This window comes from Hibiscus syriacus, unplaced genomic scaffold, assembly GCF_006381635.1.
Source record: "Hibiscus syriacus cultivar Baekdansim isolate YM2019G1 unplaced genomic scaffold, ASM638163v2 tig00111772_pilon, whole genome shotgun sequence".
Classification (NCBI taxonomy): Eukaryota; Viridiplantae; Streptophyta; class Magnoliopsida; order Malvales; family Malvaceae; genus Hibiscus; species Hibiscus syriacus.
Genome location: NW_024063173.1, coordinates 1 through 288,358, shown reverse-complemented (window position 1 = coordinate 288,358; position 288,358 = coordinate 1). Strand labels below are relative to the sequence as shown.

Here is a 288,358-nt window from a genome sequence, read left to right as displayed (position 1 = left end):
TTTTTTCAAGTCACTTACCCTGGAGGAGTGGAACAGATCCCTTATCAAGTTTCAAAGCGAAGAGAAATTGAACAAAAACACGTTGTCTTTTTTCTTTGCCTATTCTTGTTAACACAAGAATGAGCAAAGAGGGGCAGCTGTAAACACCTGTTTTTGTCTGGGGTTCTCGTTCGAGCTTTACTCCAGTTTATATATTATTAATTAGTTATTATTACCATGTGTTGCATGTGTTTATCTATTTAGGTTATTTTTAATTTATTATCATGTGTGTTTAATTATGTAGGGTGTTAATATATCTATTATGTTTAATGCACTAAATAAATGTTATTACAGGCCCAAGTTGAAAACAAGTTACAACAGGCTGGATTAAACAGCCAAACAACAGAACCCTAAACCCGTTAGGGTTTTCCTATCCCAGCTTCCAGCGCCGCAACATGAAGGCCGTTGGATCTGTCATCAGGATTCACGGCTCGACGTCCCAAGCATCCCCAGCCATCGTGCGCAGATGCTCCCAGAACTCCAAGACAGTGCGCGAACCAGCCAGCTGCAGTCTCACGTGAAGCCAACCCCTGGCCATGCCCAGCGCCGCCTTCCACGTCCAGATCGAGCCCTGTCGCCGTTCGTCTCCACCAGTCAGCACCACCATGCAGCACGAACCAACCGGTGCTACCCACGTGAAGTCCTCGGGACTGTTCCCCATCGCCCGTGCCCAGGCTGTTGAAGCCCCGTGACTTGCTCGCTCCAGGGTCCTGCACACAAAAACAACAGAACACGAGGAAGCAAAAAACGAGGAGATCGACTAGAAAAACAGAAAAAAAAAAACAAAAACGGGGGAGAGGGGAGATCAACTAGAAATAACAAGAGGAGGGAAAGGACAGAAAAAACGAACAGGGGGAGGAGTGATCCTAAAATCGAAGATCAGCCATCAACAGAAGAAAAAAGAGAAAAATACCCAGAAGATCGAGTTATCAGCGAACACAACCAGAGATAACAACGAATCCAAAAAACGTTGGTAAACCGAAAACTTACTTACCTGATCTAAAGGCTCTCGTCGTCCCAGCTAGGAATCCCTACCCCGCTTGTGAGAAGGTAAATCCTTCATCTTTCGTGGTTTTCCAGTCGTGTACGTCCGTTTTAGACTCAGATTTCAGGGATTTAGGGGGTTTCGGTCTAAGACTAGTGAATGTTTGGTTAGATAGAGAGGTGGTGGCCCTTCATCGGAGTCAGAACCGCGGTGGTTCCATGGTGTTTGGGTAAGTGAAATAAAATGGGTTTAAGGATAGTAAGGGTTTAGATTTGAGTTTTGGAGATGATTCTTTTGGGTGGGTTTTGACCAGAGTCGATTTCTGGCCTTTTAGGCTCCTCATCGGAGCCATTTGGCGGCGGAGGCCACGGCGATTGGGGGATTCAGTGAGGGTTGAAGAAGAAGAGGGAAGAGGTTGAGAGAAAACGGCTGAGGTGAGAATGAGGGGCTCAGAGGAAATGATTTAGGGTTAGAAATGTTACCCTAAAATCCCATATATCAGAACGCCCGAACGGCGTCGTTTAGTCAACTCCAAAACGACAGCGTATTGATGTCTGAGGGAGATGCGCCGTGTTTTGGAAGTTGGGTTAATCGCCTGATAGGCCATCGTGGTTTTGTTTTGTATTATTTTGGTCCCTGAACCGAGCTTTATTGATATTTTGATTTCGCCTCGTAATTCCAGCGTTTTACATTTCAGTCCAGAATCATGCAAGGGTTGTTTTCGTGATTGTTATACATTGGATATGTAATTTGAGAAGCTTTCAATTTGATCCTATGCAATATTTGGTATTAGTTTGCAGTACCCAGAAATGAAAATGTGATGAAAAAGGTTGTTGTTATTTATTTTTTATGTTTTAGTCCTTTTAATATTTTATGCATGATTGTTAGGTTAATTTAGATTTAGTTTAAAATATATGCATGTATATATTATTTCAAGCATGTTGTTCATACGCACGTAGGTGTAATTTATTTTTATGAGCATGTCTGAATTCGTTCACTTTAATCGCATATTTAATTATTTTTTGCATTAACATCACTTTGTATAATTTTTGCATGATATCCTCATATGCATAACTTGACATTATTGCATAATCGGAATTAAGGGTAATGCCCTTTTAATCTAAAATTATCAGAATGGCTTTCCTTAACTTACAGGAAAGTTGTTTGACGATTTTAAATTAAAATGGTGTCCCGTCAGTAACGCCTAATTAAATTTGGATATGTCATTGTAAAATTTGGGAGCGAAAGAAAAGGAAATATTCGACTATTTAAACTTTTCGAGGAAAGGTCGTTAGAACTGAACTAAAGATCTGGTCTCGATATTTTTAAATAATCGAATATTCTTTATCTTTCTAATGACTTGGTAATTTTAAATTAAATCTATTTTGTTGCTTTGAATGTTGCAAATTTGCATGTTTGTCGTTTAAAGGAATCAAAAATTAAATTAAAGTTGAACTTGTAAAGTTCGTTGCAAAGACATTAATTAATCGACTAGGTACCGATTTAGGGCGTTGTGGGGGTGCTAATCCTTCCCCACACGTAACCGACTCCCGAACTTGGATTTTGGTAACGTAGACCGTAAATTTGTCGTTTTAATTAAAATTAATTTTTATTTAAAATGACAACGTTTTTGGGTGCCCAATCACACCCTAATCAAAGATTGGTGGCAACTCCTCGAACCTACATTTGCGTTTATTTAAAAGGAATCCCAAATTTTTTCGAAACGAGAGGTTTTCTAAAATTGCATTGTTTTTAATTGAAATTAAATCGTAAAGAGAACAATTAAAAATGACGCGGTTTCCAAATCCCCCCACCGTTTAAAAATCGTTTCGACAACAACGATTATTGGTTCAAGTGGTCAGTACGAAACCTTCGTCTACATACACTAGAAACTAAAAAAAGTATGCATGTTGGTATAGTTGGTAAATATATAAAGAGAGATAAGTATGCATAGTTAAGGATCAATCTCTTGTTACATAATTGATATACCATCACTCTCCAGCTTAGTAAGACTATCATTTCAGTAGGAGCAGTTGTGCTCCGTTAATCATATATATCCTTAAGCATCCAAATAAATAATACTATTGGGAACAAGTGTTGGTAATGCTCAATCCCACATAATTTTGGAAACACTATTGGGAATGGTATTTAAGGCTTGGATTTTGCACTTCCTTGTTGAGTGAAAGAGAACAAGGGGGACTCTCGCGCGCCGCCGCCGCCGCCGCCATCTCGTCTCTGGTCATGGTCGTAGTCGTGGTAATACGTGTCTTCGAAACGTCCGCGCGGATACTATATTTTTAGAGAAAATTCTTAAGAAACAAATGCAATACTATTTTTGGACTATCGCAACGAATTTGGAAAATCGCAACGCGAAATGGAAATTCGCAACGCGAACTTGGACTATCGCAATACGAATATGTAAATCGCAATGCGATAGTCGAAGTTCGCGTTGCGAATCTGGAAACTGATTTGCGATACCTGAGATCGCGTTGCGAATTAGCGATCGCATTGCGATTTTGTTGGTCATTTTGGCAAATCCAAAAAAAGTTGGTTAAAATCGTATATTATATGGGATTTTTGGTCACTGAGATTATTTTCTCCATGTAAAATGTTTGGTAGTTCTGAAACATGCATGACAATAGCACTAGTTAATGGGATCTCATATATAGGCTTAATTTTTCTGTATGTTTGGTTTAAATGGAAAAGAGTTAAAATAAAGGGTAAAGTACACAAATGGTCCTCGACTGTTGGGTATTGTTTTATTGAGTCTCTCACCTATTAAAAGTTACGAAATGGTCCATTGACATTGCTTTGTTGACCTCGACTATTAAAAGTAACAAAATTATCACTTGACTATTCATATGTTCCAAACTCATCCTTTTTTTTGTTAAAAATTGAAGACAATCTAAGCTGGAAGTAAACCTGTTGATTGTGATATGATAAAATCTAATCTCAAATCTCAAACGACTATCATATCTCAGTCAACAGATTAACGTCCAGCTTATATGTCATCAAATTCTTAACGAAAAAGGACGAATTTGGAACATATGAATAGTTGTGTGATCATTTTGTAACTTTTAATAGTTGAGGGACTCAACAAAGTAATTTCCTTAATAAAAGTATTATTTTATAACTTTTAATAGTCGATTGATTCAACAAAGTAGCACCTTATAGTCGGGAGAGCATTTGTGTACTTTACTCTAAAGAAATAGTTTAAACCTATTTAACATATTTTAATAAATATAATTTATGATAAAATACACCCAAGTTACAAAACTATCTTCAAATGATAGTTTTGACCACTAATTTTCAAAAAAAAAATTGATTATTAAATTGTTTGAATAGTTACAAATGATCATTAAAAATTTTAAAAGAAAACAAAATGATCATTAAATTTAATCAAACTTTTATCATTGTTATAACATCACAATCATCATTTTAAAACAATATGATAAATTTAATAACTGTTTTACATCTTTTGAAATTTCAATGACCAAAACCAATCGTTTCAATACAATTTAATGACGTTCTATATACTTTACTTATAATATATGTAAATATTCTGTTAGACCATTGATTGAAATTACTGTATTAGAATTTCCCATATTATATTTTGTCACAAAAATAAATAAATGAATAAATCTTGCACAACTTTTATTGTAAAAATACACAATCATTAATGTAAACTAGAATCTAATATCAATAAATATTTTAAATAGGAAAATAAGTTTTTGGGTCAAATCCAATATTCAATTCATATGTACTTTTATTGGTGTCACAATATATTTCTTCATTGAAATTTAGAAGTATAATTTCAATAAGAAAACAATAAATTTAGACGTATAATCAAATATTACAATGCATAGTCGGACTAAAATCCAGCAAATAAGTTTATATATATGTGCATGTATGCATGTATGTTAGATACATTGATGAACAGGCAGATGTTCTCAAAGAGTAATTAAGCCATGTAGGAAGCGTCTATTCCACCGTTTTCCTGCCATACAGATCCAGCTCGAAATTTACAAATGGGACACGTACCTTGTTGTCGCAACCACGGGTCGATACAGTTAGCATGAAACTGTAGTTATCCATTATAAACGTGTGTAAGGGGGGGAGGCAATACAAGATGAAAACTAAAAATCACCGAAAGGGGGGAAAAGAACCTGATGCAAACAGGGTAAACTGCGGATAAGATCGCCCACGTTTACTTGCTCCAAGCAAACACTGCAGGTCAATTCATCTTCGGAACCCTTCTTGATGCTAATTAGATTGACAGAATCCTGCCTCTTCTACCAAAAACAAAAAATTACCGAACCATGCCGTTTAAAATCTCCATTCAAAATAAAGCATAGCCGGGGTGAATCCTCGATTAAAATCAAGTTGAGATAGAGAAGAGGAGCAAAAATACCTGAGGTGAGTTGGAAGACGACGCTTGTTGAATCGAAGAGTCGTTTCTGTCAGCAAAACCAACTTCTCGTCAGACTATTAGTTCATACACCAAAACAATGTTGCTTAAGGAAAATGGATACTTACCTTTGAGGGGCAGAGGCCTTGTACTTGAAAACAGGCAGGGCGTTTATCTCTTCTTCACTCATTGAAGCAGCGCTGGGGAAATTGTCAGAATCAAGGGCTCTAAGGGTTTCATAATCTAGTTGACAAAAATAACTTCTTCTGAGCTTCACGAAGCACAAAACCAGAATGGAGGAACAAACAAAAACTGTGCTAGATAAGGTTTGCAAATTTACAATCCCTGCCACTTATAAATAAAAAACGGAACTCAAGAAATTCATTATGAAACCAAAATTTGAACGCCATACCAAGATCATCGAATTCTCGCTCAAGAAGAGCAAGCTGCAATCTAAAACCTTGTAGACGCCCTCCGGTTGTAATTGCAATTGACGGCGGCATATGCAACCGTAGTTCAGTATGGCCCAAAAGTGCTCTCGCTGCTGTGGCATGGGCTTGTGCCCGAGCTTGAAGTTGTTGACAGGTAGCATACATTCTTAATGTCGTTACCATAAAAAACACACCAACAACCAGCCAAAGCTGCATGAATAGGTTAACATAAAAGCCCCTTAAATTAGTTCCAAAGAAGTAAATACCATAAGAAATTTAACTACTTGGTGAAGCAAATTACCAGAAAATTAGGTGACATCTGTTGCGAATTCAAAATCATGAATAGCAGAAGGACTGTAGCAACAAGGAAAATATTCAAAAAGAAGAAGACAGGGAGAAATAATTAAGATAAACACAATGATAAACAAGTACCTGTAACAAGAAACGCAAGAGAGTTGGAATTGACCGGACTTCCTGCATTGATACGCTAAGAACCGATTGACTTAAATCAAAACATTTATTGGAGAAAATGAATTAAAAACAATAGAGAATGAACAAAACATAACTGAAAATAAAATAACCTGGCCTTTTAACCTCGAGCCTGAATAATCAGTAATACTAACTTGATCAAATGTTTTTCCCCCCCATCAATTCGAACAATCAAAGCTAAAATGGAATGTTATATTATCATGACCAGAACAATGGAAATGTAAGTGTGTGAGGGAATGACAACATACCACAGTCCGCCTCTCTGGAATAATCGCCGGAAATCCACTCTCTATATCTGATCTAGTTCCTCGGAAGACGAAACTCATCGTTTTAGTAAACCAAATTCACCAGCTCAACTAAATAAATTAAGAATTAAAAAAAGATCTCAAATGTTTTAGTCTCAGAAAAATAGGAGTCAATTTTACTACACTGAGTCCACAAAAGAAATCTGCACAAAAATTATAATAACCTTTAATCAGAAAAAACCAATGAAATCATATTCAATTCTCATTTCCTATACTCGCCAATCTATATTCAATATATACTTCAAAATTCCAACTAAACCGAAATGATTCTATTTGCAATCAAATTGAATAGATTTTACACTTGTTAATCGAACAACAAATTGGAAAAAATCATTCGACTCCGAAATTTCCAGCCAAAATTACCAAAACAATCCTAATTTCTCATTACCTACATAATTAAGCGGCTCCAATTAACAGATCCGTAATCAAAATATTAAAAACTTTGAACAATCGTAAAAAAATGGATAAGAATGACGAAATAACGAAATGAAAGAGAACAAAAGGTGACTTACGGAGATCAGTGGATCGGCATTCGTCTTCGAGAAATGTAATGCCGGAGATATTAGATACAAGATTAAAGGACTGAGTCTGCGAAGGAGCGAGTTGACTCGGACACGTTAGGATCTTTTTTTATCTTTTTTTTTTGCCTGTCGTCTTTCCGGAGTTCCTCGTCAGCTTTGCTAACAATTTTTCTTCTTCTCTGGTCTGGACCTTAACAAAGACTCCAAAACAGAGTTAACTAAATTCCTCTAACGACACCGTTTTTACTTATTTTTTGTTTTTGCTTACTTTTTTGAATAATTGCATACTTCGGGACTGTTTGTTTATTTCAGAATGATTAAGCGTTGAATAATTTAAATGCTGAATGATTCAGAGGCTCTGTATGAATTAGTTCTGAATGTGACATGCTGTTTGATAATGGTTCTGAATCATTCAGAATGTACTTCTGTGTTGATCAGTCAACACTGAATCATTCAGAGGTGCGAAATAAACGCATTGAATGATGAACGGTTCAACATTCAGTGTTGAATGGTTCAATTAAGAGACAAACAAACAGCCCCTAGTTTCCCTTTAATTTATGAACCTTTTGTTTATTATTTCTATTTGAGTTTTAGTTTCACTTCAACTCTAATTTTTAAAAATGTTTTCCCTTTTCTTAAATAAAAGTTCATATAAAAAATTGAATAAAATTTAACTAAAAATCAAATATTTTCGAGTTACTAAAAATTACCTTTTCAATAATAATTAAACTTCTCTATTAATTTTATGATAAGGGTTTAATTAAATTATTGACATTCCTTTTAAATATAATATTATATTTTTTTAAAGAAGAGATGAGGCTATTGTCATGGGAGAGAGTTCATTTGGGATTTTTTATTTATTAATAGTTCAAATCTAACATTTTCCATATATTCACATGAATTTATTTAACGATTTTTTTAATTTAATCATTGATATTCGATTTATTAATAAATTAATTAGAATCAAATAATATAAAAATATGTTATAGATATAATTCTCCCAATACAATTTATTCCATTCATGATGTATAAGTCGATAAATAGTATTTACAATTTGATATAAAATAATAAAATATCAAATCAATTAACCTATTTTTTTATTTGATGAAGAAATTAAACCGTATTGTTTATTAACTGAAATATCATTGATCTATGGATAGGTTTAAGTAGGTCCATTAGAAGAAATGGAGTTATTATGACCCAACTAGTCAACATATTGGGCTGCCCAATATTTATTTGCAAAATTCAATTAAATTATCCTTAAATATGAGTTTATAATTAATATGAAAATTACGATATCAAAAAGTTTAGAGTTGTTATTTTATTAAATAATTCAGCCCCTACCGTTTAGTCTCTGCTTAAAAACTTGTAATTTTTTTGGGAATAATTTTGCAGTATTTATAATGCTTCAATAGTTACAATTGACTTTTATTGGATGGATTGAAGCATGTTACACTAAGCTAGATTCTCAATTTCCCTTAATGGCAGCTTGATTGGATTCTTTAAGGGAGCTAGAGGTACAAGGCAAGGTGATCCTCTTTCTCCTATTCTCTTTGTTCTCTCTATGAATGTTCTTTCTAAATTATTGAATTTGACTGATGCTAGAGGGTTACATGGCTATCATCCTAAGTGCAAGAAAATTGAATTAACTCATTTGTCTTTTGCTGATGACCTATTGATTTTCTGTAAAGGAAAAGTTGAGTATGTTGTTGGTGTTATTGTTGTTTTGGTCTCTTTCTATGAAATTTTTGGTCTTAAACTAAACGCTGCTAAGTGTGATTTTTTTGCTGCTGGAATATCAGGAAGAAACATTGACACTATTAAGCAAGTTATTGGTTTCAACCAAGGATCCTTACTTGTGAGATACTTAGGAGTCCCTTTAGTATCCAAAAAATTCTTTGAAAAAGATTGAGATATGCTTATTGGGAATATTAAATCAAGACTTCATTTCTGGTCTGGTAAACACCTCAGCTATGCTGGCCGTCTTGAGCTCATCCGAGTTGTTCTGTTCTGTTCAGCATTGCGAATTATTGGTGCAGAATTATTACCAAGATAGAAAATCTCTGTTCCAGATTCTTCTGGAAAGGATCCGACAAGGCTGCTGTTGGTGCGCGTATTAGTTGGATGAAAATCTGCCAATCCAAATCGAAAGGAGGACTAGGCCTGAAAAACATCAAAACTTGGAATAGAGCTTGCATGATTAATCTAATCAGGAAAATTCTGGCTGGTGAGGGATCCATATGGGTTGCTTAGAACAAAGCTTATGTTATTAAGGATTATGATCAATGGCTTATGACAGGAGGTTCTAAACCTCAGTTGGTGCTTAAACGGATTACTCAAACTAAGAAATGAAGCTTTTCCAATTCTTTCAAAGGGAGTTACCAAACCGAGAGATATATGGGAGGAAATTAGAGTGAAAGGCAACAAAGTTCAATGGCACAATCTGGTATGGGTTCCTTTACACATACCTAAGCATAATATGATTACTTGGATGGCTTTATTGGATAGACTCCCCACTTGTGCTCGTCTTCAAAGAATGGGAATTCATATTTATGGGAACTTTGTGAACACTTGTTCTTTGATTGTTGTTTGGCTACTTATTTATGGGAGAACATTATGATTCTAACAGGAGTACAGAAAACCTATCTGTCATGGGAGTATATGGTTGCTCAAGCTTGCGAAAAATGGAAAGGGAAATCTCTTCTCACTACCATTTTTAAGATTACTTGGTGCGCATGTATTTATACATTGTGGGAAGAACGTAATCAAAGAATATTCCAAGGTTGCTCCAGAACTGCTGAAGATATCCTCAAAGTTATCAAATAGATTATTGGAATTCAACTTAGAGGAAGAAACATTAACCGATTAGATAGTGGCAATATTAATCTTTGTAACGCATAGGGTATAGTTTAACCGATCAATCTTTTTGTTGAAGATTTAGATTACACAAGTTCAAAATCCAATGAATATCACGATCTTCACGATATCTCCAAATTAAGGAGGAAAAATTAGAATTCAAGAAGTTGAAAAGACCATAAGAGGTTTTCGCATAAGGAGTGGGCACGCCTTATTCATCCTGAGCTATCGCAGAAGAAGTCTTCAATTAAGGCGTGGGCACACCAACTTTCAGTTTTTATTGGTTTTAGTTTTTTTCGGTTATCGGTTTTTGGATCGTTTTTCGATTATTTTTTGGATCGTATTGGATCTGAACACCATTATTTGGTATTATAGCAGACTCTGCTTCTTTGGGTAATAAAATAATTTATCCAAAAAAAAATAGTTACAACTGAAAATTATGTGTCTTAAATATTAAAAGTTATATATTTTAGTTATTGTTAGGAGAGTTGTAAGTATTGTTAAAAGATATAATTATCCATTTGAATCTCTATATGAATAGTTATATTTATACGTAGAGACATGAGTGCTACTATAATAATACTCAATTTTCATTTTCATAACTCTCGGAAATAACAAAATTACAAGTTAATAGTCGTAAAGAGATAAGGATATATTAGTCAAGAGAAAAGATGGAAGATTTCGGTTGCGGTATCGGTTCGATAACCATAATGTTGTTGGTGGTCGCTCTATTGTTTTTGGCTCCGCTCGGAATGCCGCCATTGCAGCCTCCTCCTGCTTACATTAGTCTCATCTTCGCTTTGGTGTTAGTCGCCATTTTTATCTATCTTTCTCATGCTTCTAAATAGTCGATGTTGATTCGATATGTCTCCGGATGTGTGATGACAATAAACCCTGATTGAAATAATAACCAGAAACAAATAAAATTGTTTTATTTCGAATTGTTTGTTTAATAATACTATGAATTATGTTGAGGAATGTTTGGATGTTTATCTACGGTGGAGTAGGTAAACCATGCATGTGTTACTCAGTGTTGCTTTATTTGAATTTGTGCTTCTTCTATTATACTATTTGGATCGCAATCAATGTTTAAAGAAATAAGTGTTGTTAAGCAAAATAATCAAGAAACCAATAACTTTAACTAATTTGATCGGTTGAATAATCTGAATTAAACTAAAAATTGATAGTTTGATCGATTCAACTAATATTGAATTTTGATCGAGTTAAAAATCGATACTTATTATTAGCCTTTGATTGGATTGACATGTATTGTTTCATATATTATGTTTATATATATATATATTAAAGGGTGTTTAGTAGATACTTTTTATATTTTTTAAACGTTTAAAGGTGTATAAAGCCCTTAAATTTTTGAAAATATGAATTAAAGTTATTAATATTTTGTATTAAATTAAATACTCAATCGAGAAATTAAATCAATTAAGTAATTGAATAGATATCACATAGAAAAATTTTACAACACTCGTAGAGCATGGATGAACACCGTTAACGATGAGTACCATTAAATTAATTTATAAAACATTAAATTATAAAGTATTAAACATATAATTATAAATTAGTTAAAACTCTAAATGTAATTTAATTAAAATACAATATTTATAAACACGATTAACCACCAAACTATTTAACCATTTTACTTTAACCATCGATTTTTCAATTTTGTCAATCAAGTTACCTAACTATTTAAATCTTGTTAATCAAACCACCTGCCGTTAAATATTAACGGAGGAGATGATGTGACAATTAATAAAATTTGTAGAATTACACATTTAGTCCTCATTACTTACACATTTTATTATTTGGTCCTAACGTTTAATTAATTCAATAAATTTAATCCTCAATCAGATGGGACATGTGTCACTATGTAACGAACCCAAGACGTAAGGAGAGGAAGCAAACACCCCAACCACTGGGTTACACTATTCAAATGACAAATCTATCACGACTTAATATATATAGTTAATTGCAATAAAAAAAGGAAAATGACCTAATAAGAACTCTAACATGGAATAATTGAATAATACGATAATATGATATAACGAAGAGCTTCGTTGACTTAGAATTTTCCTGATAGTGGAGGGCTTATCGTAGTAAGCACTTTAACTTATGCATTGACTTGTTTATATTCCGATTAGAGTAAGAATTTTATATTTTATTATTTATTCATTATATATTTGGGAAAAAAATTATGGGAACTTTATTTTATTGAATTAGTTTATTTTACTATAAAGTTGTTAAATATGATTAGAATCCAATTGATGTTATAGTATTTTAAAATATGTAAAATGATATATTTCAATTATAAAATGATATATTTCAGTTCAATAAATTAGAATAATGAAGACAATTTATTATTTAAAATATGTAAAATGATATATTTCAATTATAAAATATTAAATTCAATTTTATTTTAATTTTTGCGTGATTTAAAATATAAATAAAATATATTCATTTATTGATCAATTATAATATTTGTTTATATATATATATATATATATATATATATATATATTATTTTCATTCTATTCAATTATTTCATATTTGAGTCTTTATAAGATCATTTATTATCATTAACTATATTATAAATTATATAGATTATGTTATGCATACTATACAAATTTAGTTGTCTAGCTTAGTGGTTAGAGTGCTTAGTTTTTCGGCTTGTGTCCTAGGTTCAAACCCCACCAGTATCGGTTATTAATTTAATTTATTTTCTATTCAATTGGTGATACGTGGTACCATTTGATTGGATGAAAATTTTATTAAATAAAAAATATTAAAAAAACCCAATCACACAGTAACACATATCACCATCGAATTGATGATTAAATTTATTAAATAAAAGTTAGGATAAAATTAATAGGATGTGTAAGTTGTGAGGACTAAATGTGTAATTATACAAATTTTATTAATTGCCTCGTCATCTTCTCCGTTAATATTTAACGGCTGATGACTTGATTGACAAGATTTAAATAGTAAGGTGACTCAATTGACAAAAATTGAAAAATTGGTGATTAAAGTAAATGGGATAAATAGTTAGATGATCAATAGTATAGTTTAATCTAAAAACTAATGTTTTATAAATTTTGTATTTTAATTAAATTATATTTAAATTTTTAACTAATTTATAATTATATATTTAATATTTTATAATTTAACATTTTATAAATTAATTTAATAATATTTATCCTTAACAGTATTTATCAATGCTCATCGAGCGTGACAACATCATCCTACCACATAACACATTGAAGCTCTGCCACGTTAAATTTATAAAATAAAATAAAAACGATTTAGAAAATATAAAATTTATTTAAAATTAAAAAAAAATACCATTTGAAAATAACACGATGTAGCATGTGCACTAACTAATCCAAAAGAGAAAAATAATATATAAAAAAATATTTTTTTTTATTTTTCTTTTGATTTTTAACAATAAAATAATTCATAATTTGATGGGACAGAGTTTGAGCAAAATTGGTGCACATTTGCGAAAAATCATGTTTTTTTTAAGAAGAGTTTAATCATCTACATAACTATATCAATTATTACTTTTGTTTTTGTAGGAACTGCAAAATTTAGTCAAATTACATTTAATTAACAAAATCCAAAAATTATAATAATAGATCAAACATGTCATACTCAAATAATTATATACAATTAAACTGAAATTCAGATGATTTTTAAATACAAGATCAAAATATCTTTGTCCCCTTTGAATTTATTCTGAATTTATATCATATCAACATTATTATTTTATATATTATAAAAAAATATAAAAAATATCAATAATATATTCCAATATTACAAAATTCAACAACAGACGGTTGTTTTTTTTTCTTTTTAAAATCCTTGGTCGTTGACAGCTGCAGATCCATTTTCTGATTTTCGGTCCAAGTCTGCTTTTGCTGCTTAAGGATCAATTCTTGAATCAAATCCTATTCCCATAATTATGGATATTTTGCCTCATATTATTGCATGTTTCTTGTCAAAGGTATATTAATAGGATAATTTTTGTTGATCATAATAAATGACTCACCTTTTCAAGTTTAAATAAAGAGTTATAATCGAAAAAAGAAATATCGTTGAGTGATGTTTCTTTATAAAAGAGAATTGATCATAAGCGATGATAATGGTGTCCAAATTATGAAAAGTTCCTGTCTTTTTTAAGCCTTTGTTGAGAGAATTTAAAGTAAATTTTAGTATGTGTCATTAATAGGATTATTATGGTGATTTATAAGTCACGAAGATCTGTTAGAAGTTGTTTTTGTACTGTAGTTGGTTTGAGGGTTGTTCTTGAAGGATGTGAGTTCCTTAGTAATTCTGATAATCGACGAGATTAGCCTGGAGACTTTGACGGATGAAGATCTGAGAATTTTCGTAAGTCAAATCTGTCAGAGACTTGAAATCTTTTAAAAATTATATCCGAAATTGTAAAATTTTAATCAAAAAATTATTTTGTCTTATCTTTAAATTTGATTTTGAAGAAAAAAGAAGATTTATCCTATTAAAATTGGATCGAAACACAAATAGACTAATTATGTTCAAACAAACAAAAACCTACGTACATGTACATATGATCATGTGCAATAATTGGATACCTTCACGCTTTGTAATGAATTGTATATTTTGACCATAATGTTCCAACTTGCCATAACTCTTGGGAAAAAAAAAAGCAATAATAGATGGAAGAATCAAAGTTATGCATTCCCATTTACAGTTGAGCCTGAGTAGGAGAGAGATTAGATTATTGTAACCCTCATTTATAATTGAACCCCAAATCTAAATTAGATAAATCAAATTAAGAGTGTTTGAATGATTTATGATCATTTTATTTTTTTATTTGAATAATAAATTTAAATAAAAACGATAATGAAATACGATGAAAAGATCTTTTATTCACGTCAACACAACTTATATTGATATATCATTGAACATAATCGTTTTAATTTTTATTTACATTTTCACAACTAAGTGGGTGTTTTCACAAATATATATCGAGATATTTAATTAAGAGAAGATTTTAATTTTTATCGTTTAGACCACTTAATTTTTTAAATGATGTACACAAACTAACTTATCTCAATGGTTAAAAGAATTATTGTTGTTCTTAGAGGTCATAGGTTCAAATTCCAACGATTGCAAATGTGATTGATCGTTCATTATTAAATATCAATTGGTTGAGAGTATTAGCTTACTCAAATAATAATAAATAAATTATATCAATTAACAATATCAGTATAATTATATATTTATTTCTCATTACTTTAAATTTCATCAACGATATTCTTTTGATTGGAGGATTATTATTTTTAAAAGAAATTAAAATTAAAACTAAATTAATAAAATATGAAATTAATGATGACTAAACGTATTATTATATTAATTTTATTATTTATCACATCAATTTTTACATCAAATATTAGTGATATAGATTTGATTGACATTATTTGAATAATTAAATCATCCATCACCCTAAATCAAAGAATTAGAATATTAAGTCGGTCCAAAAAAAATATAAATAAATGGTGGAAAATTGTAAAGACAAATCTCTTTATTAAATTCAAAACCGCCCACCTAGACCATGGAATAGGAATCAAAGAAGCATTAATCAAAAAGTAAAATCCAAGAATTGTTTGGTTGTTGGACAACACAAAAGCATTCATATCTTCTTCTACCTATCAAACACAACTTTCCAAACAACTCATTCAACCACATTCCATTAATGCTCATTTCAAATCATTTTGGTTCATTGCATGGTCTTACTCCCACCAGCAAAATGCAATGAACTTGTAACAAACTTCTTATAATTACATTATATACTATCTATTATATGCACTACGGATGTATATAATGAATTTATAATAAAGTTTCTCAATGATTCTTCATAAAAAAAATTAAATTCAACCAGATGTATCTGTAAAGTATGTGTGTGATAATTACTCAAATTGAAATTTTAATAGATAATCATTTTTATCCACAAATTTTGAACTTGAAACAAGGCACTAAATAGGTAACAAAAAGTTATCCATTCATATGAGAAACAGAATTTATGCTAGAGTTTTTGTAGAAAATAATCAAAAATAGAAAACCACATAAAAGAAAATGAAGGAAAAAAAAACTAAAGAAAACTTTACCCTTTTCAAAGCTTCCATGTAGTATGAACAATCTCTCAATTCATGAATTCTTCAAGTTCTTGACAAAAATATTGTGAATTGAGAATACCCCATTTCAAATTTTCCCTCAATATATTTACAGATGTTCTGGGTTTCTTCTTCTTCATAAATTAGGGTTTAGAATTACCTTGAAGTCATCCTAGAATTAGAAGAATTTGACCCACTAAAACACCCCAATAAGTTGCTAAAAGTTCTTCTGAAAAACCCTCTTCTTTCCCTTCCTCTACTGCCTCGATTCCCCCATGAAACCCTCCGTGGAAGCCCGCCGTCGCTGAAACCACCGTCAACCTCCGTGTAAACCACCGGGAAATCTCTATTCTCTCCACTGCCTCCTCTTATTCCCCCTGAAAACCTCCCCACAGCGAATCCTCCGCCGGGTAATCTCCAAATAGTCAACCCTACCGGAACCTCATCCGAAGAATTCGAATAGCCACCACCGGTTTCCGATCCTTCTTGGCCATCAGCAACGGGTAATTCGTCGCGGCAAACGGGGCAGGAGTTCCGCAATTGAAGCCATGGGAGTATACAGTTTGAATGGTACAAATGATCACATGGCATTTACGAACTTTGGTACCGATTTCGAATTGTTCTTTGCAAACGGGGCAGCACAGTTCGTCGTTTATATGGGTCTCGTTTATTTCAACCGTCGGCATTGCTTCCACCGCCGCTTTCGACGCCGGCGGCTGCTCGTTACGCCCAGTATTGTGGATTTCCATTTGCGATAACTGATCGATCAAACGGTCAAACCCGGAACCCAAAAGGAACTCCGACATACTCGGCGGTAGCGGCCGAAGACCCGACCCGGCTCCGTCATCGTAGTAAAGCTCGAACCCTCTCCCATTCTGTTCAACACTCGAATCTCCCCCGGAGCCAGACGAAGGCGAGGCCGAGACAGACGTAACCGCTCCGCCACGTAACACGATGACGGGATTGAAAGGAGAACGATTACCGCCATTACGTCGTCCACGGCGGAGGACGGCAGTTCCGGGAGTGGGATTAATGAAATTCACCGCTGGAGTGAGCCTGTTACTTCCGACGTGGACCGCACGCGTCGCCTCGGAATTGTCACCGATCTCTTCGACGAAACCGCCGTGGCAGTCGGGGCAATTGACGGCGTCTTGGTTTAAAAACCGGATGACCCGATGGCAGCGGTAACACCAATACGACGTCGTCATCGCCATTATTTTTCCGTTTACAGATCTAAGAAACACAATTACAAAAAAGAGTGAAGAAAGGAAAACTAATTATCGAAAAGTGAAAACATTTTTTGTTTTTGCTTTTCGGTTCAGAAAGAAATGAGAATTGAGAAACTGCAAGGAAAGACAATTATTTTAAAGGGTAGATTTAACAACAAAAGCCGCGTTAGCGTAGTGGCTACGCTGTAATTTGTTGCTTACGTGGAACGTTTTAATTAGATTTTTAAACAAATACAGGGATTAAGCACGGAATAAAGGGATTAGTCAAACTAACAGGTTTTGTAATTTCTTTGGATATTAAGATTTTATTTCGTTGTTGATAATTTTTTTTCTTTCAAGGATAAGATTTTACTATTTATGTTATATTCTTTTTTAGGGGAATACGTTGGTAAATATTTTATAATTTGAAGGATTTAAATTATTTACTCTTCTTTAAATTCATATATTTAAAATATTACATATTTAAACACTTTCAAATCATATATTCATGTATGTTATAACATGATCTATGCAAATTAAATTAATACTTAATCAATCAAACAGTAATTTTTTAGCATTATTTGTGAAGTTAAAAAATTACGGTGTAAAAGATAATACTATTTATAAATTTATGACGATATTACAAAAATTAATTATTGAGAAAAAAATTAAATTTTATACTACAAATAGAAAAAGAATATTCCAAAAGAAAAAGGCATCAATGAGGAAAAAAAACTCGAGTGATTGACACGCGCGAGACTACAATACACGTGACACGTGTTTCGAAAATTGAGCTCATAAATGAATACCGTGGGCCTTGTCACTATCTAACACGTCACCATCTGTCTAATTTTATATTTTTATTTTCCTGTGCTTTTTGTTTTATGTCTTTTTTATTTTTCGTCCTTTAAATTATATTTATATCATTATTACCCTTTTCTTTTAGCTAAATTTATTTTGCTATTACTTATATGAAAATTGCGATTGAATAAAATTATTATAATGATATTTTTATTTTTAATATTTATATAATTTTTAGATGAACCAACTTAAAAATCAAATTTTGAGTAGAATAAATTAAAGTATGTATAAAAGATTTATTAAAATAGAATAAAATTTGAGTTATAAAAAATAAAATATTTTAATTTAATTATGTGTATGTAATTATTAGAGTAGTAGAAAATTGATAGCGGAACTAATGCTAACTGGAGCTTCAGAAAACTTCTTAAACTAAGGAGAGAGGCCAATGCTGTTCTTTCAACGAAAACAACAACAATTCGCGTAATATGGGAAGACCTTCGACCAAAGCAAGACAAAGTTCCTTGGCATAACTTGATATGGTTTCCTTTACACATTCCCAAACATAGCATGATTGCTTGGATGTCCATTTTGGACAGACTCCAACACATGGGAATTGTTAGCGACGGATTATGTGTGTTGTGTAACATGACCCGGGAAACAAGAGACCACTTGTTCATTGAATGTAAGTTGTCAAGTTCATTGTGGAAAGACATCCTGCAACTCACCGGCTTGCAGAGATCTCCATTGTCTTGGGATAATTTGTTGTCCTGGGCATGTGCTGCTTGGAAAGGTAAATCCCTCCTAGTTACTATTTTGAAGCTTGCTTGGACTGCTTTTATTTATTCTCTTTTGGAAGAAAGAAACAAAATGTTATTCCAAGGTAGATGAAAAGTTGATGATATTCTAAAAACGATCGAGGAGATTATTAGTATTCAACTAAGAGATAGGAAAATTTAATAGATACATTGATTATTTCTTTCCTATTAATTACTCAAATATTTTTTATTTCTTTCCTTCCAATTAAAATATATAAAAGCATTACATACAATTTTAAGAATACGTATCTTATAATTTTTTTATTAATGTATACATTTATATTGTTTCAATGCATTAAACATATATTCTAATAAAACTATGAAGAGATATATTAATTGTTTTTTGTTAAAAAACTTCTTAACAACTCAAAATTATTGCATGATGCATGACACATTTCATTGCTAATTGAGACATGCTTGATTCGAAGAGTTCGTAATACGGTTTATTTGATGAAAATATATATATTTTTTAAAATAAGGTTCAATAATGATTACAATCTCATAAAACTCTCGTGATACGACACAATTTAATTAAACTAATATTTTTATATTTGTATAACTATATATATGTAATCAAAACAATGTATTTTTTATAAAATTCTCCTGCATTTGTTGTTGATATTATGAAAATTCTCCCTTTTCGTTTAGAATTTTACATAAATTTATGTGTTCGTGTTTATATCTTATTTCGTTATTCGCATTTTGAATGTGTTGTATGTTATTTTAGTCTTAATTATCTTCCATTTTTATCATCGAAGAACTTAAGAATTGTAAGTAGATGATTATAACAAATAAATTTCTTAATAACATTGATTTAAATGAAACAATTTACTAACATGAAAATTTAGTTAACATGAATTACCCTTACACATTATTCAACAATTCCATAAATGAAAAAAATAAATAAATAAATCCAACCATTTACAACAACAGTTTTAAAAACTCACAGTTAATCAAATTTATTCCAACAAATTAACATAAAAAAGAATTTATTATTTTTCTTCAATGAAGAAAAGGTTTAAAAGGGCCGACCACCTTCTTCACTTGATCAACCAGCGATGTGTATGATACTGTTCCATCACTCCCAGCCAATATTCTGTATTTATCTTTCCTTGTAAAATTTGTGCACTCAAACCCCAACGTGGCGGCCAAGATTCTTTGCACATAGTTGGCCACGTCGTGCGGGCTTTTCCCCGACGAGCATGTAGCTTCTGGCGGTAGTTGGTTTAAGAACGTCACCTCATAAATCGGTCTAGGGTTCATGAAGAAGAATATGGGATCTAGGGCTTTCCACCCACGGGCCGTGGTTGCATGGAAAAACCCCACCCTATAATTCATTGCGACCGGGACGATTCGATCAGTTAATTCGGCAAATAGGGCACTGAACCTTAACAGAAAGGGCTCCCTACAAGTTGTTCCTTCCGGACATACTACTAAGTCACCTTTGGATAATTCGTTCTTAATTTTTTCGGCGTCGACTTCTCTGATTCTTGTTAATCTTACCGTTGGTATAGGTGATAGGATCTCAGTTAATCTCGATATCGAATATGTAACTGCCGGGATTTTTCTCCTAAGCACTGTGGATAAGACCACGGGGTCCATTAAAGTTCTATGAGTGCAAACAAATAGGACCCCAGAGCCGCTACCCGAGACTACGGGCGGCGGAGGTTTGCCTTTGACGATGACTTTGCCACCAAATAAACGGGACACGTAGGGGATCACTTGCATTGGAAGCATTACGCCGATCATAATCCGAATGATTGCTAGTATGATGCCCAATGGCATCCATAGGAGAATCAATAGAGCAGTCGAGGGCATCGGTCGCTTCACGAGGCGACCGTCGTGGAAGATTACTGGTAACGGATAGAGGTGTTGGTGGTCGTGGAGGTTTTCCTTCGTAATATATGGTGGATGCATTTGTTCCTGCATGTTATAACCTAATTGTTAGTTTCAATTATCTTATAAGATACAAAATGCAATGGATTTAAACACGTTGGCATGTGATTACTTACATTACATAGAGAGAAGAACAGGAAAGTTGATGTAGATCTTCCGAGTCCTAAACTAGGCTCTTCATCCACAAATAGCTTGGCGACTCTTCTCGAAATGGAATCGTTATCACCATTTACAAAACCCGTAGCAAACCCAAACCGGTTCACGACGAGTTCACTTCCGATAACCTCGTCAGCTCGTAAATGCTCCTTCACGAACCTTTCCACCATAACCCTAGGCGTTTTCGTGACCACAACTCTTTTGTCATACGAACTAAACACTCTCCAAGCCTCCATATCAATATCTTCCATGTAAAACTTAGGCAAGACAGCTCTAGACACCGATTCAATCTCCGACACTCGAAGCCCCACCGTAGCGACGAACACCATCAACTTCAACCCTGCATCGTCCATTCCCAACACGTCGAGAAACCAGATCACCGGCCAACACAAGAGCAACAAAGCGAACCGGATTAAACCGAGGCTTCGAATGCCACCACATGAAATACGAGAAATGGTCAGGGTCTTTCAAAAGAGTCCCTTCAAGCTCAGAAACAACAGACTCCATAACTATCTTTTGCATGCTAAATTTCATATAAAATCTGGGTTTTTTTTTGTTAATTTTGAATGAGAGAAAATGAAAAGAATTGTGAGAATTTAAGGTCAGGGATCTGAGGTTTGGATTGACTATTCTCTAATGAATGAACGAGGCAGTTCATCAGTTTCACAACTACTTGTCTTATATACATTCTTTTAGCCTCCAAAAAGAGTTTGATATATCTGCAAAGAATAAAGGATTATACGCTACGTTACCATACGAAAGATTGATTACTTAACTTCACCAACTTGGTCAAAATTTATGGACGACAAAAGCTTTTTTGAAAAGATTTTGATAAAGGTGTAATTATATAATTAGTCCCTGTACTATACATAAAATTTAGATTTAGTCCTTATACTCTAACATAGATGGATGTAGAATTTTATATCAATGATGTGAACCTTTAAGAAGTTATATTAGTCATTTAAGGATTCAAAATTATAAAATTTCAGAAGTATGAAATTAGATCATCAATATAAAATGCAAAGAAAAAAAACTCTAAACTACACGGGAGTTTGAAATTCCCAAGGGGTGTGACTGTTTCCCTACATCCCTCTCAATCTATCCCTATACTCTAATTTGATCAAATTTAATCTTTATACTTTCTGAATTTTAACATTTCAGTCTCTAACCAAATGATATCGGAAAATATAACTAAATTAAAGGCACTCAAAATGATCAAATTAGAGAATAAAAAATCAAATCTAAAACTGTTACATATTACAAAGACTAATAATAGAGTTTGACTTATTAGATGTAACAACTATGTTCGCTCAAGCTCAAAATTTTAAAGTTTAGCACGTGTAAATAAGGATGAACCGAGGGGGCAGATAGAGGCAGTCGTCTCACTGGAAATTTAAAATTAGCATATATTTTATATATCTTCTATGTATTTTCGCCCCCTATAATTTTATAATCTCATGCCCTCTAAATTTTTAGAAATTCACGCCTAACATAAAATTATGCGTCCATATGAGTATAAGGATTAAAGATGACTGAATCAAAGTGCAAGAGCTGCTGCACAACATTAGTATAGTATAGGGACTAATAACAGAATTTGACCTTTCATAATTACGTCATTGGTGTGCACCTAAAATTAATGGAGAGACTGCGACCATCGGTTTACCCTTGATTAGGTTACTAACTTGGGTTATTTGATCTTTTTTATATAGTGCATGGTAAAAGTATTTATATAATAATGCGCCCAAAGAAAGTATCGGTATTATATATATATTACGTTAGAGGATGTGAATCTTTATAAAATATATTAAAAATTAAGAGATTTAAAATTATAAATTTTAAAAAAATATATAAAATTAAATTATTAAAATAAAATATAAAAATAATTAAATTATATAAAAATCTGAATTTTTTTAAAAATTACGATCGTTTCAACATCTCTTAATCTGGCCATGTATGTATATGAATATATCTATGGCTACTTCCGTGTTGTTGCACGAGAAGGAACCAAACAATTTCATTCTCCATTGAATGGTTTTGGGATGTACATATATGGTATATTGTCACCTTCCACCAGCTGTCTTTCTTTTTGGTCAATAAAAGTCTCTCTATAAATAATTTTTAATGAATGTAAATACATGTCATTATGTATTCGGTTTAATATTTGGATGAAAAATAAATGAATGGTATCGATGGTGAGATTTAAATCTAAGTCTTAAAAAATCATCATATACCTAAATGTTATATTAATTTATTTTAATAGTTTAAAGTTATTACAAGATAATATTTGTTAAGAATTTTTTAACTTAGTGACACACACACAAACTTTGTAGATGCAGTTGCGTTACCTAAAATCTCTAGAAAGAACAACTATTATTTTTACTATTAAAGTCACTTGATGAGTTCAAGTATTACACTATAATATGACAAATGTTTAGTTGTTATTTAACTTAAAACACTACCAAATCATGAAATGAAAAAAAAAATTAACTAAATAAAATAAATACATATTTTCCGGAAGTTAGAAAAATAAATTATTTAAATATATCATTTTATTTTATAATTTTATGATTTTTATTGTCTAGAGGCTAGAGCTCGAGAATGCACTCCTTACATGCATATTCTAGTATGAATCCTTACGTCGAGAAATTTTTTAATTGTTATTTTAATTTATTAATTCAATTATATATGTTTTTAAAACTTATTTCAAACAAATATGAGATTTTGAAATTGTGTAAACTTTTGAATTATTTGCAAATTTAATTTAACTTTAGATAGGCAAATGGGATTATCCAAAATGATTGAATCAAATATATAGAGGAAATTCGAGCTTGAACGTGTCTTCCTTCTAACACATCCACATGTCTTTGTGTGTGTGATTAGAAGTCAAAAGGTTTGGTAGGATCTTCTTAAACTTCTTTCAATAAACCCAATTAATATTAATTTGTTAGTTATAACAATGATGTCTTCTTTTGTATATATAAATATATGTTAGGGTTTGTTTTTAGAATTGGCCCGACCAATGTCGTGGGTTGATGCATTTCGTCTTTGTCAAGGTAACTTCTTTCATGGAGTTCGTTGTTATTACATGTTTGATTAAACCAAAGGGAAGCTTGCAAGAAGAATTGAAAGTAGGTTAGAAAAAAATTGCTGTCTCCCAGGGAAATTTTTTTCTTGCCTAAGTTTAGGTAAGGTTGGTTAGAAAATTGGGATTAAAGTGTGCACCATTTGTTAAAGTTTTTTGCATGTGTATATGCTAACATTTTTAATGGAGTATGTCATTTTCATATCAGATTGAATTTTGATGAGTACACATCCTTTTCATTGGTTTTATTCTTTAAGTAAGATTTAACTAATCTTGGTTATAGCATGTATGAGCGACATACCCAATGTCTCGTATTTGAGTGTGCGTAATATAAATATAAAGAGAGATTTCAATAGTAAAAGGAAAAATTATTCTCTCTAGGTGAGTTGAGTTCGAACAACGTTATATGCACGTGTGATTTGAGTTCAAACAATATTGTTTGTACATGTGTCATAGCCTAACTAAATCTAAGGGGTTGTTTGTTTGGCTTTGAATGCTGAACCATTCATACTGTTTGTTTCTCACCTCTGAATGATTCAGTGCTGACTGATTCAGCAAAACAGTGCTGAATGATTCAGCATAGAAGTACATTCTGAATGATTCAACATAGAAGTACATTCTGAATGATTCAGAACCATTATCAAACAACATGTCACATTCAGAGCTAATTCATACAGAGCCTCTGAATTATTTAGCATTTAAATCATTTAGCGCTTAATCATTCTGAAGTAAACAAACAACCCCTAAGTTTTTCAAAAAGAAAATAGTGTGCAAAAACTTTTTTTTTTTTTTTTTGTAATTGACATCTAATTTGTTGACCAATTAATCTAAATTTATAGAAATGTACCACATAACACACTCAAATTTATTTTTTAATATGTAATTAAAAAATAGACTTCAATATTTTATATTTAAATCAATTCAACTTAATTTTTGATTTCATAATATTTATTTCTTACATATAGAGAGAGATCGGGCCTTGGAAAAGCATTTTTAGGCCCTGGCCAAGCCCAACCTAGATTTAATTTATTATTATTTTATATATTTGAGATATAATTCTCACAACAAATTTGAGCCCATTCAATTCACCATTCAACCTGGCGTCTGGTCCAAAAAGACCTGTTAAATTCGTTCGTCCAAGCAGTTGTAAAATGACACGTCGATGAATTTTTCTTTTTCTTTTTAATTAATCATCAGTATCCGATCTATTAATCGACTAATTCATATCAGAAATTACAGAAATTGATAAATTATGATTTTAAAGGATTGAGGGTTTTTAAAGAGGTAAGTCAAACAATCTATCGACGTGGTTATCTCATGTAACCAAATTGTGTTAAGTTAGTTTAACATACCACATTAGTATTCCGTTAACCATAGTAACGTTTGTCAAAGATGATGGATCATTTTATTATAAATCAATGACATCAATGATCAAATCGTTAATTTCAAAACATTAATAGAAAAAAGAAAAACTTATTCAAACATCGATAACTATTTATGAAGTTAACCTTAATTGTTGTTACATCTAGTTTATTGGTATATTTAATACTCTATTTTATTTTGGTAGATAACAATGAGAATTTCTCATAACTAATATGAATAGAGAGAAAATACCTGGATTTGGAGAAATAGTGAAAATGTACTTTTTAGGATTATGATTTATTTTAGTCTAAACTACAACCGACCGAATTTTAGGCATTGTATTGTTTATACCATTGAATTTAATTTTGTTAATTATAACATTGAACTTTGATTTTCGTTTCAATTATACCATTGAACCGTTAAATCGTTAACGACATGATGATGTGGTTGAATACTGTCGATGTGGTTGACTGCCGTCGACGTAGACACCTCACCAAAACGATGTCGTTTAGATTTGATTGTTAACGATTTAACAACCTAGTGATATAATTGAAACGAAAATCAAAGTTCAGTGCCATAATTGATAAAATTGAAAGTTCAGTAATATAAACGATATAACACTTAAAGTTTGATAGTATCTGGTATGATCTATGTTTGGTTCCCTCTAGTGAAATTCAATGTGGATGGTGACTCCAAGGAAGGTTCGTCTAGTTAAGAGGGTGTCGCTGGTGGTGTCTATCGATGCGTTGGAAATGGGACGAATAAAAATAATGGTAAGTTAGACGACTCGTGATGACAATTATAAAACATGACCTATAGTCCTGGACTTAACCCTCTAGTTACCCCATGATTGATAGAAAACATATTGGACATCGTTAATCAAAAGAGATCATGACCACTACGCTATTGTTGAGAATCTTTAACCTTCCTATATTTTTTATTTATGCACTTTAGTCTTTATCATCGATCTATTAATGCTCTTTTCTTTATGCTGAGTATTGCATTGCATTAATAGTTTAGTTAGTTAGTGGGTTAAGTTATTAATTAGTTCATACATATATAATATATTTTTCTTGTGAATTCGATCTTTAAATTACTTTTATTATAATTATTACTCGACAACGATACTGTAGACTTGCAGTTATACTTGTTAGAAAGTAAAAAGATTCAAAACAATCATAAAATCAATTCAAGAACATGGCATTAAAGTAAAAAAAAAAACTCGAACCACAAAAGAAAAAGCCAAATGGATCTACAGATGAAATCCATCAATTAGGAGGGCAAAAGGTTATGACATAACGAGGTGCCCTACAAGTTTTAAGACTGGAAGAATCATCGAAGGCATAGCTATAAGCCCTGGGACAGATAGCCTTAAAAAGATGGGCAAAAATGGTGGGCTTACAACTTTTAGGGTTCCCAAACTCACCGGTGCAGCAATACCTATCGGATTTCGCTGCTAGACATGCACTCTTACACCCAACCACTTTCCCTTCTTTCTTCACCGCCAATGCCTCCGGACAACAAACGTTCAAATTGGCCTCGCATGCGGCGGCACCGCACCCGACTCCACCACCTATTGGGACCATCGAGACCGGGACGTTGAATCCATCAACTAAACTCACGTCGTAGTAATGTAAAGCCGACGTTGGACCACCGAGCGTCATTTCGACTAGTGTCGCTGGTGGTTTCCCTCCAATGCCTTGGCATTGTAAAAGGCCGGAGCAGTCACCTGCAGGAAGGATACATGATTTTAATGTTAGGGGACTGACTTCTAAAATATTCAAAATATACGATAATTTGAAATTTTCATGGCCGGTGTCACCTGTTTGACATGAACCCTTTCCTGTTTGGTCGAAACAGCAACCTTGTCTAGGCCAGATGCGACCAGACCATCTTTCCGGCAGTTCGAGGGTCGTCTGTTCGCCGCAGGCGAGAGGGAAGCCTCCGTCTCGGGGCGTTTCGTGGCCGGCACTTGCGAGAATTCCAGGCCATATGGTTTCTTTACAGTTGTTTACTAGTATCAGTTGGATACCATCTGGCAAAAAAAGATCAATTTTAGTGAAGAAATAAGCAATATTTATAATTAAAAAAATCCTGGGAAATTTTTCAGTACCTGTGGAAACGAAAATGCAGGAGGAGAAGAAGAAGACGATGATGAAGAGATTTGGAGAGATTTGCATCTTGTTTTCAAAATTAATGAAGAAAGTGAAACTGCTTGCTTGTTTTTGCCAAGGCCTAGAAGAGTATATGTTAAAGAGTGGGCTGCCTCTTTTTCGCCAGTAAAAGTAAGGATTAATTTAAAACTTTGAATAACTGCTGAAGGTATGGTTACTTTTTCGTTTAAAATATTCATGTTGGACATACGAGGATATGAATTCAAAAAAATTTATACCATTGAGTGGGACTTGAATTTGAACTGATTTGAGTTTAAATTGATATAAACATAAAGTTTTTAAAATAGTTTGTAGTCTAATAGATTATAAGATGGTATTTGTTCATAAATTTTCTTAATCAATTAACAATGAATGCACATACACTCTGTAGACGTAACTGTTTGGGCCTGAAAAGAGAACAACATTCTATTTTACCATTGAAATACCTCAATAGGTTCTTAGTCTAATTTTTTAGTACATGGAAATGTACTAAACATTTTTAAGCAGGTAAACAATCAATTTTAGTTAGAGTAACATAATAAAATATTATATTTTATCGTACTCATGTCGTGTGAAATTAAACTTTTTATGTAAAAATATATTTATCAAGTTTATTCAATAAATTATTATTAGAATTTATAACTCAAATTTCATCTAATTCACATCAAAAAAATTCGTAGTAGACTCAATTAATAAATAAATAAATTGAAAGAAAATTGAGGATTTGTGATGAATACGAAAAGCCTTCATGATTCTTATATCAATGATATATTGAAAATTTTAGAATTTGGTGTACTTTGTAAGATCATCGAGTTTATCAATGATATAATGAAAATTTTCTCTTCTATATGTAATTTTTACGAGTTCATGAACACTAGAAACGATAATCATAAGTTAATTATGATATAGTATCCAACAATAGATAGTGGGGGGCTAAATGTATACAATAATTTTTTCGCAGAAAAAGATAAAGGGAGGGTTTGATTTCAAATCACGTGATTTCCACATAATTACCGTTGCTTTTTAGCATAAGGTTCTTTCATTTGTGTCCCACAGATAGTGTTACAAAGGACACTTTAATGGGATCTCATAGCTTGTTTGAAGAGAGAAAAGTTTCAAATTGACAGCCTTTTTTTTTGTTGAAAAAATTACAAGTTTAATGGGCAATTATCAAGTCAGTTAATTTAGTTTTGGATTTCGAAATCCAAACCGAATCAATTTAGTTTTTTCACTGATTAGGATCCATATTTGATTTGATCTAATTGTTTAAATTCGATTGATTTGATACTCGCACACAATTACTTAGTTACAAGTTTCATTATAATATATGTAACATAGCATTATATAATATAAAAATAGTAAACAGTTTGATATCGCTCGAACAAGTTTTGAGTTTGAAATCTTGTGCATGCATTAAATCTCCGCTAGGAGGTTCACTCACCAAAATCAAGTGTGCGACGTGGATATATTCAAATTAGTCAAGGCAAAACTCTAAGAAATTGGAAGGACAACAATATATATATATAATTTTCTATAATTCATATGCTATAAAAAGATGAGATCTATGAAACATATTAACATACTTATAGTATATTTATAACTTTTGTTACACTTTTTATAATTAGGGTAAAATATACAAATGATCTCCTGATTATAATATATTATTTTGTTGAATCCTCTAACTATTAAAAGTTACAAAATGATCTCCATACTATAGGGAGTTGTTTTGTTGAGTCCCTTGACTATTTGAAGTTACAAAATGATCACCCGACTATTCATTATGTTTCAAACTCGTCTTTTTTTGTTAAAACATTAACAATAGTCTGAGTTGGATGTTAACCTGCTGATTGAAATATGTTAAAATCTGATCTCATAATGTTATATGACTATCATATATTAGTTAGCATGTTAACATCTAGCTCAGACGATTGTTAATTTTTTAATAAAAAAAAGACAAGTTTTTTTTTAAAAAAGGGAAAATTTTGTATTGTATTAGAGGAGATGCAGTCCAATACATGACAAAGATGGGACCTTGTTAAAAAAACTTCCCTAAACCTAAATGAAGGAAAAAGAGTGCACCACATCTTTGTCAAATAGATAACATGAAGCCAAACTCCCCGAGAAACATAGCCTCTAACCTGATATCACCCATACTAGCAAAGAATACCCACCCCAAACAACAAGGGCTAACAACAAAGTCACATGTAATCTTTTAATGATGAGTTTGGAACATATTAAATAGTTAAGCGATTTTTTAAACTTTTAATAGTTAAGAGACTCAACAAAGCAACTCCCTATAATCGGGGGACCATTTTGTAACTCTTAATAGTTGAGAGACTCAACAAAGAAATATCCTATAATTAGGGGATCATTTATGCACTTTACCCTTATAATTATTATGTTTTAGTAAAAACTTTTCTTTTATTTGATATGAAATTAAATTGTGCTCTTGAATGTAATTAGTCACTTAAATTTAAAATTTTAAGTTATCAACCATAACATAGATTATGATAGAATTTAATAACATAAACAAGGATGGATATGCTAATTTCTTCATATTGAATGTAATTTAGATTGCTTAATTACTACTCCTATATATATATTGCAATTAATTTCATTAAGTCCATGCTTGAAAAGTTATATGATAATTAGATCTAATTTCGTTAGATCAAATTTAAGTTTGAATAAACATGAAAACTTGATCCACTCCACTACAACATCAAGGAGGTTGAACCTGAAAATTGAAAATCAATCTACTCCACTGCAACTTCAAATCGAAATCTAATCAATATATGATTCTGTTCTTTTTCAAATTTCACCTTAGGGTCCTTTTCAGACCCTTAGTAGATTTACATTTACTTCTCTTCAATTCATTTAGTTACATTAATAGTTACTCTTTAGATTAGTATAGTAATTAGATTAACGACGTAAATTAAAAAGAAAAAAATGAAAACCAGGATTCAAACCAAGAGTTGAACCACTATTTTTAGGGGTCACAATGAATGGTTAAGCACATTTATCTATGGGTCGTTCAAAGGCATCCCCAAGCTATAAAAGAACACATCTCCTCTAGCTTTTTCCAAGTCGAAAAGGTGTAAAATCAATAACCAGTAGGAGAAAACAATGGCCCCCAGCACAAATAATGTTGCATTGGCTTTGTTTTTCTTCGTTTGCGTTTCTTTCTTCCCGTCGTTAAACGCCGTGCCGGACATCACCAAAACATGTGAGCAGACTAAGCACAAAGAACTTTGCATCTCCAGCTTCAAGGAATCATACATGGGCAGATATCTTCCCAACAATGCCAAGCCGGATTTAATTGCGTCGATACTTATCAAAATCATTGTTAATAATGCCTCTGATGTTTCTCGAAACCTCAAGACTACCGTACTCGAGGGTCCTGTGCCACTCACACCCGATGTCAGGACAAAATACGGTATATGCGATCATGAAGTCGTATCCGCTATGAAGGAACTCGATAAAGCTCGTACAGCCATGGAATCCATGAATCACAAATCAGAGAAATTCAACATGAAAGCTGCTGTGACTAATGTCGAGAACTGTGAGAATGAACTGAAGCAAGTGGAATCGCAATTGCCAGACCAAAAGCAGTTTGATGAAGTTATTATGCTCAAAAAACTATTGGAAAATATTGAAGACATCATAAAAACGATAAAATAAAATTAAGGGATGTTGTCGAGAATCAAAATTCGATGCTATTATTGTAAGTTGATGAGTCTAAGGGTCTTGAATCGTGATGTTGCTTGTTTCAAATGCTGGTTTTGATTGTACTTTGATGGGTTATTTGTGAACACCTTTATTAATATGAATAACTTTTTATTTTGATTAAAAATAAAAACAAAATATATATTTTTTTTATCTATTTTATGCATTTGCTAGTTTATTAGAATCCAAAATGAGGGCAAGTAATATAGTAAAATAATTTCTATATAGGTTAGGATCCACTTATAATTAGTGTACAGTTTTACTATTACACATTTTTAGGATCGTTGGATGAGTAAAAATAGACGGTTAAGATTAACAATAGAAAATGAGAATATATTAACTGAAAAAAACAATGAGATAATCTCAACTGTCTATTTTTACTAATAAAATGATCTTAAAAATATGTAAAAGTAAAAGTTTTACACTAGGTGTAAGTGGATCTTAACCTTTTTTTTTTGCGGAAATCTACTTACACCTTATGCAAAACTTTTATTTTTATATCTTTTTAGGATTGTTGAATGAGTGAAAATAAACGGTTAAGATTAATTACAACATAATAAGTATACATTAAAAAATAAAATGGGATGATGCAAATGAAGTGGACACCTCTGGTTATAGTTGAATCATCATTTTAAATGAATGTACATAAATGACTAGGATGAAAATTCACTTGCTATAAAGGATCAACTATGAAATGTTCCTTGAGATCTCACTTACCACAAAGGATGTTCCTACTATGTGCGTATGAGTTTCGGGTGTTCATGAGTTGTGACATTTTTCCTCGTTAAATTTAGTGATGTTCTTGTTACGTTTTTAAAATAGAATTAATTTATTTTCTCTTTAAATTGTCACAATAACTCTGTTGGACTACAAACACATCGTATCAATCAATAATATAAATTTTTTATCTCATCATAAAATTAAATTGAGATTGTAGTATCTTTTATAATGCGGTTGTAATGTCACATTTATAAATGTTGTAAATATTATGACGTGATTTATTTATAAAAATTTACAATGTTTTTAAATTATGATAATCTTCAAAACATCTATGATACGACTAGGGCTGCAAATGAGACGAGACAGATCGCGAGCTACTCGAGATCGACTCGATAAATACTCGAATCGAATGGACTCGACTCGAGCTCGAGCTCGACTCGAGTTCTTAACGAGCCTAAACGAGCTACTTGATATTCGACTCGCAAAGCTCGTGAGCAGCTCGAAAAAATGTTATATTATAATTTTAGATTTTTTAAAATTACATTATTAAAAATTCAACTACCTCAAATTTTAATTAATATCTTTGCAATAAACCCTAAACTATAAACCCTAAACCTTAAACTATATATCATAAACCCTAAACTATATACCCTAAACCTAAATCTGATTATGTGATAGAAGTTAAGTTATGCACATGAAGGTAACATACAAATTATGCAAAATGATGTTATGTGACTCCTAAATAAATCAATCACATACTTATACATAAACATATCAAACTGCAAAATAAATATACACAACTAATTAAAGAAAACAATCCTAAACAGGGACTAAATCAAGAGAAATCTAAGTGTGAGGACTAATTTAAGCTAAATATACTAACTTTAGAATGATGATTAAATTCACGTAAATGTAAAATTAAACTTACAAAATTAGAATTAAACCAATGACTTAAATACAAAATGCGCATAAATTATAGGGTCTTATATGCAATTGATCCTATTCGGTTTAAGCTAAAATAATATGGAAAATAACATAAATGACACATGAACATTTAAAACAAATAAGAAAATTTAAACAAATGTGATTGAAATACATACTGAATTCTCTTTTCTTCATTTTCATGAAGGGATGTCAGCTTCATATCTTTTAGAAAGCCCTGGAACCAATAACTATACCATTAACTTGCCAACTTCTGACATGAACGAGTGAGAATTTTCCTCTCTTGTTTGAAACTATGGTTTCGTTGCTAGGATTTCAAATCTTAAGCTACTTGATGTAAATGAGTTTTACGTGCAGGGGTTATGAGGTGAGGGAGGCATTAAGGGCACAGATGAAAGTACAGAGTAAATTACATTTGCAAGTTGAGGTAATCTTTTTCTTCCTTTTGTAGTTATTTCCTTGTTATGAATGTAGCTATGAAGTAACTAAAAGTTTTGCAGTGCATATTGAATGTTTCTGGGGTCTTGTGCAATTCTATAGTTTCTCTGATCTGGAGAAACTTGTTATGAGGCTTATATAATTGATTGATTGTAGGAAAACCCTACTCAATATGTTTGATAGAACCCTCCAGATCAGAGTGTGAAGACCAACATCAAGCTGGCTAATGTTATTATGTGTCCTATATAGGCTGAAAAACACTTGCAGATTTGGCAGGATGCTGAACGAAAATATATGGCCATGCTAGAGAAAGCTTGTAAGATGCTTGCTGATCATTTTATTCGGAAGTGTTGAAGTTATCAAAACAGATAACTTGGACGTTGGTAATAAGATGCTGAGAAATTATTCAGTGGATCAACTTGGATTTTACTCTGCCCAATCTGCTGAGGTCGTGAATGCATGTGGCCAAGAAGAAGAAATGTCAACCGGTCTGCTTTCTCAGAGGGTTGATGGTTCTACCGAAAGCTGCCTTACTTCCCAGGAGAGTCCAAGAGGATTGACAATGAAAGGATCTCCTGTTGGAGGGAAGAAAAAGATGCTTAACTTGGAGGGAACAACAGGATCTGTGATTTGGAGTGATGCGGTTGGAAAAAGAACACATGGGGAATTGTATGGAGAAGACATTCATATCAAAGCAGCAGGTGGAAGAAAGAATAAATAGAAGAGATTCGTGAAGCTGCTGAGAAGGAAAATTGAGGAAAAGGCAGCATGAAGGTGAAAATGGTGCTTACAAAAGAATTGTTGAGCTGTTTGAAAGTAGTTCATATCCCACATCGGTGGTTCTTGGGGAATAAGGGGTAAAGAGAGTCGGGATGGGTTTCAACAATTGAAAATTAGCCCGTTTCGAGCTTCAAATGAGCTCAAAACCGAGCTTGAATCGAGCTCAAAATCGAGTTTTGGTTGAGCTCTTGAATATTTTTTTTTGAATTTTAGCCTTTTTGAGTTCGAGTTGAGTTTTAATATTATCTTTCGAGTTTGAATTGAGCTTAAAAATTTTAGGCTCGCGAGTTTTTGAGTCGAGTCAAGCTTACATATAAAGTTTTTGAATTCAAATCGAGCTTGGCAATACTCGAACTCGACTCGGCTCGTTTACATCCCTAGATACGACCACTATGTTATATTACGGTCATAATTTAGTTTAAAATATAAACCAAAATAGGCAATGTCTTCCATTGTATTGTGGTTAAAATCCAGTCCAGATGGAAATTGACTCAAAATGTCACTTTGTCTGGTTTAATATGTCACTTTGTCTAGTTTAATATGTCATTTTGAAGCATCAATCGGTAAATTTGATTTTTGGTTAATATTATTTTCTTAAATAAAATTTATTTTTATTGTGCGAAAAATTTATTAATCATAAAATTTTAAAAGTTCATCCCCTAATATAAAATTTTGTGTTTGCCCCTACAAGCAATAACAGATTGTTTCGTCGTTCTTCAGGTTCAAAATCATACCTTAGCATATCCCAGCATTCTAGTGCAAGGCTCTCGAACACTTGTAGCTTCAGATCTGCACCAATTAACACCTTTGACATTAAATCAGCAGGAAAGGGTATTGGTATTACTTGGGATAGATTTCATAATGGTGAATTTTTTTGACTAGTCTGATGATGTGATTATAAGGTAGTATATGTTCAGAATTTTCTTAATCAATTGATAACACACCCTACAGATGTAGTTAGCATAATCCATAATCTCTAAAGAAAACAATATTCTCTTTTACCACTAAGACCACTTGGGTTCATAATGGCAAATTTTCGAGTTCAAATCAAAATTTATTAGTCTAATTATTATTTATGAATAAAGCTTTAGAATTTAAAGACATATAATACGGGCCAAGAGTTCAACCTAACAACAACCACTATTCTTAGCAGTCACAATAACTGGTTGAGCGCATTTGTCTTTGGACGTTCAAGGACACACTTTCAAAATTTCTTAATTTAACATGCATATATACAGGTATAAATAGATCATAACTCCTCTAACTTGATCCAAATCATCTTCCAAGTTGTGTAAAATTAATAATCTCGAGACAAAAATAATGAACCCCATCGCAAATAATGTTGCATTGGCTTTATCTTTTTTCATTTGCCTTTCATTCTTCCCGTCGTTAAACGCAGTTCCGGACATCACCAAAACATGTGAACAGACTAAGCACAAGGAACTTTGCATCGCGAGCTTTAAGGAATCATACATCGGCAGATACCTTCCCGACAATGCCCAGCCAGATTTAATCGCATCAATAATCATCAAAATCGTTGTTAATAATGCCTCAGACGTTTCACGAAACCTCAAGACTACCGTACTCGAAGGTCCTGTGCCACTCACACCCGAGGTCAGGGCAAAATACGGTATATGTGATCACGAAGTCGTATCCGCTATGAAGGAACTTGATAAGGCTCGTACAGCCATGGAATCCAGGAATCACAAAGCAGAGAAGTTCAATATGAAAGCTGCAGTGACTAATACCGAGAACTGTGAGAATGAATTGAAGCAAGTGGAAGCACAATTGCCAGATAAAAAGCAGTTTGATGAAGTTATCATGCTCAAAAATCTATTGGAAAATGTCGAAGACATTGTCAAAACGATAAAATAAAATTAAAGGATATTATAGGAAATCATATGTTATTATCGTAAATAGAAGCATCTAAGGATCGGGAAGATGATAAATTGTGTGTGATATGGGTTTGTATAATAATGTTGATTGTTTCAAATGTGTCGATTTTACTTTGATGGGGTTCTTTGTCGACACCTTTATCAATATTAATAAATTTTTATGTTGATTAAAAATAAAATACTTTTATCTATTTTATAACTTTATTTTTTATTTGTATGTGATTATTATAATATAATAAATGTTCAAAAGTTTCTTAATTAATTGACCATAAACATATTTACATCATGTAAACGTATTTCCTTAACTCGAGACCTTTAAAGAAAACAATATTTTTTTTATAATTAAAGCCGTTTAGTGAATTCAATCTTTATTTATTTTTTAAGTTTAATCCACCAAACGATTAAATTCAAAATTCAAGAAAGAACAAAGTGGAATTCATTAAGCAATTTCAATGGTTAAAAGGAGTGTTGTTTTTCCTAATAGTCTCAGGTTCGAGCCACTATGTTCGCAGGGTATATATACTTTATAATAATTAATAAAAAATCTGAATAAATATTATATTATAATCATTCTGACTAAAAGAAAATACATGAAAGAACAAAGTGGAGATCTATAACATAAAATAGAGGATACAAATCCACTTAAAAACAAAGAAAAACAACATTCATGGAAATTATCCCACATCGGTTTGAACCCAATATATTCCCCCAGAAAAAAGGCCCCAAGCTTTTGCTTAATTTCCCATTCAGAAAGCTCCTCTGTTGATGGCATCTGCATTAGCATCTCCAAGAGCAGCTTCACTCAAGTATTTATCAGCCAATTGAACTCTGTTCACATTCTCTTGCTCCGTCACAAGCATGTTTCCATATTCCAACAACTTCTCGATCGTCATCTTCGGTTGTTCGAATGTTGGTGGCCCCTCCCTCGAGTTCACTAGCTTCTTGCCGATGCCGGAGACTCCGGTGTCTCCGATCCATTTCCTTACTTCGTCGTCATAAACTCTAGCCCTCACGGCACCGAAAAAGTGTACAAATTAAACCCCGAAAATAAAAATAACACCGTTAGTTTCATTATAAAAGTAAAGGATCAAATTGTACTAAAATAGAGATTAAATCCCGATCAGCATAATAGAGGGACAAAAATCATAATTAGACCATCCACTAGGTTAAAATTGGAGATTTAATACATGTGTTTTAATTTCTTGTTTAGAGTTCTATTCTTTTCAAGTTCGGATCATTTCATGTTTAAATCATTCGGGTTCGAGGTTAAAAGTTTTTCTGGTCTAAATATCAAGTTTCAAAGTAATAAAAAGACTAAAACTATAATTAGACCGATTTACGGAGACATGGGGAATTATTAAGAAGTTTACCAATGGATTGACCAGGGAAGGTGTAGAAAGCTTGACAATGTCTTCCTGGGGAACACCATCGGTCCTGAAAATTCCAGTGCAAACACCGATCCTATCTTCCCTAGTAGGTGCCCGGTAGAACTTCTCCATACGACCGTCACGGATAAGAGGCACATACAGTGTCGAGAAATCGTTACTGGTGACGATGATCGGGACACGAGGATTGTCTTCCTTGTTGTACATTCCAGGGAGCTGGACGTTTGTCGGGTTATCGGCGATGTTCATGAGCGTAGTGTTCACCATCTGGTTGTTCACCATGTACTGTGTGGTTCCTCCCATACGACCGGCATCGGCGTCGAGATCATTGATGAAGAGACAGCACATTTTTCCCTTTTTGATGATATCGGCGGCCTCACGGTACCTCTGTCGGATTAACTTGGCTGGCTCTCCGGCATTCCCACTTTCCAATTCTCCGGCACTCATCATAATGGGGCTGCAATATTAATTCATCATAGTAAGGCATCAGTCACTAGTGTTAGATACAAATACGTGACAGATACAAATATAAATAAATTTCATTTACGGACACGAATAAAGAAATCAACTCACTTGATTCCCATCTTGGCAAAGACGAGTTCACATTGGAAAGATTTTCCTTGACCTTTGCCTCCCCAAATACCCAAGATGAGAGGAACCTTCGTAAAGGAAAATCGAAAAAAAATTGGTAAATTCGATGTCTACAGACAGAACTTTAAGTATATTTAACGCGCAATATCTTTTAATATACGAAAATAGAATATTTCTTCAAGAAAATCAAGACACCTTAATGTTAGGGAGGGACATGAAGTTCTTGGTGATGTGGACAACAAGCTAGTCCATGAAAGCTGGGGCAATGTAGAATCCATCCATGTTGTCCAAGTTATACCTAAATTACATAATCATCACAAATTTATTACTAAAAACTAATATCGAAAATCAGTTACACTTATGAAATGGTTTGAAATCACTACATAGATACTTACGTTTTAAGCCCTTGGCTGAGGTACTCATAGGAACTCATGAAAGCATAGTGAGTTCCATCATTCATGGGAGCTTGGAAGAGGGAATCGACCATGCCTTTCCCTCGGGTGATGTCTTGTTGATCATCAGAGACATCGTAAGCAAGACCTTCCACCGATCCTTATCGGTCTGTTTGCTTTCGTCGATTTCCTTGGCAGCGACGACCTTGAAGCTTCCCGATGGACCCTTGTTGAACCTCAAGCTCACTTTCTTCAAGCTGTTCCCCATGAAAGCCGAGCACGGGACTGTGGATCCGACACCGGAGCCATTCAAATTCAACTGCATAACAAAACATAACATCAATCGTTGCATGTTTGAAACACACTTAATAATAAAATTGATGGTGGAATCGACGATAGTATTGTAATTACCGGTGCTCGGTTGACAGCACCGAAGGTGGAGACGGAAGCCGCCATCAGAGATTCGAGAGTGAACTGTAAAATGTTTAGTAATATGAACGTGTTGGGAGAAAATGGCCTTTGACGAGCTGGCTTATAAAGGATATATACTGTGTGTGTACAAAGATTAAGGATATTGTTCTTTCTTCATTTGTCGAAGGCCACAGAAATCACAATCAAAGATTGCATTATGTGTCTACGTGGCAGATGGAGATTGCTGCATTCTGCATAATCTGTCATTCTTGGTCAAATTTTATAGAAGGTTCTTGTACTATACATTTTTACAATTTAGTCCTTCTACTATAATATGATTATTTCTAAGTTCTCCATTTTTTTCAAATGTGTATTTTCAATCCCAATGTCAAAAACTTGGCATGATTTTTTATGCAGTTGGAAAAAATATATTTTTTAGATCGGATCCACTTACAACGTAAAATTCATTAGTTTTATATGAAAATATAGTCATTGAATTAATCTAAATGAATAGCTGAGATTAAAACTTTATATTACCATTATCCTTCTTATTTCAAATAAATTATTTAATTTATTTTAAATTATAACAAACTATGACATGAAATCCATATCATATTTTCAAACATTTGACATTATAAATATAGGTACCAAATGTGTAACATTTATAATATATGTACCAAATTGGTTAAAAGAACATAGGTACCACATTTGTAAGTGGAATCCATATAATATTTTTAAGCATTTGACTTTATAAATACATGTACCAAATGTGTAACATTTTATAAATATATGCACCAAATTGGTTAAAAGAACATAGGTACCACATTCGTAAGTGACAAAATTGGGTATCGAATCTATAACGTTTGACAAATTCAGATTAGTTAAATCACCTCAAATTATTTGACATTTCGAGAACTAGAGAACTATAAATGATCAAATTATAATAGGATTAAATTAAAAAATAATAGAATAAGGACTTTTTGTTGAATTTCACCCTTTTTTCCATTTGTTGAAGGCCACACAGATCACAATCACAGATTGCATAAAGAATACACGTGGTAGCAAGCAATTGCTGCATTTTGCTGAGTCATTCGACCTTCACTTCATCTGCTTGAGGTTACCAGTTAAGGTTGTTTCTTTGCCACTAAAATATGTTCCATTTATTACCATACAGAACTCTCCTTGTTTGGGATATTGTTAGAAAACTATTTATTTATTTGTATTTTATCATGCAGATGAGATAATGGTTGCGATTCCAATTCATTTCATCATTTTCACCAAATTTGGAAATACGGTTAGAGGTTGCCATCTTCTTGGAATGTTTCATTGGGGTCCCGTTTTAGGAAGATATTTAGATTGTGAAAGCTATGAACTAGAATAAGAATTAGTGGATAAAATTAAGTAATATAATTAGGGATAGACATGGGTTAAATCAGGTTAAGTTTTTTTATTTATCCATATTTGATTTTATTATAATACTTTTTTTTACTTATCACTCGACTCGGATTTAGGAAAACTTCACCTAATTCGAAATTCAATCTAATGTTTAAGGTAAAAACTCTTACCAAAACACACACACATATTAGGTAAAATAGATGTTTAATTAAAAAAATACATATAGATGAGTATTATATCTATTATCTATAAATATATAAATATTAATTATACTATTATTTTTGGGTCAGCTCGAATCATATTTTTTTACTTTAAATTCAAATTTGATATGATCTTATATATTAAAAAAATATTGGCTCAATTCAATCTGAACATGAATTCTTTCTTTAAAAGGTGATCTTATGAAATCAGATAAAATATTTGAATTAATGCAAGCCACAAATTAAAAATAAGAAGAAAAATCCAACAACATATTTAATATATGAAATTTATTTTTGAAATTATCCAAAAAAAGAAAAAAGGGAAAAAACAAATCATGGGGTGGGGGATTTGTGGAAATAAGACCTTTAAGCCCAAAGTTTGAGATTCCATAAAATTTGGAGTTTTTGGACATGACATTGTTGGTCCATTAACGTGGCCTTATTTAGGACCACACAAAAATTAACCCTTTCATGGGTGAAATGTGTTGATGAAAAGAGGAGGAAGAATACAAGAAATACGGAAATTAATATTTTCTAAATTATATATAGATAATAATTATGGGACGACGTTGTTAATTCAATTTACTTCATTCACAATACTAAAATACAAATTCTCAATCTTGTAAAACCTAATACATCACCCCATTAGATTAATTAGTAATCTGTTATAATTAATATATGTTAATACTCTGAATTAACTAATACTCTATTATTGGTTTGAGAATAAAAGAGTGATAGCAAATGTTAAGACCCTAAATTATACTTTTCATCAAAAATTATTGATTAAGTATTAATTCGATTATTATTATTATTATTATTATTGTTGTTGTTGTAACATCATGAAAGTCATTATTGAACTAATTTGAAGTGGGGTTTTGTTAAATAAACCATTGAAATTCCATTAAATTTTGCAAACACACTCTTCCATGTTTGGGGTTGAAGTGCAACTTTTCATTGGACTAATTTATAATTTCATTAGTTCTAAGGCACTATGAATATTTTTTTTCCAATTTAGGAGATAAAAGACATCTGTCGAATAAGATATAATTATGTTGTATTTGTCACACATGTCTAGTTAATTAGAATTCCTAGTTATTACAAGAGAGTATAATTATTATGATAATATTTATATTTTCATATAATTATAATGAGGTGTTTAAATTAGAAATGACATGAGATTCGGATCCGACGAGTTCTAATTTAAATAGTTTTTGTAAGATTATATTTTTAATATAGGTTTGAGTCGGATTCAAGATTAAAAATTTGAAACGATTCGAAATCATAATATAATTATCTCTCAGTCCATCCTAAAGTTGGATACTTATGAAAGTATCTATTAGGTTTTGCTTTTGCCAGTGTTGAAGCTACAGTTGAGAAGAAAGTGCTATTTTGAATAAGAGGACAGATGGAAAGAAAAGAAGAAATGTGAATAATTGATAAAGAAAGACAGTATCATCGTTAAACTTGAAAGCCGGAAAGCTCACCCTCTCCACCATATCTTTCTTCACTTTTCTCATGCATAAGCTTCGTTTCATTTGCAAATTAATAAAAAGAATTTTGACCCTTCATTTTTGTGAGCTTGAATGATACTAAAGATGGAGATTAATTAATGAGAAAAAGTTGCATTGAATCACTTACCAATAAGAACCGACTGATAGGCATATGTATATCAGCTAGCTGAGCTTGGGACTTCTATTATTAAGTGGCCAACAACACAACCTGATTAAATGTAAAACAATAAAATAAGCCTACAACAGGTTCCCTCTTTAATACTATGTCACTTGTAAAACAAAATGAAAAGTCCGGGCAACATAGTCGATACGCGTACACAAAATCATGCTAAATACTTCACCTATTTGCAGGTTGCAAGCCTACAAGAGGAGATTGAAGTTCACATTAACCAAATGGCAAATCATGCTGTTGAGGTTCCAGGCAATTGGAATCTCCAAGCAGAAAAGTACCCAGATGATGGGATACGACTTGTTTCCATGGATGAAACTATGAACACACTCTATTTTCAAGATGAACAAGCTACACTGGCTTATACTCAAGGATTCATAACTGGAAATCAAGTGCTCCATGGTGAACTGTATGAAGACTCAATTCCACCTTCATTCAAATGGGTGGAAGACCCGAAATTTGTTTCCAGTTTCTACCAATTCCCTTGGGAAATAAATATCAAAGGACCCGAGTTCGAACCACTTGTAGACGATCCATGCATGGTAAACACGGGCGCCTTCAAACTGGGAACAATTTGGTTCTTTAATGAAAGAACCTTGTTTCCACATGGGAAAAGTTTTGTACCATGCATGATTCTTGTGATGAATGTTTTATGTATGTTCTTATTTGAATTCTCAAAGTAAACTTCGTCTTGTAATGTATGAAGTTTATACTTTATACTAAGAAGATCATAGAGATAAACTCTTCTCCTTTTCCAACATAAACTTAACCAGATAGAAATCAGAGCAAAATATGCCCTTTGAAGCATAACTTCTGGGTACCCTTGATTGATCTAGCTACGCATTCCTACCCTATGTTTCTCAGACTCGAATATGATTTTCAGATACGAGTATATATCCGTAACGAGTATGTTTAATTATGTTAATTCCTACAGGCTACAGATATCCAAATATATGTCCAACGCATTTCTAGAACTGATTCCCAGAAGAGGAAAAAACAGAACAAATTGTTAAGGATTAAAGTTGTACGAATTAGACCAAACTTACATGAAATCCAAGGTAAAAATGAACTTGCACTGTTTCTGGGTTAGCTTTGGATATTCCTGCATGGACTACATCAGCTGCCATAAAGAGAGTTTGGGCTTATGGTATGGCAGCTTGGGACTGAGTCAAGTAAGATGAGGGTTCGTTCATGGGCTTGTATATTGGCCGAAGAAACTTTAAATTTGGCAAAATTAGAGAAAAATGGATCCTAAAATAATAAGGGATTTGAGAATGGTAGCTAAGTAATTAAGGAAAATATGACGTTTTTACAGTGTAGATGAAGCTATCGGCAGCTGAAATCGAATTTGGCAAAGTTATCAACAGCTAGCAGCGACTTTGCTCTTTTTTATTTTTAGGATCTGATTGAAAGAAAATTAAAAATACATGAACTAAAACGAAATTTTATTAAAAAATTGACTACATGATAAAATGAAACAATGATTTTAAGGAAGGCATCCAAATAAAAGTTAATTTCTAAAAAGTTCTTATTTTAGTCATTCCATTTTTATTTCTTTACAATTTAGCTTTAAAAATTGAAATAAAATTGTCTGTAACTCCGTTTTTCTTTACATTTTTAGGACTAATATACGTATATGTTCAAGTTGACGTTTTTTTTTTTTTTGAAAGATCAAGTTGAAAATTATGCTACGTTTCGTAGGAATATTATTTACTACTCGTGTTTGAATACATTTTAGTACATGAGTTAGCAAGAAACTTCATTTTGTAATTTTTAGTTTAGATTTATATTGTTTATTTTAAATACGTATTAATTTTACTTTTTTCTAATATCAAGTTCAGATTTATATTAATTCTCCTTATGTGTCATAGTTTATGGATGAAATTGGAATGTTCAAAAGTTATGAACTATTTTAGAATGAAATTCATAGTTCGAGGATAAAATTGAAATATTCAAAAGTTTAAGGACCAATAAAAAATAAGAATCATAGTTTGGGTACATATGATGCAATTAACTCTTTTGACAAATTTTCAAGTGTAACAACTTACGTAATAATTAGTTTTTTTTTATCATATTATTACTTGTATAGCAAACATAGCCTTAATGTAGTTTTCAACATTTATATGAATTATTAAAAACAACAATATCTATATGAATAATAATGCACCAACAAATGAAACTTATTAAATGACTCTAGTGGTCATGGTTTCAAACAGTTGCGTTTACATGTGTGTTTTATCAGTTGATTAAGAAAATAATGAACATATATTATCTTATAATCACCTTATATTATTCAAAAACAAAAAATAATGCACCAACAGATTTGAAACATTTCCTAATAATTCCCTCTTTTAACTTAATGTTGTTAGTAGCATGATGAACTTTCAATTCTGATACTGAATTTTTTTATTCGATTTATTGATTGATTAATTTAGATTCTGAGATGATAAAGTTTCATTGTGGAAGTGATCTTCCATGTCTAACTCATTTCATTCACAACATTGGAGTTCAAACCCTAAAAAAATAGTTGTCCCTTGTTCCCATATGTAATGGGGTAAGAGGGAGGTAAGATAGTAGGTTGCCCCCAATATTAGGTTTAGAGCAACTTCCGTAGGAGACCTCCAAATTATGAAATGCCTTCCATGGGACTCGATCCCACGACCTCAAGGTAAAGAACCTTGTGCTCTACCAACTGAGCTAGATGGTCATTTCAAAACCTAAATGTTGCTTAATGTACGGTGTAAATCAATAAGATATTGATAATGCTCACTAAAGTGCAGCTCCCATTTTCTTCCTAGTGCCTATGAATGTTTGAAACTAGCGTTGATGGGAGGCAATGTTGCTTAATGCAAACTTGTACACCATCATGGAAACCAAGTTTCATTGGCTCAACATTCCAAGAACATACTTGCCATACTGTTTTCATTGATAACTTGACAAACCAAAGAGGGAGAACAGTGTCTTTTTCATGGTCTTCAATTGTCAATTACACAGTTTTGAGTGGATCTCATGAGTTTGGATTGGATCAATTTAAGTCTAATGCAAACAAAAAGTCATACGTTGTAATTATTACTAGGGTAAAGTATCAAAATAGTCACTTTTGTTTCATCTTATTCAGTTTTTGTCACTAAATTTGAAAAACTAACATTTTAGTCACTTATGTTATAAATTTATATCGATTTATAATGCTTTGATCACCGATACATTAAATGTTGTTAGTTTGATGATGTGGCATATTAATAAAAGAGATTAATTTTTAATTTAACTCCTGAATTTTAAATAAAATATTGATTTGACCCCTAAACTTTAGATAAAATATCCTTGAACTTTAGATAAACTATCAATTTAACTAATTAATGGTGGCCTACAGTGAGCGACGAGCAACGAAAAGAGACTTTAATCAAATTCACGGTTTAAGTTAATATTTTATTAAAATTCAAAGGTCAAATTGATATTTTATTTAAAGGTTAAGTGTCGAATTAAAATTTATTACTGATAATAATGCTTTGTTGCCGGTAAGACTCACTTGAAAATAAACATCATAATAAGATTAAAAAAATATATAATCTCTTGTAAAAGAAAATTCACAAACTAAACGTCCCTTTGGTTAATGGAGGTAGCATAGAATTCCATTCATGATCAAAAACTATGTTCTTCAACAAGGTCTAAGATATAGGCACAGATTCAGCCAAAAGACAACATATCTAAACAAATTACACTTGTCTAGTGATCTTACAAACGTGTTTGCTTTAGTTTGGTGGATTAGGATTGACTTTTATGAAGACGTGATGTCTTGTTCTGTTGAGATTAAAACTTCTTACAAGTTTTTAAGGTGTAAAACTGGTTATCTACTTTTCGTTGATTCCATGTTCCTCATATTTTTCAATAACTACTACCACAACAGGTTAACTTTCTCCATATATCTTATCACCAACCATTGACTAAAGACAAGCCAAACCTAGTTCAAACCAATAACCGGCCGGTCCGGTTCCCCTCCATGGCTACCGCACGACATATACGACCCCCCCACCGTAATAGGTGAAATCAAAGATGAACCAAGAAATGCATAGTCAATCTTCTGAAAGATTTCAAATTTTCATATATTTTATATTCTCTATTTGTATTTTCTATGGATAATCTATTTTCGTCTCTTAAAATTTTATAAGTTTACCCAATTTTAAAAATAAAATCACTCTATGCACACGTCCCTAAATAAAATCAGGAACAGGAGAATTGGAGAAGATAGCAAGTCGTTTATCATCTGCATAGAAGAAAACTTTCCAAATGAATTAATTTGTAAAACTAATTCGTGTTATTTAGATTTCAACATATTTATATATTCGTATCGTATTTGCCTGTGTTATATAATGTACAGCCTCTTTCAATTGCTAGAAAACAAAATGACACAAATTCACAGTAGATAAGTTCACATTTATGTAACATATTGGTCAATGAACTCGACGATAGAGACAATGGGAACCCCATAACTTCATAAATGCAAGAAAACAGTCAAATTTATTGGCAGCTGATGAGTAGCAATGATGCATACGAGATAAATTCTTGACTTTATTTGTGTCTATACATACGAATCCAATTTACTAGTCCAAAATGCTACAAACAATAAACCTACTCGTATCGAATACATATTCATATCTTATCTTTATAATAAAGTACAATATAATAAATATATCACCTTAAAGACTCAGTTACTTTTACACCCTAAAAAGGAATTTTTATCCTTAAAATTTTCAATATTTCGAATTTAAAAATAACATCTATAGTGATATTTAATAAATAACATCTATAGGAATATTTAAACATCATTATTTAATGACCGGGAATCTTTTTAAATATATATTCTCTTGTAATCATCCCAAACTAATGAAAAATCTACTATCTTCTAAATTCTTAAACAATAGACACTTAAAACACATTCTTTCAAAACTCGAAAATTAGAGACACTTGCACTTAAATACATTCGAATTCACAATTTTTATCAAATGTCAATCAATCCTCCAAAACTCGTAAATTAGAGACGCTTGCACTTGAACACATTTGAATTCACAATTTTCATCAAATGTTAATCAATCTAAACTCTACCAAATATCAATAAACGAATTCGGGTTTAAAATTTGCAACCACTGAAAAGTACTAATTTTGGGGAGGTTCAAGATGAATAAGGCACCAAGGTGTTCACCTTCTGCCCCCTACCACATGCATTCTCCTCTCAAAGCTGATTATCTTGTAAACTTTTTTTGGCCAAAAGCTCTGCAAATTTTGACTCTCTTATAACACATTCACACACACTCCCATTTCAAGCTTCTCATGCATCATCAAAACTTTGTTCAATTTCGAAGGAAAAATTACCAAAAAAGCATTAAATATTGAAGAAATAAGACTGAATTTCAACACCTATAAACCGATGGTCTACAAAATTTGACATCTACAAATGGAATAAACTGAATTAAAAAAGGTCTTCCTCGTTTATGCAATACCCGATCTAAATTAATTGATTAATAAATCGGATATATGTGATTATAAAGAAAAGACTGAGGTTCAACAAGCATACCATGAAAGAGGATTGAATCCTAGCAATCCCTTCAACTCAAATTTGTTCAATAGAACTCCATTTCTTTACCTAATTCATCAAGAAAGATACATTGCTACACCCAAAACAAAATCGATTAAGAGATAGTTCTACAAAGTTATACAATTAACTCGTGAACTTGTTTAAATTCACAAATATCATAAACTATGAACATGGTAAAAACAAAATGCCCTACCTTTGTTACTAATCTTTCATGGAAAAAAAACAACTTATTTTGCACCAAAAACCCACCATTCCATTGCTGTTTCCGGTTAAGAAAACGGCGGAGGACGCGGCAGAGTACCCCAAAACAGGTCATGAGGCATTTGTCCATTAGGCAGCAAAGTAGGAGGCAAGTTATACATAGGCATTGAACCACCTTGGTGATGATCTTGGCTCATACCTTGAGACTGAGATTCTGAATTTCCATCGCCGCCATCGTTACTACCATTGTTATTGTTATTGCCACCGCCTCCGCCGCCACCGCTGTTTTCATCCTCCACAGGCAACCTTTCGAAACCCGCATTAGTAAATGTCGCCGCAATAACCATAACCGGTCCGGATGCTTCTAGAGCCCCGACTACACTGCCCCCGACAACCTGACCTCGCCCTCCGGCTAAATACACCGTCAGCCCCGTCGCCACTGGGGAGACGGCCTGGGTAAGAACACACCGGATAAAGATAAAATCTCAAATCTTCCATGTAAAGTGATCAGCCCACTAGGGTCAGCTGGTTGGCGGAGAGAAACGTTGGTGACAACACCACTTCCACTCAAAATGGAGACACCGCAGCGGCGGCGTTGAGCGAAATTGCCGATACACTCGACAATATCGCCGCCGCTAGTTATTTCAAGCACATGGCTGTGGAGAGAGTTAGGGCTTTCTTTAGTGATAACAACGGGATGCTTCGGTTTGTTCTTCGAACCAGGCGGTCGACCCCTCGGACGGCGAGAGGTCGAACCAGAACCTGGTTCGCCGGTTTCGAGAACTTGAGTTTGGTCTTCCGATTCGATATTTTCTCGATTATCTTCATTATCCTCTCGATGATCTTCATTCGAAGGGCTAATATTAGGTCTAAAAGCTCTCATTGGGTGATCTTCAGATGGGTTTCTAAAAGCTGCCACATTCCCAGCCCACCATCGATTAGCCATGGCTTCCCTTTGAGAGATAGATCTCCAAACAAGAACCCCCACAAAAAGGACCAACAACCTTATCTATTGTCTTAAAACCAGACCAAGATACTCATGAACCATACATTCAAATATGGGTTCCTCTTGTTTTTGCATGAAAAAAAACCTAATCACTAACCTCAAAGATCAGATCCAAGTTTCAAACTTCAAAAACCTATCGAATAGCAGAAACTAAAAGGACCCATAGAAGGATTGTTTGAATGACACGCTATTTACAGATGAAAAAAGAAGCGAGAAATCAAATCAAGCGACTGAAAGCGATCTTTCAAGTACGGGGTGAAAAAAAAAACACTCGCTTGATTTCAGGAGAGGAGACGGAGGGGTCCTCTTTGCTCTTTTGTTGATGCGTCCTTTGTGGCAGAGCTGACCCTGTTAAGGGAAGTGTACTCTTTTAAAGGTCAAAAAACAAATGGTTTTGTACGCTTTGTATGTCGAAACCCCACTATTTCTTTGCTACTATACAATGATGTTGTTGTAGAGCAATTTTGCAGGGGCTGGTTTCCTGTATGTCGACCTGGTTTTCCCTTTTACTTTTGTTGTTTTTGGTTTTTGCAAATGTTTTCTTTTTCAAGCTTAAAATGGTAATAGTTTTAAGGGGGATGCGTTTATAATGTACATATAGAGGAAACCCGTTATTAATAATGGGAACTGTTCATCCTGGGTCGTATTATGGAGTTGATTTTGATGGGTTGGTATTCAACATTGATGTGAAACTATATTCGTGTGAATTATATTTTGTCATCATATTTTTAAATATTATATTGTTTATATATATATATGAGTTTTTTTTTATTTTTTTAATAATTTAAGATAATTATGAGATATTATTTGTTTAAAAAATATTTTAACTACTAATAAATCATATCACTCTGCAAACGTAATTGTTTAAACTCAAAATTTTATGAGAGAATAACTCTTTATTACCGCTAAGATTATTTGATATATTTATATATATATAATTTTGAAAATATTTAAATATATTTTTTTAAACGTACAACTGCAATATCTGAATGTGAATGTGTAGTGTATAATATTTCTTTTTGAATAAATTTTGTATAACTTTCTGACCCAATATTTTCTATTACTTTTCTATTATAGTTTTAGGTTACATCAATGTTGGGGAAAAAATGTTGGGGAAATTGTACAGATGACCAGTCACATAGTTAAAGACACTACTTTTAAAACGAGTTTCTCGTAAGGCGTTTCTATGTAAATACGTCTTTATAAAATATGTCATTTAAATAAATAATATTATTTTAATAAAAATTTGAAACATTTATTATTTTAATAAATTACACTATTTAATCTTAAATTTTAAAATTTAAAGTTAGGTACACTATCAATGTATCGCTACTATTTTAACTAGCTTTTAATTAGGAATGGCAACGGGTCAGGTCGGGTTCGGGGCGGGTTTTGCTCGTTCCGTTCCCGAACCCGAAATAAATCCCCAACCCCAACTTGATCCTCGACGGATTTTTTATCGGGGCACCCCGTCGAGGATTTTTTTTGTCCCGTTCTCGAACCCGACCCGAAATATTATGCCCAAACCCGAATCCAAAAATATATTATATATAAAATATATAAAATAGTATATATATAATTAATATAAAAATATAAAATAGTATATATATATATATATATATAATCGGGACGGAGATACCTTGCCCCGAACCGGACCTGAAAAAAATCCCCGATAAAATCTTCGATACCCGACCCGACTTGATATCATTTAACCCGATCCAACCCAAACTTGATCAAATTTCAAGTTTTCCTGTCGGGTTCGGATTATACTGTCATCCCTACTTTTAATTAGGATGGATTCAATATTTCAAATCAAGATGATGATCATATATATGATTTTGGTTATGACATGATGATGATGATCAAGGGCTTAAGATCAAGTTTATTTGAAAGCTGGGCACATTTGAATGTAGCAAATCAAATTGAGTAATACACTTCCATTATTCAAAAGCTTCCCTTACCCTTTATTTGTGGTTGGTGGACTAATACCAAATTATGGAGAAGATTTATGTAGCAAATCAAATTGAGTAATATGCATAATGTTGGCATGATATTATTTAATTATTTTTTTAATTTCAATATGATTTTATCTTATAATACAATATGTTAGTTTTATCGTTACTTTTAATGATAAGTGTTCAAAACTGAATTAAACTATAACATTATACACGATTTTAAAAAATATTAGTTAAGTGACAAACAGAAATTAAATAATAGAATGGTGACTGAATAGTTAGTTTACCCTATATATATATATATATACCTCTCCAAACATAAGTTACCCTAGCGACTTAGCGAAAGTAGGGATCAAAGGGCCTGCATCGCCACACGTACACTTTATTATGTTTGGCAGTCAAACACTGTTTTCGGTCGACAGACAGACTGACTTGCCCATTATCGGTGCATATCTATCCATTGTTTTGTCGACTCTCTTCTTTTGTTTTTATTGGATAAATGTTATTTTTGTTAAGTGCTTTAATTATTAAAATTACAAAATAATCTCTTAATTATAAAATATAATTTCATAAATTTATGAATATTAAAAATTATTAAATAATTATTTAATTATTATATATTTTAAATTACTTATTTTTTATTAAAAATTGATGATAATTTAAATTAAAAATTAATCTGTTGATTATGAAATAATAAAATTTAATTATAAAATCTCAAACAACATTATAGAACAATCAATAAATTAACATACAACTCAAACTATCACTATTTATTAAAAAATAAATTTAAAATATATAAATAATTAAAATATTATTTTATAACTTTTAATAATTAAAAAATTCATTAAAATAATATTCTTTAATTAAATGACTAATTGTATATTTTATTTATTGATTTTTTTAACCAAAGCATTCTTTAAATGAATAAATAAACCCAAAGTTGCCCAATCCATATATTCTACGTGTTTCTATACATGGAAATGGTGGCAAAACCTATTCAAATCGAATCTACCATCATCCTCCATGGTTCCTACCATGGGTTCTCGAGCGTTCTCCCTTATCATGTGAAAGGATAAATTGTAAATTTCACTATTAATTTTTCCTCACTTTTATTTTAATCATTTAAACTACTTAAAAAATATTCTATTCATTAAACTTTTGATCTGCTTCTATTTTGATAGCTCAAATACTAAATTATAAACTGATGGACGACATAATAGTAATGTATGATAATGTGATTTGTTTTTTATTTTGACCATTTTTTTATTGTTCTCTTGTTTTTATTTTTTTTCTAAATATGAAAATTTTACAATTTTAATCATGTATCATGTCGGTACTGAAATTATTATTTTCTGATGTTTACTTTGACCATTTAAGATATCGACGAACTCACATCATTATCTCTTATTAATCTATTAGTTTATATTTTATCTAAATCACTTTGACACTCATAAAATTCAACCTTAAACACAAATATATGAAATCCTAAATTAATATGATATATAGTATATATTATTTGATCAACGTAAAATCATGATATACAACTTGATTTTTCATTCTCACCTTTTTCATTGAAATTTATAAGAAGATGCACCACTAACAAAAAATCAAATAAAGTTACGTTCTTTTTAAAAATATATATAAAAAGTTTGACAGTATTCAATTTTTTTTTTAAAATGTCTAGTCGTGACCGGGTAATTTATTAACAAGAAAAATTATATAAATTTATATTTTATATATAAAAAATTAATTTTTAAAAACATTTAATTTTTCTTTAAATTGAATCAATTCAATAAATTATACAAAAGTACATTATGAATCAATATATGTTGATATTATAAATTACTTTTTTTATCTGTTTTAATAATTTTATTTATTTATATTTCATTAAAATTATTTTTATAACTTTATACATGTAAATTTTAACATAGAAAATATGGGTCGAATCAAAATCAGCCCTTGAATGTTAGAGTACGAGTCCAACTCATATTTAATACGAGATTAATTTTTTTTTGTTCAAACTTAAGTCTTAATATTTTTTTTTTCTAAATCCTTCCAAGGGCTTAAACAAAAAAAATATTATATGAATATCATGTATCAATTAAAGAATTCTTTTCAAATTCAAATATCGATTTTTGAAAAAAGAAATTCAGACGCCAATTTAAAAATATTTTTTTGAAATAATCTAATGCGATTATAAGGTAGTATTTGGTCAATATCTTTCTTAACTGTTGATAATGCATACATCCTATGCATGCAATGTTTGAATCTGAAACTTCTAAAAAGAATAATATTTTTTAACTATTGACAATGCATGCATCTTGTACATACAATCGAATCTGAAACTTCTAAAAAGAATAATATTTTCTAATACTACTTATATCTTTTAATGACTTCGAAATTTGAAAGTAATTACCAAGTTCAGATACCAATTTATATAATAAACCTAATACCCCAAATGTACACTACATAAAACGTCATATATATGGGCCAATGTATCAGGCCGGCTCAGCCATAAACATTATTGGTTTGGACCGCTGGTTCTGGCAGGTTTAGCCCACAATTAATCCAACAGAAACTTGAAATGGCCGCGCGTAAAATCTTAACAGAAAATCATTATCCATATCTGCTTCAGCATTATCCATATCAAAGCATTGTCTGAAATCCGACAGCAACGGAAAATCCCCAGACATGGCTCTTCTCTACCATTTCAACACTGTTTCTTTGTATTCCAAAAAATTATCTGTAAAAAACCCACCAAAGTCCCCTCTTTGCTTCATTAAACCCCACTCTTCTTTGAACTATCATACGCCCAAGGTTCCATTTTTCAACCCTTTTTTACCCCGTCAATTCTTTGTTTGTTTTGGTTGATTTAAGGTTGTTTGATTTTGGACAGGTTCTTGAGGAGAAACTCGAAAAGCGTTCTTTTTCTTTGGGAGAAACATTGTCCAAGGCTAGCTTGCTTGCCCTTGTTTCTGCTTCTGTTTTCTTGGTAGACCCTGCACTTGCTTTCAAGGTAAATTTGAGTTTTCATATGATACACACGAATTCGATCATCTGAGCTATGTTATTTAGACTCAAGTGTGAGCGTCAGATACAAGTTTTTGATGAATCAAATTGATTCGGAATGTCTTTTGTTTTGACAATGTGCATTGTTTCTGCTTCTGTTTTCTTGGTAGATCCTACACTTGCTTTCAAGATAAATTTGAGTTTTCATATGATACACACGAATTTGATCATTTAAGCTATGTTATTTAGACTCGGGTGTGAGTGCCAGATACGAGTTTCTGACGATTTAAATCGGTTATGAATGTCTTTTGTTCTGACAATGTGCATTATTAAAAAGGGAGGAGGGCCTTATGGATCTGAAGTAACAAGAGGACAAGACTTAACCGGCAAAGATTTTAGTGGCAAGACATTGATCAAGCAAGATTTCAAGACAGTATTGTTCTGTTCTATCAGCTAATCGATATGTCTTTGGTATTTGCCTCTGTTAATCCCAATGATTAAAGCTCATTTTATTTTCCGTTTTCCTCCATTTCAGTCCATACTTCGACAAGCCAATTTCAAAGGCGCGAAATTGCTCGGTGCTAGCTTCTTCGATGCCGATTTGACAGGTTTTCTCCCAACAATTCTATGTAAACTGACTAAATTCGAACATTTTTCATTAAGAACTTCAAATATCCCCCCATTTTTCTGTTGTCTCGAAGAAAGAATTTGACGAGGCTAATTTCAAGTTTCAAGCTTGTTTTTAAGGTCTGGTAATGGTTTGGGGTTTTCAAACATATGACTGCCAAATAGACTGAGGCCATTATAGGGCTAGTACAGTGAATGTAGTGTGGTTATGTTGGCCTCACTGGTCAGAAGACCTCGATTCGTATCGGGTTTCATGAAATATCTGTAATGTTTATGAGTTGAGGTTGTAAGAGGCATCGGGTTGAATTGATTTTTCATGGATCTTCCACTGCTTTTATGCTTATGTATTCTTACAGAGTAGACATCGACCATTTTCATGTTGCTGCTAGTAAATAGTTCATGTAAGTGCATGTCTGCAACTTTAGACGAACACTCGAATCTTTTGTTCTTTGTCCCTGCTCATGTTTTCTCATTAAGCGAAACGATGCAGGAGCCGACCTTTCCGAAGCTGATCTTAGGGGAGCAGATTTTTCTCTGGCAAATGTAACAAAGGTAAAGATCAATCACATGTTAGGTGTATATGTTTTCGTATTGGAAAGATCTTTTAAATTCGGGTTTGATCCAAATCTGTTTTCAGACGGATAATTTACTGTTCTATTGAATGATATCTTCTTTTGAATCTCCAATCGTTCTTACCTGCAGGCAAATTTAAGCGACGCAAACTTGGAAGGCGCACTTGCAACAGGAAACACGTCTTTCAAAGGATCAAATATAACAGGTGCCGGTATGTATGAACTATGAACTCCAGTTTACTCAACTCTCTGTCAGCTGGATACCGATGAACGTGCATAATTTACCTGCAAATCTCATTATCGCAAAGTCGGTCGGTTTATCTGATTATCTTTTTATGATCAGATTTCACAGACGTACCATTGCGAGATGATCAACGTGAATATCTTTGCAAAGTTGCAGACGGGTAAGATAGCTATAATAACTCCTTTAAAACATGTTTGACATTTCTCTCACTATTGAAACGGTGTTACGGCGTTAGGGTGAATCCGACCACCGGAAACGCAACACGGGACACATTGCTTTGCAACTAGATGAAATATCGAGAAATTGACACTGCAGCGGGTGTTATTCGAGGTTTATAAATATTTTGCTGTGAGGAACTATGTCATATGTGATCAATTGTATCATTGTTTGTATTGCTTCCCACGTTGAAGATACATGTACTTTGAATTTCATTACAAAGTTCATGTTCATAAACTCTTTTCATAGCCTGTATATCATAAGAATAAAAACCTTTCGATGAAATCTAATGTTGAACTCATGAATAGCTCCTTGGGCAATATTTTCTATTTTCGGTAGATTCGAGCAAGGTTCAATGCGTGAGTTGTACCTCTTAAAATCTCAAATTCTCATATAATTTAGTTTTTTTTTTTTTGCATTATTTGTCGATGATCTAATTTTGCTTTCTAAAATTACATTATAACTCCTTAAATGTTCGAACTTCAACATAAAATCTTGCATGTATTCATGAATATACATATTGATATATTTATCAGGATTTATGACATGTCAAATATTTGATGGAATTAAAAGGAGAAAAATGTTAATCTTACGCCTAAAAATACAAATTTAGAAAAGTAGAGAGATTAGAGATGATCAATTTCAAAGACATATCAAAATGACAAAAACACATGATATAGGGATATTCTCTAGGGTTCTTATTCATCTATTAAAAGTATAAATAGAAACAAAAACGAGGAAATTTTAAGGCTTATTTAGAGAAATAATAAGAAAAATAAAACAAAAAAAAGTGAGAGAAGTGAAAATCTCGAGAAATTAATTACAAGTATAGATCGTTTAAATAGTAATTGTCAAAAGAAACAGACATGTTTTCCTGTCACAGAAACGTGTTAACTGAACACGACTTTAAGATGTTAATTATTTTATCTAACAGAAGACGATTTTATTAAAATCGTTAACGACTAAAGTTCTCTTTTCCTCAAATTTATTTATATCGATCTAAGTACGTTGAATAGTGAACATGTTGAGAAAATACTTATCGAAAAAAATACGATAAGTATGATCAATCTTATTAATCCAATATTAATCCCAGTTAATTATTAAGGATCACTAAAATATAATATTTAGAAGTTGAAGGACTACCTTAAGTACGTTTTTCACGAAATATAAGATTACCAGTGAGAATAAAATATTACCAGGGCATATGATTACTGGAAATGTTGTATTTTGTGTTTGGTTGGTTTAGCATGAATGTAAGATTACCGTATTTGGTTAAAGGAATAAAAGATTATTTGAATGTATATTTGAACAAATTGTCCTTATTATATATTTTGTTTTTTTAACAAGTTGGAAAATATTTATATATTTTCTTTAAAAAAATTAAATTCATAAAATTTATATAATTTTTTTACAAAATTGAAAATATAAAAAGGTTTAATGAAAGGATAAAATTTTATTTTAACCCCTGAACTTCATATAAAATTTTAATTAGACTTTTTTGTAAATCTAAAATAGTTTAAGGATAAATTTGTAATTTAACCTTCGTAAAATTTTTATTATTCAATGACAGAAGAATGATATTTTTGAAAAAAAAAATTAAGGGCATTTTAGTCCAAAATGCCGGTAATCCAACAATACCTAAAGAAAGCGAGGTAATGACATTCCCGGTAATAAACCCCAAAAAATCTACTATTGGTAATAAAACATTCCGGAAATGAGATTCCCGGCCAACCAAACATAGGAATGTGGATTTCATTCCCATGGGAATCTCACATTCCCCGAACCAAACAACCCCTACGAATTATTCTATAGTTCAAATTTTACTACTAAGTATCATTTTATTGCTTAAAACATTATTAAAATCGTTTGATCGATAAATTTTTAGAAAGATATTCATTGTATTATTTGAAATTATAGCTAATTGGGTAGAATGTGTAAGTTTTAGTAACTAAAACTATTATTATACCATGTCACAAGTCAACAATGAAATCAATACAGAAATCAAACATAATGTTAGGTATGATTTGAAAAAGAAAATTGTTGAGTAATCAAAACATAAATATAAAAAATGTGGGTGACTAAATAGGTGATATACCATTGAATTTGAAAACACAAAAACTATTGTTGAATTTCATTAGGTTAATATTTACTATTAAAATATAAATTAAGGTTTATATTAATTAAAAATTATTTTTTTATATATTAAAATATTATTTTAATTATGAGTTCATTTTTGTTAAGAAATATTTTGATGAATATATTAATATCAAAAATTAAAACCAAATAAATAATTATTCTAGAATATTAAATAATTATTCTTAATTTTTATTTTTTTGAAATATTATTCTTAATACCTAAAAACATAAAAAGTAAATAATTATATTGTAATAACTTACTATTGACTAGGGATGATTATAATAATTAAATATTTATACAAAAAAATTAATAAAATTCATTTCATAATTTATAAGACTAATAGTTTAATATTCTAGAATATTAAATTATTTAATTTTATTTCATATATATTTTAGTAATAAAATTTAACGGATTAAATAAAAATAAAAATTAAAGATTACATGATAAAATGTAGAATAACTCCTTTTAGCTTGTAAGATTAATTATAAAATAAGTACCCAAAGTATACTGCTTTTCATAAATAGGTGCCTACAATATTTTTTGAATGATTGTGGAGTCTAACGTTACAAGTGTTACCACTTTCGGAGCCCGGGCCATAACTGTCGTTAGTTTTCTCTATTAAGTGACATGTGTCACATTCTGGTAATTTTAAATTTTTAGATTAAAAATATTAGTATATTTATTAAAAAAAACCTAATTTCTCTTAAATTACAAAAACACACACACACACACTTTCATAAAATCCTACCCCTAACTTATCTCCGTTGCCCTTTCTGGTCACAACCACTGTCACCGACTTAGTCTTTGTCATCCTCCTAGTCATATGTCGTCGTAGTTGTCACCGATTGGTCATCAGAATCGCGATTTTCATCATAGGGTTCGTGGGGTATAAAACGTCGATTGGTCAGCGATCGATCACGATTTCATAGGGGTATTGATAGTCGAGGGTAGGTGAGGTCGGGTGGGGCTTCATCAATAGTAAAGGGCGACAACTAACATGTGTTTAGATATAGAAATGAATGTTTTCAAAGTTTTGAGTCTATTTCGAAAATTTTGTTTTTTTAGAAATATGTAATTTTACTTTTTTTAATTTTGAATAAAATTTTTAAAATTACCAGAATGTGACACTTATCACTTAACGGAGAAAATTAAAGGTTTTTAAGACTCGGGCATCTAATGTGGTAACATTTATAACGTTAGGCACCATGATCATTCAAAAAAATACTGTAAACACCTATTCGTGAAAACGCTATAGTTTGTGCACTTATTTTATAATTAAGTCTAACTTTTATCCCACATTGTTACCAAACATAACACTCTACTTATGTATATATAAACTAACATCATTAGACATTTTAACTCATGGAGTTAATACGTATTAAATTATATTTTTGGTTCACATAGTTTTATTTTTTTTCCAATTTTTTAAAAGTACATTTTATTAAATTTTTCTTTAGACATGTGTTGTCAAATTAGCATAAGATAACGTCTTTGTCACGTATGTGTAAGTCACGTTTTAAAAAGGCGCTTTATCCAAATAGCTGACATTTTGGTAAATAATGACAAATATTAAATTTTTAGGTTATTTTTTAGTTAAATTGACGTTCTTTCGGTATATCGCTTTAAAGCAAGAAACAAATGAATGTTTAGTTAAAAAAGATAATGCAGCCCCAAAACCAATTCATAGCTGTAAATGCCTTGCCTCATTATGTAATGAAACACAAACTTTGCTGTTCCCTTTTTTTTCTCTCGGAATTGTTAGTCAGAGAAATAGTAGGGACAACAAACATCCATCATGTTTGTATTTTGGATACCCATGACTATTGTCTTGGTAGACCATGCACTTGCTTTCAAGGTAAATTTGAGTTTTCATATGATACACACGATTTTGATAATCGAAACTATGTTATTTAGACTCGGGTGTGAGTCTCAGATACGAGTTTTCGACGAATCAAATTGGTTATAATTTTTGTTTTGTTTTGACAATGTGCATTGTTTATGTTTGCCCTTGTTTCTGCTACTGTTCTCTTGGTAGATCCTGCACTTGTTTTCAAGGTAAATTTTAGTTTTCATATGATACACACGAATTTGATCATCAAAGCTATGCTATTTAAATTTGGATGTGAGTGTCAAATACGAGTTTCCGGGGATTCGAATTGGCTATGAATGTCTTTTTGTTTTGATAATGTGCATTGTTAAAAGGAGGACCTTATGGATCTGAAGTAACAAGGAGACGAGATTTAACCGGAAAAGATTTTAGTGGCAAGACATTGATCAAGCAAGAGTTCAATTTTCAAGGTAGTGCTGTTCTGTTTTTCAACTAATTGATGTCTTTGGTGTTTGCCTTTGTTAATTCTAATGCCTAAAAGCTCATTGATCTTCCGTTTCCTCCATTTCAGTCCATACTTCGACAAGCCAATTTCAAAGGCGCGAAGTTTCTCGGTGCTAGCTTTTTCGATGCTGATTTGACAGGTTTTCTCCCAACTATTCTATGTAAACTAACTAAATTCAAACCTTTTTCATTAAGAACTTCTAAAGTCACCCCATTTTTCTGTTGTCTCCAAGATACGATTCGACGAGGCTAATTTCAAGTTCTGGGCTTGTTTTTATCGTCTGGTAATGGTTTGGGGTTTTCAAACATGACTGCCATATAGGCTGAGGCCATTATAGGGCTAGTACAGTGAATGTAGTGTGTTATGTTGGCCTCACTGGTCAGAAGACCTCAATTTGTATCGGTTTTCATGAAATGTTTGTAATGTTTATGAGTAGAGGCTGTAAAAGGCCTCGGGTTGAATCGATTTTTCAAGGATTTTCCGCTGCTTTCAAGGGCTAGTAATGCAAAAATATTTTTGCTGTGAACAAAATTGTTTTGTATTGATTCTCACTTGAAGATACATCCACTGGATTTTATGACGGTTAATAAACTCTTTTTCATAGCATGTATATCATGAGAATAAAAACCTTTCGGTGAAATCTTCTAATGTTGAACTGATCAATAGCTCCTTAGGCAATATTTTCTGTTTTCGGTAGATTCGAGGAAGGTTCGCAGTGGAGGGAACGACAATTAGGCTTCGATCCCCAGTCTTTTCGGAAACAACTAACCGTTAGGCCTAAATCCCACTTTTTTGCCTAGGAATAAGGCATCCTAGGACTTGAACACCAGATATGTTAGACAGTCACCTTCGAGTTGCTGGTATTCTTTATCTTCTCAAGGCAAAAGGAACCAAGATGGAGCTGATTTCCCGGTAATTGACCTTTTGGGGTTTCAAGCCCGGACTCTTGCAATCTTTGTCCATGATCAAGTTTACATGGAGACTGCAGCAATCATTCATATCAACATTTTCTCATTTCCTTTCATCGACGTTTCAACTCAACGCGATTATGTTATCTCGAGTCATTTATCATCAATGTAGTCTTATTTCTGTACAACAAATACGCATATGCATATGCATGCACACAGACTAACTCGAAAATAACATGAGAAAAGAGTGTGGGTGTAGAGTTCTCAACACCAAAGACGGGGCTATAAATCATACTCTATATTGCTCCGACTCTTCATTTTTCTTGAAATGCCCATGCCCGACCCATACGTCCAACTTCATATCAGGACGTGAGTATGGGGATAATAACCCTCCAAATATGTGCGGGAAACTTAGAAAAATTGAACATAACCGCATATCCGGGTCCGAGTAACATAGACTATATTCTCGTATATACGAAGTACCAACATAAATTGTCCTGCCTATGTGCCTCTAAATGCTAGTCGTTTCCCATTGTCTGCATTTCCTTATCCTAATTAGCATACCACTGTTTTTGCCCCCTCTATCTTTGATCTCACAGCATTGTCTATGGGGTGCCTGCATATACAAAGAAAACGACGTTTCGGTCTTTTCGTCATACGATATTCAACGCAATCAACTGCGATAGCATCTATTACGATTAGAACTCACCTTTTGCCAATAATCAGGAGCCATCTTCATCGAAGTAACTATGATGTTTTTATAGCCATCACCGGGGCATAAACTGCTGTATTATTACAGGTTTTCCCGATGTGTCTAACTTGAACCTGATCCGGGTTCCAGTCGAGCCAACCTCCTCAACCCGGTCCAGGAAGTAGATAACCGGCTGTTCGCATGGGTCGGCTGTCATGATTCGAGTATTAAATGTGAAAGGTCCGTCGCTCCAACTCCTCCATGTCTTGAAAGTTTGCAACGGGATATGCAGGTCGAATGCAGTCACCGGCTTCGGATATATTTGAATGGTGTATCCCCATGCAATGGCGATTGACCATTTCCTCTTGCTGTCGTAGCAGATACTTTGCTGGAGGATCGGTAAGGATCGAGCCGGTACGGTTCAATAAGGGCTTCCAAGGAGTCGGTTCGGGTCTTGTTAGGGAACATGGGTGCCAAGGCCTCAACGTGGTGGAGCGAGAGCAGTGGCGCCATGGGATGCGCTGCAAGCAGTCCATACGCATCCCCTCTAATATCAAACTAAAATTATCAAAAAGAAACTAATATTATCGTTGACACCATTAATATTTTGTCGAGTTCATAATAAAAACACGCGTATAATCGAATGCAAAACTCGATCGAATCGAATAAGTTTTACCAAAGAGAGAGGAAAGAGACAATCCAAGAACAACGACAAATACTAAATGTTTCAGATCCTTTAGTACCCTCTTAAATATACATGGGGACCGGACCAAATCAAAACTAGACCAGACAGGTGGACAATAAAGTAATTTTATGTTACCCCACTTTGTAATTTTTTAATTACTTTTATTATTATAATGATTTTTTCAATAAAAAGTATGCTTAGTCAACTAATGAAAATAACAAAAGTAAATAAAATATGGGGTTTATGACCATACAAATGTTGGACATCCATTAACGATGCTCACATGCAAGCCAAAGACAAAGCACATCATTTTGTTATTTTTTTTTAAATGTTATCATATTATATTTTAAATTTGATGATAAAGCAATCGAATTAATGAAGTCGTGTCGCTTGGTGCTAATAAAATATTCAAATTTTGTTAGGTTTCGTTAGGAGGAGAAGAAATTAATAGAATATATTCAAATAACTTAACAATTAAGTTCAAAAAATAAATAAATATGAATATACACATCATCAAATTTAAATACTTAATAGGTATTTAAAAGAAACATGTGTATTTACATATCATAAACACATACGAACGCCACTTTAGGATATTAATCTTTCTACGCAATAGAAGAGGACGACTGAAATCGATTTCGACAATCGTTATTAAAAATGACATATTTTCTTAATTTACTATTTTTTATTTTTTAAATAAACCCCATCCCAAAATTCTAGCTAAAATTTTATTTATTTTAACAAAAAAAAAACTAAAACTAAAACTAAAATTTAAATTTTATTATTTATTTATTTTTGAATTTTCCCAGAACAGTAAAGAAATCTTATCTGACAGATATTGTTTCATTGTAAGGTGGACATGTCACCAAACAACCTTCCTTCAGATCCCATCTATACAACTATTGATGAACAATAAAAAAACACAGTCGAGACAGATTTTGTAAATTAAAGAGTAGAGGTCGGACTCAAAGATAAAAAAATCTCCTACCAGATCTAACTCAAGATTATTATTATATATAATATATTTATGAATAACTATTATAATATTCTTATGATTCACTTACACTCGATGTAGTTTCACACTTTTTTAGAACCATTGGATTCTAACACAGACTTGATTTTAATACAATTTTTATCGCTACATTACAAATTCTATATTCGAACTCGAATCCTCTTAAATATATCATCTAAACTAATGGTAAGTCACATTCTAACTTTAACAAAAGTGGGATTTATAAAGCCCTAACATCAAAATCTAGTGTAAGAAAAGGTGGAGACCCCAATCATTAATCAGTGGACCAAATTCACCAACCAAATGTCAAAATCAAAGTGGAGGTGAAAAGGCAAAGAATTCTCCACGTGGCAAACAACCAACCGATCATCTAAAGGAAACCGCATGCTAAAATCATCTCTCCATAAACACTCGCCACGTGTAAAACAAGATGGTACGTACCTGATGGAAGCCTGGCTCTTTGGTGAGTGGGACCCCGATCTCGGTAATGCAAGCCCAAATGCGTTGATCGGAGCCGTAGAAATAGTAGTACCGGTTAATACAACCGTCCAATACTTTGACTAATTTCTCTGCCAAAGGGTAACTCACAGCGAAACCTCCGCCGCCGAACGCCATGTCGTATGCATGCATTACGTTCTGCTCGACGCTCTCCGAAATACCGCCGATGTACCACATTTCACGGTGATCATATCTTTATCAAATAAAACTAAAACATTATATATGTTTTTTTTAAAAATATTTAAATGATTAAAATAGAATCATAAGAATAATAGCGATTAAATTCGTAGTTTAAATTATATTTTAATTTTTTTTAAAAAGCGAATATAAAAAATAAAAGGTGAAAATGATAGTGTACCTTGCTAAGACAGAAACCAAGTTACGAGTGAAGAACACCGTATCGTCGTCGCCCATCACGAACCACCGCACATTCGGTAGCTTCAAATTGAAACTATCCAATATTATCCGGGCGATCCGAACCGCGGGTCTAGAACTCGAATACATAAACCGTTTCCATTCCGGGCTCGATACCCGATACGGCAACGAATCACCGCCGTTACCCGTTTTCTTCTCGTCGGGCGGGTTCTCGTCTAGCCAGAAGTATCCACGAGTGGATTCCACGTCCCACCAGAGCGAACTCAAAGCGCGTCGCTCTTCCCAAGTCTTGGCCGACCCGCCGATGCCGAACAAGAGATGGGAGATATTAGTCGGGGAATTATCGGGCGGTGGACCGGAATTGGAACTTGTTTCAACGTTCGGGTAAGTGAACCGGACGAACGAGTGAGGTCGGTTCGAGAAGGAGATGTAAACGACGAGGGTAATGGAGGTGAACAGACAGAGTAGGAGAGCGGCTCGGGAGACGAGTGCGGACATGTCGCGGGGCTTCTCCGGCGAGATGAAAAACGCCGTCGTTTTGAGAAGGTCTGTCCTTGGACTCATCTTCTTTAAACAGAAACTGTTAAAAGGAAACTTGGGAATTGCCGTCTGAGAATCGGAATAATTTTGGACGAATTTTCGATGAATTTAAGGAAAATGGAATAAATGGTAAGCTATGGGGTTTTGATTTTCAGTGAATTTGTGAATCTGTGGAACCTCGTACGTGTGCTGTTAAGCAAGACAGCTCGGTTGAGACATGTTGGGCCGATTCTGTTATGTTATTTCCCTGATTTTGCCCATTTATAGGTTTAGCCTAACGGCACAGCCCAATTATGGGTAGCACCAGTACAAGACAGATGTTCTAACCGAACGTCGTAAATGTTGAAACTTAAATTTTAAAATTGCTTATAATTAAGAATATTGTCAACTAAACTATAATACTAAACTATAATTCTATAGTATTTGAGATTATGAATTTTTAGTTACCAGTGACAATATAGAATTAGATCGGTTTGCTTTTAAAAAAAGAATTAGATCGATTTGCTTTTTTTTTAAAAAAAAATTAGATCGGTTTGTAAGTCGGATCTAATTTAATTCGATTTGATCAGATTATTCATTCTACTCGATATTTATATACATTTTTTTAAATCCAATCTAAATTCAAATGGTTAAAAGGGTTCTTGATGGCTAAATGATGGTTGTTATTATTAAAGTTCTCGAGTTCGAGCATGATGTCAAGAGTGTTTAAGCTATTACTATCAAATGATTGAGAGCCTTTCGAATATATATTACACCCTGTGTTCACCCCATACAAAGAGTCCCTAAATTATAATTCTCATTTTAAATCAATCTTTAAACTTTAAAATATTATACATTCATACTTAAATTATAACATTCATTTTAAATTGTTCACCAAATTTTAAAACATTCAATATTAATCATTATCAAATGGTTGATAGCCTTTCGAAGATATATTACACCCTGTATTCACCCCATACAAAGAGTCCCTGAATTATAATTCTCATTCTAAATCAGTTTTAAAACTTTAAAATATTATATATTCATTCTTAAATTATGACCTTAATTTTAAATTGTTCTCCAAATTTTAAAACATTCAATATTAATCTTTAAATTATTAGTATCATTCCATTGTAATCTGGCTATTGACATATCTTTAATTTTATTGATTTTGAAGGTTCTCAAAACTATACTCGTAACCTTCAAAAAAAAAATACGTTTTTGAAGGTCTTAAAAGTTGAATCCTTAACCTTCTAAAAGTTTAATCTATTTTTCAAAGGGTTTGATAATTATTTAGAATGTCGTACGTTCAGTTCTCATGACCTTTAAAAATATATTAAATATATTTAACGAGTAGAGTTAACGATACATTAACGAACCTACAATCAGTTGGTCTAGTGGGATGAGACATTAGATCCCTTAAGCAAGATCTAGGGTTCGAATCTTGACGTTTGGGAATGGAGCGAATTGGGTTGGGAGGGTCACTCTCGCCTCTACAGTACTCGATCCGAATTAATTGATCAGTAGATCAGACACCGGTGGTTATACAAAAAAAACGATACGTTAACGAAAGGATCCAAATGGAATAAAATTGATAGTTTAGGATTAATATAGAATACTTTAAAATTTAGAGACCAGTTTAGAAAGGGTCATAGTTTAATAATTGATATAAAATATTTAAAGTTTAAGAATCAATTTAAAATAACGGTCATAATTTGGGGACATCCTATGTAAATATCTATATTAAACTGATAGTAGGTCACTAGTTTAGAATTTTTAATAGTTTGTATTGATTATTTGCATTAAAACGCGGAGCTTATTGATCAAAATATTAGCTTGTTTCAAAGCATTAAATTTTAAATAATTATTTGGATTAATATTTTAAATAAATTAAATTACGAGAGATGGAATTTTAATTATTTAAATTAAAACTTTAACTATATAGAGTTTTCAAATATTTTCATTAAAAATAGTTTAATATTATTAAGTTTTGGAATTGAACAATCTTGACTAAGCTACCGAAAATTAATTAAGAAATCATGAAGATGAAGATGTGTATGTTGGAATTATTTGGGCATTGGCTATGCATTAAAAGGAATCATTTCTTGGCAAGTTGTATCAATTTATATATAATATGCATGCTCATTATATTTTAGAACAAAAGCTTTGCCTATGGCCTGTATAGGAAATGACATAAGAGCTTGAAGAAGGTCCATATCTCATGCACACACACACATATATGTATATATATATATATATATATATATATATATATATATATATATATTATTACACAAGTATAATTAGAATAGAAAACAAAGGTCTATCTATGGTTTTATATATATAATATGCATGAGATATGGACCTTCTTCAAGCTCTTATGTCATTTCCTATACAGGCCATAGGCAAAGCTTTTGTTATAAAATATAATGCAAGAAACCCAAATTTCAATTTACTATAATTATATAACATGCAGATAATTGAGTACAAATTGAAGCCATAACTTCACATATATTATCGAACGTTTAAAATTTAAATTCTAACATTTACATTTACTTTCTTACCACTTGAAAAGAATTGTTCTCTCACATTGTAAATGCGGTTCTCTAATAAATTCCATTGTTTCCTTTGTTGTTGCTATATTTTCTTAATTTAGATTCGATTATAAATTTTGGAAAAATCCCAAGAGATATTTGATGTGTAAAATAAAATTTTGTTTCGAGGAATATATTATAAACATGTTTTGTTTCTTAGCATGTTGTTTGAAGAACATAACCAAATCTTTATGTATGTATGTTTCTCGCACAATCATTTGACCGATAAAACTGTTAAATTGGTTTTTGTATTATTCTTTGTCATTAGTTTCAAGGATTTATTTAAAAATTAACAAATCTCATATATATATACTTTATTTCATTTTTACTTTTTAGTAGATAAAATGAAACAAAAAGAAAATTACAAAAGGGGTCAATGAAATAAAATATTGAGTGAATTAAATAAATTAGATTTTTTTTCTGTAATTTTAACCTTGTTTTATCAATATATATGTATAAAATTATAAATTAATAGTGAATCACAAGCTGACAGTTCACTAAAACTAAAACCTTGGTTCTTGATTTTTTTTTTTTTTGAGTCAATTTGCTTTTTATATCGCTCTTAATTTTGAGATGAGACGAATTGAGCCATGATCAGATTATGACCAATATGATTGTGATAGCGTTTGATGATTCACCATTTTCGATTTGGATGAAGAACCGTAAATGGTGATTTTATAAATGTAAAAGGGGAGATAAAGAGGCTGAATAAGATGATGAACAATAGTCTTATAATTAGAGAGATCTCCTTCAGCTTTACATGGAAATTTTATTCGGGCCCTTAATATTGGTGTAAGGCTTAAAGTGATAATGGTTATTTTACAAGTCAGCATGATGAGTGGACATGGACGCTATATAATAGATTTAGCAGAGATGAAATTGACAAACTGTAGATGCTCGGAGGATTAGTGGCGGAAGTGTGGTTTAGAGAGAATGGGGTTACTTCAAACAAAGACTCAGTCGGATAATTTTGTTAAAAACCCTAATAGTTCATCTATTGAAAATATAGAAGAAAGGGGTTGCTTCCACACAGGTGGATCAATCTCCAAGAATTACTAAACAATGGGCCCTTTTTGAAGAAATTGCCAAACTAATACATAACAACAACGACTGTGCATCAAATCTGCTAAAAAACAATTGAATAGCTTCACTGGATGTGCCAAAGCAAAGCAGGAAGAGAAATAAATTAGGGAAAATAAGACTTTTTCATCTTAGCATTTTTCGAGAAACTTTCTTCTTAGATTCTCATGTAGTTTTCAATGTATTCAATGTCAATAGGGTTGAATTAACCCTCTACTTCTATATAAACCCTATCTTCTTCAACCCCCCATGCACCATTGTTTGTTCTTGAAACAAATGTTTTTGAAACCCCATTGTGAAGTGCCAATGAAGTGTTTAAGTGATTCATCATGGGAAGAGAAAGCATTTGCAGAAGATGCAGCGAGGTGTTCGAGGGGATACGTATGGCCTCCTCGGTCATACTCCTGCACTTTTTGCGGTCGAGAATTCAGGTCGGCTCAAGCGCTCGGCGGGCATATGAATGTTCATAGAAGAGATAGAGCTAAGCTCAAACAATCCATTTATGATCATCATTCCATTGATGATCATTCTACTGCGAAAAGGTCTTTCGGTGATATGATTTCAGGTTCTGTTGAAACCAGTTTGTCTGTCGGATTGAGCAGTGCTTCTGTCTTGTTCCAAAACCAACAGACTGCGGGTTGTTGTAATAAGGAAGCAGTCGACAACAAACGACCAAAGGTCGCTGTTTCAGCATGGCGATATTCTCCTCTCCAATGGCGGGTTCTTGAACTTAAGCCTGCAGGCTCCATTGAAGGGTTGGACCTTGAGCTCAGGCTCGGTGTTCTATAATGGACGATTTTGTCTAACTTCGATTTTTCTTTTCCATTTATGTCAGTTCTTTAATATTATCCGTGGAAATGATCATAACAGTTCAATTATATTTAAGATGAAATTCCGATTTCATATGCATCAAACCATGAATTATTACACTATTTTAACAGTTTTCCATCCCCATGAATTCTGAAAAGAAACTATAAGAGTCCAAAATCTTCACCTAACACACAATGGAACCAAGTTGAATAATTTATACACCCAAACTATATATTACTAGTGATATTCTTTTGGGTTTGAACTCAGGGCTAGTATGTTTAAAATATAAGAAAATGGGTTTAATTGAAAAAAATATCCTCAAATTATTATCTAAATTTAGGTTGATTCTTGAATTTTAGAATATTTTAATTGAGTTTTTAATGTATCATACTAACAAGACACTTCCAATAACCTAACTATCATTTCAGGCATTAAATGCTAGTTTGGATTTGACATAGAGCATTTTCATAACATGCGAGTCAAATTGTACATACATATACGCTTATTGTATGTACAACTTAAATCTGAAATATTAAAAAAAATATTTGTAATTAAATCTGACATATATGCTCTTTCTTGACAAGTTACATCCAAGCAATTCAAGTGGTAATACACATGTATTTGTAATTTAACCTATATGTTATACGGTATTTGAGTTGACATTTAACATCTGAATTAAAGTTGAATAGAAACCATTACAAGTTAACATAATGATAAAATTACAATACCCTGGAAATATGATTCTCTCAATTCCGACCTCTTAATATAATTTTCTAGTTTTGTACCTAACGACGAGGTTGACAAAAGGACTAAATTGATGACATTTATACTTTAAGAAATCAATTAAAAAGGCTTTGAAGTTTAAGGATAAATTTAGATTTTGCTCCATAGTTTATGGACGTCCGATTTAATTAACCATATTGTTTTGTATAAAATCTTTTAATCGAAAGATACAAACGGCACGAAACAACTAAAAAAACAGTTTAGTATTACTATTTCCTCAACAAACCAAACCAATAATCCTAAAGACACAAAAAATATTCTAAAAAACAACGAAAGAACATTATAATCTGCCCTAAGCTACAAAGATAGGTTTTTATAGCCATTAATGAGCTAAGTCCTCCTTGTGACACCGACGGATCCTCCATGATACACGGCGGAGGTCACTGAGTCATCCGTGGTTGTTTTTTCCAACGTTTAACTTGATAAGGAAAACAGATGAAACATCACTGTTCCACTTAATTTAAATAATAAATAAAGACAGTGGCATTGATAATGCATGTTGCAGGGGGATTTATGCCATCACCCAACAAAAAATCTTCCTGTTCTGATTGGTTTTCTTACATGTTTTTGGGGTTTCTTGGTTTTGTGACAGAGGATTTTTAAAGACAGACATAAGGGGGTTGATTTAGCGTTTCCATGGCAATGGCAAAGATGCACATGGGGGGGGTGACATAGGAGAATGATCTGTCTGGTTTTTAAGTTGCTTTCGGAATATTCATTAATGGCAGAATTCCTCTTTTGGAAACTGAACTGTATGGCTTGAGAAATTGGATCTTTGGTGTTGGATTATTGCAACGTCTTACTTGTCAATATTGTGAGGACCATTTGACAAGAAGTCAACTAATTACTTTCATATCCATATATAGAGGTAGAATTTGGTTTGATTTTAAAATTTGATATATTTGTACCATGTAACACCCTAAAATTTAATTAAAACAGAATTGAGGACCAAATTATAAATTTTTAAAAGTTTGTAGCTCGGTTTTGGAACTTGTGGGAAGTTCAGGAACTTAACCTGAATTTATCTTTTTTATGTTAAGTGAAAAATAAACCCTGGGTCTAGCAAGCAAAACCCAAAAATTATCCCCAAATTATTTACCCTAATTTTCGCCCACCCCGTTGGCCTCGTAGTCCGACCACCGTTCGACCCTCTACTACTACCGTTCGACTCGTCGTCGACCGACGACCAAGACCCAAGCCCCGTTGCATCGTGAATCAACGTCAATTGGTGCGAATTGATGCTTGAAGCTCCGTCGAATCCCTACCCCCGTCACTATGATTTTTGCGAAATACGGCCGCCTTGCTTCTCCCCTCACCTCACCGCCTGCACCACCGGACTCCCCTTATCCGTGAGCCCAAAATCAAGCCCGTGGGTCACCGTATTGTCGTCGTTTCTACCACCGACCATCGTTAGGTAAATTCGGTTCTATTTCCGGTTATTTGGTATGGTTGATGGCTATTTTTGGGTGAAACTTTTGGTTGCATATGATGTGTTGATGCACCAGAATAATCGACCGATCGACCCACCCCTTACTGTCGTCTCACGTGTCACCATTCACCTTCGTGTGCGGGTGGCGCTACTTCCCCTGCCTTGGAAACCTTCTAAAACAGGTCCAGTCAATCTAGACCGACCCGACTCGGTCTGAATCGAGTCAGTTTTACTTGAACCGATTCAACCCGACTCGAACTAAGTCAATCCGACCTGAACTTAGTCAATCGGACCTGACCCGTTGACTTTGGCCATATTTGACAGTTGACTTTGACCATATTTGACAGTTGACTTTGACCAAAAAGTCATATATTTTTTTTTGTTTTTGACATCCTAAGTCCGAATCCAAAGTCTGTTTTGGTAAATTCACACTCGGTAAGTCAGTTTTCAGTGTTTTATCTTTGGATTCAAATTGGTTTTTCGATTAAGTTCAGTTTCTGAAGTAAGTTTGTTTGCTATGTATCCGAGAAATTATTGGACGTTGGATTCAAGTTCGAGAGTGATTGAATGGAGTTTAAATGTTCGATCGGTGGAGCACAGAAATCGAGGTAATACTTTACTACCTCTTTGCATGTTTTATAGAACATGTTGATAATGGATAAATGCATTGATGTATATGATTGGTTTATTATGCATGTTTGGTTATGGATGAACTCGAACCGAATACGGTTTAAGTGATAAATTGGTTAAAACTCGATTGAATTACATAAAGAAATTTGAAGACTAATAAGAAATGAGTTCAAGAATAGTGATTAGTCTAAAGAGCTAATAACCTCATAATATCTAAATTCTATTTATCATCGATAAAAGCTTTAATACTGAAATTACCTTAGTATAAAATTACAAAATTTCCCCTATGAGGTAAAAATGGCCCGGACTAACTTGAGAGCGAAAGTACCTTGAGAATTTGTACTTTTAATTTAATAAATCACTGTTTCATCTGTTAAATTCTCGATCTGCTCGGATAATCACTGATAATCAGAACCTAACATTCGAGAAGGTACAAGACATATAATTGTTGATTTATCAGCAAGCACCTAAAGATTAAAATATTGGAAGTATTATTCATGTTTGAATTATTCAAAAAAATTGAATTAAATGGAAAGACTGGACGGAAGGAAATAGCGGGAAAACCCTTGAATTATAATTTGCCTAAAATTCCCTTGCATTGCAAAAAGACCAAGACTACCCTTAAAAGCGAAAAAAAACGTTGAACATATATATTTGACCAAATTACAAAGAAATACACATATGTTTGGATGATCATAATTACCAAAATGTCCAAGCTACGAAATAACTAAAATAACCTTCAATGTTCAAATGACCAAAATACCATAAACTCTAAAGAAACCAGAATACCTTGAAGTCTAAGATGATCGAATTAACATCGATTGTTAAAGCGGCTTATTTTTCTAACGACTTAAAATAAGTGGGTATTGTTGCAATTTATGAATAAATTAAACACCACCAAAATATTTGTTCATCATGTGAAGATCTGGTCGATGTTGACTATAAAGGAGGTTTGTTCAACTAGTGCAATCAGTACTGGGAGGGAATACATGTTCATCTTCTTAAGATTTATTCAACGATGATTCAAAAGATTATCAATTCGGCTAATGATGTCAGTATTAAAGTGTGAATATCCTTGAAGTGCATTGGTTTGACTAGTTGGCAGGTATCACAGTGCTGAGATTTGTTCAGTTCGAGTTGACTCGATATCCTGGTAAATCGAAATAAATCTTAAATACAATGAATCATTGTTTCATTCTTATTAGATTAAATTACTAAGAATTCTCCAAGAACCAAATGTCCAAAATGCCTTTGATTTCATGAATAATGGAATCACTTATGTCATACCTAAAATCTCAAGTAACTCTGATGCAAAATATTCTGAACACCTTCGTAATTAATTAGTGTTATAACACCCCTAATCCGTACTCGACCCGAATACGAGTCTGAGGTGTCACATTGCCTTTTCAAACTTTGACTCTGAATAAAATTCAAAGAAAATTTAAAACTTTCATTAAAATAAAAGCGGTTTATTTACATAAATTGACCAAAATAACCAAAATCGATCAGAACATATTCAACTCAATCAATTAGTACATGCCAACTATATTCAAATTAACCAAACATATTTAATCATCTATTTTCTGATCTGAAATCTTTGTAAGAGAGATGTTGACTTGTTTTGCTCTTCTTCACTTTTCTTCTCACTTCTGTAACCTACGTGCGAAACAATCACACGCTAAGTCTATGACTTAGTGAGGCAATTAAATATATAATGTAAACTATAACTTGTAATCATGCATGAACTATTACTGCTATCACTCATACCCTTACTCATGTAACAAATCCCTATAACACATATGCAATATATCATTATTATTTATCTCACTTCGTACATATTCTCTTATACCTAGCATTTTAACCAACATTTTACTCATTTAATCATACAATCCACATTTAATCATATAAATCATATAATACAATTCATAGCATAAAAGCATACAAGTCATATGTAATATGTTTGTTGTTATTTCTTTATTAGCCCATGTACACATGTAAGAACTATAGATATGTGAGTCTATAGAGGTTGTGCACAAATGCTGTCACCACAGCTCGTATAAATATACCTAAGTGCCACGTAGAATTGCACTGAAGTGCCGCGTAGAATTGCATCGAAGTGCCATATAAAATGTCCCTAAGGACCACGTAGAAAATTCCTTAAGAATCATATATATATACAAAGGATCAAGTATGTGTCTCAAAAGACATCACACATGTTCCAAGGAATACATATATATCCCGAATGACTGCGTAGACCCTCGACTCTTGGCATGCCAACTATACCCATAGCTCTCATGACACATAACATGGGCATTATTATCTATGTCATTTCATATTCACACATTCATAACACTTATCTCTTATAGTATGTCTGATGTCTTATAATCATATAATCACATAGCTCATGTCATTTCTTGTGGAATCATACATATCATGTAAGACATATCAGACATGTACATACAAATCACTTCCCTATAATTCACATGATTTATTATCTCGTAGATCATATCACGTTTTCATAAAATTTCACAAATCATTGTCATATATGGATATCACATTTGTACTTAATCACATAGATAATGTTAAATAGCATTAAAATCCCACAGTTCCTATTTCGTAACTTATATATTATTCTTATATCTTTTTATAAACATATAAACACCTAGATCATAATTTCCTAATTTATTGTACATAATCATATCATCATTTATATTCATAACCCTTAGCTCATATTTTGTTCTCTTATGCTTACATAGATCCTATAACATATATTGTAGCATACTAACATATATCACTTATATAAATTCATTTATATATAAATTTCTTATATTCTCTTAATTCAAGTTTACATTACTCTTATAACCTTTTCCTATGACTTCATAGATCTTTACCATGTAATTTTTATATCATAGCTCATCTAAGCACATCAATCTTTCTCATACAACTTATCTCTCATATGATTATCATTATTTATGTACAAATCTCCTAATTGATATTCTATTTTCATATTGTCCTATAAATCAATGCTAGTTAGTTTATCTCACTTTTCATTTAATACTATAAGTAAATTATAATAGTTTCCATAAACTTGACTCATGTAATTTATGTTTTGCTATTATATATTCATCTAAACATATATTTACATGTTCATGATCACTTAACTTATTTTCTTTCTATGGTTATCACATACAACATTTACTATTATACATGATTTGTGCCCTTATAACTTATTTCACATATTCATACAGCTCATAAGGTTCACATATAGTTACATATTTTGTTCCCATATAACCCATATCATATAAATTCACATCTCATAACATATAATATGAACAAAGCATATACACATAATACAAACTTAATCATGCTTCTATTCATGCAAACATAAAATATTGGAAACAGACTTATCACAAGTCTAATTTCCATATAATAATATGCAAAATCTAATAATATGCACTCACCTTGGCCTCACTAAGTTCCAATCCACTTTTATGATTTCATCAATTTCGATCGAATCTTAACTAGTTAATCGTTCTAGAACTTGTTCATGTTCGATATCTACATAATCATACATTGATACATATCAGTATTTAATTGATATACTCTAATCTATCATTTCTTAGACCAAAAGAAATGTCTATTTCAATTTCCCCTTGAAGTGCATCGATGCATTCTACAGTGTATCGATGCATCCCTTAACATGTGCATCGATGCACTCCTTATGCATCGATGCATTAATTGCATTCGATGTTTCCATTTTTAAGGGGTGCATCGATACACACTGAATAAGTTCTGGAAATTTACCCTTGATGCATCGGTGCACATTGAATGTGCATCGATGCACATAGCCCAGAATTCATTTTTAAGCCCGAAAATCCACTCAAATCAACTCAAATGCTTCATCTTTCATCCCCTTTCATGTTCTCAATACACATGCTTAAACCAATTTATATCCATATAAACCATCTTTAACTTCAAAATTATATTCCTCATATGTAACTCAAGAATTAAACCAACTTTACAATATGTTTTAATTCCAATTATATGGCTTCTAACTTCTTAATTAGACCCTTGACAAGTCAAATTTAACTTCCAACTCTAGTTATGAATTCTATTTCAAGATTTCACCCAAGAACCTCAAATCTTTAATCACTTCTAACTCCATCATACTTTGATTTTAAGATAACTTAAGCTTTCCTTAAGCTTAGTTATCATCTAATAATTAAAACTCAACCTTAAAATCAACAATTAATCCATAAACAAAGAAACTCACCTTTGAGCTTGTAGATACGGGAGGAGGAAGAAGAAGAAATAAAACTCTGGATAATTCTCTCATTTCCCACGTGGTTCCTTATCTTATAAAAGGAATATAAAAATCTTACTTATCAATTGACCATTTTACCCTTTAATTAATCTAATAATTACTAAATAACCTTCATCATATTTCCAATAAATCATTAAACTATTCAATTATCATACTTTAATCACCAATTTCTGAAACTTTACAATTTGGTCACTAACCCGGTATTGAGGATGTTACAAGTGCCTCCAAAAAATATTTGGATATTATATGATCTTGATAAATCATTTCCTGAATGACTAAACGAATCTGTTAGCTATCAAACCCACTTTATATGGATATTGATTCTGAAATCCTATTAAATTACAGAAGTTCATGGTCCCCACTTGATAATTGCTAAGTATCTCCGAAAATAACTGGATCCTCTAGTGTGTTCCCATTGTACTACATGAGAGTTTTATCTATTTGAAATACATTTCACCGAAATTTATGATTTACTGGCTTATGAACCATGGCTACATGGTATGTGTTCTCTGATTACTTGTTTTCACTGGAAAATATAATCGTTCCTGATTTATGGATCATGGGATCTACTGGTTATTACTTGAACTGGTTTATTGAGGCATTATCTGGGTAGACTAGAGTATAGAGGTTCAGCTCTGATCAAGCTAGTAATTCCTTATGGACCTAAAGTGACCTTGGGTAGGCTCTGAGGCCCCAAGAAACTTTCTTGAGTAGGTTCTCGGACCCAAGGCACTCACTTGGGAAAATCAGGACTATATATGGTGTACGGGTATAGGGCAGTTATGGTTTATTCATTGTCACTCTTACGATATTTTACTGGATCACGATCCTGATATTACCATATACTGTTAAATTTGATTTTAGCTGGGTACTGTATGGGTAGGATTCTAGAGTATGAAGGTTCAACTCTGATCAAGCTGATAATGCCTTATTGACCTAAGGAGACCTTTGGGTAGGCCTATAGGCCTCAAGGTATTCCCTTAGGGTGGCTCATTTGTTGTGTGCTTAGGGTAAGTCATTTTGAATGCGGTTATGGGGAAACTTCATAAATGTGTTCGATTGGAGGGTTTTACTAAGGTTTTTAAAATATATTTTATACTACAAATGTTTTTAAAGGATTTATATATGTTACTCTGTTCTGTGTTCCATTCCGATCTCTTGAACTTGGTCCTTTGAATGTTTCCTTTAAACTGAAATATTCATATATTTTATTCGGAGAAATATCAGTGGAACCTTAGCTCATTCCGAAAATCTATAGACGTCTGAATCAACAAGGAAATTTATATTTTTCATTTATTTGCATGTCCTTCAGCATCATTAGGTGTTCTGTATTACTAAGCTTCGTAAGTTCATTCTTTTACTCACCATTTCATGTTAAAAATCGAACCAGTGCAACTATCGACGTCAGTAAAAGAGTTCCACCGGTGTTGCTTGCGGAGTACGATGCATGTAATCAGAGGGCGTGTAGGTTGTATTTTGTTTTTATATCTGAGTGTGAAACCTGGTTATTTCTATATTGTTAAATTCTACTTTTAAATATAAATTGTTTTACGATTTTACGCACTTTAACAGAAATCTTAATTTTCTCAGGATTTTTACGGTGGGTCGCTCCGGTGACCCTAACGTGACACATTGGATCAGATCAGGTCACTCGTATTGATATGGGTTTACTGAAGGGGAAAATGACCCCCAAGTCTAAAAACCTAGTTTAACTGAATCTCCAAGTTAACTGACCCAAATATAAATGGATCATAAGGTAATTTTCAATTTTACCTTTATTTATGTAATTAAAAAGTATATTACTATTATCTACTGTCATTAGGTGATCTACTAAGATGAGACGAGATCTTTTAAATGTTTTTAGGAATTCAATTTTAGTAGTCAATAGATCGAGTTAAAAGAAATTCAATTTTAAATTTACTTTGGAATTAGAATTAATAAATAAATAAACATTTTAATAAACAAAATTTTCTTTAAATTGTCTTGTTAAAGGGCATAAAACAAGTTGGTAAGATCATAACTATCAGCTACTATTATGATCCATCTTTTAAGGTTTGCTTCAAATGCTTCAACTTTTGTATATATATATATATATATATATATTGTTCATACATATAAATAAAATATTTAATTAAAAAATTACCATAAAATTTAAAAATATTTGAAGGTGGAATAAAATAAAACAATGAAATTTTGTTGACAATTTTTTTTCTATTATGCGATCGGTCCGAATCCTCAAAAATTTTAAAACATTGATTTTAGTGTATATGAACCCTTTTAGTCTAAGATTTTTACCTCTCAACTCTTAAGATGATCTTTGCTGTGCCTCGAATGAGGAGAGCACATTTCGAATAACATATTGTAATTATTGTGGCTAACATGTGTGTCAAGTTGTTGTGTGTGGTTCACCTTGATTGATTTGAGTATGGAGACATATAATTCACCTCAATTCATGTTTGAAAATCGCAATCCCATAAAATTCTGATGATCAATCAACAGTAACTATAACGGCGTATAACTAGAAGGATGACAGTGACTACGACGTATGACTAGAAAAATGACAGGGATTAAATCACCGGTGGTGATCATGGTCGGAAAGACGACGGGATTATGGTTAGGATTTAGAATTTTTATGAATTTGATTAGTTTTTTGTAATTTAGGAGAAATTAGAGTTTTTTTATAATATAATAATATATAATTTAAAAAAATAAAATTACAAGAATGTGACACGGGCTAATTTTGCAACTCAAATACAAAAAGTGATAACATTTATGACATTAAACACTAATAATATTAAAAAAACTGTAAATATCTATTAAAAATCGATATAATTTAATCACTTATATTAAAATTAAGCCAAAAATAATTAACAAGAATGATCGGATCAGACTCAATAGTTTTCAAAAAGGTTAGATCCGCCACCTAAAAGAAAATATAATACTTTAACAATTCATGCCTGCCAGCCCTAACCATATACGTGGCACTATCTCATTGGCTTCTATCCTGCCTGTTGATCTCTAACTTTTATTATTATTTTTCGTACGACACAAATGAGTCTATTTCCACGTCGCTCGTATCATGAATAAAATATTGATTTTCAGTCATATATTTAATCTTAGCCCTACACGTGTACGTTAAGGTTTTTACTTCACGTGGTTAGGTACTTTTAAGTTATAATTTTTTAGGGTAAAGTATAGTAATGGTCACTGAACATTTCAGAAGCTTGTATTTAGGTCCCTCAACATTTAAAACTTGCAATACAATCCCCAACATTTATTCCGTTTGCAATATGGTCCCCCAACTTAAACCACAGTTAGAAAATTAGGATAAATTATATAAATGGTCATTGAACTTTTCAGTCACTTGAATTTAGATCCCCCAACTTTTAAAACTTGCAAAACAATCATCAATTTCATTCTAAACCCCAATTTCCAAAGTAATTCAATTTTATTCTAAACCCTAAATTCCAAAATACTTAAATTAAATTCAATTATGTCAAAGTTATTATTATTTAATTTCATCTTATTTCATGTGATACGTATTTTTTATATAAATATAATAGTATAATTCTTATCTGTTGAAGAAATTTTTAATTAAAAAAAGTAGTTAGGATATAAAAGAGTTGAAAATAATTCGAATTTTAAATTTATAAAATGTTATTTTGACGTATAAATAAAAGTGTAAACTACTCAGTTGACAACTTAACTATCTAGCCCTTTTTACTTTTGTCATCGATCTTTTAAATTTATCAATCATACCACATAATTATTTAACTTTTTCAACTAAGCCACTAGTCATTACCAATTGATAAAATGATGATGTGGCAGTTAAAAGGAATTGACATTATTATACATTCAGTCTTTATTTTATATAATCAATTTGGTCCTAAATTAATAAAATTTAATAAATTAATCATTTAATTAGGATCTGACATGTGTTAGCACATGATCATGACACGTGTCATTGGTGACACGTGTTACCACCTAATTATTTATATATGCTATCAATTTGGTCCTAAATTAAAATTTAATAAATTAATCATTAATCAGGATCTGACATGTGTTAACACATGATCATGATATGTGTTATTAGTGACACATGTCACCTCCTAATTAGAAGAAAATTAAGTTACAAAGAAGTAAAATTTGGGTCTTGGGCAAACTCAAACCTGAGTCACGCAAATGAAAGATATAGGGTGGAGCCACTAAGCTAACACCATCGTTTGTGTTAAGAGATATACAATAATACATATACTAATAGTATGACCAATGCCAGAAAAAAAAAAGAATATAATGTAGAATGGAAATAATGAGATTTGAACTTCGGCAAAAAATTTGAAAGTAATAAATGATGGGAAAATATTATATTTTTTACAGTAAAAAAATATTATATTTGATAAATTGTTTGATAGATTTAATATTTTTTTAAATATTAGTTGATACAATATTTTAAAGAATAAATTTAAGATTTATATATTTTTAAACTAAATTTAATAATTATATTTTTCATATTTATAATTCATGATTATATATATAATCTTAAGTTGAGTATTTCTAATATAATTAATAATTTTAATTTCTTATTAAAAATAAAATATTCAAAAAATATAAATGATTCATACATTAATATATGAATATATTTTTTATTTACATCTAAATATAAATACATTTATATAAATATATTTTTATTCGTTGTGTCGTGCCTTGAACTATTTCTTCAAGCCTATATTACCTTAAATTGAAGTATTTTAGAATTTAATTGAAGTATTTTAGAATTTAGGGTTTAGAATAAAATTGAATTACTTTGGAAATTGGGGTTTAGAATGAAATTGATGACTGTTTTGCAAGTTTTAAAAGTTAGGGGACCGAAATTCAAGTGACTGAAAAGTTCAATGACCGTTTATATAATTTATCCTAATTTTCTAACTGTGGTTTAAGTTGGGGGACCATATTGCAAACGGAATAAATATTGGGGGACTGTATTGCAAGTTTTAAATATTGGGGGACCTAAATGCAAGTTTCAGAAATGTTCAGTGACCATTACTATACTTTACCCAATTTTTTATTTGATTTTATAATTCGTTGTCGAGAATCCATTGGTTACATTCTTGTAATTAATTCGTTTTTTTGGGGCCAAAAACACTAATTAAAGTTGAAAATACAATGATTAACTATTAGTGTAAACTACAGTATTAGTCAATGCATTTAAGGTTGTATATTGATTTTATCATTAAACTTTAAACATTTTATTTTTAGTACTAAATTTTAGTTTGCGTTTCTATTAGGGCATCGAGTCATTAAATAATTAATTGAGTGATGACGTGGCCGAGTCTTTCTCAATTTCTACAAAAAAAAAAACTACTGATGTCATCCGTCAATCAATGCCCATCATTAACCGTCTCTCAATGTGAGATGAGTAGTACTAAAACTTCCACAATTCACTCTTTTTTTATTCTTTTTAAATTATTTTTTCATAAAACTCACTTAAAATCAATAAAAATTATTTAAATGTTCGAAATTTTAATACTTTGATATTTTCCGACAATCATATGATAATATTAGTTTCTAGGTATGTTATATGTATTCTCGAAATAATGTTTCCCACAATTTGATTTTTTTGAACAAATATATCAAATCCTCAAATTTAATGAATTCTCCAAACATTACATTTTATTAAAGAAAACATGTTTAATTTCGTAAATTTAATGAATTCTCCACATCATTCGCACTATTAATGATTTAACAATTTATTACTCTAATCAAAATAAAAATTAAAGTTCAGTATTAAAATCCAAGCGTTTTAAAAATTCAGTGTTTAAATTGATCTACAACCTAAAATGTAGTGACTAATGGTATAATTTATCCTCATTATTAATATATTAGTTACAAAATTTCCTTTACCTACAATTTTAATTAATCAGTACATGTTTTGTAATTATTTATTAAAATAATAATTAAGAAACGTGACGATGGATTATAATCAATTGTAAAAAAGAAATATACAATCAGTGTATCAAGTAATAATTCATATTCTATATTGACAATTATATCTTCAAACTCGTTAGAATTTTATTCCCCAATCCATGTATTTGTAAATATTATAGAATAATGAAAATATATGATATTTATTGATTGAAATAATCGTAGAGTATAAGGTAGCAATTGTGAAATTCCGAAAGTGTTGGGGATGTAGTGGGGAAATTATGCTACGTGTTCAAATTACGATTTACAGTAAGGTGGCCTACGACTCTATCAGTCTATTTCCACGTATTTCCCAGGCATATATTAAAAAATCACTTAAATCATGCATGCGACCTCAGCCCTACACGTGTAAGTTGATTTCTTTTCTTCACGTGATTAGGGACCTTTTTGCAATAATTTTTACTTGATTTTATAATTCGATGCCGAGACGAAATTAATTGATGGAATGGTGAATTTAAAAATATTTGTAAATGTATTTATATATTAATATAAAAAATTTAAATGAGATAGGCATAAATAAAATTTTAAAATTAATACTCTCAATAAAATAAATAATTTACTCAATAAAATTTAAATTTCAAAGTAAACATATGTCTACTTCAAAAAATTGTAGATCTGTCACTGAATTGATCTAATAAAATAAAATGTTAAGTCTTTCAAATACTATTAGTGATTCAAATTTGAATGTTGTGAACTGAGAAAATTAAATGAGAAAGATGTTCCTATCAATAGTATTAAACTTAAATTAATTGATAAATTAAATAGTGATAAATATATTAAAAGACAAGTATTCATTTAGCACAATTATAGAAAAAGTGAGTTTCTATCTGATTGACTCGTGAATCTAATTTTATTAGTTGCTTTATATATAATATGGATTATAAAAAGGTTTACACTTTTGAATTTGAAAATCGTGAATTGAATGTTATTGCACAGTGTTTTTTTAAATGTGTAATTTAAATATATTTTAAAAAATGTATCAACCGTATCTATTTTTATGATTCATAAAGATAAATTTGTATGGATTCTTTACTTATTCTTTTAATATTATGACCTTTAAGGTTTGAATGTTACTTATTTTTCTTGAAATATTAGCTCAATTGATATTATTATGATGACTTTTAGGTAGATATAGGAGTTTAGGTGATTAGGTGTTGTATTAAAAGAATGGGGGCTGATTATATAATTATGAAAGTATGGGGAGGTAAATGGGAAATTAAGCTACGTGTTCAAATTGCAAAGAAGGACGGCAAATTATAAAATTTTCACAAGGCAATGCCAGGAACGTGTTAAAGCGAGAAGGAAGGGTGCGTTGTATACATGTCAGCGAACGACGCGTGTCGAATATCTGGGGTGAATATCAAGGGTTCAGATATTATGCTGGGCGTCAATCGAGTGGGGAACCCTTGACGTGTGGTCCCACAATTCTTTTTCTGTTACGTAGCTAAAATTTTATTAAATGTCTTTCTGTTTTAGATTGTTACCCCTACTTGCAGCCCCTGGGTATGTATGCTCACGCTCCTTCCAGTGCCAAAACATGAGAGTTAAAATTAGGATTAAAAGTAATAAACAATTAATTGATTTAGTGAAATAAGGTATTAAATTATTTAAACAAAGTTAGAGGTTTAAATTATGAAGTTTTTGAATTAAATAAATAGGTTAAGAGGGTCATTCTCACTTCTATAATATAAATCTTGATTAACGATTGAATATCGTGATCATATAAAACTAAGGTTAGTTGACGGGTATGCCTTTTATTAAGATGCTCAGGCTTCAGTAATAGAATCTTTTTGATGATATATGAGTGTTGATATATCTTGTCCTAGCAATGAAAAATTGAAAATTTTATCGTTGCTTCTATCAATGCGAAGATGTATCCACCGTTCTTCGGATCTCTTCAAGCGCACCAAATTATCGCATCTTGTTAACAATCCAAATATGCCTCCGATCTATCCTGACTAAAGAGACTACCATAATATTTGTGATAATCAATCTAAGAGAGCTAAGATGTCTTACTACAACTATAGAAATTTATCCATTATTTTATAAACTGTTGAGATCCTGATACTTTCTTTGTTACCTCTTCAACAATGATGATATCTGATGCAACATACTTAACTAAGATAGGTCTCCATTCAATTCCCTCAATACCTCATAGAGTGTTGAGAATCTTATATTATATATGCAAATATACAAACTCCAGTCTCTTGAAATAAGTCATCAAATTAGTTCCCAGAAAGCAATTCTTTTAATAATAATAAATACATATTCTATAAATTTCATATCAATTCACTTTACGACCTTTAATCGACTAAAGGGGTGAATTGTTATACCTCGTATGCAGGTCACTTCCTTACCAATGACTCTTTCCTAGGTCACTAAGTTACACTTGTGTTGTATATTCTCCAGAGTTTTATATCTGTAAATTAAGTTCCTTGAACCTCTAAAATTTATATCTTCTAGATAATTACATCCTTTAATATGATCACTAATAGACCCATGTAATTTAACATTTAGATTTATTTATTATGTCCATATATGAGTAGTCGTCATGATCCTAAACATGATATCAAAACTATTTGTCACTATAAAACTCTCAAACCAATATTTAAATACTTCTTATGAGCTCCTTTGGTACACTTCATATATGATTAATAAAACAATAAAATCATTTATAATTTTTCATCTTCTATCGACCATCAATCTTAAATCTTTCTATTGTAATTTTTCATTCAAATCAATGAAAGTGAACCGCTCTCGACTCGCACAAACCAAATTATTCCATCAACAAGGTACAACATAATTTTACTATAGTCAATATCTTAATGTAATTATGATTAGAATTACAATATACAAATAAACAGATAAATAATCAAAATATATTTAAATATGTTCTACACATGATAAAATTTATATACGAAAATCTTGATTAGGAATCTACACGTGCAGGTACTAAACCTGGGATTTCAAATAATGGGTAAAGGCGCGTGGAGAGGTAAATCGAGCAAAAGAATCTCGTATTCCACGATCTCGCCACGTGTATATATTAAAAAAGCTTTATTTTTTATAAATTTCATTGCGATAAACAGAAAAATAAAAAGAGAGGCAAAGAAGGATCGTCCCCACCCTTCCTCTCAAGGACCACATGCGTGTCAGTAAAATAAGGTCCTTCAACTACTCGTGTCTTCTAATCATTGGTCCACGTTACCCCACTCCCACATTTTCAAAGCCATCACCACGTGTTACTTTCAACGGATCTTATCAAACGGACGGTTGAAGATCAGCTTCTCTAAATTCACTAAATCGACGTCACACCAACTGTACGTGTCGGTCCATCTTGCCAAACGGTGACGGGCAGTCTGCCCGTATTCAGATTGTGGCCCCCAGGTGGATATTAGACCTCTCCGAAACTCACACTACAAAAGATCCCTTCTTTGCCTTTTTCATGGGTCCTTTCATTTCCAATTCAAATCTCTAGAAGGAGAAGAAAAATTCTCTTGATTTGAAACTGTTACAAAAAGAAATCTCTGAAATGGCCGGAGTTTGCTGTGGAGTTGTTGCCGAGAGTGAATCAGCAGCTGCCGTTGAACAAACCTCGAAATCTTCCCGTCGCCGGAGAATGGACATTCTTCCGTTAAAATTAGTCTCCGACGCCTCCGGTTCAACGTCGTTGGAAAACGGTAAAAAACGTAAGAAGCTGGATCTCGATCTCGTACTCCCGGCTTCTCCTCGCGACTGTCATAACGCGATTGAAAACTCGGATGCTAACAAGCTTAACGGAAATCATGAAATTAATGAAGGTTTAAATTGTAACGGAACAGTAGGTTTAGAGAATGGAACGGGGCAGACGAAGTTCGGTTTGACTTCTGTTTGTGGAAGGCGGCGGGATATGGAAGATGCTGTTTCGATTCATCCGTCGTTGTGTAAACTGAGCTGTAAAGCTGAAATCTCGTCGGATATTCACTTTTTTGGCGTGTTTGACGGCCATGGCTGCTCTCATGTACTGAACAAAAACGAATCTCCTTTTGACTTGAAAATTGAAACTAATACGTTAGATTTGAATATAGTTTTACTTAAATGGATTTCTGTTATCTTTTTAGGTTGCGATGAAGTGCAGGGATCGGTTTCATGAGATAATTAAAGAAGAAATCGAAGCTTGCGGCGGAGGAAAGACGGTGGACTGGAAGCTAACGATGGAGCGAAGCTTTGATAAGATGGATAAAGAAGTTCAAGAATCGACGGTTGTCGCAGAAAAGAATTCAAACTGCCGATGCGAACTCCAAGCTCCACAGTGCGACGCCGTCGGATCCACTGCCGTGGTAGCTATTGTCACCGGATAAGATTATCGTTGCCAACTGCGGTGATTCACGCGCCGTCTTGTGCCGAAATGGCACCGCTCAACCCCTCTCCGACGATCACAAGGTGTTAATTTTTTTTTATTAATTTAAGCACAAAATGTTAAATTAAAAAAATCATAAATCTATCATAAATTTAATTTTTGATACTTTTAATGATCACAGCCGGATCGACCCGACGAACTGCTCCGAATCGAAGAAGCCGGTGGCCGAGTTATTTACTGGGATGGTCCTCGAGTTCTTGGTGTATTAGCCATGTCGAGAGCAGTTGGTAGGTTTCAAAAAATTAATGAAGTAATTTCCTTTTATTCTTAATTTCAATCTAATTTTTATTTGTGTTTTTAATTATTAGGTGATAATACTTGAAGCCGTTCGTCATACGGAGCCGGAGGTCACAATAACGGAGAGAACTAGCAAAGATGAATGTATAATATGGGAAGCGACGGATTATGGGACGTGGTAACAAACGAGACAGCTTGTGGAGTGGCGCGAATGTGTCTACGCGTGCAAAAGCCCGCGTCGCCACCAATATCTGCGGATATTGATGCGGCGGTGCGCGGCGGCGGCGGAGCCGATAGTTCCGACAAGGCGTGTTGGGATGCCTCCATTTTGTTAACCAAATTGGCCTTGGCTAGACATAGCACCGATAATGTCAGCGTTGTCGTTGTTGATTTGAAGAAAAATCAATAACTATAATTAAAATTTAATAAATAAATAAATAGGATTTTAGAGACTAATATTTTAACTGACAAAAAATATTAAATGAAACCAAATACTGTATTTTTTTTTCCTTCTCTTCCCAAATTGTTGGAAATTGTAAGATATTTTTAGCAAAATTAATTGCAAAATAGTTTATTAATTGCAAATTAATTCTCTTTTGGTTGATTTTTTTTTATATTATTTTAAAGATAAGATCGTAATGGATACAGTTAATTTATATTAGATTAGCGTTAAATGTCATTCGACGACTATGGGAGTCCATGCTTGACGAAATTAAGCTTTAATTAACTTTTATTAAATCATTGAATATACTTTTTTAATACTATGTTTAGTTCTTTGAATTGGACCCCTTTTAATTCTATACGCATCAAATCCCAAAAATATATGCATATATATATATATATATATATATTCAATTTATTATTAGATCAAGTATTACAATTATAGAATAATCTTTGTTTTTAATAGTAGGATTTGGGTTTTAAATTTATTAAAATGTTTATAATAGGAGGATCTGGGTTTTACATTTATTCAAATGTTTATAATAGTAGGATATGAGTTTTTAATTTATTTAAATGATGTAGACGAAAATTTAGTCTAAATAAGTTCTGACTCGTTTTAATTTTAAAAGATAAATTTTCTAAAAATTTAAAATAAAAATTAATGAATCGAATTGATTATTTAAAGAGATAACATCATACCGTTTCAAGTTTGAGTCGGATTAAATATTTTTAAAAAAAGTTTGAGTCGGATTAAATAATATTCTTTTAAAAGATAATATCAAATTGAACCATATTCAAATTTTAGATAAGAATTACTTTAAAATATTAATATTAGTAACCTTTATTATATATTTAAAAATAATAATTATAATATATCTCTATCAATATTTTTTACATAAAATCCCGTCACTTAATATTAGTGTGATTAAAATAAATAATTATAAAAAGCTAATATTGAAATTATATCCAAAATATAAATATCTATAATATGATAATATAATTAGATGGCCCACTCACATGGCTTGTACGATTGCCAAGACGTATCCTTGGTCGGCCACTTACTTTTTTCTTAATTTTTAATTTAGTTTTTTAAATAATTGAAATTCATTTAAAAATCAGTTATAAATTTTATCTCAATAATATGTACAATAAGTTTATTATTTGATACATAAAATTAAAATTTCTTATTTATTTAGAAAATAATTAAACAAAGACGATAATTAATTAAAACCATTTACTAAAATAAAAATATTATTAATATAGTAAATATTTATCTCTAAACAAAACTGGAATTAATATTCAAATCATCCACAAAAATAAATCAAAATATTATTTAAAATCTGACCCAAATTTTATTGGTGGACAACTTTACTTATCTTCGAAAATTTAACTTTTAACAAGATTCATGTATAATGAAACTTAGACTAAAATAAATCTGAAAAATGTTTGAAATAATTTACAAGGGGATAATACTTAAACTTAAGATAATATATATATAGATATATATTAACTTTTAATTACTGAAATTGATTGATTCATACCAAATCAAATATATATTTGAAGGAATGATAATATTATTGACATAACATTTTTGTTGACAATTCTATTATGCTGTATTTGAGTGAGGAATTTTGGACAACATAAATAGACTAAACGATGATGCATATAAATTATTGTGGGGAATATATTGTAGAATTTAATCCAAATCTCTACAGTATCAAATTCCTTCGACAATATATTTACTGTCATTTTTTTACCCAACTAATCAATTGTATGCCACTTTTGTTGTAGATTTTTTTTTTTAAATAGTGACTACTTAAGGGAGAAGAACGTAAATTTATTCCTAATGAATATTGAATCGACATCTTAGAAGAGACGTAAGTGTTAATTGAGAGTTTTAATCACATATTTCGGAGATTGTTGACTTTTGCTATAGATTCTTTAAAATTATATATTCGAGAATATTTAAATTCATAATATTTTTTTAGACTAAGAAATCGAGATGAATAACTAGATTCGTAAATTAAGTGAATGTTTTCAAAAAAATATAATCGACAATTTTTAAAATATTGACGATCTATTAATGATTTTTATAAATCCTAAATTTAATCTTAATCATATCTTTTTTGTGTTTAACCAACGACAGTCAGAGAATGGGAAAAAATATATAATCGACAATTTTTAAAATATTGTATATGATTAGAGAAATTTATTTAAATTAAAATCAATCAATATCATAATATTACAGATAATTATATTTGAATTTTATAAAAAAACTTAAATAAATATATTTGATTATACTTGACTTTGATAAAAAAATCTTTAAATAAAATAAAAATCTGTTTCTCAAACTGATTCTATTCACCTTTAATCTGATGTGATTCTTGTTTTCTTTCTTTCACTTAACTAGTGCAAATTTGGTGAACCTCGCCTGCCACATCAACAAAGACGTGTCCTAGAAAACATGTATGTGAAAAACACGGCTCCGTGACCAAAAGCGTACTACTTCCCCAAACATTTTTTTGGTATATTATTTACATAAATAATGAAAAATGATATTATTAATATAAAATTACTCAAAACCATTCTATCAAAATAAAGTACAAAAGATAAAATAAAAAATTATTACAAAACTAAGGATAAAGTACACAAATGATCCTTTAATTATAGGACACTACTTTGTTGAGTCTTATGATTATTAAAAGTTACAAAATGATCTCTAACTATAGGACGCTACTTTGTTGAGTCATTCGATTATTAAAAGTTACAAAATGATCCATTGAGAGAGTTGTCGAAGTCCTGCAAGATAAAAACTGATTTTTACTAAATTAACTTGTAGTAATAGTGAGATCATGTCAAATTCCAAGAGAGCTGAAATTAGAATCTTAATGTTAAAGCAATAAAAGTTAAATTTGGGGGTTGGTTTATTGAACTAAAATCAAGAAATAAAAATAAAAATAATAAAAATAAATTATTATCGAACTTCCAATTAAAATGTGTGTCCTTCATCTGACTGTAATTTTGATCATAGGCTTAAAAGATTTTAAAATCAAAGAATTAGTCACTTGCTCGGAACCATATCAAGTATGGTTCCCCTTTTATAATTGATAAGCCCACTCATTTGCAACAAGTGTTCAAATCAAATCTTACCATTACTGATAGCATTAGAATCGTGGGAACGACTAAAACAAAATCAATTGATTTCGTACCTTTATTTCCCTAACAAACACAAATTATGAGACTTACCCCTTGTTATTTGTGTCAATCGTTCATGGCCATTACGAATCACAAACTTATGAATAGCTATAGAAAACTCAATATTAAATTAAGGCGTCAATTTAATCAATATCAAGAATTCATAAAAATAACAACAAGAAATAAAGATTACTTGAATTAAAGGAGACGAAAACTAGTTTAGCACAAGTCTCACAAAATTACAACAGAATCGTCTCACCCTTGAATCGAAAATAAAAGCTTAGCCACTCATGGTGGAAAGAAAACAAAAGAGAAAAGAAGTTGTGCTACTAAAAAATATCATAAAAGGTGGCTAAGAGGCTCTTTATATAGAGAGCCAAAACCCTAAAAGAAAAGTAAATCTCCTTTAAATGAGTTCAAATCAAATAAGGAAAGCTAGAATAAAGGAAAATCAAAATAAATAAAGTCCTAATTGAAATGAGATCGATTCTTGGCAAGATACTTTCAAAATAATAGAAACATCCATAAAAGTGAACTTTATCACAGATTTGACCCTAAAAGTTTAGATTTTTCTTATCAGATATCGGTCGCGTGGTCACGTCTTGTCGAAGATGATCCTTTTCCCAATTCCACATTCTTCCAAAAGACTTGGTTCTCCATAGAATGCTAAAAACATGCTTTTGAGCTAATTTTCACCATTACATTCATATTTCACCTCCTAAATCAAAACAAATATAGTTTCCACAATTAGGTTCAACTTCTAATAAGATTATAGAGGAATTAATCATAAAAAGATGTATATAATTATAACTTATCAATTTCCCCCACACCCAAATCATGTTTGTCCTCAAAGCATACCTCAATTCAATATATCAACTCCTCCATCTACCTTCTTTTCATCTCATTTAGTATCCGATAATACCAATAAAGTTAAGCATACATCAAAGTCTTGAACCATAATGACAATTAAGAGAATGAGCACAAATAGGATAAATTTGAATCAAAATAAGACAATCTCATTAATTCACCAACATCAAGTGCAACAAGACTTAACACCCTCACATGGTTTCACTCAATACTCTCAAAGTGTTTAGGGTCATTGAAATCTCAAGGTCAAAACATAGCACAATATTATCATAAACTTGCAAATGAATCAAATCTCCACCACCGCATATGAATGTGATGCAAAAATCAAAGGGTATTTTCAAGGGTTGTAATGAGGCTTAGGTAAGGGTGTGGTAAAAGGCAGAAAATGAAAGTTTAACAATCAAGACAAAAGGTATTAAATTGCATGATATCAATTCCACGTAACAATATCAAAAATACTACCAACTTCTTGAAATTTATTCTCACATCAAACACTAGAGAGTTTGGAGAATTCAACATTTAATTGCTTTTGCAAACATATCTCCAACTATCTTCATTCATTCAAGAAACAAATTTCAATTCCTTTTTGTTTTGTTTTTTGTTTTGTTGAGTCATTCGACTATTAAAAGTTACAAAATGTTTACATAACTATTCATATGTTCCAAACTCATCCTTTTACATTAAAAAATTGACAATTGTTTGAGGTGTACGTTAACTTATTGACTGAGATATGATAAAATCATATTTTAATGATGTCTAATGACACCGTCGTTGCTTTCAAGCATTGGATTAATGATATAATATTATAAGCATTGGCTCAACGACATAATATAAATAGAGACTAGATCCATAAAATATAGTTCAAACAGTTGACATCAAAATTTTATCGAGCAAGTTAATGTTTATCTCAGATGGCTGCAAAATTTTAATAGAAAAAGGACGAGTTTGAATAAAAGAATAATCAAATGAATCTTTTGTAAATTTTAATAGTCATTGGACTCGACAAAGTAGTGCCTTATGGTTGTGTATCATTTTATAATTTTTAATAGTCGAGTGACTCAATAAAGCAACATCCAATAGTCTACTAAGTCAAGGGACCATTTATTTACTTTACTTTAAAATTAAATATAAAATAAATTTAGATTAGAATTAGAATTAGAATTAGAATTAAAATTAAAATTGACAACTAAAAAATTGAATAGATTCAATCAACTTCACTTTCTTCTTCTTCTTCTTCCAAAAGGCCACATTTTCTCAAGAAAAAAGAAAATAAAAACAAAGAAAACCCAAAGTATTTTTCGGATAACCTAAACGTTTAGTACATAAACTATTATTTTTATACACAAATCAAACAACCTCGACGGTAAAAAATTATTTTTATTTTTTTAAGTTTCGAGTTCGAACATCAAGAATGACAGGGGCATGAACTTCCAATGTTAAATGGTTGAGAGTTATATTTGAACAACTATTACATTGTATTTATCTCATATTAATAAAAAAAATTAGTACCTTTGTCTCCTCGTACCTAATAACTCACCGTTTAAAACTTAACAATAACGTTGTACCTGATACTTTTTTATAAATAAATTACATCATTCGTCACTCAATTATCTTATCACTTTTATTTTGATCACTAAAATTTAATTTTTTTAATTTAATTACTTAACTTTCAGATTACTTATAATTTAATCATTCTTATTTAATAGAATAAAAATACGAAAAGTGTAATGTATCATTTTTTTTCTCTCCTCATCATCTGTTATCATCTTCTTCTTTTTCTCAAGGGTTACCCACTACTATCTGTCTCTCTTTTCCCTCCTTTTTCTCGCCTCTTTCCTCCTAAATTCCGAATCATTCTTTAATTCCACAAAGGTAAAGAAAGAGAAAGATTACCCCTTCCGTCGGGAAATCAAGTAAAATAAAAGAAAGCCCCACTTTCTTCTCTCTTCTTTCCGTAGAAAACAGTAATGTACATACTAAAATAAAGATTGGTTTCGTTATTTTTACGAAAGAGAATGGGAAATTTTTCTGGGTTTCTTCTTTTACATATGCTTATTGTTTGACAAACTAGATTAAACCATTTATGGAAGGCCAAAATATAAAATTTTAAGCTTGTATTTAAGAAAATCTTTCCAGTTTGCAATTGTCTGCAACATTCTGAACCAGTTCTTCATTCGTTGCTTAATGCATAATTTAGCATTTCCGTATCCATCTCTATTGGCAGTTTACATGGATCAATCAAAATGAAGAACTGGGAACAATCATCTGAAAAGATAACATAAATTACCTCTAAATTTTCTATGATAGAAATGGTTCAGTAATGACATACTACAATAAAGAATGGTTTCGTTATTTTTATGAAAGAGAAACAATTGTTTGACATTTCCCCCCATGATAGAACGATTACTTCAGAGTTTTTAGCTGATTATGGCATTGAGCATGTGAAGCTTTTGGTAATTAACATTCGTGTAAAATGTAAATGACTTGATCGGTGGATACAGGTGCAACCGTGGAGCCATTTGGATCCTTTGTGTCTAATCTCTTTACGCGGTGGGGAGACTTGGATATATCTGTTGAGGTATCTCATGGTTCATGTATTTCATCTGCCGGAAAGAAGCAGAAACAGACTATACTCAAGGAATTGCTGAGAGCTTTAAGAAAGACAGGTAATTTGAGTGAATTGCCATGCTTTTATGTTCTTGTTATAACATTTAATAGGAGAGTAAAGAAAGCTTTTTCTTGGGGTTGGAGGCGGCCGCAGATTGATATTGTTTATCTTTGATTGTTCGTCATAAATAATGCCTACTAATTATGATGATAACATTTGTTTGCAACGATGATAACATTTATTTGCAGGTAGATGGTTAAGGATACAATTTATTCCCAGTGCAAGAGTTCCCATTTTGAAAATCATCAGCAAATAAAGTCCAAATTCTTGTGCTTTTTCGATCGATAATCTGCAGGGCCAAGTAAAGTCCAAATTCTTGTTTTGGCTCTGTGAGATGGGTGGTCGATTTACTCTCGTTAAAAGCCAACGCTTCCCATTGTTGAGTGGAACGTATATCTCATTTCTTATTCATGCTGTTACCGATTCATGCAGGTGAAGCAATGGGCCAAGGCTAACGGTATTAATAATCCGAGACTTTCAACTCATATTCCCTCAGTTTGCTAGTCATTTTCCAATTTCAGGTGGCTTTTATGATTCATTCTATTTTAGGAAAAGTTGTAGAAGGGCTTGTTTTATTTAATACATCCATGGGTTGTTTATGGAGTTGATTGTATTTGTTATTCTACTCTTCATTTCTCTTGAAGTACACTTGTTTGAATCGGTTCGGGATTTGAATACATACCCGTATTAGCTGCTCACATATTTGTTTATCATTTCATTTATTTATTTTTCTTGCAGACGTTTTTACCTCCTTTAAAAGATATATACCCAGCAAATATTGTCGATGATCTTACAGGTAAGTCTTAGATAAGCCAAAAACTATGGATAATGGGTAACTGAGATCTTTTTCAAAAGTTCTATTTAATTTTCTTGTTTATTCCCTGTTTCGGAACAGGGTTTCAAATTATAGCTTTGATTCTTCAATTGTTGGATCTTGGTTGTGTTTGATGGAAATTTTGAGTCGGACATTTCATATTTTTTCATTAATATTAAAAATGCTGAACATGTTTAGAGGATAAGTTCCAGATACAAAAGCTTCTCTGTGATCGCAGGTACCAAAGTTGATGCAGAGATACGTACTGCACAAGTATGTTTGTCTAACATTGCCAGGTTTAAGATCATGTAGGACCATAAACCGGAGTTCTCTGTCTGAGCTATTTATTTCCTTCATTGCCAAGGTATTTATTCCTAGTACGACTGTCTATTGTTAACGTCGAAGGTCAAAATATTATTTAACATGTATGACAACATGCTTCGAAAATCAGTTCTCTTTGGGAGCACCATATGTTAGAAGCGTAGATGGGCACTCAATTATTTATATCACTCGAACTATTATTAATATGAGGCAAAATACGTTACAACAACGTTATTCAATATTACAACACTAGCTGCGGCTTGTTTGCAAACACAATCTCACTATTATAAGCTTTGCTAAGTTTTACTCAATTCTCTCATAGCTTTGCTAAGCTATTTCTTCCTTGCTTTGCTAAGCTTTTTCATTCTCTTTGCTAAGCTATTTCTCATTATGGCTTTTTTAAGTCTTTTCTCATATTCCTTCTTTTTCACTTTGCATACATTTATATTAATGCTAAAGACATATATTTATAAGGGTAATTAACCTCCTTAATGAAAGATCTAGACATTTCCAAATTCTTCTTGTATTGCCACATGGAGTTCCTTGTCTTAATGAAATTCCCTTCCATCATCAATTGTCACATGTTTATTTTCCATGCTTAGTTCTTAAGTAATTCAAGATCATGCTTCACTAATCAAGAATCTTCTAGCTTTTGCCAAGTGTGTTGCCAACTTTGACAATTTCAATGCAACTATATCATCTTGTTGCCTCTTTAATTTCTTTTCTTTTGCCAACATTGATTTCCATAATGTTCAAGAATTATCCATGCGTTGCCAACATAAGTAGTAAAATTAGATTTGAATTCTAACACCATATAGGCTTTGTTTATGCTTAATCTTTAAATATTTCTTCAGTTTTCAGACATAGAGTTGAGGGCCTCGGAGTTGGGAATCTGTCCCTTTACGGGACAATGGGAGTACATAGCAAACAATACGAGATGGTTGACCCGCACGTACGCAATATTTGTAATATCTCCCTCTCTTTATGTTATATTTTTTAAATGTTTCATTGATTAGACACATAAAGTTATAGCAGCTCATTTTATGTTTGTTTAAGATTGAAGATCCTTTGGAACAGCCAGAAAATTCTGCTAGGGCGGTCAGCCAAAAACAGTTGATAAAAATAGCCGAAGCATTTCGAACGACCCGCCGTAAACTAATCTCAGCTAATGCGGCCCGAAACACACTCCTCCCTGTATTTGTTGGACCACAGATATCCCGATTTTTGTAAACCATTCAGTCAGTTACTCAAACAGCAACGGTGGCCACTACCTGAATACACATCCACAGGCACATCGAGCCATGCAATCACCTTTGCAAATGCAGCAACATCGGCAGCCGCTATACACGAAATCAAGGCCCTCAACCTTTCAAATGCAGCATCAAGCTCCAAATGTGGTGTCCTCTACATCGAACACGCAATCTCAATTTTGGAAATCAAGGGTGCCTAATGGATCGAGGCCAAAGCATCAATTTCAAAAGGGGACCCCTTTGGTCTTACAAGTTCAAGTGCAAGTGCAACCTAAGTTTCAAAAGTCAAGGAAGGAAGTTTACTAACTCAAGCAACAACGACACCTACTACTCGAATCTACCTCCACAAGTACATTGAGCTGTGCAAATATCTTTGCAAATGCAGCAGCACCAGCAGCGGCAGTCGCTGTACAAGAACTCAAGGCCCTCAACCTCACAAAAACAGCATCATCTAAATGTGGTGCCCTCCACATTGAAAGTACGATCTCATTTTTCGAAAACAAGGGTGCCGAATAAAGTCCAAATTCTTGTTTTGGCTCTGTGAGATAGATGGTCGATTTCGTGACATGGTTTTACTGGTAACTCTCGTTAAAAGCCAACGCTTCCCATTGTTGAGAGGAACGTATCTCTCATTTCTTATTCATGCTATTACTGATTCATGCAGGTGAAGGAATGGGCCAAGGCTAACGGTATCGATTTCAAAAGAGAACCCCTTTGGTCTCGCAAATTCAAGTGCAAGCGCAATCTCAGTTTCAAAAATCAAAGACTGAAGGTTACAGTGTAAATTTGGCCAGTTGCATGTACATTATAATAATGAAGGGAAGATGTGAATGCCAAAATCTGATCAATGGAGATAGAGTGGGTCTTTAAAGCGTCTTGAATTTATTGTGATTCATGTGTAATTGGAATATATAGTGCTCTCTGTGTAAAGCATGTTTTGATAAACCGTAACAAATATTGATTGAAAAGTGAAATGTTCAGATATAATGTGGGGTGGAACAAGATTACATCTTGTTCGTAATGTTACATTATATAATGTCTGTAATGCTATATTATATCTTGTGTACATACAAATTCTTTAAAGAATAATAAAATAAATGTAGAGATCCGACTTTCTAAACAATGTACATTAAAGTTGAGTAATAAAAATCGAAAATTTTTAAGTTGACCTCAGAATTATAGTGTTTAAACATATTATAATTTACAAGTTTAAAAATCATTATTATTTGGATTGAAATAAATTTGATTTTTATTTAATTTATAATTAATTTTAATTATTTTATATAATGATAAATATTGTATACTTAAAATAGTAAAAAACTTACAAAAGTTACGTATAAATTATTAATTATTTTTGTTCACTTAAAAAATTAACTTTCTAAAATATATTTATGAAAAAGATTTTAAAACTTTATCATGTTTAAAAATCATAAAATAAAATTATTTTGTTAAAATAAAATACAAATTTCGAAAATCAAAATTAATATATAATAAAAAACTGAGATAAATCGAACCGAAATCTGATGATACACTAATTAAAAAATTTATCGAACGGGGTCAGTTTATATTTCAAATTGTTCAAAATAAAAACATTTTTTATTAACTCACAATCTTAGTGAATAAAACATGAAAATGATAATAGAAAAATTGCATTCACAAAGGCAATTACAAACTGCAAGTAACCCTAATACAAAATACTAATAACTTTATCATAACCGATTATATTCGAATTTTAGATCAAAATAAATCTGCACAAAATCTACGTGTAATAAGACTTGAACCGGAGTAAAATCTTAACTAAAAAGCTCATGAATGGTATCGAAAACCTACATATGACACTTAAGCCATTAAAACTCAAACTCGAGATCTCAAAGTCCGAACCTCAAACTCGACCCATAGATAGGTCTAATCTCAAACCATCTAGAAAGCATATCTAGGCTTATTACCAGGCTCCATTTCAGCTGAAGATATCAAATATCTGGCTGGACTGAACACCATCTCTAAGAACCTCAAAAGTGTCTGATGTCCTGCTCGGGTCTGATGACTGCAAATACCGTAATCTTCTCACCTTGTACGATGTTAAAACTTCAAAATCGATGACCCCTCTTTTATTCTGGAAACAACCCTTTGCAAGACTCGCATTAGCCTATCTAATTACATCTTCGATTTGCATTAGTTAACACCAAAAGGTGGTGCGACTTCAAGTCCTCGGTTCTACTGGTTCAACCGCGAAGCAAGCGCTTGTCACATGCCAAGATCCTGTAACTTGCATGAGGACCCTCAGATGTATCGCGTAAAGCTGGATGCCAACCCATGGCTTTTGCAATATCTTGAAGCTCATCCATAACGTCAAGAGAATCGCGGATGTATACTCGCCCACCAGGTCTCAATATCCGGTCCATTTCAAGCATGATGGTAGACATATTACATCTGATATGCAAGTAGAGAATTATCAAATTAACAAGAAACCCAACCAGTTAAACATGATTTATCAACACTTTACCCTGTCAATGAAACTTCCAAATTGTTCACATAGTGACAATGAACCTAGCCGAGACACGCTCACCCGTATTTTCTTACTATAAAATAAACAATAATTGGACCTTGGATGATAATTATAAATATAAAAGGGAACTTCACTGTTGAAAGTGCCAAAGTGGTGAATAAAATCTTCTGTTTTCAGCAAAAATCAATTTCTCAACACTATCATTAGTTATAAAGTTCATAAGGTGTCCTATTCAAAATAAACAAATTCATAAGATGTACCTTTTCCTCTCAATCGAGAAGAGGCCAGCTGCATGCAAAAAGTCATAGGTCCTCGGGTATGTATCGAATGGCTCACACCTGGAAAATTACACACGATTTATCTTATAACTTGGATCAAGCAGTGGTAAGTGATAACAAACATAGCATACTTTGAAGTTGTAGACTAAATCAGCATCATCAGCCTAACAATATAATGCATACATGTGTTCGTGTCTTAAATGCATACATGTGTTCGTGTCTTAAACACACAACATTTTGAAACATCGTTTATTTGAAGGTGTAGATAACTTTTCCGAGATCCGAAGTAATGATATTTTGGCCACAAGATCCTTTCTAATGTATAATCTAATAGAAGGAAGTAAAGGCATTACTAATCCAATCCAATTCAATCTGATCAACTATGAGAGTTTCCTGATTGAGTTATGGTTAAGAAAAAGTACAAGTCGTGCATGAACCCTATTAATCCGCAATCATATATAACAGGGACCACAATGAGAACCAAAGCATCAAGTTGGCCACAAGATAATAATAATATAATAGATGGAAGTAAAGGCATTACTAATCCAATCCAATTCAATCTGATCACCTATGGATAGTTTCCTGATTGAGTTATAGTTAAGAAAAAGTACCAGTCGTGCATGACCCCTATTAATCCACGATCATATATAACAGGCAAGGTATTAGGCCCACTAACAGGGACCACATTGAGAACCCAAGCATCAAGTTGGTTGTTGATCAATGCTGCAGCAAATCTGCACAAAAACACATAAAATAAAGATTTTTTTTAAATACCGAAACATCTTAGTTGTAAAGTACGAGACAAGGAAAATACCCTCCAAAGCCAGCTCTCATGTCCATTACATTCCTTAGATTAAACTTCTTCCAATGTAGAGAACGGACATAGCTTGCCACTATTTCATTCCAGTATTTTGATTCAGCCTTGAAGTGTTCTTTTCTAGCTATGTAGGAATCAATATGTATGCTCTTCAGCCTGTCAGGTGGAGTTTGCAAACGAGCAGGCCAAGGTGCAAAATTTGCACCATATCCATTCTCAGGAAGTCGACTAATGCAAGCCTTTAGAACAACATACCTATTGGATCATGCAAATATCCTGTGACTAACTCTAAACTACTCGCATTAAACAACAAAACATTTTAAATTGACACCCTTGAGCATGAAAGACCTAAATGATAACCAAGAAGCACTAACTATAAGGACAGGAATGAGTAGTTCCAGATTTTGAAATAGGTTTAGAAATCAATCCTCAGACTGATGAAGTTAAAATAATATGCAAGTGAAGAAAACATTGTTCAATTGATGGAAACCATAAAAAAAATCAGCATATAGAAGTGAAATCATGCCAATGGTCAGTTTCATGCAGCTGATAGTCAGTAGAACTTTCAATGGTCAAAAAGACCATCGGCAAAACTCCAACACGGTTACCGAAAAGCAATTATATGCACAGATTCCTTCAAGCAGAAGATGGTTTCTCATTCGTTTTATATGGGGCACACACTAAAAGCAACATACACCAGCTAGTGCACAGAAAGATGCATAGAACAAGTGTCTAAAACGCCAAGCACTCAATTATATGATCGCTGATAAAGCATCCGCATAGGCAGGGAAGGACATGTATAAATAAAAATCAGCCATTCCAGTTTGATGATATTGTCACATTTATGAATTGTTTTTTCAAATAAAAAGAAGAGTTTGAACATACCAAACATTATCTGGGTCATCATATGGATCACACAGAGGAGGAATAGTCCCAGCTTCACGGCTTAAATAACAGCTGTTATTAAAAGGCTTCTGCCATATTGCAATATACCCTTCCTTCTTTACAAGGTTCCAGCAGAGGCGAGTAGTAAGGTTAAGCATCTCTGGAAACAAAGGAGATCAAAAAAGGATCATGAATTGAAAATCTAACACATAATTTCTTAAAACTGCCACACAACAAATTTCATCAAATGAGCGCAAGCTAAACAGTATAAATTGTAAACCGGGATAAAAAGAAAATGTCAGTATAATTTAAAGTTGAAATTGCAAATCCATAATGAGTATAGTAGTTATCACATTTCTTCACATTCTTAACATGAATCTAGGTCCATCATTTCTACCTTCCCACTGTTCCTCAAGGGCTTGTTCATGCTTGTAAACAGGCTGCGCTGCCCAAGCAAAATATCCACCAGCTCTGAGCATTCTATTCACCTCAAGGAGCAAAATTCCATCTTCATTACAAAGCATAGAAGGATAAATCAGAAGATACCCCAAAAGTTGGTTAAAAGAAACATGAAAGTGATATTCTATAAATATCTAATGAAGGATAATGTTTTAAAATATAAACAAGTTTTACTAAAAAAGAAAAAGCGGAAAGAGAAAGAAAGATTATAGGAAAAGAGAAAGGAAACTGGAATTGCAGAAATTCCTTAATGGAGAAGAGTATCAGAAATAGAATGAGCATATAGGGTAGCCAGATCCCAAAGTTAGTGCAGAAATGTTATTTGAAATAGTACAAGAAAAAAGTATCAGATCTAAAATATTTTCCTTACTTCGCTTTGCAACCAAAAAATGACTAGATAAGACAGAAGTAAAAAGTATACCATTGCGACTAGATAAAACAGAACAAAAAGTTTACCATCGCGAGTCCAGTTTATACGACATCTAGAACAATGTATCAAATCAAAGGCTTGACTGGGATACAATAAACGAAGAGTTGCAAATGCAGCTACCATTGCAGGTACTCCACGTTCGAGAGCAAATTGGATCTGGTTTTCATGGACATCTTTAGGAGCTATTGACATGGCAATAGCATTCCGTGATAGCAAATAAGCACCAAAACTTGCCACACCACATCCAACATCCAAAACAACACGAATATGATGACCAAATGTAATCTCAGGGACCATCTGGATATACAGGTTAGAACCTGTTTGTCAGAAACAAAATCCAGACATTTTCATGCATACATATAAGATTTTAAAATTTTCATAACCTTAGACATTTGATCCAGGTACTGGTCTGCCCCATGTATGAATTGTGTGCCACCTCCAGGAAACTTGAATTTATCCTTCCCTTTTCTGGAAATCCAATTCTGACCACCTTTGTCATCTACCAGACGCGAATGCGGGACATTACTGAACCACACCTATCCATTGAAGCAGTATATCCTATTAGAAAACTACATATGCTACATGTGAATAAATGAACGAATAAACAAATCAAACTGAAACAAAAGCAATTTCAAAACAAACCTTCAAGTAACAAAAGGTTCTTGTGAAAGCACAATGATGAGGGTAATAAAAACAACATTAATCAAAAGAAGTAAGGCTGAACAAATGAGTAGGAAAGAAGATGGAACTCGAGAAAAACTTGGGGTTAACAAAACCTCTAGTTTTCTTTTAATTCAAAGAAAACAATAATGATAACTCGTGGCTGTAATGTTTTTACAACTTATTATACTAGGCTTACAAAGATAATTTAATACTAACCCTGGATTTATAACATAAAGGAAACTTAAAATCCCAGCCATCCAAAATATTTCTAATATTTAATAAAACTGAAATAAATAGATATTATAATATTATAAGCTCATGCATCACACAAGATGGAAAAAGAAGGGTAAAAACGAAAAAGAGAACATTCAAAAGTATTGTTTCCTTTAATCCCTCAGCAACAAAGGGGAAAAAGATATCAAAGCCAGCACAATTAACATCCAAAATTTCATCTCTCTACCAAGTTCTTTTGCTTCTCAATAAATGAACTTAAATCAACCCAAAAAAAAGCTTTAACCTCACTTCTCAAACACTACATATTTCAATTCTACCTAGGATATATTTCCATTAAAGATCTAAAGATACCAAATCCGTTTCTTAGTACTTCAACACATGTAACAATTTAACAAAAAAAATGAATAGCAAAATAAATAATTTAACAAATAAATCATTCAATAGTGCTTGGTAAACACCCGAAGTTTGAGAAAGCTAACAAATAAAGTCACAGCCTGTTGTTTCTAATCAAGTAATTCTGAACTCGTGAAACTCAGCTACACAGACTGCATGCAGAACTTAAGCATTGACCGAGTTGAGACAAAGTAGTTAAATATATTAAAAATAAAAATACATAAAGCATATGATATATCATTTCATTCTACATAATATCGTTAAAAATTAATCAAAATATCTTACCTCATCGCGGCTCCTAGGCCAATTGATTGGCGGCCGGTACCCTTTGGGAGGCGGAACCAAGCAATTCAATCCTTTTCCTTTCTCCGGACAATGCCGTTCAAATTTCTCTCCATTCTTAGTCGACTTAAGCCTCTTGATCGCTTCCACATTATCCAAACAAGGTATATACTCTCTCATACTCTCGTCACAAAGCCCAAACTTCTTAGCCCTGAATGTAGACTTAGCATCTTCCTTATTGGTTTCCGTCTCAATCTCCGTTCCGTTTCCCCAATTCTCCACCAAATCTGGATCGAACTCCCCGATCTCAAACTCATCCGACATCGTACCATTCTCATCCACGATACCGTAACTCTTTATCTCCGGTGGCGGCGGGGGAGGAGGCGGAGCTGCCTTCAACGCCGACACCGATTGCCGCTCATTACTTATATCCGGATCAGCTGATCCCGAGCTGGTTTCGAGTTCTGTGGCATTAATGAGAGCGGAAATATTGAATTCTTTATTGAAATTGGGAGAAATAGCGACGGAAGGCACAGACGACGTCGTGGTGGAAGGCGATTGGCGGGAGAAGAAGACGAGCTGGCGGGAACCGTCGGACCAGTGTTTGCCTAAGTAAAAGAATGAGACGGAGATGAAAACGAAGGCTGCGAATTTGATCGCCGTTTGGCTCTTGAGGAAATCGGCATTGCCGGGAAGCTTCATTGTTTGAAAAACAAAGCCGACAGCGGCGAACAGTGGCGGTGGCGGATTTGCGGAGATCTGGAATTCTGGATCGTTGATTTTGAATCTACAGTGGCATTTTCGTGATTTTCTTTGGAGTTGAAAGAAGAGCTCAGAGTCTGTGAAGTAACGAATTTTCGGAACTATTATTGATGAACGTGCCTTTTGCTAACCTCACCTGGCCGTGAATGGAGATTTTGTCCTCCTCCTCCTTTTCTTTTTCATGGTTTAATTATGGAAATAGTCCCTCTATTATGCTAACATTTAATATTTAATCTCTTCACTTTAATTCAATGTAATTTAATTTTTCTATTTTAATAACATAATTAATATATCTAAATTGATAAGTTTTTAGTTATTATCATTAAAACATTGTATTTTTACAGTTGTTTGATCTTATAAAATTGTATGAAAATTTAATTAATAATAATTTTACATTTATAGTTTTGAAATTGTTTTGAGTAAACTTTTATTGTCAACGAGTATTGAGAGGTTTAATAAATTTTATCCTCATTTTTTGGAAGGGTGAGAACAAACTGATTAAAAGATCTAGAATGGGCTAATCTTCCATTTGTCGCCCTCAAGCAGAGGAAGTGCTCCGCCTAAAGGACCTCATGACTTGAAATCAAGCTTATGTTATATTTTCATTAGAAGGATCCCCTCAAAGAGGACTCTAGTTGGATTGTCTGGATTCACACTTGCATTCTCAAAGATCGATCCTTTTAGCAAATTGTGGTGCGGTGCCTCAATATTGTATTCGAACGTGTCGAGGTTTACTCTTTCTCCGGGATAAGGTTTTTGTTAATCTTGTTTGATGCAAGATCCGCTTGAAATATGATGGAGATTTTTTAGTATATGTTCATAAAATCGTATCATAATTCTAATGGCAACACTTAATGATATGATAATTTAGACTTAATAACAACATTAACGGATTTAAGCATTAAGTATCCAAAACCTGACATCTGTTAATATAGACTCGATTCTTATTGACCTAATATTGTTCAAGTAGTTACATGTGTTTCGCTAGTCAAATTAGTTAAAAAAATTTAAACAAATATTATCTTATAATCACTCAAACTATTAAAAAATAAAAAATAAAATTTGAATCGATGCGATCAAAAATTAATTTGGTCGACCCGTTCATCAATCTATTTGTAACTTTCTATCCTAAATAAGAAATATGTTACGTGTGCTTTGCTAGTCCAATAGTTGAAGGCCCATTATGTTCCCAATGCTATCACATGTGATCCAATCCACATCAACTAATTGATCCTTGCCGATCTAAAACAATGATTGGGCCTCACTTCTCCATCACATGATCGATTGTAACTAATGATAAACCCATCAATTTCAGCCACTCGATCGGTGGAGGGGCCCAATTGAAATCATCAAGCGAAAGCCATCAATAGATCGACATCATTAGTGATTTTGGGTCACCATGTTTTCATGCTTAAATGTGACCCTAGAGGCTAAAACATGAGGTTTAAGCTAATAGGAGGTTTAAGCTAATAGAAGGTTTAAACAATATAATCGATTTGAATCTACCAATTTATCTCAATGATTAAAAGAATTATTAGTCACTTTAGAAATTTTAAATTCGAGCAGTCATGTTTGTAAAGTGTGTTATTAATGACTAAAAGATATTATAAACATATACTTCCTTATAATTATTCAAATTGTTAAAAGAATATTATTAATTTTATTCTACTTTTTTCATTTTGCATTTTAAATAGCAAATCAAAAAAATAAAACTTTATAAAAAAATGATTATATAATAAAATAAAACGAAATAAAGAACCTAAAAATTAAATTACTTAAAATTAACTTTTAAAATATTCTATTTTAATCTATTAATTTATATTTTATAATTTAATTTCATAATATAAAGATATCAAATAAAAGAATCCATGACTATATACAATTTTATCAATCATTTATAAAATTTACCTTATTTTTCTAAATAATTTTTTATAATCTTTGTTTCTCTAATTTTAGTTTTCAATATTAATCAATTCAGGAGACTTTCAACAGACCACACCTCGACACGTTGAAAATTGCAATGATTAGGGATTGAGCTTCTTCAGACACGCGTCGGATTCAAAATAAAACACGCCATAGACCACGAGCGCTATGTAAATTTCACAAACAGTGGAGTGAGAAAAGAAAAAGAAAAAAGAGGTAAGCATTCCAGAAACTTCCTCTTCAATTAATGGCTAGAAAACTCTGAAAAATATAGCGGCTCGTGTGACGCCACGTGGGTTTTGATCCCAGCAGGAGCATCCTACGTGGCACCTACCGTTCACTTGCAAACGATACGCACCCGCTTTTTATTCGCCCCAAGTTTTGGGCACTCTTCTCCCCCAACGAAACTTAAACTCTTCAAACAAAAAAAAATAAAATAAATAAATTTTAAAAATAAATTTGCTTTTTTTTTTGTTTGTTTCTCTTCCTTTCTCTATTGGGAGATGAATGGAGAAGGAAAAGAAAGCATGGATGTGAAAATGGAGGAAGGAGTTAACAAGGAGCGCGTGGTTTTCATGTGGGGATACTTGCCCGGAGCGTTGCCTCAACGGGCGCCGCTGTTATCGCCGATTTCCGTCCGGATTCCGCCTACCGGAGGCTGCTCTTGGAACGACGTATGCGGTGGAGGTTGCGGATTCGCTATGGCCATCTCCGGTTGCTTTTCCTTTTCAAATCTCTAAACCTCTCTTCTGTTTTTTTTTAAATCTCTTGTTTATAAAATCAGTATGTGTTCCTATATAGAAATTTTATTCTTAGTAAGTTTTTTGTTACGTGTAATTGTGGTTGAGTTGGTGGAGATTTGAATTAGTGCATTTTGATCTGTTTGGTCAGCGAGAAAAAATGTACGTGAAGTAGAGGAAGAGATATTTCTAATTTTTTCTTTCTTCTTTGCTTTGTGTTTTCCTCAAAGTCAACTCAATAGAGTTAAAGTTAGCGATAATGAGTTCTTTGTTTTACTGAGTTTTTGAATTAGTACAGTTTGATCTGTTTGGTTGAAGAGGAAATGCAGGAGAAGTAGAGGGAGAGAAATTTCAAATTTCCACTGTTTTTGTGTTGTTTTGGTTAACCTCGAAGTCAACTAAATTGAGTTAGCGCTCTTGAGTTCACTTGAGGTCTTTGTTTTACTGAGTTTTAACTGCAGATATGTCTCTGTTCTTTACGTTAAAAAAAGACAGCTTTCAAGTTGTTGATAGACAAATTTGAGCAGTGAATGGAACTTTTTTTCCCCCGTTAATAGTGGTTTTAATTTGTATTTTGGTATGCAAAATAATATATTTTATGCATTTCTTTGGTTTCTAATTGTTCTTTTGTTAAAACTTTAGATTCAGGGAAGCTTATCACATGGGGTTCAACAGATGACTTAGGTCAAAGTTACGTCACATCCGGGAAGCATGGGGTATTTTAATGCACTATATGTTCCCTTTATTTCTTTTTCTTTTTTGTTGGACATTTGTTTAGCTATTAAAAGTTTAAAACTTTTATTCCTTTTTATTTAATTTGCTTGTTTTAGGAAATTCCAGAGCCATTTCCACTTCCAACTGATGCTTCCATAGTAAAAGCAGTAGCTGGTTGGGCACACTGTGCTGCAGTTACAGGTAATACTGAGATTTCCCTTCTCTGTTACTCTCACTCTCTTGCTTTATTGTATATGATTGTGTGCCAAATACGAGTGTTGTCCGAAACCAAGTATGTTTAATTTTTTGAAGTTTCCATACTGAAGGTCCATATCGTATACCGATGCCCGAATATGTGTCAGACATGGGATAATTTTGTATGTTAGATTAGATGTTTCACCTGTTTAGTCAAATATGACTTGCCTTTTAGGACTTTATTTCGTAGAACCAACAACTAGTTGGAGCAAGGTAAACGACCTAGCTGATATGTCAATTCACCTTATTAACAGAGAATGCAGAAGTTTATACATGGGGGTGGAAAGAGTGTATTCCCTCAGGGAAGGTATTCGGTGATTCACCCACGGGTACAAGCTTAGAGAAGGATGCATTTGTAAGACAGAGCTCGTTTTTGGCGGAGCAAGGTAAACATCTTTTGGGTTAAGATAACAGATTGATATATGTTCTTGTTGGTATACTCATTTTATGAAGGGTGAAATCCTTGAAGTGAGCCCTCGTTCTCATGGCTCGAGATCAAGTGGTGGGACATTTCCTGCTGCGGATAGTAAAGGAGGCGGAGAAGAAAGTACAAAAAGAAGAAGAATATCATCAGCAAAACATTCTGCTGAAAGCTCATCATCCGGTGATGAAACTCTCTCGGCATTGCCATGTCTAGTAACTTTGAATCCAGGAGTGAGGATTGCGACTTTAGCTACTGGTGGGCGCCACACTCTAGCATTATCAGGTACTTGTCTGGTCCTTGGACTAATCAGTGAAATCTGACAAGATTGGTTATATGATACTTCATGCTGTAAATGGTTTCTTTTTATGAAGTAAGGTACTTGATGTATCCTAATTTTCCCTTGGTTCCAGATGTTGGGCAGGTCTGGGGTTGGGGCTATGGAGGTGAAGGACAGCTTGGCTTGGGTTCCAGGATACGTATGGTATCCTCGCCTCATCCTGTACCTTGTATTGAGCCCTCATCTTTTGTGACAGATGGAGCTTCTGCATTTTCTCGAGGTAGTTTGAGTTCAGAAAGGCAGAGTTTTAGAGTTCCTGGAAGTTATGTAAAGGGGATTGCCTGTGGGGGGCGACACAGTGCAGTGATCACAGGTATGCCTTTTATCATTCCCTTGTTTAACTGGTTAAACTTCCATGAAAATTTAAACTAATTTGACAATGCTATTGTATATGGTTACACTTAATGGAGAAGAAGTTGTTCTGAATTCTGATACCATCTAGAAGTTAAAGTGAGATAAGCTAGTAAATTGAACAAAATTTTATTTAAGTAGTTGAGGATGATTTATTGAACTGGTACGGTTCATCTTATATAACATGGTTGGAGGCGAATTGATGACTTTGGAATTAAACCATCTCTAGTATACTGATTAGATCCTTTAATCTGCAAGAGATCCATGGAAACAGATGAAGTTGTAGTATTAATAGGCCTTATGATGATTAGTGATTCATCAGAACGTTGCATGACATGAGAAGTTCTACTTGTTGGATGTCTTATCTCTTTCTATATTTTAGTTAACTTCTTTGATAATAAAAAGTTAACAATTTGGTGCTTGAACAGATGCTGGAGCGCTTCTTACTTTTGGTTGGGGACTCTATGGACAGGTAAGATGCCGTAGTCATAATTCAATAGTAACATTTTCATATTTTTACTTCAGTTGGTCATTCATCGGTGATCACATCACCAAAAACCAAACCCAAACAGATGAGAGACGGAGAATTAAAAAAGTCTAACAGATGAGCTTGCAGTCCATGAAAACAGGTTATAGTGCTAATTTTTATCGGCACTGCCCCTCTCTCTGAGATCCTAATCATGTCATAGTTTAGGTGTCAATTGTACCAACCAATAGCATATTGAAACCATTCCCTTTGTCTGTTCTCCCTCAGATTTACTTTTTCTAAAGATTTATTAGCCTCATGAAATTACTGAAGTTTTTATTTGGTTAGTGCCTACAAGTGGCACTATCTTCTATTATGGATGGATCTGCTCCACTTGAAGCAGACATTGCTCCAGTTCTTATCTTAGTTAAATGCATGATCCTTAATTAGTTGTGCTTGCGGATGGCTACCTGATTATGGCTTACGATCATTCCAACATATCCACTTCTTCCGCTGGCATGTTCAATGTTTCAATCTTTACATCCATCCCTGACAATGATTGGAATTTCTCAAGTTAACTATTCTTCAGGATCGATATGTAGGTAAAGTAGAAATTGGTGGACAAAAAAGCTCAGTAAACCTGACGATGAAGTTTCAATCTAATAAAGGATAATCTTCTCAATTCCTTTTCCTATATTCATCTCTCCTCTGCTAGATAAAATGGTTATTCTTTCCTCAAGTTTTGTGATATAGGAGTTAAATCTTTCCGATTTTATTGTTTTTTCTAGTGTGGTCAAGGAAGTACAGATGATGAATTAAGCCCAACATGTGTATCTTCCTTACTGGGCATCAGGATAGACTCGGTTGCTGCAGGACTGTGGCACACAGTTTGCATCTCAGCTGATGGTGATGTGTATGTGTTTGGTGGGAATCAATTCGGGCAGTTGGGAACTGGAGGTGATCAAGCCGAGGTATACATTAAGTTTCAATTATTTGAATTCCATGCTTTCCTCGAAACGGTGTGTGTTAACCTTATTGTCTGAATTTCAAAAACAGACTCTCCCGAGGCTCGTGGATGCTCCGAGTTTGGAAAATACACATGTAAAAGTCGTTTCGTGTGGAGCTCGTCACAGTGCCGTACTCACAGGTATGCCAGCCATGCATTTGTTAAAATTCTTCAACTGTTTCATTTTTTACCCGTTTGATGACTCTGCTTTGGTTGCTTGAAGAGGATAGCAAAGTATTCTGCTGGGGATGGAACAAGTATGGCCAGGTATCATGCTCACACTGTTCATTGATGAAACTAGCGGGCAGCTCCGACTTTATAACATCGGAATATCCGTGATCCCTCTCTTCGATATCATATTGATTTTCTTTTATATCCATATTCCGATGGATAATCCTAGTAGTTTACATACTCGTTTATGTATTTTCTTCAAAATACAAAACTAAAACTAACATCATAAGTTCTTGGTGTATGAAACAGCTCGGCCTCGGTGATGTGATCGATCGCAACATTCCTTCACAAGTTACCATCGAGGGTTGCATCCCAAAAAACATCGCATGCGGATGGTGGCATACCTTGCTTCTAGCCGAATCACCCACCTGAGTGCCTTGACTACAGGCCTCGGAACAGTTTTGTTAGGTTAGCAGTTCTTTCGAGTCGATGCATCATCTAAGTTATTTGTTTATGTACATACTGTAGTTCATATATATCATACGTGTATGCATGTTCCGATTCTTTCATGGCTGAGGTTCACCATGATTACCATGACTTTACAATCGAGATGTAATATATGAGTAGGTCCATTCTGTATACTTGGAGCTTAGATATATATTCAATCCATTGCTATATCATCATTAATTCTTTTATGTATTGTTATTCCCTCGTATATCAAAAGTTTCTCCAGGACGATTTCTCACTTTACTACCAAAAGCCACCCACCAATGTTGAACGAAATTCAGTAAACAATTTGTCGGATGCCAGTTCAGACTGCGATGGTTGATTCGGCACCGAGTCTCACTTTCTCGGAAACCAATCAGGGTTTCCAGTCAGACAAGTAGGAATAAATTAAAGCACAGAAGATAAATGACTCGTTTATTTATAGCTGTAGTTTTATTTACTCTTCTGGGATCATTCTGATGTTTCGGAAAGGTGAGTCTAGACTAGAATTAGGAAATTTGATATATTAGTAAGGGTAGTTTGGTAAAAAGCACTTCAAGGTTTGCCTTTAAAATTATGGAACTGATATTTTTGGGAAATGATGGGAGATAGTGTTCGTCTTTAAGAATTTAATGGTTTTATATATTAGAAACTATGATATAGAGAATTAAACTATTAGATTAACTAATTTTCGATTCATTTGAATTGATCGACTGAATCGATCAATCCGATCGAGTCAATTGAACCATTTATTGGAGGTATAATGACGGCCAGCACCCCATTAAAGATGGCAATTGGGGTTTTGACTTTGTTTGTCACGAACGGGAATCAGGATTACACGGTCAACGGCCCGTGGCACAAAGACTTCATTTCGTGGAACCTGGATCTATTTCAACGCTGCCCCTTGTTTCAAAAAGCAGGGCGGCTAATAAAATAAAATTATTCTCATGTATTAATATTAAAAAAATAATTTTATAAATAATACAGATGATATTTACAATAAATTGTTTTATGATTTACTTTTTATTTTTAATATATTTAAAATTATTTTCAGAATTATTTTATATTATATAATTATTTATTAATTAAAAATTATTTAAATGTATACTCCCTCCCTCATGTGTATAGATAAGGTTCATGGAATGTCAAATCATATGGTTATTTATTAATTTCAGTTCAAATCAAAATTTGAAAATATTATTTTTTAAAGTTGAATTCAATTGAATTCGAATAACAGATTTTTAACTTAATAATATATTTGGATTTTTAATAATTTAAAATTGTAATTATATTGACAATTTGACACTAGGCGAAGACTTCTAAAAACTCCACCGAGCTTGAAAGCTACAATTCATTTATAAATTCTAGATGGATAGGTTTCACTGAATTTTCTAATTTCACAATTCCATAAAGTAAACGAAAAATTATAAGATATAGTATTTGTTAAATATTAAATATAAATTATACGAGAAAATTACATGAATCAATTGACTTTTGTGGTAAAGAAATTATTGTTATTCTTTAAAGACCTAGGTTCGAACACCATAATACGTGTGAGTGCTCAATTTTGAGAGATTTAAAGTTATCTTTAAACAGATACAGTATTATTTTTACTCAAGATTATAAGGGGGGAAAACTATTCAAGGAAATTTAGGTATAACACGGAGTTGGTGTTCATAACTGAAAATAATTTCTTCTTAGTTCAATTGACATACCTTTAATGCTTTTTAACCTAAAAGTACTCTCTCAAACTTTTTCTTTTACCAATTTAATATTTTTTTTCTGATTAACTTTTGGAAGGATATATTTTTATCACGTAAGATGAAAGTATATTATGTCACTCACATTAAAATATATCAAATTTCTTCTTCTTCTATATGATACATAATATGTATAACTAACCTTTACGTGTTTAAATAAGAAATATAATTAAACTTATTAATTGATCTCAATAATAAAAAAGAATATTATTTTTCTAAAGATTTTGAATTCGAACAATTACATCTTCAAATGTACATGCATTATCAATTGGTTTAAAAAAAGAGAAAATAACCTCAGTGACCAAAAATCTCAGATAATATATGATTTTGATCAACTTTTTTTGGATTTACGAAAATGACCAACAAAATCGCAATGCGATCTCTAATTCGCATTGCGATCTCCACTATCGCAAATTCGCGTTGCATTTCGCATTGCGATAGTTGAAAATCGCGTTGCGATTTTCCATTTCGCGTTGCGATAGTTGAGAATCGCAACGCGATTTTCCATTTCGCGTTGCGATAGTTGAAAATCGCGTTGCGATAGTCTACAGTAAATTAAAAAAAGATTTTGTTTCTTAAGAATTTTCTCTAAAAAGATAGTATCCGCGCGGACGTGTCGAAGACACGTATTACCACGACCACGACCACGACCACGACCCGACCCGACCCGAGAGGAGACGGCGGCAGCGGCGGCGCGCGAGAGTCCCCCTTGTTCTCTTTCACTCAACAAGGAAATGGGAAATACAAGCCTTAAATACACTTCCATATAGTGTTTCCAATACTATGTGGGATTGAGCATTACTCAACACTTCAAAGAAAATATAACAATTTTTGTAGCATGTTTCCTACTTAATACATATCTAAAAAAATTAAAACATTTTATCATATTAAAACAAGAGAAAATAACTTCAGTGACCAAAAATCTCAGATAATATATGATTTTGACCAACTTTTTTTGGATTTGCGAAAATGACCAACAAAATCGCAATGCGATCTCTAATTCGCATTGCGATCTCCACTATCGCAAATTCGCGTTGCATTTCGCATTGCGATAGTTGAAAATCGCGTTGCGATTTTCCATTTCGCGTTGCGATAGTTGAAAATCGCGTTGCGATAGTCTACAGTAAATTAAAAAAAGATTTTGTTTCTTAAGAATTTTCTCTAAAAAGATAGTATCCGCGCGGACGTGTCGAAGACACGTATTATCACGACCACGACCACGACCCGACCCGAGACGGCAGCGGCGGCGGCGCGCGAGAGTCCCCCTTGTTCTCTTTCACTCAACAAGGAAATGGGAAATACAAGCCTTAAATACACTTCCATATAGTATTTCCAATACTATGTGGGATTGAACATTACTCAACACTTCAAAGAAAATATAGCAATTTTTGTAGCATGTTTCCTACTTAATACATATCTAAAAATATTAAAACATTTTATCATATTAAAACTATATGTATAAGTTTGAATTGAAATGTAGATATCTACAACTCTTTTAATTCTCTTGATAAAATGATAAAATGTTTTAGATATGGATTAAGTGGGAAACATACTACAAAAATTGCTATATTTTCTTTGAAGTGTTGAGTAATGCTCAATCCCACATAGTATTGGAAACACTATATGGAAGTGTATTTAAGGCTTGGATTTCCCATTTCCTTGTTGAGTGAAAAAGAACAAGGGGGACTCTCGCGCGCCGCCGCCATCGCCGTCTCGTCTCGGGTCGTGGTCGTGGTCGTGGTCGTGGTAATACGTGTCTTCGACACGTCCGCGCGGATACTATCTTTTTAGAGAAAATTCTTAAGAAACAAAATCTTTTTTTAATTTACTGTAGACTATCGCAACGACTCTGTAGACTATCGCAACGCGAAATGGAAATCGCAACGACACTGTAGACTACCGCAACGCGAGATGAAAAATCGCAACGACACTGTACACTATCGCGACACGAAATGGAAAATCGCAACGCGATTTTCAACTATCGCAACGCGAAATGGAAAATCGCAACGACACTCTAGACTATCGCAACGCGAAATGGAAAATAGCAACGACACTGTAGACTATCGCAATGCGATTTTCAACTATCGCAACGCAAAATGCAACGCGAATTTGCAATACTGAAAATCGCGTTGCGAATTAGAGATCGCATTGCGATTTTATTGGTCATTTTGGCAAATCCAAAAAAAGTTGGTTAAAATCGTATATTATAAGGCATTTTTGGTCACTGAGGCGATTTTCTCTTAAAACTATATGTATAAGTTTGAATTGAAATGTAGATATCTACAACTCTTTTAATTCTCTTGATAAAATGATAAAATGTTTTAGATATGGATTAAGTGGGAAACATGCTACAAAAATTGCTATATTTTCTTTGAAGTGTTGAGTAATGCTCAATCCCACATAGTATTGGAAACACTATATGAAAGTGTATTTAAGGCTTGGATTTCTCATTTCCTTGTTGAGTGAAAGATAACAAGGGGGACTCTCGCGCGCCGCCGCCGTCTCGTGGTCGTGGTCGTGGTCGTGGTAATACGTGTCTTCGACACGTCCGCGCGGATACTATCTTTTTAGAGAAAATTCTTAAGAAACAAAATCTTTTTTTAATTTACTGTAGACTATCGCAATGACACTGTAGACTACCGCAACGCGAAATGAAAAATCGCAACGACACTGTAGACTATCGCAACGCGAGATGAAAAATCGCAACGACACTGTACACTATTGCAACGCGAAATGGAAAATCGCAACGACACTGTAGACTATCGCAACGCGAAATGGAAAATAGCAACGATACTGTAGACTATCGCAACGCGATTTTCAACTATCGCAACGCGAAATGCAACGCGAATTTGCAATACTGAAAAATCGCGTTGCGAATTAGAGATCGCATTGCGATTTTATTAGTCATTTTGGCAAATCCAAAAAAAGTTGGTTAAAATCGTATATTATTAGGCATTTTTGGTCACTGAGGCGATTTTCTCTTAAAAAAATTTGAACATTTATTGTGTTATAGTTACAACTGATTATTTTAAAAAAAGATATGACTTTGGGGTATACAGCTTTAATGAACTAAAAATATTAAAATTAAAAAAAAACATAATGAGTTTTTGCCTTATATTTTAATAAATTTTTAATGCAATCTTAATTCTACGTATGAGGAGGGAAAAGAGGTTACAGAAGAAGAAAAGAGTATTATTAGTAATTATAGAACTTATGATTTTTTTTTTGTTGAATAGTCTAAAACTCATAATCTAAACGAATATGATCAATAAAATTATAATATGTGAAAAAATATTAGTGTTACATATTAAAATTATTGCAAAAATTTGATAGAAGCCGCATCGAAAAACAAACCACAAAAGGGGATGAAGCTATTTAACACCATCAACAAATCGTAAATCAAAATCGAGCGACATGAAAATATTATCTACGAATGTCAATCACGTATCTAAATTTAATTCGATGATCCACAGCAAAGAAGATCAACATGATAACAAATAAGCGTCATATTGATTAGTTGTGTGATAATGTCAAATCCAACCTTAAAAAATAAATAAAATAATGACCAAACAACCGAAAATGTACAATAAAGACAAAGAAAACATGTTATAAAAATATAAGAAGACGTGTCATATAAACATAATTACGAAAAAAAAAAAAAAATAACACACTATATTAAAGTAAATAAAAATAATGGATATAAGCTATCGATTATCAATATTAAAATTAATGTCTCTATCGATAAAAAAAAAAGTTAACCAGCTAACAAAAAATGAAAAGAAATGAGACAAATATTGAATTTATTTTTATGCGAAGAAAAAATTCTAAATGAAATGATTTATGTATATAAAAATAATAAAATAAAGCACGTGAGTCAAAGATTTTAGTCAACTAACTCTAAACATTTAAGAATATTCGCTATATTTCCAATATTAACCTTCACAATACTAAAATTTACGAATATACCTCCGAGATTCAACAGATTTAAAAACACCGATGCCTCTTCAATTTTAGTGAACGCTTCAAAAAATGGCGGTAACGCTTAACCTCCTTTCAACGGCGTTGCTTCTGCTAACGTGCGCCGTCACCCGCTGCCCGGACTGCGGTGCCGTACCCTCTCTCGACCGGCCCAGCCTGCGGCGACCAGAACTACAAAATCCGCTGCGACGCGGGCTCACTGGTCTTCGATACCCTCAACAACACCTGCCCGATCACGTCCATCAGTCGTTTGAATCAACGGCTCGTGATCCAGCCGGCGAGTCTTGTGCCGAACACGTGCGTCACGACCGACCTGCCCTCCGAAGGCGTACATCTCAACAGCAGTTTACCTTTTAACATCACCAGCAGCAACACCGTCATGTTCTTGAACTGTACGGAATCGATCCTCCGTTCCCCGTTGGACTGCTCCGCGACGGGATTGTGCCACGTGTACGTCAACGAGAGTTCGAGAGCGACGGCTTGTAAGGCGGCGCGGATCTGTTGTACTTTCGGAGCCAGCGGAGGAGCGACGGCGCATGCAATCAGGGCTAGGGAGACAGGGTGTAGGGCTTATACGAGCTTCGTTAACTTGCAATCGGATTTGCCAGTGGACCGGTGGCCTGAACCGGGAATGGAGTTGCAGTGGGTTTCGCCGCCTGAACCAATTTGTGGTACCCAAGCGGATTGTGATGGGAACTCCACTTGTGGGCCCGACCCGAATTCGAATGGAGGCCGGAGGTGTTAATGTAATTCCGGGCTGTTTTGGGATCCGATTGATGGGGTTTGTTCTGCGAGTGAGTTTTGTTTTAGAACTTCAATTATTTTTGTTATTTTCTGGCGGCAGTATTTACAGATGGCATGATTTCATTTTCTTTTGCAGATATTACGTGTGAGAATCCTGATGGCTGCAGCGACTCAGACCAGACTGCTTTGATCGCAGGTACTTTCCCTGATTTAAAAACAATTTTTTCTTCTTTTTTCCTTTTAAGTTTGGAAACTTTTAGTAAAAAATGCGATTGAAAATTGAGCCTGTTTTGCTGAAATAGCTGTTAACTTGCAATCGAACTTGAAGTTTACAATTGGAAACTCAGCTCGAGTTAGATTGAGTAAGATCGAACTTGATTATAGATAAAAAAATTAGAGTAAATTACGTATCTAATATCTAAATTATTATTTTTATTTTATTTTAGTATTTAATTTTTTTAAAATTATTTCTAATATTTAGTTTAAGTTTTAGTTTAATACTCATTCATTAAAAAAATTAACAAAATTACTGATGTAACATTTTTATAATTCTTTTCAATAATACTATGATATTATTTTATAATGACACGTTAATATTACAATTAAGTTTTTAACGACAATTGTCAAAATGAAACTTAAACTAAACTTTAAATATTTTTTTTTTAAAAAACATAAATTTTAAATAGTAAAAGAGAACAAAAATAATAATTTAAGTATTAAATGTATAGTTTTATACTTATTTATTTAATAAAAAATATTGATGTATAATAAAATAAATGTGGGTGATAGAAGACGATGACAAATCATTTTTAATAGTCTAAGTGATTATAAAATACAAAATAGTTTATGTTCAGAGTTCTTTTAAACCACTTGACAATATATATACATATAAGGGAAAACTATTATTTTTAAAATTACTGGATGAGTTCAATATTTTTTTATTTAAATAAAAAAATATTGATTATAATAATCGAAGAAAATGATAGAGAAAACTCTTAAAATGTCAAGAGGAAAAAGATGGAAATCCCTCTAAACAAAAATATTAATGAAAAGGCTAAAACAACAATTAATTTTAATTATTTTAGTCAAATATAAGATTGTTTTAATTACTTTGAACGCTATTGATACTAAAAAAGTTGTACAAATATATGATTTAGGAACGAAAGATTAAGATGGATAATCATACTTTAAGTGTCCTTGAAGTGGATAATGATCATATCCCGTGTGATCCGATCACATCCCGTGTGATCCGATCACATCCAGGCTTGGTTTAGAAAACGACACTTTTGTCTGATATCATGAATTTGGAGATTGAAACTTTGAATATTCAAAGTCACATGTGAACTTTTTATATCACTTGATAGATTTTTTTTATATTTAAATTCAAGTTTCTAGATATGTTGGACTATTTGCATTATCTTTGACCTGTTTTGCTGATTTTATTATTTGAATTCGAGTATAATTGTCAAATATATAATTTTTTTTATTGAGTTTTAAGATTATTATTATATTTATACTCACATTCGGATATACATCACATTTCTGTTTATTTACTTATTTCTTATTATTCTGACTTGGGCATTTGGGAATATATGTATTGATATATAATTATATTTGATGAACTTTTGAATTTCCAAATTTATCCTTAAACTCTAACCCTCATTTTAAATTGGTCCCCAAACTTTTGAATGTTTCATTTTCATCTCAAACTTTTGAATGATTTTGGATAAATTGAAATATTCAAAAGTTTGGCGATCAATATAGAATGAGGTTCATAGTTTGAGGATGAAATTGAAATTTTCAAAATGTTGAGTATCAATTTTGATTGAGAGTCGGATAAAATTAAAGTATTGAAAAAGTTTAAAGACTAACATAGAATGAAGATCATAGTTTGAGGATGTGTGGTGCAATTAACTCTTTTATATTCATATTTGATATTCATCATATCTTTATACATATGTACGGATATGCATAAATTGGAAAGAAATATGGTAAAAGATTCTGTAATTAATGAAATTTTATTTAACAATTTAAACATTGAGTTTGGTAATGTTCTTTGTGAATGGTCTCTGAATTTGCTACTTGGTTGGAAACTTCCTCGATCCTATGTCTTCATCGTGCAGGTTTAACTGCCTGCCGGACTCAGTATGGCGCTCGTTGTGGCGATCATCGGCATCCTTCTCTACAAACGCCATATGCGAATCGTGGAAGCACAAGAGCACCTACGGAAGGAGCTCGAAGCAATTCTTAACTCCAACAATGGAGACAAAGCAGCCAAGGTTTTCACCGGCAAAGAGATAAAGAAAGCAACGAACAATTTCTCGAGAGACCTTATCCTAGGAGCCGGTGGCTACGGTGAAATCTACAAAGGAATTCTCGATGACGGCACCGTCGTTGCCGTCAAATGTGCCAAGCTCGGCAACACCAAAGGAACTGATCAAGTCCTGAACGAAGTATGGATCCTATGCCATGTCAATCATAAAAGCCTTGTCGGACTACTCGGATGTTGCCTCGAACTCGAGCAGCCTATAATGGTTTATGAGTTCATTGAAAACGGGAACCTATTAGATCATCTGCAGAGCCCCAACACCAGTGACAGAGCGCAACTATCTTGGAACCGTCGCCTCCAAATCGCCCGTGACACCGCCGAAGGCCTTGCATACCTGCATTTCTCTGCAGTTCCTCCGATATATCACAGAGACGACAAGTCCAGTAACATCTTACTCGATGTGAAGTTGAATGGTAAAGTTTCGGATTTCAGGTTATCTCGGTTGGCACACACCGATATGAGTCACATATCAACCTGTGCTCAAGGCACACTCGGATATCTCGATCCTGAATACTACCGGAACTACCAATTGACCGATAAAAGTGATGTTTACAGCTTCGGGGTCATTTTGTTAGAGCTTTTAAGTTCGCAAAAGGCCATAGATTTTAACAGAGATTCAGATGATGTGAACTTGGCAATATATGCGAAGAGAATGGCAGACGAAGAGAAAATCATCGATGTTATTGATCCGATATTGATCGAGAAAGCGGGTCCGTTGGAGATTGACACCATGAAAGCATTGAGATTTCTTGCATTGAGTTGCTTGGAAGAACGTAGACAAAACAGGCCGTCCATGAAAGAAATCACTGAGGAAATTGAATACATCATATGCATTGCTTCAGGTAAGGCTGTTGAAAACTAATTTTTTTGGTAAAGTATATAATAGGTCATTGAATTATGCTTAAATATCGTTTTAGTCACTGTACTTTTAAAAGTTATAAAAGTAATCATTAAATTTTATTGAACTTTTTAAAAATGATCACTACTATATTATAATAAATGTGAAATAAATTTGATGATGTCTCCTAAATTTTATCACGGGTTTGATCGAAATAAATTATTCTACTCAAATTGAATCGATAAAATTTATAAAAAATTGAATCTGGACATAGTTTAATTTTACCCTTTTATCCGTACAGATAAATGAAAGAAATTTGTATTTTGATCTCTCTGAATTGTCGAATTGCATGCATGATAACTAAAATGTCTCGATGACAATCTAACATATACTTGTTGAAGCCATTTATTCCCTTACGGAATTTACCAAACAGTAGTGGTGATGGATCAAGGAAGCTCACGGGCAGTCATCAGGAACATTTTAATTTCTCATGTATTTTAAATTTTTTTCTTTAGATTTTCATTGATAATTTATTTTCATCACTCAAATTTTTTTTATAATTTTATTTGCATAAATATAAATACCTATTGGGATATTTGTTTTTGACTAAAATATTTTTTTTGAAAATTTACACAATGTAAATTTATTTTCATCACTTAAAAGTTTTAAGAATTTGTTTTTATTTTTGAAAAAAATTTAAGTTTGTTTACGTCCATTCGTGACTTCAAGGTCCCGTTACAACCAGAAATACAAGCTAAACACCAGACTCGCGATTCAGTTCACACAAGTCACTAAATATGCAATCCAGTATTGGCAAACTGTGCCAAATGTGTCATTTCCTAACTAATTTGCTGTATCAGCAGAATCCAAATGAGCCCTGGGGCCTGTTCTTTACATGTGCATTTACAGTGTCTTAATGGAAACTTCATATTTACTATGCTTTCCATATTAATATGAACAGCACATTCAATAAATGTTCTTTTCATAGATTTCTTAACCATGAATGCATTTGAAGAAGCTGAAAAACCAGCAAAAAAAAAAGGATAAAATTTTCCATTGCAGGGAATTGAACCGGGTCTCCGAGGTGAAAGCCAGATATCCTAACCACTGAACGACAATGGAATGTTGATTTGAAAGTTATAAGATATAATTCATATATTAATGTTTTAGCTATTATTTATCCTATAGAAAAACCCAAAATCAATTTCCTTATACCTAAATAAGAAAATGTTACACATTTAACTACGTTTGAATTAATGTTCTTTTACATATTATAATAATAATTATATCAATCAAACTAAGAATGATTGCATAGTTGAACTGAACTGTGCAGCCAAATCTACTTCAGTGAGCCTAACATGCATGCATACATACACATGTGCAACCACAGTTTAGCTACATATAAAGGAGATCACCCTGTTCAGGTTGAGACCAGATCATCCCTGGATCTCTGTTTTTCAGATGAAACAGTAACCAGCATCAGGCCCTAAACACCATGGATTTAAATTATAGTTACATTTGTATTTTCACTCATATTATATTTATTGTAATTATAAACATTATTATAATTTTAATTACCGTAATTCTGTTTGATTTTTTTTAATGCTACCCTAACAGTAGTGGTCTATTATTATTATCACAATTTACCATTACTCTTTAAATTGAGATCACAATCCATCATTATTCCATTATTACGGTTATAATTTCACTTTTCACTGCTATTTTTCAATAATAAAAATTTCAATGACACCATTACCATTATATACGACCATTATTCAATTATCCAACCACTATTTAAATCCATGCTATACACCGACACGTACTGATAATTTGATATTAAAACGAGAAAAGTCTTGTCTTACATATTAACAGTATATCCAAGATATGAAGAAAGAATTTACCCTTTTCTGCAGCGAGGAAGCCAAAAGGCTACCGAATGGGAGAAAATTAATGCAGAGAAAGGGAAGAAACTATGGCGTCAGTTCATACGCAAACGCCCACATGAACCGAGCGATGGTAATCAGTATATGACGCCAAATTAACCCACAATTATATAAAACCAAAAAGAGTATATATAAGCTAAAAATGATAAACAATGAAGAAAAATATCGAATACTCTGATTATGAAGAAAAAATGAATTAAAATAATCGAGTCACTGAGTCTGATTTAGAATAATAGACCAACAAATCAACTATCGATAGCTCAGAAAAATAGCAAACACATAAGAAGAACAATGAATGAATCTAAACGATACAGAAGAGTGTTGGAATGGAGGTAGGAGGACTACACAGATATATATAAGGGAAATTATTAGGGTTTCTCCTTTTGATTTTATATTATATGTGCTTTTAAAGCAACCAGCTGAACTGGTACGTAAAGGCCCAAACATTTTCTTTGGGCTAAGTGAAACCCTGAAACTTTTTTTTTGATTTTTAGGCTTAATATTCAAATATATTCTCGACTTTATAAATTTAATTGATTTATTTTATTTTACTTTAAAATATGATTATTTTACTAAAATAATAAAATCTAACTATTACAATTTATAGTTTAGAATTAATACATAAATATACCTATAATCATAATCAATTATTTAATATATATCACTACAATACAATGTGTCTCAATAGTTAAAGTATTATTCTCTTTAGAGGTCTCGTCACGTTTATAGGGTGTATATGCATGTTATTAATGGCTATTTTTTAAAACATATATTATTTTGCAATCACCCATACAATTAAAAAAATTATTACTTATAAACAGATAAATTATTAACCAAGCCACTTAAATTTTGAGAAGACTCACAATCTCAAGAAATAATAGAATTTTTGTGCTTAATTGCATGAGTTTTAAAGAGTCTTTGAGATAATCTAAACTAGTAACATGATAGGAGATAAAACGAGTCTACCACCTCATTCGACTATTATTTTTAGATCAAGTTGGATAATAATGTCTAGGTTACCACAAAAAATATTATAGCATGATGATTTTCAACAACAGCCGCAGATGAATGAAAAATATCTTTAACTTTGATAAGAATATTATGATATGAAATAAAAAAACCACCTTCAACTTGTATGTCAACAACAAGCTACCACCTCATTCGACTATTATTTTTAGATCAAGTTAGATGTTTTTCACCTAAACTCAATCTTATCCTTCAAAAATACCTGACTCGACTCAAACCCAAATTAAAAATTAAAAAAAAAAATCAACTTAATATAATCAAGTCAAATGTACCTCCCTAATCATTTTCATAACTTATAAATTGACCTTGAATAGTAGAACATAGGTTTAAAAGAAATAAGGGGGGAGGGGGAATGGCCAAAATCTGCACTTTAGACAGTATATTGCAACTGTTGACAATGTTTGAGAACACACTAAAACACCAGGAAGATTATAATCTTTCTAGTTTGTTCTCGGGGTCGCCCACTCAACTCGAAGGATGAGATTGTCGTAACCATATCCATTCAGCTTGTTAATAGCTCTTTGGGCATCCTCTCTGTTCACAAAGTTGACAAAACCAAACCCTCTACTTGTGCCCGTCTTTTGATCCATAGCAACATACACACGAGTCACAGCACCGAATGGTCGGAAAAGTTCATGCAAGTCAGGCTCCCGGGTGTCCTCAGATAAGTTGGTTACCCTCACGGAGTTCTCATCATTCCTGCGTCTCATATCCGATCCGGTGGTTCTCTCTGCACCAGCTCTCATGCTTGGTGGAACATAAGCTCCCTTTCCAGCTCCGGGAGCAGCCACCGAGGTCTCAGATGCTGCAGGTTTCTCGACAAAGGTTTCGACTGGAGCAGCAAGATCCTTGTAAGGACATTTGGAAGTCCAGTGATCACCTTTCTTACCGCATGTACGGCACACCATGAGAACAGCACCACCCTTGCTAAGCTGAGCCAAACTGTCCCCTGCAACCTTCATTTCTTCCTGTTTGGTACCTGTAAACAATTCGATATTCCAAAGGATTTTACACCCAAAATCCGAACAGGGACAAAAAGCCAAATTCTTTTTGCAAGTTCCTAACAACATAGTTTACAACTACCGAGTCCAATTGTGTCGGAGACACATGCATTAGTTCTTGTTCCAAAATCATAGATACAAGCAAATTCACGGGTCTAAATGTCACAGGGAGAGAATGCCGTAACAAAACCTTCAAGCCCAATACTGATAACACACACTTTAGAAACATTTCTTGGATGCTGTTAATGGCCTCCGAATGAAGCCAATAAATTGGTTTCACTATTAAACATTCAAATGCTGATTTAGGAAAGATGCAATCGGTGGCCCCATGGCCACTACGCATTAAACAACAGCCATTTGATTAAATACATGATTGGCAGGACCAATCCCCCATGTTCAAATGAAATACAAAACCAGAAAAACATGTTATTGAACAAAAATGTAGGAAAATTTCAGAATAAACAGCTAGTAGGAAGACCGGGGAATGCCGACAAATGTAGTTAATGGCTCCGAAAGTGAAAATTTAAACACATTTCACAGTAAAAAAGGCGACAATCAACTGCTATAGGTGGCTTACTGACCATTCACACAAACAGACAGCAACAATGGCTGATATGTGACTGGCTAATTGACCACCATAATCAAATGAATCAAATCATTCTCACTTACGTGATTCTGTCACCAATAGCTTGAAATAATACATATAAAGATGCAATCAAATGCAAATTATGAGAAACTTAACAACAATCAAAACCAAATAAGACAAAATTAACAATAATCAATCATCCTCATCTAAAATTTTCAAATGTTATATATTCAATTTCATCAAATCTAAAACAAATCACAGATAAAAAGAAAGAAAATTTCATTAAAAAAAGGGTTAATTAGAATCTAACCAGGGGCTCTAGGTCGTTCAAGAAGGATCTCTTCTGTGGAAACCATAGTGAGCCGACTCCCAACATCTTCACGCACCGCATCGCCGAACTTTTCCCAATTCCTCCTCTCCAAAGCCCGCTTACTCAAACGGGCCTTGGCCAGCTTTCGGACTCGGGTGGTAATCGTTATTTTGACCTTATTACCTTCTTCGTTGAACTTGTATTCGATCACCTTTTTGATCCCGTTCTCATCGGGGCCGATAACTTCCTTGGGTGGTAACAAGAAGTCGAGATCGTCGTCTTCTTCTAGCTCCCCCCAACGGAGCTTGCTGGACTCGTTTTTGTCGATCGCCACCATTAGGGTTTCGAGAGAACTTGGGGGGTGGCGCTGATGGTTATTCAGATATACTTTTATAGACAAAATGCAGAAAGAGGGTTTTTGGCTACTTTATATGCTTGTTACGACGTCGTCTTATTTTACCTCTACAACAATTTTCTTTTTTGTAATTTAGCCCTAATATTATATTTTATTCAAAATATTTTTTATTGTAGTTTATAACGTTTTTCATCAATTTATTATATCTTTTATACTTTAAATAATATTTTATTTTAAAATATATTTAAAAATAGAATTATAAAATGATAGAAGATTTATCAAATAACATTATAATGTGAAAAAGAATATGAAAAAATATAAATGAATATCTTATATAGTTAAATAAAGTCGTTAAATTTCACCGATTCACATCATAATATTATAAATATTTGTAATTAAATTTGAATAGAAATTCAAAAAATCGTTTCAATTCGACTTGATTCAAATTTCATAAATTTAACTTGGCTTTAAAACTTTTTAAATAAAATTGAATAAAAAAATATGAGTCATTAACTTGACTCGATTGATACTCATCACTAATTATATTTATTAAATTATCATAAATATAATATAACAATAATAATTTTTTGAACTATTAATTTAATATATAATTTATTAATTAATAAATAAATTAAAAAATTATTTTCATATTAAATATATAAATAAAATAAATACGTTTTTATTATTTTTAATGTATAAAAGAAATTTCGATAACAAAAGTATATTGTTATTTTTATTCTCCGTCTTAATAGTCTACTTTCGCCTTCTAATGCTTTTATCTTATTATTAGAGTAATTAAGTTATATCTAAAATAAGGATAACAGAGTCAAGATGGCCGAGTTGGTCTAAGGCGCCAGTTTCAGGTACTGGTCCGAAAGGGCATGGGTTCGAATCCCATTCTTGACAAAATTTTTGAGATTGATTTTAGCTTTCGTTTTAATATTATTATTTTTGTTATAGTTTGATTTATTATTACTACAATAACTATAAATATATTGTTAATTGGGTCAACTCCAAATTAGGTCACCTATCAATATCATTGCTTGGAAGTAGTAGGTAATAATGGGAAATTAAGCCTAAAAAAACCTCTTATTCTTCAACAACACTCTTTTCAATTTCAATTTCTTCTAAATAAAAACGGACCTCATTAAAAATCTCTCCTAATCAACATAACATATTGAATCTACGAGGGGAAAAGAGTGTCTAACTACATAAACCAAATAGATTGTACATCATTTGCTACTTCTAAAGAGATAATATCAAGACAAATTGAGTCAAAAAATAACGAAGACATATATAAAATCTCATTTGACCAAAACATCTGTTACAAAATTACAAGATTGTTGAATAAGAGAAATATGAAATCTAAGGCAAACCTGGAAATATTCCTTCACTAGTCGAAGATAACAAACCAAGGTAGATAAATCTTCATCATCACGAAGCTGCTTATTCACCAAAAGAGCACAAACGGATTCAAAATGTACATTCTCCCATCCGTTAGCAAAAGTCAATGATAAAGCAGCACTAAAAGCATGAATCTCGGCTAAGTTCGGATCACCAACATTGCGCATAGCCTGTGCTAAACCACCCAAGACTCTCCCTCGATGGTTGAGAGCCACAACTCTGACAGCAATACAACCAGAACTCGGGTCAAGGAGCCGTCCAGATTGATCTTCACCACACCGAGAACCGGAGGACACCAATGGAAAGAGTAAGCAGCAAACACCAATTCATCTAAACTAGCAACAATACCAGCACCATAACCACGACGATGCGCGCAAGGAGCCTCCAGAAAATCTCAATGGATAACCTGAGAATTAACAACAAGATTCCAAGTAGGTTGTAACCGGTTATCATGAACAAACGAATTACACGCATTCTACAAGTTCCGAGATAACAGGGTCAAGATGGCCGAGTCGGTCTAAGGCGCCTGTTTCAGGTAATGGTCCGAAAGGGCATGGATTCGAATCCAATTCTTGACAAGTTATTTTAGCTAGGCTATTGTCCTATAGGCCCAAACATCATTGTTTGTTTTCTATATGTTGAAAAATAATAACTAGGTTTGGTGTTCGATTTATTATTATTGATGTTGTTTTAATAATTATAAATAAATTCCTAATTGGGTCAACTTAGGAAATTAGGTCACCTATCATTGCTTGGAATAAGTAGGTAACGATGGGAATTTAAGCCTAAAAAACCCCTTTTTCTTCAAGTTTGATTTTATATTAATGAAAGATACATGAAAATGTTTGAAGTATGTTTAAACGATTATCATAATTCATAGATTTCATTAAACTAGATGCAACTAAAGACCTCTAATTACAATATTGTAATTCTTAAAGAAAAGGTGATAAAAAATATAATTATGTATAATATTAATATTATTTAAATTTATATAATCTTGTAATTATAATATATACTATCAAATATGACATAAGTACATGGATGACAACGAGTTGAGTCAGGTTTTTAATTAATCTAACCTGGTTCGAGAAGCTACTCTCTTTGCCTGACTTGATCCAAGTTTAGGGAGGTCTCCCTCGATCTTAAATTCGACCTAAATTTTAAGATAAAAATTATATATGGCCTGACTCAATTCTACACAAATATATATAAATAATCTTATTCTTTATTCGACAAAATAGAGATTTAGTTGGAAAAAAAAATATAGAGACAATGGTATTATAGCAATTATCCCTATATATACATATGAAAATTATAATGTTGTCTTGAGTAAGTTCAAATTGAATATTTTTCACCCTAAATTCAATCTCGATCTGATTCGATCTTTCCCTTTACTAATCTCAACCCAACACAAACCTTTTTTTTAAATAACCCTATAAGATTAGGTTATAATTTGTAAGACTTGGGGCAAATTTTCAATCATACATAAATAATTACAATATAATCATTAAGGTAGTAATTACACTTTCATACAATTTTACATTAGAATTCAAATATGCCCTAAAAATATTTAATGAATTAAACAAAACAAAACAATATAAAATACTCAACATATTATATATTAAATATTTAAAGTAATTAAAATTAGTATATTAAATTGACCAAGTTAATTATGAATTTTAATAATCGATAATTAATTTATAAAATTTAATTTAAATAAATTACTCAAAATTGAATTTTCAAAATCAGTTTCTTTAGATTTTAATAAAGAGAGCTACAAAACTTAGAAATGCTAGGCCGCCCAATTCCTTCAGCCATTTCTTTCTGACTTTAAAAGTTGCCAAAAGCAGTCAAACAAAACCATGTCAATTGGCCAAAAAATAATCAACATAAGGGTAAATTACCTTCTGGTCACCCAACCATTAGGGTGCTTCTATTTTGTCACCAAACTAATTTTTTCAATTGAGGCATAAAGTTAAGAAAATTGATCAATCAAGTCACCAGTCCTAATTCGACATAATTCAACTAATTTCACTATATATATTTAAGATTTCTATCAGTCTAGTCCACAATACACCATAATCAACACTAATCATTCGTCAACATCATTTATTGGGCTAGTTACAAAATCTTTTTCACCCTTCAACTTTGAGCTTTCTCAATTTCGAGACAAGTTATTTCGCTCCAAATTTTGTGTTTTCTTTTTTTTCTTCTCATTCTCTAAAACACTTCCTTTATTAGCTCAAATGGTAAATTCTAGAAGAAAAATCATTTATCGTATTTTAAATTGAGATTGAATTGATAAAATACGTGAGTAATGAAGAGTAAATGGGTATTATATAAATCTAAAACTAGCACATCAATAATTCTGTTAACTGATTAACAGTCGATTAGTTAATTGATTAATTTTTATAACATTAATGTATCAATTTGTTTAGAGCTCCTTTTAACTTAATTTTTTTTCCAAAAATCACACAATTTAAATCACTGACTTGAAAAATTAAATCAAATTTCCAAATCGAAAATCTGAATTAATTAAACCCCTTAACTGTAAAGTCTTAAAATATTTATATTTGAGATACTATTATCACATAATATATTATAATTTTGTCACGTGGCATCGTTCATACACCGGTTATATTGAATATCTCAAACTTAGACGAATCTATGTTGTAACCACTCAAAACTTGTCCACATTGCTAAATTTGAACGATTTCTCAATTTCTAACCTAATTTAGACTTTATAAAACCATGTGTGCCAAAATCTCATAAAAATAAATAAATGAACGAGTTTATTGTATTACATGTTCCAAACTATTACTCTAATTTTTATTAGTCTTCAAACTTTTGAATATTTTAATTTTATATTCAAATTATGATTTTTATTTTAAATTGATCCTCAAGCTTTTGAATCTTTCAATTTCATCCCTAAACTTTGGAGTTAGTTTGGGGAGGTTATTGGAATGTTCAAAAGTTCGGGGACCAATTAAAATGAGAGTCATAGTTTAGGGGTGAATTTAAAATACTAAAAAATTTGAGATTAATTTAGAATGAGAGTCATAATTTGGAGATAGATTTAAAATATTTAAAGGTTTAGAGATTAATTTAGAATAAAAATTATATTTTGAGACTGAATGGTGTAATTAATTCTAAATAAATATATATAGAGGGAAAAAAGTTGATTAAATAATGTGTACCCTAGCATGTGGAGAAGTGACATATTCTGGGGCACACATATTTTTCTCATGTTTTTTAATTAATTAATATTAAAAAATGCAGTTGGTGGACCTACCTCCTACAAAAGAATTCGAATCCACTTATAGAATTTTATGGCAAATGAGTTTTTTAAATAAAATATTTATTAGACAAGTCTTTATTCGATTGATATTATAATTATTGTAGTATTTAGAAAACTATGATTTTAAGTCGTCCATTAAATTTTGAATTTAATTATTTTCTAAGTTTTTTCTTATTTTAAAGTCAAACAGACTTTTTATTTTCTGAATTCAATTGTTTTTAGATTTTTTTAGTCTTGAAATTAGATAAATTATTATCTAACTCATGTACAATTACTTTTAGGATCCTTTTAATTTTGGAACTAGACAAATTAAACCTAAGCCTACTCTTTTGTCAATTTAAATATATTTTAGGTCCATTCAATAACTTGTTCATGAGCCGTTCGTATAATGTTTATTAAGTTAAATAAACGAGTATTAACAAAAAATTTATATTCATTTGATAAATGTACGAAAAAGAACAGAGATATGTTAGATTCATTTAAGTTCATGAATAAACTCATTTATAAACTTGTTTATCGACTCGTTTATTGCCTGTTTACCCGATTCTCATTTTCCTTTTATTTTTTACATTTTAATTAAATAGAACACATAATAAATTTTGGAATTCAAATTGTGAAGCCTAAGAAACTTAAAGACTATTGATGTAAGTTCACCATTTTTCTGAACATATAAACGGACATATTCACAAATGCTTGGCGAATGCTAAGCAAACATGTTGTTGAGCATATAAACGAACATGTTCACGAATATTAACGAGCATGTTCGCGAACTCTAAATAAATTGAACACATTGAAAAATAAACAAACAAAAACGAAAAAACCTTATTTGTTCAAATTCAATTCGTTTACACCCCTAAAAAGTACGACAAGACAAACATCATTGTTCAGTCATGCCACATTTCAAGCAGACAATCACACTTTGCTAGTACATAAAACAACATGTGAGTACCACTGCGTTGCCGAAGAACCATATGGTACAAATGAAGTTGATCTTTGTTCTTTATTTGCAGAGAGCAACTAGTAGTCATGGTACAATGAAAATTCACTCTTGTCATCAAGGCGCCAAGTTTGGAACTTCTTATTCTTCTTTATTTGTAGCAGAGGAATACTGGTTATACTTTTCCCGGACAAAGGCTTCAAGGATGGCGTTCTTCTCCGGAACATCTTTGAACTCGATTCTCCGACCATGGCCTGTAAATGTAGATGGAAAACTTTCAAGATTGATTGTCATATCAATCAAATATGAGAAGAACGAAGATGATGAATCCAACTTCTGTTGAGTTTCAAATATGGCAATGAATGAAGAGTGTAAGAGGAAATATGTTCGTGTTTGAGAAGTATATAGTTCGGATCGGAAATAACACGAGGCAATGTAAGATTAAATTGTTTCATTCAACCAATTATATATAACATGTGCAGATAGATGTTCTTCAAGAGGGTGCAAAGTTTTGATTATATACAATAAAAAAAAACAGTCCGTAATGTTACAAGACAACTGATACGAACCTGGTATTATCCAATTGAAATCCAAATCTAACAACTTTTTAACACTGTCCACCTGTTCAGGCACTGTGAAAAGTAACAAAATCAGTGAGCATAGGGAAATAAAAGTGAGCATAGCACATTTAGTTGTTTTTTTTATGCGACTGTATGATGAATTCGAAGTCGAGTCATAATTTTAATACATTGTTAATGATCTGAGTAGGAAGGCAGTGGTCTTAGGCGGTTCACCTTTTGTGGATTGGACGGAGAGCCACAGTTGATAGTCTAAAGAAAGGAGAGAAAAGGAATGCAAAAGACGATGAACAATGTATGTGGGGTTGAAGATCCCCCTTTTAGCCTTGCTTGTGCGGGTATATATATCCTTGACACCAGGCAGTAGAGTGGTTAGTGTTAGTTCTAGGGTTAATGGTTATTGATGGTTTGACAGGTGGGTAGATCCGGCTCTCAGATTGTAGATTTAGCTGGTGATGAGATTGACAACGGCTATGTTGAGGGACTGTAGCAAAGTGACAGCGAAGATGTTCGGAATAGGTACAACAGATACCAAAGCTTGTGTAGGTTGAATAAGATAAAATGTCTTGTAGAGGTTCAAAATTTCGTATATTTTTTACCCATACGTTAACAATTGAAAGAATGGACAACAATCAAGTAGCATATAACTATGTATATCTGACTCTTCATTGTTCTTGAAATACCCGTGTTTGACATGTTCAACTCATATCCGACTATGGATATGGGATATGTATGACCCTCCGAATATGTGAAAAATCTCAGAAAATACCATGTCGGATTCATAACCGTATCCGACACAAACACCCAACATATATCCGACTATGGATATGGGATATGACTCACCAAATATGTGAAAAAGCTTAGTAAATACCATGTTGGATTCATAACCGTATCCGACACAAACACCCGAGTCCGTGTAACATTGGCATATAACTCAGACCACTGACTTCTCTCCATGTACTTTACGACATCAATTAATTATATTTACAGCCGACAAGAACAGGAAAAGTAATAAATGCACCATAACTTATTCAAACACTTCCATGCAATAACAGTTCTTTTTGGCACAAAGGAAGTCATGTTTACTTAGTTTTACCTGAACTTTTGTTGTACATCTCCACTATGCTGAGTCCGGATTCAGTCATTACCAGATGGTCACCGGTAAATAGAATCTTAAGCGACTTATGAAGCAGGCAGACAGATCCCTGCAACAATTTACAAAATGAATAGTTATGAGCTTTGTTCATCTCAAACCGTTTGAGAAACTTCTGAGATATCCACTTACTTCTGTGTGACCTGGAGTGTGTATAAGCATAATGTCGTTTCCGAGGCTCCATGGACCGTTCCCCTTTAGCTTTATCTCCACATCAGAAGTACAAACTTCTACCTACAGAGATGATAAAAAATGGAAGTAGCACGTTAGCTTCAAATTCGCATTTATGGCCCAACTAGTGTTCGATATAAATATATGCAGTGACAAGTGACAACCGTTCATTGCCATTTCTAGCCCTTAGATAGTTGAATGCGAAATTTTCTACAGAAAAGTTGCTACATAGAAGTGGAGTACAACATGCTTGCTGCTAAGCTTGATCCAAAGGACGGCTCTTATGAAAGAAAAATCAGTTGCCGTATTCTAGGCTATTAGTAAACTCAATTTGAGCTCTCCATTATATTGCTATTGCAGAGAACAATATAGATTATGAATAGAAGCTAGTTGCCAATGGGTTAATATATTTGAAGTTGAAAATTCTGAAGGATTTAAGTACATATAAGGTATCAAAGCAAGTATGACAATGTTTCTGTCTTAAAGATATGAAAATGCATATCAGAGGTTAAGGATGATGAAACTAACATCTTCAGAGTGCAGAATTCGATCACAGCTAAACCGCTTTGACCACTTCCCATGATCTGCAACATCATCCCTGACCATAACAACATGGATCAGAATCTTTTTTTCCAAAAGAAAAGTAAATAAAAGATATAAATTTACTAACGTACTTGTGTGTTAGAAACATATAGCGCACCCCACCCAGCATCTCGATCTTCCTCGCAAGTTTCTCTGTGAATCTCGGGCTGCAGAGAATTAATTTAGCCATGTTAGTTCAACCTCAATTGCTGATCTCCAACACGGATCTGTATTAGATACGAGTATGTTAAAACTTTTTCTATTTATTTGGAAGGTACTTTGAGGGTCATGTCCCATTCACATGTCCGGGAATATGTTGGACATAGGTGTCGTATACTTAACAAAAATGAAAAGTCGGAGCAATACAGCACCAAATACTTGTGTCGTGATAGTTTGCAGTAGATTTTTCTAACAAGAAAAGGTATAATATTTACCTATCTATAAGTAAATTTCCTTCAGGATGAATGATCAAGAAGGAAGCAGCTCCGTATGATTTCTCAGAATGATATCCACAATGATAAATACCCTGAAAATAATCATATAGCCGTAGTGATTAGGCTGTTAATCCCACGACATATAATACAAAAAACGCAGTCTTAAAAATACAGTAAAGGAATGGCATGAGTTACAGGAAGTTTCTTTTCGTCTACTGGAATCGGAAATGTGTTCTGAGCTTCTAGGATATCGGTAGGAGGTTCTTCGGTACGGATTGAACTTGTTGGACAAGAAAGCAACGCCTGAAAGTATCAACAGTCTATGATAACATTCATGGTTCTTCTGTAATATATACCTAACTAACATATCTAATTAATAAACCAATTGTATGATAATTGATACAAACAGAAATGAGAAATGCAGAAAGGCATTCAACTGTATGGATGCGTCAAATACGAGAACAAGAACCGGAAAAATGGTACCTGGAGAGCCTTGAGCCGGTCCTCACTGGAAGTTGGCTGTTTATAAACTGCAGACATTTCACTAACTCTTGTGAAGACTTGCTGAAACAAACAGAAATAAAGAACATTAAAGTAAGAACTAAGAATACGATTATTCAACAAAGGGAAAAGAGATAATAGATAAGCTGAAGAAGATGATGAATAGTCGAGATTTGAGAGAGAATATGATCTCAATCTTTAACTTGTTGATTCTCTCTTTCCCTTTACTGAACAATCGTTTACCTGATCACTCAGTTCTCAATGCATCAAGAAACTTATATCAATTAGCAGTAAGCTGACATTCATCTTATTTAAAATAAATAAATAAATGAATATGAACAAAATTTATATATTTAGTTAATAAGCGAATGAATATGAACAAAGTTGTGTTCAGTTCGTTATCCGATTCTCATTTTCCTTTTAATTTTTATATTTTAAATATTAGTGAATGTAAAAACTAAACTTAACACTAGGTGAATTTTGAAATTCAAATTATGAAGCTTACAGGTAAGGAGAGAGTGTTGATTGCCGATGGGTCTCGAACCATATAAAAAACATGTTTGAGAATGTTATAAACAAACAGATTAGTGAATGATAAACAAACTCAACACGAAGATCTTTAAAAATAACAAACAAATATAAACAAGATAGCAAAAATTATACAAATATGAACAAGACAGACATAACACTTTTTAAAATAAATAAAGGAATACGAAAATTTGTTCATTCAAATCCAGTTCATTTACACCCCTAAACTTGATTGATGAGTAATTACCGGCGCCATCCATCGGCAAGTATCACAATCTATGCAGGTATGATCTGCAAAACAGATTAACAATCAATACCAAAATTATCTTTATGACCCTTTAATTAATGAACTCATCAAAGTAACAATTTGCCACAAATTACAGTAATTTTCTGGGAAATTAATCAAATAATGATATTTACCTACAAAGAAATCTCCATCGACATTCTGGGGTCGTCTCTGTCTAACCCATTTTCCAGTTTCTGATTCCACAGCCGGGCTTTGAACTGCTTTAACCGATGAATTTCTCCACACCCTTGATTTCATTTGAGCTCTGCTTGATGAATCCTTCGGCTTAACAACTGAAGAAGGAATAACTGAGCCAATGCTTGCAAGATTGATAGCTTTGTTCATGAAAACCATGGTGAATTTTCCTACTCTCTCTTTTTTTTTCCCAAGAAGAAAGATAAAAAGTATGGATTTACAGACGTTGAAGAGTGTACGTTGAGTATTGAAATTGAGTTTGGTATCTGTTAATGTTGACTTAAGCAATGAAAATGAAGTGGATAAAGATTGAATTGAAGCCAAAATGTTGAATAATTGTGGAAAGATTGTGTAAGCAGAGACTGAAATGTGTGAAAGTCCAGCTGAAAGAGAATGATTTGGTAAGCAGTGATATCATCACTTCATTTGTCTTCTTCCTTTTCCTTGAAACAAGAGCTTTGTATTGAATGAAAAAAAATACTTTGTATTGGTTAAATTCTCTGATTAATCCCATATCCTATGGATTTAGTCCTCTATTCCAAGTTTATCAATTTTAAACCCATTCTTTTCAAATTTTAGTTTGATTCAATCCTTTTTACATAATAGGAATTCTATAGAGAATTAGAGAGACATCGATAAAAATTTAAGCATTTTTTTTAATTTCTATTAATTTTAAATTGTTTTATCCTTTCTAATGTTTAATATTTATTCCGGTAACATGTCATGCTACTCCATCAAATGATAAGTAGAGAAATTTGAAGGCTTTAGTTATCGATGTTTTTTTTATTTAAATAGTTTAAGATGATTAAAAGATAGTATTTGTTCAAATTTTTTTAACTATTAATAATACACATTCTGATCAAGTTGTTTAAATTTAAAACCTTTAAACTGAATAACATTCCTTTAACCATTAAGATGACTTGATAAGTTTAATTATCGATTAGAATTATCTTGTGTTTCTTCTTGCTGTAGACAACATATATGTGCTCTTGTTTCGAAGTATCTAGAGTTTAATTTATATAAGTCAAGTGTGGTTTAGGATGCTTTAAATGAAAAATAGGTGTCTTAAATTTTGGGTCAGCCAAGTTGGGCCAAGTTTAGGCCCAATTTATGCCATAAAAATAGCATAAATCCTCGCCTTTAAAACCATAAAACCTCCGAGACAAAAACCCAACATTTTTTCTTAAACCCTAGCAAACCCTCTCGTTTCTCAGCTCAGTTTCCATGGCTTTCGCTTCGATTCTCCGCAAGTCAGCCAACTCGTTGGCTCCACTCGCGATTCGAATCACCCGAGTGCAAAGAAATTACCACTCCTGCATCTTCACGGCTTTGAGCCAAGGATTACAGTCCCAGCAACTGGCCGTTAACCGGTTTTTCCCGAATACCTTTCGTTTCTCGTCCGCCGCTGCTTCCAGGAAACCCTCTTCTGATGAGTCTCTCATCCGAGTTCTCGAGTCTGAGATTCAGTGTGCTGAGGAGGAGGATGGCGCTGGTCAGGTGACTAACTATTTTGCCTTCTTTAATCGTTTTGTTTTGTTTTGTTTTGTTTTTGTAATTTCAGTTTCATTTCTTTTCTTTTTTTACTAAATTTGGTGTGAAGATAAGAAAATGTGAGTTTTTATTTTAATTATCTGTTTAGTTTGGGTTTTAATTCTTTTTCATAAAAACTTGAAAAGGATTGCAGCTTTGTTCAACATTCATTAGCTGAACATACTAATATAGAATTATGCTTTCATTTCCAACTGAGAACATAGGGGGGGGAATTGTGTATGTTTCATGGTTTTGGGTTTTGATTCTTTGAAATGAAAATGATCATATATCAAGTTGTTTAATCACAGGTTGAAGGACCTCCAAGCGGGTTCCCCTTTGAAATTGAGGATACCCCGGGGATTCAAACTGTAACATTGATGAGAGAATACGATGGTGAGCTCATAAAAGTCGATGTCCACATGATTGATCACGGCAATGAAGAAGAGGAAGGTGAAGACAATGAAGGGGATGACTATGAAAAAGAAAACAATATAAGCATCCCATTGGTTGTTACTGTTTCAAAGAAAGATGGTACAAGCTTGGAGTTCAACTGCACTGCTTCACCCGATCAGATTGCGATTGACAGTTTGGGATTTCGAGGTCCCAACCCTGAGGATGAACTTGCCTATGAAGGCCCTGATTTCCAGTAAATTTTATTTTTCTCTTATAGTTTGTGTAAATTTGTCATATTTCATGAGAAAGTTTGGGGTTCTGATTGGTTTTCATTGCGATTTTTTTCGTATTTTCAGTGATTTGGATGAGAATTTGCGAAAGGGTTTTCATAAGTATTTGGAGATTAGAGGAATCAAGCCAAGCACTACAAATTTCTTGCATGAGTACATGATGAACAAGGATAACAGAGAGTATGTCAACTGGTTGAAGAATCTCAAGAAATTTGTTGAAGCATGAAGGGTTTAGAGATTTGTTAATGGTAGTTTAAGAAGAAAAACAAGCATTTTGCAGGTTATTATTTGAACTAAAATGACAACATGCAGACTGTTTTAAATTTCTGGTTCAAAGATTTTTGCTTTGAGTGGAATATTGTTTACATTTAAATAAGAATAGGAACTGTTTGTTCAGGTGATATATTTAGCAGTGAGTTGAAATAGTGTTTTAAACCCTTGTTTGTTACTTCTGACTAGGGATGAGCAAGAACACAGAAACTGATAGGTTATGACCTAATCCGATCCTATAAGGTTGGATTTTTTAGAATATAGGTTATGACCTAATCCGAAACTGATTCACTGGACTCTTTGGAAATTGAATTGTCTAATGATCTTCCGTGGTTGATTTCATCTCTCCTCCAATTGAGTCTTTCTCTGTTGTTTCCTGGTTTGTTGATGTCTTCAATAAACTTGAAAATGTATCTATTTGCATTGCATATCTTGTTACTTTTGATTCTGTTGCTTGTTTCCTTTCTGTTCATCTTCCGTCTTTGTTATATCATTCTTCAATCCCGAGTCCTTCGTCGGTGGTTGGTGGTGATTTATGAAGAAGATTAAAAGCTTTTTTTTACTTGGGTTGGATCGAAATGGTTAAAAATCCTTTCTGTCCTGTCTTTCTTGCACATCTCTATTTTTGGCATGTCACTGTTATTGCAACACGGAGGATTCAGATAGTTTAAGAATTGTATAACAAATTATTACGCTGGAAAGTCTTATGAAAAAAATTATCAAACCCTAGTTTCTAATTTGAAAACATAAGATCGAAGCATAGCATTAATAGTATAACATTAAGACCCTGAGCTAAACACTCCTATCGCATAAAAAAAACAGCAGCTTCAGCCATTCTTTTCCCCCTTAGCATTTTAGGGTTTTTCTGGCACATTTTTAAGAATCAACAGGTATGTCTTTGTGGGTGTAAATGACCCCCTTATCACCATCCACCACCTGCCCACTTCCTTTCAGAATCCTGTGTCCGAGGGGAAAGGTACGACGGAATCATAATCCGGTATGATAAATGAAGATTCTTCGAAAATGACGTACAAATGCATGTGAAAAGAATATATGCAGAATAGCGTGGTGGATAAATGATCTTTAATAGATCCATACCATCTTGTTGTTAACAATCCTTCAACTCCGACCGGACCCCGAGCATGAATCCGACTCGTACTTATCCCAACCTATTCGGTTATCGAATAAAAGAATAAGCAAATACTTGACTAATGAGCTTGAACATATTAAAAAGGTTCTGAAACTGATAGATACAATACCTCAGCGCCTAGACCAAACCGAGCACCATCGCAAAATCTCGTGCTTGCATTGTGGAAAACAGCAGCACTGCTCATTCAAGTACACAGGATATATTACATTTTGACAACTGGATGTGAAAGCTGGAAAATTAATGTCTTACCTGTCAACTTGATGCAGGAAGAGTTCTGCAGTTTCTCGGTCTTCGGTAACGATACAGTCGGTATGCGCACTGCACAAGGGGGAAAATGAAGGTAATTCATGTCCATCTGCTCATGGAAACATAGGAGCATTCAGCGACACAGAAAAGCAAACAAGGGAGAATAACATGCCTGCCATGTTGATGGATATGATCGACAGCCGCAGCCACGTCATCCACTATTTCAACAGTGCATTCCATTGAATTGTATTCATGGTGAAATGAGCGTGCTTGTGGGATATTCAATATGGTACTTGCTCTTGGCCCACCATATAAATTAACACCTGCAAAAGATCAGCAATTAGCTCGTTAACTGCACCATATACTAATATGTAAATTTAATTGCAACGTACCTTGTATACGAAGATCGACTATTAGCTCATTAAGTGCACCATTTTGCACTAAATCCTTGTGGACAAGAAGAGTTTCCTGCCAAAGTAAAAGAGAATCATTAAAAACGTATGCAACGTGCAGAACAAAATATGAAAATATTCAAACAAAATAGAACCTCAAAGAATAAATTTAGGATATAAATTGACAGATGAATGTTAAATTACCATTGCATTGCAAGCAGCTGGATAATCGATTTTTGCATCCAAAACAATCCGCTTTGCCATATCCATATTAGCAGACTTATCAACATATACATGGCAAATTCCATCTGATACATACAGCATACACTCATCACATGAGAAGCGGGCAGACAAATATAGGCAGACTTGGGTAAAATATAAGACCCATATTTCAGGCCGAGATGGATTCAGGCAAGTATGAAATGTGTTAATACTCAATATAAGCTCAGCTCAAATCCAACCCAGCCTATCAACACCGCTACATTCATATAAGACAAAAGTAACCTATCTAACCTGCATGAAAAAGAACAGGAATCTTGGTTGAACTCTTGATTTGAGAAACAAGTTTGTTGCTGCCTCTTGGGATCACAAGATCAATCACATCATTGAGCTGAAATATAAATTTAATGTCGAGTTCCAAATTAAACCGTAAACTGTTGTTGTAAAGTATCATTCTACTGATTCATCACTAACCTTTAAAAGATCAGGAATCTCATCTCTTGAAGTCACAAGTCCAAAAACTTTACCCCCAACAGTGTCTGGAATGGCTTCAGTTATTACCCATGAGTTCAAAAGGAGGTGATACAATACCAGAAAAGAAAAACAGACAAGAGTACATTTAAGAAAACTCATTTTAGAATCCAAACCTTATGCAAAATAGCATTTGATCGCTTGGCCTCCTTTCCCCCTTTCAAGAGAAGTCCATTACCACTTCGGATAGCTAACGAGGCTATCTATTCAAATCATGCATAAAGCCACGAGTATATTCAGAAACAGAAGCATATAAATTCACTAGGCAAACAAGAAATAGCTTTTGGCTCCATCTCATAAAATGCAGATAGCATTTTTCTGCCTTGGTCAAGCCAAATCAAGATTTAACATACAAGGAGATACGAACATACGTCGACCTCAGTAATTAAATAATTTATTTGAACATTCTTACTCACACCAGTACCACAGAGAAACAGTGGAAATTGTAGTCCTATTTATTTACCTGTACAAGCGCATCAGGTCGGGATTCAAAAACAATCAAAAAAACACCCAAAGGACTTGATGTTTTTTCTAAAGTAAGTCCATCAGCAAGCTGGATACAAAGACAGCCATTAGATAACTATTTGTTCAAAAAGTTGAAGCAATTCTGTTGATAAGAAATTTGGCTAAAATCAAACATAGTTTTGGTCTGTTACATAATCCTCTCAACCCTCAAAAGGGACCTTTTGTTGGCCCAATTTTTTTTAAAGATTTAGAAATTAAACCACCATATTTCAGACCAAATGAACCTCCAGGAACTTCATACAAAAGAGGAGTGCAGCTAGGGGATGAAATTCTTTGTCCGTTTTGTAAGGAAAAAGTGGAATCGGTGCAACATTTATTTATTTCGTGTGTTGTAGTTTGGGAACTATGGAATAAGATAGTAAGCTTTTGGGATATAGCTATGGTTCTTCCAAAGGACCCACCTTCTTTGCTCAGTTCTTGGGGTGAACTGAGGGGGAAATCGTTGATTTGGAAATTTATTCCGGGAGTAGTATTTTGGTCGATTTGGAAAGCTAGGAATGCAATGGTGTTCGAAGGTGCTCCCCTTGATAGGATGTCTCTGTTTTTTATTGCTAGATTCAGGTTATCTAAATGGTTTCTAGCCAAGTACCCTAAGTTTCCTATTCAGGAGGATGTGCTGATTGGTGATCCATCTCTTGCAGACGGTATTAAGGCTCTTAATCCTAAGAATGTTCAGGGGATTCGCTGGTTCCCACCCCCTGTTGATTTTTTGAAGATGAATGTTGATGGAGCTGTTAGACTTGATGGCACAAATGGAGGTATATGAGGTAGTTTGAGAGACTGGAACAGCAACTCTCTTCTGACTTTTTCAGAAAATATAGGTCAAGGTCCCCCTCCGGTTGCTGAGTTAAAGGCTATTAAGAGAGGAATTGAAATCTCTATGTCTTCTTGTTGGGTTACTGTTGGAAGGTTGATTGTGGAAAGTGACTGTAAGTCGGCTGTGGAATGGATATTGACCCCAACTTTGGCCCCTGTTTTTATCCTACCTTTAGTTAAGGAGATTTCATCACTCATCTCGGTTAGGGTGCACTCAGTTAGATGGATTCCAAGGGCGTGTAATGGGGAGGCTGATGTTTTAGCAAAGATGGGAATTGGTTGATTGTTAGGCATTATCAGTGGGTTTTATTGTTTGAGTTTCTAGGTTTTTGGTTGTTACTTGAGTGGTTAAGTTTGTTGTGTTTTTCAGTTTGGAGTTTCTGTTTAATATTATGTAAGTTTGTATGAGTAATAAAATTTTTAAGGCACTCTCCCTCCCTCTGCAGATTAAGGAGCTGATTATCAGGCTCCGTTAATCAAGGAGGAGGTTTTTAATGAGGCCTGTTATTCCTATAAAAAAAAAACATATAAACTACCTCTTTCTTACCTGTGTTTTCTTTAAAACACATCCAATTGGGTCTTCCATGTTAGCAAGCACACGAATTGACTTTGTAAGGCTCGAAATCTGTGGAGTACAAGGGGAAAATTTGATAATGAGGAAAAAGATCACAGCCATAAATTTATCTGAGAAGGCACAAGGTACAGTTGGAATTTGATGCAGAAGTTTTCAATCTGCTTTTGGCATTTGAGGACATGGTCACGGCTGAGAGGTAACAAAACAGTAACAGTAATCCAAATTCAATAAGCAAAACTCAGCAGAAATAGATTTAGCATTCAACCTTCCCAGGCTTCAATGCTAGCCGAGAAATCAAGGATTTTTCATATCCAGCCTCTTGTGCAGCAGCAACATCAGCTTCATTCTCAACGGTGATCAAATTTTCATTTGCTTCAAGAGCATCAGCTATGTCTAGTAAAATCTTTTTCCGCTCTTGGGAGGACAGTGCCTGAAGACCAAATGACATTAATTTATTTTTCTACTAGCCATGAAGGTATATCTGACCGTCAACATCAGATATTGGCAGCCAGCACCACAACTCAAGGAAGAAGAAAACTGATATTCTCAGAAGACAAAAAGTAAGAACATAAAATATTGGGAGCCACAAAGCAACGGAATATTACCTGAAGACGTCTGGAACTTTCTCTTGCTGCAACTGCCATTTCACGAGCACCAACTTCTTTAGTTGGTTCCCAAATATGTGCATCTCGATGAAAGAGAGTACCAATTCGTTGTCCTTGGAGGACTCTTATGATGTTCTCAGCAGTACATCCACTTTAAGGAAACAAAAGAGAAAGTATTAACAATGAAGCATAAGGCAAATGACTGACCCCAGCATAATAGCAACCCAAAAATGCAGCAAAACATTTTTATATGGGAAAAGCTACAAGATCTGGGCATTCTTTTTCCATGAGTAGGAATTCATAGAATAATGTATAAAAGTTCTTGGATGGGATTAGGCAAGAGGGGTTAAATTGCTGAAATTTTCCTATCCCTCAATTCAATTACTCGCAGGAAACTGGCCATCATGTTAATTTCATTTTAAATGATTGCAATCCTAACAGAACAGCATTCAATCTTTTTAATTAATCCTATTATTTTATTTAACATGGCACAGTAAAACATTGCACAGAACCAAACCTGTAATAAAACACTACCTTGTAATAACAACAGGAATGCCGGCATAAGCTGCATTGACAGCAGCTTTTACTTTTGCAGTCATACCTCCTCTACCCATCCTCGACTTGTCTCCAAAGGTAATCTCACCCTGATGATTCTCCTTAACATACGTGTGGATTAACTTTGATTTTGGATCACTTGGAGGGCCACTATAGAGACCATCGACATCACTCAATAAAACAAGAAGATCAGCTTTTAGCTCCAAAGCCAGTAGAGCTGCTAAACTATCATTGTCCCAAAATATACCAGAAGAATCCTGGAAAGTGCTCAAATTATAAACGTCAAGATGAGTCAAACCTTCCTTTTACCAACTTTACTAGATGCATTTGAGCCTTGAGAAAAGCTTCTATGTGTGGTACATTAAAGTGAATAGGTACAGGCTCCTAATATTAAGATTCTACGTATGATGAAGAACAGCACTTTCCATTCTAACAATAGACTAGACCGCCATAGGGAGAGGAATAGTATTGATATCAATATATATGAACACACATTGTGTAAAGTATTACAATGTATTGGTACAGCTTCTAAGCATAAGATTATACTTATGATGAAGAATAACAATCATTTCATATAGCATTGGATGAAACTACTATAGGTAGAAAAACATAGCATTGAATTGGGTAATGATATAAGAGTCATCATCATAGGAAAAATTATCAGCATAATACCTCATATGGAGCTTTCCTGGTACTGACAGCATCATTTTCATTAAATATAGGAATAACTTTCAGCGATAACAAGGACTTCACTGTCTCATTTAGCTGCTTCCTAAAATCTCTATCTCTAAAATCACTGTCTGTTACAAGAAGTTGAGCTGATGAAATATCCAGCTGCAGAAAAAAAAAGTTAAAAAAAGGTGTAATTCAAATTTTCGCGTACTGGCGATAAAACTTCCATGTTAGAGATAGAAATGTTCCAGTAAAGAAGGATGAACTGTATGATAATGAACTTCAAGAAAAGATAATCTGATGCAGTCATGAAATAGAAAACGAGTAGCCACCTCATTGAACAATGTATCATACAGGGCCATAAGACTATTTTGTCCAACAGCTGCACAAGCCTTCCCATCAAGTTCTACTTGTGGCTTCTGAAGATCCGCAAAGCTGCAAAACATGAGATGAGAATAAGAATAATATTAAGGAAAAATGTATTTATCCCCAATATAATCCTGTTTTTCTTTTCGATGAATGGCATCAATATAAATTTTTAGGGTCAATATATACTGAGAAGTGTAAACACCACTATTGTGTGCTGAAAAGATGAAATGAAAAACCTGCTGTTGACTAGTCTCCTATATCTAAGCCTCTGGCGACCTAGTCCAACAGCACCTGATGACACCAAAATAATCTCATATCCTTGAGAATTCAATTCTTTCATCTGCACACATTTTTTGAAACTTTAACCATGTTACTACTTACCACAAGGCAAATAAAGCAATAAGTGCAACCTCCCAGAACTTCATGCATAATGAAGTATAAAAAGAAATATCGTACCTGTTCACATAGTGCTCCTAATCTTCCAAGTGCTAATCGCCCATCATTTCGAGTAACGACAGCAGTCCCAACCTTCAATATAAGCAGTTCACTCATTCAATAGCACACGTTAAGTTGTTTAATGTGTAACTACTACATTGAGAGGAGTTTTTTGTTCTTAATGAAACCATAAAATATAATAAAGGATCCACTTTGGTGGCAGAAAATGACAACAATTTCCTATCTAAAAACAAACTTTACAAACAAAAATAGACATCACTTTCAGGGCAATGTCCGATGATTAAGCAGCTCTACGTATTTTCAGTTTATATATCTTTGTAAAATTTCGATATAAAAAAAAGAACCAATTTTTACCCAATTTTGAACTTATTCTGTTCTCATAAAACAGATAATCTTAATCTTAAAAGAAACTATAATTTTAATTACAATTTGCAATGAAACAAACACAATAAAAAAACTATTTATATAAATATGCGCTTAGTTTGCCTGAAATAGCATCTAGCATCCTTGAATCCATTTTAAGATCTCCAAAATTCTATAGTACATTTTGCAGAATTTAGGAGAAAGCATTAGGAAATCCTAAAAAAACATGCTTTAGGGGCTAAAAAGGTACATTTTCTCTGTTACAAAAGACAAATGAAAAGAAATCAAGGCCTTCATTTTGCTTCGCAATTCCACATCTATCCTAGTAGCCAAACACCCCCTACCCCCACATCCCTCCAATTAGAATCAACATAAAACCACCAAAAACGTAACAAGCAAACTTTTGAATCAATTCATTCTTCATCTCATTGAGCTAATCAAAAAAGTCAAAACTTAAACAATGTCACTAACACAAAAAAAGAAGAAGAAGAAGAAAAATGAACCTTAATAACGATACGCTTGATGTCTTTAACAAAAGCTCTGGAACTATCCTCGGCCATTGATTGTTGTTTCAACTCAGTGACTCAGTAGTAGGTTTTTTGAAGTTGGAGCTTTAAAGAGGGGGAGATTATTGGAAATGAAAGCTGTGTTGAGGTTGAGAAGTCATTGGTGGGCTTTTGGGTTATAACAGTAACAGTTGGCTGAGGCGCCACTGAATGTGGGCCACATGGGTCAAAACAATCAAATGTTTTCTATGATTTTTAGATTTTTCTCTCTCGACGGTTATTTTCATCCTACATCCTTAAATTATCGCTTGGATCATATATCAATATTTACGGGGTTAGAATTTTCTTTAAAAATTAAGTTCGGATTTTTAAGGATAAAGGATCAGATTCAAGTTTATGATAAAAAAATCTTTGACCCGAGCTAAAAGTATAAGTGTGCCTTATATATTTAGGATAATTACAATAATATTTTTTCTTTATATTTTTTTTTCAATTAATTATTTTAAAGAATAAAACTATATATATATATATATTGGAAAAGGTCAAGTCGAGTTTTTACTTTAAAAATCAGGTTGGTAGGACCTCCTTAAACTTGAATCGATCGAATGACGGATGAAAAATATAATAGTCAAATCAAGTGTAAAAACCGTAAACCATGTCCATCCTTATACTATATCCAAGCCGTCCAAGCAATAAGTACATGCATGTTTGTAATTTGATACGATATTTTAAATGTGTAACAGAATATTCGAGCTATCATTTGATGCCAAGATAATAGAAAGACTAACTAATTAATATGATATTGATATATTGAGTACTCACTTATGTTTTGAAGCTTAGGGATTACTTTAGAATCCAAAACATAATTTAAGGATATCAGTGCAATTAACCATTATAGAAAGAAAGTTGTGTGAAACTTTTTATCATATTTGACATTTTATAAGTACAAATATCGCATTTGATTTTTTTTTTATCAAAATATTGATATTGAATTAAACATTGATTATATATATATTATATATCTGTCAAAATACATATATCAAATACGAAACTCAGTCGATGGTCGATAATAAATCATTTATTTTTATCTTAATTTGATTTGTTTATTTCTTCCTTGAAAATTGAAATCGAATACCGGCAAAAGCAGCTTGATGCAAGGAAGAAAATATATTAAAATGAATTCAATGCCGAATCCACCTAATGGAATAGTTATTTTTTATCATGCAGAGTTCATAAATTTCAAGTTTTTGTCCAAGTTGATGATTTAAAAAATATGTAATGATAATGCAATTGGTATACAACGTATTAGATTCAATGAAAGAGGAAATGAAAACAAACACTCATTTCACAGTCAAAAACCCTTAAATATTAATTAATCAGCACTAAGTATTTAGCCTATTGGATGAGACCTAAAACATATCAAGTGTTTAGGATAAATCTTGATAAGATAATTCGAGGGATTTGTTTAAAGTTTTTCAAAAATTAAAAAGTTTAAATTAAAATTTTAAAAAAGTATGAGTTAATGATTTTTTTAAAAAGTTTAAAAGATAATTTAATAAATAAATAAATAATAAAAATTAATGAAATTTTTGAAAAATTGAAGGCTCCAAATAGTATTAATTTTCCAAATTTGGGGCTAGAGGATCCGCCTCTGCTCCTATCAATTCTGACTATATATTAATACTAACTACGTGAAGTCCAGTATCTGGGTTAGGTAGGGGTTTCGTTATCTCTGTTTTGAAAATCGGATCGGACCGGCCGATTCAACCAAAAATCGTTGTTTAGTCCGATTCAATCTAAACCGGTTGAACCGTTATTAGTGAACCGGTCAGAATCGCTGAACCGTTCGAACCGGACCGGCTGAAAACCGAAAAAAAACGAGAAAAACCGGGATTTTTGTTTTTTTTTTTAAAAAAATTAAACCAAACAACGTCGTTTGTTAAACGAGCCAAGTCGAACTCGAGTATTGCTGAGCTTGACTCGAACTTGAAAAATTTAAAAGTAAGCTCAACTCAACTCAAACTCACAAGCTAAAAATTATTAAGTTCAACTCAAACTCGAAATATAATATTGAAACTTGAACTCAAAAAGGCTTGAACTCAAAAAAAAAATTAGAAGCTCGATTGAAGCCTAAAATTCGAGCTTGATTGAAGTGAAAGAATAATTCACTCAATGCTTACCAAAAGGCTCCATGATTTTGAATGTTAAATTACCTCTATTATTTATAGAAGTTAGTTGTGATGCGCTTCTATGTTTCTTAGCAATGTGAGATTGTTTTGTTCTCATATTTTTACTCTTTAGACTTTTGGGATGCTCTTCTATGTTTCTTAGCCATGTGGGATTATTTTTAAAAAAAATTAAACCGAACAATATCATTTTGTTATTATTTTTTTAACCCCAAATTTATATTTTAATTTTAATTATATAATTATATTTATTATTTAATATGTTTTACCTTAAATATTATGTTGTAGTTAATTTGAATCATTTTGTTTCACTTGATTTTATAGTTTTTAACTTATATATGTTATGACTTGCTTTGAATATGACTTGTGATATAAAAAATTATTTTTTATTAAATATTTTTGGTATTTTTATTTAATTTTTTAAATAATTATGACGTCGACCGATTCTTCCGATCGATCAGACCGGTTCGACCGGTTGAACCAGTGAACCGGTAGTATGACCAGTTCGCTAACCGGTCCGATTCTGAAAACCATGTTCGTTATTCATTTCGACTATATTATTATTATTAAGCACATTGCTTAGTTGCTAGGTATACTTCTATCCCCTTAACCAAAAGCGTGTGAGGTTTTCTTGTGGGATTGTTATATATTAATACTTCTATCCCTTTTCCAACACCTCGGTCTTAAGAATGCTGGCTTAACCGTATCCGGCACTCGTTGCCCGACCGAAGAACGGACAGCTAATGCATTCCACTTATCGACCAGAATATCATATATGGGCAAACGAGAGTGTCTACCTAGTAATTTCATGTTAGTTATTGTTTGTATTTCATAGGAGCTGATCTTCGAAACAAAAAATTGTTTTAGGATGATAGGTAAAATTACAGTTCACAAACGAAGACAGAGACAACCTACATTTACATAGTCATGTGCATGAGAGAGTATTTCCAAAAGTTGTAGGCCAACAACACCTCGGCAATTAGATCAGCCTGACTCCAAAACTGAATTAGTGGCAACGCAAAACCTCACCGAAAACATTGACTCCTAAAACTCACTCCTGTTTCATGTTTCAATATTGCTAAAACTCGCCAAGCAACGAATTCCAAAAAGACAAACTTTTCTTCCATAGGAATTTCGCTCAAATTAAACTCATTTTGCATAACTCCTGATAATAGAGAATCCACAGCAGAGTTCGGAACATACATGATGACTTAGTGTAGTTTAGGGAAAGAACCAGACCTTGATGAAGATTGCAAGGGCCATTTGCAACAAGAATGCAGCAACCACCATAATTGTAAGGTCGTTCACCCCCTCGATATATGATCTTAAATTCAAGTAAACAAAGCATGACGAGGCCATACCAGCGATTAGTATAATCATCCATCGGAGAAACTCCACTGGAATAAGCAGGAGGAACTGCAAATATGTCATATAGTACAGTCAGATGATTGTAAAGGAAATTATGAATGGTCAATATATTTGAGCTTCAAAACGATGCAAAAATAGAACCTTAAGAAATCTATATGTGATCACCAATTTAAAAGAACCCCAGAAACATTGATGAATATGCAGTTCTTGTCATCCATAGAAATAGAGAATAATTAACAAGTAGATTGCTGTTGGACTTAAATGGTAAGTTATAGTTTAGACCAAAACTTACCGCAGTTGGAATGAAAATGGAAAGAGAATAACCCCACATGCACCAAAATCGTATAAGGCTAGCATTTGAACCCAGATACTGAAGCAAGAAGTAAAATGCCAGGGGCACCACAATTGCATAACCATAGATTCCAGAAGCTGCTACATTTACATAGCCAACATCAAAGCTCCAAGAAGTAGTGCCATCAGTACGCTTTTTCATAAGGTACGTGGCAAAGTTTCCAAAGGAAGAAAGCATAAAGACCAATGTAGTTGTGATCCAGATATGCCCATACCTAAATATACGCCAAAAATCAAGACAAATGAAGCTTTGGTGCATGCTGCTTTGCATGTCTCCTTTAGGCTTTGCTTGGTATCAAGGATAGAAATAAGGAAGGATGGTAAATTTGTTAATCAAATGGTTAATATTCATAACCACTTCCTTACTTTGAATCTCAACCATTTGATTAACAAATTTTCCATCCTTCCTCATTTCCTCTTTCATACCAAGCAAAGACTTAAAGATACCCACACAAGAGGGGAAGGGGAAGCATACTCACAGATCAGGGTTAGCATCAATCTTGCTGAAAAAATCTCCAGCAGTAGGATAAAAAGAACTGGTCAGCCTGTTTATCACGACATCTGTATCCACGTTAAAATATTGTGTGTATGATGAGATATTAAACACTCCCTTCCAGTTGTTTGGTGGCTTTTGTTCAAAGCTTTCTGCATATGATAGACAAAGGGGTAATAACATTTGTTCAATTACACTATATAAAAGCATTAAAATGTTACCATAAGTGAATTACAACAGACTGCAATGCCGATGATAGTAATTTAGCCACAATATCCTAAGCCTATGGCGTTTTAAAACATGAATGCATAATCCATGGTCTGTGTTCCTTAGTCAGAAGAGGCGCACACACAATCATATAAATAAAGGAAGAGAATACTCTAGAAATGATAATACACACACAAACACAAACAAAACCACAATAGGTATATGCATCATGTGAAGGTTTATTTTGGAAGTGAACGAGATATTGGTTTAGTTGCATCAACTATATGAAGATATTGAATCATTCTTTTAATCATATTCACCATGGACTGCATTTTACAAAAGAAAAATCTCTGACTACGAAAATAGAGGTTGAGAATTCAGAATGTAAACAAAAAACGAGACAACGAATGCAATGTATTCTCTCCATTCAAACTTAAAGGGTGTCGAAAACATAAACCTTGCCAGATAACTTTCCCTAGGATGCCAGATTAACTTCCAAAAAGAAGATCCACTCAGTTCAATGACCAAATCTTTAAAACACTAATCATTCAAACATAGTAGATTTCCAATTTCATCATAACATTTCATAACTGAAAAAAAATTGATAAATGAACCAAGTTTAATATACCAGTTGGAGCTTCAAGAGTTTGATAACCTCGGCCTCTACTTCCTCCGCTGCCATTATTTGGAGGGAAATATTGAATACCCGCTTCAGGAACTGCACAATATCAATTTTATAATTAATGAAAACAAATCCTCTATTAATCTAAACAAACTTCTCCAAAAAAAAAAACTAAAAAGAAGAAGATAAAAGTACCTGCAAATGAGGCCTTCTTTTCTTCACTTATAACAGACTGCAAATCGAAATCAAATTACGTTAAGAGGCCGAATCTTAATAATTAAATTCGGAAAAAAAAATTAAGAAATCGTAAAAATTAACAGGAATTACGGGAACTGAGCCGAGTAAATGACTGGTTGGAAGATTTGAATACGTTGATGACTCATCCATTGCAAAATACGATATCGAATCGAGAAATGAACAGAAAGTGTGGTTTTCTTAAAGAAAATTTGGGGAAAACGATGCGTTTTGCCGTAAATCGGAGGCAACGGAAACGACGATGGGAGGAAGATATCAAAATACTCGACGGATCAACGATACACAACTGAAAGCTATCTCTGTTAGTACGCGCCTTTTCTTGGAGCGTTGAGGATCACGCGTTTGTTGCTTTTTCTGTTTTCCAGCGAGGTTCAAATGATTTGGGTTTATAATGGGCCTACTAGCTTTATTTTTAAAAATTTCTTTTTAATATATAATACTTAAATTATTAATAATTCATTATATGAAGAGGCATTAGAAGTAACTGAATCTTAATACATATATAAATTTATTATAATATATCAATTGAGTTTAAGATTTGATTCACATTTTTTAAAAATATATATATTTTTATAAACTTCTTATCAAACAAGTATTTTTTCCTATTTATATAATTATATTTAAAGTTTTTCTTACAAATAATGTATAAAGAAAGACTAGCTTTAGACTAAAAAGTGGGGATATTCAATATTTCTTTCCAAGTGTGATCCAATAAAGGAAAAGGAATTCCTAAATAATACATATATTTTCATTGAACGTTTGACATGGTATTTCATGTCGAACTCAATGACCTTAGTGATTAAAGAGAATATTGTTATCTTTTAAAATTTTATATTTGGATAGTTACGTCTGCAATGTGTGTATTACTAATGATCACGAAAGATTATGAAAATATATTACACTGTAATCACATAGACTATTTAAAAAACATGATATTTTTTTAATAATAACTATATTTATGTTTATTAATTAAATAAAAATAAATAAAATACATAATTTTAAGAAAAAAGAATCTATAAAATATAGAATAGACTAACTATTCGAAACAACAATTTTCTTCGAAATCATATAAAAGAAAAAATAAATGTTAGATAAGATAAAATAAAATCATATAAATAACAGGTTAGAAAGTCCAACCAAATAATTCAAGAAAAATAAAAGGTACAAACAAATATCATTGTGGGTTGTGAAAGATAAATATCATTAATACTAACATAATAATAAAATATGACAATACGTTAACATTTAACTTTATCACACTGACACAAGTCAAGCATTACATATATGGAGTGATTTAATTAACTCACCTCATTAGTTAAAGAAATCGATATTGTTCCTAAAGGTAATGAGTTTGTGTTGGACCATGTTTTATAATATTTTGACATAATAAATTAAAACAAAAATGGTTTTTGTTCAAAGTTTTCTAAAATAATTCAAAGTCTATTAAACTATAATTTGAACACAAAACAGTTTTTTGGGTATGTAGTACCGATACTGTTCTTACAGTATCGATACTACATGAAAAATATCGATATTGTTCATATGGTACCGATACCAAAATTAATAGTAATATCGATACTCTATTGGTAGTAACGATACTACCGATTGTTTTACAAATTGTTCAAATTCCATAATGTAAAATTGGTATCGATACTCAAGGGGTACCGATACTACTTTACATAGTGATATCGATACCATGAACCCTAATATCGATATTAGTCAAGCCCAATGATCTTTGACGACTAGTTTATTTAAACATTACAAAGGTAGTATCAATAATCCCTGTTATGGGCAGTTTTATTTTTACAGAAAATTCATCTCTAACGGCTCCAAAATACCCTCAACGGCTAGAAACAGTCACAAATTCATTCCAACTTATAAAAAAAAGTTGAAAACAATTGAAAAATGTTATAACACACATCCAAGGAATAGAAATCAAGAGAAAAACTCTTTCAATATTATACTATAGAAATCAAGAAAAATTATGCTACTAAATTAATGCAGTACTACGAAATCAAGAAAGAAAAATATACTACGAAAAAGAAAAGATAATGCAATACTAATATACTATAGTAAACAAAAGCGTCCATCACTTTCATTAGAGACTTTTTTTTAATAAAAAACCGATAATAGTAAATAAAGAGGCCAATTGTTTTTTTTTCTTTTTGTTTATTAGTGCTCAATTGAATGTATGTTAGGATTTAATGTCGAACTTATATACGAAAAAGTGTACTATTTGTTAAATTAATGTACTAATTAGACTAAAAATATATATTATATTAGAAACAAATGCCAGATTTAAGTACTAATTTGGACATAAGGACAATATCACATTAAAAAATATATAAGTTTCAGGTACAAAATGATGCATTAAACCTATAATTCTTTAATATAATAACTAAAACTATTACTTATGGATTGAACATGAATTAATAGATTTATATAAAAATTGAACATGAATTTATATATATATATTCTACCACTTCACTCGTAATCATTTGTTTATAAAAATATTTTTATTATAATAAATATGTATAAATAAATGTTTTTAAATTAAAAGGATTATTAAAACAAAAATGTTGTTTGGGCCATGGCCCAATAGCGTTTTGAGGAGCCGGTCAACCTTTAATGCTTTTAAGAATTAAAATCTTTGTTAAGACCCATGCCCTTTCGGACTAGTAGATGAAACAACCTTTGACCAAATTAGGGAGGCTTAATTACTTATTTATTTAATCATCGATCGAACTGAATGAGTTTAAATTAATTAATTTTTATTTAATCATTAATTGAATTTTTTTAACTATTAATGGAACTGAACAAAATTTGTTAATTCAGACAATTTTTGAATTAACCAAAATTTGTTTCAAGTATTTTTAGTTTGATTAATTTGAGTTTAATAGATATATATTTTCATTTGAATAAAAATTTAATTAGGTCTTAAAAATTTAATGGATCTAGTATGAGTAAATATATATATATATATATTGAATTTAATAGAATATTTTTCATATGAGTTAAAATATAAATTAGTATCTAAACATCTTTGGATAGGTAGTTTGACCCGGTAAAATTAAGGCGAATTAGGACGATTTTTATTTTAAATTAGAGTGAAATTGAATTTAAAATACACCTATACCGACTCGCCCTAGGATTAAACAAACAATATTCAACATTATTTAAACTTGATATTGTTAGATTTTTTAAATTTGTTTTTTTAATAGTATGATACGATTATAAGATAATATATATTTAATTTTTTTTTAACAATTGACTCTATATATCCTATAAACATAATTATTCGAATATAAATTTTAGAAAAATGACTCTATTTTATTACTACCATAGTTATTCTTCAACACTGTTTAAACTAAGAGATGAATTCTGAATTAATATTGTCCACGTTAGTAAGAGCATCCCATCCCTAATCAAAATAGACATTTAAGGTCACCCAAATTTCACGTGCCAATGCCATCACCTTTGTAATTAAATTCCAAAATCCTTTAAAAATCCTTCAAAACAATTCCAAAATATTCAACCAAAACAATGTCATTCCCTCCTTTCGTATTCGTCTTCTTCCTTTCCTTCCTCCCTCGTTCCACTCCTTCCCCTTACCTTTCCCCCACAATCCTCCCTCAAAATTACCAACAAATGATCAAAAACTTCAAAATTTACACTTACGCCCCTCCCGAAACGCTATCGTTTGACTCCAAAGTCGAATCCCTCTTCCACTCTTCCCTCCTCCGCAGCAACTTCATCACTCAAAACCCCGAAGAAGCCCATCTGTTCTTCGTCCCCTACGCTTTCCGTTCCGACCTCTCCACACGCTCCGCCGCGTATGTCGTTGGGGATTACCGTACAGAGTTCGTTTACTGGAACCGTACTCTCGGAGCGGATCATTTCTTCCTTTCTTGCTCCGGCGTCGGCCACGGTTCGGACCGGAATGTTGTGGAGTTGAAGAAGAACTCGGTTCAGATCTCGTGTTTTCCGACGACGCCCGGGTTGTTTATTCCTCACAAGGATATTAGTTTGCCCCCGCTTGCTAACGTTCATGCGCCGGCTCACGCTCAGGGTACTAAGAGCTCGGGCCATTTAGGTTACGTGAGATATAATTGGGTTAAGGAATCGAGTTTGGTGGAACAGCTTTTAGCTGATCCCGAGATTTTGGTTGATTCTGAACCGTCCGATCAGTTAACTTACGAGGAAAGACTCGCCGGAAGTAAGTTCTGTCTGTTCGAGTACGGACCGGAGATATCGGCGATCGGAGAAGCGATGAGTTTCGGGTGCGTGCCCGTGTTGATAACCGACCGTCCGATCCAGGACATGCCGTTGATGGACCTGCTTACGTGGCAGCAAATCGCAGTGTTCGTGGGAACAAGCGGTGGGGCCAAGGAGATCAAGAGGGTTTTGGGGCGCGTGGCGGCGGAAGGGTACGAGGATATGAGAGAATCAGCTGCGATTGCAAACAGACATTTAGTGTGGAACGAGCCGCCGCAACCGTACGATGCGTTTCATATGGTGATGTATCAGCTGTGGCTGAGGAGGCATACCATCAGGTATGCAGAGAGAGTGTGGGCTTAAAAGAAATTAAGGATTTAAAGAGTTGTAGTCCGTTGATATATGTTTGGGTTCACTCCTTTGGACGGTGGTGACCACGTAATTCTTTTATTGCTGTAAAATAATATTTTTAGAATATTAAGACATGTTGTAATACAAATGAATTGAGTAATGTTAAGACATGTAATAAGAGTTAATTGCATTGTATAACCTTCATTACCTTCGTTTTAAATTGGTTCATAAACTTTTAAATATTTTAATTTTATCCTTAAATTATAACTATAAATCCAAATTAATCCTCAAACTTTCAAATATTTCAATTTCATCCCCAAGCTATGATATTCATTCTAAATTGGTCCCCAATTTTTTTTCAACATTCTAATTTCATCCCAAACTATACATATATACTAATTAGAATAAATCAAAAGTTTAAGAACTAATTTAGAATGAGTCGTAGTTTGGGGATGAAATTGAAATATTCAAAAGTTTAAGGACCAATTTAAAATGAAGGTTGTAGTTTGGGGAAATTAACTCTATATATAATTTACTAAAAAAATAAATTATTTTTTAGAATTTCCTTTAACAGTTTTAAGTCGTGGTAAGACAACCCTGTTAACTTCATTTTCAATCTACCGAGAATCATTTCTATACATGTTTCGGAATAATAAAAATCTCAGCTCCACATCCTTTACCAGTTTTAATCTAACACGAGACAAGCTTCCTCATGAAACAGAAGTGGTATTCACTAACCTGACATGGTAATGCTGATTAACCAGGCACTTAAAGCAATTGACGCAGCTGCTGATTTTCTTTCCGGAGAGACTTGACCTCTTCCATCAGTTCCGCCTGGTTCTGTATTATGGAGCTCATCACACGGGACATCTCCGTCTGTATAAAGATTTCCACAAAAAATTAGAGCTGGGGAACATGCAAGTGAAAGCAATATCAAAAACAAAAATAAAGGATGATAGGCAAATACCTCCTGCATGTGAAATTGTCGTAATATTTCGATATGTAGGTTCCTCATGTCCCCATGAATGGATTTCTGGAATGAATCGAGGGTTTCTTCGAGAGTACGTTGAAATAGCTGAAGAGTAAAGTTACTTCCTTGTTGGGGGTCTTGTTGAGGAGCTTTGTGGGGTAGTAATGTTCCTCCCTATTATATAGTCAGAACCAATGACCGTCATGACAGAAGAAAACTATAAAATCATAGAGATTCTTAAAATTCCTTCATCATGGATGATTTCAGCAATCCAATGCATAAGCACAATATTGCAAACGGATATAGAAAAATTAAATATAGAAAGGAGCAATTATTTAACCAAACCAGGTTGCATACATTCATTGCTGGAAGAACTCCCGATTCCGCTGCAGTCAACGAATCAGACCTCGATAACAGGCTATTGAACAGCTCTTCCCTGGTTTCAGCTCCTGTTTTCTTTGTTTTCGGAGAAGCCACCAAATGGGATGTTCCGTCGCTGAAAGCAGATGTAGTACTAATTCTCTCAGCATATGTTGAAAACCTTCGAGGCAGTGCTAAAGATGCTAGTTTTGGTGAGTCAATGCTGCCAGCTCCAGTAATGCCTTTTGAACCAAAAGCTAAAGCGGACATGGAGCTTGAGGAGAAGTGCTCAGGTAATCCCAATGAAGTCTCCTGATTTGATGAGACATCTCTAGTGCGCAGATTTTCATAGCTCAGGTTAGAAGCTGTTAACGAGCTAATACTTGCCTGACTGAGCGTTGAAGATCGATCTTGTCCCGAATATATAGAGCTTGTTGTCAGACCACTGGAAGCTGGCATCCCAAAACGAGATGGCAGCTGGCGAAGGTGACTAAATTTATCGGACATCTTCTCACCACCCCAAGCTTCTGGAGGAGTGATGGAAGTCTCTTCACTCTTGGAAGATGGTGCAGGGGTAGATCCCAATGCTGTAAAAGACTTTGTGTCATCCTGCAAAAATAAGTCGTATACAAACATCGTAATGTGCAACAAAGAGCCAAAAATTGTAGCAACTTCACTAAAAAAGCCAAATTATGTATCAGCAACAGTTCCGTGGAAGATTTAGATTAATATCTTATACAGAAAAATCAAAATAAATATGCTATCCATTGTTCTTATTCAAATAAGATATCAAAAAGCATAAAACCTGTTGAGACATTGAACTGGACTTCCAATCAAGTACTGGGTGATCACTGGCTCCATCATCAGCAAAAGTGAACCTCCTGCTAGACGGAAACAGCAAGGAGGAAGGCTTCTTATCAGCGGGTAGGTGCTCTTTCTTTGAACTGTCATGACCATCCCACAGCTTGTCCAGAGAGGGTGTAATCGGATGAACATCCTCAAGAGGGGAAAATACCTCCATATCATCCTTGAAATTGAATGTAGAACGAGGAGCTTGCAATCTTGTCAGTGTTCCGCCTGTCCACAGATGGCTTCTAATTGGTGTTTCGAGAGAAGAGGACAGATTGAGTGAGCCTGACACTGATCCACTTGTAAGAGAAGATACTTCTGCAGGACCTGCACGGCCAGTGGTACGAGAACCAGAAACTGCTGTAGATAATGTAAGGCTTGATGATGTCACAGATGGAAGCGGGTCGGGCATAAGAACTGAATCCTCCATTGCACCTCCCAAAAGAGCAGTCTCAGCAGTGCAAGTACTCTCGTTAACAATGGCTGGTTTTGATCTTTGCCAGCATAAACTTGAAACAGCCTGATAGATGCTATAAACACTTAGGATGATTAAAGGACTAAAGCTTACTACATTTCATTTACACAAAACACATTGAGGTTAGACCACAAACAAGCTAGCAGAGACAGCCCATTATAAGTCATTAGTTCCATTACAGAACATCGTCTTTATACACATACCCTTCAAAATTATATATCAAGTTTAGACTTCTTATGGGAAAATAGAAAGCAAGTGCAAACTAAAAGAACTTATCATGGCCTGGGTCTCTTTTTAAATTAAAAAGAGATGCATAGAGCCAAAGATAACCAACCTCTGAACTACTATAAGCACGAAGAACAGTGAAAGGCTGTAATTTTCCTCGGATATCATAGAATACCACTCTACCATTACCGGTGCCTGCTGCCAGTGTCCAACCATCATCTCTAAATGCCAATGAAGAAAAAGGTGCCTCATATGAAATGAAAGCTGACGGTCTTCGAGACCCTGAATCGTAAGTGTATAGCTTCTTATCCAACCCAACACTAGCAATTATCTGTCAAAAAGGAAAAAGGGACTTGGCATGTGAAAATATTTAACTATTTTTTGAAAGATGTCTTAACCATATAAAAGTTCATCTCAACCTTCTAGAAAAGGTCAGTCTATTCCTTTAACTAATCCTGAAAGAATGAAAAGAAGAAATAAAAAGGAAATAATGAGACCTTATCATTGGAGGGTGAGAAACTGATGCCAGCTGTGGGGGCAGAATGCTGATTCAACCAAGAAACCTGTAAAAGCTAGTGGATTACATATATGTTTTAAACATCAAGAATATTAAGGCAGACAGGGAGAAGAGAACCTTAGGGCTGCGACCAGTGGCATCCCATAAATGAACAGATCCATCATCACCTGCAGTCACTAAAATGTGTCGACTAATCCGCGAATAATCAAGCACCTTTAGTTCCTGGTCTTAAAATCCACCAAAGGAAAATTAGCTACCAAACAAAAATAAGAACTTAACATAAGCACCCAAATGCAACAAACTAAACAACCTGTGCATCAGGATCTTTTAATTCAGCAGCCTTTGCCCCAGAAGCAAGGTTGTGAAGTATTAGATCCCCACTAAGACTGATGGAGGCTAAGTGTTCGTCTTTGCAGTTGTACATAAGACCAGTTATTGAGCTGGTATGACCCCTTAACCACTTGATACAACGCTTCCGCTGCAAATCCCATATTCTTACAACTTGACCACTTCCCCCTGAACATATGTATCTGGATCCCTTGTTGCTAAAACTAATAGCTAAAATAGACTCCTGCAAATATAAGGGAAATTATGCTTTATAAATTTGACTAGGAAGGCAATGGCTGTAATTATTTTAAATTTCGGTACCCTTGTAAACCAACTAAAGACCGACATTAATGAATTAGAAATTTCAAGTGTCATCAACAAATAATAAATTTTGGGTGTCGAGTCATAAAACTTTGAGGGTTCTATTTTCACAAATGAGAGCTCATACTTTTTTCTTCTTTTGGCATAAAACATTATAGCAACTAACTTGAGGAAATGGACACATTATAGACTATAGAGGAATGCAAAGCACAAAATGTTTGAAACAAGCTTTCCCATCCATGCTACTTAAGCGCATCCTCCTCTCTTGCTACATACAAGCATTGATGCTAGAAACATGTGATTATAGACAGAAAGCACAATTATATTTTGTTCATTATACTCCTAGACTACAAACAACAATACACTGCACGACACGCCCACATTGATAAAGCAGAAACTTCAGAAAGCAAATGAATTTGAAACTACTCTCTTTTGTTCATAAGTAACTCGATGTAAAACATGATTTAATAATCTACAATTAGTGTCATCCAAAGTCAGCTGCCAATCAACATAGCACATCCTATAATTAACTTCTATATCGTCATGTATGTATTTGAAGCTAAAGACCCTACAGCATCGACAACACAGTTAGGGACATAGCACATAACTATTTTGGAATTAGCATGCATGATCTACCTGGAAGTGTACAATATATCCCACTCCAAAAAAAGTATGTTTCAAACAATCAAACCATAAGTATTTCAACAATATTCAACAGTTTAAATCGTAGAGAAGGATTACCTCAACGTTATCTCCACTATCACTCCCATCAACCGGAATTGTCCCAATCCTCTGCCCATTTTTCCGCCACAAGGATATCTTCTTATCCTCTCCAGCACTCGCCACCACTAAATCTGCCATAATATTTGCTCAGCTGGAATCAGTGCAAATAGCTATACACAAGTAAAACCAAAACAGAACAGAACAGAACTGAACTGAATTTCTCACCATAATTGCTAACTTCATCTTAAGCAAACTTCTAAACTTTTAAATGCAATTAATTAAGTTAAAATACGATCTTAGTCCTTTTAACTCAATAAATCAATCATTTCAGATATACATTTTTTACTTGATATATATATAAAGCAAAAGAGAACACAATTACGGCAACCGAACAGATCGTAACAACAGAAATGTGAGGCGAAAAAGGTTTATCGTTTTAAAATAACAAAAATGATTAAATAACTTACTAGTGTGGTTCCACTTAACCGAGTTGACAATGCAACTCGGAGAAGGCGAGTAACTCAAAACGCAAGGATCGTTCGGTTCGAGCTTAATGTCAAAGATCTTCACAGTGTCGCCGCCACTCGCAGCTAGTAACTCCGACGACGGATCCGATAGATTCATCTTAAATCTCTCTTGTTTAAGTAAAAGAAAGAATTAATTTTCTCAGGAAAACACTTGAAATTCAAACGAAAATAGGAAATGGAAATTAATTGGAACCTGGTGGTTAGATAAAAAGGAGTGTAAGTAAACCCTGCGTCAAAGCAAAAGAAAGCGACGAGGCCAACAATTTTTAAAAATTTTCCGATTTTTCCTTTCTAAATTTTGAAGTGTGTGGGCGCCTTTGTCCTTATGATTTATAGTTTATAAATTTAAAAGTTAGATTAAACTAATGGAGTTGAATTGAATTTATTGAATATTTTTAGTGATAAAAACAGATGTTGTTTTTAATAGTATATTTTTGTCAAATTAGCAACTCTATAAAAAGTGTGTATGTATTGTCGATAGTTTCACTCATTTCTTTTAAGATTAATTTTTCACTAAACTTATTCAAAATCAACTAATATTCTTTTAAAGTTTGATATTATAATATTTTGATCTCATGCAACAACAATCTGATTAGGTCAGCTTCAAGATATATTGTTCGTCTTCTCAAAAATATATTTCAGACCATTTAAAATTTTAAAAACTATTAAAATGGTGAAATTTCTATGTTTAATTTCGTGAATTTTTTCTAGATGATTAAATAAATTTACATATATAAAATAGTTATAAAAGATATCAAAGAATGATATTTTATAATTATGACTTAAAATGAGCGAAAAAAAATCTAATGGAGAAAATAATAAAAATATTTCTTTAACTATTACATCAATTTCAAATTACTAAACTATCCTAAATATTATAAAATTAATATAAAAATTAGAGATGAAATAGTTTTTTTTAAATTCAATAACAAAATTAATACAGAGGTTAAAATTTAATGATTAACAAGATATTTTATCTTCAATATTATAACTTAAATGATTACATTTGTTAGAATCTAAACTACACAAATAATTTGAATATATCACGTTGGTCTTCATTTAGTGTTGATCATTGTTTTTTTACCTATTAATCTTATAATATTATAAATTAACACTAATGAAAGATAATTTATTGAGGTTAGTAATTAAAAAGTGTGATTCGATTTTTTAGATTCGAATAAAAACGTTTACGTGTTGCATATACATTGTCAATGACTAAAAAATCTTGAACTTATATTATCTTGTAATCATCTCATAAAAAAACATTGATGAAAGAGTTAATTACACAAGTCAGCAAAGCATAATAATATAAGATGTTTTAAAACTTAAAGATCAATTTAGAATAAGAATCATTGTCTAAGATGCAATTATCTGTTAATACAATTATTAAAAAGAAAAATCAATTTTACAGCTTCTTTGCTCAAATCATGTCTGATGTCCAACCAAAATAACAAGGAAAGCTCGTTCTGGGACAAATAGTGCTGGGGAAGGGGCAATGCATTCTATTCTGCTCCCTAAAGGTTTAGAAATGAGGCACTAAAAGCATTGGCTGTCAACTAAATCTCCCAATATCAACTTCAATCCTCTATGTTCCAATGAAAGTATACAAAATTTGCAATAAGGTATTCGAACAACAGCTCGGGGCATTTTCTCTACCCCTTCCTACCCTGTTCTTTTTCAGGGTCACCCCGTGGATTCACGATGCTTACCACATAAGCGTTACTCATTTTCATGCACCAAAAGAAACGATAAATCTTTGAAACAAATTAATAATTAGATTTGAGCGCTAGGCTCTAAATTGCAGCTAATCATCTCATAACATTTGATTGCACCTAATTATATCCATACAAACAACTCAATCAGTGAATAATCTGAGAGATACGAAAAATCATTTTGAGGACAAACCGGGCACTTTTTTTTTAGTGTTCCAACAACTCCGACCACACCTATGTGCTGCCAGACTAGATATATCTATACATTCACCGCAGAGTAACTGCTATAAAGAAAAAGACAAAACATGGAGGTGGAAAGTAGCAGCTTATGCTACACGAAAGCAGACTAGTAAACTTTTTTACCCTACAAAATGGTATCCACAAAGGTGTCACTTACGTCACCTCCAGCAAAAGTTTGGATCCTGCAATCTTCAGTTTCAACCATTTTTGGAGACTGATAAGGATAACTACATTAGAGAAAAAGAGATGCGGTAAATAATATAAAGTAGCACTGAGAGTTGTTTTGACGTTTAACTAGATGAATAACAAAGACTGATATAAAAAAATGAGAAACATAATTAACAATTATAATAAGCATCATATGGATTTAAAGTGAAAAAGATTCAATTTTTCGTGTGCTGCATTCTGACAATAACAAAACTACAAAACACATTACCAATCATCAATATTCTCACAACGGACAGAAGAGGACATTGAAGGAGAAGAAAGCAGGCAATCGGGTAAGTGGATACTGAGGACAAGGGGGCTGATCACTAAGTTATACCATAGAAAGAAAATCACTTCCATTCTTCTCCATTAGAAGCCCTTTTTGTCTTTTTCCTACTTTGATGTGATCCAGGGAGAATCCTATGGCCTGAATCTTAAGAGAGAGAAAGAGATAGATCAAAGAAGGTATTTTCTTTAGTTTCTAAACTTGGACCATCAAAAAATATTATGAGCGTCTCTAGATTGGTTTGACAAAAAGAGCTTTATGATAACAAAGATTCAATATTGTTTCCACCTAAAAGCTTATGATTACAATTATTTAAAAATCATCATAAACATATTCAGGCTGCATGATACCTGAAAAGCTAAAACTTCTAATACTATATCCAGAGGGAAGTAATAACCAGGGACGGGAGCAGGATTTTATGCTAAAGGGGTGAACTTGTAAAATCTTAAAGGGGAGACGAACTTATAAAATTTTAGAGGGGGGCAAAAACAGATTTTCAAAAGAAAATACAAAGAAAATATCTAAATTATATATGAATTTAAAAGTTTAGGCGGGGTGACCGCCCCCCTTTTCTAGGTCCATCCCTGGTAACAACCACTAATGAAAAGGATATGACAAAAAAATCAACAAAATAAATAAAAAATAAAATAAATGAGACAACTCTATTTAGCTGACCTTCATGGAGACTTGCACGCCATTATATGTTGATAGCTGCAACCATTACATTTTAGTGGCCATGAACTTTGCTTTTTTCTCTGCTGGCTTTAGAATCTGGAAAGAACACATCAGGTTGTCATCGACACTCATCATTGCACCAGCATTATCAAATTCACCACAATAGTTAGGTGCTGAAAATATTGTAACAAGTTGCCTATCAGCAAAGAATTCGTAACCATCCTCCACAACCTTCAAAAAAATAACCAGTTTAGCATCAAAATAGTACAACATGAAACACACGAATGGGAAAGCCTAGCTAAGTCAACAACCTGATGTGCACGGCAGACAAGATCTAAATCATGCTTTGCCAAGAATTCAGACACCTTGTCTGCACCAAAGGTGTATGAAACTCCTCTGTCATTCATTCCCCATCCTTTCACCTCTCTATCAGGGTCAGACCAAAGCAAATCACACAGCAAACCGGTGTCAGGAATTGCAGTTGGACGAGATAAGTTTCTAATTTGATCAAGGTGTGTCAAGTCAGGGGAAAGACCACCATGCATACACAATATTTTATCGTCTATAAGAGCAGCCACAGGCAGGCAGTTAAAACAATCAGTAAAGCTTTTCCAAATTCTCACATTAAACCGTCGCTTGCATTCATCATAAAATCCATATATCCGATTAATAGATGCACATTCATGGTTTCCTCGCAATAGAAAAAAGTTCTCCGGATACTTTATCTTATAAGCAAGTAAAAGACATATCGTTTCCAGACTCTGCTTGCCACGATCCACATAGTCACCTAGAAATAGGTAATTGGCATGAGGTGGAAAACCCCCATACTCAAACAGCCTTAATAAATCACTATATTGCCCATGTATGTCACCTAAAAGCAAAAACAAACAATTTACAGTAAGAAACAATAAAATACAGGAAAATGATGGTTGCAGTGTTGTCAGTGGCGCAAGGCACGCTCTAGGCACTAGCACCCTTATATTGTCTCAGGCAAAAAGAAAGCAGTAGGCTCAGTGAAGTGCAATATGTATATCTGTAAGTACACACGCACATATGTGAGTTTTTGTAAGTCTGTGTGTATATATGTGTGTGTAGATATATGAAAAGCTTACTATATATGATAAACTAAAGTGTGCTATAGTTTTTGTACAAAACATGCACTTTTTCTCGGTCATATTGCATGATTTCCTTACTATTCGAATGTTAAAATATTGAGAATCATAGGTTATTATCCCTCTCTTACTATTAAAGGTATATCAAACGAAAAAAGTGAAAAATAAAATAAATTAAAGAGAGATTCAATCGGACAGCCTTCGTTTTATGCCTAGTGACCTCACAAAAAAAGCAGGCCTAGGCCGAAGCCTTATGAAATAGGGCTTGCCTGAAAGGGTCTGAGGCGCTTTTGTTTTATAGTCCTAAGGCGCAGACAACCTAGGTGCTTTACATATATTTTTCTACAGCTCCCAGCAATCAAACAGTTAAAAAAGGAAAAAAAAAAAGCAACTGCAACCCAATTTCCTCAACTTTTCCATTTAAAAAGGGAGGCAAATTAGGATTTTAAAAAGGTTAAATTCACCTCTATCTGGTTCAGAAATCCATACTATTAAACCCCATTAAAAAACCAAAAGAATCATATTCCTTGAACACTATTTATTCAACACTTGTAAAAATGCAACCTTTACCAATCTATCACAACCTATTTATTACATAAAAAAACCCTCGGCTTTCCTTCAAAACCCACAAAATATTTTCTAATAAGAAATCCCAACGAAACATAAAGCTCAAGTTTTATTCGTAAAAGTTAAAAATTAAACCGCCAAAAAAATTACCACAAATTTTGATGGGTGCTTCGAGTTCAAGCAAATTGGGTTGTTGAGAGAAGATATCTTTTGAAGCAACACAAAGCTGCTTGATCTCGGATTCAGATAATTGCACTTGTTTCCCTGGCCTGGCTGACCGGACTTCCGTCAGCCGTCTGATTATATCGTCTAGAACCGCCGGGTCCATCCCTTGTGCCGCCGCCATTAGATCCTCTTCCTCCTCCTTCAACGGCCCCTGATTAAACCTAACCCTAAAACTATAAACCGAAACGGGGCAGATAAATGATCCTTTTATGTCAGAAGATTTTGGGGGAAAACGGAATTAAATTGAAGGAGAGAAATATCTTATTGACTTCCACTTTTTCAAAGGAACGTGGAAGGAAAACATAACACTGAGTGACGTCGTTTCGAAGAGACGTTGTTTCTTAAACCGTTAGACGTTTGGGCCGGTTCATTTCTCACGACGTGGGCTTAGTTCGAACTTTTTGTTCGAACATCTCATTTAAATTTGATTATATTAAGAGGTTTAATCCTTCTTTTTAAATTATCCGAATGATTATAATATAATATTTGTTCAGAGTTTTTCTTCGTTATTGGTAATATACATATCCTACAGACGTAACTGCTTGAATTCAAACTTAAAAAATAATAGTTTATTTTATTAAGATCGTCTTATAGATTCTAAAAAAATTTAACCATTGCATAAACAAATTTAAAGAAAATTAACTTTTATTTAATTATTTTGAAAGGTTTAAATTTTATGTGAGCAGGTATCAATTTGGGCATTTAACCTTAATAATACGAGCATGATAAATTTAGTTCTGATTTTGGTTTCTGTATTATTTAGAATTTAAGGTTCAATCTCTAATTTAATTTGTATTTTTTTAAATACTTGCAGCAATTAATCAATCATCTTCAACTAATTATAAATTTATATATCATACTACTACTCAAAGTTACAAACTATCTTTTAAAAATAATCATCATCATTTTATCAGTTCTGATTAGCGATGTTATCGATTTAGACTTATTAAATTATATTATCACAAATAATTAATGATGTTATCTAATCTAGACTTACTAAAAACATTTAAAAAAATAACTTATCTTAAATTAAGATAAAGAGTTTAAATCTTAAATTTTATCATATAACAATAAGATTAAAATTATAGTTAGACTTGTTACCCAAAAAAATTATAATTAGACCAATATGATAGGTCGTGAGATCGAATACCACGGAAGGTATTTCATAATTCGGAGGTCTTCTACGTAAGCTGCTCTCTACCTGATGTTGGGATCAACCTACTATATCACATCCCCTTACCCCATTACATACGGGAACAAGGGACAGTTATTTATGAATGCATTAAAAGTCGAGTTCCTTGTGTGGAGAGCCATTCTTCAGAGACTCCCAGTTCTGGAAGGGTTAGGTAAAACGGGCACTGTGTCTGCGGGTTCTCTAGCATGCGTTCTGTGTTCGAAGGAGATTGAATCAGTAAATCACCTTTTCTGTCACTGCGAGGTGAATCTCCACTTTGTTTGCCCGGGTAATGTTCGCTCTTTCCTCTCTGCTTGGGATGGTATTCAGATTTCCAACTCTGGTAGAAATATGTGGAGTTTAGCTTTCTTTGCCTTCTTTTGGTCAGTTTGGATAAGCAGGAACGAGGCAATGTTCAATAGAAGTAATGTTAGTGTAGAGAAATTGTTTTGATTCTGCTGTCTCAAGGCTGGGTGTTTGGTGCAGCTGGAAATGGCCAGAAGTTTGCGTCTCTATAAATGATTTTTGCAGTTGTCCAAATGCGGTCATCTCCATTAAGCGGAGATAATCGAGTGGCTAGGGGATGTTCTTGTCTTTGCTACCTCGATTGTGATGTATTTACTTTCTTGTCTTTAGCTTGTCGATGGTGCTGTAGTGGCTCTCTTGTATTTCTGCAGGCTGCTTTGTTTTTGGTTATTTTGCTGGTGGCTAGCATGGTTGGTTCATGTCCTGTTGTCGATAGTGTGTCCTGGAGCACGTTTTGAGCGATGTTACAGAGCTGGGCTCCCAGAATATGCTGAATATCAAGGTTGTAGAGGGTCCGGGGGAGCTGCCTGAACTGTAGTTTTTGGTATTTTGGGTGGTGGCAGGGGTGGTCTGGGGCAGTTGTGGACTTTGGGTGTATTGGGATAGTGAGATGCTGTTTTCTCTTGCGTCAATTGAATGCGGCTTCCTTTCTTTGTTGCTCCACTGCGTATTGGCGTTTATTTCCTTGTGTTGCCTAGTCAGCCCTGGTGCCTCATCCCAGGTTGTGACATTGGCTTTTTGGTTCTCTGCAATTCGTGGTTTTGGTGGTTCTGATGTGGGGTGTTACCAACTGGGTTCGCTTGCCTATAGATGTTGATCCTCTCATGTTATTTTAATTGTTTTGCTTGTACATGCCTATTTCGTGTGCTTAAGCAGGTTGTGGATGCTGGTTGTTTTTTTGGTTACATTTTGCCATTTTGGCAATAATAGTGTGTACTCTTTATCCTCTAATTAAGTCTAGGGAGGTTTTTTAATGAGACCTCTATTATTCATCTAATTTTGTATGAATTTTTGTTCAATAAATCGTGCAAAAGTCTCCTTTCAAAAAAATAAACAAATAAAATTTTATATGAATATAATGTCTCGAACTTATACAATGATGAATCTTGATACTAAATTTTGAGAGTACAATTATATATATATATATATAATATATATATGTATGGAGTATGATCTATTTATATAATGTAAAATCTTTTTAATTATAAATATTTTCTGAAATTCGGTTTACTATTGCTTGAAGTAACTAAACTAATAGAGTTTGTGATTTAAATTTTGTTTGATTCAGTTTAAAAAGTTTACAGTGCTACCCGATTCGTGAAGAAATAAAATTAAGAGTAAAAAAGATTAGTAATGGATCCGAAGACTCCCAAACTGCATATAAAAAACTCTTTGTAATTTGAAGATTAGTTAATATAATTAGGATAAATCAACATAAGGCATTCTATTATTAGTAATTTTACAATCGAATCACTCTATTTTAAAATATTACAATTAAGTCTTCTAATTTATCAATTTAAATAATCAGATTATTGTACCAATAAATCTCACACATACGTTAAAAGGTGTCATTAGAAAATACTTTTAATTAATTTATGTTACATATGGTGGTGGTTGGAGTCATTTGTGTATCTTGAAGATCCAAACAGTAGAGAGACTGTCATTTGTGAGAGGAGTAACATATCACGAGACGGTCATATGATATTAGATTGAAGAAGTTCAAAAGTTTTGGAGTGGTTTCGTGATTTTTGAGAGAGATTCTTAAGAATATATTTGGATAAATTAAATGATGATATCAAGGTGAATCTATTGATAAAATATAGGGTTCATTGAGTTCCATAGATGTCGATCGACGATGACATTGATGACTCAATTGCAACTTTTTGAAATTTAGTGGCCAAATTAGAATGTATTAATAATAGAGTGACTTGTGGTGTAATTCATCCATAAAAAATCATGCACGTGATGTGGATTTTATGAAATAAAATATTACACATCATACGACCATTTTAGATTTAACGACAGGTTGACCTAATTGTTACAATCAAGTAATTGAATGATTTGATTGTAACTTCTTGAAATATAGTGACTCAATTGTACACTTACTAATAATAGAATTGTGTGGTGTAATTTACCCATTTACTTATGAACATGTTTCAATTTCCTAAAATGTCAATGCAAAATCTTTACTATAATTTTTTTTTCTCTCCCAAAACCAATGACTTATAAAATTTTGGAACAAGCATGGAGAATAATATTTATCTCAATGTTTAATCATAGGCATCCTCTATGTGTAATCCAAAACTTGCTTTGAAAGATGGGGAAACTATGATTTTTGGGCATTTGATTTTAGTATTTCTAAACCAATAATTTTTATAGTTTTGACAAATGTGGAAAGAAATTTAAACCCACCGAGTAAAAAATTATCGGTATTTTATTCATTGACCGATCAATTTGGATCGAATATTACAAAAATTCATCATGAGAACGATTATCTCAATTTATTTTTCTTAATTCATAGAGTTAGGATTTAAACTCATAACCTTATTTGTATGAACCAAATGATCTCAATTGTTAAATACATTATTATCGTTCTTAAAAGTCTTATGTTCGAACACGACGTCTACCAGGAGTGTTTGAATATATTTGTATAGAAATATCGAAACATGAGTATTTAATTATATATTTATTATTCTACCCTTAAACTTGAAGTAAGTAACCATGTCTTACTAATTTGGGAAAATAAAGTGATTTTAGATGTTCCATTATAAAGGAAAGATACCCATCATCTGTCGAATAGTGAAAAAAAGGTGATCAACGAGATCAGTTAAGATACCCATATTTACCTTGAAAATTTAATTAGAAACTCAATTTTAACTAACATATTTTTGAAAATTTCACATGATTTTTTGTTAAAATTAAAAAGATTATAAAATACTTATTTATTTAATTTAATAACATAAAATTAAAGCAAAGTTCAATTTAGTTTCATAATTTTAGTACTTTATATATTAAATTTTTACATATATAATTTTATTAAAATGGATTAATTTTTTTTAGAATATCATATATATAATTTCCATAAACTTAAAAAATATATTACTTTTTTAGAAGATCACATGTTTAATTCCCAAAACTTCAATTACCAGGAGAGATAACGACATGTTAATAGAATGATCAAAATGAAATGATATTTGATAATTTGAAGATTGATATAGAATATTTTAAAGTTTAAGGACTAATTTATAATTGTGGTCATAGTTTAGTAATTTATATAAAATATTTTAAAATTTAGAGATTATTTTAGAATTGCAGTCGACCTCATATGCAATTAACTCGAAGTAGAGAGATTAAATCTCAAGTTTATGCTGATGAAGTGACTAAAACCAAAATTTTACCTTTGATAATTGGAAAGTTGAGAATTAGTTGGTTAAACAAGCATGGGTAAATCCTTTCCTTTATTATTTTTTTATTCTATTTTATCACACACACACACACATATATTTATAAATAGATATTAAACTCGTTTATTGTTTTAAACTCATTTCATTTGTTAATATTGGTATATAATATTGTGTTTTTCATCAAGATTACTTCTCTTTTCATCTATTCTCATCATTGAAAAATCGTCTTTCTTTAACTTCTTTTACGATCACTCTAAATACAGAAGAATTCATCTCATCATCCCTTCCACTTCATCAATATAATTATTTTCCAAAATATCTTTTACAACTCACAAAATTAAAACACAAAAGATCCACAATTGTTGGAGGTTTGAGGTGTTTATTAAATAATATGAACAGTGAGAAGCATTATTTCGAGAATACAAGTAACATACCTAGAAACTAGTCTTATTGGATGATTGTTAGAGAAGATTGGAACATTAGAACGTTAAACATTTAGATGCATGTTTGTCGATTTTAAGTGAGTTTTATAGAAAATCAATCTGATGAGAAGAAAGATTAGTGAAATACAAACGTTCTGGTATGATCTTACTGTGAATGGCGACATGTGACAGATACCAATTGATCGATAATGATAATCGAAGGAGTCAACAATTTTCTACAGAAAACAAGAAAAAAACTTTCATATCATTATGTCGTTAACGATTTAACAGTCTAATGCCCTAATTGAAACATAAACTAAACCACAATGTCAAAATTTAAACATTTTACACCGCCTAAAGTTTAGTTAGTTTGCCCTTTATTTTGTTCCCATAAGAATATTATTAAAAAACAACCGTTTGATCAAGCAATTAAATGTTTCTTTTTCCTAAAAGCAATGGCTAATTAATAAAGTTGGGGAACAAGATAAAGAACATATTCAGTTCCATGTCTTAATCATATGCAAGCCACCATTAATCTTAAATCAATGTTTCACATCTCTGGGTTTTTAAAACGATTGCCAAAGCATGTCATCACTCTTCGGCGTCAAAGAAAAACCCTAATATATTATATATCGATAAAGAAAGGACTCAAGATTTAAACTCGATATTAGATAAGTATTGGTTTAGAGTTTTCAAAATGGAAAACCCTAAATCATCAGTCGTAACATCCTATTTATCTAATTTCGAGTTTTTTTTAATTCAAATTTGAGAGTTTTAAACGTTTGCACTTGCCCGAGCCGAAATGAAAGAAAAGAATAAAGGGGTAACTGTTAGGAAAATAAACCGTGTACAAGTAATTTTCCTATAACCAGATTAGTGAGAATGCGAAATAAAAGCGGAAAAATAATACCCGAAAATTGATAACGGAGTTCAGCCAATTGTGCTTACGTCTCCGGGCTGCTGCAGATCTTTTACTAAGAGAGAAAATTTACAGGTGTTTACAAAACACTCACTACTCACAAGAAAGCTCTCTAGTATAGGAAGAAAGAAATGTTTTGGGATGATTTTGAAGCTAAATGGGTAAGGGTATTTATAGTAGAAACTTAGGGACTAATCTTTGAAAATACCCTAAAGTGCAATGACTAAAGTGAATTTACCCATTCCTATTTTCAACAAACATCTACCAAAATTTTACCAAACTTTGAAAAACATTTTTCAAAGAAACATTTACCAAACTTTGAAAAAAACATTTTCCAAAGTTGGTTGCCAAACTTTGAAACTTTTAACAATCTCCCACTTGAAGACTGATTTTAATATGTCTTCACACCTCGATCAATGCAGCAGCATGTCTGGTCTTGTTATTCTAGCATGCCAACTGAAGCTGAACACAACTTCAGTTTGTCCGTAGTCACCGTCTTTGTCAACATGTCTGTCGGATTTTGAGCTCCACTAATCTTTTCAAGTTTCAAAATCCCATCTTCCAGAAGAGACCGGATAAAATGATATCTCAATTGTATGTGCTTTGTCCTGGAATGAAAAGACGGATTCTTTGCTAGATGGATAGCACTTTGACTGTCGCAATACAAGATATTGTTTTCTTGTTTCTTGCCTAACTCTTCCAAGAAACTTTGGAGCCAAACCATCTCCTTGCTGGCTTCCGTAACAGCGACATATTCTGCTTCAGTTGTGGAGAGAGCAACTATCTTCTGTAGTTGAGAAACCCAACTCACTACAGTTCCTCCTAGAATATAGACATACCCTGTAGTGCTCCTTCTGATGTCGACATTTCCGGCTAAGTCAGCATCTACATAGCCTGTCAGTATCATATCTCCACCTTTGAAACAAAGTGCTTTGTTTGTGGTACCCCGAAGATATCTGAGGATCCATTTGACTGCTTCCCAGTGTACCTTGCCCGGATTATTCATGTACCTGCTAACAACTCCCACTGCATGAGCAATATCTGGTCTGGTACAAACCATGGCATACATCAGACTTCCAATTGCTGAGGCATACGGCACCTTCACCATGTGTGCACGTTCTTCCTCCGTCTTTGGTGATTGGTCTTTGGAGAGTCTGAAATGAACACCTAAAGGTGTACTTACTGGTTTAGCATCTTGCATGTTGAACCTGGAGAGTACTTTGTTGATGTACTCAGCCTGCGATAACATCAAAGTCCCCGACTTTGTGTCTCTCTTGATCCTCATCCCAAGAATCTGCTTTGCAGCGCCCAGATCCTTCATAGCAAACTGCTTCGACAATTTTTGCTTCAAGTTTATGATCTCTTGCATGTTTGAGCCTGCAACGAGCATGTCATCAACGTACAACAATAAAATAATGAAACTATTGTCGAACCTCTTGATGTAGCAACAATGATCTGCTTGGCATCTGGTAAAACCACTGCTACTCATGAAACTATCGAACTTCTTGTACCACTGTCTAGGAGCTTGTTTTAAACCATACAAGCTCTTCTTCAACCTGCATACCAGGTTTTTCTTGCCTGCCTCTATGAAGCCTTCTGGCTGCCTCATATAGATCTCTTCCTCCAAATCACCATGAAGGAAAGCTGTCTTTACATCTAACTGCTCGAGATGTAAATTCTCCGCAGCTACAATTTTCAACACCAGTCTGATTGTAGACAGTTTTACGACTGGAGAGAAAATTTCATTGTAGTCAATACTTTCTTTTTGCTGAAAACCTTTGACAACCAATCTTGCTTTGTAGCGTTTTCTCCCATCATGTTCTTCTTTGATCCTGTAAATCCACTTGTTATGGAGCGCTTTCTTGCCTGGTGGTAATTCAGCTAATTCCCAAGTCTGATTTGACATAAGCGAGTCCATCTCATCTTTCATGGAAGACTCCCACTTGACTAAATCCTCCACCTGCATTGCTTCATCATAGCACTCTGGTTCACCATTGTCCGTCAGCAACAAATAGTGCAAAGAAGGTGAATACCGTTGGGTTGGTTTAGGAATTCTGGAGGAGCGTCTCAGTTCTGGTGTGTGTGGTTCTTCTTGAACTGCTTCAGGATTGATCTGAACATCATTTCCAGAAATATCCTCGAACTCAGCAAATTCCTTTGTTTCAGCTTCGGTATTACTTGATTCTGCGGTTGACCTATCTTTGTACATCACATTTTCATTGAAAATGACGTCTCTGCTTCTGATGATCTTTCGATTTTCGTAGTCCCAAAACCGGTAACCGAACTCATCACCACCGTAACCAACAAAGACGCATTTGTTGGACTTGGCATCAAGTTTACTTCTTTCAGCAGAGTTTATGTGTACATAAGAAATACAACCAAACACTCTTAAGTGTGAAAGGTTTATTTCTTTCTTGCTCCAAGCTTCCTCTGGTATTCCGCCATCCAAAGGAACTGAGGGCCCACAGTTGATCAGGTAAGCTGTAGTGTTGATAGCTTCAGCCCATAGAAATTTGGGCAATCCGGCATGTATCCTCATGCTTCTGGCACGTTCATTCAGAGTTCTGTTCATGCGCTCTGCTACGCCATTCTGCTGCGGTGTTATGGGAACTGTTGTCTCCATCTTGATCCCATTGTTTGCGCAGAAATCTCTGAAACTACTGTCTCTGTACTCTCCTCCATTGTCAGACCTCAACCGCTTGACTTTCAAACCAGTCTCATTTTCCACCATGGCCTTCCATTTTCTGAAGGTATCAAAGACTTCTGATTTCTTCTTCAGAAAATAAACCCACACCTTCCTTGTTGAATCATCGATGAATGTGACATAATATAGTGAGCCTGCAAGAGATGGAACAGGGGATGGTCCCCATACATCAGTATGAACCAATTCTAACCTTTCTGCCTTGGGAGTCTTGCCAATCTTTGTAAAACTGACTTTCTTTTGTTTTCCAAAGATGCAATCCTCGCATAGTCCGACATCTACATTCTTTAGATCCGGCAGCTTCCCTTTTGACAGAAGTATCTTCATTCCTTTCTCGCTCATATGGCCGAGCCTTTGGTGCCATAGGTTTGATTTTCCATCAGCATCTGCTACTGTAATGATATTCTCTAAATTTGAGGTTACATAGAGAGTATCGGTCTTCTTACCACGAGCAATGACGAGTGCTCCTTTGGTAATCTTCCATTCACAGCCTGAAAAAGTTGTACTATATCCTTCTCCATCAAGCTGCCCAACAGAAATCAGATTTCTTTTGAGGCCAGGAATATGTCTCACTCCTGTCAGCTTCCAGGTGGTCTGGTTTGGCAGCTTTAGTCGGATGTCTCCTTTTCCGACGATCTTCAAGGTTTCATCATCAGCTAGATGAACCTTCCCAAAATCACCACTGACATAGTTCTCCATGATTTCTCGGCATGGGGTGGAGTGGAAAGATGCCCCTGAATCCAAGATCCATGATTCAATCGGACTGTTGACGCTTAAAATCATGGCATCACCTGTCTCCTCCGTCATGTTGACAGATTCCTGTGCGCCGGTATTTTTCTTCGGTGCTCGGCAATCTCTTTTGAAGTGACCCTTTTTGCCACAATTATAACAGGTAAAATCTTTATTTCCTGTTCTTGATTTGCCCCTTCTAGATTTTGATCTACCACGATTTGAATTTCTTTCTGAAGTTCTCCCTCTAGACTCCGTGTGTAAGGCTGAGGAGGTTGATGCTTCACCCGATTCTCTTCGTCGAATTTCTTCACTCAATACCAGATCCCGAACATCGTCGAATTTTAATTTGCTGTTTCCCGACGAACTGCTGACTGCTGTAACAGTAGCATTCCAACTGTCTGGTAGAGATGATAAGAGAATTAAAGCTCGAACTTCATCATCGAACTCAATTTCCACTGAACTCAACTGGGTTGTGATTGTGTTGAGTTCATTTAGGTGTTGTGCCACCGATGCCCCTTCCGCCATCCGCAAATTGAATAATCGCCTCATCAAATGAACTTTGTTTGAGGCCGATGGCTTCTCGTACATACTGGAGACAGCCGCCATAAGACCCGCCGTGGTCTTTTCCTTTGCTATGTTAAAAGCAACATTGCGGGATAACGTCAGTCGGATAACTCCGAGGGCTTGTCTGTCGAGAAGAGTCCAATCTTCATCCTTCATGCCCTCTGGTTGCTTTCCTGAGAGAGGTTGATATAGATTTTTCTGGTACAAAAAATCTTCAATCTGCATCTTCCAAAAGCCAAAGTCCGCACCATCGAACTTTTCAATTTTCACATTCCCTTCGTCTGCAGCCATCGCTCCCACTCGAATCTGGCTTCGTTTGGATCGTTTCTGACAATTCTTGCGAATCACCGTGTATTAGAACACCACCGTTGACAAACTCGTATCGTCGATCGAATTTCACTATTCACGAAATTCACTATTCACGTGAATAGTAATGAATAGTAACCTCGCAGAAAATTTGACAAAATTCACAACCAAAAGCTCTGATTACCAGTTGTTAGGAAAATAAACCGTGTACAAGTAATTTCCCTATAACCAGATTAGTGAGAATGCGAAATAAAAGCGGAAAAATAATACCTGAAAATTGATAACGGAGTTCAGCCAATTGTGCTTACGTCTCCGGGCTGCTGCAGATCTTTTACTAAGAGAGAAAATTTACAGGTGTTTACAAAACACTCACTACTCACAAGAAAGCTCTCTAGTATAGGAAGAAAGAAATGTTTTGGGATGATTTTGAAGCTAAATGGGTAAGGGTATTTATAGTAGAAACTTAGGGACTAATCTTTGAAAATACCCTAAAGTGCAATGACTAAAGTGAATTTACCCATTCCTATTTTCAACAAACATCTACCAAAATTTTACCAAACTTTGAAAAACATTTTTCAAAGAAACATTTACCAAACTTTGAAAAAAAAACATTTTCCAATGTTGGTTGCCAAACTTTGAAACTTTTAACAGTAACTTTGATCATGAGATTCTCAAATCCTATATTGTTTAGATATTATTTTTATTTTAAGTGTTTAAATATAATCTTTCAAACATGTTTTTATTGAGTGATTGAAAACAGTGTGTATACATGTGTGTTGCATTGTCGTCGTCTGACCCTTTGCTAATTTGCTAATTTAAATCTATGCAAGTCATCTAAAAATAGAAAAAATATTAAAAAATTATTAACCTCAATCTCTTCCGCTGCATTTCTCCTCATGATTTTTATAAATTTTGATACTTTTAATTTTTTTTAATAAAATTTTAAATATCTTTTATATGATTTTTGATAATTTTATATGTATTTAAAATAATAACTTAATTCTAAATGAATCCATAAAAAATGATTCAACTGAATTGAACAGGTAGAAACCAATTAAATATTTTTTTTTTCAATTGTTTTGTTGTGATTAATTAATTTTAAACCTTTAATTATTGGTTAACTTACAAATTTCACTACTCAACTTTACCCTCATTCTTATTTTGGTCATTGAAATTTTAAAAAAGTAATTCGATTATTGAAAAAATTTTAGTCACTCCACCGTTATTTCAACAACCTTTTGATGACATGGCTTGTTATAAAGTTTAGGGACCAAAAACTTTATTTTGCCAACATTTTATACAGGGGTCAACAAAATTTGATTCGACTTGAAAAACTTTCTTCCCACAATTTTCAATTTATTCGAGTCAACTCGAATTTTTAATTTAGATTTCGAGCTCAAGTCAAGTTTGTATTTTAAAAGCTTGAATAAATGAAAAATCAAAAATTAAAATGACATAGTCTTGATCTATAACTAAATAATTTGTTTTTTAACAATTTGGTTCCTAATTTTTTTTCTTCAATTCCTCATAAATTTTAAGTCTATACTTAACAAATTTGAACCACAGTAGAATACCTTAATTCATTCAATTCCTCCTTTTAGCCAAAAAAATCCTTTTTTTTTTTGCAATTTAATCCCTCAAATTTACATTATTTTATTGTTTTTTCAACTCCTTCTCCGTTTTAGGTTCACACTTTAACAAAATTAGACCATATGCTCCTCTACCATTTCATAATATCTATATAACTTCAATTTGTTGTTTTGACAATAGTATTTATTTTTTCACTTTAGCTCCTCAACTTTATATTTTATTAAGTTTGACCCTTTGATTGCAACTCTTTTTGAAACTGCTTTCTTCCCACCAATTATTTTAATCCTCTGTAGTCACATTAATATTTTGTCCTTAAAATCCATTCTTTCAAAAATTAATATAAATATATTATATAATTTCAGATGCTAATTTATTTATTAAATAATATTATTGCATACAAAAAATAATATATATATATAGTTAGAGGATTTATTTAAATTAAAATAATAATATCATGACATTATAAATTAAAGCTGTCAACAATTTTTAGAGCAGTTTGTTAAAAGCTCTAAGTTAATAAATAAAATGATATACTTAATTCGAATAAAAACTTGAATAAAGTTTTATAAACTTATCTTAAAATCTTTTAATAAAGTTTGAATGATAAAATGATACTCATAAACTCAAATAACTCAAAATTTTTTCGCTCCATTTAATTCGATTGAATACACACGTAATTACATCATCCCAAAAATGATGGCAATAATGTAAATTATAAGAATTAGAGGGTCATTTTCCGTCAACTCCACCTTTTTCCCGGCAAAAAAAAAAATCCTTTCAAATAAAACGAAAGCATTGCACCTGATCTCTGCAACCAAGAAAAGAAAGTTCACTGAAAAATATTCCTTCCACTTTCTCAAGCCAAGAATCTCTTTCTTTTAACAATGCTTCTTTCGTCTCCCCTCGCTTTCTCTCCCACCCTTCTTCTTCCCTCTCTCCCCCTCGCTTTCCTTCACATATTCCGGCCGCCGCTTCTTAAATTCTACACCCCATGGCTCCTCCTCCTCCTCCATCCGACGTCAACCACCTCTCTCATCCTTGTATGGATTGCTTTTAGTTTCTCGAGTTCTTTGATACACCCTTTGTTTTCTTCTCGTTTGTTTTAGAGTAGGTTCCATTTGGTAGTATAATATACCTTTTGATTGTATATTGAAGTTTTTTTTTCAATGGGAAAAACAGGGGACTTTAATGATTCGTACCCGGAGAGAAAATCGAGGCTTTTGAAGTGGCTGAATAAGCTTTTCAAGTCCGGTTCCGGCGGTCGTCGTGGCGGATCATATAACCCTCAGTTTGCAGGGGAAGAAAACATGGTTGTTCGACCACCGGTTAGGATGCAGGTAACTTATACGACCCTATATTGTTTTTTGTGTACTGAATTAAATTGCCGTTGCGATTGTGTTTTCAGTTGTGACATGTTTATCGCAGTTACGGTAATTGTGCAATAACGGTTTCGGAAGATACTTTTACCGTTATATAACGGCTGATATTCCTATAGCGGACTGCTATTTGAATCCCTAACTTTTATTTGAAAAAAAAAATATTTTGATTGAGATCGAGTTTATGTTTATGTCAATAGGATGATCGTCCTCGGAAGAAGAAGGAACAAGAGGAATTAGATCATGCAATCGCGCTTTCTTTATCCGAGGGTATGGGAAAACCTAATGGTAAGTTTTAGAATGACTTGTTTGATGATTTGATCCTACATGACCTTCATCAATCTTCGATTCTTTCTCTCTTAATCTCGAGATCTCCGTATACCGATTCGGTTTTATGTGTTTTTAGGTTACAATGAATGTCGGAGAGACAATAATTACGGTGGAGCTTTACTGAGGGGAGCTGATAATGGCGGCTTGAATCCATCTAAGTATCCTCCTTGTGGCACTTTGCAGTATCATCCTGCTGGATATAGGTAAAATAGCTTTTATCATAGTTGTAAATCAATGTGAGACTATGGAATGACCAGATTCCGGGACGACGTTTTCGGATTCGATATTGTCCTCTTCGAGTACTTGCCGTGAATGTAAGTGCATGCAAGGGCAGTGCTGAAATACCGAAACCATTGCTTGGTACCTTCCATGTTGACATATATGTTGATGCCTATGACTTGCAGAGTATGTGCTGGCTGTCACCGTGAAATCGGATGCGGCAATTACTTGGGATGCATGGGATCATTTTTTCATCCCAATTGCTTCCGTTGCCGTTCTTGCGGGTATCCGATTACCGAGCACGAGGTAGTTCGATTCGTTTCTTTTTTTCTTCGGTGTTACAAATATTGTATAGCTCTTCATATGGTTCTGAACTTGTGTTTTGTTTGTGGTGATTCAAGTTTTCTTTGTCTGGGAGGGATCCATATCACAAAACTTGCTTCAAAGAACTGACGCATCCCAAATGTGATGTTTGTTTTCAATTTGTAAGAATCTTCCTGGAATATATCATTTGACGTATTAGTTCTATGAATCAAATTCTTATTTTTGGTTACATCGAATCTCAGATTCCGACGAATGCATTCGGTCTAATCGAGTATCGATGCCATCCATTTTGGCCCCAAAAATATTGTCCATCACATGAACATGACAATACAGCTCGCTGCTGTAGCTGTGAGCGTTTGGAGGTATGGATTCTAGGAACTGTTTCTTTTTATGTGTGCTAAAGTTTCAAACTTTCTGCTAACAATAGCTGTTGTCGGTTATCGTTTTGTTTTCTCCTCGGAACCCCGATTTTCTTAACAATTTTGTCTCATGAAGTCTTGGAACGTAAGATATTATTTGCTTGAAGATGGCCGGAGTTTGTGCTTGGAATGCATGGAATCTGCAATCATGGACACTGGTGATTGCCAGCCTCTTTACCATGCCATTAGGGACTATTATGAAGGACATGAAACTAGACCAGCAAATTCCGATGCTTCTCGTCGAAAGACAAGCACTTAACGAAGCTATTGTTGGAGAAAAGAATGTAAAATTATGAACCCTTGCTCAATTCTTTTTACACCTTTTTTGTTTAACGGAATGGCTCTGATGTTTCGGATTTGGTTCTTTCCAGGGTTATCATCATATGCCTGAGACAAGGGGTTTATATCTGTCTGAAGAGCAGACAGTTACAAGTGTATGTCGACCAAACTGATTCCACTGGTTTGCTTTGTTGATGGCATAAGTCCGACGATGTCTTTGTTTGCTTTGTTACAAATACTAAAGAGACCGCGAATCGGAGGCCGACATCTTAACGGAATGAGAACTCAGCCTCAGAAGCTGACCAGGAAATGTGAAGTCACTGCCATCTTGGTTCTTTATGGTCTTCCAAGGTAAAATCCCATCGAATTTCTTCTTTATGTTCTTTCCGATTTAGTTTATCTCTTGTCGAAGTTTAGACAGTAATATTTACCGGAATATGCAGGCTGCTAACCGGGGTGATTCTCACCCACGAGTTGATGCGTGGCTGGTTACGCCTCAAAGGTAGAATGCAAGCATTCAATCCTCATTCCTTTCTCAAGTTTTTTCAGTACTCCTTCCATTTTTATGTTGTTTTCTACATCAACATATACTCCAGGATATCGAAATCTGAATCCCGAAGTCGAGGAAGGTATCTGTCAAGTTTTATCATACATGTGGCTCGAATCCGAAGTATTGCCGAGTTCGAGCAGCCGGGCATCTACATCAGCAGCTTCTTCATCTTCTTCGTCGTCTAAGAAAGGAGGGAAATCAAATGTCGAAAACAAGCTTGGTGAGTTCTTCATTCACCAGATTGCTCATGATGCTTCACCTGTCTATGGTGGAGGGTTTCGAGCTGCCAACGCAGCCGTCAACAAATATGGTTTACGTCGAACCTTAGACCACATTCACCTGACCGGAAACTTCCCATTGTGAAAACCACGCCGATGGATGATTCAGTTTGTCAAGAGTATTGGAAGTCATGGCAGAAGATTGAAATAGCTTCTCCCCAAAATTTTCATAGGGTTCCATGACTATACATGTTAAAGATGATGTTTCAGGTTCAAAACAACTTGTTTTTAGCCTTTATTGTTTTGTAATTAGATATGTTTCACACACACACACACACACATATATATATTTGACCTTGCTGTAACTTTCATGGTAAAAAACAGAATGATCAAATGGCAGATAAAATTACAGCAGATGTAATCCAAAGACTCATGAAACAAGCAAGTCTCTTCCTTAAGGTGAAATATCACTAAAATTTGAAGTTATAAAATGTAATGATACATGCCTTCCTGCAATCAGGTAAAAACTCGAACCGGGAAGAGGGTTTTCAAAGACGACCGCCATCGATATCAAATCCTTAAGTATGCCGACGACATCTTAGATTACACTTGAAATGTAAGTCACAATATCTATCTGTTTACATGGAAAAATATATTTCTAAGCAGTAGCATAACAAAACTTGCCACTGCAAGAAGTGCTATGGGGGTTAAATGATGCTTGTGCCATCACATAAACCAATTTCGCCAACCAGTCGATTCAGACCGTGGATCAAACAGCTGCCACGGACTATAATTTTGTGCTAACATCCGCCAAAACCATCTTCAACGTTTCGTAAGTCATGAAACATATACCAACACCAGGCACCACTTTGTAATATTCGGGCAATATCCCTCTATATAAACCACGAAAGCCTTCGGTTCTGAATATGTGCTTAAATGTGCCGAAAAGCCCTGTTGTGTAAACACGGGCTCGTCCACCAGCTCCCTCCAGTTGTTTGCGACGCCTAATGAGATCCAATGGAAATATTGCTGCATTTATACAGAACACAAATGGTAAGAGCCACACATTGGTTTGTCCCACACATTTTAAGGCAATTCGTAGAAGAAAATATCACAAAGCGGTTGTACTCAACAAACACGAACCAGTTAAATAATGTTACCGAACGAGTCAAGTTCATGAAGAACCCAAATTTTGGAGATAATCGGCTATGGAAAGTAGTTTCAAAGTACTTGCACACAAAAAATAGATAAACAAACAACATGCTATTCACATATTTGTCATTTAAACATTGAAAAAAGCTTTCAAACAAAGACTTCCCTGCCAACCAAGAAAACCTTAACTCAAACGACATCACCAATACCCGGTAATGATGTTGAATCGATACTGCACTCTTCAAGAAAAGTCATGTCGTGTGGGTGGCCATTCCGGGAGAAAGCAATTGATGGTTTAGCTGCTATAGGATTCCAAGACTGAACTTTGCAGCAATAAGTCATTGATTTAACATATCTTTTTAGCTTAAGAGAAATAAATTTTCAATGGTTTAAGAACCCGATAATTGAACATTCAATCATAAAAGTAAGAGAGAGTGATCTCGGCTCTAGGTTTCAATCTGGTTTTAATGCAGAGCTTGCACCACAACCTGCTTCTCTGCATCAAAAGCATGGTAAAAAGCTAAAAGTATTAACCTCTATAGTTGGATAATGACACTTTTAGATCAAATAAATGCGAGTATTTCAACCATTTGCCAGAAGAATATTGTTAATTAACGACCATAGAGTAGCTGAATCTTTAGGCACACTTAGACCAATAATTTAGTCAATTGTTTTAAGTATTAAGACAGAGATGTTGTGCAACATAATACGGGAATATCTGTGTTACTGCTATTCAGGAAAAATAGAACAATGCAGTAAAGGGAAGAAAAATAAAACCCAGAATTCTGAAAAATGCAATCAAGTTTTCCAACAGAGCTCGTAAAAAGATCACTCACCTGTCGATGATGCAATCCCGGAAAGACTGCCACAAGATAGACTGACCAGAACAGTTGAATCATGTGGCCTAATAGAAAGTTAATTTGGCTCAGGAAAGTATGCTTTATGAAATAATGATCATCCGGAAACACAATTTATTGTTCAAGACGATTAATTACCTGCGTGCCTGCCAAAAAGACCTCAAGCTCTCGTATACTGAAAAGCTAATCGCTATGCTGGGTCCAACACCTAAAAGAGTCGTTCCGAGTCCCTTGTAAAGGCCCAAACCCCCTTCATCTTTGCAAATAGTTCGCAAAGCATGCCAAATGCCTCTGTAGTATGTAACATTCGTCTGTATATATAGAAGAAAAGTATAGATGGTTAAATACAAAACTCAAAAGACGAACCAGTAAACTACGAACCTATGCATGTGTCTCGGTTGTGTATACTAGCAGTTAGCAAAAAAAGTGAATATGAAAGAAACCATTTAACTACTTAAAGCAATAAAGTCTACAAACTAATTATGTACTTAAAGCCATGAAAAATATTTTGCAAAGGGCATATGATCTAACCTGAGCTGCAAGACGTGTTCTAACAAGATCCAGTGGATATGTAGCAGATGCAGCAGTAATTCCTGCCAAACCACCGCCTACGAAATGTATGCAAAGGTCGGAACTCATACTTTTACCATGACTTTCCAGCCCTGGAAACATATATAGTAACTGAAGCAGAGAATAAATATCAATATGTTAGAACAAAAATGCAAAAATAATTAGAGAAGGTCAAAGAGTATCAAATCTTATCCAGATAGAAGCAAATTTAATAAAATACAGATGGTAATGTCCTGTAAAAGGCATGATGTCTAGAATTTCAGTACCAACCTTCTTATACTGCTCATAGGCATAGAAATTTAATGAAGAATATGGTAGACGATGTGCGATTGTAACTAGATTTCCTTTCCAGAAGGCTCGAAAACCTTCTTCACCAACAATGCGTGATGCTTCACGCCATATACTAGCTTTTCTTATCGTGGCAGCATCGGAGTGCATACCTTGCACCTATAAGGTAACAAAAAACAAGGTTATCACAGTGGTTGCCAACTCAGGAGAGAACACCATTTCAAGACACAAGAGAGAACCAAAAGAATAAGCAAACTAATGAAGCCATAATTAAACAACAAAAAGATGAAAACAAGAAGGTGAACGAATTATAATATCAAGCACAAGCCACACAGATTGAACAAAATTAATTTTGTTCTGAAACAAAAGCAAGGGCTCAACAGATAGAGGATCGAGAATATCGACATTTTTAGTGGGATCCATGCATGGAAGGCTCATTGCATAGACATTACCATATCACATCACATGGTTCACCTCAACTAATAATATGTAATTTTCGATCTCATACTATTGGTTCAAACACACAAGGTGTAGACAATGTTCTCAATCCTCGACAGCACTAGTCTCCAGAGTTCATAAACACTCCTCTATAAAATTTGAGCAATGAATTACAAATACATAACTTCTGCTGCCCTATACACTCCCATTGATTGAAAAAACATAAACCAATATCTCACATAATCAGGGATGGACTGACAGGGCCACTGGGCAGTTGCCCCCGAAAATTTCAAATTCTAGTATAATTTAAGTATATCTTTACATTTTCCATTGACAATCTATTTTTGACCCTTAAAATTTTATAAGTTCACCATGACATAAAATTTTACATCCGTCCTGGTAAGTAATTATCATCTTTAATTCAAAATTAACCATAATACTAAGAAAATCTTTCGCCATTTGAGCAATGAATTACAAATACATAACTTCTGCTACACTATACACATCCATTGATTGAGAAAACATAAATTAATATCTCACATGATCAGGAATGGACTGAGGGGGCTGCCAGGGCAGAAGTCCTATAAATTTTAAATTCTCCTATAATTTAACTATTTTCTATCAATAATATATTTTCGTCCATCAAATTTTATAAGTTCCACTGACATAAAATTATACATCCGTTTCTACACATAATTATAACCTTTAATTCAAATTTCACCATAATACTAACAAAACATGTCATCAAACCCACATTTTTTCCTCCAATAAACAAATCAAAACAAGAATAAAATTAACCCCAAAACCAACTCAAGACACCCAAACTGTGTTAAGAAAGATGAACTAAAAAAAAAAAACCTGAAAGAGAATGGTAAGACGAGCAAGAGGGGCGGTGCAAGTCTTGCTTAAAGCACCAGCAACCCCACCAGCAAGCAACTGAGAGACAGTACCGATCTGGGGTTTTTGTGCTTGTAATAACTCTTGCTGTTGCTGCTTAAGTTTCAAGCTTGTCGTTTCAACCCCATTGTTTCCTCTTCTTCCTCCTCCAGGGCTTGGATTTACTACACCAACTCTTGCTTCTGTTTGCATATCTGAATGTAAACCCGAAACAGATACCAAGCTTAACTTGAGATTAAAAGTTTATTAGGAACAAATATCAAAGCTTGAATCTTTAAGATTTTTCTTTTCTTTGCCTTTTTTTCTTCTTATGCTTCTTACAAAAGTTTCAATCTTTGTTTCATTCTGTTCTGTGATGGTCGAGTGGAACGATGTCGTTTTAATGTTGGATCAGTTGTCATCGGACTCTCCAGACCGACCTCCTTCGTTGTTTACAACTGTTGATCTATTTGACTTTCTTATCAAGTCAAAATTTCTTTTTTCCATTAAAATCTACATTATTTACATTTTTCCAAAAATAAAATATATTTAATATAAATTATTATCTCATACACTTATAATAAAGTTTTTTCTTAGATAAATAATAATATTAATATCTAAGATCTTAAAATTTTAAAATTTCATGATTTAAGATTTATATTTATATTTAAAATTTAAAATTCATTATGTAAAATTTAAGATTTAAAAATATTATGTTTTTCATTTCTATTGAAACAATAACCCATTTAATAATGTTTAATACATAAAAATTAACAATAAACTGTGTTCTTTAAAAATTAATAATAAGACCAATTTTGTGTACCTTTACATATAAATAAATGATGTAATTAAAAAATGGTATCGTACTTAATTATTAATTAGATTTTATCAGACTCATTTTAGGATGAAATAATATATTTTTAATTTAGTTAAAATTTTCATAAATTGAGTGATAAATAATTTCTGCTTAAATTATAATAAATTTGTACTTGAATTTTAAATAAGTGATTTTTATTATGTTATTTAATGGCATACTACCAAAAGTAGTCCTCATTGTTTATCAAAATGGTCATTTTGGTCCCTATTCTTTTGTAGTATTTTAACCACCAACATTTCATTTTGGGACAGAAAATCTCTTCTATGGATGAAAATTTTTCAGTTAACACATGATCAACGATCTAAAATAGGAGTCTTTTTATCCTAAGATAACAACATTGAAGATCAAAATACTCTAAAAAAGAATAAGGGCCAAAGTGATTATTGTGTCAAATATTAAAAATTTTTTATCATAAAATAAAATGTTGATGGTTAAAATACTTCATGAAAAAAATCAAAATAAACATTTTGGTAAATATTGGGTACTAATTTTGATACTATGCCTTATTTAATATTAAAATACCTTTCAGTTTACTAAAGTAATCTTTCATCAAGTAATATTTAATATAATTATAATACTATTGTTATCTTTACATATTTTTATATAATTTCCAAATAAGACAATTAAAAAATATTTATTTAAAAACAAAACATAAAATCAATACTATAATCTAATCAATGAAAAAAAAGGATTTCATGATGTATTATGATGGTAACGGTGGTAGGTGATGATTACAGCTGTAGGATATTCGTCAACGAATATGCTTTCAAGTTGGATTCATTTTTTACAACGTGCGAGAGACAGCTGCTTTGGGTTAACGTTGGATTTCAAGGTTGGTCAACTTTTCTCCAATCAGGTACTTCCACGCGGACTCCTCGAGGGAAACAATGTTGTTGTTGTTTTTTTTTGTTACCCGACCGCATTCTATACTGTTCTTCAACGGTACGAAAATCAGCTGCGGCATCTAGAGCTGACCCAATCGTCCACTTATATTTTTCTTTTTATAATTTTAAAAGTAATTAGGTTATATTAAATTTAATATATAATATTTTTACACGTATTTCTTATCCTATTAAAATATTAAACACAAAATTTTAATATATTTTAAATATTTACATTACAATATTATATATTATTATAAATTTAATTTTAATAATGTACTATAAATCATGTAAAAGTGTATAATTTATTACACTCCATCTCAATAAATTTGTCACGTTATGATTTCTAGTTATCAAAAATATATTTTAGTATATGTTGAATTTTTTTCTTAATTTATTGAAAATAGTGTCAGCTCCACCTTTAGTCTCGTGCCTATCTTAAAGTTCGAGTTTTTCACCAATTAGTTATCTATTTTTATTGATTATGCCTACTTTAAAATTTTATTTTTGTATACCCTATACAAAATTTTAATGTTATTAATGCATGTGTTTTCACCTTAAAACAATTTATAGATCCACAACTGATTGACAACATATATACACCCTATAAACACATTTACTTTAACTCGAATTATTTAAGAAAAATAATATTTAATTTGACTATTAAGTTCACTTAATGGATTCAATGATTAAAATATTTTTAGGTCTTATTATGTTATTGATAAAAAATTATAAAAATATATTTTAAAATCTATGAATGAAATAATGTCAATGGTGGACCTAATTGAACATTTAAATTCCATGAGATAAAAAAGAAAAAAAAAAGATAAAATAGCATAACAAATGTTTGGAAGTTTGAAGTTCAAGGCCAATATTTGAAAGCAATAAACAAGAGCTCGAAACAATGCTGCTATCATGATTGAGGTTGACAACGAATACTATTGTGGTTATTGTGGCACTTGTAAATTTTAAAATGAGTTTGACTTTTTAAAAAAGAGTTGATTTTTTAAAATAGAATAACGAGTCAATACCGGTCTGTTATTATTGCAATTGATTTTTATCCGTTAAATTGCAGCCACGATCTATTATTATTGATGTGATTTCGCTTCACACCACTACTTTCTATAATAACAATTTCGGACGTTGTTGTTGTAGTTATATAACGACCGCTATTTGAATCTTTGGCTATATTGTCTTCCAACATCTAGGGGTGTTCATTTTTTGGTTTTAACCGAATTAACAAACCAAACTGAATTAGTTCGATTAATTCAGTTGATCATCGAATTAGTTCGGTAGGGGAACATTTAACATTTTTTTTAATATTCGGTTAACGTTTAATTCAGTTCGAAATCGGTTAATTAACCGAAATTATTAAATATAAAATATATTATATACTTTAAATAAATATTTAAAGTACAAATTCATTAAGAATTAAGACCTAATTATTTTTTAACCACACTAAACCCATTAAACTATCAATACCTAATTAAAATTTTAACCAAAATAAAAAATTACTTCTATTATATTTAAATTAATCTAATTTAAAAAATTATTAAAAAAAAATCAGTCAATTTTGTTAACTGACCAAAATAACCGAACTTTTTTTCGGTTTGGTTAATATTTCAAAAAATTCGGTTCGATTAGCGGTTAAAGAAAAAAAGTTTAATTAATTTAGTTCATAGAAATTCGATTCGATCGATGAACGAATTAACTGTTTGAACACTCCAACCAACATCAAAGCTAAATTTCAAACCTAGTTCACCACTTCCAAAGCTGAAATGATGACACCAGTTCATTGGGCTGCCCCAATTGAACCTCATTGTTCAGGAACAGTCGTCCTGTCTTACCAAAGGGTACATGTAACATGTCCAATACTTAAATCTGAAATTCAAAATCTTATTTAAGAATTATCGAGTTTCAAAAGAATACTCAAATGGAATAGACACAATTTCAGCCTTTGACGAATATCTAGGTATTCCCTTACTAAAGTTTCCTACTCATTGTCAGTATAGTCCACAGAATTCTACTGCTGTTGGATCCGTAGGGAGTGCGTCTGGTTACTTGGACTGACATTATCGGTGGCATCCCATTTTCCAGCAAGATTGTACCATTATTAAGCACCAAAGTAGAGTATCGATCGGGTGTCTTTTGGTCCAACTCCAAACTCTTGAGGTTGAACAAAACGTGTAACCTCATTTTCCAGCAGTCGACCACTCTGACCTACAATTGTGCCTTCACCAGGTAGCCTTTGTCCGTTATTCAACTTCTTCTACAACCTGCACAGTACCCAATCGTGGAGCTGGGAATAAAGATAAAAATAAAACAAGTTTCAGATACCACTTATCTTTAGAAAGTTTTTTCGTATTTTCAAAAGATTACCTGCATGTTTTCTTTATTTAATCTTCGTCTTGCTTGGTGCATTGCTCAAGACAAATTCCTGCATCACCCATTCCGTTTCGACACATTGATGCGGTTTCCCTCTGTAAAAGACGAAAGTCATTTTTGTTCCAACTTTTCTCCTCTAGATACAATCTCCTTTACTTTTCCTATTGACTTCCAGAATCCGTAACCCGCACCTCGCTGCGACACCATTCCATTTTCATATCTATGCTCTCTCAGAGTAAAGAAATACACCATTCCAACAACCCTTCATATTCATTTGAGGAGACGTTGTTATTCAACTCTGTCGACCAAGAGATAAAATGAATATTAAACATCGTACCAATATTAAACAGACATTGATAGAACACATAGACTCAAGAACTCAATGAACAGGTAAAAGAAAGCAACCTGTGAGTGTTTCTGGATCATAATTATACAGCTCAACATCCCTGAAGATGTTTAGCGGAAGTCTTCTATTCTGAATCTTTCTCTTCAAATAGAACTTTAGCAGTTGTTCATCATCTGGCCGAAACCAGAAACCAACGGGAAGCGAACTCAAGAAATTTGCTTCTTCTTCCTCTTTCTTGGACACCGGGAGTTCGCCTTTATTCACCATTGGAAAATAAGAAGCTAATGGAAAATGAGTGTTAGATTTGTATATGGACGATTTATAATAACCATTTCTTGATTGATCTCTTAGGGATTCAGTTATAATTACTTGTTTTTTAATATTTCATTTAGAAGAAAAATGTTTATCTATTATATAGAATCCCTAAAATATAATATAAAGACGCAATAGTGAGGTTTGGACGCAGGACTCGAGGGAGGCTAACAAATGACACAACCACTAGGCCACCTTTCTTCTCATGGTATGAGATACAACATAAGTTCGCTTCTGATTAAATAGAAAGGCACCTGCCAAAGCTCAGCCAATTTCACTTGTTACAAGTAAATCATAATCATCCAGAACTAGAAAAAATTTCATTAACTCCTGAAAATGTTGGCCTTAACAATGTTTGAATCTATTTTCAGCAAAATCATTGGAGCAAAATATTATCGAGCTGATGGAGATTTGGATCCGAATTACGAGTTCAAGTCCCCGAGAGACTCCGAAGGTCATGGGGCTCACACTTCATCGACAGCTGCAGGTGGCTTGGTTAGCAAGGCAATTCTATATTGGTTTAGCCAAAGGGACAGCTTTGAAAGATGTGACTTCCAAAGGAGGTACAACACTAGACTCGCGGAAGTGTTGTGAAATTCGGGTTAATTTCCACCAATAACAGATTCACCTTGAAAACTATTATCTAGGTGACTAGTGTGAAAACAATTGTACTAAAAATCACCCCAAGGTAGATTCCCAGGAAAGAGGAGGGGTCACAATGGTCCCTCTTAAAACCCACTTTCCTTAGACAGAACTACCAAGACAAGTAATTTTAATAGGACAATAATTGACAACAACTATACCCGACAATAGCTATTAAATAGACATAAAAGAGAACACCAAAATATTTCACTAATAGAGGAAATATTACAAAGAGAGAAAGAATACAAATAGCCTTTAAAATAGAAGAAGGCTTATATTTGTGGGATGATTAACTAAGGAGGAGGAGGGTTTTATTTATAACAAAAGAATTTCCCCTCCTCCTTATACACAACCAATGTGGGACTTTTGCCAAAAACCAACAAATCTCCACCTTGGCAAATTCCACACACATCTCTAAAAAAAACAATCTTTTAATTTGTAACAATATTGACCAAATCTAAACAATGTTTAAACTTGACCGCAGTTACCACTTTTGTCAACATATCAGCAGGATTCTCAGTGGTCCGAATCTTCTGGATTATGACTCCACCTTCTTCTAGAATCTCTCGTACAAAGTGATATCGAACATCAATATGCTTCGTCCTTGCATGGTAAACCTGGTTCTTTGCTAAATGAATAGCACTCTGATTGTCACAGTGCACTTTGATGTGCTTTTGTTCCATTCCCAATTCACCAAGCAACCCTTAAAGCCAAATTGCCTCCTTCACAGCCTCTGTAACTGCCATATACTCTGCTTATGTAGTAGACAAAGCCACTGTTGACTGTAAGGTGGACTTCCAACTGACTGGTGCCTTTGCAAATGTAAACACATAACCAGTAGTTGATCGACGCTTGTCCAAATCACCTGCATAGTCTGAATCACAATACCCAACTACACACTGACCATCTTGTTTGTCCTGCTGAAAGACCAAACCAACATCTACGGTGTTCAGAATATGCCGCAGAATCCATTTCACAGCTTGCCAATGCTCCTTTCCAGGATCATGCATATACCTGCTCACAACCCCAATTGCCTGTGAAATATCGGGTCTCGTACAAACCATTGCATACATCAAGCTACCAACAGCACTTGTATACGGAACCTTTGACATGTATTCCCGTTCTGCATCATCCTTAGGTGACATGGATGCACCGAGCTTGAAATGAGGAGCAAGAGGTGTACTAACTGGTTTTGACATCTCATTTATGCCAAAACGTTTTAGTACCTTCCTCAGATATTCTTTCTGAGACAAACAAAGCCTCCCCAATTTCTTATCCCTTGATATCTCCATGCCTAGAATCTTCTTCGCTTCACCAAGATCCTTCATCTCAAACTCCCTGTTCAATTGAGTCTTTAGTTTCGCAATTTCTGTCTGACTCCTGGAAGCTATCAGCATATCATCAACATAAAGAAGAAGATATATATAGGATCCGTCTTCTAGCTCGCGTAAATACACACAATGATCATATTTGCTTCTTGTGTACTTCTGCCCTATCATAAACTTGTCAAATCGCTTGTACCACTGCCTTGGAGATTGCTTCAATCCGTACAACGATTTTTCTAATTTGCACACCATCTCTTCTTTTTCAGCAACTTTGAATCCATCTGGCTGAGTCATGTAGATTTCCTCATCCATGTCTCCATGTAAAAATGCAGTTTTTACATCCATCTGAACTAGTTCCAAATCCAACAGCGCTACCAAAGCCAACAAAATTCTGATGGAGGAATGTTTTACAACTGGAGAAAATACTTCATTATAATCAACTCCCTCCGTTTGAGCGTAGCCTTTAGCCACCAATCTTGCTTTGTAGCGGATGTTATTCTTGTCAGGAAATCCATCTTTCTTTGCATATACCCACTTGCACCCAATTGCCTTCTTTCCCTTCGGAAGACTAGCTAGTTTCCACGTCTGATTCTTTTGAAGGGATTGCATTTCTTCATTCATGGCAATCCTCCACTTTTTATGTTCTGAACTTTGAACTGCTTCATTAAAAGTGGCAGGAACGTCATCAATTGCAATTGGTGATGCAAAAGAGACCATATCAGCATAACGAGCAGGTTGTCTAATGGTCCTCTTTCCCTTTCTGAGTGCAATTGATTCATGTTGCTGTGGAGGTTCTTGGGTCTGAACCTCTTCTTCATCTGACTCTTCTTCTACCATAGGAGAGTCAACATCATTTTCTTTACTGGTTGGGACAAATTTGCTTCCTTCAAACTCCACCTTTTTGGGAGTTCCATCTGTCTGCTCCAATTTTTCTGAAGTCACCTTTCTCAACATGGTAGATTCATCAAAGGTAACATCCCTGCTGAAGATTATTTTCTTTGTTTCTGGACACCAAAGACGATAGCCTTTCACACCAGAGGTGATCCCCATAAAAATCGCCTTCTTTGCTCTTGGATCCAGCTTTGACTCCTTAACATGGTAGTATGCAGTGGAACCAAACACATGTAAGGAATCATAATCTGTAGCAGGTACTCCAAATCATTTCTCTAATGGTGTTTTACCACCAATAGCAGTCGATGGTAAGCGGTTGACAAGGTGACAAGCATAGACCAAAGCCTCATCCCAAAATTCTTTGCCTAACCCAGCATTAGACAACATACACCGAACCTTCTCCACTAATGTCCGGTTCATACGCTCTGCCACTCCATTCTGTTGTGGTGTACCTCTGACAGTGAAGTGCCTAACAATACCTTCCTCTTCACAGACTTTCAGAAATGGATCATTTTTGTACTCTCCACCATTGTCTGTACGGAGACGTTTGATTTTTCTGCCTGTTTGAGTCTCCATCATCTTTTTCCATTTAAGGAAAAATCCTAGCACCTCATCCTTTGTCTTCATTGGATACACCCAAACTCTCCGGGAAAAATCATCAACAAAGGTGACATAATAGTGTGTTCCTCCCAATGAAGTTGTCTTGGAAGGCCCCCATACATCTGAATGAACATAATCCAAAATACCTTTAGTATCATGGATTGCTGTTCCAAATTTCACCCTCGTCTTCTTCCCTTTGATGCAATGCTCACAAAAAGCTAATTTGCAAGCCCGAGCATCCTTCAATAATCCTTGATCTATCAGTAATTTCAAGGATTTTTCACCAACATGCCCCAAGCGCATATGCCATAACCTGGTTGCTTCTGACTCCTGTTCATCAGTAGAAGCTGCCACTGCTGCTGTCCCAACAATTGTACTACCCAGAAAGTAATACACATTGTTTCTTTTTCGGATTCCCTTCATTATCACCAGTGCACCAGAGATAATCCTCATAATCCCATCTTTTGCCCTCACTTCTAAACCTTTTGACTCTAAGGTTCCCACAGAGATGAGATTTCTCATTAAATCTGGTACATAATGGACACCTGTTAAGGTTCTGATTGATCCATCCTGATTCCTCAAGCGAATTGAACCAATCCCAAGTGTGTCAAGAGGGGAATTATTTGCTGTGTAGACAATTCCACCTTTTAGTTCTTTAAAATCAAAGAACCATTCTCTATTGGGGGTCATATGGTGGCTACAAGCTGAATCTAACAGCCATGAACTGGAACAGCTGGTTGATGGCGTAGCAGCGAATGCGAAATCTGAATCTCCATCATCATACTCGACCACATTTGATTCTGAGACAGCCTTCCCCCTTTCAGGTTTGCCTTTATTCTTTAGCCTGGGACATTCTTTCTTCCAATGCCCTTTTTCTCGACAAAAGGCACATTCATCTTTGCTCAATCTGAACTTTGACTTCGATCTCCCTCTGCTTCCTTTATTCTGACTCTTGGAACGGTCTCTAACAACAAGAGCTTCTGCTTCGACACTTGTGTTTTCTTGTTTGTCTTTCTTTCTCAATTCATAACTATACAAGGCAGCAGTTACTTCACTGAGAGACACATCAACCTTCCCATGAAGTAGAGTAGTTTCAAGATACTCAAACTCATTAGGAAGTGATCCCATCAACATCAGAGCCAGATCTTCGTCTTCAAAAGTCACGTCCATATTCATCATATCAGTCACCAGCTGATTAAAGCTAGTAATGTGATCATTCATAGTGGTACCTGGTACATAGTTGAAGCGGAACAGTCTCTTTTTCATGTAGAGTTTGTTCTGACCGCTTTTCTTCAAAAATTTCTCCTCAAGTGCCTTCCACAATTTACTTGCAGAAGTTTCCTTAGAAAATGCATACTTCTGCTCTCTAGAAAGACACGATCGAATAGTATCACATGCAATTCTATTGATCCTCTTCCATTCTTTCTCCTCAACATCATCTGGTTTCTCTCCTTCAATAGCAATGTCTAGACCCTGCTGAAATAGGGCATCTAGAACCTCGCTTTGCCACATGCCGAAATGACCGGTGCCATCAAAAATCTCCACTGCAAATCTAACATTTGTCACAGCATTTCTTGCCAAAATTGAAGATGAAAAAGCGTCTGCCATTTCTGCTACAAATTCTATTTAATAGCTGCCAATGCAGAATGTCAATTATCCCAAGGAAAATTTTCTGATGTGGAAGATCAGCCTAAGCCGCAACCACAGAGCATACTAAAATAAACCAAGAGCGCTGATACCAATTGTTGTGAAATTCGGGTTAATTTCCACCAATAACAGATTCACCTTGAAAACTATTATCTAGGTGACTAGTGTGAAAACGATTGTACTAAAAATCACCCCAAGGTAGATTCCCAGGAAAGAGGAGGGGTCACAATGGTCCCTCTTAAAACCCACTTTCCTTAGACAGAACTACCAAGACAAGTAATTTTAATAGGACAATAATTGACAACAACTATACCCGACAATAGCTATTAAATAGACATAAAAGAGAACACCAAAATATTTCACTAATAGAGGAAATATTACAAAGAGAGAAAGAATACAAATAGCCTTTAAAATAGAAGAAGGCTTATATTTGTGGGATGATTAACTAAGGAGGAGGAGGGCTTTATTTATAACAAAAGAATTTCCCCTCCTCCTTATACACAACCAATGTGGGACTTTTGCCAAAAACCAACAGGAAGAAGACCTTTATTGTTATTAAATTAGACTCTTCTCAAGAACCAATGTGATGACATATTTCAAGCAGTTCGCCAGTCGTATGTTTTCGAGCCTTGACGTGAAGACTGCTTCGAGAGATAATCATGACTTTAATCCAGTGGCAACTGCGGGTGATCTGGTTCCATATCAGAAGGCGATGATGAATAATCAGGAGTAGAAATTTTTTACATATGGTGGAGTTGTTTTAATGTCTATACATATACAACAGAAGATTTTCGATATTCTAATAAGACAAAAAGGAAAACAGAAACATCTCGATGCTCTAAAGGGCAATGAATAAATTCCTATAATTGTAGTAGAGGTATCTTGAATCTTTTTGGTCAGTCGATAGAGAGTTACCAATAAAGTCTCTTTATTTTGGAGGAACGAGAACATCTCAATACTTTCGATCAATGTAGAGGTAACTCGACTTCATCAGAGAAGTATTAGTGGATGGGAAGGGACATTTTCACCTTGGTAAAAGTGATGGAGGATTCTCCGTGCTAAGCCAAAGGTATCTCGACGCTCATAAAAGCAATGAAGAAAGTCCTATTGCTGAAACAAATGCATCTCAACACTCTTTGAATGATCCCTTGAAGCTAGAGCGGGAGGCAACTCAATGCCCTTGGAGGAAATCTGCAGGAAGAATGAAGGCTTCTCAAAGGTAAACATATAACGAATGTGCATGATTAATTACTTGATAAACTTTGATGGATAAGTTAATTAAGATGTTTATAAACTTTGATGAATAAGTTAATTAAGATGTTTATGTTTGATTTGCATGCTTATATTTATGAATCGCATAAAATATAGTAAAGTGAATATGTACAACTTAGCTTGTAAAGCTCATCGTTAAAATTATTTCTATTCATAGGTGAGTAGATTTTTGTTCGTGTCCGAAAAGCATCGTTAAAATAATAATTTAATGTTGACTCAACTTTCGTTTAGTATGGTTTAAAAATTCACGTTAATATTTAGTTGGTGAATTAAAAGAAAAAAAGGAGGCGGATACTTTTAAGGTTTGATGTATTCTCATATAATCTTGCCGTCGACTATAAATTCTTTTCAAGATTTTTCAATGTAAACTTAATGGAGTTGTTAATCCGAAAGAAAATATGAAGTAAATAATTTCGACAAGTTCAATTTCAAATGCCAATTACATGCGACAAATCAAAACTTTCTTGTAATCAACACTTTGGGTAAAAAAATACAACTCATCATAAATTTCGAAGTCCACCATGCATATACCCATCAGCGACCTTAACAATGCTTCGTTTGTTTCACTAATTAATCCAATACTTGTATAAATCCCCCTCTTTCACGGCATTGATTATTACCAACTCAAGCTCTAGAACTCATCAATGGCGGTCCGGGCAGGTTCTTTAGTTTCGCTAACGCTTATCTGTCTTGGAATTAGCTTCCTCGTTGGCTGCCACGGAGCATCCGATCGGAACTCGAGACAGGCAAATTGATAAAGAAATCCGAGCTGATTTTCAACGATTTCAAAACTTTGATTAGTTCTAATATGTCTCATTGTTGTTGTTGAATTGAAAACAGGTCTACATTGTTTACATGGGAGACCTTCCCAAGGGTGATGTCTCCATTTCAAGCCTTCATATAGGCATGCTTCAAGATGTTGTTCCTAGGTTTGTCGATTATTATCGGTTAAATTACTGTTTTGGTCCTTGAATAGTTTAACTTGTCATTAACTAGTCCAAATAATTAACTTTTGTTTATGAATTGCTTTCCACAGTGATGCATCAGATGTTTTAGTCTACAGCTACGGTAGGAGCTTCAATGGATTTGCAGCTAAGTTAACCGTTGATGAAGCAAATAAAATGAGAGGTTAAGAGATTTAATCTAGAGTAACCCAACTATTACTTTGGTTTCGTTTTGGTCACGCAACTATTTTTTTTTCAAAATTATCACTCACGTTACATTTTCGTTTCATTTTATAAAACTGCTGATATGACATTACCTTATGGTGACATGTCAACATCGTCGTTAATATTTTAACGAAGGGTGACAAAAATGTAACATCAGTGATAATTTTGATAAAAAAATAGTTAGGTGACCAAAACGAAACCAAAGTGATACTTAGATGACTAAATACATAGTTTACCCTTTAACTATTATTTTTGGGGTCTAATTTTTATTAGTCGCTGTACAACACTGAAATTCTGGATTTAATCCTTCTAAAATTCAGATAAGGAAGGGGTAGTATCGGTGTTCCTTAGCCAAAAGAAGCAGCTCCACACAACAAGGTCATGGGAATTCATGGGATTCAACAAGAAAATGAAAAGATCAATCATTGAGAGTGATATCATTGTTGGAATGCTCGACACCGGCATTTGGCCCGAATCGGAAAGTTTTAACGACACTGGATATGGCTCGATCCCAGAAAAATGGGAGGGCAGCTGCCAAAACTTGGCCAATTTCACTTGCAATAAGTAAAACATAACATGCCAGAAACTTTAACATTATAAAAATATTCATTAAATCCTAAAATATTGGTCTTAACAATGTTTGAATCCCTTTCAGCAAAATAATTGGAGCTAGATACTACCTGACCGATGGAGAAGCCGGACCGGGAGATTTTTTATCTCCGAGGGACGCGGAGGGTCACGGGACTCACACTTCTTCAACAGCTGCAGGTCGCTTAGTTAGCCAAGCAAGCTTATACGGCATCGCCAGAGGGACTGCTCGCGGAGGGGTTCCGTCGGCACGTATTGCAGTTTACAAGATATGTTGGTATGACGGTTGCTCTGATGAAGGCATTCTTGCGGCATTCGATGATGCAATTGCCGATGGCGTCGACATAATCTCTCTTTCGGTCGGGAGTGCTTTACCGATGGATTATTTTGAAGACTCCATTGCTATCGGTGCTTTCCATGCAATGAAGAACGGGATCCTCACATCGAACTCCGCTGGTAATGGCGGTCCTCGCCCCGCATCGGTTACAAATCTTTCACCTTGGTCACTATCGGTGGCAGCTAGTACGATCGATCGAAAGTTCGTTGCAAAGGTGAAACTCGGAAACGGGCAGATTTACGAGGTACTTAAAGGGATATTCATAATCCATTCATTTCTGCTACACTGATGCCTACTTACACCTTAATTTCCTACTTATAGGGAGCCACTATAAACATATTTGATCTCAAGGGCAAAATGTATCCTTTCATCTACGGCGGAGACGCTCCGAACGCAACCATAGGCCCTTCCGCTACGTATTTTTCCAGGTAGTACCCAGATCGCGGAATGCCGATCGTACCATACTCGATCAACATAAGTGAATGGTATCTTGATGTAACGAAATTTTGTTACAGATATTGCTTTCCAGGGTCATTGAACTCAACACTAGTGAAAGGAAAGATCGTTTTCTGCGAGTACTTCACTGATTACGAAGGTGTAATGGAAGCTGGAGCCGCCGGAGCCGTGTTCCAAGATCTAGGATACAAGGATTATCAATTCAGTTATCCTCTACCTCTTTCCACCGTGAATATGAATGATGGAAGAATGATCCTCAACTATTTGAACACAACAGAGTATTTTCCTATTTCTTGAGATTTACTGTCATTTTTCTTATTATAATTATAATTTTAGTCCCTCTACTATGCTCAGACTTGAGATTTACTGTCATTTTTCTTATTAGGAACCCAACTGCAACAATATTGAGGACCAGCCAAGATAATAATCAATTTGCCCCATTCGTTGTTACATTTTCATCCAGAGGGCCTAACCCTGTTACAGCAGATATTCTCAAGGTACTAATGAAATAATATTCACCAATTTTGAGTTTCAGTTAATGTTTCCTTTTTAAGTTCTAATGTTCTCAATTCAAGTTCAGCCCGATCTTACGGCGCCCGGGGTCGATATTTTGGCGGCATGGTCCGAAGCAGCCTCCGTATCGGAAGCAGAAGGCGATACACAAACAACTAAGTACAACATTATTTCGGGCACATCGATGTCTTGTCCACATGCGACCGGGGCTGCGGCTTACGTTAAGTCGTTCCATCCCACATGGTCCCCTGCTGCAATTAGATCTGCTCTAATGACAACAGGTGAAGCCTGCTAATTTCATGCGAAAATATCAGGGATTCCAATTCCGAAATCTAACGATATTTCTTCTACTTTTTGCAGCTATGCCAATGACTTCGAAGAACAACGTCGAAGCCGAGTTCGCATACGGGGCAGGTCACATTAACCCTTTACAAGCAACCGATCCCGGATTGGTTTACGATGCTGGGGAGATCGATTATGTGAAATTCTTGTGTGGACAAGGTTATACCGTTAAAAACATTCAGCTTATAACTGGAAATAGCAGCAGTTGTTCCGATGACACGAATGGAATGGTGTGGGATCTGAATTACCCTTCGTTCGCCTTATCTTCAACTCCCGGAACATCGATCACTCGAATCTTTCATCGGACAGTAACTAACGTTGGCCCAGCAGTGTCAACTTACAATGCAGTTGTTAACGCACCTCCGGGGCTTGTAATCCAAGTTCAACCAAGTGTGCTTTCTTTCGAATATGTCGGCCAGACGCAAAACTTCGTTGTGACCGTCGCGGCGGAGCTCGGGAACTCTATCATTTCCGGTTCCTTGATCTGGGATGATGGTGTTCATAAAGTGAAGAGCCCCATTGTCGCTTATGGTTCGATATTGCAATAAAAAGTTCAAACAATATCGGAGCTATCGATCTAAGAGTTTAGACACTATATCAACAAATCATATGATTATTAGTGGACTTATTTATGTTTTATCAATAATGTATGAACATGAACTTGTTTTCATGTAACTGAGGATTATGTTAGCGTAATGGAATAATAAATTATTTGAGTTTGCATATTTTAATGTCTCCTAATCTTATGTTTTTGTTATTAAAAAATAATTTAAGAAAAAATATTTGAAATAACTTAAGAAAAATATCTGATAAAAAATATAAAAAAAGTTTTTGACAAGTTTCTTACTAAAATTTCATATAAATAATTTTATTTTTAATAAAATAATATTATTTATTATATTTTATACGTATGATTAGTATATTAAATATATAATTTTGTTTAGAAAATTTTTAACGAGTATCATGGTTTGGACTGTTTTTATTTTAATAAAAACTACTTGTTGAGAAATATATATATATATATATATATGTTAGGTATGGCTCATAAATATACCAGTAAAGAGGACAGGAGATGGAGCGGAGTGAGCGAAGCGAACATCAACTGTCCTTACAAAGAAAGTCTCGTTGTGGGGTTACAAATAATGTGGGTTGGGGGTGCGGGGGCGCAGCCCCGCGGTACGGTACAGGGTTAATTTTGTAATTATGTACCAGAGTTTTCTATTATAAATAGAGATGTAACCTAGACCTAAAATATCATTGAATAAAATTCTAGCGCCGCCTAGGCACCGAGGACGTAAGCACATTGCCGAACCTCGTAAAATTCTCGTGTTCTTTCATTTTCTTTACCCGTTTTCGTCAACAATTGGTATCAGATGTCAGGAGCAAAATTCGAAGTCGCGAAATTCGATGGTCAGGGTAACTTCGGATTATGGCAAACGAGGGTGAAGGATCTATTGGCGCAGCAAGGGATCTTGAAGGCTTTGCGACCTACAAAGCCGACGTCGATGGATGAGGAAGATTGGGAAGAATTGCAGCAGCGAGCGGCAGGAACCATACGATTATGCTTGGCGGACGAGGTCATGTATCACGTCATGCATCTATCGTCTCCAGACGAAATTTGGAGGAAGTTGGAAAGTCAGTTTATGTCCAAATCCTTAACGACAAAACTGTATCTGAAGCAGCGGCTATATGGGCTGAAGATGCAGGACGATCACGATTTGGCGCAACACGTGAATGTCTTCAATCAAATCGTTTCTGATCTGGCTCGGCTTGATGTGAAAATTGAGGATGAAGACAGAGCGATGATTCTGTTGTGTTCGTTGCCTTCCTCTTACGAACACATGGTGACTACTCTTACATATGGGAAAGAGACTATCAACGTTGAGGAGATTACTGCAGCCTTGTTGGCTCACAACCAGCGGAAGCAGAATGCAGGGGAAAGCTCTCAAGCCGATAGCTTATATGTCAAGGGTAATCGAGATCGTGGACGGAAGCCAGAGAAGGCAGGGTCCGGGAAGCGGAATTCCAGATCCAAATCCAGGGATAAGAAGACGATTCACTGTTACAAGTGCAAGGAGGCGGGACATATGAAGCGAGACTGTCCGAAGTTGAAAAAGCAGACTGATGAGAAGCGTGATGGCTCATCCAAGTCTGTGAACGTGGTCGAGGATGATACTTCTGATTGCAGTGAGGGTGATATGCTTTCTATTTCAACGACACAATTGACGGATGCTTGGATTCTTGATTCTGGATGTTCTTATCACATCACGCCAAATAGGGAATGGTTTTCGACATACAGGCCGGTTAATTCTGGTTCGGTTTATTTGGGTGATGATCGATGTTGCAATATTGTTGGTATTGGTGATGTCAGAATTAAGATGCACGATGGCTCCGTTCGGACGTTGAGTGGTGTTCGACATATCCCAGACTTGAAGAAGAATTTGATTTCCTTGGGCACTTTGCACAAGAATGGTTTTATCCCTAAGGCTGACGAGGATAGGGAAACCATTCGGATTGTTAAAGGAGCATTGACTGTGATGAAAGGCAAGATGACTGCAGGGAATATCTACAGATTGTTAGGGAGTACCGTTGCAGGTGGAGTTCACTCTGTTGAGTCCTGTGATGATACGACAAAATTGTGGCATATGCGCCTTGCTCATCTTAGTGAACGTGGTATGGCAGAATTACACAAGAGAAACTTGTTGCATGTTGTCAAAAGCTGTAAGCTCGATTTTTGCAAGTATTGTGTTCTTGGTAAACAGACTAAAGTCCGTTTCAAGACTGCGAAGCACACAACTCAAGGGATTCTTGATTATGTGCATTCTGATGTATGGGGGCCTTCCACGACATCGTCTTTGGGTGGATCTAGGTACTATGTTACTTTTATTGATGATTTTTCATGGAAAGTTTGGGTGTATTTTTTGAAACAGAAATCTGAAGTTTTTGAGAAGTTAAAGCTGTGGAAAGCTGAGGTAGAAAACCAAACAGGACGAAAATCAAGTGTTTGCGGTCTGACAATGGTACGGAGTACACAGATTCACAGTTCCTACAATTCTGTAAGGAGCATGGGATTCAGAGGCATTTTACAGTGCGCAAGACACCACAACAGAATGGTGTTGCGGAACGAATGAACAGGTCGTTGAATGAAAGAGCCAGATGTTTGCGGTTGAATGCGGGGCTTCCCAAACACTTCTGGGCTGAGGCTGTTAACATGGCGTGTTACCTTATCAACAGATCGCCAAGTGCATCGCTGGCTGGGAAAGTTGCAGAAGAGGTATGGACTGGTCATGATGTTAGTTTTGATAACTTACGGATTTTTGGTTGTCCTGCTTATGTGCATGTACCTGCTGATGAGAGATCTAAACTTGATGCAAAATCGAAGGAGTGCATTTTTCTGGGTTACAAGAAAGGTGTCAAAGGATTCAAGTTCTGGGATCCAGTTGCGAAGAAAGTTGTGATTAGTAGAGATGTCGTTTTTGATGAACAGTCTATGTTGCAGCAGAAGCAAGACACGACAGTGGTAGATTTCGAGCAGTTTCCAGTTGAGAAACCAGAAACTTCTCAACCGACTTCTGGTGGTTCCACTACGGATGATTTGCAGGATTATAGTCTCGCCAGAGACAGGGTGAGACGGACGAATATAAAGCCTCCGAACAGATTGGGTTTTGAAGACTTGGTATCTTTTGCACTTACTGTTAGCAATGATGATCCAGTTACTTTTCATGATGCCGTTACTAGTCAGGAAAACGACAAGTGGATGGCAGCCATGGTTAAGGAGATGGAGTCTTTGAATCACAATCGCACATGGGAGTTAGTTCCCCTTCCTGAGGGTAAGAAGCCGATTGGTTGCAAATGGGTGTATAAGAAGAAACCAGCAGTAACAGAAAAAGAGGGGGAGAAGTTCAAGGCTCGTTTGGTAGCGAAGGGTTTTTCACAGCAGAAAGGAGTTGATTATGATGAAATCTTTTCTCCTGTGGTCAGGCACACTTCAATCCGAGCAGTACTTGCATTGGTGGCTAGTTGGGATTTGCATTTAGAGCAGATGGATGTTAAAACTACTTTTTTGCATGGTGATTTAGAGGAGCAGATCTACATGCGGCAACCTGAAGGTTTCACTCAACCTGGAAACGAGCATTTAGTTTGCAGATTGAAGAAATCTTTGTACGGGTTAAAACAGTCTCCGAGACAGTGGTATAAACGGTTTGACTCCTATATGATCAAGATTGGCTACAACCGATGTGAGTATGATTGTTGTGTCTATGTTAAGAGCCTTGATGATGGTTCTTTTATTTTTCTATTACTGTATGTTGATGATATGTTGATTGCTGCGAAGAACATGGATGATGTTATCGGTTTGAAAACTTTATTGAGTCAAGAATTTGATATGAAAGATTTAGGTGCTGCAAAGAAAATTCTTGGAATGGAAATTTGCAGGGACAGAGACTCAAGGAAACTGCGGCTATCTCAACGAGGTTATGTTGAGAAAATGCTAGAAAGGTTTGCGATGAGCAGCGCAAAACCAGTTAGCACTCCATTGGCGAATCACTTTAAGCTCTCATCAGAACAGTGCCCCAAGACAGATAAGGAAGCTGAAGATATGGCAAAGGTTCCGTATTCTAATGCTGTTGGCTGCTTGATGTATGCGATGGTATGTACTCGTCCTGATTTAGCTCATGCTGTTAGTCAAGTTTGTAAGTACATGTCTAAACCTGGTAAGCAACATTGGGAAGCAGTCAAGTGGATCTTTCGGTACTTAAAGGGTACTGTGGGACATGGAATTGTTTTTGGGAGTCAGCGGGATAATCCTTTGGTTGTAGGATATGTGGATTCAGACTATGCAGGTGACTTGGATAATAGAAGATCTACGACAGGGTATGTCTTTACTCTTGGTGGAGGGCCTATTTGTTGGAAGTCTATTGTTCAATCTATTGTGGCACTATCTACAACTGAAGCTGAATACATGGCAGCGGTTGAAGCTGCAAAAGAAGCTTTATGGCTTACTGGTTTAGTGAAGGAGTTGGGTGTTCAACAAGGTGGAGTTCAGTTGCTTTGTGATAATCAAAGTGCTATTCACTTGGCTAAGAATCAGGTGTATCGTGCTAGAACTAAACATATTGATGTAAGGTTCCACAAGATCAGAGAGTTGGTTGCATCTGGAGAGGTTTTGTTTCAGAAGGTACATACTGATGAAAATGCCGCTGATATGTTCACTAAGCCAGTTACGACAGACAAGTTCAAGCATTGCTTGGACTTGTTGAATGTTTCGAGTTGTTAAAGAATCAAGGTAACCCAACCCACATTGAATTTTCAAGAGGCAGGATATTCGCCAAGGTGGAGATTTGTTAGGTATGGCTCATAAATATACCAGTAAAGAGGACAGGAGATGGAGTGAGTGAAGCGAACATCAACTGTCCTTACAAAGAAAGTCTTGTTGTGGGGTTACAAATAATGTGGGTTGGGGGTGCGGGGGCGCAGGCCCCGCGGTACGGTACAGGGTTAATTTTGTAATTATGTACCAGGGTTTTCTATTATAAATAGAGATGTAACCTAGACCTAAAATATCATTGAATAAAATTCTAGCGCCGCCTAGGCACCGAGGACGTAAGCACATTGCCGAACCTCGTAAAATTCTCGTGTTCTTTCGTTTTCTTTACCCATTTTCGTCAACAATATATATATAATTTTGTTCACCAAATGAACATAATAGTACTCAAGCTCTATTATACTTAGAAATCAAGTAAATTCTTTGTTAAAAAAATCAAGTAAATTATTGTTTTCAATCATGAATTTAATGAGTCTATATTTATCAACTGAGGTTGGTTGAAGTGGTAACCAGCTTGATATCGTTTAAGTAAGATATCGAGTTTGAGTTCTTGTGTATGTAGAAAATCCATGCCGAGAGACTCACCCACCAAAGTCAGACGTGCGATGCGGATCGGTTCAGATTAGTCAAGGCGAAACCTTAGAACCAGGAGGGCAACAAAAAAATGAGTCTATATTTAAAAATGATATAATGATAAAAGTACCCCCAAGGTTTGTCTAAATAGTCAGTTTGGCATCTATTCTCTCTTCTTCTTTTTTTAACACTTTAACCTAAACATTTCAAATTTTTTTGTCAAAATATCCCTCTTAGAAAAAAAAACCGTTTGTTAAAATAACTTTCAAATACTTTTATAAATAATTTGACCTAATTCAGAGTACTATCTGCCCATGTCATAGTAATTAAGTATAATAAAGAGTATCTAACTACAAACCATCCATCTTAATTATAAACTTTTAAAAAAATTGCCCATCTCATAGTAATTAAGTATAATAAATAGTATCCAACTACAAACTATCCATCTCAATTATAAATTTTTAAAAATATTACATTTATAAGAAATTAAACTTTACCTAATTCAAACTAGTTAAAAGAAGCAAACTTATGATTATTTGGGAGGGAACATGGTTTCTCATCGTATCACCATAAGCTAAAAAATTAACGTTGACGTGTCACCCATTGTTAAAAATCATACCTATCGTTATGTATTGGTTTCATTTTAGTCACCCACTATTTTAACGTTGATGTGTCATCATAAGCTAATGTCATATTATCATTGAATTTTTTTAAAAAAATCATGTCAATAGTTTTATTACTTTTAAACAACAGGTGACCAGAATGAAACTTGAAACCAAAATATAACGTTATATATTATTTTAAAAAAGTAATCATAATTGGGTGACCAAAGCTAAATAAAAGTGATTGTTAGGGGTACTAAACGTGTAGTTTATCTTACTTTTTTTTAAAAAAAAAGGTAAAATTCAGAAATAGTCCTTTAATTATAAAATATTTTTTCTTGAATCTCCCAACTATAAAAAGCTACAAAATGACCACTCAACTTAAAAACAAACAAGTTCACAATGATAAATAAGATTTTAAGGATTAAATTGATATAATATTTAAATACATAATTATTTTTTAGAATTAGAATTAAATTAGAACAAAGTATAAAAGTTGATGACTAATTTTTTATTATGTTAATTCTATTGATTGTCGTATTATATATCATCAAATTTTTAACGATGACATACTAATTCTGAATTAAAGGAATTGATGCAAAGTCTTTATAAAAGAATCCTCAATTCTCAATTGATCACCTCATTCCCTTTCCTTCCTATCATGTTTAACATGGAACTTGTTGAGTTTTGTTTGGTTACTTTTCTTCTTTAATCTTTGCTATCCTCAAGCTCTTGGATCAAACAAGACATTAAAACATGAATCTCCCACCAGGTCCACCAACTCTTCCAATTGTATGCCATCTCCATCTCCTCAAGGAACTCTTCAACCAATCCCTCTTCTCTCTCTCGCAAAAACACGGTCCGATCTTCTTCCTCCGACTCGGTTCACGTCTTGCGATCGTTGTGTCATCCCCGTCGGCCGTCGAGAAATGCTTCACCAAAAACGATATCATTTTTGCAAACCGTCCTTTCTTCTGGGTCGGCAAGTATATCGGTTATGATTACACCACCCTCGGCTCATCCCCTTACTGCGACCATCGGCAAAACCTTACACGTATTTGCAAACTCGAGATCTTCTCCTCCAGTCGTTTGAACTCGTCTTCGAGTATTCGGAGGGACGAAATCAAGAATTTCTTGCGAAAATTGCATTTCGCTTCGAGCGATGACCGTTTCGTTAAGGTCGTGTTGAAACCAATGGTGTCGAAGCTAGCGTTTAACATAACAATGAGGATGATTGCAGGCAAACGGTACAATGGTGACAAGATCCACCAAATGTTGGAAAATTTTTTATCGTTTTTACAGTGGATTGATTTCGGAGGACATAAGAAGAGAGTGGTGAAATTAACGAGAGAAATAGATGGCTTGTTGCAGGGTTTGATCGATGAGCATCGAAGGAATAAAGATGTTGTCGACAAGGAGAATACAATGATCAGTCATTTGCTTTGTTTGCAAGAATCACAAGCTCAGTATTATACTGATGAAATTATCAAAGGCATAATCCAGGTGACGAAGTTGCTCCTTTAATTCATAGCAATAGTAATTAATATTTGAAAATAGATTATCTAAAAACAAAAATACTTTAAAAAAATAATTTTCAAAAACTATTTCATAATATTAGGATGATAGTATACAAAATCATTTTTCGCTAATTGATATATTTTTAAAAAATTATTCATTATAAATATGAAATATAATAAATAATATTAATAATTATAAAAAAACTTAATATTATTATTTTAAAATATTACAAAAATTTAGTCAATATTAATTATGAAAAAAATATTATCACTTATATAAATTAATTTTTTTCCTAAAAGTTTTAAATTGAACATGTCAATAGCATAGGGACGTTCTCTCGATATTCTGTTAAAGAAAAATACTTATTTATATTGGTTTGTCTCACTTAACCGAACAATTTAATTCAGTACGACCATTAATGAATCTAACAATTAATGCCTTTTCTGCTGCTATTATCATGCAGAATATGCTACTCGGAGGGACCGCAAAAGAGTAAAACGGAGCTAGACTTCCATGTTGGTCATGGCAGACTGCTAGACGAATCGGATCTCCCGAAACTACGATATTTACAGAACGTAATGTCCGAGACCCTCCGATTGAACCCAGCGGTACCTCTACTCATTCCCCATGTCTCATCGGATCGTTGTAACATATTAGGGTATGACATTCCCAAAGACACGATGTTGCTGGTGAATGCGTGGGCGATTCAAAGGGATCCGAAGGTATGGGATGAAGCGCCGAGGTTTAAACCGCAGCGATTCGAGAACGGCCGGATCGAAGGTTGTAAGATGATGCCGTTCGGGTTAGGGAGGAGGTCTTGCCCTGGAATGGATTTAGGCCAACGGGTTGTTGGCCTGGCTTTAGGGTCAATCATTCAATGCTTTGAATTGGAAAGGGTGTGTGTGAAGAAAATTGATATGAGCGAGGGGAAAGGTCTAAATTTACCCAAAACTGAATCTTTGGAGGCCTTATGCAAAGCACGCTACACAGCAAAGAAGTTACTATCAAAAGGTTAAATTATCATTCCAGTCCAATAAGTCTGATTTGTTCAAGTTTGATTCTGAATACTTGAATCAGTTCGACTTATGATCACTTCTATTTGATATATTATTAAAACAGGTAAACGAAAACATGACAAAATTAGGGAGAAATGCATGTTGGGATAAAATTAAAAATTCAGAGATAGTATCAGATTAATTAGGGAAATAAAGATGTTTCTACAGTAATTGATAAAGTCGTCGGTTGATGAGGACAACTTTGACAAAGTCGTCAATAGATGCTTGCGACTCTGCTTCATTTTTTTTATACTTTTGTACCAAATTATAAAGAAATGAAAGTGAAGGAATGAAATAAATTTAGATCGTTAATTCCACAAAACCTTTTAATTATGCCACAAGATTTAGGTATTATTTAGTTTATTCCTCTCAATGCCAAATTTAAATTCAATCAGCTCCTCCCATCTTTGCATTTCTTCCAATTAAATTTCAAATCCAAAAATCATCGTTTCCAAAATTAGATTTATCTAGACAAAACTTCTAGACCGAATTCCAAAGTGTTACTGTTAGATAACATGCAACTTAAAATGGTTTCAAATTTAAATGTATTATAATGATGACGCATGTAATAATATGATAAGGTTGATAGCTAACACAATAATATGCCATGTCCCCCTCTCTTGTACAAAATATTCACACAATATTTTACTTAAAATAAAACATAATCAAAGCACTAATCTTCATGAACTCATGTTTATTTGATCCAAATATCAATACTAAATAACTATTATTTTCTCACAAGGATTTAGCATATCAGAGTCCTAGAGCATTGCAAAACACCTGATGCTCTTGTTAATTCTCTAACTGATTTGGCATTCACAACCTTAAAACTCTGCTCTGGGTTATAATTAGGCTTTGCCCCTCCTACACCTGTTTGCTTATTGAAAGACGCTCCATTTTTTAAAAGATCACCTACTGAATAGAATTTCCATAAAGCTTTATCTGTCTTCTCGCCTTTTCTCCAAATCACCTATTTAAAAAAATAATTTGGATTCAACATTTCTGAGCCAAATAATTGATGGTATAGTGCTAAAGATTACTTCTTTGTTGTCTGCATTTGGTGCTACGAAAATGTTGGCTTCGCTCTTAATGCTAGGGCTCGAGCTTCCACCAATGGCATATTGTTCCCATCCTTGGTAGAAATTGTTAGCTACATGCGCATATCCATGGCGAACTCTGCAATGTAGTTAATATAATAGTCATCTGGTTGTTCTGAATTAAAACATTGAGCTAAGTCATTTTTACCTTGGCATTCTTTGGTTGCAGTTAGGCCCAAAATGGTTAAAGACGACAGTGACCTTCATGTTTCTATCTCTCAAATGGCCATCATCATGCCCAAGAAGCATAACTTTGTCCTGGTTTCTGAACCAGTTGTTAGATATGGTAACATCGGTGGAACCTCGAGTGACATCAAGGAGACCATCTTGGCATTCATACAATGTGTTGTGATCAATCCACACTTTCCTTGCAGTGACCAATCTTATAGCATCTCCATCCATTTGACCTAATGGGATCACCTTTGAGTCCGGACCCATAACAGTGCTAGGTGGGTGGGACTTGCAATGGTGGATCCGTACTCCGTGAATGATTATATCGGTCGCCTTATAAACCACAAGACAACCGACACCGGTTATGTGGATGTCGACACCACGACCGTCGATAGCGGTAAAACTACTTAAGAGAAGTGGTCTTTGGAGTATGATTTGCATGTTGTTTTTGAAAGTGATCCATACTTTGCCTTTGATCATTGTAGTCCCATAACGAAGGGTTCCTTGTTTAGGATTTAAAGGTCATCGGAAGGATCAATGACCTTATATTTTATGACATCCTTACCAATATTGTTGGTCATTTTACCAACGTAACCAACAGAACATTTGGCAAGTTGTTGTGGTTGACTCCGCCAAAAAGGGTTCCCTCTCCAACATTTATCGATCACATTCATCTTAACCAGAATGGCATCAGAACTCGCCATTTGAAAGACCATAAAAAAGATCATCGTAATGCACCACAATAACATTGTAGCCATTGTTGAATTCCTTTTTTTAGTCTTGCGTAGAATAATGAGAGATTGTTGATGGATTTATACAAAAAAAGATGTCCAATTTTAGAGTAAGAATGGGTGTGATTTAGTTCAATATGGTTATGAAGTTAAAAAAAAAGGTTTTCTTTAATGTTATGATTAGAAAGGAGGAGGTTAATTGTTGTTGGTTTTATCTTAATATAGGCACTAGTTGGGCTAAATTTTGTTAGAAACTAATTTCAAATTATTTTAGAAAAAGTATAGTGCAAAATTATTTACTACTTGTCAACTGGGCACCGCAAGAGGAGGTCTTGAACCATCCGGCCGTCGGCGGGTTCTTGACACATAGCGGATGGAACTCGACTTTGGATAGCATCGTTGTCGGGGTGCCCATATTTGTTTGCCTTACTTTGCCGATCAACAAGTGAATAGTTTGTGAGTGAGGTGTGGAAGATTGGGTTGGACATGAAGGATGTGTGTGATAGGAAGATAGCGGAGAAAATGGCGAACGATGTGATGGTGGATCGAAAGGAGGAGTTTGATTTCAGACACAATTGTTCGAGTTAATTGATAATGTACACGCTCTGCATACACAATTACTTGAATCTAAGACCTTTAAGAAGATCATCCTCTTTTACCATTGAAAACACTTTATGGGTTCACTTTTTTACCAGAATTTGTTACTTCTTGCTTTCTAATACACAAGGGTTATTAGCTTGAAATAAACCAATATTCTTTTATTTTCTTTCCAACTCTAATTTTTTTTCATATCTTATATCATTGTGATTAAAACTTATAAATTTAATTGATTATCATCGATAATCTAATAATCAATCTCTTCTATCTCATTCTATTTCCTCTTTCATATTCTATTTCCTCATATCATCTTTGAATCAGCATGACATTATAAATTGGGTAAACGTAACTAAATTCCTAAAGCTCAATTGACTAGAGCTTGGTAGGCTTATTCAATCATTTCTAATGAAAGAAATACAAATTCAACTTAAATTAACTTTTCAAAGAGTTTGAAAAGTAAGTGATTCTAAGGACAAAATGTGATGAATCAAGTCATCCAATGATTGTCTCGAAGAACCACTTCGACTTAGGCATAGATTCAATTTTTCCTTCAAATGCAACATTCTCTCCCTTATATTTTCCCCTTCCTCCTCCACCATCAACCTTTGATTGTCCTCTCAATCTCCCCTCTCTCAATCCCTTTCTCCAATTGCAAACCAATCCCCCAAATCTCACTCACATATCTTGCATTGACCCTTTGGTCAGTGAAGCAAGGCATGCAAAGCATTGGGACCCCTTCACATATACTCTCCAAAGTTGAATTCCAACCATTGTGAGTCCAAAAAGCTCCCACAGATGGATGCGCCAACACTTGTTGTTGGGGAGCCCATTTAACTATATGTCCCCTTCCACCCAATGCTTCCAAGAACCCGTTTGGCAATGGTTCGAGCCCGTCCGAACCATCGATTAAACCGGTCCGAACCACCCATAAGAATGGTTGGTTACTATTAGCTAAGCCCCAAGCTATCTCCAAAAAGTGGGTTTCACTTATTGTGGCTAAACTTCCAAACCCAACGTAGATAACTGATCTAGGGACTTGCTTATCTAACCATGGAATACAAGTTCCATCATGTGTTGATGAACCACTTGAAGTGGGTGCAAAGCGTTTATGAAATGGACCAATTGGGAAAAGTGGAACCCCAAGCTGTTGGTGAAGTGTTTCCAAGGAAGTTCTTTCTAATTCTTGGAAAGTGTTCCAAATCATCCCAAAAGATGATTTGCTTTGATTCACCATTGAAGTCACCACCTTGTAAAGATCTTGCGGGTCGTTTGTGTGGATCGATGGGAGGTCTTTAACTCTTAATGGTGGAAGCTCAACCACTGGCTCCTCTAGTTTAGAATCTGCCGTAAACAAGATTAAATGTTAATGTCATACCAATAAGTTTATCTGTCAACCTAATCATTAACTTAACGCCAGATACAAGTTTAAATCTAACGTGAAACGTATTTAAAATGTATGAACGAATTATAAGCATGTGTATACCTACTGCATGGGCTAGTTTATGATAGTTTCTATATGTCTGGTGCAATTAACTCTCCAAGTGTGTATATGTAGGAGATGGATCTCTTTACATGAGTGTAAAACTAACTTTAATTTTACTCATTTCTATAATTATTGTACTATTTATATTTTAACAATCAGATCATTAAATTTGTCAATATAATTGTATTTGTAATGTAGGTAGATTTTTAAATCGATTCAATATATCTATTATATCGACCTAAATATTATATTTATTTATACATGTTTAATGATTTAGAGGTTGTGAAAGTACCTAAAACTACTTTAGTTTTACACTCACATAAATGGATCCCTTATGGTAATATATATTGGATAGTAACAAAAGGCACAATCATACCTTGTAATGGAAGGTACCCTTTTTCCCAAAGAAGGGGAAAAGCAGTGAAAACACAAAAGGAAGAGGCAGCACCAGTCCGCACACTAACCTAGGAAGCTTAAGTTCATTTGCAACATCTTGAGTGAAGTAAAGAATAGCATCAGAAATCAAGCAAGCAATCGGCTCCTCCGAAGTGTCCGACAACAAATCCACCAAGCAATCGCGGAAAGGCGGTCCGCATTTCGTGTTGAGCATCGAAAGGAAAGCAATGAGATCGGTTTTGCAGCAAGTCCGATGACCTTTGGGTAGGTTTTCGGAGATGAAACGGAAAGTGAAGTGAGGGTGGTTCGAAGGGTCGGGAGAGTTGAAGGTGGTGTGGATTATGATGATTGAGAAGCCTCTCGAATGGAGAATATTTGCAAGGTCCAACATGGGATTAATGTGGCCTTGCAATGGTAAGGGAAATAGCACCAATCTTCGGCCTTTCCTTTGCTCCATTCCTATGTACGTTTCAACTTGTCTACGATAAATCACTTATAAAGAGAAATGCAGGTTCGGACGAAATTAAATAATTAATGAAGACAAATGCATTAATATTGGACCTAGAGTTGTCCTTTTAATTGCTTTCCCATTGTGTTTTATTATATCAATTGGCACATGACTTGGGGCATCTAAACTTTATCAGACTTGTATCAACGACATTCAAGACAATTTTTCCTTATGAAATACTCAAGATCTAGTATCTAATTATCTTTAATTATCGTATTAATTTGAGTTTAATCAAGTTTAAAATCTATCTTTGAACAGATCCCTTAAATAAGGTCAAGAGTTTGAATCATGGCGATTGCGACTGAAGTAAATTGGGTTAGGAGGGTAGTCCTCGCCTCTACAATACCCGATCCGGATTAGTAGATCAATATCGGATATCGGTCGTTATACAAAAAAAATTGTCATGATATTCTCAATTTCATATTGTTTTATATGAATTTTTAAAATGTTATATAATCTTCTAAACATGCATTCATTAAGTGATTGAAGATAATGCTTATACATATGCATTGATATTGTCGTTTTGTCAACTTGTGCATTGTCTTTGACATGTATTGTGAGCGTTTTTTTTATAAATAAAAAATCATATAATTTTAAGTTTTTTATCCATTATTCTCATTTATTTTATTTTGATCTTGAATGACATCAGCGAAAAAATCGTCCATATAATATATCACGTTACTAAAAGCATGCCCTACAAAATACGTCTTCGTTAAAAGATATCCTTTTCTATGCAAGTTTATCCCTATAAACATATACTAAGAATAGAGTTTAGTAGCAAGTTGATTAATCTTAAATCACATTTAGATACTAATTTTTTTGTATTCTTTTTTGGCATAGTAAATTTTTCTCCTTCACTGAATGTGTTTTTTTTAAATGATTTTTTTACATTAAATCTTGATATTTTTTATTTTACGATTCTTTTAAGTTCGTTATATCGTGATGTTATTATTAAATAATTATACAAGTATACTCCATGAATTATAACAAAACCTCATCAGAAAGTACCGAGAATCAAAAGCAGCAATTTAAAAATACACAACACGAATCAATTTAAATAATAGAGATACATTGATCATACATATTGAGAGTGGATCCGACATACGAGTTCGACTTTGGGTTATATTCCAATGTACAACGATTTAGTACATCTCCATCCTAAATAATCTGTCAATGACATTAATAGTTAAAGTAAATATTATTCTCCTTATAATCTTAAGTTCCAGTATTTTATCTGTGGAATATATATTGTTGATTAATTAAAAATGTTATAAACAGATACGTATTATCGTATAATCATCCTAGTTCATGAGATAAGGCATGCAAATCATAGTGACCCTTTGCATGTACTCCTCGAAGTTTAAATCCAACCATTGTGAGTCCAAAAAGAACTCTCACAGATGGATAAGCCTAGACTTGTTGAGGAACCCATTTAACCCAACTCCATTAACCCATTAGGCAATGGCTCAGCTAACTCCCCAAGGCATCCCCAAAAATTGGGTTTCACCTATTGCTGACTAACTTGATCTGTCTCTTTAGATAAAAACTAGTAATATCGTACAAATACTATTATTCGAATCGAATTTTTATAAACCAAAATTAAATCGAATCAAATTTTTGAATTTGAACTTAGAGATCAATCAATTAGCTCAGAGACTTGTTTTTGGTTTAACTATTAGTATATGATATATTAATCGATTACTCTAGATCAGATACTATAGAAGCCTATTAAGGGACAATCATTCCAACCCAATTTTTTTTCATTCATAATGCCAAGATTCGAATATTGATCTTACATAAGAGGTCTAATATCTTATCTCACTAAAGTAACAGATTATTGATAACATAAAGACTTAGTTTTTGAATAGAAAAAACCCTAAAAGAAATGTACCCTAAAAGATTTTGAGCACACCATGTGTTGACAATTCCATTGAATTTCCCATGCTTTGAATCTTCCATAGCCATTGTTTTCGAATCAATTTTCTAAATGTATCTATTTATAAAGTAAACAAAAGGGGTTTTCTTTTTCAATCTTGTAAGAATCAATAGGACCATTGAACTTGAATTTTGAAATTGAGATCTCAAGTTTTGGCACTACTCTTCAACCACTCTCACTATTATTTTAATGGATGGAAATTATATTATTAAGCCTCTCTTTCTATAATCAATTCTTTCAAATTCAATCTCAAACATTTCTAAAAAATGGTCTAATAATGATTTTGAAGTCTTTAGTATGCTACAATTTAATATTCAATCCTTCTACTTTATAAATTAAGTTGATTCATCTATTTTTTATAATGTTATAAATAGATATAAATTAACAGCGTTGTTAATTTCTATTGTTAATGTAATTATATGAAAATTATTCTTTAGAAAAGAACATAACATTTAAATTAATTATTGGTTAATATAGTTGTTAGGTTTTCATATAGTTTTGATTGTGAGATCAAGTCATAATAAAAAGATTCATGATATTACTAATTTCGATTGGTTTTAGTGTGATAAGACTTTAGATCTCCTTAAACAGTGTTTAATTTTCGATGAATGGAGTGTGATAGGACTTGATGGGCTTATTCAAACCATTTTTTCTAATGAAAATAAAATAATTTTAACTTACAAAATTTTTCTATATATAAATTTGGGATGAATACAAGGTAGTATATGTTCAAAGATTCTTAATCATTTGACAATAACACTCGTACTCCTGCATATGTGGAACACAAACTATAACCTCAAAAGATAAAAACAATCTTTTAACCACAAAAATCAAGTTATATAGTGACATTAAACTTACGGGTTATATAGTGATATTTAACTTACGGAACTTTAAATCAAGCTATATAGTTACGTATAACTCAAGTCAATCAATGATAAATGATAATTAACGGGAATGGATTGAGGAGTGATCGCATTCATTAAAAACTTTAATTCTCGTATAATTTAAGTATTTTTTATATTTTCTATGATGCTTTAATTTCACACTCTCTGAAATTTTGAAATTTTATATCCATTAAATTTTTAATATAATCTTTTAAATTTGTATTTCATGAAATAAAATATTGTGTTTGTATCTAATGATCAACGTGACGGCCTATAAAGTTTTTTCCCCCCTCTCGATTAGACAAGATTGGACCGTTCGAGTGAATCAAACATATGTGAGTAGCATAACTATTTATGGAAAGATTTTGTATTTGAACTTATTGGTCATAATTTATCTAAAGGTGAACCACCACACCCTAAGGAAATGTACCCAAGATTATGACATTTATGAGGGCCACATCTTTGTTTATTGGAAAAGATTTTGAGCACACCATGTGTTGACATCTCCCTTAATCTTTCATGCTTTTAATCTTTGATAGCAATGGGACCATTGAACCTGAAAATTTTGAAATTAGGATCTCAATTCATGGCACTGCTCTTCAACCACTCTCACTATATATTTTAATGGCTCGAAAATAGATAATTGAATCTCACTCTTTTTCTTTTTTTTTTTGAACAGAGATATACATTGTAATTGAAGAGAAACAATACAAAGTACTTCACATCCAAATGCCTCGTTAAAAAACCTCCCTAAACCTATCTGGAGGAAAAAGAGTGCGCTTTGGAGTGAACAAGCTAGAAGCACGACTCAACAGTAGTAAATTAATCAAACATACACCCAAGGGATACAAGACAAAACATTTGCAAAATACCCATAATAGTTCCATACCAGCAACCAGGACCCCTCCACGGCCATCTGTAGGACGCAAGTATCCCGCGCGATTATCCGAAAAAAAGAAATACCACAGAAACCGGTCCCCAAGCAAGGATAAAACGAAACCATCCGCAGGTAAGCAGCTGAATCACGCCAAACATTAGCCTCGCCTAGCACCTCCAAAAACCCATCGAAACATAACCAGTTCCTGCAATCTCCGAAAACTACCACTGGTGCATAGTCCACAACATCCACACAGTATAAACTATTCAAAAAACAGCCCACCCCTCATTGACCAACGCAATAACGAACCAAAACCACCAAGGAAACAAGACTGCCAAATCCAGTACACTAATATACTAGTAACATCATGAACTGAATTAACAATTATGATTAATGAGCCTTGTATTTAACGAATCATCTTGAAGAAATTTAAAGTACTGCAGCTCAGCTGACTCCTTGATTATCTGCAATAAATGTGGAAACAAAGCAGCACTAAAACAGGAGTCCTGGAAACGTTTAGTCAGTAAAATCAGAATGAAAAATGTCTATCCCATAACACCGCCCCAGATTACATCATCGAACACCAAGGACAATGGCTTCCGGATTAGAAACAAACTCATTACCATTGGAATCACCTCGGCCATAAGTAATTCGCCCGCACCCCTATCTGGACCATAGCTTTATAAATATATGATCTATCGAAAAGAAACTCCATTGAATCTGGTTTTATTTCTGCACAACCAAATTGTCCAACTTAAACCAAAAAACCAATTTGCCATAGACCCCGAACATTCCTTCGTATTCTCTGTGAAACCATGCATGTAATAATTGTTTAATTGTCTTTGGGAGGACCAAATTAACTTTCCAAACACTGCACCAACGTTGCCATACTTCCCAAATAACATAACAATGACACATAACATGGTCAATTGTTTCCAGCTCACTTTTGCAAAACATACACAAGATTGATCACCACAGTTAACTCTTCTCTTTTCCAACTCAGACATGACCAGCAATCTTTGATGGACTGCTTTCCACACAAAACCGAGACCTTCATTGGAACAAATTTAATCCAAACCAATCTCCAAATTGGGTCTTCAATATTGCCGTGGGAAGCCATTTTATGCAATAAGATTTCGGTTTGTAACACCCATCCCTTGATCCATTCCATATTAACCTGTCAATACCTTGAACTATACCAACTGCTCTGTTCAAAACATTCAAGAAATCATACCAAATTGGCTTTTCCCACTCAAAGAAAGCTCTTCTCAGCTCAATCCTCAATTCCCACACACCATGAGTCCAACTTCCGAACTCACTAATTTTTCCACATTTTTTTTTTTGCTATGCTAAATATTCTCGGGAAGGCGATTTTCAAAGATCTCTTTTCTGTCCAATAATCTGTCCAGAACTGAATGTTATTCCCATCCCCCATTATACATCTCAACTCTTTAAAGAACATGACTCGTTAAGCCCAGATAGATTAACAATATTACGCCATATCCAAGAACATTTATTAATTTTAACATCTTTAGGAATGATCGAATCCATATCGTAATTATATTTTGCAACAACGACCTTCCGCCATAAGCTGTCCTTTTCCACACTAAACCTCCAAATCCATTTATTTAGCAAAGCATGGTTTCTAATTTTGACATCGATAATTCCCAGCCCCGTTGCGATTTGGGTCTACAGATACTGTCCCTACTAATCCAATGGATGCTCCTTTCAGTCTTAGAATTCCAAACGAAGTTTACTATGCATCTATTTATCATCTCAGCTATGGACTTAGGCACTGAAAACATGGACAAGTAGAATACAGGCAAATTAACTAAACAGATTTGATCAATGTTAACCTTCCACCAAAGGAAAGTAGTTTTCCTTTCCAACTTTGGAGCCAATGTTTGATTTTGTCCACAATGGGCTGCCAAATGACCTTTGAGTTCTTCCGGTTCCCTAACGGTAGACCCAAGTATGTCGACGGAAGCTCAGCCCAACCACAGCGAATCGATTCTGCCCAAACCCTCACTCTACTCGCTTCCTCGTTTATGCCGAATAACATAGTTTTTTCCTTATTAAGCTTTAATCCAGCTGCCACTTCGAAATTTTAAGAACCCGATAGAAATTAGAGATGGACTCATGTTTTGAATCTGAAAAAATGAGCAGATCATCTGCAAATTGGATATGTGATAAAACAACGCCACCATTCCCTACTGCCACCCCACTACATAAACCTATGTCCGTCGCCTTCTTTATCATACCACTGAGGGCTTCGCCAACAATATTAAAAGCAACGGCGACAACGGACAGCCTTGTCTTAATCCCCTCTTCATAGAAAAGCTCTTTGACGGACAGCCATTACTAATACTGCAATCGAAGGAGTTGAAATACACGAATTAACCCATTTTCTCCATCTTCTGCCGAAACCCATTTTCTTCAGGATCAGATTGAGAAACCACCAGTCAACCGTATCATAAGCTTTACTGAAATCTGCCTTGATCAGCACTGCTCCTTTTTGTTTTTAAACAGCCCATTAATGACTTCATTTGCTATCAAACTACAATCGACTATCTGTTTGCTAGCAAAAAACGCGAACTGATTTTCTCCAATCACTTCATGAAGACAACTACCCATTGTTTTTGCCAATACACGAGCTACAATCTTATACAAACTACCTACCAATGAGATTGGTCTGAAATCGTCAGGACAAATTGCCTCTGCTTTCTTTGGAATTAGCGCAATAAAAGATTTATTAAAAGAAAAGTCTTCCACTCTTCCCCAGAAAAATCCTCCATAAACTTCATAACTTCACCTTTAAGATACTTCCAGAATCTCTTAAAAAAATCTAGATTGAACCCATCCGGACCTGGCGCTCTTGATCCATCCGATGATTTAATTGTAAGCCAAACCTCCTCTTCCGAAAATAGGCTTTCTACGATCCTTCTGGTTGCCGCATTTAACCTCTTGAGAGGAATATCAAATCTCTTCAGTGGAATTGTTTTCATCTCATTATAACCAGTGCGGAAATGATTAACAAACGCTTGTTGAATACCAACCTGTGTCTTAAAAAGAGAATTCTGAACTTTCAGCCTTGTGATCTGATTTTTTCGCCCCCTTGATACTGCCGAGAGATGGAAAAATTTAGTATTTTTATCACCCTCTTTAAACCACCTGAGCCTAGATTTTTGTAACCATTCACGTTCTCCATTCCTCCTAATATTCCACAGTCTAGCCTTTAACAATGTAATCTCCATCTGGATTTGAGTATTGGTAGGATCCAAAAGTGAACTTTCTTCTAATGAATCAATTTTTTTTCCCAATTTCTTCTGCAGATTCCGAGTTATTTTCTCTTTGTGCTCGCTCTCTTTCCTTTGTCGCGTTCTTTACCATCAGCAGAATTTTATTCATTCCTTTACCTCGATTCGCTTCACATAAATCACTGATTGTTTTGGCCAAAATAGAGTCATCAACCCAATGATTAAACCATTTAAAAGGTCTAGCGAACCTCATTAACCTCCTCTCTTTCAGAACAACCGGTTTATGATCAGATAATCCCCTAGGAAGTGTATCTTGAACCAATTGAGGAAACATACTGTAAATTTCTGTTGATAACAAAAATCTATCCAGCCTACTCGCTACCACATTCCCACCACCTCTGTACCATGTATATAGACTGCCCTATTAGGAACCTCAATCAGCTCACAAGCCTCAATAAATTCATCAAAAATCCTTGTCGCAGACGGTTGAGAATGAACCCCTAATCTTTCTGAATCCTTCCTAACAGCGTTGAAATCACCTCCCACTATCACAGGAATATTCCAAGCAGAAATAACAGTATTCAGATGGTCGAAAAAATCCCTCCTCTCAGCTTGATCATTCGGCCCATAGACATTAGTAAGTCCTACCATCATGTTATTAAAGACTAACCTGCCTTTGAGAGCAATCATTCGCCTAGAGACAATAGTGTTACTCACCTCAAACACATTTCTATCCCACACGGAAATAAGGCCACCCGAAGCCCCTTCAGCAGGCACAAACGCTAGCTCCCTATCAAAATTACCAATTATCTTCTTTGAAGGAAACCATAACAACAACAAAAGACGTGTGGGAACAATTCGAGTCGTTAAAGTTGTGCTTATACCAAATAAAAAGTTTCATCAGATTATGTTTCGATCAACAATCATATAAGATTATCAGTGACTTTAAATTGATAACATTGTTAATGTTGTTAAAGTGATGAAGTGAATTTTTTTAGAAAAAAACCTTGAACATTCGACTAATAAATAAATTTATTGTTAATTTGGACTAACTAAAGATATTTAATGATCTGAACTCATTAAGTGGCATCAGTTATAAAAAGAATATTGTTCTTCCTTAAAGTCTTGGGTTTGAGCAGTTGTATCTGCAGACGTGTGGGAACAATAAAAAGTTTCATGTCATCGTTTTAACAATAACAACAATTAATGATCTTATCAATTTGGATCAACTAAAATATTTTAAAGGTAAAGGGACTGACTTATACCAAATAAAAGTAAAGGGATTAAATATCAAATTTCAACGTAATAAAGTGACTGAAACTATAATTAAACAAAAAAATGTTCATTTTCTTGCAAATTCATTGGCTTTGGTTTAGCTTTACTTGGTATGAATAAAGAAAACATTATTACTAATATTAATGTAAAAAGGAATTCCCTAATACACAATCTACATCTTATTAATTATTTTTTATCATATTAGATTAAGGGTAGAAATGTGCTTTACGTGAAAACATTGAGATGTGTAAGTGGTTAATGAGAGTATTATTTTTCTTTAAAGTTTGAATTCGAACTGTTATGTATGTAGTAGGGTGTTTAATGAGTTGAGCTGCTCGTGAGCTGCCCAAATTCAACTTGATCAACGCTCGAATCGAGTTGACTCGACTCGAATTTGACTTGAGACTTTAACGAGTTGAGTCGAGCAAAGCCCAACTTGATTTGATAAATTCACGAGCAGTTCGTTAATTTTTTTATAATTTTTTAATGGTTTGATGAGAGCAAACAACAATGAATAGAGTGAAAAGATGTTGATTTTTTTTTGCTTTTATTATGTATAGTTGAACTTTTTTTAAAGAATGTTTTTAATATGTTAGTTTAATGTATTGTGGATTTTTACTTTAACTTTAATATGTTAGTTTGGTGTATTTATGGATTTTTATTTTAGAGTTTAAACTTTTGAAATTGCTTCTTATATTCTTTATAATTTTTTGGTTATTTTATGTTTATATTAAGCTTTATATAGTATTAGTAGATTTTACCTATAGTTAAAAAAACAAGATAAAAATTATAGGAAGTTAAATGATCAACGAGTCGAGTTTAGCAACAATTTTTTTAACGAGCATAAGTCAAGTAAAATTTTAACGAGCTTAACGAGTCGAGTAGAACAACAATTTTTTTAATGAACACAAGTAGAGCATTGTCCAATTCGCGATCGACTCGCTCGATAAACACCCATTGTCTATAGAGTATACATATATTGTTAATGGTTAAGAAAATTATGAATAGATACTAATTATAATCATTTTAGTCTGTTAAAAGGCATAAATATATTTTACATTCAACTTATACATTTTCATTTTTAACCGTAAAATATATTAATTCAACATATTAATAAAATTAGTTTATAAATATTGTCATTAATCTTAAAAAAAATAAAATTGTATATTAAAAAATTAATAATGATTTCAAACTTATTATATTATAAAAAATGATAAAACAAAATATTAAATAATAATAACAGAGAAAATAAAATAACTATACTAAAATATCACACAGCTTACAAGACAAGGTGACATAGGCTCTATTCTACCACCCTTCTAACAGTTTTCTTCTGGTCTTTTCGGACCAAATTTACCGTAAATGTTGCCTATCCTTTTTACTTTCTACGACATGAATAGTAAATTATAAATTTTATCACTCAGTTTCTTTTCATTTTTATTTTGATCACTAATATTAAAAAAATCAATTTACTCATTGAACTTTTGATTTACTCATATTCTAGTCACTCTACTGTTAGTTGCTTAATGTTTTATGATTTGACATTTTTATTTTAAAATTATAAAATGATTTTTTTTTCTTGTTGAAAAATTTTCTTTTAATTTTTCGATGATAAAATAACTTCTTCCAAATCTAAACGCTAAAGAGATAAAGAATGAAGAAGTAAATTATATATTTTGATTTCATGTTAATCGAATGATGAATATCATAATGGTTTGAGGTTTTATAAATTTCGTACTTGAATTTAGTATCTCTAAAAGTAATAATTATCTCTTAACTAATAAGTTTGTTTGATTCATGCCGATAAATTTATTAAATGTTAAGTATTTGCATTGAGTTAATTCCAATTATCAAATTCCAAAAAGAAACATAAGCATTTAATGCGAACAGTTGTTTCAAACACTACAGAGCAGTTTGACCAGGTCAATACAGCAACACCAAGATTAAAAAAGCAAAATAGATAAAGTTTTTTATATGTAGAATTTCGATAAATAATTAAATTTTAATTTATAATTTAAACATTTAAACATATTTTTATATAAATTACAATTATTTTTTTAATATATATACATATATAATTTTTAAATTTTATTTTTATCTATCACTTTCAATGCTGTCATTGTTCCCCCACTGCTGCTTCACGCTGAAGCAAAAAATGCAATATTTCATCTTTGCTTTTCTGCCCTTACTTTTATGTGTAACAAAAATAGTATAATTTTAATTGGCTAATTACCCTACACATCCTCAGAATACTGCTTACATTTTAAATTGATCTTTAACTTTTAAAATATTTTAATTATTAGTATCATATCAACCAAATTCTATATTAAACAAAATTTAACACTTATTTTCAAATGAAACTATTAGTAATATACATTAACTTTCAAGGGGATAATACAGAAGAGGGCTATGGATTTTTCTTCCTTCTACAATCCCCCCTTCTTCAAAGACAAAAATCCAATTCCCCCTCATAAAATTTAAAAAATAAAATAGAATTTATTACAACAAGAAACACCATTCCCCCTATTTTTGTTCCTATATCTAACCTCCAGAAGCTGCTGCAATCCTCAATCTCCTTGAATACTAGAAGAAAAAACTCAGATTTATTAACTTAATTACTTATTTGATTCACAATCTTGAATTCTTATATATATATATATAAACTACTAAATCCCCTACTTTTACTGCCACTTTGTTTTTCCAGCAAAACAAACACTAATCTGAGATCAATAAGTCCATTCCTGAGGCAGGTTGAAGCTTCCTTCTTGTCTGTAACTTCTCCTTGCTTGTGTCAACAACGCATTTCTTCTTGCTACCGATGCATCTACAAAGTTGGAATGATATGTATTTCAGTATGCATGAAGTTTTAATTATGATATTGAATCAAAATTGGAACACTGGGATTTAGTGTTTACCATAGTTTGATGGACTGAATTGAGGCAGGACATGACTGGTGTTGTTGGTGTCATCGAAGTTGAGGTATAGTGCTTGGACAACCTTTGCGGGCAGTAACACTGTCGAACAACCTGGTTTCTTTCTAGGTTCAGGATTGGTGATGTTTGTATCGTATCTACGAGGTATGAAGACACCGGTACCAGCAGTCTGTCGTTTAACTCCACCGGATCCGGCGAGAAACACCGCTTTCATGCCGGAACAGGGTGAGTTCGAGGTTGTTTCTGTTGGGACTGAACTCGATGTGGTGGCCATGAAGATTGAGGCAACCCTAAAGGTCTACCAGCAGTAACATTGCTCTTAATTTTATTCTGAATCTGCTGCTGTTGCTGATGCTGAACTTGTGCTTGCCAGTTACTTGCCATGACTTGCCTCCCATTGAACTAATCAAGAACCAAAGCATAGGAAAAACACCCAATAAGCCCCCATAAGAAGAAATTTAAGACAAAAATGGGGATGACTTCAAACATGTAAGAGAAAGGGTTTACCTGATTTGTTTGAGCATGATTGAAAGTAAGTGTCTGGGTTTGAGGTTTGGATAAGTCACCTGCATGGTTGAAGTTGGCGTATTTGGGGACTTCATTGCTCATTTTGAGCCTTGCAACTTGGCCAGCCGCCGCATAAATGAGATCCCAAGTGTCGTTTTGAGCACGAAATGGCGTTGTTGGTGGAGAAGAAACCTGAGAAGATCCATTAGGGCTATTATTGCTTGAAGACGACCAGCATCCGAGTCCACTCAGAGTCGACCTTGGTGAACTCGCAAAAGCTCCATTTTTCTAAATTTAAAAACAAAACCAGATTTTAAATCGAAACATTAATTAAAATCAGCTGAAGAAAACGTACAGGAAAAATAATTGTACCTCGTTTTTGTGCATAGCATGAACAATGAGTTTCTGACTCGTTGAGTAAGCGAGGCGTCGTGTCAATCCAGCGAGAAACTCGTCCCCGTCACATCTCTCAGTCTCCGTGGACTCAACATAAGATTCAACAGGGGAGCTCAGAACTGAAAAGGAGTCAAATGAGTCGAACACGTAAGGGAACTCAGTAGGGAAACCATGACCGGATACCAACGACTCAGTATCGTTTTTTCTACCGTTTTCGTTCTTAAGAGTCCCTTTCTTCATAATCCTACCGTCGTCGGCTATAAACTTCTCCGGCAGCCAAAACTCGGCATCATCCATCAACTCAGCCATGAAGTGAGTGGAAAGGATTTTGCTGGAGAGAACCCAAAGTTTGGGTTTTTATGAAAGAGAGAGGGACCCAAGAGGAAAGAGGAAGGAAAGGGAGAGGAGATGAGTAGAGATTGTTGAAGACAAGCTGCCTTTATTAAGGTTTCAGGGTTACTTTGAGACATTAAAAAAATTACAAAATTAAAAACAAAGAAAATAAAATCAAAAATTTTAACTTGGAAATTAAAAAAATGAAGATTTCTGGGCAAATTGACAGTGTAAGATGTGAAGAACAACTGGAAAGGAATGGCCCATTGGTTGGAGACATTTGTCCTGTTTCACAACACACCTGACGTCTGTCCTATTTTTTGATTAATTACAAACTTGATTAACAATTAAGATAGTAAAGTGCTTACTTTGTTTACCTGTTTTTGTTTACTTTATATCTTTGAAATTTTAAATTTTTTTGGTACTCATCGGGTTCATTTGGAGGGAATTTTGATGTATTTAGTGGTTACAGACTTACAGGAGGTTGATTTTCTTGCTTACAACATAATATTATTATTTGGATTAGGAATAAACATGTGATATAATAAAGTTAAAAAAATTAAGTTGACAGGTTTTATTTTATAGTTTAAACTTAATTTTAAATTTTTTAGAGTTGAATTTATGAAACTCTAGTTTATTTGAGTTATTTGAATTTTTGTTTAAATTTAATTGTAAATGTTTATAATATTATAGTACTATTTAATTCTAATTTAAACGATTTTCTATAATCGTATTCAATATACATATGATTTTCTTCATATTTTTTCACATGATATACATATGTATTGTAGGATTCGACTCGAACTTGAAAATAATCACTCAACTTGAATTTAATTTTTTTCTTAGTCTAGTGATACTTATGAAATTAGTAATTAAATTAAGTCAAGTCAATTTTTAACATCAAATAAAATAAAAAATTTATTTATTTCTAATTGAATTTTATTCACCTCTACTTTGAAAAAGTATTTTATATTACCCACCTAAAGAAATTATTTATAAAATAATCAAATATTTAATGATATGTTCTTTTAAAAAGATAAATAATAAAATTATACGAGCTTTGATCAAATGTGTAATGTGATCGTATAAATTTTGATGTAGTATAATTATATGTATAAAACTTTAATTCTAGTTCAATTACATAGGTACAACTTGATTTTCATTCAATTATATTTGCATATATTTATTTAAATATTGAATAAGTATACTTATTTTTGTAGTATGGTATTTAAACGTAAAATAATGTCCCGACAATAATTGTTTTAGAAGCTTTATTACCCCTAATGTATTCATTTTTTAATTATTTATAAATATAATACTCTTCAAAAGTTATTTACAAAAATAAACATACTTTTATGGTGCGTTTGGTTCACGGAATATAAGATTACCAGTGGAAATAAAAGATTACCAGGGAATAGGATTACTGGGAATGTTGTATTTTGTGTTTGGTTGGTTTAGCAGGAATGTAAGATTATCGTGTTTGGTTAAAGGAATAAAATATTATTAGAATCTATTTGATCAAATTGTCCTTATTATATTTGTATAATATTACAAATTGTAAAATATTTATATATTTTATTTAAAAAATTAAATTCATAATATTTATATAATTTTTTTACAAAATTAAAATATAAAAAATGTTTAATGAGAGGGTAAAAAATTTTAACCCCTTAACTTCATATAAAATTTTAATTATAGAATTTTTTTTGTAAATCTAAAATAATTTAAGGATAAATTTGTAATTTAACATTCGTATAATTTTTATTATTCAATGACAAAAGAAATATATTTTTGAAAAAAATAAAAATTTAAGGGCATTTTAGTCCAAAACGCCGATAATGTTACAATACCTAAGGGAATGGAGGTAATGACATTCCCGGTAATATACCCCAAAAAATCTACTATTAGTAATAAACATTACTGGGAATGAGATTCCCGGCCAACTAAACATTGGAATGTAGGATTCTCATCCCATGAGAATCTCACAATCCTTAAACCAAACACCCCCTTAATACATGTACGTCTTTCACATCAAAAGTTATATATATATTATTTTACCAATTTTATGTACAAATAAATGGTAGGCAGCCTGTAGCTGCAAAAGGGATGGTGTCAAAATCATGAATCAATCAAGTGAGTAGTAACTTGCAAATGAAGTAAGGTTAAGAACATGAAATGAAACAATAAAGGCAAAATGAAAATCATTTTTACAATCATGTCGATCAATTCATTAACCAATTTGTTTCAATGCAATTGTGTTGAAATCAAAATTTAATTCAATTAATTTATATATATTTTAAAAAATAAATGATTAAATTGGCTGTTAGAATTTTTTATTTAATTTTCATTTACTTTGGTTACAACATGTTTGATGAAGATATAAAATTGAGAGGAAATAAGGATATATGGTGGATGCATAGGCTTTCAGGTCGGTAGCACTCTCGTGGTATAGCTCTTGTTGAACATCCAGTTTATCATATTATACTTCTTTAATCAGTATTTGATTAGAAGTATGGATTCATATCAATATGACCTATTCTAATTTGTTTTTCCTCTTTATCTAATAATTCACCCTATAAACATGTGATAGTCATTAGGCTTATTAACTAAGCCTCAATTAAGCTCTAAACCTCTTATAATTTTGATATTACGACGAATACCTCTTATATTCTCGTTGTTTTATTTTCTTTGAAATTTTTTACGTAAATCTTATTTCTTCTTATATCTTGCGATATCGTTTTTCATTTGTCGTTATTCTTATCACTAGTTAGTATTAAACCGATTCGATTATATCAATTTACAAGTTAAGTGGCTGATTAGTCTGTTAAAGCAAATTGAACCAACCAGTTGGCGTCCTATAATATTTGCTAATTTGATTTATTAATTGATTAAGACTCATTGCATAAACACTATAATCCAAAATTATTTCCCCAAAATTATATTAAAAAACAAACAAAAAGAAAACAACAACAAAAAAAACAAATGTGTAGGCTTTTGACTATACAATTGGCTGATAAGAGTTGGGAAGGCACTCAAGAATTGCAAGTCTTCTTCTGCCCTTTAAAGGGGTAATAATAAACGGCTATAATTAAAGTCAAAGTCCGTTGTTTAATTTTGGCATAATTGCAAAATTTGAAAGCTCATTATAACAACGTATAAATCACTGCTTTTTATGGGTTTAATTGCTTAAAATTTGGTATTTTATACATCATTTTCAATCCTCCTCTAACCCTGTGAATGGTGGAGTTAGTGGAAAGTGGACGCAACGAATTACATATAAAATCATGTTTAAGGACTATTTCAACACCACAATTAATCAAATTATTTACTAATATAACACTGTAATATATAAATAATTAAGCACATGCTGATGTGTCATGTCAATAAATAATTGATCGTTAATTAACTATTAATTTTAATCCAAAAATTATTTATTTGATTAAAATTAAAACGTCAAAGGTTAAAGTACTTAAAATAATAATAAGAATAAAGTGATCATTTAGTAAACCGTTACAAATTTTTTTCATTATGACTATCAATTACAAATGGTATTTTTCAAATAAATTTTTATGGTAAATTACAAATTTCATCACTAAACTTGCATTTCAATTTTATTTTGGTAACTTAAGTTTTAAGAAAATCAATTTAATCACTAAACTTTCAACTTGTTCTTGTTTTGACCGTTCCGTCGTTAAAAACTTAATAACATTTTGACTAAACTTATTTCTTTTAAAAATTATGAAATGACCTTAAATTTTTCTTCATTTTTGTAAGAAAAAAACCTTAGTTTTAAATTTTTATTGATTTCTCAACGATTATACATATTTTTTTAAATCCCAACTATAGAAGTGGAAAAGGATGAAATGAGCTATATATATCATTCTACGTTGATCAAACGATAGATGTTATAAATAAAAGTGTTTGGAGTTTCATGAGTTTTGGTTTATATATTTAGTTTCATGAATTTTAAAGGCATTTTAGAAAAATATATATTGATAAGTTAGTATGAGACAATGATACGAGTTTGTCGTAGTATCGATTAGTCAGGGAAGTTGCTGAAAAACGATAATTCAAGTGCAAATGTAACACATGTATAAATTATAAAGCTTTCATCTTCATGTGAATAAAATAAAATAAAAATACAAAAAAATGAAAAGTTATAAAGTTTTCATCTTCAGGTGAATAAAATAAAATAAAAATACAAAAAAAATGATTGAATGACATGTGGTTATCATGTAAACAAAAAGAAGCCCATGTCAACTGACACAATTGTTATGTCAATAAAAATAAGTGTATGTTAGCACATGTGATTATCATATCGTTCTTTCATTTTTTTATGTGTGTTCTTTACCCTTAATTTTAAGGATATTTCTTCACAGATTTAAATTTTATAAGGAATAATTTGATCAAAATAATAGAATTTAGGATGATTTGTGTTTTAAATATTTTAATCTTTATGAAATAAATAGATAAAGATTTCCATTCATTACGCTTAACTTTACTTCAACTTCCCGCAAAAAAAATTCGAATTTCCCGCCGAAAACAAGTTTGAGATATCCTTTCAACGGTCTCTATCAAATGTCACTGAACCAAATCATAATTTCGAAATAGGAAAATCTTAATAATTTTGTCGAAACGATTTTTAAACGGGGGGCGAGGGTGATTTGGAAAACCACGTCATTTTTAATTATTCTCTTTTCAATTGAATTTTTAATTAAAAACAATGTGATTTTTAGAAAACCTCTCGTTTCGAAAATTTGGAAATTCCGTTGCGGTAAAAATATAAGGTTCGAGGAGTCGCCACCAATCTTTGATTAGGGTGTGATTGGGCACCCAAAAACATTTTGTCATTTTAAATAACAATTAATTTTAATTAAAACGACAAATTTACGGTCTACGTCACCAAAATCCAAGTTCGGGAGTCGGTTACGTGTGGGGAAGGATTAGCACCCCCACAACGCCCTAAATCGGTACCTAGTCGATTAATTAATGTCTTTGCAACGAATTTCACAAGTTTGAGTTTAATTTGATTAATGATCCCTTTAGACAACAAAAATGCAAACTTGAAACATTGAAAAGGAACAAAACAGATTTAATTAAAATTACCAAGTCATTAGAAAGATAAAGAATATTCGATTATTTAAAAATATCGAGACCAGATCTTTAGTTCAGTTCTAATGACCTTTTCTCGAAAAGTTTAAATAGTCGAATATTTCCTTTTCTTTCGCTCCCAAATTTTACAGTGATATATCCAAATTTAATTAGGCGTCACTGACGGGATACCATTTTAATTTAAAATCGTCAAAACAACTTTCCTGTAAGTTAAGGAAAGCCATTCTGATAATTTTAGATTAAAAGGGCATTACCCTTAATTCCGATTATGTGATTAGATCGAGTCATGCATATGAGGGTAACATGCAAAAATTAATTAAATATTATGATTAAACTATCATGCAATGTGACATGTGAAAATTATCTACATGTATATTTTAATTGAAAATTAAAACCATGCGCATTAATACATAATATACAAACATGACTGAAATACAAAGAAGAAAACTTAACATTTCAAACTATAAATTTTAAAAAAATAATTACAACTATTAAACAGAAGGACTAAATACTGAAACATAACTTTAATGACTTAATTACAAATAAAATAATTATTTAGGTAAAGACTAATATTATACTATGATAAACCAAAAAGTTGAAATAAAACAACTAAACATTACAAAGGACTAACATAGAAATAAAACCTAAGCAACTAGGATTAAAAAGGAACATGCAAAAATTAAAAGCCTTAATTTCTAAACAACAAGAAAAATAAATACAATTCATGCGGGACTACAATTAAAAGATCACAAACTTACAAGACAAAATCAAAAAACACGGCAATATCAAATTGAGGACTGAAACATAACACACGTAAAATAGGAAGACCAAATTTAAAAGCATAAAATATTCTATTTAGACTAAAATGGACTAAGCTGAATAAATGCATGACTACCTAGGAAATAAACCAACAATTACATACTGGACCAACATGTAAATTTCAACAACCGCATGGAAAATGTACAAACATATAATAATTCAAAATAACTATGTTCAAGGACTAAGATGAAACATGCAAAAACCTTAAAGTCTAATATCTAAAGAACAGAAATTAAACACATCAACAGTTGGGACTGAAATTAAATGCTGGTAAAATGTGGAGACGTAATCACAAACATGCAAACGTTGACTTGTGACAGAATTAGAATGCGCACAAAGTATGAAGATAAAATTAAAAGTGCAGAAAATATGAAATAAGGAATAGAATGCAATGCACGTAACATACATAAATATCAGGAACGTTTCGATTTGATGACTAAACAAAATGCGCAAAAACATATAAAGACCAAATTAAGAGACAAAAACTCGATTGACGGACTAAAATGAAACATGTGAAAATTACAAGTCGAAAGCATAAACAAACAGAGACTAAATACATTACCAGTTAGGATGAAAATTAAAATAAGGATAAAACATGGAGACAAAATTAGAAATGCAAAAACACCAATTTAAGGACCAAAATGAAATGCGCACAAAACCTAAGAACCATATTAAAAACTTGCAGAACCACGAAACCAGGACCAAAACATAAGAACTCGGAAATAAAAGGGAGTCTTACATGATTAAGCCTCTCAGACACAGAATCTATACGACACCGTTTTAACAATACCCTATATTTAATTTCTAAGGCAAAAATAAACCCTAATTCCTTTGTGTCATCTCCCAGCCGCAATGCTCTCTTCTCTACTCATCTCTCTCATTCCCGATAGCCTCCTCAAAGCAAACGACCATCGTGGTCGCAGCTGCTAAGGGCTCCGATGAGGGGCCAAAAGCCTAACACCCTCGTCCTCTTTACAACCTGAACCCCATATGAAACCAAATCGAAGTAATAACCCCAATTGAAGCTTCCCCTCAAAATCGAAACCCTAAACTAATATCTAAGCCTAATATCTCCAAAACAAAACACAGATGCTACTCCAAACCGAGTCTACCTCACCTTATCCTAACACAGGACAACGACCCCAAAGACCAACATCCCCCACTCGATGCTATGCTCAACTCTGGCGACAAACATAGGCGAGGATAAAGGTAAGCAGATTCAAACCCTCCTTTACTCTTACTCTTTTTATTTTTGTTTGTTTCTTTCTTGATTTAAGAACATGCATGTAAAAAAAACAAAATAAAAATAAAAATTGAGATACCTCTGATTTGAAACGTTTCTATTGCTTTCGAATAAGACAGGGAAGACCCCTATTACACCCTGTTTCCGTGGGTTTCATAATACCCTCATTACAAGAACAAAGCTTGATTTTCGTGTTTCTGACTTGCTCTTGTTTCTGTTTTTCTGGTTCGTAATTGCTTCGTGGTTCTGTTCTTTCTTTTTCTTTGTGTTCGATTCTGTTCTTTGCTTTTGAACTCCGGTGATGTTTTTTTCTTTGTTCTTGTTGGCCGAGTTCTCTCGTTATGATTCCCGGTTGTCTGTCCACTGTGCTCTTTTCAATTGTTAGTGATTGATGGTTTCTGGTTCCTCTCTTATTGATGGCCGATGGATATTTTTTTTCGTTGCTGATGAATGCCCCTGGTTTCTGTTTTAGAACCCAGAACCTCCTGCTGTTCGTGATTGCTAACCGAGAGCCCTTCCTCTGTTCCTTCTCTCCCCCCTTGTGCCTTCTTTTTCTTCCCTCGTGATATATGGTTGCAGTTTTGCCCTCTGTCTCGTGTTTTGTTTCTTGTCATGTGTGTATGCAGGTCACGGGAACGAGCAAGTCACAGGCGGCAGCAGTGGGGAGCCGAGCCTTGGTGTTGCTCGGTTGTAGTGCTGGCAGCAGCTTCACGTGGGAGTCTCGTTCAGTGGAGCCTGGGCACAGGGTCTTCACATGTGATGCTCGGTTGCAGTGCTTCACATGGGTGCACAAGTATGTGGGAGGTTGCTCGGTCACAGCTGGGAGCTGAGCCTTGTCTGCTCGGTTGTAGTGCTGGCAGGGTGATGTCCGGTCAAGCATGGGCACTCGTGGGTGATGCTTGGAAGGGCGTGGAGTAGCTGTTGGGGAACCGGGAGACATGGATAGCTTGGGTTGGGTTGCAATTTAATTACTGTTGGGCTTGAATCTTGACCTTGCAATTAATTTGGTTTGTAATTGGGCTTCAAATATGTAAATGGACTTTAGACACTTAATTTGTATTGAACTTCAATATGTGTCTCGATTTCCATATACGACTAATCCCAATTGAGCACCTAAAGCTTCTAAACGTAAACTTTCAAGCTTCGTCGTTTGAATTGATTCTTCATCTGAGCATGATTACTTCCAATTAATTATCGGGCATCATCAAATGGATTTAAAAAGCCCGGACAAAATTAGGGTATTACAGCTGCCCCTCTTTGCTTGTTTTGTGAACACAAGAATGTAGCAAAGACAAAAATAATGACCTAATTTTGTTTGATTGCAACGTCATTTCTCTTTCTTCAGTCTTCTTCTTGACTTTCGTTTCCGTCACTTGCACAAACCCTTTTAATGGATTATTTCACTTCTTCATATCCGAGAATCTTCGGTTTCTTCCCACATCTGACGATCTGATGGTTTGCTCCAACACTCTTCTGAAAAGGCTAAAAATGGCTCGGATGACTTATATAGTACTTGGGCGTTTTTGTCCAGTCCCATCTTCTTGCTTTAAAATTTGATAAGAGATCTGCTTCACTCGATCTCCGGGGTAAGTGAGACTTGAAAAATCTTCGGATAACATGTCTGCTCCCTATTCTTTCAATGGGTATAGGACTTGATCAATTTTAGATCAGCGGGTTCGCTCCTATTTTTCAGGATGCATGAAACTCGCACAATCTTCAACAAACGTCTCTGTTCTCTATGCTTCAGAGGTATAAGACTCGAACAATCTTCAACAATCGTGTTTATTCCTTATTTCTTCAAAGAGTATAAGACTCGAACAATCTTCAATAATCGGGTCCGCTCCCTCTTTCTTCAGGGAGTATAGAACTTGGAAATTTTCTTCAAACGGGTTCGCTCCCTCTTTCTCTAGGGAGTATGGAACTCAAACATCTTCTTCAAACGGGTTCGCTTCGCTCTTTCTTCAGGGAGTATAGAACTCGAACAATTCTTCTGAAAACGGGTTCGCTCCCTCTTTCTTCAGGAAGTATAGAACTCGATAATCTTCTTCAAACGGGTTCGCTTCCTCTTTCTTCAGGAAGTATAGAACTCAAGAATCTTCTTCTTACGGGTTCGCTTCGCTCTTTCTTCAGGAAGTATAGAACTCGAATAATCTTCTGCAAACAGGTTCGCTCCCTCTTTTTTCAGGGAGTATAGAACTTGGAAACTTTCTTCAAACGGGTTCACTCCTTCTTTCATTAAGGAGTATAGAACTCGGATATCTTCATACGGGTTCGCTCCCTCTTTCTCTAGGGAGTATGGAACTCAAATAATCTTCATTTGCTTCACCACTTTATTGTGAAGGCTTGAGTTTGATTTGCTTCAAAGGTCGAACCTGAAAATCAAACATTATCAATCATTAATGTATGCTTGAAGATTCGAAAAACATTATACTCAAAAATTTAGAATTTAAGAGAATCTTTTCGAAATCATTTCTCTTGTGAGAGCTTGTCTCGCCGCAATTGAATACGAGAGTCTTCTTTGACTTGACTGCCATTTGAACCTCTCCCTTTCTGGGACCTTGAATCGGTTAATGACTCCTCGCGCGTGTTTCTTTTTAATCACTTGATCAGCTTCTTTGTACTCGAAAACTTTTTCTTTTTCTCCTACATCTGATGGTCGGATGGTTTGTTCCAACACTCTTCTGAGAAGGCTTAAAATAGATATGCTTCACTACTTTTTGGTGAAGACTTAAGATGCTTTGGTTCACTACTCTCTGGTGAAGACTTATGATGGTTTGCTTCACTATTCTCCGGTGAAGGCTTCAGATTGATTGCTTCACTATTCTCCGGTGAAGGCTTCAGATGGTTTGCTTCACTATTCTCCGGTGAAGGCTTAGGATGGTTTTTCTCCAATCTCATGTGTGCAAGTCTTTCTTCATACACGAAAATCTTCGTTTTTCTTTTACATCTGATGGTCTTCACTTCAAAGCAATGCTTCTTCTGTGGATTAGACCTCTCTGTTCTTCAGGGTATGCCTTTTTAAATGCAACTCTTTGCATTTGAGGTTTGAAATCTCCCTTTCAATCATCGGGATTTCAACATTCTGCATCTTCTCTCTTCAATGGAAGACCTGTCAAAATCATGTGTTTATGCATAAATCATTAATGCAATTAAATGTATATGTGTCATGCATTTTCTTTTATGCAGATGATGTTCTCATGAATGTATAAATGTTGAATCAATCTTTGTTTGCCTTCAAATTGGCGAACTCAGTCTTCTTCTACTTGATCATTCTTTCCAGGGTCTGTTTTCTATACTCGTGTAGCAACTCATAGTTTCCAACTTGCATTTTTTACGAGCCCTTTGATATTCTTCTATCTTCTTGTCATCTTTGTTTTCTTTCTTCACTTCAGAGAAAGTGTTTTCTCTCTCAATATCTTGCTATAGTCAGACATACGACTGTGTTGCCCCATTTCCGTCCTCAGCTCAACTATGCTTTCAGAGTTGTTCTTTCAGGACTCTGCCATTGATCGATGCAGTTGATTTGCTTTACAAGGTAAGATCAGCTCAAATTCCCGGTCTGCCCCTGACACTTTAAGTTGTGAGACTCATTCTCAATAATTTCTTGGTCTGAATCTTGTCATCCCAACATGATGTGGGTTCAGTCTTTCCCCAACATTATCTTATACTGGTACGGGCCTTCAAAATGCCCCAACGCCTCAAATTGTAAGGCTCATTCTTAATGTCTCCTTGGTTTAAATCTTATCATCTCAACATGATGTGGGTTCAGTCGTGCCCTAACATATACGAATGTTCTCATTCTGGTGTCACTACACAGTAGTGTTGTCAAATAGTTTGAGGGATTTTCTTCATGCTACTTAAGAAGTGATCAACCCTTCTAACACAATGTCTTTCATTTTCATTCGGGCTGAGATATGTGCCCCTTCTGAATGATGAGATAATCTTCTTCTTACTGGGTTACTGACAATGTCACAAAGAAATGTTGCCAGTTCTGTCTTTCATCTATTTTGATCTCTTGAACCTTCTACTTCAAGGTCGCGAAATGCTTCATGTTATGGCGCCGCTTATTCTTTTTCTCCAATAGAGGCACAATGAGCCTCACCCGCTTCAAGGACCTTTTACATTTGAATTGTCCTGTTTGAAAATGCTTTTCTCTTTCTCTTATTTTAGGGAGTAAGAATGAAGAATCTTATAAAACATTGTCCCTTAATTCAGACTCACAATCAAATCAAATCATAAACATGAATTCACAGAATATCAAAAGAATCAATAGCTCTTTAATGTTTTCAGGGTTATAAATCTTTGACAAGTGTCAAAATTGAGGGGTTGGTTTTAGGTTGGCTTCCTATTTTCTAAGGCTTCGACCACCAAAATACCATCTCTTTCTTGATCGTTGTGACCATCACAACATGCCCTTCTTTCTTGGCTTGGTATTTTAATCGGATGCGGACAAAATGACGCAAATAGTATACTCCATTACTAGACTTTCCAGAACACTTCCATTTCAGTTCTCTGAAATCTTCCGTTTGTTCAAGCTTCGTAGACTCCTCTAACCAAGGTAGTGCAGAAATATCGATCTAAAAATGAAATTTCTGAGTGCTCGTGTGAAATTGACTATGACAGGTGTTCCTTAACTCCCTCAGTCCATTTTTATCGCAACTCCTTATTTAGATAACTTGATTTAATTTGCCATATCGAGCTAGCTGAAATCAGCTTTATTGTAATTTGCCTTTATCAGGCTAGCTGAAGGGTTCATCTCATCACAAAGTCTTTGACTTGACAATCACAGTGGAGCATACACCGAATTGCCAGGTACCCGATCAAGGTCATGGTTGAGTATAATCTATTCATAAAGCCAGGGTTTTCGAGTTTCCTCTATAACCAATTGCCTTAGTGGAATAGCTCAGCTTTATGTATACATGTATATTATATTTTGATGAGTATGTGGATTCAATTTCTTAAGCTTGTCAGAAGAACCTGTCATAGTCTAGGTTTGTTGAATGTCAGAAAATCTCATCGTTAGAGTTCAATTTCCAAGCAACTGACCTAAACTAGATTCACCTACTCGACTATTTCATCCGTAAAGATCATAATCATCATCGAACGTCGTCAACAAAATGGTCTAGTCAATTTTGTAATGTCATACGCAAAAGATGCCCCATGTTGTCCGCTCCTATGCATACCTGAATACCAAGCCTATGGTTCATTCCCTTATGATAGGAGAAGGCTATATCGGTTCCTGCAAGAAAAGGGTATGGTGTTCGATTGTATCTTCTGGGGGTAAGGTCAAGGTCCTTGTTTTATCGGGTTTCAATCTTGTCATTTTGTCAAAGATTTATAACTCTAATCATTAAAGAGCTTTTAATTCAAATGATATTCAAAGAATTTCAAGTTGAAAATTCGATTCAATGCTCACCATCCTTAAAGTAACATGAATTCATTTAAAATATCCTTACAAACAGAAAGATGAGAAAGTACAAAAAAAACATGTTCAAACAAGATGCCGTAAATGAAAAATGCGATTGTGGTGGAGCACAACCTTCACTTGTTCAACCAAAAGGCCCTACTTTCCCTAGAATAGCGGGTGCCCCGTTGGATTAGGGTTTTTACCCTCACTTACTCCCCATTTCTCGATCACTTCTCTTGTCAGGACTCCTTTTCAACGAGCCTTTCTATCTCTTCCATCAATGGTATACACTTATCAGTGTGATGGCCTAATGCCCCTAGATGAATCGCAAGCACTATTCGGGTCATAGCCATAAGCGGATGGGCTAGTCTTCATTCTTAATGGCCTTGGAGTGAGGTATTGATTCTTGATTAAAGGGGATAGCAAGTCAGAAATGGGCACTTGAAAAACCTTGAGGGTCGTATTTTCCCAAGACATCTTCTGCGGCCAGTCTCGGACTACCTCTCCTTTGACTTTTATCTTGTCACTTCCCACTTCTATCTTCTTTTTAGTGTCAGAGAGGTCTCAAGAGTTGGGTAATTTATCTCTGCTTCACATACCTCGATTTCCTTGACTTTGCTCTTCTTTTTTCAACACTCTCTTCCGTATGTACTTCACTTGTTTTGACCCCGTCAACTCTATTCTGGGGATTGACTTTCAGCTGTTTAACATCCACCTCTATAACTCCTTGAGCCAAAAGATCTCGGACTTGTCGTTTGAAGTTGCTACAATTATCGATGGAGTGTCCTCGGGCTCCCGCATGATATTCACAGGAAACTTTCTCATTATACCAACTCGAATAAGGGGCAACAAAGGCTTGGCCAGACGTGGAGCAATCAGCTGGGCTTGGAGCAACTTGGATATATCTGGCTATATGAAAGCTCTTTTGACCCTACTTTCTCCTTGCCGTGTTATGATCATATTGAAGACCCTGTGACTGACCACTGGAACGTTCACTTTGAAGGTTTAACGTTTGACCAACATCTTGGGAGAGACATTGATTTGCATATCTCCCTTCATCGACAAGTTCTGAGCTTCCGGGGAGCTTAGGTTTTCCATTTTCAAAGCATAACAACCTTCCGTGATGAAGTTTTGAACTTTATATCTCAGGATCGTACAATCTTCTGTAGAGTGACTAAACTCTTGAGAATGATAACCGCATGATCTTTTGACACCTTGCCAGTCTGGACGCAAATAAGTATTATACCTCGGAGGAAAAGGCTTTAGGAGCCCACTTTCAAAAAGAAAGGGTAACAAGTCTGAATATGAGATCGGAATCGAAATCAGAGACATCCCCTTCTTCTTCTTTCTATTCTTTTTGGCCTTCTTCACTGGTATTTGAACATCCTCTATGCCTCTCTTCTTTGAGTCCGGCTCCACTTTCGTATTAGAAGTTTCACCCTTAACTTCTCCTTTTCCCAGTATGATCTCCGTAGCATCTTCTGGAATCTTACTTGATTTTTGGAGTTGACTTGAATTACCACATCCCCTAACAGGTTCTTGATCATTTGCTATCATCACATTGGCTGCAGCGCCAACCTTCAGATTCTCACCCGAAGTCTTCATCTTTTCTTGTGTAACAGGGTCATCTGATGATTTATCCCCATATATCACTGTAATCATCATGCTCATCAACTTGGACATTTGTTCCCTAGATTCAACTTGGAACTTCTTTACTTCATCAATTATTTCTTGTTGGGTCTTTACGAGCCGTTCTTGAATTCTCTCGATCCTACTAACTCGTGCTAATATCTCATTCATTGCTCTCTATCTTTCCAGAAAACACGTCTCGGGGTAACTTCAATTTGCTTTCAGAGCTTCTGCCACATCATCATTCACGAGTTACTCATATTTTCATGATTGATGCATGTAAAAATGCTTAAATTAATACATGCAATGCGAAAATGCAAAATGCAAATGCAAATGCACGAGGTGTTAATCCCAAAAGTGACCGCTTAAGAACAACCGTTCACTTAGACAACAAGAATTTCGTAAGTACACCATGTAGTCAAAATACAACTGCGATTTTTTCATCTCTTCATTTCCTTGAGTCGTACTCTTCATGGGATCTGGTATCGCACCTCCAAAGTTGTTGGCGTATTTCATCACATTTGATGACGTCGAATGTCTTTAAATTGAATCTTGAAATCTCCATTCTCACCTCCAATGTGAAGTGGTCTTCATGTCGTTATGAAGGGTCTTCTCGTCCTTGGTATGACTGTATCTATCCCTTGAGTCAACATCTTGGCCTTTGCAGCTTTAAAGGAATTCTTCAATCAGCTTCAGATCTCTTCGTTCATTGGATGTCCTCCTTCATGGATCGTTTGAACATCTCTGGATCTCCCGGTTTTGACTACATAGTGGAGAATTTCTTACCTCAATATGTTCAGCCTTCTTGTTAGTCAATCACTTGTGAATTAACACCCCTCGATGACATGAGGATGCAAATGCAATAAAATCACAATAAAATAGACATAGAACGAAAACGGGTTAGTACACATAAGATAAACAACAAGATAGTGGATACCGTAAACATCACATAAAACCTACCCTCACATACTGGCTACCCAATCATGCTTTAGTAGATCCTACCCGACATGATATCTACCCACATGTTTTGTCATTCATAAAAGATCCTAACCGCATGGTATCTAATCACATGTTTTGTGCGAAAATATAAACCTAACCGCATGCTTTTCTAGTTCTCATACTTATTGCAAAAATAAATTCGAGGAAAAGGTTAGAATGAGTTTCCCCTTCGTGTCTGCAGACAGAAATTCAACATAAGATGGGCAGAGTTTCAGTATTTCTAAAAGGGTCCTCGAATTGTCCTTTGCTGGTGCCCCCTTGGGCTTGCCAAACCCTCGATTCTCACCCATTATAGGCTTAAAACAAATCAAGTTCAATCCGAGAGGATACATTTCCCTATATCCATGCGAGAAAACTCAATGTTTTCTCGTAGACATAAAGCATGTACCCCAGAGGTTACTAGCTAAAGCCCGTGCGGAGAAAAATAATTTTTCTCACGTAAGCGTAGCTTTCACCCCTACTTAACGGGACAGAGCACAATTAGAAGGCTCTAAATATCAAAATGGTTGTTGCGACTGTAAAGGAGAAACCTATAATCCTTTCCCTCGATCCAAGAAACACAACAAACTAAAGTGAAGGTCAAAAAACTGAAACATGTAAATCACACGTTAGTACAACTATTTATTTGTTAATTAAAACGCAAATTAAAATGCAAACAACAATTTAAAACAAATCAGGGATCAAAAATCAAATTAAAGTGAACTTACAACTTTCGTTTGCAAAGACAATTAATTAATCGACTATAGGCCTGACTCTCTAAAGGTCCCCAGCAGAGTCGCCAAGCTGTCGAAACGATTTTTAAACGGGGGGCGAGGGTGATTTGGAAAACCACGTCATTTTTAATTATTCTCTTTTCAATTGAATTTTTAATTAAAAACAATGTGATTTTTAGAAAACCTCTCGTTTCGAAAATTTGGAAATTCCGTTGCGGTAAAAATATAAGGTTCGAGGAGTCGCCACCAATCTTTGATTAGGGTGTGATTGGGCACCCAAAAACATTTTGTCATTTTAAATAACAATTAATTTTAATTAAAACGACAAATTTACGGTCTACGTCACCAAAATCCAAGTTCGGGAGTCGGTTACGTGTGGGGAAGGATTAGCACCCCCACAACGCCCTAAATCGGTACCTAGTCGATTAATTAATGTCTTTGCAACGAATTTCACAAGTTTGAGTTTAATTTGATTAATGATCCCTTTAGACAACAAAAATGCAAACTTGAAACATTGAAAAGGAACAAAACAGATTTAATTAAAATTACCAAGTCATTAGAAAGATAAAGAATATTCGATTATTTAAAAATATCGAGACCAGATCTTTAGTTCAGTTCTAATGACCTTTTCTCGAAAAGTTTAAATAGTCGAATATTCCTTTTCTTTCGCTCCCAAATTTTACAGTGATATATCCAAATTTAATTAGGCGTCACTGACGGGATACCATTTAATTTAAAATCGTCAAAACAACTTTCCTGTAAGTTAAGGAAAGCCATTCTGATAATTTTAGATTAAAAGGGCATTACCCTTAATTCCGATTATGTGATTAGATCGAGTCATGCATATGAGGGTAACATGCAAAAATTAATTAATATTATGATTAAACTATCATGCAATGTGACATGTGAAAATTATCTACATGTATATTTTAATTGAAAATTAAAACCATGCGCATTAATACATATACAAACATGACTGAAATACAAAGAAGAAAACTTAACATTTCAAACTATAAATTTTAAAAAAATAATTACAACTATTAAACAGAAGGACTAAATACTGAAACATAACTTTAATGACTTAATTACAAATAAAATAATTATTTAGGTAAAGACTAATATTATACTATGATAAACCAAAAAGTTGAAATAAAACAACTAACATTACAAAGGACTAACATAGAAATAAAACCTAAGCAAACTAGGATTAAAAAGGAACATGCAAAAATTAAAAGCCTTAATTTCTAAACAACAAGAAAAATAAATACAATTCATGCGGGACTACAATTAAAAGATCACAAACTTACAAGACAAAATCAAAAAACACGGCAATATCAAATTGAGGACTGAAACATAACACACGTAAAATAGGAAGACCAAATTTAAAAGCATAAAATATTCTATTTAGACTAAAATGGACTAAGCTGAATAAATGCATGACTACCTAGGAAATAAACCAACAATTACATACTGGACCAACATGTAAATTTCAACAACCGCATGGAAAATGTACAAACATATAATAATTCAAAATAACTATGTTCAAGGACTAAGATGAAACATGCAAAAACCTTAAAGTCTAATATCTAAAGAACAGAAATTAAACACATCAACAGTTGGGACTGAAATTAAATGCTGGTAAAATGTGGAGACGTAATCACAAACATGCAAACGTTGACTTGTGACAGAATTAGAATGCGCACAAAGTATGAAGATAAAATTAAAAGTGCAGAAAATATGAAATAAGGAATAGAATGCAATGCACGTAACATACATAAATATCAGGAACGTTTCGATTTGATGACTAAACAAAATGCGCAAAAACATATAAAGACCAAATTAAGAGACAAAAACTCGATTGACGAACTAAAATGAAACATGTGAAAATTACAAGTCGAAAGCATAAACAAACAGAGACTAAATACATTACCAGTTAGGATGAAAATTAAAATAAGGATAAAACATGGAGACAAAATTAGAAATGCAAAAACACCAATTTAAGGACCAAAATGAAATGCGCACAAAACCTAAGAACCATATTAAAACTTGCAGAACCACGAAACCAGGACCAAAACATAAGAACTCGGAAATAAAAGGGAGTCTTACATGATTAAGCCTCAGACACAGAATCTATACGACACCGTTTTAACAATACCCTATATTTAATTTCTAAGGCAAAAATAAACCCTAATTCCTTTGTGTCATCTCCCAGCCGCAATGCTCTCTTCTTACTCTCATCTCTCTCATTCCCGATAGCCTCCTCAAAGCAAACGACCATCGTGGTCGCAGCTGCTAAGGGCTCCGATGAGGGGCCAAAAGCCTAACACCCTCGTCCTCTTTACAACCTGAACCCCATATGAAACCAAATCGAAGTAATAACCCCAATGAAGCTTCCCCTCAAAATCGAAACCCTAAACTAATATCTAAGCTAATATCTCCAAAACAAAACACAGATGCTACTCCAAACCGAGTCTACCTCACCTTATCCTAACACAGGACAACGACCCCAAAGACCAACATCCCCCACTCGATGCTATGCTCAACTCTGGCGACAAACATAGGCGAGGATAAAGGTAAGCAGATTCAAACCCTCCTTTACTCTTACTCTTTTTATTTTTGTTTGTTTCTTTCTTGATTTAAGAACATGCATGTAAAAAAAACAAAATAAAAATAAAAATTGAGATACCTCTGATTTGAAACGTTTCTATTGCTTTCGAATAAGACAGGGAAGACCCCTATACACCCTGTTTCCGTGGTTTCTAATACCCTCATTACAAGAACAAAGCTTGATTTTCGTGTTTCTGACTTGCTCTTGTTTCTGTTTTCTGGTTCGTAATTGCTTCGTGGTTCTGTTCTTTCTTTTTCTTTGTGTTCGATTCTGTTCTTTGCTTTTGAACTCCGGTGATGTTTTTTTCTTTGTTCTTGTTGGCCGAGTTCTCTCGTTATGATTCCCGGTTGTCTGTCCACTGTGCTCTTTTCAATTGTTAGTGATTGATGGTTTCTGGTTCCTCTCTTATTGATGGCCAATGGATTTTTTTTTCGTTGATGATGAATGCCCCTGGTTTCTGTTTTAGAACCCAGAACCTCCTGCTGTTCGTGATTGCTAACCGAGAGCCCTTCCTCTGTTCCTTCTCTCCCCCTTGTGCCTTCTTTTTTTTCCCTCGTGATATATGGTTGCAGTTTTGCCTCTGTCTCGTGTTTTGTTTCTGTCATGTGTGTATGCAGGTCACGGGAACGAGCAAGTCACAGGCGGCAGCAGTGGGGAGCCGAGCCTTGGTGTTGCTCGGTTGTAGTGCTGGCAGCAGCTTCAGTGGGAGTCTCGTTCAGTGGAGCCTGGGCACAGGGTCTTCACATGTGATGCTCGGTTGCAGTGCTTCACATGGGTGCACAAGTATGTGGGAGGTTGCTCGGTCACAGCTGGGAGCTGAGCCTTGTCTGCTCGGTTGTAGTGCTGGCAGGGTGATGTCCGGTCAAGCATGGGCACTCGTGGGTGATGCTTGGAAGGGCGTGGAGTAGCTGTTGGGGAACCGGGAGACATGGATAGCTTGGGTTGGGTTGCAATTTAATTACTGTTGGGCTTGAATCTTGACCTTGCAATTAATTTGGTTTGTAATTGGGCTTCAAATATGTAAATGGACTTTAGACACTTAATTTGTATTGAACTTCAATATGTGTCTCGATTTCCATATACGACTAATCCCAATTGAGCACCTAAAGCTTCTAAACGTAAACTTTCAAGCTTCGTCGTTTGAATTGATTCTTCATCTGAGCATGATTACTTCCAAATTAATTATCGGGCATCATCAAATGGATTTAAAAAGCCCGGACAAAATTAGGGTATTACAAATTTCATTGATAAAAGAATAAAAATCTATTAACAAATGGTATTACAGTCTGAAATTATATATTTAGTATCATTTTATATTTGATTTTTTTATTTTAAATTAATTTTAAAAATTTTCAACTATAATACATGCTAATAAGGACTATGTAAAATTTTATATATTGAGATAAACTTATAAAATTTTAGAATATAAAAATAGATTATTAATAAAATAAATAAAAAATCTGAATTATAAAAAAAAATCTTATAAAATTTTTAATGGGATAACCGTAGCCACCGACTCCTCGATCTATTCCTACACGTAATTCTAATTTACTTTTATACTAAAATTAAAAAATGTTTAAAAGATATATCAGATGATATATAATGTATATTAAAATTATTTTTTTAAAAAGCACACACAATACAAAAAGCACTTTTTTCGAATTTTCTTATAGCAAAAAATAATATATATATATATATATATTATTTTCTTTCTCTGACATTTTGATAAGATGTGATGTGTGGGCTGGGAATTTCGAAATTTGAACTCAACGGTTGTATTTGGTTTGCAGCTAATATAGACTTTTCCAAAATAAAATACTAATTGAAGTAAAATAAAAAGAAAACGCAACTAAAATAACAGTAAACATTTTAAATGATAAAAAAATCGTTAAATCAATTAATTTAGTTTTTTTCACGATTTAATTAAATTTGAGTAAATATTCATTCCTAATTACTTTCATTATTTTAGTTAAATGCTATTTGGCAATCCTCCATGATTTGTTGCTTACTACTTTCATTTTTCTAACATATCTCTTCAACTACATTTGTATTAAAAATACTTGAGTGGGACAAACAATTGTGTAATAATACTATGGACAAGGCTATTTAATTGTATAATAATACTTTGTATAAAAATATTGTAGAATAATACTTTGCAAAATTTAACTTGACATTCAAGCAATGAACAACATTTGATTTTAAAAGTATGACTTTTTTAATTGCCTATTAATGTACCATGTAACAAATATAACGTTAACAAAGATACCCAATGATGAAATGGGGTCTTTGCATTAGTTGGGGGGTGCGACATTATATTGGGAGAGGGTAGGAGGGAACAAAAACGAGCATGATATTTTAGGTTAGGGTTAATTTTTAAAATTTTAAGATTAAGCAAACTTATTAAAATTTAGAGAAACAAAAAATACGTAAAAATATAAAATTTATGATAATTTTAAATTTTTAATAGGATAACTATGGGACGGAAAGAAATATATAGCACAAAAATCATTATGATTCTATAAGGAGATAAAATTGAACAAGTTATGTTTTTACGATATGGGATCATATCAATATTAATGTATTAGATCTCATCGAAACTTTGTAATTAAAGATGGTTAAAAATAATGTCGAGTCAAAATTTTAGATCAGTTTGAATTTTTAGTCCACTCAAACTGACCTAAAAATCGAGTTTACAAGGGTTCCATCCAACATTATCCAATATATATGATAAAATAAATATCTAATTAAGAAAATAAAATAAAAAATGATATTATTGTAATTAATATTAAATATATAAAAAATAATTAAGTCATATCAAATTAAAATCTATCAAATCCAGATGAAATGACTATCCCTTTATCTAATTGAGTTGTTTACATTAAAAAAATACAAAAATTAATGACAGTTGGAGAAACTTTCGTGTTCCTCGTATAAGTTAAAAAGAGTGTCTTTTATATGATTAAGGGCACCTACCCTTACTATATAGAGTGCACATAAGCCTTTCCTTCTTTATAATCTTCAATAATTTTAGTTTGTTCTCGCATGTCATGGAGTACGTCTAATAAATTGAAAGATTTAACATGACGTAGTGTTAAATTTTTTAAATTTTGATGTTGTGAATAAAAAAATTAAATTAAGATGATCGTTCCGTAATGAACATCTACAATACTTAATATGAATTGATCAATTATTAAATCAAATATTAATGATTAAATAAAAAAAAAGTCAAAATGTGGTTACTTAGTCTAATGAATCCACTTGGTAGCAAATTGAAGAATCATATAAAAAAGACAAGAAACATACATACCTAAGCCATTATTTTGCCTTTGAAACTTTGCTACCATTGGATACCATTGTGGACCCCCAATGTCACATGCTTAGGATGCCATTGGATTTAGAATACCAACACAACTTCCAATAATTTGACCATTGACCACAACATGCATTTTCCTTGAAGGAATTTTACATACAAATATAAATATTTGATGAAATTCTCTCTCTCTATATATATATATATGGATAGGATCCAATTGTATTATATAAAACTTATTAATTTTACATGCAAATATAAATGTTTAATGAAATTAAATGGATAATTGAAATTAAAGCTATACGAATGAGTACTACTCCTATTTATATAATGTTGAAAATAAACCATGTGCATATGTTGCTTTCTATCTCCAAACTTCAAAACCACAAATTCAAAATATTTATATATTAATTATAAAGATTAAATTTTAAAATTTTGTTCATTCATGTAATTTTCTATTGTTATATGTTATAATTGCATTATAAGGTATACTTTGTTGAAACAATGTAAAATTTAAAAGCTTTACATAATTTTAGATAGTTGTATGAGTGAAAATTAATGAACGATATCAATGTTTAGAAATGAGGATTTTTTACGAAAAAAAGAGGTGAATTATCATTAATTTAAAATGTTTAATCTTAACTATTAAATTTAGTTCATCAAAAGGTAATTTTTTTTTTAAAACTGTTAAGTTTTATATTGTGTAAGTGAATTTAAACTCGGAGCTAGGATCCACAGTTTAAACTTTAAAAGTTTTACATTTTTTTTTTGGATTGTTAGATGAGTGAAAAATGAATAGTTGAGATTAACAGTAAAAATAGGTTTTAACCAAAAATAAATAAAGACTAAACCCAAAACTTACACTTAATATAAGGATTGGTAAAAGAATTTTACTTTTGTATCACATTTAAAGTTATTAGATATTTTTCTATTAGACATGTTAATTTTGGCTCGTACATAAAAATTGACCAATTCAATCTAATTTGACAATAGAAAGTTAACTTATTGAACCCATTTAACTCAAACTCGAATTGATAAGATCAAAATAACCTGACCAAACACGACATGGAACTAAAACTACCTCAAAATAATTTGATACGTAAAAACTTGAACCTTAAACTTAAAATATACGAACTTAAAATGATTTGTACTTGAAATAATTTGATTTTAAAAGATTAAACTTTAAATCTAAATGACACGAATCTAATATAATTTGAACTCAGAATAATTTAAATACGACATTAGTTTAAATTCAAGACGAATCAAATTCTAACTGAACAAAAATACTTTATAAAAAAGAAAAGAAAAGAAGGAAAAATGGGATTCGTGAAAACGCACGCACATGCTACAAAAGATAAACATCACAACTTCAACGAAAAAACATAAAAATCAAATGAAAACAACCCATCCATGCTAGATTGGGATTTTAGATCAAAATAAATAAATAAATCATTATCACTATTTGTTTTTGTTGATTTGTTCTTTTTATCTACTCTATCAACCACCTAAAAATAATAATAAAATTTGGATCTGGTTTGGACATTTATTATATTTTGTGGGATTGTTTACACTGAATTTGGGCTTCAATATTTAACCTTAAAATATATTTAAATATAAATAAATAGAAAATAAAGAATGCTTTTTTCGAAAAATATATCTCTCAAACTTTTTGAGTAAAATACATCGATAGTTACTAAATTATGTTAAAATGATAATAAAATAATATTTATTTAAAAAAGATTAATAATTGACAATACGCATATATCTTACACGTGTAACTGTTCAAACTTAAAATTTATAGGAAAAATAATAATCTCTTCTATAACCGAGATCGTTTAATAAATTTAATAAAATATTATTTGAATATAAATCGATGACATTTAGTATACTTTGCTCAAAGTTTTATGACAAAAATAATGTGATTCCAATCGAACTCTATAATTTAGTGTTAGAGAAACGTCCGTTTGCCATGAATCCACGTACTTTCATGAAACATCTGGTAAGAAAAATGGGAATGGAAGATGGAAGGAAGAAAAAACATGAACAAGTGTTCCATGTGTCTGCTGTTTGGAGCAACCTAAGACAAATTATTTGTTAATAATTGTAATGTTTCTTTGTAAGTTCCTGAGATGATAAATCTAAAACATTATTGGTTATAAAATTACCTTTTTTCCTTTTTCTTTTTTGGAAGTAATAATTAATCATTTAGATCTTTAATTTCCTTGTCTGTAAACCGAATGTGAAACAGCTGTTTTAACAGTTTCTTTGAGATTCTCAAAGTTAAATTTGGACCTTGGAAGTTCTCAATCATTGATATTGGGTAAAATGTTTGTTTTAGTTTCTGCAGACGCAACTGTTCGAATTTAAGATCTCTTAGAAGATTAATACTCTCTTCTACCATTAAGATCAGTTAATTGATCCACACATGATGAAACTTAAACGAGAATAAATTTAGATTAGATGAACTAGTTGACATTTGATCCTAAGTTCAAACCTTAAACAATCCGTACATCATCCATGCATATATAAATATAATTAAATTAAAGGACTAGATTCTGAATTTGAACATAATACAAGGAGAAAATCATAAATTGACCTTTATAATGAAAGAAAAACATAATAATATATACATAGGATTTTAAACTTTGGGTTCTTGCAAGATCTCGAAAAAACAAGTGATTTTATCGAGTATCCGCACAAATTTATTTGTTTAAATTTAAATTAAATGAAATTATGCATGAACTTGTAACGATATGTTCACTAGCAAAGTCGATGCCGGCATGGGGAAAAAAGAAACATCAATGTTTTTCATTTTCTATCAACGTTTCACTTGTAACAAGTTATCAATCTAAAATTTTGATATTATAAATAAAAAAATAAATTAAAAAACTTTTTCGATAGATCTCTATAAATATTTGGTTTGAATTAATTAATTATTGAATTAGATACTAATAATTATATAGAAAATGTTTCGAGTGCCTGCAATTTGCAGATTAAAACCAATTCATTAGCAACTACAGCATGCAAAAAGACTTATTATTCCTTTCCATGAGCTTACTATACACAAGCTAGAAATATGTGCAGTGCGGAACGTGATGAGAGGTTGATGAACAGTTACATGAACACCGTCGGTTGGATGCATATGTCACTTGCACGGATTATGACATATGCATGAAGTGCCGAAATTTATACGACAGCCGGCTTTCCTCAAGAGATATCTGCATGGGAACATAGCATGTTCAAACATGTGATGAATGATGATAGTCCAAGACTTTTGCTTCTCATCTCAAGCAAAGTTTGATAAATTACCAGAAGATCTTCGTCTATCCCAAAGGACTTGTGTTCTTCTTTGAGACGCTTTGATGAGACCCTCTCGTGTTTCCTGCACATTGTCGTTCTCGAGTTTATGGTTCTAACAGAAAACGAAATAAAATTTCTCAACTTGTGGATTACATGACATATGCATTAGGTAGTACCTAGAACTTGCAGGATCTCGAATCTCAAACTCATCTGTCTCAGCATCATAGCCGCATATCACGACATAGTGACCTACAAAGAGCAAATTCCTTAACAACTAGACCCGACGTAGAACGGCTGTAAAGGTTGTGACAACGTACCAAGCAAGGACGAGACCGTTTGTTCTAACCATAAACCATACATTATTAACCGAATCACATTTGGGCTTCCAAGCATTATCGGTGAAAATTTTATGTCTTGCGTTATTAATTTAAGCTTGTGACAATGTACCAAGCAAGGGAGAGCTATGCAAATGCCATGGTCAAATTATCCAATCAACACCAGCATGATACAATTATCAGAATGATATGTATTCTCATGTTAGCATTCTGATTCATATTTTCAATTGTATATGAATGCAACACTCACCAGTGTATTCTACTTCGTTTCCATGAAATCCGGGGATGATGACATCCTCCATCCATGATTGACTGCAATGCAAGATTTTGATGTAAGAGTTCAGCACTACGATATCACCACTATAAGAAATCACTATCATGCAAGAACCTAACTCTTATGATACTGGCTAAAATATGAAACACCAGATATACGAAAAATACATGCCTCAATTTATACTGATCAACTAAAGCAATTGCTATATACTTCCCCGACAAGATCCAGCGAGAGAGTTCTTCGCCACTGATTGACCTGCACTGTAAAATGGGGACAGTTCATTACCCCAAGAAAAAGTTTAATCGTGACACAGAAAAGGACGGTAAAAGGAGCTAGAATTTTCATCAGCAACAAGGGTCATATCTTCAAATTAAGCATTCAACAAAGTTTGAAAAAACCGAACTATAATTATGAAATGAAAGAATCCAATCCAACCGTTTTTCTTCTTTCATATGGAATCAACCACTAGCTATAACATTTTAAAGGAAAAAAATTATCACTCCCTCAATCAAAATGCAGTCAGGATTTAATGTTCCAGTGAATACCCCTATATTGATTCCTGCTTCAACTGCTTTTTTGAATTGCGTATCTACTCGAATCAGATCAGTAGGCAGTTGCTCCTGCAGAATACTCATATGTCATTGATTTTGTGTTTGCAAATGTAATCTCGTAAGTTAATCAATTGAAAATGATAAATCATGGGAACTTTCATGAGACTACAATCTCTTGACAGATCACCATTGATAGGAGGAAAATCCCACAGAAAAAAAATAGATCTAATTTCCCTCAAGGATGCAAAACAACAAAACCAGAAGCTGTTAATGGAAAATCATATAATGGCTATTTAAGCAGTTAATAAAGCACGAATATTGATTAACCTATAATGTGCATCATACAAGTCATGGTGCAGAGCTTGAAAGAATAAACAAGAATGCTAACACGGCATTGCTCACGAATTCACAACCAATCAAAAAGCCCTTAGAACTGGCATAAATTGATTATAAAAATGCCTAATGTGCAAAGATAAATTACCTTATAATATGTCTTGTCAGAGTAGTTCGAGTTGGCTCCAAATGTTACGGTATAATAGAAAAATCTAACTGAAAACCTTTGCAGTAAGTAAGCCAGATCTACAGTCCAAATGCTGCATTCAAGACGTAAACAATAATATTCACCAGAAATGGCTCACGAGTCATGTCAGTTTATATATCCAAATGCAGCCTATCATAAAAGATGAAATGAAATGGTAGGAATGTCTGTCGTGTCTGCAATTTCCTGGTTCTATTTTCATACAACTCTTCTCGTAACAGATGGAACTTTGCTGATTCCGACGCCTCCTAAGTCGTAACAACAACATACCTAGTTGTGCAGCAAAGCTCAGCCAAATTCTCAATACTACAATCATCAACACCAACAGTAGTCAAAGCCATCGAAACACAAGTAAGTCCACAATCCCAAGATAACAATTGGTTTACATGTGGAACCTACAAAACACCAACCTTCATTTTAGACAAACAAATCACAATCACAGCTTTACAAACCCTATCCATGAAACCATATGCAAAACAAATTTGAAACACAAGGCAAATTAAAACAAAATACCCCTCTAGTTTCACTCACTGGAACCAAATGTGATCGGGGCAACATCGCCTCGTGGCTAATCCGATTACCAGATGATAGCTCGAAACGGAGGCATTGTGCTGCCCATAGTCACATGGATCGCGGTACGCTCGGTACGGGAACGTGGAACGGGATTGCAATTCGCTAGGTCCCTAAAATTCGGTACGAGGGGGGTAGACTTCTTTCGGATCGCTCCGGTACGATGTACCATATAAATTGGTACGATGTACCAGTTTCTTAGATAGTGATCAATTATGCACGGCTCCTTTAGGAACAAAATAATTCAAAACTCAAAATCTAATATGCATAAATCCGATTTAAGGACTAAAATAAATTGAATAAAAAATGAGCATGGCTCATTTAGGAATAAACCCACGCGAACAAAAATGGACCACCTTATACCCCAATTAAACGGCAGTGTTTAACCAAACTATCTAAAGCCTTTAAAATTTAACCTAAAAATAGATCATAATTTATGCTAAACCTAATCCCTTCCTCCTGCGCCGTTTTGAACCTCTACTCCTCACATCCGCATGCCCGAAAGTCTTCACAGCCCCAAACCCGAGCAACTTCGAACCCTCTTCTCTTCCATCACCTGAGAAGAAAACCCAAAAGGCTTCGATCATCGATCATCAGCCCCGACGAGGAGCTGTTTTGAAACGATTTCCCCTCTCCCTCTTATTTTCCTCTGATTTTTTCTCCCAAACCCCCAATTCCTTTATTTTTCTGATTGCATCTCCTCTTATCCCTGCTGCAAAACTACGATGTACCGAATCGTGATTTTGAAACAATTCGATCGCGATTTTGAAACGATCCGAACGCGTTCGTACCGCGTTTTAGATCGCAACGTTCAATACGTAGATCGTGGCCAAATGAGCTATTTATGTAACTATGGTGCTGCCACATTCATGCATTCCTCATCTTTTCCTTCTTCAACATCTTCATCTGTTTTAAGAATCTTATTCAACAGAAAATATAAAGGCCACATCAGGTGATGCCTCCCTTGATTAAATTACAAAATAATGCCTCTCAGAGCATTTGTTTAATTAGTTATAACAACCTTAACCATCAATGCTTCTTCCTCTCCACAGTTTTCTTTTTCCTGAAGAAAACATAAACAACAACAAAATTGTGGATTTCAAGGGCATTTTTCTCTACAAACACCACAAATTTGGTCAAAATTAGCTTTATTGGCATCAAAATTCAACCTTTTTGAACCTATACACAATCTGACTACACAGAAAAATGAAGATTTATGGGCACTAAATTGATTGGTTAGCAAATTAATTCAAGGGAAACGCAGCTTAAATTAATTGGGAAAAAGGAGAAGAATCAATAGGTTTCAAAAAAGTCAAACAAAACGTAATTAAATTCTTAAATTATCACTAAAACGTGAACCATCTGGATGAAAAAGAAAAGGAAACACCTTTTGAGAAGGAAAAAGAATGACCGTTGTTGGGTTTCGTTTGCCTGAGAATGAAAGGAGAACACAACAAATTATCAATTCGTTTGAATCTGGTTGGTGCCTTCTCTCTCTTTTTTTGCACAAAGGCAGAATTTAATTGGACCTCAAGACATGGAAATTCCAACTTTGAAACCAATGTATGGAGTATTAAATAAATTTTAAAGGGATTATTAAATAATTTACTTTATTCATCTTGTATTATAATTATTCATAATGTACGATTAGAGCATCAAATAAAACAAAATTTTATTATAAAAATCTTTATATTTTTGCAATTGTCTATCTCTGTGATATACAAAGCAAAGTTGTCCTCAAACGACTTTTCCGATTACTATACAAATCATCCTATTTTCCTAATTAATCTTCAAGATATCATATTTTAATTAATTTTTCACCATTTCCCTTATTTTAGCCGAAAATCCCTTTAATTTATGGGTAAAATATATAAATGGTCCCTGACTATAGGATATTGCATTCTTGAGTCCCCTAGGTGTTAAAAGTTACAAACTGGTCCTTCGACTATAGGGAGTTGCTTTGCTGAGTCCATTGACTATTAAAAGTTACAAAATAGTCACCGACTATTCACTATGTTCCAAACCCATACTTTTCCATTAAAAATTTAATGGTCGTTTGAGGATGACGTTAACATATTGACCGAGATATGATAGTCGTTTGATATTATGTTATCAAATTTTATCATATCTCAGTTAGTGGGTTAACATCATGCTCAAATTAATGTTATTTTGTTAACAAAAATTAAGAGTTTGAAACATAATGAATAGTCAAGTAACCATTTTATAACTTCTAATAATTGAGGGACTCGACAAAGCAACTCTCTATAGTCGGGGGATCATTTTATTACTTTTAATAGTTAGTGAGCTCAACAAAGTAGTATCTTATAGTCATGGGACCATTTGTGTTATTTATCCTTAATTTATTTAAAAAAATTAATAATACGAGATGATTACAAGGTAATATATATTTCAAATTCTTTTTAACCTTTTGACAACATATATTATGTAGGTGCAGTTGTTGAGAGTTCTCTAAAAGAATAATATTTTTTTATTAAGAGTACTCAATGGATTTTCTTTAAAGAAAATATTTGACCATTGATTAGTCAAATACTCCATATGTAATATATATGTAAAATTGTTCCAATAATGGAAACGGTGATGTAATATATATATAAATAAGTATTCTTATAACACTTATCTGTCGTTAGGTTTGATTATTGACTTAACGAAAATGGTGATGTGATATGATATAATAATAATTTTAGTTCCTAAAACTTATACATTGTACCAATTTAATTATAATTCAAAATAATTTAATAAATCTTTAATATTTACTATGTCACATAATCATTTTTATTAAGTCAACAATTAAATTTAACTGTAGGTGACTAAAACATAAATGAAACCTAACATTAAATATAATTTTGAAAAAAATTAAATGACCAAAACAGAAACACAAGAATGAATTAGTGACCAAATACATAATTTACTCTAATTAAATAATAGCTATTTAAAAATTAAAATCAATTCAACCAATTGAATTATTAATTTTCTGATCTTGACTTCTATTTTTAACTACCATAATGGTTTGCATATTTTTTATTGGGTTAATTACACAAATGGTTACTAAAATTTGAGTAAATTTTCATTTTCTCTACTTAGTTTTAAAAGTAATAAATTGATCGCTCACATTATTGATCGGAGAATTGGAAAAACCAGAAACCTCTTTTGCTGATGATTACAGTCTTGGAAAAGCACATCATAAATGTTGTTTTTGATTCCAAACTAAAATTTGAGTAAGTTTTCATTTTCTCCGTTGAAAGGAAAGAACAGAAAAGAAACATCAATATATAAAACCAGAAACCTCTTTTGCTGATTATTACAGTCTTGGAAAAACACATCCTAAATGTTGTTTTTTATTCCAAACTAAAACAAAAGGCTGGTGATTCAAGGATTAAAGATGAAGAGAGATTAGTGACAGTCATTGCACACATCATTCATCTTCTTAAATTCCTAGGCACCACCTGAGAAACAGAAGAAAAAAAAACTTGTCACATCACTGATATAATCATATAAAGCTTATTCATGGGTTGTGTTCTGAGTTATATCATCATTTACCTGTATGAGATACAATACCTGGCAGATCTAGAAAACACAGGAGCTATTCTAAGCAGCAAGGGAAACCCAGATATGTAGCAGGGCAATGGGCGTTCCGGTGATTACCTAAAGTCGTGAGTTTTCCTTTCATTCTCCATGAGTAAGATGGAAAAAAGAAGAGGTGGGTTTGTTAGCTGCCTCTGTTGATGGTGTTGGCCACATAGTCGGCCGTGAGATGGCGGTGACGATGGTGCTGGTAAGACATCTTTTTACAGACATGGTGCTCGTAATTCAGAGCCACATGGGAAGAAGACCAAAGATAAGAAGGAAAGGTGGAAAAAGAGAAGGAGGTTATAATTATAAAAAATAATTATTTTTCTAGAATCAAAGAGTAGTCAACATAGTTGTAACGTACCACGGTAGCATTCTGTCACTTACATTAACAATGGTTGACCGCGAGCGATTGATTTGTTATAAATCGATAAATTTAGTAACTAATTTGTTACTTTTGAAACTTGAGTGGAGAAAACGAAATTTTGTTCAAAATTTAATGACCATTTATGTACTTTACCATCTTTATTTTACACCTATTGTTTCAATTAATCGAATCAGTGGTTCTCGGTTTAATAGGTTAAATTATAAAATTATTTTTTATATAAATTTAAATTTTGAAAAAATATGATGATTAAAAAAAGTAAGATATTGAATATTAGTTACATGATAATGGCTAGTTTCAGCATACTTTTATAATAATATTATGCAAAAATAATATTATTACACGCATACGTACATGCATGCATACACATACATATTTATATATAGGATTGTTACATATATACATACATACCTACGCACATGTATACACGCATACGTACATGCATGCATACACATACATATTTATATATAGGACCCAATTCCCAAATTAGGGTTGCTTAAAGGGTTAACACTCGATACATAAAAGAGGTTGGACCCTATCTAACTACCAATTTCATAATTTTGAATTGTGGGGGTCATAAGCTTGATTGAGATTGATTGGGGGTAGGGGCCTTAGCTACTATATGTGCCAATCAAATATTAATGAGACTCAATAACAATGTAAATGAAGCTAAAGATGACAACTATAGTAAGCAAAAGAAATTGTGCACAAATATGTGTATGAAATCCATGCAATATAATATAGCCAATCAAATACATACCTTTAGGTACAAACATTAAATCAAATATGAACTCATTGAGTGGTCTTACTAGTAAAAGGGAATATTGTTATCTTTAGACTTGAATTTGAGTAGATGTGACTACAAAGTGTGTATACATTGTCAATGATTTAATTTTTTTTTTGAACATATACCACTTTGTAATCGACTAGAGCATATTATAAAAAAAAATCAAATAGAATATTATAAAGTCATGCAATACAATATGATATGATGTATATAATATATAAAGAAATGGTAGTATATACTAACCGTTGGGCATTTCAAATTTGATCACTTTTTTACAGAAACACAATCTATCTACTTTTACATTTCATATGGTTAAGCAATTCCTAGGTTTCATGCAAAATTCAGACCAAAAAGTAACAAAGGGTCATTTTTATTTTCAAACAACAGCAAAAGGTCAAAATAGTAGACAAGAGAATTGTCACGCTAAATGATGTCCAAAATGCAAAAGTAGTTTATGTCTTTTGCGCCACCCCAAAACGGCTAAACGTTCAAAATTCAGTTGTTAGAACCAATTGAGTGGACTACATGGTTAATACAAGTATTGTTTTTCGTTAAAGTTTTGGATTCGAGTAACTTCATCTGTAGAGATGGATGCTTTGTTAATGATTAAGAAAGATTATAAATATATTATTTTATAATCACTCCAAATTATTAAAAGAAATCATTTTTTTATAAAATCCAAAAATCGGTTTCAATGATAAATGGTTAAAATATTCAGGTTCGAACGGTAAACAGATTTCTCTTTTATTTTCCAACCGTTGAGTAAATTACTTTCAGTTTTGTGGTCCATCATTGCTACATATTAACGGTAATAAATGGATGTAACTTTTAATTTTATATGCTTCTGTAATACTTTTTTTTATATGTTATTTGAGTATATTTTTTAATATTATTATTTTTAGTTGATGTTTATTTGGTTATATAACTCATTCATCTATGTTTTTTATCATCAAATCAAATTTTTTATTGATAAACGCTCGTGTCATAAAGTTTGTTTTTTAACGTTTCATTGTTATTATTGTATACTTTTATGTTAATATTGATGGTGTTTATCTTTCATTGTCACTAATGGTGTTTGTTTAGATATATCATTTTTCTTAATTATTTGATTGAGTTTTTAACATTTTTAGTATATGGTCGTATTTCTTTAATAGTTGGTTTGTGTACTTTTGATGATTTTATAAAAATTAACCGATTGACACAATTTAATCTATTATAATTTTAAAAATTCATCTTATAATTTTATTATATTCCTTCTCTATTGTAAAAAACTACTAATTATTATTAATAAAACATTTAAAACTAAATTGAGAAAATATTATATTCGAAGACATAATATTATTATATCCCTTATAAATTCTTTCTCGAGATTTTAAACCCTACTTGCATCAATTTGATACATTCAAAGTTGTAATTCTCAAAGTGTCTTTTTCCTAAAAAAAATAAACACTAAATTAATTAAAAAAAAACTCATAATCAATAAAAATAATTAGAAAAAAACAGATTTTAAATGATAGGGTATGTTTTAATAAAAGTGAGATTGAGATTGTGATAAATACATGATATATTAATATATACATTATTTATTTAAGGTTAAGTTATTCTAATAATTACCGGAGTCGAATGTTTTTCTTCAATTATCATATTAAAATTAGGATGTTCAAAAATCTATCTCGACTCGTTGTCAACCCTGTTATTGAATTCTTATATGATTTGTTCTATGATTATCTGTAATATTTATTAATTTTTTAACTGAACTAATGTTACGAATCAACTCGATATTTATTTCAATAATATGTACCGTACACATACATAAGTGTATGACTCAATGAGCAATATTTTTTAAAAATTAAAAATAATTTTATTTAATTGGATTTATTTAACAATTTATACTTTTGAGTGGTTGGCAATGAAATTGAGGCAAGCTGGATTTTATGTTGGGAAAAATGGAGTCCCATTGATGATAACATGGGCTGAATTGGACAAGTAATTAACCACCTTTAAAAGTTACAACTCAACTATAACCTAACCCAACTATTTACATTAATTTTGCCTTTAAAAGCTACTTATTTCTAGTTTAAAGTATTTAACTTCCTAATTAAGCACATTAAAAACGACCAATAATGTTAAAATATATATTTTAAGGGAAATTTGAATAAAAATATTTGGGATTAAAGTACAATTACACCATATTATTAACTTAAATTTAACAAATTTTGATGGGATTAAACGATGATTTCCCCCCTTTTAGGGGTTAAACTATTAAAATAATACCCCTTTAATATTTATTTACCAAAATAATACTAAAAGAACTTTAATTTTTAAAATAGCATCCTCTGCGTAAGTAGCAGGTATTGGATGATATCAATATTGTTTCTGAGCTTGCTGCGTAAGTAAAGGCGTTGTAACGTAGGGGGTGTCTTCGTCTTATGTAAACAAATAGTTTCACTTTAAATTTTTTTTAAATTTTCATTTTGAGTGTCTTATAACTTTAATTTCTTACAATTTGGCCTAAACAATAATATGATTAGTTTCCTTAAACTCATTATTTCGCTTAAAGGGTCAATTGCTAACTTTTTTTTATTAAATTCTTGTACTTTCATGTTTTATAATTTAGTCACAGAATTGCCAAAAAAGAATTAGAGCAAACTCATCGGAAGTTAGTCAAGTTACCAACAACAACTTTATCACAGTCATCCTCAGTTGTTAGTAATTTTTCCAGTTACTATATAAACTACACAAAACCCTAAATAAATTCTAAACAATAATATTTCCCTAATTTTTTAACAAAACTATTTCATGATTTTTACCAATTAATATAATATAATATAATATTTTAAAAATTTAATTAGAACATTATAAAATTTATAAATCAATTTAGAATTTGAACAATATTTTGAGACGTTGAGAGAATTAACCCTACATAACTAGGGCGGATAAACCCGCAAGTTGAGATTAGGTCTAAAAAGTCCCACTTGCTGACGAAACGACAGCGTACTGCTGCACTGACCCACCTCTTCTGATTTTATCGATTGATTATTTTGAACGTATTCTCTACTCACAGAACTGAAAGCGAAAGCCTTTTTTTTTCTCTAAAAAAAAGTTTCAAAAAGACAAATCAAACGATCAAAAAACCCATTTTTTTTTCGTTTTTTAAAAAATTTCAAAGAGAGACGTTATCCCATGGCACGTGACCATCTCTTCATCTCTCCATCTCTCCATCAGTTTAAAAATCAAATCTTTTAACTCTCCCACCCTCCCTCCTCACCAAATGTATTCTCTTTGTACCTCAAAGACTCATCCATTAAATTCCAATCCTTTGTTTTTGTGTATGTTTTTAGTGATAAGAAACAAAGGGTAGTTAGTTAAGTTAGCACCCTTTTGAAATATGGAGCCATTGTTGAAGAAGAAAGATGGTTGGACTGAGTCAGGGAGTGCAACCGAGTTGAGTAGCTGCAATGGTGGTGAGTCTAAAGAGAGTAGTAGTAATTCAAGTGGATCAAGTTCTGGGAAAAAAGGGTCTGCTTCAGGTTCACCTCCTCTTTTAGGCTGGCCTATAAGGAGAGCTATCACTGCTACTCCTTCAGTGTCAAAGGATGTCTCTAATGGAGATGGAGAGGAAGATGAAGTTTGTAATGAAGATGACAAGTTCAAAAAACTGGGTTCAAAGATTAATGGTTAGTGATGTTGCTTTTTTTGTCTTAAAAATGTTTGACTTTTGGTTTCTTACACCAAAAGTTTGAATTTTCTTGTATAATTCTTTTTTTTTTTTGGTGGGTTTTTTAGAGATTGATTTGATGAAGGAAAGGTTTGCAAAGTTGTTGCTTGGTGAAGATATGTCAGGTTCAGGCAAAGGGGTTTGCACAGCTTTGGCTATTTCAAATGCCATTACCAATCTTTGTGGTATATTCTCTCTCTCTTTCTTTATGAAAATATGTATTTTTTGGGTTCAAATTTAATTATTGTTTGTTTATCTGTGAACTTAAATTTGGAAAATACTATATGTAGCTACTATTTTTGGGCAATTATGGAGATTGGAGCCTATTTCTGAAGAGAAGAAATCCATGTGGAAAAGAGAGATGGAGTGGCTTGTTTGTGTTAGTGACCACATAGTTGAGTTCATACCTTCTTGGCAAAATTTTCCAGATGGAAGCAAGATTGAGGTAATTTTCATCTATAATGCTGTTTGTTTGTTGAAAAAAACATGGGGGGAAAATATCTTTTAATCTTTTGGATGGTGATAAATTGGGGTGGTTTGCTGTTTCAAGCTATGAAACTCAACAATCAGAATGGCAACCAATTTGAAGTTTCTTGTATTTTTAACTGTTTATTCTGTGATTTTCCATAGGTGATGACTTGCAGGCCTAGATCAGATCTTTTCATTAATCTCGCGGCGCTTCGAAAACTCGATAACATGCTTCTGGTAAGAAAATACAATCGTTGATTTTGGGGGGAAAATTTATGTTTCTTAATATATAAGCTGGCTTTTGCTGGTGCAGGATGTACTAGATAGTTTCAAAAGCACTGAGTTTTGGTATGTTGATCAAGGGATTGTAGCCCCGGAGGCCGACGGTTCTGCCTCCTTTCGGCAAACGCTGCAACGCCAGGAGGAGAAGTGGTGGCTACCTGTGCCCCGTGTGCCTGCTGGTGGTCTCAGTGATAATTCGAGAAAGCAATTGAACCACACTAGGGAGTGCACCAGTCAAATACTGAAAGCTGCTATGGCTATCAACAGCATCACTCTATCGGAAATGGAAGTTCCGGATTCGTACTTGGACACACTTCCGAAGGTCCGACAATTCCGACCTAATCCGATGTCTTGTCTTGTTTTATGTTCATGAACTGTGTTTGATCTCTCTCGAAATGTTGCTGCAGAATGGTAGAGCTTCTCTAGGAGATCTAATTTATAGGTACATTACTTCGGATCAGTTCTCAGCTGAGTGTCTGCTCGATTTCCTTGATCTATCATCGGAACATGTTGCTCTCGAGATTGCGAACCGCATCGAAGCCGCAATTTATGTGTGGCATCGAAGATCTCATTCGAAGCCCTCCATTAATCCGAACCGATCCACTACAAAATCATCATGGGAAATGGTGAAAGACCTTATGGTTGATGGAGACAAGAGAGAGTTTCTAGCAGAAAGAGCTGAAAGTCTATTGCTTTGCTTGAAGCAACGATTCCCGGCTTTGACTCAAACTACATTGGATACCAGCAAAATTCAGTGCAACAAGGTCCGGAATTCGAAATCCAAAAGCTGCTTCATTGTTATACCTTTGAATGTTATTTAATTCTATACCTTGTTTTCGAACTCGCAGGACGCCGGAAAGTCCATTCTCGAAAGCTATTCGAGAGTTCTCGAAAGCCTGGCATACAACATCGTTGCACGCATTGACGATTTGTTATATGTCGATGACTTAACAAAGCATTCGGATAGGTTGTCTTCGGTTCCTACGGTTAGTGTGATCGCACACAAAAAGGTTTCCATCCCGTATTCGGTACCGGTCTTGAACACTCCCTACAAAACATCTATCACCTCGACACCGAGCTTTTCAACCGTGCCACTGATCAGCCCTGCAGGGGGAGAAAGAACTCCTTTCCTCAAGGAGAACAACGACAACGCCAACACCAACAAAACCAACAATAACAACAACATCATCATCAAGCCTCATCGCCGAGGCTTTGGAGTGAAGAGGGTCTTGACAAATTATCTTGGAGGCGATTCGAAACCAAAGATATGCAGTAATCCAACTATAGATAGTTCATCAATCCTGAAGAACTCTACTAACAATACAGAGAACTCAGGGAATCAAAAAGGTCGTCAAATTACATCGAAGCAATCATCGGCATATCAGAACGGGACCAAAATGCGACAAAATCCACCGCGATATACCGTCACTTGAGTAGATTTTTTATGAGAAGATGACAGTGAACTACTGGTTGTAGGAAGATCATGTGTATGAGTTATATTTATATATATATATATATGTATTTGGTTGTGTTATTCATTCTTGTAAGTTAATTCGAACAAAACACCCTACGTTTTTTCATGGGGTGTTAATCAGAGTAGTTCGTACCGGTGATTGTACCATTTGTGTTGCGATATTGGGATTGTTTCGTATAGGTTTAATACTTTAGATACCAAAGTAGTGAAAATGTATACTTTAGGGGCCAAAGTGTGTATTAAACCATATGTATATGATATTGACTAATTGAGTGTTGTGTGCTAATGTTAAGTGTAATTGAACCAAGAGATGTTTTTCATAAGAGATTATAAAATTAGAGGGCATTCGGATAACATGAGATGTTATTTATCTTCTTTTCAAATAGGGTTAATGTCTCTTTGGTCCCTAAACTTTTTTTGTAATTTGACCTCTAATTTGGCTTTGAGCTATAATTTGGCCCCCAACTTTAGTTTTGATTTGTAATTCAGTCTCTAACTTTTTAAATACAAACTTATCATTGATTAAATATTTGAATGTATAAAAGTATGTTTTTAGAATACCATTAATATTTGATCTATTGACTATTAATCTGGATTGGATATTACAAAAGCTTATTATTGGACGACCCTCTTAACTCAATTTTCTCTTTCGTAACGTCAGAATTCAATTCTTTAACCTTTCTAACTGTTGAGTGTATTAGTAAGACACATTAAATTCCTAAGGAGATGACCTAAATTTGAACCTCAATGACTATTATTGGGAGGAACAATTATAATCTCAACATAGACCATAAAAAAAATATGTATTAAATTTAAATTTGAAATATAAATATTAATATACTTTTTAATTTAGTAATAAAAAATGTAATCATTATTTTAAAATTTAAAAAAAATAATTAAGGTCAAATTACACCCTAGAAAGTTGGGTCAAATTACAGCTCAAAGACAAAGTGAAGACGCAGATTACAGATCAGAGCTAAAGTCAGGGTCAAAAGGTAAATTAACCCTTTCAGATACTGCATCAACAATTCAAAAAATTAAGTCCAAATATGATTTTACTCTTCTTGTATGATTTTATTTAAAGTATTATAATAAAAAAGATAATTCCGGTGACATCTGGGTCGTTGTAGTATAGTGGTGAGTATACCCGCCTGTCACGCGGGTGACCCGGGTTCGATCCCCGGCAACGGCGCTTATTTTTAATTTTTTTTTATGTTTGAATCAACCAGAAAAAATTCGTCTCCCTAACGCAACTTTTTCTTTTGTTTTCTTCATATTTTCCGGGAAAATAAAAGCGCCATAACACAGTCAAAGATCTTCTCCCTTTCGGAACTGTGGGTCGTGCTCGGTGAATTGCTGGAGTCTGTATTTGAATTGACACATGAACTGGGAAATGAGTTGTAGTTCAAGAGTTGCAGATGGTAAAATTAATCCATAGGAACATAACGTTGCAGATGGTAAAATTCTTGGTTAGAATTTTCTTACGACAGATCTAGTAACTTGTACAAGTAAGGGTATTATTATAGACGACGATTTTGTACTAATTTAGATTCATTTTTTTTATTTGGGGGAGATATCATCAGTTGCCGACGACTTTAAGTGAAATTATCATCAACTCTCGATAATTTTGGATTAAATTATAAAATATAAACCCTTTAGAATTATAATAAACATATAAGAATGAAAATGAATAGAATAAAAATACGAGGAATCAGGTAAGAAATTGTCCCTTGTATCAAAGCGTCATGAATAATTGAATGGCGTGTTTCATCCACGTGTGTATGGTTTTAATAAAAATAATAATTTATTACTTGTTTCTTCCTATTTTTATTCTATTCATTTTCATCCCTACAAATTTTGATACAAAAGAATATCGGTGTGAAGAACGACTCGTTCAGGGTTGTACACGGAGTTTGTGAAGGGTTGCAAGTGCCTAAAGCTCAACAAGCTTTAGCATGGAGTTTTGGGGGACAAATTTTACATTTATCGTAGGCAATCCTATCTATAGATCATATTGATTGTTCTTCTTGACCAAAATCGGATTTAGACATACCAAGTCCGAAGCTAGAAATATTTTGAAATTGAATCTAAATTTGACTCGACCTAAAACAACTATTTTGGAACAAACTTTTTCTCAACAAGAATGAAGTTAGTTTCTAACAAAATTTAGCCCATCTAGTGCCTATATATATGGTAAAACCAACAACAATAAACCTCCCTATTTCTAATCATAACATTATAGCAAACCCTTTTTTTTAACTCCATAACCATATTGAACTAAATCACACCCATTTTACTCTAAAATATATATGACATCTTTTTTGTATAAATCCATCAACAATCTACACAAGATTAAAAAAAAGGACTGTCAAGCCCTTCCCGACAACATCAAAAATAGACTTCATCAGTGGTCTAGGAAAAAGATGAGTTATGCAGGTCAGATTGAGCTTATTAAGACGGTCTTATTTAGCGTTGCTAACTATTGGTGTAGGCAACTTGTCTTACCCCAATCCATTATCAAGAAAATCGAGCAATTATGTTCGAGATTTTTTTGGAAGGGTTCTGATTCACCTGCTGCTGGAGCTAGAGTGAATTGGGTAAAAATTTGTAAACCAAAATCCGAAGGAGGACTTGGCCTCAAGGATATAAAGTCCTAGAATTCTGCATGCTTAATTCAACAGATTCGAAAACTGCTTGCAGGGGAGGGTTCAATGTGGGTAGCTTGGACGCATAAACATATCATCAAACATAATGATTTTTGGACTATGCCTGAACCAATGGATTCTTCCTGGTGCTTCAGACGCATGCTGAAATTGAGAAACACGGCTAGACCGCTGATTGTTTCTTCTTCTGCAATTAGTACGAAAGAAATTTGGGAAGGTATTCGGCCAAAAGACAGCAAAGTCACTTGGGAAAAACTGATTTGGTTTCCCTTTCATATTCCGAAACATAGTGTGATTTCTTGGATGGTTGTATTGGATCGGCTCCCCACTAAGGACAGACTGTAACGCTTCGGTCTGGTTACTAATACAGACTGCATTTTTTGTTCTGAAGCAAATGAAACACGAGATCATCTTTTTGCCAGTTGTTCATGGACAACTTCAATTTGGAAGTCTATTCTCCAACTTTCAGGCTTGAACATACCACCCTTGCCATGGTGCAATTTGCTGGAATGGGCAGCTACAAAATGGAAAGGTAAATCTATGATTTCTTCAATATTGAAAATTTCTTGGTGTGCTCTTAATTACACAATATGGGAGGAAAAAAATCGAAGAACCTTCACAGGGAAATGCAAAAGCGAAGAAGAAATTATTAGCATCCTTAAGTTGATTGTTGGAATTGTTTTAAGCAATAGGAATGTTAACAGAAATGATAGCACAAATTTACTACTATGTACCCAATGGGGTATAGTTCAATTTTGTTGTATATAGGTTCCCCTATTCTTGTATCCTAAGATTGGATTGTTTTGTAAGCAGTTCTCTGCCTTCATGGGTAATAAAATCTAATTATCCAATAAAAATTAAAAAAAAGGAATTCAACAATGGCTACAATGTTACTGTGGTGCATTGCGATGACCTTTTTTTTATGGTCTTTCAAATGGCTAGTTCTGATGCTATTCTGACTAAAATGAATGTGATCGATAAATGTTGGAGAAAGAACCCTCTTTGGTGGAGTCAACCACAACAATTGGTCAAATGTTATGTTGGTTTCATCGGTAAAATGACCAACAAAATTGGTAAGGATGTCATAAAATATAAGGTCATTGATCCTTCCGTTGACCCTTTAAATCCTAAACAAGGAACCCTTCGTTATGGGACTACAATGATCAAAGGCAAAGTATGGATCACTTTAAAAAACATGCAAATCATACTCCGAAGATCACTTCTCTCAAGCAGTTTACCGCTATCGATGGCCGTGGTGTCGACATCCACATAACCGGCGTCAGTTGTCTTGTGGTGTATAAGGCGACCGATATAATCATTCACGGAGTACGGATCCACCACTGCAATCAAAGAATGCCAAGGTAAAAATGGCTTAGCTCCATCGTTTAATTTACAACAACTATCTGACTTCTATTTTAACTACATTGCAGAGTTCGTCATGGATATGACATGTATACGATCGACATATATAATTGATATATATATATATATATATATTTTTAATTAAATATTTTTTTAATATTTTATTTTGTTTACCTCTATTCCAAACAATTATAACATTTTGATATGAATATTGATAAATCTACCTGATTTTGTCACGTGAAATCACAACACTTTGACATGATTACTAATAAGTCTATCTGATTTTTATAAGTCAACATTATTTACTACTACATGATCACATACATATTCACCTGACATGATCACTGGCACATCCATCTAATTTTGATAAGTTCATGTCATTTACCGGTAATAGGATCAGTACTTTAACGTGATCATTAGTAAGTTCACCTTAACATGATTATTGACAGATTATATGACGTGATCATTGACATATCCACCAGATTTTGACAAATTTACGTGCAGCCGGATCTACGAGATAGTAGGCAATGTAGGTTGCTGCAGCTGACCAAAGACTTGTTCTTAGTTTCATTTCCATTGTAATTGGGGGGATTCATGTTGAAGCTGATTTTCCTATGAACCGCTAATTGATTGGATAATCAAAACCATACCATTCAAGAATTTTAATATATTAAGAAATCCGTATACAGCTTTTGCATATAATTTATTGTCTGATACAACATTGATAATAATATTATACATCTGATCTGAACTCTGAAAGCTTCACAGGAAGCTCATTCTTTCAATAGTTTGAACTTAGAGATAACCTTTCTCCTTGCAGCACTTAATTGAATCGTCAAACATTTCATCAACCCCATAATTGAATTCGAAGCCTGCATCCAGCAGTTTCTTTGATGACAAAACAGGACATCTCTCACCTTTGATCTCTGCTATGGACCTGTCAAAATTCGTTTAGAAAAATCGTCAATTACTCAAAATATGACACGTGCACTATCGTGACACGCTATCTTATAAAAAGAAACATTTGTATTACTCACAAAAGAGGGTTCACTCACTCTGGTGTTGGCATCGGGAACTCGGGGTACTTGGCACGAAGAAATTCATACATCTTTTGAAGACTCATCGTGTAGGCAGAACAATTGTATCTCCCTTTCGCATCAGGATATTCGAGCAAGAAAATATGTGCCCTCGCTATGTCGTCGACGTGCACCATCGATACATTTAGAATGTAAGGATATTGATCTTGAAGCCCTAAGATGAGAGCCAATGTTGTCTGCACCGAGGCAGGGAGTTTGGGGCATATGAAAGGACCAACAACGAGACTAGGAATCACTGTCACCACATCCAGTCCATGTCGTGCCCCGAATTCAAGAGCTTCCTTTTCCGGTAAAGTCTTGGACATGATGTAACAACGTTGGTCCCGGTTTTGTATCCCTCTAGCGAAACCGATGTCGGTCCAGAAACTCTCATCCATCGTCTCAACGTCACGTCCGTTCTACAACCGCGGCCGGACTAGAAGTATAGACGAGTCTCCTCACGGTCCCCGATCTTAAGCATGCCTTCAATATGCCTAGCGTTCCGTTTACTGCCCTCTCGATAAACACTTCCTCGCTCACATCGAAGTTGATAGGAGTAGCTAGATGGAAGACTCCCTTGCATCCCTCGATGGCTGCATCAAAACTTTCCAGATCATTAAGGTCCGCGCTAAAGATTTCGAGTCTTTCGGCTGCACCCGGCAGAGTGGTTAGGAAACTAAGGTCTCTTTCGTTCCCTGGATCGGACCGAACAGTGGTACGGACCGAGTAACCCTCATGAAGAAGCCTCTTGATCAGAAATGAAGCTATGAAGCCAGTGCCTCCGGTCACACAGACTGTTCCTTTATCATCTTCTTCCATCTCTTTTGACTCTTTGCTTTCTCTTTGGACATTACTTTTGTTCAAATATTTGTATACATACAGAGGCCTCCTTATTAAAATAGTATACACGATCTTTTCTAGGATCTACATCTAAGATTTGATTAATACATCACAACCTTATTATTATTTAAAATATATATATATATATATATACAATGACAAGTGAAATCAAAGCTGATTATGAAATGGATAAGTTGGGTCTGATGCACGACGCGTGTTAGGAAAATGTAAATCCGAATGATAAAATAATAATAACACATATTATTATTCAATCGAACGATGTAAAATAAATATAAAATTAAAATAGACGAATAATGTATATAGACATGTAATCGAATGAATAAGATTACATAACAAAAAATAATTTTGTGTTGATATAATTTTTTCTTTGATATTTTAATCATTACTTTCTAATGTATATCCAAACTTTGTAAAGTAACGTTCTCAATAAACACATTTTAAAAAAATTTTGAGAAGTTCCAAGACTAAAATAAACAATAAAATATAAGCACACGTTATATAATTTTTTTAAAAAAAATCAAAGAATATGTCATCTAAGTGGAAAATTATTGGATTTTTTAAAAGAATATGTCATCTAAGTTGAAAACCTTTGGATTGTGAATATAATATATATAATAACTAATAATTGTATGTTATTTAATATTATTAGAGGTAATTTACTATGATTAAAATTTAAAATTAAGATTGATATGTAAGAGTTACATATTAATACTAATATAAATATTATAGTGCTCAAATTATACTTAATTAATTTCTTACGAATCATTTTTTTCTAAAATTTATGTAAATAATCAAAATTTCAAGATTCAACCAAACGAATGTTGGTACAAGTGTTAAGATTTAAGAATTTGATCTTGTAAGGTCAAGTTTGAATCCTATCATCATCATTATTGGTAGATAATCTGTAAATTCCTATGTAAATCTCAATTGTGTCTTATGTATGTCCTAGCACTAGAATGGTGGAGTCACCCCTTACCTAATTACATTTTTCCTGTGTAACCAAGAAAAAACCATGATTCAATAATTTTAATATATTGGTAAATTTGATTATACTTTCAAATATAATTTATTGTTTATACAATAAACTATGGTTCATCACTTAAATATATTTTTACATTTATTTTGGTTAATGTAATTTAAAACTTTTAAATTAATAATTAAACTTTTGAATTGCTATCGTTTATATTAATTCAACATATTAACTAATATATTTTTAATGAGATGTCATATTTTATTATTATTATTATCACATATGATTAGAATAAAAATAAAATCAAAACCCTCAAATCACACCTCAAACCTTAGACCCTAAATCAATTACTCTAAATCACAGCCCTTAGATTCTAAATCTAGACCTTGAACCCAAATAACAAATCACAACACCCAAATCACAATCCCTAGATTCCAAATCACAACACTCTGACCTTAAGTTGTATTACCTAGATCCCAAATTGCAACCCCTAAATTCTAAATTGCATCACACAAACTTCAAATATCAACAATTGAACTCTAAATCACATCACATAAACCCCAAATTATAATCATAAACTAATAGAACCTTCGAACTTGATTTATTGGTAGTTAGATCTATTCATTTGACTAATCTATGAATAACCATCATAATCCTACATCTGATACCATCATTAAGGATAACTATATAAAATTTCTAACCAAAACTAAAGATCACTATAAAATCCTCGTCCGAAACTTAAAAGGGAGTTATTTCTTCCCAAACTCTTTTTTGTACACTTTAAATCTGAATAACATGATGACATAGATAATTTATAATTTTGTTATCTTTTAACTTCCATCGATTGAAATCTACCGATTGTAACTCTCTACTCAAACTAGAAAGAATAAATCACCATTACATGTCACATCCACCTAGCATTGTGATGGGTCTAGGCTCAATGGTGATCTCACTAGGTCAAATGGATGGGTCTAGGCTCAATGGTGATCTCACTAGGTCAAATGGATGGAGGTGTTATAAGATTGGTCACTTGCAAGGAAAGTGTGGATTGATCACAACACATTGTACGAATGCCAAGATGATCTCCTTGATGTTACCATATCTAACAACTGGTTCAGAAATCAAGATAGAGTTATGCTTCTTGGCTAAAAAATGTTGAACCCAAATTTGTTTTCAAACAGGTTACGTGGAGAAAAGATGAGAAGACAAATAAAGCATTATGGATGTTTTCAAAAATGGAGGCCTCTTTCAATAAGTAAATAGGAGTAGGCGGAACAAAGTCTAATTATAACGAAGAACATATTTTTAAGGTTGTTATTGCCAAATCTGTTAGAGAATTGAGAAGTGCCTCAGGTGTTTTACAATGCTTTAGGACTTCGACATGCTAAGCCTTTGCGAGAAAATATTACTTTTTTAGTGTTGATATTTAGCCTAATAATACTTGTTCATAATGCTTTACGAAGATTAGTGCTTTGATTATGTTTTATTTGAAATAAAAAAAGTTGTGTGAATATTTTGTATAAGAGAGGGGGACGAGACGTGTTATTGTATTAGTTATCAAATTATTATTATTATTATTATTACAACAAAAACATCAAATATATGGTCAACAATTTATAGATCAAGTGTTTAAAAGTTTTCCGTTGACATTTTCTTTCTTGCTTAATCAAAATTTTCATTTCCCTCCCTTAAATAAAAATTGTTTTTAAAAAAAAATCTAAAACATGTATTTAAGTTTTGACATGATCCTATGATATTATTGTCAAATTAATGTTTTTGTCTCAATCTATGCTATGAACATGCCGTGATTTTCGCTGATGATTTGTTTCACTTAATTCCAAATCAAATCCCAATAAAACAAATCAAACATTATCGATTGTTCCGAAAATTTATTTTTCTTTTGGAAATAATTATTTTTTCCTTAATAATTCATTGGATGCCATTTATTTTCTATCTGAAAAAAATACAATGTTATTTTGGCATTATTATACCTTACATGTGGGATTGCATTTCTATAATAATATTATTATCATTATGTTCCAAAAATAAATATACTGCATCATGAATGTATAATTTTTTTTTCAAGACTTGATTTCTCAGTATTGTGGCTAGATTGTGAGTGATTTTATGCCTTTTGTCTCTCACTTAACCTAACGCTTAAATAAACAGAGCGTTCGGTGAATTGTTCATGAATCATTCGTATAACGTTTAGATATATTAGTTTATTAAGTTAAATAAATTAGTATTAATAAAAAATTTATGTTCATTTAATAAACGAACGAACATGAACATAGGTGTGTTCAATTCATTTATTTTCACAAATAAGCTCATTTACTCGGTTTTCATTTCCCTTTTATTTTAAAAAATTTAAAATATTAATGAAGATAGAGACTAAATTGAACATAAGGCGAACTTTAAACTATGAAGCCTAATAAACTTTTAAGGACCAATGGTGTAATTTCATCATTTCTGCCTTGTAAATATTAAACAAACGTTAAACAAATATGTTCACGAACATTAAATGAACATGTCCGCGAATATTAAATGAACATGTTCACGAACGAACACTGACACCTTCAAAAATAAATAAATAAACACGAATATGATACTAAAATATTTAAATGAACATGAACCCAACATGAACACTTTTAAAAATAAACAAACAAACATGAACACAAATTTATTCGTTCAAACTCAGTTTAATTACCTACCTTAACCCTACAAAGAGGCAGATCAAGTGGTTCTAAAGTTATTGAAATTTGTCTTTTTATTGAATTTACAATTTAATTAATATTGATAGTCTTATTCGATTTTCTTTGATATCAATACAATAGATAGGTTTAACAAATATTTAACGGCAGTAGCTATTTGGATTAACTCATATAACACAATAATGGTGGAGGGATTAAATTATGTTAAATTAAAAAAGTAAGGGCTAAATACTAAATAGAAAATAGTATAAGGACAATAATCAGAATTTTCCCTAGTTTATAAAACCCAAAAGGAAGTTGTGGATAATCACTTGTTTCCTACGCTAAATTCATTTGACATAAGTACTTCAAAGATTGAGGAAATTTAAGATCATCATTACATCCAACAATTTTCATATTAATTTATTTAAAAATAACACCAATGAAAATTCTATTTACTTCACCTAAATAAATTAAATAAAAAAATTCATTCATATCAAATTCGATTTCAATAGAAAAAATCTTATTTATAACTAAATTTATTTTTATTAGATGGAAAAAATTTGAATTAGTGAAGTTTATAACTATTATTTTATCATTCAAGGTTTATTTATATTTTTAATTGAGTTTATGAAATTTAAATGTAATTATTTATAATGTCACAATACTAATTGATTTTAATTAAAAAGACACTTTCTAATAATATGATATACTCATATTAATAATATTTTTCCCAAGTATAAGTAAGATTTGTAATGTTATTCAATAAATCAAATATCCTTTAAAGTTATATAATATATTTATAATGTTAATTTTTTTATAAAAAAATATATTGATGACAAAGTATTGATGGAAGTACAAAGAAGTCAATGAATTAATAGGAGGAAATTTTTTTGCAAATAATTTCAGTTGGATGATCAATTTGAATAAAATATAAAGTTGAATGAATAAATTGCAAATGTATAAAATATGTTGTGAAAAAAAAAACAATTGAAGTTACATAGATATTCTATGGTGATTAAGGAGTATATGGTTTCGATTTAGTCAAAATAGAATTAAAATGAAGGAGAAATTGAAGAAACAAGAAAAACAGAGACTAAATAACAAAACAATCAAATTTACTTGACTAAAGACTAAGGGTGAGCAAAACTCGATTCTATTCGAAAAATTAACTATATTGAACTCGAATTTCATACATTTGATTTGACTAGAAAAAAATCATATAAAGTTTGAATAATAAAGTATGACTGATTAACTCAAAATCTTTTAACCCGATTCAGTTAAACCCGATCGAATACTCACTCATAATTCTTCTTTCATTTTAAGTCTATATTTGACCAAATTTAAATAACTTGCTTCTCTACCACTAGAGAATATCTATGCAACTTTAATTTCTATTTTTAATAAAAAATTGCAAATTAGTCCCTCAACTTTGTATTTTATTCAATTTAACTTTTTACTATGATTTTTAAACTCTTTCTTCCTATCAATTGTTGATTCATTTATACTCTCATCAATATTTTATTCACAAAGTATCTAATTTTTTAAAAATAAAATTATAAATATATTTTATTATTTTAGATGACATTTGATTTATTAAATAACATTGCTAGACTTGAAACTTAAATGAAGTTTAAATCCTAAAATAAGATTCTTCAACTCTACTAACTTGAAACTTTTACTAGACTTGACTCGATTCAATCAAATACTTATACCTACTAAAGACCAAAACAACATTATTTTAATTTTTAATTTTTGGATTATTCAAACTTAATAAATTTAAACTTGATTTAAAATCTGAACTAAAAGTTTAGTCTACTCAAAAGTTGAAAAACTCGACTTAAATATCTCAAAATAAAAATAAAATTTCAAAACCGATATATTTTTTACCTTTATTTACAATAAAATTTAAACGAAAAATATGAGATCAACTAATTGAAGAATAAGAACAAACAAATAATGGTTTCCTTAATTATTTATTACATGAGTAAAATCCAAAAATAATTTTATAAAAGATCTAACAAAGATCAATAATGTAGGTCACACAATCCAGGACAAAGAATGTCTTATTACATCAAACTCAGACATTAAAAATATTTTTCTCAATATTAAGAATCTTTGTAATAAAACAAACCCACAGCCATGCAATAAAAATCAAATCCAAATTATAAATAATTATTTTTTAAAATATCAATTAAACATGTTCAATGAACGTGCATTACATGATTTGATTTGAAGGGAGACAAGGTTCATTCTCTTGAGCCCCTATTAATATTTTTTTCCAAATTTAAAATCTAAACAATAATAATAATAATTAATAAAATGTAGCAATGCACGTGTCAAGATACAATATATGGATTGTTCCCCAACCAGAACCAATATATCTTAGAAAAAAAAAACCATCAATCAAGATGTCGGGCGCATGTTATGACATAAACCCATGTTTAAGCTTTACTTTTCCAATGGTGATTAAAGGTGTTAATTATATTTTATTCATAAAATAAATTGAAAATTTTGTTCTTATCCAATTAATCTCTAACTTTTGCTTAAGATTTGCTGTTGTTAAATGCTGCAACGCCTCCTATTCCGGAATTAATTTGATCATAAGATTTTAATTTCGATTTGATAATAAAAAGTTGGTAAATTATACCGATACAACTGAATTTTAAATGGTGTATTATTTATATTAATAAAAAAAATATGAGTAAACACAATTGTCTACAATTAGTGATAAGAATGAATAATGACCCTACAATCAAGATTGACTTTATTACAATTCAATTATGACCGGAGTTATTGCAAATATCTATTAAAATGAAATAAATAATCTCAGATCTATTAAAATGAGATAAATAATCTCAGTTTGTGAATGAAGCAAATTGGGTTAGGAGGATCGTATTTATCTTTGTAATATTTGATATGGATTAGTCGGTCTATAAATCGAATATCAGTAATTAATTAAAAAAATCTATAATTTTCATTAAAAAAAATGAAAGACTTAGTTAAATTAAAACATCCACTACTTTTCAACTGCATTTTAAGTTTATTATAACCTTGAATATAGTAATTTTCTTAATGTTTTATTATAGGTTAAATGCATATATATAAGGGATTATTGTGAACCTAACTATTTGATTTTTATGGCAAACAAAATGATCCAATAATTGGGTGGTGAGTAGCTGTCAAAAAGTGAATAACTTTTTGGAGAAATTTTAGGAGAGAAAGATGGTAGATAATGGGATGTCAATATATATGAATATTTTTATAAAAATTAAAAATATAATTAAAAATGATAAGATATGTAAATGTTGACTAGGATAGAAAAATTATATAAAAAATAAAAAAAATTATATCAACGTCGTCATTTTAATGATTGATGATTTAAAAAAATATTAATGAATTTATTTATAAAAGTAACTTAATGATAAAAAAGAAATAACAGATTGATAATTAATAATAGTTATCTATTAAAATAAATATTGTAGGACCCTCTTAACTGAAAAATTGTTGAGCTCTATATATCTTAATCTGCCAGGCTTTCATTTTCAAGTTTCAATCTTTGAAAAGAAGTTCCTTTTAGGAGAAAATAACACAATTAAATCCATTTTTTCCCCTATAATCGGTTACTTTAAATTGTCATGTTTTCCCATTGTTCACATAATCTTAAAAATTAATTAATGCAATAAATTAATGGACCAAACCCTTGTTTTATGTACTCCAATGTGAATGTCACCTCCAGGTTTTATGAAAGCTTGAATAAAGGTTTTCATTTCCTTATTGGTTTAGTACAACGGTATTAAGTAAACATTGAAAAATAGATTAGTTTAGATAACAGAAAATAATTTAAACATTTAAGGGTAAATTACAAATTTCATCACTGAACTTTCTCTCCTATTTTGTTTACTAAACTTTAATTTTTTTTAATTTTCTCACTAAACTTATTACATTGAAATTTTCTGGTCACTGAACTTTACTCTCTCTCCTATTTTGATCACTCCGCCATTAAATGGTTAACGGAGTTAAAAACGATATCGTTTCAAAAAAAAATTCACCAAAACGACGTCGTTTTGCATCTATATAACAGTCCATTTTAATGTCGTTAACTATTTAACGACTGTGTGAAAAAAAATCAATGTATTAAGTTCAGTGAGGAAATTGAAAAGATTTAAAATACTGTAAGTGAAATAGAAGAGAGACAAATTTAGTTACCAAATTTGTAATTTACCCAATATTTAAATAAAAGACTAAATTATTAAATCGATTCATATAATATGTATAAAGTGACGACGTGTTACATGTCACATGTATACAAGTAATGACATGACATCTATCATGTTTATATAGATGATGATGTGATATATGTCACATCATCACTTTAAGTATAAGACCATTAGTCAATTAATGGTTTTCATCAAACTAGTGATATTTTATCCGAAATAAAATATTGTGAGTTAAAATGCTTTAAAAAAGAATATGTGACTATTTTAGCAAACATTAAAGAGTGTATTTTGATATTATACCTTTAAATTTTAATTATTTCGAATTCAAATTATTTTTATTTCTAGTTAAGTTTAGGGTAAATTACACCTATAACCCACTTAACTATAGAGAGATTTCAATTTGAACATCAATCTTTCAATTTTTCAATCAGGTCACTTATTAATTTAAATGATGACAATTGAGCCACTTGCTGACAATATTCGACGGACGTGACAATTAACAAAATTAGTATAATTATACATTCAATCCTTATTATTTGTACATTCTATCAATTTGGTCCTAATTTAAATTAATTCAATAAATTTATTCCTCCAATCAGATGGAATTATTTAAAATCAAGACCAAATTGATACAATACATAAGTAATAAGGACTAAATGTATAAGCAATAAGGATTAAATGTATAATTATAATAATTTTATTAACTATCACGTCACCTCCTCCATCAGATGTTAAAAGTATGTGACTTAATTTTAATCATTTATATTAATAGGTGGTCTGATCTATAAAATTAAAAGATCGATAATCAAATTAAATCAAAATCCCTTCATAATTAAGTGGTCATATGTATAACTTACCCTTAAGTTTAATTGCTTAATATAGGGTTGGAGTTAGAAACCAAAAACGACAAGACAATATAGATCAGTATTTGATTAACCAAGATTTGACAAAGTATATATGCAATATATATATATATACGTTTGAAACAGAGGAAGAGAGAGACAAGGCGTGCAAACACGACAGAGACAAAAGCGTACCACGTTACAAAGGGGCCGACTGGTCAGTCGTTGATGTTCATTCCTCACCAGCTCTCCTCTCCTCTCTTGTTTATCTCTCCCCCAATCCTCTCTTCTTCACTATACTCTCTTCTTTCACTTCCACCACACCAAATCTCCTCTCTTTCAGTGCCAGAAAAAAAGGAAAACCTTTGATTTGATGAGGAAACTTTGTCCAAATTATGACATCCCAGATGGGTTGGACACTGTCCTCGAAGTACCAATCCCGGAAGAAATGTTTGTTCCAAACAAGACGACTCATCATCATCATCACCGTTCATGGCAGAACATGAAATCATGGATGAACATGAAGCAGAACCCCGACCAAAGACATTCCATGGTGGCTGTTTTCGGGGGGAGGAACACCGAGATTCAGCTCCTGCTTGGTGTCATCGGCGCTCCGTTGATTCCTCTCCCTATAAACCCTAACAACGATGACCATTCCATCACCAAAAATATCAAGGATCACCCGATTGTAAGTCAAAATTTTGAACTTTATTGTTACCGAATCATGATGCCGTTGTGCTTACGAATTTGGGATTGTTTATTACAGGAATTTTCGATGGCGAAATACATAGTGAAGCAGTACATTGCGGCGGTCGGCGGGGAGAAGGCATTGGGTGCGATCGACAGTATGTATGCGATGGGGAAAGTGAGAATGGCGGCTTCGGAGTTCAGTGCCGGAGAAGGCAGTGTGAACAACAAGATCGTTAAAGTGAGGAACTTGAGGCACGGTGGCGGAGAGGTAGGTGGTTTCGTTTTATGGCAGAAACGGCCGGAGCTCTGGTGTCTGGAACTGGTGGTTTCCGGATGCAAAATCAGCGCCGGCAGTGATGGAAAAGTGGCTTGGAGGCAGACACCATGGCACCATTCTCATGCTTCTAGAGGTCCCCCTAGGCCTCTCAGGCGTTTCCTACAGGTAAGCAATCGCATGTTACATCATGATTTATTTCTTAAAAATAATTAAATTTCCAAGTATGGATGCGATGACCTTGACAAACTAACAACCCTTTTATTTAACTTGCCAGGGACTTGATCCGAGATCGACAGCAAATTTGTTCACAAACTCGATTTGTATCGGCGAAAAGACGATAGAAGACGATGACTGTTTCATCCTAAAACTAGAGGCTGAGCCTTCAACGCTAAGAGCTAGAAGCAGCAACAATGTAGAGATCATCCGTCACACTGTCTGGGGTTGCTTCAGTCAAAGAACAGGCCTCCTAATCCAACTCGAAGACTCCCATCTACTACGAATAAAATCTCCCGGTTCCGACGGCGTCTTTTGGGAAACAACCATGGAATCCTCGATCCAAGACTATAGAACAGTGGATGGTGTCAACATTGCACACGCCGGCAAGACCCGTGTCTCATTGTTCCGGTTCGGGGAGAACTCGGAAAGCCATTCGAGGACGAGGATGGAAGAGGTTTGGACGATAGAAGAAGTCGACTTTAACATCAAAGGGTTGTCGATGGATTGCTTTCTGCCTCCCGGTGATCTGAAGAAAGAAGAGGAAGGGTTCGGGATCGTATCGAGCAACATAAGGTTACCATTCAGAGTTAGACATGATCAATCTAATAGGGTTAACGGTTCCAAAGTTGTTGCCATCGACATCGATGAATGTGACGATAAATCCTCCTCGGATGATGATGATGATTTGTTTTAAATTCGATTCCACGTAATATTAATTTGTAAATATTAATACTACAAAATTATACATTTTTGTAGTTGTATGCAATATCTGATCTAAATCAGTCTATTAATGAATCGGAAATTCCAAAAGAAAGACTCGACTTCTTGCCTTTTCACATTCAATAACAAAAAGGACTGTCGTAAAAATAATACAATATGCAAATATATATTACAGAGGTTCGTAACATTGCTTGTTGTTCAAGCCCTGTGATACTAATAATATAAACACCATCCTTACGGATTTAACTGTCGCGGCAAAGCAAAGATGTAACGTGATCATAAATCGAGAGGCACGACCGAGCACCGTCTCAACTATCGTAGCCGAAACGAGTACAGCAAGCTTGGATATTGGTTCTGTCAAGATGGTAAGTTAAGTGGAAGAGCCAAGAGATTACAAAGGCGAAAACCATACATGCTAGCAGGAAATTTCGAAGCCCGATGGCCTTGTCAAAAGTTCCGGGTTTCTGCAGTATGAATGGCAGTGGGAGCCATTGCTGCTGCTGCAGAATCATTCGCTTCGTTCCATGGCTCGGTCGTGTCAGTATCAACTGCAGCAGCAACAACATTCCGAGAGATTGATCAGCAAATCTCGCAAGTTCTGAGATTAAGTAGTTGGAAGGAAAATCCATTACCGACAATAATGATTCTAATCATATGATTAAGAGATAAAGACGAACGATCATCGCATAAAAATTCATGATCTCTTCGGCACAAGATCAAATAGAGTTTTTCATAATAATAAAAAAAAAAACTGAAACAACATATCATCTTATACCCTAAACCCTCCAATATGAGAAACCATTTTTAAAAAATCTAACAATATAATCACTCTTATATAGAATCATAATCTTTAGCTCAAACCCTCCAACTCAGATCGCATCGTACACACTTGTTTAGGCATTTGAGTCGGCATAACTTCCTTCAACATGCCTGTTAACCTGTTTGGTCCGTCATTGAAGCGCACGGGGTCTGATGTCCCTATTTGCATGCATGCAGTAGCTCCTTGAGACATTCTCTGGCCTGTTGCATTGCTCGGTATCCTACCGCAATTGTTCTCAAGACCACTCTTTATCCATGCAATGTTGTTTAAATCGGTTGCTATAGAGATTAGTTCGTGGCTTGAAAAAACGGGGGGCTTCTCATAGTCGACGAACTCTGGCCCAAACAATGAACTCCGAGAATGACTCCCACAAGGAGTTGAGCAGCAACCGAATCCACATCGCAAGGGGATTACGGGTTCACAGTGAAGATCTTCTAGGATTTTCCTGACTCCCCAGTCTGGCCTGGATGATTGAGCTAGAGGCCCTTGCATTGGGATCCTATTTGTCATTCCAGATTCCGTTTTAGAATTGCTACGAGCATTATAACGGCTGAATGCACTAACATGGGCAACTGGACGACAAACGGTAGGATGGTCCTTTGGTTCAACGGCAGTTTGATCCTCTTGTATTGGTGGTTTGTCTTCTTGGAAGTTCAGTCTATCGCTCATCACCACATCTCTTCCTTCTTGAGGCCTGAAGTGGTTTATATCTCCAGCTGACAGTGTTTCCTCCGAGGAAGCTTTTGTTCTCTCAAAGCTGCCATCTTCCATCATATCAGCCGGTCCAGGTTTAAACCTACCCAGTTCCATGCATCGGCGTCTTAAGGTAGAATTCCAATGGTTCTTAATTGCATTATCAGTTCTACCCGGCAAGAGTTTTGCTATTGAAGCCCATTTGTTGCCGTGGATCGCATGAGCTGAAATTATAATCCGGTCCTCTTCATCTGCAGATGTTTATATAATAGATTTTTCCAGTGAGTTCCCCTATAAGAAATTATTCATTCGTCCTGCATCTTTTCTCAGCAGGACAATGAAAAACAAAATCGAGACCTCTGGCTCACCTCGAAAAGAAACTCTCAAGTTTCATGATACAAAGAATGAAAAAGAAAACGAGAGACACCACCCTCCTATCAAAAGATTGCATATGATTGTTCAAAATTTAAAACTTCATACATCTTCCTCGACAACATACATTCATAATATATGACTCGGCCAAGAAAACAGATTCAATAATCCGACATTGGAGTTACAGAGAGTTCCCCTAAAGTTCAACAATCAAGCAAAACAACCTAAATTCTAAAAACAACCTCAACCCCAACCCACTGTTAAATATCTCGCTCTATGTGATGCTTTACACCTACGAAAGGCCGTAGAACTTCAGCGCTAAGATCAACTAGGTAAAGATGCATTCTTCTAAGTACACAAAGCAGAAGAGAATAGAGTAACAAATAAAATGAACTGGCATTCCGACTTGGTTTCCACTCTCGGCTATCCGGAATAATAGCAAAAAAAAACTTCTCTTAAATGCACACATTAACCTCATAACCTGAACATTTTTATGCGACATCATGGGTGCGAGGGATCATTTCAGCTTCTACTCATTCCAATGGCACCCATCGATACATACATTACTCGTGAGAAAGAAAGGAATTGAAGTTAAAAACAAACGATTTTCAAACAACAAACATAAGACAAGAACAACAATCATGTTCTCCCTTTTGACACCAATTACGACTAAGCACTGATAGGTATCACACTCTAGACTAGAACTTACTTTTACTTCTAAGAAACAAAGATACAACCTTTGCAATACAATGTAACAGAGAAATAAATTTAGAGCATTAGGAAACAATAGTTGCAGCATAATAACCAAACATAATCAAGCAATCAAGATTAATCCAAATGTAAAAAAAAAAGTAGAAAAACAGTCTTTTTCACTATCTTAATCAGACAAACAAACAAAAAAGACACACCTTATCTTGACTTCCCTCATTCCAACCAACAGGAACATAGGAAACAACTACCCATTCTAGAAAAGCAAACAATTTAAACGAAAAACACCCAAATTCTCATTTAAAAGAAGAAGAAGAAGAATCACCGGTGAAGGGCTTGCGCTTGAGGCAAGGGTCAAGCTGGTTACACCAACGAAGCCGACACGATTTCCCCGACCGACCCGGAATTCCTCGCGCGATCAAACTCCAATTCCTCGCCCCGAATTTCGTCACCAGCCGACTCAACACCGCGTCTTCCTCCGGCGACCACGGCCCTTTCACCCTAGTATTACCATCATCACCACCTCCATCTCGGCCACCAAGCTCCGACTCTCCCGCAATAAGCTCCAACTCATCGACGCCACTTCCGTAACCACTGCCATCCGCCGTCGGCGAGTCGTGACGGTTGCTCTCCTTTTCATCCTCCATCTTTTGGGGTTTATTGTTACCTACCTGCCCAACTGCAAAAAATATATCAATTTTTTTATTATTATTAAAGGGCTTATTTTTCTGTGTTCTTTTTACAAAATGACCGTTATGTCCCTTCTTTTCCCGCTTCGAAATTATGAGGTTTGTTATTTTATCGCTATCGTGTTTGACTAAGTTGACTTCTGTTTAAGTGGGGGCCAATCTGCTTGTAGGCAATGACGTTCTAACCCTTGAACTTCGTGTGTTTAGTAATATGGTTTTTACTGTAAAAATCGACCGATGTTTTGAGTATTTTCGGCATTTGAGATTCAGTTAATTTGTTGGGCCACACCGCATAAGAAACCGCCTTTAGTTTTTCCTTTTTCGACTTATGTAGTATAACAAAGTAGACTTATGTTTGTACAGTTACGTTTTTACCCTTTATATTAGGCATTCGATTCAATTATGAAATATATTTAATTTTGAGTATTTAAATTAATAAATTAGATTCAAATTAGATTTAATTTTGAATAATTAAAAGAACAATTATTAAAATTGTATTTTCGTTTGTTTAATTTTAGTTAAATAAATTGATTAATTTGTGGTTTAGTTTTATTTTTTTATTTTAATTATATTTTTAATCAAATTTAAATAGCATGTTCCTTAACCACGATAGAATATATACGTATCTTTATTTTAAAAAAACAAATTTATTGTTATTTTTCAATCCAGTTCATTAATTTTGTATTTTATTTAATCTAATCCTCTAATTATAACTTTTTACAAATGATTTATTTTCATCGTTTTCTTCTAAATTTTGTATATTTGCATTAACAATTTATTCTTCAAATTTAGTTTAAATATTATTATAATATAGTACATACTTTGTGATGGTTTTTTATTTTGTTAGACGTTTTAAAAATAGAAAATCTGATTTAGGTTAATTTCTTTTTATATAAGTTTTTATTGTAACCAAACAATTATCACAATAAGTAAATAAATAATAGGAGTTAAAGTAAGAAGATAGTAGACTAAGCCTTAAAATCTTTGCATAACTTGTGTTTTTATTGTTTCTACATTAATAAATTTCACATTATTTGAATGTAATTTTTATTGTTAATGATTTCTCAAGTAATATGTTAATATCTTATTTTATTGTACGATCGTCTTCACTGACATTATCTTTATATAACAAATTTATTAAATAATATTACAAATCTCACTATTCGATTTTAATTAGTCGATCAAGTTGGTGATTTGAATTAATTCAATACTAGATTAATTATTTGTGGGGTACTCTTATAATCATATCGATTTTACTTTAAGATAAGATATTCTAACAATTTTTTAACTGAATTGGTGTTGAATTAACTTTTTAACATCGACTCAATCAATATTTTTTCGAATAATACATCAAATAAATAATTCTCTCTCTTCTTCCTAATGTTACTATCTGGTTGGACCAACGCTTTGGGGAGATCTATTTTCTCACTATTCGTATTTTAATTAGTCGATCGAGTTGGTGATTTGAGTTAATTCAATACTAGACAAGTTATTTATAAATACTCTTATAATCATATCGATTTTACTTTAAGATAAGACATTAAATTTCTTAAGCAAATATCAAAGATTCGAATTTTGATATTAAGAATATAGAAAATTAAAATAAAATAAAAATGTAAATACAAGTAATATATATCTGAAAAAACTAGAACCAAAACTAACAGTTATAACATACTATCAAATTTTATAATCAAAATATATGTGGAGGGGACGCATATATAATGAAATTTAAATTAAAATAAAACCTGAAAATAATATACACATAATTTATATAAAATAGGGTAAACTACATATTTAGTATTTAAACTATTACCTTTGTTCTATTTTGATACTTAAACTTTATTTTTTTCCAAAACCATACCCAACGTTTAGTTTATGTTTCAATTTGGTACCCATTGTTAAAAACTTAACGGTGATGTTGACGTATCACCAAAAGGTAATGACGTATCATCATTGAAAAGAATACCACGTCAGCAGTTCTGTTAATTTTTTAACATCAGTGTATCAAATTGAAACATAAACTAAATATTAAGCGTGGCTTTGAAAAAAAAATAAAGTTTGTGTATCAAATAGAACACAAGTAATAGTTCAAGTACTAAACACATGTAGTTTGCCCTATAAAATATGAGTATAAATTGAATACCTCAACCCTTACCAATTCTACCAAAATCTTATTGGCACCAACCGGTTGCATACCTAATTTCACAGGGGCATATGGCCCTCTAAATGAGGAGTTATAAGTTTTGTATCCTCTGGCAAGGGACCATCCTTTAACCCTTTTTGCACCTTATTCTTCCTTTTCCCTGCCTTATGCCAAAAAAAATGTTTGAAAATATTAATAAAAAGACCCTAAAATGAA

General features: G+C 33.4%; 23 protein-coding genes, 2 non-coding genes and 14 pseudogenes across 28 annotated transcripts; 18 read left to right on the top strand and 21 right to left on the bottom strand.

The window, feature by feature from the left end:
* Positions 1-4,905: 4,905 nt before the first annotated feature.
* LOC120170103 (E3 ubiquitin-protein ligase SDIR1-like) lies at positions 4,906-6,748 on the bottom strand. The gene is made up of 8 exons (XM_039178121.1): positions 6,601-6,748; positions 6,296-6,350; positions 6,165-6,217; positions 5,845-6,073; positions 5,561-5,675; positions 5,436-5,481; positions 5,191-5,316; positions 4,906-5,105 (listed from the first exon to the last, which is right to left on the bottom strand). The coding sequence occupies exons 1-8, from the start codon at positions 6,676-6,678 to the stop codon at positions 4,986-4,988; spliced, it is 822 nt and encodes a 273-aa protein (XP_039034052.1). The 5' UTR covers positions 6,679-6,748; the 3' UTR covers positions 4,906-4,985.
* A 9,478-nt stretch (positions 6,749-16,226) lies between these two features.
* Positions 16,227-17,532, bottom strand: LOC120170174 (annotated as a pseudogene).
* Positions 17,533-19,958: 2,426 nt separating this feature from the next.
* Positions 19,959-21,649, bottom strand: LOC120170110 (annotated as a pseudogene).
* Positions 21,650-26,750: 5,101 nt separating this feature from the next.
* LOC120170118 (thaumatin-like protein) lies at positions 26,751-27,742 on the bottom strand. Its single transcript, XM_039178129.1, has 3 exons — positions 27,632-27,742; positions 27,341-27,553; positions 26,751-27,247 (listed from the first exon to the last, which is right to left on the bottom strand). Exons 1-3 carry the CDS (start codon positions 27,696-27,698, stop codon positions 26,787-26,789), a joined length of 741 nt encoding a protein of 246 aa, XP_039034060.1. The 5' UTR covers positions 27,699-27,742; the 3' UTR covers positions 26,751-26,786.
* A 5,476-nt stretch (positions 27,743-33,218) lies between these two features.
* Positions 33,219-34,215, top strand: LOC120170059 (annotated as a pseudogene).
* A 1,328-nt stretch (positions 34,216-35,543) lies between these two features.
* Positions 35,544-36,190, top strand: LOC120170108. Its single transcript, XM_039178124.1, has one exon. The coding sequence runs from the start codon at positions 35,595-35,597 to the stop codon at positions 36,147-36,149; it is 555 nt and encodes a 184-aa protein (XP_039034055.1). The 5' UTR covers positions 35,544-35,594; the 3' UTR covers positions 36,150-36,190.
* A 690-nt stretch (positions 36,191-36,880) lies between these two features.
* On the bottom strand, positions 36,881-39,066 carry LOC120170176 (annotated as a pseudogene).
* Positions 39,067-48,005: 8,939 nt separating this feature from the next.
* LOC120170105 lies at positions 48,006-49,168 on the bottom strand (annotated as a pseudogene).
* A 4,440-nt stretch (positions 49,169-53,608) lies between these two features.
* LOC120170099 (thylakoid lumenal 15 kDa protein 1, chloroplastic-like) lies at positions 53,609-55,777 on the top strand. Of its 2 annotated transcripts, XM_039178116.1 has the most exons (8): positions 53,609-53,792; positions 53,872-53,991; positions 54,322-54,417; positions 54,520-54,592; positions 55,102-55,163; positions 55,314-55,395; positions 55,527-55,587; positions 55,663-55,777. In XM_039178116.1, the coding sequence occupies exons 1-8, from the start codon at positions 53,667-53,669 to the stop codon at positions 55,712-55,714; spliced, it is 672 nt and encodes a 223-aa protein (XP_039034047.1). In that variant the 5' UTR covers positions 53,609-53,666; the 3' UTR covers positions 55,715-55,777. The 2 variants fall into 2 exon arrangements, 1 of the variants encoding a protein (XP_039034047.1); XR_005520725.1 differs by lacking the exon at positions 55,663-55,777 and having other exon boundaries at positions 55,102-55,225; positions 55,527-55,593.
* A 5,523-nt stretch (positions 55,778-61,300) lies between these two features.
* LOC120170132 lies at positions 61,301-64,943 on the bottom strand (annotated as a pseudogene).
* A 3,837-nt stretch (positions 64,944-68,780) lies between these two features.
* LOC120170058 (probable transcriptional regulator RABBIT EARS) lies at positions 68,781-69,263 on the top strand. Its single transcript, XM_039178091.1, has one exon. It carries the CDS (start codon positions 68,781-68,783, stop codon positions 69,261-69,263), a length of 483 nt encoding a protein of 160 aa, XP_039034022.1.
* A 16,650-nt stretch (positions 69,264-85,913) lies between these two features.
* On the top strand, positions 85,914-87,509 carry LOC120170111 (annotated as a pseudogene).
* A 7,064-nt stretch (positions 87,510-94,573) lies between these two features.
* Positions 94,574-97,311, top strand: LOC120170057 (annotated as a pseudogene).
* Positions 97,312-98,445: 1,134 nt separating this feature from the next.
* LOC120170175 (probable methyltransferase PMT11) lies at positions 98,446-104,384 on the bottom strand. Its single transcript, XM_039178172.1, has 9 exons — positions 103,575-104,384; positions 102,383-102,535; positions 102,026-102,296; positions 101,508-101,618; positions 101,111-101,270; positions 100,223-100,480; positions 100,020-100,142; positions 99,391-99,468; positions 98,446-99,054 (listed from the first exon to the last, which is right to left on the bottom strand). Exons 1-9 carry the CDS (start codon positions 104,271-104,273, stop codon positions 98,847-98,849), a joined length of 2,061 nt encoding a protein of 686 aa, XP_039034103.1. The 5' UTR covers positions 104,274-104,384; the 3' UTR covers positions 98,446-98,846.
* A 2,282-nt stretch (positions 104,385-106,666) lies between these two features.
* LOC120170173 (ultraviolet-B receptor UVR8-like) lies at positions 106,667-111,284 on the top strand. The gene is made up of 11 exons (XM_039178170.1): positions 106,667-106,970; positions 107,639-107,712; positions 107,827-107,911; positions 108,220-108,351; positions 108,435-108,671; positions 108,800-109,039; positions 109,506-109,549; positions 110,332-110,514; positions 110,600-110,690; positions 110,773-110,816; positions 111,030-111,284. The coding sequence occupies exons 1-11, from the start codon at positions 106,760-106,762 to the stop codon at positions 111,150-111,152; spliced, it is 1,464 nt and encodes a 487-aa protein (XP_039034101.1). The 5' UTR covers positions 106,667-106,759; the 3' UTR covers positions 111,153-111,284.
* Positions 111,285-116,995: 5,711 nt separating this feature from the next.
* LOC120170136 lies at positions 116,996-120,975 on the top strand (annotated as a pseudogene).
* LOC120170137 lies at positions 117,887-136,326 on the bottom strand. Its single transcript, XM_039178143.1, has 13 exons — positions 136,083-136,326; positions 135,910-135,953; positions 135,117-135,197; positions 134,829-134,936; positions 134,634-134,725; positions 134,292-134,366; positions 134,146-134,215; positions 133,579-133,680; positions 133,390-133,498; positions 132,285-132,347; positions 131,865-131,969; positions 120,015-120,019; positions 117,887-117,947 (listed from the first exon to the last, which is right to left on the bottom strand). The coding sequence occupies exons 1-13, from the start codon at positions 136,300-136,302 to the stop codon at positions 117,945-117,947; spliced, it is 1,077 nt and encodes a 358-aa protein (XP_039034074.1). The 5' UTR covers positions 136,303-136,326; the 3' UTR covers positions 117,887-117,944.
* Positions 124,079-126,096, bottom strand: LOC120170138 (eukaryotic translation initiation factor 3 subunit G-like). The gene is made up of 3 exons (XM_039178144.1): positions 125,722-126,096; positions 124,249-124,803; positions 124,079-124,217 (listed from the first exon to the last, which is right to left on the bottom strand). The coding sequence occupies exons 1-2, from the start codon at positions 126,056-126,058 to the stop codon at positions 124,265-124,267; spliced, it is 876 nt and encodes a 291-aa protein (XP_039034075.1). The 5' UTR covers positions 126,059-126,096; the 3' UTR covers positions 124,079-124,217; positions 124,249-124,264.
* On the top strand, positions 126,902-126,982 carry TRNAL-CAG. The gene has a single exon. It is a non-coding gene; the product is annotated as a tRNA-Leu (tRNA).
* Positions 136,327-137,309: 983 nt separating the features above from the next.
* Positions 137,310-138,609, top strand: LOC120170126 (uncharacterized protein At2g39795, mitochondrial-like). Its single transcript, XM_039178136.1, has 3 exons — positions 137,310-137,640; positions 137,982-138,319; positions 138,423-138,609. Exons 1-3 carry the CDS (start codon positions 137,368-137,370, stop codon positions 138,580-138,582), a joined length of 771 nt encoding a protein of 256 aa, XP_039034067.1. The 5' UTR covers positions 137,310-137,367; the 3' UTR covers positions 138,583-138,609.
* An 867-nt stretch (positions 138,610-139,476) lies between these two features.
* Positions 139,477-146,717, bottom strand: LOC120170121 (delta-1-pyrroline-5-carboxylate synthase-like). The gene is made up of 20 exons (XM_039178133.1): positions 146,603-146,717; positions 145,737-145,808; positions 145,517-145,620; positions 145,244-145,346; positions 144,912-145,073; positions 144,219-144,496; positions 143,685-143,835; positions 143,345-143,509; positions 143,053-143,130; positions 141,628-141,717; positions 141,281-141,367; positions 141,108-141,194; positions 140,928-141,024; positions 140,619-140,722; positions 140,415-140,490; positions 140,195-140,345; positions 140,026-140,094; positions 139,886-139,952; positions 139,725-139,795; positions 139,477-139,584 (listed from the first exon to the last, which is right to left on the bottom strand). Exons 1-20 carry the CDS (start codon positions 146,657-146,659, stop codon positions 139,503-139,505), a joined length of 2,151 nt encoding a protein of 716 aa, XP_039034064.1. The 5' UTR covers positions 146,660-146,717; the 3' UTR covers positions 139,477-139,502.
* A 2,918-nt stretch (positions 146,718-149,635) lies between these two features.
* On the bottom strand, positions 149,636-152,429 carry LOC120170141 (protein YIPF1 homolog). Its single transcript, XM_039178148.1, has 6 exons — positions 152,160-152,429; positions 152,028-152,064; positions 151,839-151,928; positions 150,990-151,155; positions 150,452-150,725; positions 149,636-150,207 (listed from the first exon to the last, which is right to left on the bottom strand). Exons 1-6 carry the CDS (start codon positions 152,217-152,219, stop codon positions 150,013-150,015), a joined length of 822 nt encoding a protein of 273 aa, XP_039034079.1. The 5' UTR covers positions 152,220-152,429; the 3' UTR covers positions 149,636-150,012.
* Positions 152,430-155,630: 3,201 nt separating this feature from the next.
* LOC120170056 (probable glycosyltransferase At5g11130) lies at positions 155,631-156,691 on the top strand. The gene has a single exon (XM_039178090.1). It carries the CDS (start codon positions 155,631-155,633, stop codon positions 156,663-156,665), a length of 1,035 nt encoding a protein of 344 aa, XP_039034021.1. The 3' UTR covers positions 156,666-156,691.
* A 577-nt stretch (positions 156,692-157,268) lies between these two features.
* Positions 157,269-162,128, bottom strand: LOC120170151 (protein NEDD1-like). The gene is made up of 10 exons (XM_039178155.1): positions 161,888-162,128; positions 161,439-161,551; positions 160,360-160,620; positions 160,167-160,271; positions 160,030-160,095; positions 159,642-159,863; positions 158,789-159,352; positions 157,981-158,592; positions 157,621-157,797; positions 157,269-157,529 (listed from the first exon to the last, which is right to left on the bottom strand). The coding sequence occupies exons 1-10, from the start codon at positions 162,042-162,044 to the stop codon at positions 157,422-157,424; spliced, it is 2,385 nt and encodes a 794-aa protein (XP_039034086.1). The 5' UTR covers positions 162,045-162,128; the 3' UTR covers positions 157,269-157,421.
* Positions 162,129-163,745: 1,617 nt separating this feature from the next.
* LOC120170150 (serine/threonine-protein phosphatase PP1 isozyme 4) lies at positions 163,746-167,212 on the bottom strand. Of its 3 annotated transcripts, none has more exons than XR_005520732.1 (5): positions 166,897-167,187; positions 165,379-165,938; positions 165,068-165,298; positions 164,336-164,539; positions 163,871-164,126 (listed from the first exon to the last, which is right to left on the bottom strand). XR_005520732.1 is itself a non-coding variant. In XM_039178154.1 (4 exons), exons 1-3 carry the CDS (start codon positions 167,090-167,092, stop codon positions 165,113-165,115), a joined length of 942 nt encoding a protein of 313 aa, XP_039034085.1. In that variant the 5' UTR covers positions 167,093-167,212; the 3' UTR covers positions 163,746-164,126; positions 165,068-165,112. The 3 variants fall into 3 exon arrangements, 1 of the variants encoding a protein (XP_039034085.1); XR_005520733.1 differs by having other exon boundaries at positions 164,336-164,372; XM_039178154.1 differs by lacking the exon at positions 164,336-164,539 and having other exon boundaries at positions 163,746-164,126; positions 166,897-167,212.
* Positions 167,213-179,962: 12,750 nt separating this feature from the next.
* On the top strand, positions 179,963-183,218 carry LOC120170135 (annotated as a pseudogene).
* Positions 183,219-183,300: 82 nt separating this feature from the next.
* Positions 183,301-187,338, bottom strand: LOC120170134 (mitochondrial substrate carrier family protein B-like). The gene is made up of 6 exons (XM_039178141.1): positions 186,968-187,338; positions 185,654-185,830; positions 185,345-185,494; positions 184,952-185,124; positions 184,793-184,860; positions 183,301-183,833 (listed from the first exon to the last, which is right to left on the bottom strand). The coding sequence occupies exons 1-6, from the start codon at positions 187,196-187,198 to the stop codon at positions 183,592-183,594; spliced, it is 1,041 nt and encodes a 346-aa protein (XP_039034072.1). The 5' UTR covers positions 187,199-187,338; the 3' UTR covers positions 183,301-183,591.
* An 11,439-nt stretch (positions 187,339-198,777) lies between these two features.
* Positions 198,778-202,156, top strand: LOC120170120 (cucumisin-like). Its single transcript, XM_039178131.1, has 10 exons — positions 198,778-198,909; positions 199,004-199,092; positions 199,200-199,291; positions 199,653-199,896; positions 199,988-200,501; positions 200,579-200,685; positions 200,773-200,991; positions 201,099-201,210; positions 201,294-201,507; positions 201,587-202,156. The coding sequence occupies exons 1-10, from the start codon at positions 198,808-198,810 to the stop codon at positions 202,114-202,116; spliced, it is 2,223 nt and encodes a 740-aa protein (XP_039034062.1). The 5' UTR covers positions 198,778-198,807; the 3' UTR covers positions 202,117-202,156.
* Positions 202,157-208,736: 6,580 nt separating this feature from the next.
* On the top strand, positions 208,737-210,600 carry LOC120170055 (annotated as a pseudogene).
* A 707-nt stretch (positions 210,601-211,307) lies between these two features.
* Positions 211,308-212,683, bottom strand: LOC120170148 (annotated as a pseudogene).
* An 841-nt stretch (positions 212,684-213,524) lies between these two features.
* LOC120170140 (UDP-glycosyltransferase 76F1-like) lies at positions 213,525-215,572 on the bottom strand. The gene is given in 4 exon segments (XM_039178147.1): positions 213,525-213,842; positions 213,845-214,576; positions 215,095-215,175; positions 215,178-215,572. Coding segments are annotated over 4 exon segments (1,374 nt in total). The 5' UTR covers position 215,572; the 3' UTR covers positions 213,525-213,675.
* Positions 215,573-226,274: 10,702 nt separating this feature from the next.
* Positions 226,275-228,095, bottom strand: LOC120170113. The gene is made up of 5 exons (XM_039178125.1): positions 227,939-228,095; positions 227,664-227,899; positions 227,292-227,579; positions 226,767-227,186; positions 226,275-226,675 (listed from the first exon to the last, which is right to left on the bottom strand). The coding sequence occupies exons 1-4, from the start codon at positions 227,994-227,996 to the stop codon at positions 226,995-226,997; spliced, it is 774 nt and encodes a 257-aa protein (XP_039034056.1). The 5' UTR covers positions 227,997-228,095; the 3' UTR covers positions 226,275-226,675; positions 226,767-226,994.
* A 24,923-nt stretch (positions 228,096-253,018) lies between these two features.
* On the bottom strand, positions 253,019-256,859 carry LOC120170054 (guanylyl cyclase 1-like). Its single transcript, XM_039178089.1, has 11 exons — positions 256,814-256,859; positions 256,288-256,484; positions 255,390-255,469; positions 255,129-255,253; positions 254,802-254,913; positions 254,315-254,389; positions 253,941-254,029; positions 253,746-253,807; positions 253,337-253,409; positions 253,170-253,242; positions 253,019-253,078 (listed from the first exon to the last, which is right to left on the bottom strand). Exons 2-11 carry the CDS (start codon positions 256,301-256,303, stop codon positions 253,019-253,021), a joined length of 765 nt encoding a protein of 254 aa, XP_039034020.1. The 5' UTR covers positions 256,304-256,484; positions 256,814-256,859.
* A 6,507-nt stretch (positions 256,860-263,366) lies between these two features.
* On the top strand, positions 263,367-270,649 carry LOC120170100 (rop guanine nucleotide exchange factor 5-like). The gene is made up of 9 exons (XM_039178118.1): positions 263,367-263,865; positions 263,975-264,091; positions 264,197-264,351; positions 264,537-264,611; positions 264,688-264,978; positions 265,064-265,420; positions 265,505-266,111; positions 267,016-267,031; positions 270,638-270,649. Exons 1-7 carry the CDS (start codon positions 263,577-263,579, stop codon positions 266,087-266,089), a joined length of 1,869 nt encoding a protein of 622 aa, XP_039034049.1. The 5' UTR covers positions 263,367-263,576; the 3' UTR covers positions 266,090-266,111; positions 267,016-267,031; positions 270,638-270,649.
* TRNAD-GUC lies at positions 267,251-267,322 on the top strand. Its single transcript has one exon. It is a non-coding gene; the product is annotated as a tRNA-Asp (tRNA).
* On the top strand, positions 269,717-274,211 carry LOC120170052 (annotated as a pseudogene).
* On the bottom strand, positions 270,919-272,055 carry LOC120170101 (annotated as a pseudogene).
* Positions 274,212-281,076: 6,865 nt separating the features above from the next.
* LOC120170128 lies at positions 281,077-282,692 on the top strand. Its single transcript, XM_039178138.1, has 3 exons — positions 281,077-281,502; positions 281,581-281,946; positions 282,056-282,692. The coding sequence occupies exons 1-3, from the start codon at positions 281,188-281,190 to the stop codon at positions 282,689-282,691; spliced, it is 1,317 nt and encodes a 438-aa protein (XP_039034069.1). The 5' UTR covers positions 281,077-281,187; the 3' UTR covers position 282,692.
* An 821-nt stretch (positions 282,693-283,513) lies between these two features.
* On the bottom strand, positions 283,514-286,017 carry LOC120170116 (transcription factor MYB1-like). The gene is made up of 2 exons (XM_039178128.1): positions 285,636-286,017; positions 283,514-284,481 (listed from the first exon to the last, which is right to left on the bottom strand). Exons 1-2 carry the CDS (start codon positions 285,955-285,957, stop codon positions 283,568-283,570), a joined length of 1,236 nt encoding a protein of 411 aa, XP_039034059.1. The 5' UTR covers positions 285,958-286,017; the 3' UTR covers positions 283,514-283,567.
* Between the last annotated feature and the right edge of the window lie 2,341 nt (positions 286,018-288,358).

What these genes read in the sequence shown, in the direction of transcription:
- LOC120170108 (XM_039178124.1), top strand. Translation starts at nt 35,595, where the DNA reads ATGAACCCCATCGCAAATAATGTTGCATTGGCTTTATCTTTTTTCATT.
- LOC120170151 (XM_039178155.1), bottom strand. Translation starts at nt 162,044, where the DNA reads ATGAATCTATCGGATCCGTCGTCGGAGTTACTAGCTGCGAGTGGCGGC. An exon ending in GTGCTTATAGTAGTTCAGAG is followed by an intron (nt 159,353 to 159,641) that starts GTTGGTTATCTT and finishes AGCATCTATCAG; the next exon opens with GCTGTTTCAAGTTTATGCTG. An exon ending in GAGTTCTTCCAGCAATGAAT is followed by an intron (nt 157,798 to 157,980) that starts GTATGCAACCTG and finishes ACTATATAATAG; the next exon opens with GGAGGAACATTACTACCCCA.
- LOC120170173 (XM_039178170.1), top strand. Translation starts at nt 106,760, where the DNA reads ATGAATGGAGAAGGAAAAGAAAGCATGGATGTGAAAATGGAGGAAGGA. An exon ending in CCACACTCTAGCATTATCAG is followed by an intron (nt 108,672 to 108,799) that starts GTACTTGTCTGG and finishes CCTTGGTTCCAG; the next exon opens with ATGTTGGGCAGGTCTGGGGT. An exon ending in GTTGGGGACTCTATGGACAG is followed by an intron (nt 109,550 to 110,331) that starts GTAAGATGCCGT and finishes TGTTTTTTCTAG; the next exon opens with TGTGGTCAAGGAAGTACAGA.
- LOC120170058 (XM_039178091.1), top strand. Translation starts at nt 68,781, where the DNA reads ATGAAGTGTTTAAGTGATTCATCATGGGAAGAGAAAGCATTTGCAGAA.
- LOC120170175 (XM_039178172.1), bottom strand. Translation starts at nt 104,273, where the DNA reads ATGAAGCTTCCCGGCAATGCCGATTTCCTCAAGAGCCAAACGGCGATC. An exon ending in CCTTGAGGAACAGTGGGAAG is followed by an intron (nt 101,271 to 101,507) that starts GTAGAAATGATG and finishes CTTTGTTTCCAG; the next exon opens with AGATGCTTAACCTTACTACT. An exon ending in ATAGGGGTCATGCACGACTG is followed by an intron (nt 99,469 to 100,019) that starts GTACTTTTTCTT and finishes GTAATTTTCCAG; the next exon opens with GTGTGAGCCATTCGATACAT.
- LOC120170128 (XM_039178138.1), top strand. Translation starts at nt 281,188, where the DNA reads ATGAGGAAACTTTGTCCAAATTATGACATCCCAGATGGGTTGGACACT. An exon ending in ATATCAAGGATCACCCGATT is followed by an intron (nt 281,503 to 281,580) that starts GTAAGTCAAAAT and finishes TGTTTATTACAG; the next exon opens with GAATTTTCGATGGCGAAATA. An exon ending in CTCTCAGGCGTTTCCTACAG is followed by an intron (nt 281,947 to 282,055) that starts GTAAGCAATCGC and finishes TTAACTTGCCAG; the next exon opens with GGACTTGATCCGAGATCGAC.
- LOC120170138 (XM_039178144.1), bottom strand. Translation starts at nt 126,058, where the DNA reads ATGGTGGCGATCGACAAAAACGAGTCCAGCAAGCTCCGTTGGGGGGAG. An exon ending in TGAACGACCTAGAGCCCCTG is followed by an intron (nt 124,804 to 125,721) that starts GTTAGATTCTAA and finishes AATTGTTTACAG; the next exon opens with GTACCAAACAGGAAGAAATG.
- LOC120170150 (XM_039178154.1), bottom strand. Translation starts at nt 167,092, where the DNA reads ATGGCGGCGGCACAAGGGATGGACCCGGCGGTTCTAGACGATATAATC. An exon ending in AGCACCCATCAAAATTTGTG is followed by an intron (nt 165,939 to 166,896) that starts GTAATTTTTTTG and finishes TTTTGCTTTTAG; the next exon opens with GTGACATACATGGGCAATAT. An exon ending in TTGTCTGCCGTGCACATCAG is followed by an intron (nt 165,299 to 165,378) that starts GTTGTTGACTTA and finishes ATTTTTTTGAAG; the next exon opens with GTTGTGGAGGATGGTTACGA.
- LOC120170137 (XM_039178143.1), bottom strand. Translation starts at nt 136,302, where the DNA reads ATGGTTTTCATGAACAAAGCTATCAATCTTGCAAGCATTGGCTCAGTT. An exon ending in CGATGGAGATTTCTTTGTAG is followed by an intron (nt 135,954 to 136,082) that starts GTAAATATCATT and finishes TCTGTTTTGCAG; the next exon opens with ATCATACCTGCATAGATTGT. An exon ending in TATATGTTTCTAACACACAA is followed by an intron (nt 134,216 to 134,291) that starts GTACGTTAGTAA and finishes TGTTATGGTCAG; the next exon opens with GGATGATGTTGCAGATCATG.
- LOC120170056 (XM_039178090.1), top strand. Translation starts at nt 155,631, where the DNA reads ATGTCATTCCCTCCTTTCGTATTCGTCTTCTTCCTTTCCTTCCTCCCT.
- LOC120170099 (XM_039178116.1), top strand. Translation starts at nt 53,667, where the DNA reads ATGGCTCTTCTCTACCATTTCAACACTGTTTCTTTGTATTCCAAAAAA. An exon ending in ACCCTGCACTTGCTTTCAAG is followed by an intron (nt 53,992 to 54,321) that starts GTAAATTTGAGT and finishes ATTATTAAAAAG; the next exon opens with GGAGGAGGGCCTTATGGATC. An exon ending in CTTCGATGCCGATTTGACAG is followed by an intron (nt 54,593 to 55,101) that starts GTTTTCTCCCAA and finishes GAAACGATGCAG; the next exon opens with GAGCCGACCTTTCCGAAGCT.
- LOC120170121 (XM_039178133.1), bottom strand. Translation starts at nt 146,659, where the DNA reads ATGGCCGAGGATAGTTCCAGAGCTTTTGTTAAAGACATCAAGCGTATC. An exon ending in ATGATACATTGTTCAATGAG is followed by an intron (nt 145,074 to 145,243) that starts GTGGCTACTCGT and finishes TTTTTTCTGCAG; the next exon opens with CTGGATATTTCATCAGCTCA. An exon ending in CAAATGCTATTTTGCATAAG is followed by an intron (nt 141,195 to 141,280) that starts GTTTGGATTCTA and finishes TTGAACTCATGG; the next exon opens with GTAATAACTGAAGCCATTCC.
- LOC120170126 (XM_039178136.1), top strand. Translation starts at nt 137,368, where the DNA reads ATGGCTTTCGCTTCGATTCTCCGCAAGTCAGCCAACTCGTTGGCTCCA. An exon ending in AGGAGGATGGCGCTGGTCAG is followed by an intron (nt 137,641 to 137,981) that starts GTGACTAACTAT and finishes GTTTAATCACAG; the next exon opens with GTTGAAGGACCTCCAAGCGG. An exon ending in TATGAAGGCCCTGATTTCCA is followed by an intron (nt 138,320 to 138,422) that starts GTAAATTTTATT and finishes TCGTATTTTCAG; the next exon opens with TGATTTGGATGAGAATTTGC.
- LOC120170141 (XM_039178148.1), bottom strand. Translation starts at nt 152,219, where the DNA reads ATGGATGAGTCATCAACGTATTCAAATCTTCCAACCAGTCATTTACTC. An exon ending in AAAGAAGGCCTCATTTGCAG is followed by an intron (nt 151,929 to 152,027) that starts GTACTTTTATCT and finishes GATATTGTGCAG; the next exon opens with TTCCTGAAGCGGGTATTCAA. An exon ending in ATTGATGCTAACCCTGATCT is followed by an intron (nt 150,726 to 150,989) that starts GTGAGTATGCTT and finishes GCGTATATTTAG; the next exon opens with GTATGGGCATATCTGGATCA.
- LOC120170113 (XM_039178125.1), bottom strand. Translation starts at nt 227,996, where the DNA reads ATGGCTGAGTTGATGGATGATGCCGAGTTTTGGCTGCCGGAGAAGTTT. An exon ending in GGAGAAGTTTATAGCCGACG is followed by an intron (nt 227,900 to 227,938) that starts ACGGTAGGATTA and finishes TTAAGAACGAAA; the next exon opens with ACGGTAGAAAAAACGATACT. An exon ending in ATCATGCTCAAACAAATCAG is followed by an intron (nt 227,187 to 227,291) that starts GTAAACCCTTTC and finishes GTTCTTGATTAG; the next exon opens with TTCAATGGGAGGCAAGTCAT.
- LOC120170100 (XM_039178118.1), top strand. Translation starts at nt 263,577, where the DNA reads ATGGAGCCATTGTTGAAGAAGAAAGATGGTTGGACTGAGTCAGGGAGT. An exon ending in TGCCATTACCAATCTTTGTG is followed by an intron (nt 264,092 to 264,196) that starts GTATATTCTCTC and finishes TACTATATGTAG; the next exon opens with CTACTATTTTTGGGCAATTA. An exon ending in GCAAAATTCAGTGCAACAAG is followed by an intron (nt 265,421 to 265,504) that starts GTCCGGAATTCG and finishes TCGAACTCGCAG; the next exon opens with GACGCCGGAAAGTCCATTCT.
- LOC120170118 (XM_039178129.1), bottom strand. Translation starts at nt 27,698, where the DNA reads ATGCAAATCTCTCCAAATCTCTTCATCATCGTCTTCTTCTTCTCCTCC. An exon ending in CTGCATTTTCGTTTCCACAG is followed by an intron (nt 27,554 to 27,631) that starts GTACTGAAAAAT and finishes TTTTTTTGCCAG; the next exon opens with ATGGTATCCAACTGATACTA. An exon ending in AAAGGGTTCATGTCAAACAG is followed by an intron (nt 27,248 to 27,340) that starts GTGACACCGGCC and finishes TCCTTCCTGCAG; the next exon opens with GTGACTGCTCCGGCCTTTTA.
- LOC120170120 (XM_039178131.1), top strand. Translation starts at nt 198,808, where the DNA reads ATGGCGGTCCGGGCAGGTTCTTTAGTTTCGCTAACGCTTATCTGTCTT. An exon ending in GCCAATTTCACTTGCAATAA is followed by an intron (nt 199,897 to 199,987) that starts GTAAAACATAAC and finishes AATCCCTTTCAG; the next exon opens with CAAAATAATTGGAGCTAGAT. An exon ending in GAAACGGGCAGATTTACGAG is followed by an intron (nt 200,502 to 200,578) that starts GTACTTAAAGGG and finishes TCCTACTTATAG; the next exon opens with GGAGCCACTATAAACATATT.
- LOC120170116 (XM_039178128.1), bottom strand. Translation starts at nt 285,957, where the DNA reads ATGGAGGATGAAAAGGAGAGCAACCGTCACGACTCGCCGACGGCGGAT. An exon ending in CAAGCGCAAGCCCTTCACCG is followed by an intron (nt 284,482 to 285,635) that starts GTGATTCTTCTT and finishes AAACATCTGCAG; the next exon opens with ATGAAGAGGACCGGATTATA.
- LOC120170103 (XM_039178121.1), bottom strand. Translation starts at nt 6,678, where the DNA reads ATGAGTTTCGTCTTCCGAGGAACTAGATCAGATATAGAGAGTGGATTT. An exon ending in AGATGTCACCTAATTTTCTG is followed by an intron (nt 6,074 to 6,164) that starts GTAATTTGCTTC and finishes CTATTCATGCAG; the next exon opens with CTTTGGCTGGTTGTTGGTGT. An exon ending in CGTCTTCCAACTCACCTCAG is followed by an intron (nt 5,317 to 5,435) that starts GTATTTTTGCTC and finishes TGTTTTTGGTAG; the next exon opens with AAGAGGCAGGATTCTGTCAA.
- LOC120170134 (XM_039178141.1), bottom strand. Translation starts at nt 187,198, where the DNA reads ATGCAAACAGAAGCAAGAGTTGGTGTAGTAAATCCAAGCCCTGGAGGA. An exon ending in GAACACGTCTTGCAGCTCAG is followed by an intron (nt 185,125 to 185,344) that starts GTTAGATCATAT and finishes CTATATATACAG; the next exon opens with ACGAATGTTACATACTACAG. An exon ending in CGGGATTGCATCATCGACAG is followed by an intron (nt 183,834 to 184,792) that starts GTGAGTGATCTT and finishes GTATAAATGCAG; the next exon opens with CAATATTTCCATTGGATCTC.
- LOC120170054 (XM_039178089.1), bottom strand. An exon ending in AAGCAGGAATCAATATAGGG is followed by an intron (nt 254,030 to 254,314) that starts GTATTCACTGGA and finishes CCCATTTTACAG; the next exon opens with TGCAGGTCAATCAGTGGCGA. An exon ending in AAACGAAGTAGAATACACTG is followed by an intron (nt 253,410 to 253,745) that starts GTGAGTGTTGCA and finishes TGCTCTTTGTAG; the next exon opens with GTCACTATGTCGTGATATGC.